Source organism: Meriones unguiculatus, chromosome 7, assembly GCF_030254825.1.
Source record: "Meriones unguiculatus strain TT.TT164.6M chromosome 7, Bangor_MerUng_6.1, whole genome shotgun sequence".
Classification (NCBI taxonomy): domain Eukaryota; kingdom Metazoa; phylum Chordata; class Mammalia; order Rodentia; family Muridae; genus Meriones; species Meriones unguiculatus.
The window spans coordinates 14,154,654-14,440,980 of record NC_083355.1 but is presented as its reverse complement, the minus strand read 5'-3'; the positions used below and the strand labels follow the sequence as shown (position 1 = coordinate 14,440,980).

At 45.8% G+C, this 286,327-nt stretch overlaps 5 protein-coding genes and 1 long non-coding RNA gene across 10 annotated transcripts in view; 2 read left to right on the top strand and 4 right to left on the bottom strand.

The window, feature by feature from the left end:
• The window catches only part of Pitpnc1 (phosphatidylinositol transfer protein cytoplasmic 1), a 247,599-nt gene extending 213,606 nt beyond the window's left edge, over nt 1–33,993 (bottom strand). The window contains exon 1 of the mRNA XM_060386515.1: nt 33,148–33,993. Within this exon, the coding sequence (XP_060242498.1) occupies nt 33,148–33,195 (48 nt within the window). The 5' untranslated portion in view covers nt 33,196–33,993. The remainder of the gene's footprint in view (nt 1–33,147) is intronic.
• Nucleotides 33,994–42,782: 8,789 nt separating this feature from the next.
• Psmd12 (proteasome 26S subunit, non-ATPase 12) lies at nt 42,783–61,384 on the top strand. Its single transcript, XM_021640679.2, has 11 exons — nt 42,783–42,985; nt 49,670–49,729; nt 49,811–49,939; nt 50,564–50,671; nt 52,980–53,084; nt 54,938–55,087; nt 55,176–55,310; nt 56,458–56,570; nt 57,804–57,978; nt 59,674–59,751; nt 61,111–61,384. The coding sequence occupies exons 1-11, from the start codon at nt 42,878–42,880 to the stop codon at nt 61,318–61,320; spliced, it is 1,371 nt and encodes a 456-aa protein (XP_021496354.1). The 5' UTR covers nt 42,783–42,877; the 3' UTR covers nt 61,321–61,384.
• Nucleotides 61,385–71,532: 10,148 nt separating this feature from the next.
• LOC132655108 (uncharacterized) lies at nt 71,533–92,774 on the bottom strand. Its single transcript, XR_009592742.1, has 3 exons — nt 92,624–92,774; nt 74,123–74,455; nt 71,533–72,864 (listed from the first exon to the last, which is right to left on the bottom strand). It is a non-coding gene; the product is annotated as an uncharacterized LOC132655108 (long non-coding RNA).
• A 13,181-nt stretch (nt 92,775–105,955) lies between these two features.
• Helz (helicase with zinc finger) lies at nt 105,956–249,354 on the top strand. Of its 4 annotated transcripts, none has more exons than XM_021640658.2 (33): nt 105,956–106,046; nt 107,387–107,442; nt 112,276–112,332; nt 131,935–132,162; nt 134,778–134,814; nt 149,211–149,335; nt 151,402–151,458; nt 154,328–154,379; nt 155,493–155,568; nt 157,429–157,627; nt 158,046–158,153; nt 159,238–159,535; nt 166,969–167,236; nt 173,182–173,515; nt 174,306–174,436; nt 179,425–179,604; nt 180,244–180,345; nt 184,644–184,822; nt 187,426–187,544; nt 188,636–188,781; nt 190,232–190,379; nt 198,060–198,243; nt 200,127–200,355; nt 209,552–209,756; nt 214,383–214,434; nt 215,104–215,294; nt 216,926–217,133; nt 221,049–221,128; nt 225,456–226,029; nt 226,432–226,666; nt 227,775–228,291; nt 240,897–241,149; nt 241,917–249,354. In XM_021640658.2, exons 4-33 carry the CDS (start codon nt 131,953–131,955, stop codon nt 242,249–242,251), a joined length of 5,832 nt encoding a protein of 1,943 aa, XP_021496333.1. In that variant the 5' UTR covers nt 105,956–106,046; nt 107,387–107,442; nt 112,276–112,332; nt 131,935–131,952; the 3' UTR covers nt 242,252–249,354. The 4 variants fall into 4 exon arrangements, with proteins under 4 accessions (XP_021496333.1, XP_021496331.1, XP_021496332.1 ...); XM_021640656.2 differs by having other exon boundaries at nt 180,241–180,345; XM_021640657.2 differs by lacking the exon at nt 112,276–112,332 and having other exon boundaries at nt 180,241–180,345.
• LOC110550659 (elongin-C-like) lies at nt 138,780–139,350 on the bottom strand. The gene is given in 3 exon segments (XM_060386185.1): nt 138,780–138,885; nt 138,887–139,112; nt 139,302–139,350. Coding segments are annotated over 3 exon segments (381 nt in total).
• Nucleotides 249,355–260,186: 10,832 nt separating the features above from the next.
• On the bottom strand, nt 260,187–274,744 carry Cacng1 (calcium voltage-gated channel auxiliary subunit gamma 1). 2 transcript variants are annotated; one of them, XM_060386512.1, is made up of 5 exons: nt 273,303–274,744; nt 272,432–272,755; nt 262,688–262,762; nt 261,301–261,438; nt 260,187–260,872 (listed from the first exon to the last, which is right to left on the bottom strand). In XM_060386512.1, exons 2-5 carry the CDS (start codon nt 272,664–272,666, stop codon nt 260,646–260,648), a joined length of 675 nt encoding a protein of 224 aa, XP_060242495.1. In that variant the 5' UTR covers nt 272,667–272,755; nt 273,303–274,744; the 3' UTR covers nt 260,187–260,645. The 2 variants fall into 2 exon arrangements, with proteins under 2 accessions (XP_060242495.1, XP_021496369.1); XM_021640694.2 differs by lacking the exon at nt 273,303–274,744 and having other exon boundaries at nt 272,432–273,269.
• Nucleotides 274,745–286,327: the final 11,583 nt, after the last annotated feature.

Genomic DNA, 286,327 nt, shown 5'->3' with positions numbered 1-286,327 from the left:
TAGAGGGAGAGGAAGAAAGAAAGAAAAAGAAAAAATCTTATTTGAAAGCTGAAGTTTTAAAGTCAGTTCCTGGATTAACAAGGTCCTATTCCTAGCCACCCTCACCTTGCTACTTCCCATATTAATCCATAGACAACATTATATTTGCTCTGCTTTTAATGTTGTAATTATTATTCAACATGAGCAATAAAGGGGCTAGGGAGAGGGCTCACTTGGCAAATTCCTTGCTGAGCAAGCATAAGGAACTGAATTCAATCCCCGGCACAAGGAAAAGCCAGACACGGTGACCAGTGTTTGTAGTCCCAGGGTTGGAAGGTAGACACAGGTACAGCTCTGTGGGCCACAAGCCCGTCACCCTGGCAGCCTCTGTGAGCCCTGGGTTCAATAGGAAACCTTGTCTCAAGTAATATACATACATACATACATACATACATACATAAGGTGGAGGGCTGGAGAGATGGCTCAGTCGCTAAGCGCCCTGACTGCTCTTGCAGAGCACCCACATGGCAGCTCACACGATCTGTAGCTCCAGTTCCAAGGTTCTCCATCTTCTGACATGGGTACCAGACAAGCACACATACATACAGGCAAAAAACATATATGAACACACACACACACTCAGAGTTAATAAATCTTTTTAAAAACAGGAAGGGAGACTGAGAAAGTCACTGGATTTCAACCTCTACCCTTCCCCCAATACATGCACTTTCACCTGTCTGCACATGCTGTGTATGCACACGCCTGAAACGCACACTTGAGACACACATACACACACACAGAGAGAGAGAGAGAGAGAATGTGAGCAGGAAAGAATGAATACCTGTAGCTGGGTGTGGTGTCTCACGTCTTTAAACCCAGCTGGAGGGAGGCAGAGGCAGACAGATCTCTTAGTTTGAGGCCAGCCTGGTCTACAGAGTGAGTTCTAGGACAGCCAGGGCTACACAGAGACCGTGTCAAGGAGAAAGGAGGAGGAAGAACTCCGGTAGTGCACTTTCCAGCATGTAACAACCACACTCTTCAAATTCGTTTTTTTCGGGTAAACAGGTTTGCTTTTTTTAAGTCAACACTTTTATTCTGAAGGACATGACTACCGCACATTTATCGTGTCTAACTTTATCCCTCTTGACCAAATCGTTGCAGAAGAAAAAGACAGGACAGCATGAAACTTCAGAAAATACACCAGGGCTTAAGGCACACTGAGCCAGAAGCGGATTCTGGGTTCAAGAAGACAGAACAGTTCAGATCGCACTTATTAAGGATGCCATGGAGCCATTACAGAAGTGGCCGTGTGACTGTGATAGCCGGCGTTTCATTAGCTCTGGTTGCTTTCTGAGGGAAGCAAACACTAAAATAAAGAGATATCAGAAGTTGACTGCACTGCACGTTGGGCAAGCTGTCATTAGTTATTTGGCAGCAGCGCCAACTACAGGGAAAGGCAGAGCCAGCGGGAGCCTGCCCCGGAAGATGGTAAATGCCACACAATACAAATCTGACCCAAGCTGGAGTGGGCTCGGAAAGTCTGATGGCACAGGACTTAGCACAAGGAAATTTACAGGAAGACGGGAATGAATGAAGACAGGTGAAGAGAGCTGGAGAGAGGGGCCCCACCTACCTACCTTCCAGGGGCTTGTCTTCGCCTTCTTTGTTGGCCTTGGCTTGTTGGGCTCTCCCGGTATTACTCCCTCTCATCAACAGCAATCGATATACTCCCAACCAGAGAGAGCTCCATCTCCTCCCAGGTTCTAAGCACTCCATACCCAAGCCATCACCTGCCATGCCTGGATACCCTGCACACAGGGATCATTCACATCCCAAGAAGAAGAGAATGAGACCTTGTCGCTCATAAGAATAATAACAATTTAAAACTCATGAACTGTTTATTTCTAGACTTCTCCATATAGTATTTTCAGAGCATGTTCAGCTACAGGTAACTGAAGCCAGAGAGCGAAACTGTGGATGAGAGAGACTACTGTATCGTTAGCAAAAACCTCCACCACATCAACCAGCCAAAAACAGGTTTACACTACACGCTAATAGCTATAAATTTAAGAAGATATTAATTGCAGAGTAGATTCTCCAGAGATCCGCCTTTTGCTTGTTTACCATAATTCTTACTAACAGCAGCATACCAGAGGCTTAAAATGCAAATCTCACATGCAAATACCACATCCTTTCAGTGATGACTTTTTCCCCCTCCAAAGGGGCAAAAATAAAAACCAAACAGAATCCTTAAGACTAAATTTTCCCAAGTGTAATTTTCATACATTGCCCACAGCAGCGCAGACACTATAATCATTAAAGAAAACAGGTTCTTACGTTCCACTCCTAGGCATAGGCCATAGAGAGCGACTCTCACACAGGAGAACCAAGGCAAAGTGGAGTGTTCTCGTGACAACAAGCTCGTGACAGCAACCTCTGTGACCAGCCCAGTAGATGGAGAACAAAGAAGTATGCATGCCATACAAAAAAATAAAAATAAATCACTCCAAGCAGACCCAGACACAGTTCAGTCAGCTCCGGCTGCTCTTCTGGAGAACCCAGTGTGATTCCCAGCACCCTCGTGGTGGCTCACAACTATGACTCTAGTCCCAAAGGGGATCCAATGTCCTCTTCTAGCCTCACAAGCACCAGGCATGCATGTGTATAGACCTAACATAACATAGCAGCCAAAATACCTATACACATAAAACAAATAAAATTTTAACATCAATTAATTTTTAAAATTTAGTTAATTAAATTTTTTAAAATGATTAATCAAATTTAAAAAACTAAAAGTGACTACAAAGACCTCTGAGTTGCACCTGAAACTATGAAACTTGTAGGAAAACGTAAGTATAAATCTTTATGACTTGGATTACAGAATAATGTGAAATACAAAAGACAAAAGCAAAAATAGATAGGCTCCGCCGATTTACTACTTCTGAGCTTTAAAAACCAATACATAAAAAAACATGAGATAACGAATGGAAGAAAATAATAAAAAATCAAGTGTGTGATCAGAACCTAATACTCAGAGGCTGGGAAATAGCTTAGTGGTTCTGAACCTGCACTGCTCTTCCAGGGGACCTGAGTTCAGTTCCCAGCACCTATACTGGGCAACGCACAACTCCAGTTCAAACGGATCTGATGCCTTCTTCAGTCCTACCCAAGCACTGGCATTCATGTACACACACACACACACACACACACACAAAGACACACAAAGACACACACACACACACACACACAGACATACTAACATGCACATAAATAAAAATTAAGATAATCTAGCATCCAGAACACACAGAAATAAACACACACACACACACACACACTTTCAACTCAAATGTAGCCCAATTAAAAGCCAGACAAAGGATTAGAATAGAAATTTCTTCAAAGATGATATAAGAAATGCCAACAGGCACATGAAAAGATGTTCAACATTTTAAGCCATTAGGGAAATGCAAATCCAAACTACTTCACACCCTCCAGGGCGGTTAGAATAAAAAGAAAATGAGGCGCGTTGGCAAATTGGAGCCCTCACATTCTGCCAGAGGGAATGGTACACTGGAAAACAGTTTGGCAGTTCTTCAGCGGCTTGAGCAGAGGAATTTCACATGACCCCACAACAAGTCCACCCTGGGGAATAACTCTAAAAGAACTAAAAACAAATGTTGTCAGGACAGCAGGGATCACGTAGAGAGATGCTGTCTCAAAACAAACAAACAAACAAACAAACAAACAAACAGAGAAAACCCAACAAAACCAAAAAGAATGATGTATGGATGTTCACAGCACCAGTGTTCATTACCAGAGCTGAAAGAACCCAAGAGTCCATCATTTGGTAAATACAATGTCAATACAATAAAACACCACTCAGTCACAAAGAGGAATGGAGAAGTGTTCCATGCTGCAACACTGACCCTCACAATTGATATGCTGGGCAAAAGCAGCTGCTGTAGTTTGCTCTACTGCTGTGATAAAACACCGGCCAAAACCAAGTCCAGGCAGGCATGGGTTCATTTGGCTTACACCAAGACAGAAACTCAAGGCAGGAGCTTACATCAGGAAGCACAGAGGAACTCTGCGTCCTAGCTTGCTTCCCAGGGCTTGCCCTGCTGCCTTCTTACACAGCCATCTGCCTAAGGATGGTACCACCCACAGTGGGCTGGGCCTTCCCAAAGCCATCATCCATGTAGAGAATGCCCCACAGGCCAGTCTGATGGAGGCAATTCCTCATGTGAAGCACCCTCTTCCCAGGTGTCGGGTTGACAATTAAAGCTAACTATGACAGAAGCCAAACACAAAAGGCCACATGTTTATTGTACAATAAATAGCTACGTTACGCAATGTGCTGAACTGGCAAATCCAAAAAGACTAGAAAGTAGACTTTCGGTTCCTTGAGGCTCAGGGGTGACTACCATCCGGCACTGAGTTTGTTTTGGAAATTGTAAATGTTCCGAGGTCAGCTGCCAGTGGATACCGGTGGAACAGCCTTGGCACGCCTTGTAATTGTTTAAAGAGTGAAAGTTCAAAAGCAAAACAAAACAAGAAAGAAGGGGCTAAGCCTGGTGGCCCACACCTTTAATCCCAACACTGGGGGGGGGGGGGAGCAGCACTCGGACTACTGTGAGCTCCAGGTTGGCCTGGTCTGCTACATATAGAGTACCAGCCCAGCCAGGGCTACACAGCGAGAACTTGTCTCCAAAAACAAAAGTGAACTTTAAGCTGGATGCGATAGCTCATGAATAGCACTAGAAATCCGGTGCTTCGGAGACAGCAGCCATAGAATCATGGTGAATTTGGGGCTACATACTGAGTGTCAGGACAGCCAGGTAAAGGAAGGGAGAAAGAAGGGAGAGAAAGAAGAGTGAAGGAAGGAGAGGTGGATGAATGGCAAGAAGGAGAAAAAGGGGGAAGGAGAGAAGGAAGAGAAAAAAAAGTAAAATTTGTGGTATGGAAATTATAACAGTTTAGAGTAGCAGCCACTGGAGACTGTCCTGGGCGGTAGTGTGCCCAGGAGGCTTGGGGTGGGGATGGGCTCTCGGCTACCAGAGCTTGTGCTCTTCCACTTCTGAAGCCGGGCAGGAGGACTCTGAGTGGCTGCCCCATAGCTACTCCCCATTCAACACATTGCCACCTGCCTTCAGACACAACGCACACGATTAAATTTGAGTTTTTTGAACGATAGCATTCTTAGCAAATTCTTTGGGTTTTGTTTTGCTTTTTCTAGACAAGGGTTCACTACGTAGACCAGGCTGGCCTCAAACTCGGAGACCCACCTGCCTTGGCCCCCTGAGTGCTGGGATTAAAAGAGTGTGCCACTCTACACAGCCGCTGGGTGGACTGCAGATTTTCTCACTATAATGTATTCTTACTATTACTGTTATTATTCATTACTGTTGCAAATGTGTACGATGTGTGAATGAGTGGGAACGGATGCTGTCCTCCCACCATGTGGACTCTGGTGATCCTTAGGCTTGACAGCAAGTGACCTTAGCTGCTGAGCCACCTCCCTGGCTCCAAGTCATGTATTTTTAAAGCCTTGACTTAGAAGATATCCTTAGGTGATTACAGCTTCTCATCTAGGCCCCACCGCATTTTTGAATCTGAATATTCATGCAATTACACACCCAAGTACCCTTTCTGCAAGATGCAACCCAGATAGAGACACTTTCTAAAAACAAAGTTTCCCTCAAGATTTAAAACAGCTGTAAGGTAATCTAAGATCGTATCTATGCTTCCTCTTTTGCCAAAGAATGGCAAAGGAAGATGGCATTGACTTCCAACTTAGGTCAATATCTTTGATTTATATCATTTCTGGGCTACCTGCTCCAGAAATGTGTCATTCCAGTAAACACTTCAGGACCTTTATATGAGGAAGCAAGTGACCGGAGCTGACCCCTCAGCTCCTCTGCCACTGATGATGTGACTGAGTTTGAACAGCAACAGTTACACATGCAAATGAAGATGATAGGAACCTCACTTTGAAGGGTATCTATAAGGAAGAAATGAGACATTTGGAAGGTAAAGTCCCAGTCCATCACTGCAAGGAAGTCAAGGTTAGGATTCAAAGCAGCTAGTCACATCCACAGTCAAGGGCAGAATGAATGAATGAATGAACGAATAAATGCATGCATACTGCTCAGCTAACTTTCTTTCCTTTATAAAAAAAAGATTTCTTGTTGTACAGTGGTAGTGTTTGCTTTTCATCCCAGGGCTTGGGTGGCAAAGGCGGGCAGGATGGTTGCTCTGGGACAGGATCTCTCTACCGGCTGAACTCAAACTCCCAGAGATCCACCTGCTTCTGCCACCACAACTGGTTCTATTTGTATTAGGTACATCGGTGTGTGTTTGTGTGTAGGTATGTGCACATGAGTGCAAGTGCCCGCAGAGGCCAGAAGGGGGCTTCAGATTTCCCTAGCGCTTGAACTACGGCTGTAAGCTGCCCTACACAGGTCCTGTGCAGTACAAACTCAACCCCTGCACCGTATTCCCTGCCCCCCTTTCCTCTTTTACATAGCCCAGGACCCAAACCCAGGAAATGGTGCCACTCACTTTTAGGCTATATCTTCCCACATTAATAGATACAATCAAAACCATCCACCACAGCCGTGCCCATAGCCCAACAGGATCTAACTCCTCGAGGGGACCCCTCCCAGGGGATTTCAGACTGTGCCAAGTTGACAAGTAAAACCAACCAACGCAATACACTTGTGTCAGGTGCTTTTCCATCGCTGTGACAAAACTCCGTGACCACGGCAACTTATAGAAGGAAGGGGTTATTTGGGCTTATGGTTCTAGAGGGATAAGAGTCCATCGCCATCATGGAAAGGAAGCGTGGGAACAGGCAGGCATGGCAGCTGGATGGGCTGAGAGCTCACATCTCAAACCACACCAGGAAGCAGAGAACAAACGGGGAATGGCTTATGGCTTTGAAGCCTCAAAACCCGCCCCAGTGACATGCACCCTTCAGCAAGGCTGCACCTCCTAACTACCCAAACAGTACCACTACTTGGGGGCCAAATATTCAAATGTCTGAGACTATGATCGGACATCTCACTGAAACCACAACCATGGTTAGCACACTGAATCTGTCCTGCTGGAGTGGACCTCACACGTTGGCCGTCTGTGTTTTCCCTTTGCCACCAAAATCGAAGCAATGCTGTGAGTAAATGTCCACACACACAAATGCATCATCTTAATTAAATGTTTATACACTTAGAAATAAGTTGGCTTCATCTCTTTCCCAATTTTCTCCTCTGCATGCTAAATCATAATCTTCTCTAAACTGTTTCACAAAAATATCTAATAAGAAACTCATTTCAAAAATTAAAACTAATGAGGAGGTACGGAATGCTGCAGGCTTAAGCTTATTAATATAATTGATGGTTCCATTTCTGCATCCAGTACCCACTGGTTTCTGTAACAACGGCCAGCAGTAATGACTTATATTTTAGGCCTGAGGTTTCTGTAAAGTCAGTGGACTGGAGAAAGACAGATGTGCTTATCAGCTCCACCAACAAGCTTAGAGGAGTGGCAAATACAGCCAGTAAGGGAAGCAAAACTCAGAGCTGATTGGATGGATCAGAAATCAACAGTGGAAAAAAAAAAAACCTGCTAGCTTTCCCACCCCCATGACAAAATAGCTGTCATAAACAACTTTCAGAGAGAAAGCATTTATTTGGGTTTACGGTTTCAGGGGTTCTTGCCACGGTTTGTTGGCTCCATGACAGTAGGAAGATGAGACAGTCCAGGTTAACCACCTCCTGCTAGACAGACACCAGAGAGAGAAAAGAGACCAGGGTCCAGGCATGACCTTTAAAGACCCAGCCTCGTGGGACCTCCAGCAAGGTCCCACCTAATAAGGCTTCCAGAATCTTCCAAAAGAGAATATGGAGAACATTTTCTCTTAAAACCATAGCAAAGTCCGAGTGTACATGGCTGCCTCTTCAGGAACGTGGCGATGCATCTCTGAGAGTAGAGCTTGAGCTGAGGCAGGGCACAGCACAAGACGCTGATGTCACCGTTCACGGGCTGTGCATCTACCCTACGGGATCGCCTTTTGAACAAGGCTCAGAAAATGATGGCCCACAGGCCAAACCTAACCTTCCACGTGCTATCATAGTCTTCTACTGTATTTCTTTTTTCTTTTTGTTTTGAGACAGGGTTTCTTTGTGTGTAGCCCTGGCTGTCCTGGACAGTCTGTAGACCAGGCTGGCCTCGAACTAACAAAGAGCCCCTGCCTCTGCCTCCCGAGTGCTGAGATCAAAGGTGTGCACCACCACCACCACTGGGCTGTCATACAGTCTTTGAACCACAAATAAACTTTACTTAAAAAAAAAAAATGCTTGGAAAGAAAAAAAACCAAAAGAAGCTGGGGGTATCAATCAGAAGGCAGATGGCTTGCCTGGCATTCATGAAGCCCTGGGTTCCATCCCCAGCACCACACAACCCTGTTATGGTGGCACACTCAACATCCAGGGGGCAGAGGCAGAACGATCAGAAGCCCATCCCGGCTACACACCAAGTTTGAGGGCAGCATGAGCTGAGACCCTATCTCAAGAAAGAAAAAGAAAAATCATGTCTATTGGCATATGAAAACTATCTGAATTCAACTGGCAAACTAATGCCGCCTCTCTCTCGTGTATAGTGTATGTCTATTCTGTCACAAAGTTGACCGTTGGGTCAGTTGAATTGAGATACTTCATAGCCTACAAGTCCAAGACCATGCTAGACTCTACAGAGAAAGTTACCTGAACCCTGCCAGGATGCTGTGTTCAAGATATTTGTTCTTTTTTTTTTTTTAAGTTGTTTTGTTTGTTTTTGAGAAACCAGCTCACTCTGGAGATCAGGATGGCATAGAACTTACTGTGTCACCCAGATGGGCCTTGAACTTGGCACAACCCTCCTCCCTTAGCCTATATACCTGCAAAAACATAACAATCTCTCTTTCATCATCTACCATTGAGCTATGGCCCTAGCCCCACCCCCTTTTTTTTTTTTAAACCATGAAGACAGAGTCTTACTGTGTAGACTGGGCTAGTCTCACACTGATATCATCAGCAGGCCTCTACCTCCAGGTGCTGGGATTTTGGGCATATCCCACCACACCTACCTCACATTCAATATTTTTTGAACAAGGTATTTCAAAAAAATTTTTTGAGACAGGGTCTTACTATATAGCTCTGGCTGGCCTGGAACTTGATATTTAGACTAGACTTGCACCAAACTTACAGTGATCCCCCGCCACCGCCTCTCCAGTACTGAGATTAAAGGTTTGTGCCATCATGAAAATGTGAAGATGCCATGAGGTGTGTGGTGTCTGCCTGTATTGGTGATCTTGAGACAGGGTTGCTCTCTAAACCCAAACCTCACCATACAGGCGAGGCCGGCTGGCCAGCAAGCTCTCAGGCTCTTCTTGTCTCCACTCTCCCCATCCCAGTGCTGGGGGGTGCATGGCTATACCTGTCTGGCTTTTTCCATGGTGGGGGGAACTGCACTCAGGTCCTCACGCTTGCATACCAAGCTCTCTTACCTACTGAGCCACTTCCCTACTAGTGCCTTTTGAAGGGTAATTACACAGATGGACCTCGGGAACTGTGAGGGAGAGGAGACAGTTGAGTAAACCGAGTCAGTAAAGGAGCTGAACTGGGATAACAGTCAAGTTTTTCCTGAGATTTGTATCGCAAAAGAAGGCGACTGGGTGGGGGTGCAGCCCAGGAGGTGGAACACTGGAATGGCACGCACCATTCCCGGTCCAGTGCCATCGTGACATACGCCAGGCATAGTGGTCCATGCCGACAAGCCCAGCGCTCATCAAGGCAGGAAGATCAGAAGCTCAGGGTCATTGTGGCAGTTTGAATGAGAGTGGCCCCCACAGGCCCATATACTGAAATACTTGGTCTCCGGTCAGTAGAACTGTTTGGGAAGGATCAGGAGGCGTGTGCTTGCTAAATGAGGTGTGTCACTGCGATGGGCTCTGAGGTTCTCAAAAGCCCACGCCATTCCCAGTTAGCTCCTGCTTGAGGGTCCGATGCAAACGCTTAGCTACTGCTGAGTGCCAGGCCTGCCCGCCCGCCGCCATGCTCCCCACCACGGCAGCCATGGACTCATCCTCTGGACCTGTAACCCCCTACAGACTCTTTCTTTTATAAGTTCCTTTGGTCACAGCAATAGAAAAGTAACTAAGACAGTCCCTCTCACCTAAATAGTGAGTTCCTGTAGCTAGCCTGAGTTACACGAGACCCTATACTAAGGGGAAAAGAAGGGGAAAGCGGGGCTAGAGAACTGGCTCAATGGGTGAGAGCCCTTGTTCTCGCAGAGGACCTGGCTGGAGTCCTAGAACCCACATGGTGGCTTACAACCATCTGTAGTTCCAGTCCCAGGAGATCCAACGCCCTCTTCCGACCTCCATGGATACCAGGAGTACACACAGTACATGCATGCACGTGCAAACAAAATACTTGCACGCAAAAATAACAAAATAAATAAATCTGAAAAAAATTAAGGGAGAGAGGAAATGAGACTATGGCTCTGTGGTACAGTGCTTGTATTTAGCATGTTCAAAGGCCTGGATTCCATGCCCAGAAATGAGAAAAAAAGAAAAAGGAAGCAAGGAAAAGAAATTATTGTAATTGGCAAGTAAAGCTATTTATTTGTTTGTTTGTTTGTTTGTTTTCAAGATAGGGTTTGTCTGTGTAGCCGTGGCTATCCTAGACTTACTTTGTAGACCAGGCTAGCCTTTAACTCACAGAGATCCGCCTACCTCTGCCTCCCGGAATGCTGGGATTACAGGCGTGTGCCTCTGCACCTGGCTTGGCAAGTAAATTTATAATAAACAATTTTTATTACTATACTCAGTAAGGACTGACCTTAAAAGAAAATATGTTTTACTGCATTTTATAAGTGTATATGCATATATATATAATACTTGTATTTTGCTATATGGTTATATTTTATATATAACATATTATATATAACACATATTATATATAAAATGTTATATATAAATGTAACACATTATATATAAAATGTTATATATAAATGTAACACATTATATATAAAATGTTATATAGAAATATAACACATATATAAAATACACCGTAACCATGATATGATGTATTTATATTATATAACATATAATATATTTGTATATTATATATTTACATATAATATATTATCTATAAAGAGGCACACTAAAAGAGGTCTTCTCTGCAACCAAGGGATACCTCAGCTATAACAAGAACCCTATTAGGAAAAGCAGGATTATTTTTAGGAGTAGGGCTCTAGTTACACAAAATAAGGGAAGGACACCTCCTGCCAAATAAAGCGTGCTGAACTCTTTCCTCACATAACTACCGGAAATAGGCATGGTGTGGCTTAAATAAGGGGAAAAGTCTATAAATAAAAAAGAAAGGAGAAAAAAACAGTACCCCCCAAAACAAAAAAAACAGACAAACATACTAAACTCAGAGCGTGCGCACACACGCACGCACACACACACACACACACACAGGGACAGCTATAGCGTGCCTGCCTGGCGCACACGAGGCCCTGCACTGCACGATGAACTTACCCTGGACTCCCTCACAAAGTAGTTTAACGAGCGGCTTCACAAGGCGCGGCCACCTGTTACGCTGTTATTTTGGCCCATCTATTTTCAAAGGCAACCTTGACACCCAGGCCGGAGACACACCACCATAGCAACAGAAGCGGCGGGGTGCTGGAGAACGAATTTTAAAAGGAGTGACTTATAGCCCCTGCCGGGCTGGAAATAAACAAATCCTTGGCGTTTGTTCCTGTGACACTGTGACACGCATTACCACCTGGCAAACTTGGAGTCGGGTCTTCCCACCAGCCACTTGGGGAGCAGACACTCCCAAGATGTCGACCGCACCGCAGGCTCCCCCTAAAGGGGAAATTCTAACTGCTGAATTTGTGTGTGCACATGTGCATCGTATGTGTGCACGTATGCGCTCGTGTGTCTGTGCAGGCTGGAAAGCCAGCAGTTGACAGCAGCTGTTTTCCTCTGTTGTCCCACCTTAGTTTGGGGGACCGTTTCGACACCGAAAGGGGAGCTCACAGGTTCAGCCAGACTAGCTGCCGTGAATCCCGAGGAGCCTCCTAGCTGCACCTCCCCACTGCTAATGTTATCACACTTGGGGATCACATCCTGTACCCCAAGTCAGGCCTAACCGCCCAGCCAAAGAGCCAACCTAAGAGTGGAAAGCAGCAAAAGGAGACTCGTCAAATGAGGTCACATTGGAAAGAGGCTGGCTCGTTTCATGGGCTAATTGGGGGGCAGGACCTGACTTTGGGCACTAGTGTAACACTGGGATTACTGGTGAGGGCTACCAGGACTGAAGGGAGAGGCTAGAGGCTAAGAGGACTTGTTGCTCACCCAGAGGACCTGGGTTCAGTTCCCGAACCCCACCCGGTGGCTCCAACTCCACAACTCCAGTTCCGGGGAATCTGATGCCCTCTTCTGACCTCTGAGAGCACCAGGCACGGGGTACAAATACATGCAGGCAACACACTCATAGACACAAATCAATCTTAAAGAAAACAGCAAGGGCCCCCACTCCCAGACTTTTCTTCGAGAGCTGGGGATGAATACTCAGGTCTTCTTGTTTCTGCAGCAGGCACCTGAGCTACTGAGCCAGCTACTCCGTCCCCGAAACGCAAGGCAGTTTCAAAGCTGAGTCAGACACACATACACACGCCAAAGAAGAAACAGATCCTAGTACGGAGACTGGCATGTCACACAGGCCCTGCTGTCGCTGGCAGTCCCCACCAGGGGACAATGACTTTCCTCCCTTATGTTTGCTCAGCAGGCTGTGTGTCTCCAGTGACCAGTGCCCTGGGCAGACAAAAAAAAAAAAAGCACTTTGTTGTTGTTTTGTATTGCTTTGGGGCAGTGAGGAGAGGACACTGGGGACTCGTTCTCACACAGGCTAGGCAAGGTCTTGAGAGCTGAATCAGAGAATCTAGGCTTGGGTAAACTGAGCCCTTAGTAAATGAAATCAGAGCTGGCACAAGGTAAGGCCTCGCTCTCTTAACAACCTGTTCTCCCTGCAACCGGAACTGGAAGGCCCAGCTGAGGGGAACTTGGTTGGCTCGGGGGAGACAAAATTCAACGGTGTTGAGAGAAATAAAATCGGGCCAACAAGAGCAGAAGAAACTTCGCCCTTTTTGATGATGTTTCTCCTCCAGGGTGATCCTTTCCCTGGGAGGGGGCAATTATCAGGACTCAGGACGTCCACATTGCAAGGTGTGGCTGAGTAGCCACCCAAAAAAGCTCCAACAAAAGCAGAAAGCAAATCTCGCCGGGCATGAGCCGCACCCACAGGCGTGTACCGGGTGAAGCTTCCAGTCTGTAGCTGCAGTGGACAGCTCCTACCCCTGCCCACATTCCAAGAAACACCCAGGGCAGATCTGAGCCTAGCCGGGAGCAACACAGCTCAGCTCCTGCCTCAGAGCTGCAGTCCTGGGGGTGGGGGGTGGGGGGAGGCACTTCCTAGCTGTATCATTTTTTACTTTGTTCTTAGTGTAAAAGGCAAGCCCTAAGCCCTAGCCTTTGGGTAAGTTCTTCCTCTGAGTCTCCAGCAGAGACTATAGGCCAGGACAACCCAGAGGAGAAAGCCACTCTACAGATGAAAAATAGATGAAAACGGGATACAGTGTCCATGAGGCAGGCGATTTGGCTGCTTTTGATCTCGGAACCAGTAGGGAACTCTTATCTTTAAGAAAATAAAATAGCTGGGCCAGAGACATGATGACTCAGTGGTCAAGAGCACTTGCTGCTCTTGCAGAGACCAGGTTCAGTTCCCAGCCCCTACTCACAGACGCCGCCTCCAGTTCCAGAGCATGCCGAATCCTCTTACCGTCTCCTCAGGCACCAAATGCACACATGGCACACTCAGGGGAACTTACTTGATACATGCGCCATCAAAAACATCCATACCCATAAAATTAACAGATAAAGATTTAATTAATTAATCAACCAAAGTGGCCGTGATGCCTTGTAGTCCCTGTGCTCAGGAGCCTGGGGCATAATGTGATGCCAGCCTGGGCTACAGAGAGTTCAAGGCTCACCTGGGCTACATACAGAGATCCTGTCTCACAAATAAAATAAAAACCAAACTAGAATAAACGAGTAAGAACAAACAATGATTCCGACAGGCAGAATCAACACTGAGAGGGAGAGATGGGAGAAGGGGGAGAGGAGGAAGGGGTGGAGGAGAGAGAAAGATAGGGGTAGGAGGAGAGAAGGAGGCAGGTGGGGGAGATAAAGACAGGCTCAAGCAGGAGTGTGAGCAAGAGGCTAGGCAACTCTCTAAATAATGGCCAATTTTAAACACACACCCCATCTCAGAAGGGTTTTTCTTGAGACGCCAAAAGGGGATTACTCCATTTAGACAACTAATAGCCTAATTATTATTATTATTATTATTATTTTGTAACGGTAAAAGCAACTCCCAAGCTCTTTTTCAGCCAGATCTTGGCAAGAAAACACATCTAAATACAACCATATCTGCTGCCCCCGGAAAGTCACCCTGCCCCAAACCGTAATTACACTTGGCTATGTCCAAATTTCTGTCACAACACAGCCCAATAGAGGTGCCTATTAGAGTTCTCATTCGGACACGCTGCCTTCGTGAGAGAGGGAAAACATCCTAACCAAAAAATAATAATAACAGGGCTTTCAAGCCAGGTGTGGTCGGTCACGCCTGTGATCCCAGCTGAGACCGGAGGGTTGCAGAAAGCATGAGGCCGGCCTGGGCGGCAAAGTTCTAGACCAATGTGTGTTACATGGCAAGATCCTACTGCAAGGTTAAAAAAAAAAAAGCACAGGTGAACTGCAGAGATGGCAGTTTAAGAGCACTTGTTATCCTTACGGAGGACCCCGGTTCAATTCCCAGCACCCGGATGGTAGCTCACAACCACCAGTAACTTCACTGCCAGTGAGTGGGTCCAGTGCCCCCTTTTGACCTCCATGGCTACCAGCCACAAAGGTGGTGCCATGTATGCAGGCAAAAGGTTCATACGCGTAAAATAAAAATAAATTTTAAAAATAATAATATTTTAAGGAAAAATAAAAAAATAAAAGAATTTGTCCTCATCCTCAATAGCCTGAGGTGAGGTCTCTAGGTTGCATGGCCTGACTCACGCCCCAGGAACCAAAAGCGCCCCAAGTTACCAAGCTTTCTGCCGTGGGAGGGTTAGATAACCACTTCCTTATCTGTCAACCCATGTCATTAAGCAAAGGAGCTCTTTTCACAGCTTTCTTGACTGCTGAGAAAACCACGCTCAGCACCCAGGGGTCGTGAAAGAAGGTGAGCTTGCGTGTGCTGTCACTGCAGAACAGGGCAAACTCAGCAAAACCTCCCTAAGAGAGGTCACCAGCACACCGAGCCCAGCCAATTACACATTCCAACAGACATGCCCAGTGGGGCTCAGGCACAGGTTTCCCTTGTGGCAACTCCTGTCTTTAGGAAAGCCACCTGTCCACAAGCCGTAAAGCCATGGCGGCCGAGGGTTGGAGGAAGGAGGACCTCAGTGTGTGTGGTCCATACACACTTCAGTGGCACACGCCTTATAGTCCTAGCTAAGGTGGACAGCTCCCCAGCCCGGGAGCTCAAGACCAGCCTGACCACATGGTGGTGCACACCTTTGATCCCAGGGGGGCAGGAGCAGGCATATTTCTGTGAGCTTGAGGTCTATGTAGCAGATTCCAGACCAGCCGAGGTAAAACAAGACCAACCTGGATAACAGTGAGACCCTAACTCGAAAAAATCAGGGGAAGAGGAGAGACAGGAGAGATGGCTGAGCAGCTTGGTGAGTAAAGGCCCCCTTCCCCCGCCCCCAAACATGACAAACTAAATTCCATCCCAGGGATCCCACAAGGTAGAAGAGGAGAACCAATGCCTGCAAGTTGACCTCTGACCCCCTACCACACATACATACACAATAAAGTAACTGAAGTGAAATGTAATGAAAATTGTAATATCCAACGATGGGCTTAAGATGTAGCTCAGAGATATGCACAACTTTCTGGATCCTCAGCACCACCAAAATAATAGTAATAATCATGAAGAAGAAGAAGATGATCCTGATGATGATGATAGGAAAGGGGGAAAATAAAAAATCAAGATTTCTCCACGAACCCTCACTGGGCTTATCAACCAACTCCAGGGGCAGGCCCCACGCCCAGGAGTAGTTGGCACACACAAAACAGACTTCACATTTTGTTTTGTAGTGGTAGGTTTTTTATTAATTGGTTTTTTGTTTGTTTTTATTCTCTCTTTCTCTTTTTCTTTTTTTTTTTTCTTTTTGTTTTGAGAGAGAAAGGGAGAGAAAACTTGAAGTTGGGTGGGTAAAGAGGTGAGGAGGATCTGGTAGGAAATGGGGGAGGGGAAGGAATGTGATCAATATAGTGTATGAAAATAAAGAATAAAATAAAAACCTAGCGAGGACCCCGATGACTGGCTAGTGAATCAAAAGCCTTATTTGTAGACATCATCCAGAAGGACAAGAGAAAAAATGTTACAATGTTCATGTATTAATGAGCCATCATACTGACTCAAATTATTTTTCTCTCCCGAGTTAAACATTTATAAAATTCTAAGAAAATAAGGTAACATTTTAACCGCACTTCCTTGCTGAGAAAAGGAGTCCAGATAATGTCTGTTTCTACCGTGTACAGGAATAAAGCATTAAGTCTAATCAAATATTCTGCCCTCCACTTTAGAAGAATACTTGTCAGTACCAAGTCTGCTTGTCTGAAATACTTCAAAATTTCATGGTATTTCTTTCTTATTTTAGTTAAGTGTGTTGAAGCCAATGTACTTTTTTTTTTTTCTGTTCAAGGAAAATATAGCAGTTCCTCTGAATTAAAACAGTAGCACTTTTGGCTACTGTTACAAAAGCAAAGGTCACTAACTGGGAGGCTAGAGAGAGATATGGCTCCGCCCTTAAGAATATATACTTCTCTTTCTGAGGAATCAAAATGAACTTTTCCACTCTTTCAGATGGTTCCCTCAAGCATTATGTTATAGTTGTCCACTATAACATGAATGTTCTTGATGCCACTAAACACAAGAAAATAGCCAACCGTGGTGCATGCCTTCAGTGAAAACAGCAAAGCAAGGTGGAACACGACTTTAAGCCCTAACACTGGACGAGAGAGGCAGGTAGCCCTCTGTAGATTTAAGGCTGGCCTGTGGTGCGTTCCAGACTAACCAGGGGCATACAGGGCCTACCTGTCTCAAAGAAACAAAAACAGAAGCAGAAGAAAACACAGAGCTGAAAAGAAAAATGTCCTTAGAAACCTTAGGAGACATTTTTAAGTGTCTGGTTCTCCATCAGCACTACTGAAATAAATGTTATGACCTAAAATGAATTATTTGAGGTAGATGATCCTTAACTAAAAAAGTGTAAATCCTGGTTATTTGGGCATGTTTGCTTGTGTGCACTTGTGGGCACTTTTGTGCTGGCTTGCGTGTGTGTGTGTGTGTGTGTGTGTGTGTGTGTGTGTAGGCATGTATATGGGTGTACTCATGAAACATCTGTGCAGAGGCCTGAGAAAGTCTTGCAGTCACTCTCCACCTCCGTCATTCCCTTGAGACAAGGTCTCTCACTACGGTTAGGCTGGCAGCCAGCAAGCCTGGGAATGACCCTGCCTCCACCACCACCCTCTAATACCTCAATACACACATTGGGGAGCCCAGATTTTAATTTGTTTTGTTTTTAGACAAAGTTTCTCTGTGAAGCCCTGGCTGTCCTAGAACTGGGTATATAGAACCAGGCTGGCCTTGAACTCAGAGACCACCGGCTCTGCCTCCTGAGTGCTGCACCACACCACTCCACTTAGCCCAACTGTTTAAAATTTTGTTTTATTGTCACTTTTTTAAATGTGGATGAACATACTGGGTATGCACTCTATACCACTGGGCCTCGGCCTCCCAAAGTAAAGTCTTCAAAGTTAAAGGATTTTATTCAGGACTGCAGACATAGCTCAGCACTTAAGAGCACCTGCTATTCTTGCAAAGGATTGTAGTTCAATTCCAACATCCACATCAGGAGGCTGGCTCACAACTCCAGTGCCAGGGGCTCCAATGCCCTCTTCTGGCCTCTGCAGGTACCTACATTCATGTGCACATAGCCACACATTCATATACATAAATAACATATTAAATCTCCCCCCCCCCCCCCGCCTTTTTTTGGTTTCTCTGTGTAGCCTTGGCTGTCCTAGAACTCACTCTGTAGACCAAGCTGGCCTTGAGCTCATAGAGATCTGGCTGCCTCTGCCTCCCTGAGTGCTGGGATTAAAGGGCACCACCACACGGCCTAAATCCTTATTTTAAAAAGTATCTTATTCTAGGGGCTGGAGGGGTGGCTCAGTGGTGGAGGGCCACCTCCCTGGGATGTGCAAGGCCCTAGCTTTGATCTCCAGAACCTTCCCTCTGAAAAGAATCTTAGTCCACATGCAGTGTGACTCTGAAAGAATAACATTAATGTGTCCAGTTGGTTTGTAAACTGTCTTAGGAAGCAATGCTAAGAAAGGTGAGTCAGGGTGGAGCTGGGGCTCAGTGATACAAAGTGACTGCCTAGCATGGGTGAGGTCCTAGGCTCAATCCCCAGGATAGGCAAAGGGTTAGCACAAGGCTGAACCTTTGGTGACCATCATCTCCGGGACAGAAAGCATGAAGCCCCGAATGGTCCATTTGGACCTTCCAAGCTGCTTGCTTGCAGGCGAACAGTTTGAAGTTTTCAGAGGCCTGACGTGGCCTGTCCCCAGCGTTATTTTCAGACGCTCATTTTTGAGCCAATCACAGGTGCTCCCGAGCTCACGTCCCAGCAGACGATGCCTCTGAAAAGCCAAAGGTTTCTGCTGCCATTAAAAGGAATAATTCCCAGGAGCGTAGGGGTGGTTATCTTTTTATAGCACGAATGACAAAAGTTCTTTTCAAAGAGGAATATGATTCATTATGAAAGTGTACAGAGAAGCAGCTCACCTTAATGCTTATGTTAACCGGCTCTACCAACCCCTTTTATGGGACCAAATCTTGCTATGTAGTCCAGGCTGGACATGAAAAAAAAATCAATCAAAACCTTATTTTAATTATTTACTTTTACTTTATGTGCATTGGTGTTTTGCCTGCATGTGGGTCTGTGTGAGGTGTAAAGTTACAGACAGTTGTGACCTGCCACGTGATTGCTGGGAATTGAACCCTGGTCCTCTGGAAGAGCAGCCAAAGCTCTCAACCGCTGAGCCATCTCTCCAGCACCAAAATCATTTTTTTTTAATTGTTGTTGGTTTTTATTTTGTTTTGTTTTGTTTTGAGACAGGGTTTCACTGTGCAGCTGTGGCTGTCCTGGAGCTCTTTCTGTAGATCAGGCTGGCCTGGAACTCAGAGATCGGCCTGCCTCTTCCTTCCGAGTGCTGGGATCAAAGACGTGCATCACCACTGCCCCATCCAGTTGTTTGGTTTTTGTGGTGATGGTGGTGGGGCTCTGAACCAGGGCTTGGAGTAAATGTACAACTCAAACTTTTAACAAATTCATAGTTTCAAAGGGAGTCTCCTGGGCTGCCTTCCCTCCAGCCTGCTGCTTAGCTTACAAGCATGCAGTGAGCAACAAGACACATACCGGGTGAGCTGAGAGACACTGAACCCCTAAATGAGAGCTGGGGGAGGGGCTCGTAGCTCCCTGAGGTGTTACAGGTTGTTCTGGGGGAGGGGAGTCACAGCCCTCCAAGGCGTAGCTGTTGGTAAGGTGCCCTTGGCCAGGGAAATAACCCCACATCCCCCCCATGCTCCTGCTTTCCTAATTAAGACAGTGGACCACAGGGAAGACTTGGAAGTCAGGAGGTGGGGATGTGTAGGAAGAAGAAGCCTGATGGGAAGGGAAGGGAGATAAGGAGAGTGGGCGGGGCAAGTGTACCAAACTGTGGACGAAACAAACTAAATAAGTAAACTATAGCCAAGCCACACCCCACCAAGCCCTCCCGCCACAGGGTAACCTGGCTAGATCCTCACAGGGAGTTGACGGAGCCAAGAGATGGCTTACACAATTTATATGTCAGACAGGAAAGCGGAGATGGCTGAGATAAACATGAGGGCGGCAGTCCCAGGCTTTCCAGGGACTGTGCAGTCCTACCAGAGACTTTCCAGGAAGTTTGGGTGCAGGACTCAATAGATAGCGGGTGGCACTACGATCTATAAACTGTCTGTTTACAAAGTCACAAGCCCCTTGCCAAAGACGATAGTGAGAATGCGCCATCCTAAGAATAAACTAAAGGCCAGTGCAGAAAGGCAAAGACAGAAATCCCAGCACCAGGGGGGCTGAGGCAGGGGGACTGCAATCTCAAGGCCTGCAGGGAATACAGGGCACAAAAATCCAGTCTCAAAAATTAACAAAAGAAAGAGAGAGAGAGAAAAGAACTAAAAAAGAATAATTGGGGCTGAGGGTGGAACTCCATGGAAGAGTGCTTGCTCCCAGCACAAGAAGAAAACAGGAAAGCCTTCTGTAATTAAAATTAAGAAATGCAGGAAAGATGCCAGGAAATATAAAGAATCCAGCGAATAAGACCCAGGGCATGGTGGTGCACTCCTGTAATCCCAGCACTGGGAGAGGCAGAGGCAGGCGGATCTCTGTGAGTTCAAGGCCAGCCTGGTCTCTGTGAGTCCAGGACAGCCAAGGCCACACAGAAAAGCCCTGTCTTGAAAAAAAAAACAAAACCAAACAAACAAAACACACCCAGGGAAGGGCCTGGTGTGGTGTGGCACACCTTTAAGTCCAGCACCCAGGAGGCAGAGGCAGGAGGATCTCTCCATGAATTTGAGGCCAGCCTGGTCCACAGGAATTCTAGGACAGCAATGGCTATACCCATCTGGGATGCTCTTGTTTTTCCAATGCAAAAATACAGACTCGGAAACTTCAGAACGAAGCCTTCACACCTAATATGATTAGACATAATGGGGAGAATGTCTAAGTATGTGTTATATGTATGTGTATAGTGTGTGTGAATGTGTGGGTCTCTGCAAGGGGATGACTGTGGGGCTGTGTGTTTCTCTGCGTTGGTTTGTGTCTGTGTATAAACACATGTGTGAATATGTATGTCTGCTGTGTAGATGTGTGTGTGTCTGTGTCTCTGCATATGTATCTTGTGTTTGTGTGAGCGTGCTGCTGTGTCTGCTAGTGTTACATGTCTGTGTAGACATATGTGTGAGTGTGTGCTATGTCCCTGAATATCCATGTGCTTCTGTGTCTTTTTCTGTTTACGTATGTGTTTCTGAGAGAGACAGAGAGAACGAACATGGGGCTGGGGAGCAATCTTTGGAAATGAGCCACTTAGATTAAGTGCTTAAATAACATTATTATAGGGTGTCATCAAATTACATTTGTTTGGCCACTCTTACTTGGGGTGATTCAGTCTGGGAAAGAAACACCACCCTGAAATAGTCAGATAGAATGCTGGGGGAATTAAAGGAGCTGATGATTTTTCTGTGCTTGGGAAGAACTGGAGCCATTTCCTTCGGCTGAACTTAAAAGGAGGAGAGCTGGGCACTGTGGTGTCCACCTTTAATCCCAGCACTCTGGGAGGCAGAGGCAGGCGCTTCTCTGTGAGTTTGAGGCCAGCCTGGTCTACAAAGTGAGTCCAGGACAGCCAAGGCTACACAGAGAAACCCTGCCTCAAAAAACAAAACTAAAGAAAAAAACACACACAGAACTGAGAAGGTGGCTCAGTAGATAAGAGTGCTTGCTGAACAAGCTTTAAGACACAAGTTCAAATCTCCAGCACTCATCCAAAAAGCCAGAATGGCCAGTGCGCCTATGACCTCAGACTAGCTGCAGATGAAATGAGAGACCATCTCAAGGAAATAAGGTAGAGAGTGATAGATAAATGACACCAACGTCCTCCTCTGTACACACACACTCACACACACACATGCACGCATGCACGCCAGACCTAGGCATGATGACACGCCTATGTTCAACACTTGGGAGGCTAAGGCCAAAGGATAGTGAGTTCAAGGCCAGGCCAAGGAAACCCTAACTCTAGATAGATACATAGATAGATATAAGATAGGTAGATAGATAGACTGATAGACTGATAGACAGACAGACAAAAAGCTAAGAGAAGTAAAGTGAATCATGAGCTCATCTCATGATCTGGTGAGAACTGAGTCTGGCTACACATTTAGATACAGGACTTGACTCCCATAAGTCTAAAGAGGCATTTTTAAGGACAGGCTCTCTCTGTCAACGTGCTGGGAAATGAGAAAGTGAGTCACTCTAATACTCGCTGTTAATGTCTTGGTAAGCTCTGACTTCAGTGTTTCTAAGTAAACAGAACACATTGCGTGATGCCGTTCAGGCGGCCAGCCAGGAAGTGGTGGTGACCCCAGACTCCTTCCTTTGTCATCATTATACAGCCAAACGGCCAAGACAGAATGTCCTGGGCTTCCGCCCTCCCTACAACCACGTGCATTCTGAGCGATTGTGGCCTGCCCAGGGAGATTCTGCCATCCTAGAGAAGAGGCTGAGACACCTTTTAAATGGCGAGGGAAACCAGACATTACCACCACCGAGAACTGGCAATCTGTGGGGTCCTAACTCCTCCTGAGCAGCAATGCTGGGTTCACTCTGCCTGGGAATCTTGGCAAAGGAGCTATATATCAAAGGAGATCCTGAGGCTCCAACATGCTATTTCTTCCTCCCCTCCTGGTGGAGGGGAGGGGTTGACAGGGGTGGTCTGTGAACTAGGACCTCAAAGATCTGCAGTATCTTGCAGCCCTGCAGCTGGTCCTGGGTCCACTTCTCCTCAATAATTATGTTTCCCTCCTGATTTCTGACCTAAATCGAAGCCTTTTGGTTCAAATCTGGCACACACATTTTTCCCACAGTGTCTCAGAAGAGCACACCGTTTTCTGGAAAGCTGTCTAGACCCAAGACAGCTACAGCCATTTCCTGGAGGACCGCAACTTTTCAACTCACTCATAATTTCCTATTCAGACCTTTCTGCTGGTGGAGCTCTGTGAAGCTGGTGTGCAAATACCTCTATGCAACTCTGAAACTTTTATTTTTTTACTGTGTGTGTGTGTGTGTGTGGTGTACATTAGTGTGTGAATGCTGGTGCACACCAGCCACAGATTTGCGTTCAGATCGGAAGGTAGCCCCAGGGCAGACCTCAACTTCCACCTTGTTTGAGACAGAGAACTTCTATCGTCTTTTTGCTGCATAGTCCAGAGAAGCGGAGAGCATCCAGAAAACCTCCTGGCTGGCTCCAGACACTATTACTATGCATCCAGCTTTCATTCATTCATTCAAACCAGGGTTTCTGTGTAGCCTTGGCTATCCTGGAATTCACTCCCTAGAGATCCACCTGTCTTTACCTCCTGAGTGCTGGGATTAAAGGTGTGTGTCATCCTTTCTGCACATCCCACTTTTATGTGGGTGCTTGAAATTCAAGCTCGGGTCCACATGCTAGCTCATCAAGTGCTTTTACCCACTGAGCCACCTCGAGACCATCTCTTGAACCATGTCTTAAAAGCTTTACTGATTTGTATTCTACATAGCAATCCGGTTGTTTCTTGACCTGTCCCTGGTGCAGGATCTTATACATGGCAGGCAAGTACTCAGCTATTAACCTACATTCCCAGTTCAACATCCATGGTTTCAAAACATCTCCAGCGTCCTCTGTTCCCCGAGCTCCAAAAGGCAGTGATTGTGTCTGCCTAGCTTGCAGCACTGTCCTCCAAGCGCTGGGCACCTAGCAGGAGGCCGAGAATGTATCTGTGAAATGAATCCTTTCATTATGGCCCAAATACCAACCTGCAACGTCGCATAACTAAATTTAACACACAGCTTCTTCTCTCCTCCAATGGAGCCCATGGCCCCATGCTGGGCAGAAGGCCCCTACTCTGTCTATATATGATCCTGCGCCCTTGAACATGGTGGGCCTGGACCAACCAAGGGGTTCTTTTGCAAAGAGTGCCAGGAGTCAGAGATAACAAACCCAAGAGATAAAAACTTGCAGCAGCCCCTCTCCAGTGGCTTTGAAAGAATCAATAGCCACCCCATAAAAAGGGTGACGCGGCAGGAAATGCAAAGTGGCTTCTAGAAGCCAATCTCTGACAGCCAGGCAGAAAGTTAAGGACCTCAGCTCCCCAACTGCAAGGAATTTTGTCCCAACCACGTGGGCCTTCCAGAAAGAAAGGAGCCAAGATGACACAGAGATTTCAACCTCCTGAGGCCCCAGGCAGGGGCTCCACCAGGTCATACCCTGGCTTACAGAAGCTGGGAAATGATGAACGGCTGTTGTCTTCTAACATTTTTAATTTAGTGGGTGCATGCTCTTAGACACCCCAATGGCATGCCTAAACACATCAGTCTTGGCAGCGAGTGTCTCTATCTGATCCATTATCTCATCAACCCAGGTGTTGTCTTAAGCCATTGAATTTCTGATAATTTTCTTTTACTTTTTTCTTTTTTCTTTTTTTTTTTTTTTTTTTGTTGAGACAGTCTCACTATGTAGCTCTGGCTGTCCTAGAACTCATTATGTAGACCAGGCTGAACTGAAACTAACAGAGATTTGCCTGCCTCTGTGAATGTTGGGATTAAAGACACGTTCCACTATACCGGCTCTTTTTTTTTGAAGATGTGTTTTGTGGGGGAACTTAGGAGGGTAGGAGTGGCACCCACCTCTAATCCCAAACTCGAGAGGCAGAGAGAGGTGGATCTCTGTGACTTAGAAGCCAGCCTAAGTCTGGGACTGCAGAGCTGCAGAGAGCCATCCTATCACAAAAACCGTTTGCTGCTGTTAGTTCTGGGTTTGTCTTGCTTTGTCTGTCTTCGTAGATGTGCATCTGCGCGAGTGGACGGCATGTGTGCACGCAGAGGCCAGAAGTGGGCTCTGATCTCCTGCGGTTGGAGTTGCAGACATCTATGTCTCTCTCCACCCCCCCACGTGGGTGCTGGGAACAGAGCCTCAGTCCTTTTCAAGAACGGCATGTGTTCGGCCCGAGCCGTCTCTCCAGCCTCAGGCTTCTTTTAATATGAACGTATTTTGCACACGAGGCAAGCACCTTCCCCACCACACTGTATCCCCAGCCTCAGAGGGCTCTTAGATGGGGTGATCAGGAACCAGAGGGGCCCACCAGGAGTTGGCTGGGTGCAAGCCTGTCCCAAGGCTCATTTCCACAGAGCTCTGCTTAAATAGTGAGCCCTGAAGATGGACATGCTGAGGCTTGTTTGTGAGCGCAACATTTTCCATAATTTAAAAATTTTCGAAATGGCTTTCTATTTTCCAGATGACCAATTTTGCAGTTTATAATATGTATGATACACATGAGCTTCCTCTGTCTAATAGCCTACAAAAAAAAAAAAATTTCCCCATTGGGAATCCCACAGAATTCCCAATTTCCAGGAGGAGGCCTGGGGGTGAAATCTAGAATTTGCCTTTTCATCTCCCATGGGATGGAATCTGCCATACCCCAAAACCTACTGACTTCTCCATATTTACTAGGTACGGTCCAGAACTCCCCCTTTTTTGTCCCAAGAGGGTTCAACTGTTAACTGCTTTTCAAAAAGGTTTCCAGAGTTGCCTGAACTATCCAGACCTCTAGCCAATAGAAAAGAGGTCAGCATCCAGGCCAATCAGTCAGGGAGCCTGCCCTCCCCACGGATCCCACAATCCGTACTTTTATGTACTTTTCCAATGATTACTGCTACTGAAGAACACCAGAGGTGGCATCATATACACTGATCTCAGCACAGAGAAGGAGGATGGATGTCTGTGGGTTCAAGGCCAGCCTGATCTACATAGTGAGGCCTTGTCTCAAAACTAAACGAACAAAATGTTGATGGCTTGACACTGTTTTCGCGCACACACGCACACGCACACACACTTAAAAACCTGGGCATGGTGATGTGCAGCAAAGGCTAGGGGCAGGTGGATCTCTGTGAGTGTGAGGCTAGCCTGGTCTACATGGTAAGTTCTAGGAAATCCAGAGCTATATAGAGAAACCCAGTCTCAAAAAGAAAAAAGCAAAACATAACAAATAACCCCGAAGTTCTGTCTCACGGCCCTGGGTGTGCATAGGGCCCTGGGTTCCAGCTCCAGTACTCTGCCCCCAACACACACACACCATTTTTCCATCCCCTTGAAATAACAGTCTTTTAGAAATAAGCCTCCCTCGCTTCCCTTTGAATGTCAATTAATAGCCTCACAAACTCCTGCAGAGCTCCTAAGACAACTTTTAAGAACAGTTGGGACTGGGGCTGGAGAGAGACTGAGCCGTGAGGAGCGCTTACTGCTCTTGCAGAGGCCCCAGCTTCGGATCCCAGCACCCACAGGGCAGCTCACAACCACTGTAACCTCAGTCCCAGAGGACCGGATGCCCTCTTCTGGCCTCCATGGTCACTGAATTCATGTGTTATACATACATTACAGGCAAGAAGACATTCATACAAATAAGATGAGAATAAATTAGTCTTTATAAAAAGATGCCAGAGTGAATCTAGAACAGCCAAGGCTACACAAAGAAACCCTGTCTCGAAAAACAAAACAACAACAAAAATCAAACATAAAAAAGAGAGAAAGAGCGAACCTTGGAGCTGAGGACAGAGTACCTGCTTAGCATGCTCAGGTCCTTGGGTTTGTGACCCCAACAACAATCTCCGAATCCTAGCTTTTGTTAAAAATAGTATTTTTTTAAACAATTTCTTTATTTTTATTTTATGTACACTGGTATTTTGACTGCATGAATGTCTGTGTGAGGGTGTCAGATTCCCTGGAACTGGAGTTACAGACAATTGTGAACTGCCATATGGGTGCTGGGAATTGAACCCAGGCCCTCTAGAACGGCAGTCAGTGCTCTTAACCACAGAGCCATCTCTCCAACCCCACCCCACCCCACCCCAAGGCCCAGAATGTGTTCCACATGACAGGTGTCCCCTTAAACGGCTGGGGAAGGGCAGCGTCCCTTCCCGCATAAAGTCAACCTCCCTGCATCTGTTGGTTGTCTGTTTCATTGGTGGTGAAGGCCTGCACTTCACCCTTAACCCAGGAACAGGACTCTGCAGGGCAGCAGGGTGGCTTCAGGAACACTGCTCCCCGCCTGTGAATGACACTGGCAAAGGAAGCTACTCAGATCACTCAGAAATCAAACTCATGGTCCTGGCCCCAGTTCCTCTCAAGTAGGAACAGTCAGAAAATTAAAAGCAAAAGACTTTTTAAAACAGGTGTTTTCTGAGGAGTCTACAGCCTCGGTGAGGGGTACCACTTTGTGCAACACAAAAAGTCAATGCCAGAATCAGTGCTAAAAACTTCTTCCTAAGGTAGGCACAGGCCTATAATGCCAGTACTCTAAGAGGCAGAGGCAAGCAGATCTCTGTGAGTTCAAGGCCAGCCTGGTCTACAAAGAGAGTCCAGGACAGCCAAGACTGCAAAGAGAAACCCTGTCTTGAAAAAACAAAAAACAAACCTCTCTCTAGGTGGGTGGTGGTGGCACATGCCTTTATCCCAGCATTTGGGAGGCAGAAGCAAGAAGATCTCTGTGAGTTACAAGCCAGCCTGATCTAAAGAGCGAGTTCCAGGATAGCCAGGGATACACAGAGAAACCCTGTCTAGAAAAACCAAACCAAACCAAACCAAACCAAACCAAACCAAACCAAACCAAACCCTCTTTCCTTCAAGGTCTGAGGTGCTTACAGAAGCACCCTGTTAGTTTCCACAGGAGGGAGGAGAGAGAGGAATTTACCCTCTTTGGCATCCTTCCAGAGTGGCGTACCAGCTCCCATGATTCTCAGAAACATCAGCAAGGAACTCTCCTGGGGCCAGAGGCTCCTGGGCAGAGTGCTGGCTGCCCACCAGAACGGAGCACAAAATGACATCTTTCCTGCAAGGCTATCACTCATCCTTTTTCTTCTCTCCTCTTTCCTTGGGGAGGAGAGATGTTTCTGTTGTTCTTCATTGTGCAGCAAATCCCTAAAGACTTCAAATAAATCCCTTCTGGAACACATGTTAATATAAGGGCAGTCAGAATATTTTTAAAAAAATAGCTTTTTAAAAATAAAAACTAAAATTCCTACCTTACGGGCTCTTAGGAGGGCTTTCTTAAATGCTTTGTTTGTTTGTTTGTTTGTTTATACAGAGTCTCACCAAGTATCACAGGCTAGCTTTTGAGTTTTTTAAATATTTATTTATTTATTTATTTTATGTATATTAAGGGTTTTTTGGTTTTGGTTTGTCTTTTGTTTTGGGGTTGTTGGTTTTTGGCCTACATGTATGTATATGTATGACCTGTGTGTCTGGTACCCTCAGAGGTTAGAGGAAGGCACTAGATCCCCTGTAACTAAAGTTATGGCAGTTGTAAGAAATAATGTGGGTGCTGGGAACCAAACCCAAGTCCTCTGCAAGAATAACAGATGCAGCTGGGCGTGGTGGTGCACACCTTTAATCCCAGCACTTGGGAGGCAGAGGCAGGTGGATCTCTGTGAGTTTGAGGCCGGCCTGGTCTACAAAGCTGGACAGCCAGGGCTACACAGAGAAACCCTGTCCTGAAAAACAAAACAAAACAAAAACCCCAACAAGTGCTCTTAACTGCTCTCCGCCTGCCTGCTGCTAGGACTATGGGTATGTACCATCACACCCAGATAATAATTCTGTTTGAGGTTTTAGGGACTTATCACAGGGCTTCATAAATACTGAGCAAACGCCCTTCCACCCTAGAGACACTTCCAGTAAGTTCTAACAGGGACTATACTTCTGTGTCCCTTGGGTAGACACCAGGTCTGAGTCTCCAAGCTACCTTTAACTAGGGAAGGGTGTGTATACATACTATACAACTGCCTGAGCCTTAACGATAATGCCTGCTACCAACGGGGATCACAGAGAGAGAAACTGCAGCCCTCATGGCCCCCAGTGAAACAAGGTTCATGCGGGAAATCAGAAGCTCTGTTCCAGCCAGCCCCCACCTTAGCTGAGACAAGCAACTGAATGAGCCCTCTACAGGCCTGCAGTCCTCTGGAAAACGAAGCAGCATGACTATAGACATTGCTGATCAATAGCAACTCCAAGTCTAAGATTCTAGAATCCAGATGTTTTACCCATCCCCAACCTCCAGTTAATAACTTCCTAACAGGCTTAAGTTTGGTTCAGTGTTGACTGTGTTTAAACACCAGTGGAATTTCTGTTTGTTTTGTTTGTATGTTGTTGTTGTTAATTAAAGTTAATCTGCAAAGGGCTATGGAATGCCTCATCCAGTAAAGGTACTTTGCCACCAAGCCTGGTGACCTGAGCTCTATGCCTCAGGTTATCTGGACCTCCACATACATGGCAGGTAACACCACACACACACACACACACACACACACACACAAATAAATGTAACTTTTGTTTGATCATGGAGGGCTAGTTATGTGCTGAAGTGCTAAGTTCAACCTCCAGAACTCTTGTGGGGAGGAAAAAGAGGAGAAGGAAATGCAAGAGAAAAGCATAGTGATCTCCCAGCACTGGGGAGGCAGAAACAGGCAGATCTCTGGGGCTCACTGCCCACCCGCCCTGGCTGACTTGGCAAATGGTTCAAGGCCAGTGAAAGGCCTTATCTCAAAACAAACAAACAAACAAAAAAAAAAAGTTGATCTGAGATCTGAGAAAGGACACCCAAGGTAGTTGTTGTAGTTCTCTGGCTTCAACATGTCCACCAGCACACACAATCACAATGAATCCATGGAATGTAAGATTTTAAATTCCTTATTCAGAAACACCTTGTCTCTGTGTGTGGGGGACAAACCCAGGGCTCAAATCTTTCTCTGCAAGATTTCTTCCACTGAAACACACACACAAACACACCATTAACACTCTGCTCTAGACTAGCGCTCAGGTCTGTTTTCTCAGTCTCTTGGAGCTGTTCTCTTTCCTGGAACTGGGGAACATTTTATGTGTTAAAATAAGACTGGAGAGAGAGCAGAAGTCAATCCTATCTGTGACAATTCAAAGGCCCCTGGTTTTTTATTTCGATGATAGTGCTGACTTTATCTGTTTTCAAGAAATGATTTTCCTTTTCCTGGATTAAACACTGCAAAGAGCAGGGTAAGGAAAAACAAATAATGACACTACCAGCATGCTCTCCTCGCTTTGCTATTAACTAGTTGTGTGTTCTGGAACACAGCAAGGACAGTTTCACCACTAACTTCAAACTTATTATATAGCTGAGGATGACCTTGAACTCTCCCAAAACTCCCCAGCCCGCTGCCTCTACCTCCTAAGTGTTGGGATTACAAGTACTAACCACCACACCAGCACGTGGTAACCCCTAACTCTCTACCAGTAGATGGAGGCTAAGTGGGGTCAGGGCATAGGGAAAAGGGACAAAGACCAGACACTGACTCTCTCCAGAGCCCAGGCATTTGCTTCCTTGGCAAAACCCCAGCACGTGGTACTAATTCACTGCCAGAGTTAATCGGGAGCAAGTACCAGCAGGGCTACACAGGTTGCATCAAGTCCAAAGGGAGGCAGAAGCGGAAGCAAAAGGCTCAGCTACTGCTGACTATTTAATTTGCAGGAACCATTTTATGGAGCCAGACACTTCAGTTGGTCCCCAGCACCAAGCGTTGAGGCCAGCAGGGCACCACCGTGGGGTGTAGAGACTGTGGGATGAGCTACCAGGTCTTTAAGTGTCGGAGCATCTGGCCAACCAAGTCTACTTCCCTTACCCAGCAACCGACCTGGCTCATCTGAAGTCTTCCCGTTTGAGACCTCCTATCTAGACCGCTGCCTTTGCATCTCTGGCAAAATAAAGAACAATGTCACAGCAAGACCCCAGGCTGGGGATGAAGCCTCGGAGGCAGAGAATCGACCTAGCATGTTCAAGGCCATGTTCCTTCCCTGGTACCACCAAGAGGATAAAACAACACAAAAATGAAAGTTAAGAACAAGCGTATGACCTCACAGAAACGGAATCACACTTACTGAGTTACGCGGTAAGCAAATTGTAATTATCCTCTAGGTGGAGTCTGGCTTCCTTGGCCAATTAAGAAAGGTCATTCTAGCCAGGTGTGGCAGTGCACACCTTTAATCCCAGCAGCGGAGAGGCAGAGTCAGGTGGAGCTCTCTGAATCTGGGGCCAGTTTACAGAGACAGAGAAACCTGTCTCAAAAAACAAACAAAAAAGAAAAAAAGACCATCCACCGAAACCACTTTTAGTTAGTTCACTGAATACTTAAACAAACATGGGGGAGGGGGAATACTCTGCCTGGCGGCTTAAGAAAGCACCAGTAGAGAACCAACCAGGATAAAGAGATGCTAGGCGGAAAGGCTGAGCCAGGGTGACACATACCTTTAATCCCAGCAGACAGATCTCTGTGAGTTTGAGGCCAGTCTGGTCTGGAGAGTGAGTTCCAGGACAGCCAGGAACTGAGAGACCCTGACTCAATAAATAAATAGAAGAAGAAGATTCCAGTACTGGCCCTCTTCTTGATTATCTCTGGCCGTCTTTCTAGATTTCACTAAGTCTCATCATTGCCCCAGGACTGCACATTCCCACAGTCGCAGCAGGAGATGGAGAGGAAGCAAGCCTACATCTCCAGCTCGGCCTGGTCCTGCTCATCGGCCCAGGGGTGGGAAGACCACAGGTCCATGCAGCACCAAGCGAGTGTGTGCGTGTGTGTGCGCTCGTGTGTCCAATTCCATTCATTTGCCTTTTTTCATTCTCCACAAAGTCATATGCTGCTTCTCCATTGATAAGGTTAAGAGGCGCCTAATTACCCAAAACCAACTCAAAACGCTGCCACCCTTGAAACGCACGCAAACTCCAGAGCTTGTTGATAAGGCTGTTGGGGGTGGGGCATGGCTAAGCTCTCTCTCCCTCAGTCTTTGGCAGCCAGTGTCTAGTGTCGGTTCGTAAACTTCAGGCTTCTTGGATCTTGCCTTGGATTGTCCTAGGGTCTCACCTGAACACTGGCGCCAGATGCCAAAGGAAGATCGGATACACAGCCCGGGGTGGGGGAGCCATAGTCTGAGTTACACAGAAACACAGGGCCCCTTTCACAAAATAGTGAGTGGATCACATGTCTAATAGATTGAAAGCACCGGTTTTAAACACAAATACGTTGTGGCTCTCTGATTTCATTCGTCGCCACAGTAAACCACAGGAGTGTTTTTCAAACTGCCTTGATTGGCTTCGTGTTCTCGCCATGTGTCCCTGGACAGACGCAAAGCACTAGTGAGATATCCAAAGAGGTGGGGAGGAGAAAAGGGAACGAAAGGGAAGCCCGGGCTGGAGTGACCCTCACTGAGTCACCGTTTCCTCAATGGCGGAGCTCGCTGTTGGGGGGGCGGAGGGGGGACTCGGAAGAATGCAAGCTGACCTGCGCGTGGAGGCCGAGCCCTGGAGCGGGGAGCCCCCCACCCTGCAGCCCCGACACCCAGAGCTCGGCAGGGCCGGGCCCGGCGGGCTGGAGCGCCCTCCCGTGGCCGTGCCGCAGGCCCCACCACCGGGGCTCTCCTTCAGACCTCGCTCCCCGCCGCGGAAGAAACGAGACACGCAGAAAGTTTCCGAGCCAGGCGGTCAGCAAAGGACAAGCCGGGTCCCGGAGGAAGCCTGGATGCGCGGGCTGGGCAGGAGCCAGCGCCCAGACCGGAGGCGACAAGGGGAAGTCGGGGGTCTAAACGGACCCTCACTCCAGGCCTCCGACCTGCCCCCGGGCGGGACGCGGGTCTCGCAGATCCCACCGCACCGGATGGTCTCCGCAAGCCCACCTCGTAAAGGGGGGGGCATGGGGACAGCGGCTACCACCACGGCCGGGGTACCCTCGACACCCCGGCTGCAGAGCGTGCTCGGGCTCTTGCTGGACTCTCTCGGTGCATTTGCTTAATTGGAGGGAGGGGGCGCAGCGGCTCCCCGTGACGCATTGTGCTCTCCCGTAATCTGATTCCAGATGTCCCCCGAAGAGCCCACCTGGGCTCCCCGCCCCACCCCCACGCCGCCTTTTCTCCGCCAGGGTGACGAGTGGGAACGGCGGATCCCCTGCCTCCTCCCCCCTGCAGCCTCCAGGTTTAGGCGCCAGGGTTTCCCCGCCGCACGCAGCGGACCGGCCGCCCGGCCAAGAGGTGGCGGCCGGGGACCCGGGGCGGGCGAGGCCCGGCGCGGCGCCTACCTCCTCCACGGTGAGCGGCATGCAGATTCGGTACTCCTTCAGCAGCATGGTCCTGCCGGCCCCGGACCCCGGGAGAGGAGGGGACGTCCCAGCAGACGAGCGAGGCTGGCGCCCAGCCGAGGGCGAAGGCGCTGCGAGCCGGCGGGCGGGCGAAGCGGTCTCGGCGCTGCGCTCAGCTCCTCCCGGCTGCCTCCGGTCCGCCCCGGAGCATGTCAGGCTTCGGGTCCCGGCGTCTGCGACTCCCCCGCCTCCCTGCTCGCAGAGATCAGCCCTCCCGGTAGTGCAAAGTCAGGGACTGAGGGAGGGGAGACCCGCGGAAGACGGCTCGGCTCAGCAGCCCCGGGCTAGTAGGCGCGGCCACCAGATCAGGACATGCCCGGCGGCGGGCGAGAGAGAGGCAAGGGGGTGGGAAACAGATCTCCGCGAATTCAAACAAATGCACAAAAGTAACCCTCCGGATCCTCCTCCGAAGGCAGAGCCGAACCTGGCGAGCCCCCCTTTTCCTCCGACCCGTCTACCCTGGCTAATGTCACCAGGAACACAGTGCCGCGGGAGCCGGCGATGCTGACTTTCCAAACAAAGGCTCGATGGGCTCCTCTCCCCGGGCGGTAAACAAGATTTCCTGCTCTTTTTTAGGGCCAGTCCCCGAGTCTCTCCGGAGCTCGGCGGTGAGAGAAAGGGGAAGCCGCGGCCGCCAGCGCTCTGCCCTGCCCAGGGCCCCCGGTGTCTTCAACCTCGGCGGGGAGCTGCCAGCTCCTTGCGCACGTCCCCTCCCCCGGGTCCCTCGGCTCGGCGAGCGCCGTGCGTGCCCGTGAGTTTGCAGCCACCTCGCCGCGACTGGAGAGTCCGCGCCGAGCTGCAGTGTGCCTGGGGCAGGGAGGTGGGTGCGGGAGGAGCGAGCGAGAGCGACGAGGCTGACATCAGCAGCGGCCGCGGCGGGGAGGGTAGCCCCATCCGGCCAATGGGGAAATGGCAAAGAATGTGGAGGATTTAAACAAAACAGCATGTCTCTCCCCGTCTGCTGCCAGGAGCCAGGGCAGTCCCAGAACCCAGAGCTTCGAGCGCCGGGGAGGATCGCGAGGAGGGTCTATCCTGGACTCTTACAACGTTGGGATCTGTCCTCAAATGTACCCTGAGAGCCACAGGGCTCTCTACTCAGTCGCTCTGGAAACCCTGTTTCCAAAGTACACCTAGTGTCCCCTGACTTTGGGGGTGGGGGCGCCTTTACAAATGCCCACCGCAGACATTTTTCTCTCTGATAGGGTTAAGCAAGGCCAGAGCAAGAGAAGTGAAGGTTTTAGAGCGTGTTTCTCTAACATATTCTAGAGACGGAATCCTGCAACAGTGTGGGTGAAAACAAAGTACAAATGCACGCGCGCGCGCGCGCGCGCACACACACACACACAGAGAGAGAGAGAGAGAGAGAGAGAAAACACCCTGTCATTGTCTGTTACCTCTTTCTCCCTGGCTCTGCAATCCTACTGTAGGCTTCCCAGAGCAAAAGAATAGGTTTTCGTGTCAGCACTCCTTCCTAAGTTCAAAAAGTCACAGTGAAATGTCAATAAAAATGCCTGGGGTGCTGGTATTTCATCCATATTAAACAGATCTCTCATTTTAACCACAAGAAGCACATTCTTCAGTTACTCAGGAAGCAGCATGTAACTGCTGAAGTCTGGTTTTCATTTGTCTGGTATTCGCTTTTTTTTTTTTTTAAGCTTGTTTTCCTGAAAAGGGGGGGGATGCATCCGTTGCCTATAGGAGAATAATCTGTAAGCATCATTGGTTCTCAAATAGTAGATGGGAGGGGGAGTGTGTGTGTGTGTGTGTGTGTGTGTGCTTGTGAGCTCTGAAGACTCGCACTAAGCAATGCAGACTATGCAGGCCTCAGTAATATAGTACTTTTAAATTATGATCACTAAGTCACTAAGCAACATAATTGGGATGAGCTGTGGTTAAAGTTGTCCGGATGACCCAATTGAGTTTAGAGCTCAGGGACCGACCGTGATCGAGCCTCCTAGGAAAATGACATCCTAAACCTACCTTATATTTTGGCAAGAAGGAGGAGGAAAACTATTTTCTAGATAAATGCTTCCCTATGTTGGCTCATTTACAGCAGCTAATTAACAGTAAACCAAATTCCTTGAGGTAGAGAATTTTGTTTGTTTGTTTGTTTGCAAACAGGGTGTTCCTTAACTGTCCTGGAACTGGCTTTTTAGACCAAGCTGACCTTGAACTCAAAGCCTCACCTGCCTCTGACTCCCAAGTGATGGGATCAAAGGCATCGGCTATCACCGCCCTTCAGAGTAGAGAATTTAAATCTGACACTGTAGTATTGAAATAACACATTGGAGGCCTGTGAAACAAAAAGAATCCAAGCTGTTTTTCTTTTTCTTTTTTCCTCCCCTCCAGGGGAGCGGCCCATATCACTTTTGCAGAGGCATATCCTCCTATGTATTTTAAATTCTCTCTAGACTGCTTGTACAGTCCAATCCCATGTACATGATATGTAAATAGTTGTCATGCTGCATTGTTCTGAGAACAACTGCAGGGGGAAACACCGGGATGTATTTAGTTCAGTGGTGTTTTCTGAATGTTTTCACTCTGTGGGAGGCTGAATCCACAGACGAGGAACCTGCAGACATTGCTGGCTGGCTGTCGGCTTCTCCCACCTCGTGTTTTTTGCAAGGTGACTTCCCCCAATGGATTCTCTTTTCCTTTTCACTCAGCTTCTTTATTGCCTGGTCACACTAAGTGTGCAAGCTCTAACTCTAACAAAAGGCAACTTGAAAGCCTTTTGGTGGCGGCAGGAGCTTCCAGACTCTGAGTCTATCTATCCCACTTCAGCCCATTAGTGTTTCTTAACCCTGATGGCTACAGAAGACCTCCATTTTTCTGCTCTGATCCTTTTGCTCACCCCATTGCCTTCTCAGAGAATCCTTCATGCCATCCCAGGCCTCACGACGCCCTCTTAAAGTCAAGCTCTGAACTGACTATCTGGGAGGTGTGGACTATCTGTGCTTCGGACCAATACCAAAGGTGACTGTGTTAACAGAATACTACATATGGGAACATGTGGGGCGACAGGGAATGAGAGAGAGAGGAGGGATATAAATGATCGAGGCATGAATTAGGGATGGCTCCTATTCATTACTATGGTTCTTGGTCTGGGGTGAGGAAAAGTTCATTCATAATTCATTTAGTCTAGGGGAAGAGAGTGCCATCTACTGGTGAAAAGCGACTGCTTACAAATGTGTCAGGTCCCGCCTTCCTCGGCAAGTGAGAGTCAAGAACTGTACCTTTGTTTCTTTTCTTTTTGGTCTTTGGAGATAGGGTTTCTGTACAGCCCTGCCTGCCCTGTAGACCAGAATGGCCTCCAACTCAGAGATCCGCCTGCTTCTGCCTTCCTAGGGTTGGGGCTAAAGGGGTGCTCCACCACCTCCCCTGTCATACCTTTGTGTCTTTTGAGCCAATGAAGGGTGATACTATCATGGTAATGGTTGGTAAGAAGGTTCCATTAATGATGGGAAATCCCCAGTTATCGGTCATCACATTATAAAAATGAAGGCAGGGCACAGAGAAAGTAAAGATATCACGAGTGTTGTGGGACAGATGGCACTCCATCGTGGGAGACACCGAAAGGTATTTAACAGCATTCTTGGGTTCACTCCCTAAATGTGACGACTCTCCCCCATCCAGCATTTGACTGTGTTGGGGTGGGGGTGAACAGGAATCAGTGTAATATTCGTGAATCACATGCAAACGTCTAGACTGAGACTGACTTCCTGCCTTGGAAATGCTGGCTGAGTGGTTTAGAGACTGACTTTCAGCTTGTCCAAGAGGACTGAGTGGGTGAGGGAGGTTAAAGTGTAATTCAGTAGCAGAACCCTCACTATGCTCAAAGCCCTAGGTTCTTGTAGCTCTTCAGTGGGAAGGAGAAAGGATTGAAGGAAGAAGATGACTTTTTAAAATAGCTGTTAGGGGCCAGAGAGGTGGCTCAGTGGTTAGGAGCTCTTGCTTTTGTAAAGGGTGCTAGCAGCCACATCAATCAGGGTGGCTCCCAACCACCTGTGTCTCTAGGTCGGGGCATCTAACATCCTCTTGTGACCTCTCAGGGCCCACAAATACCTGTGGGAAAGACACACATATGCACATCTATAATAATAATTTTAAATTATCAAATGGTGCACACCTTTAATCCCAGCACTTGGGAGGCCACAGCAGGTAGATCTTTGTGAGTCTATATACACAGGTGAGCAAGAGCTACACAGTGAGGCCCTATCTCAACAGGCAGATAGATGGATAGATAGATTAGATGACAGATGGATAGAGATTAAATGATGATAGATAAATATCTGTTTTCTTTGCTTATTTTGCTATCTACTGCTGAACAATACCGTTCTTCTCTTTCCATGCTTTAATCTATCTATCTATCTATCTATGCATTTATTTATTGTGTATACAATGTTCTGCACACCTGCACACCAGAAGGCACCAGATCTCATTATAGATGGTTGTGAGCCACCGTGTGGTTGCTGGGAACTGAACTCGGGACCTCTGGAAGAACAGCCAGTGCTCTTAACCTCTGAGCCATCTCTCCAGGCCCTGGCTGTAGTTCTTTGGGAGTCATCCACCTTGCTGTTTGAGGCAGGGTCTCTCACTGGGACCTAGTGCTCATTGGCTAGGCTAGGTTGGACTAAGCTGCCCAGACAGCCAGCTCCAGGGATCTGCCTTTCTCTGTCTTCTCAGCATTGAGATTACAAAGCCAAGCCAGCACACCACAATGTGGGTTCTGAGGATCAAACTTGGGCCCTCATGCTGCCTCAGAAAACACTTCCCTAACTTTGCTGTCTCCAAGCACCTCTCTGATCCATTTATTCAATTGTTTTTCCTTCAGGTCTAAGGACTGAACCCCAGGCCTTACAGACACATGCTTTATCACTGACCCATGACCCTACCCCAGATCATTCACATATTTTTAAGACAAGGAACTTTTTTTTTTTAAGATTTATTTATTTTTATTTCACACATATGAGGCTTGACTGCAAGTATGTCTGTTTATACCATGTGTGTGCCTGACGCCCACAGAGGCTGGAAAAGAGCACCGTACCCTCTGAAAGATGAGATTGTAAGCTGGGAACCAAACTTGGTGTACTGGCGGTTTTGTGTGTCAACCTGACACAAGGTAGAGTCATCGGAGAGGAAGGAGCCTCCGTTGAGAGAATGCCTCCGTGAGATCCAACTGTAAGGCATTTTCTCAGTGTGATCAGTGCGGGAGGGCCCAGGCCATGGTGCCATCCCCAGCTGGAGAAGCAGGCCCAGCAACCCAGGGGAAGCAAGCCAGGAAGCAGCACCAGAAGCCAGGAAGAGCTTGATGGCCTCTGCATCAGCTCCTGCCTCCAGGATCCTGCCCTGTTTGAGTTCCCGTCCTGACCTCCTTCAATAAAGAATGGCAACATGGAAGAATAAGCTGCATTTAAACGCTTTCTCCCCAACCTGCTTTTTGGTCATGGTGTTTCGTCACAGCAAACAGGAACCCTACCTAGGACGCTTGGGTTCTCTGCAAGAGCAGTCAGTTGTTTGTTTGTTTTTCAAGATGGAGTTTCTCTGTGTAGTTCTAGCTGTCCTGAAATTTGATTTGTAGACCAGGCTGGCCTCCAATTCAAAGATCCACCTGCCTCTGCCTCCTGAGTGCTGGGTTAAGATGTGCGCCACCATGCCAAGCCGCACTCCGTGTTCTCAATTTCTGAGCCATCATCTCTCCATCCCTGTATTCTACTATTTACTTAATTGGTATGGACTCATGCATATTTATTTTCTAATTCATATTACAAATAATAATTCATTATTAATTTTGTTGCTCACATACTTCCAGCTTTGGTGATCAGTAACTCTTTCAAGGTTGTCAACTGTATTCTTTTGGACTATCTCACAGGTTTTTTTGTTTGTTTGGTTGGTTTGGTTTGTTTTTTTGTTTTTTGTTTTTTCAAGACAGACTTTCTCTGTGTAGCTTTGGCTGTCTTGGAACTCTAGCTGTAGACCAGGATAGCCCCCAACGCACAGCAATCTGCCTGCTACCATGCCCAGCTCTTAAGGGGTAATTCTTGAAAAATAAAAAAATCAAAATTTTTTGGCTTTTGTTGTTGTTTTGGTTTTTTGAGACAGGGTTTCTCTGTGTAGCCCTGGCTGTCCTGGAACTCACTGTATAGACTAGACTGGCCTCGAACTCAGAGATTTGCCTGCCTCTGCCTCCAGAGCGCTGGGTTTAAAGGCATGCACCACCATGCCTGGCCATAAAATTATTTTCATTGCTACTGCTACTTCAAAACTGTAATTTTGCTCCTGTTATGAATCGTGATGTAAATATCAGCTCTCCAGGATAACTGATATGCAACACCCAAAGGTGTCATGACTCAGCTGTTGAGAACCATTGAGCTAGAAGGAGGTTGGATACCCACAGAAAGGAGGAGAGGGTATGGAGAGATAGCCTAATCTCTTTTCTGTGGTACCCAGTTTCCCTCTTGCTTTCTCTATAGCAGATACACACATTCACACACACACACACACACACACACACAAACATTATTTTCAAAAACTCCAGCAATTCCTCAAATTGCCTTAAGAGTAGGCAATTTGCAAAGGCAAGTACAAAGACGGGAACATTTTGTTAAGGATTTAGGTACCGGAATGCCAGGGTGACTCCCAACCTCAAATATCTAGCCACTCTGACTTCCCTTTAGCTGAACTGTGTATGCGCATGCTCACCTTGGCACGCTCACGCATGGCCAGCCAACAGACAGTCGACCCGATGTGCACCCCCAAATGGTGATACTCCTCTTTCCTTCCAGCATCCATCTTCCCAACTCGATGCTTCCTGAGAAACGGTGCCTCCATCCAAACCAAACACTCTGACCAAAAATCTTCTTTAACCCCTCTCCTGTCACCCATCACCAAACTTGGCTCCATCTTCAGACTCTATCCAGAACCCAGCCACTTCTTGGCACCCCCTCTGCCTCTGCCTAATCCCTATCAGAACTGTTTTCCTTTCGGGTCATTGCAAAAACCTCCCAACCAGTCTCCCCAACTCCTGCCCAAATTTAGTGAGCACACAGCATCCAGACTGAGTTTTTTGCTTGTGGACTTTCTCTGTGTGTGTGTGCGAGAGAGAGAGAGAGAGTGATCACAGCACTAAATACAGAATCTATGAATCTATAGCCAACTCCCAGCTGATTCATTCTGTTTTGTTTGTTCTCAAGCGCTGTTCCTGAGTGTGCAGTGTGCGTATGCCGCCCCTGCCGGCGATTCTTTTAATATGTGCATAAGCTTGGACTACTCCTCCGTCTCAGACTCCAATTGCTCTCCATCTCACTACAGCTAATACCAATCTGGGGGCTGCAGAGATTTCTCAGCAGTTAAGGCCACTTACTTGACCTGGAGGTGGAGGCACAGACCTGTCATCCCAGCACCAGGAGGCAGAGCCAGGTGAATCTCTGAGTTCAAGGCCAGCCTGGTCTACAGAGTGAGTTCTGGGACAGCCAGGGCTACACTGAGAAACCCTGTCTTGAAAAACCAAAAAGATAAAAAACAAATAAAAAATACAAAAGGCCACTTGCCCCAGCAGAGGGCCTAAGTTCAATGCGCAGCAGCCACATTACAGGGAATCTGATGCCTTTTCTGGCCTCCTTGGCCCATCAAACATGCATGTGGTATACATACATGCAGACAAAAAACTCCTATATATAAATTAAAAAACAACAACAACTTTCAGCCTACAGTTCCTTTTATTTCTCTGTCAGCAGCAAGCCCTTGTGATGACTGAGGTACCAACAGAACACCCTGTCACAGTCCTGACTTTTACAGTTAGTGTTCTTATGCATGGTGCAGCCATATCATGACATCTTCGTACTTTCCTGTTGTTGCTGGGAACATGTCATGCTGGGGATTGGCCCAGGGCCTTCTGCCCACTGAGCTACGTCCCCAGCCTTCTTCGTTTCCTACTGTAAATGTTTTAGCCCACATACAGTTCCACATATGTGTGTGTGAGTATTTATATCTACATATATATGATACCAAAGCCAGGGATTTATATATGCTAGGTAAGCATCTGTATATTTTCAAATATTTATATTTCTTTATGCATATGTGTGTGTATATATATATATATATATATATGAGATAAGTGCCACCATGCATGGCCAGTGTTTGTTATATTAATGGTTCTCAACTGATTTCAGGCCAAGGTCCCTATGTATATTCCAAACAGACCTCTCTTTACTGTGCTTCAATGAAAAAATCTTGGAAACTATTATCCACTCATAAACATAACATACCAATATAGTTTAAAGCAGAAACGAAAGTTAAAATAGCAAAACACCCTCAACACCTCAAATATAGATTTATGAGATAGAGATACATATACATGTACCTCTCTATAGAGAGAGATGGAAATCATATAGTCATATAATGTTTGTTTTGTATTTTTAGACATGATCTCACTATGTGGCTCTGGCTGACTTGTAACTTGCTACATGGACCAGGAGAGCCTCAAACTCACAAAGATCCACCCACATCTGCCTCCCAATTTTTTTTAAAATATTTTATTTATTTATTATTTATATAGCATTCACCTGCAGGTGTGCCTGCTTGCCAGAAGAGGGCCCCGGATCTCATTATAGATGGTTGTGAGCCACCTTGTGGTTGCTGGGAACTGAACTCAGGACCTCTGGAAGAGCAGCCAGTGCTCCTATCCTCTGAGCCATCTCCCCAGCCCCTGCCTCCCAAATTAACGAGTGCTGGGATTAATTAGGGATAGAACACCAAGCCTGGCTTTCTGAACCTTTTTTTTTTTTTTTTTTTTTTGGTAAGGCTCCTATGCTATTTCATAGGGATTCAGAGGGTCTATATGATAAAACTTGTTCAGGCCTTAAAAATTGCAATTTTCAGGTCAGGGTGATGGCTCAGCTAGTAAAGATGCCTGCTGCCAAGCTTGGGACCTTACTCTCCAGGCCCCATGGTGGAAGGCAAGACTGACTCCCCCAAGCTGTCCTCTGACCTCCACATGCGTGTCCATAGACATATAATTAAATAAATGTAAAAATGATGATAATAAAAGGTTGCAATTTTCTCAGAAATGTGAAGTGAGTTGTCTCAGGGATTCTTGTTATTGGCACGGTGGATTGAGTGAAAAATGCCAAAAACGCTTGTTATATTACCGAGCTGCCTGCCACCTTTTCTCTGAGGAGCGATGAGCAATCCCACAGATCAGTGCAAGAGTCTCAGAGGAAAACCTTAGAATGTTTGCCTTCAGGGTCATTTTAGCCTCCTCTCTTGTAGATGAGAACACCGAGGACCAAGGAAAGTCAAGTGGCTCACCGACGGTTCTGGTAAATCGTATTTCGAGGCAGAAGACGTAAGAATACGTAAGAATCCCGCTGGGTCACGTTCTCTTCTCAGCCAGTGGGTACCTACACGGCAGCTCGGGCCCGGAGACTGGAGCCACTAGCCCCGCCCCCAGAGCAGCCACGCCCATCCTCGGGCCTGCCCCCGCGCAGTGCGTCCCGCCTCCAGGACTGTCTGCAGCACTGCCTGACTGGCGACCAGAGCAGAGGGCCTCACGGGGTCCTTCCCGCGGGCTTCCGACGCATTGCCTGAGTGGATGAGCGGGCTGTTTCCGGTGTGAGTGACGAGTGGTGGCCGAACCTGGGGGACAGCAGGGGACGCTTAGGCAGGGACCATGGCAGACGGCGGCTCGGAGCGGGCCGATGGGCGCATCGTGAAGATGGAGGTGGACTACAGCGCCACGGTGGACCAGCGCCTGCCCGAGTGCGAGAAGCTGGCCAAGGTAAGGGGAGGACGGCCGGCTGTTGGCGGGCGCCAGGGGCTGAGTCACGGCGTGGAGCCTGCCTAGGCCTCAGGGGGCCTGCGGGCTGCAGCGCCCATCCCTGGTGTCTTCCTAGCCCTGGTTGGACCTGCTCGAGTGGGAGACCCCGGGCCTGCTCCCTCGGATTCGCCGCAACCCGAAGCTCCCCAAGCCCTAGATAAGTAGATGGTCACCTCTTCCCTCTCGAACGTGACGCCTGGTTTTAGTGCTTGTCCTTTCTTGGGACGCTAAGTAACGTTTGGATTAGTTGGTTCTCAGGTTCAGACTGCATCAGAGAGTTTGCTTCCAGTATTACTGTGGCCCAATCAGTTCACGTCCTTAGATCGTCTCTAAATCGTGGCATTGTGCCTGGTCTTTGGACAGGAGGACCAGGAAAGTGGTAGTACAGACGTAGTGGACCCAGGACCCAGTGCATGGTGGTGAGCCGTCCAAGTGAAAGTGTTGTTGGAACACGGAAGGAAGCTGTTCATTCTTACGGGAGAGAAGCTGACATTTGTATTGGGTTTGAGTAAGATGAAATAAAACTGAGAGAGAGTCATTTCTGGAGGGGACAGTATAGGAAAGACGTTTTAGGGTATTAAAAGTACATGAGCGGGCAGATAATGAAAAATGGGCCAGCATGTACATGTTCTGTGGTGCTAGGGATCTAACTCATGCACACGCTAGGCAAGTGCTCGAACCATTAAGAACATACTTTGATCCAAACGTTTCCACACTCGGTGCCATGTGTCAGGCAACTTCTTATATCATTTTAGACTTTAAAAAGCTCAGGCTGAAAGTGGTTTGTCCAGGGATAGAGTTAGTAATAGCCAGAACCCGGGATTCAAAACTAAATTTACTCATTAGATATGTTGTTGGTTATTGCTAAGGATTACACCCAGGTCTCCTTAAATTCCTGCAGTTCGGTGTTGAGAGTCACCTGGGATGCTTCCACTTGTTTGGTCCTGAAGAGCTTAATATATAAGTGCAGAATGTAATATATTCACAAAGCTGATTGACACTGCTGATTTGAATGGGCAACCAGGAATATACATTAAAAAAAAAAAACAACTTTTTTTTTTCTTCCTGCATGCATGTTTGTACACTGCTTGTGAGATGCCATATATATTCTGAGAATGGAATGCAGGTCTTCTGGAAGAGAAGCCAGTGCTCTTGACTGCTGAATTGCCTTTCCACCCCAAGAATATGGATTTTTATATGGAATATTTTAATGCTTAGAAACTGGATGCTGATCTGTCTTAAAATGCTATTTAAATGAGTTAATGAATTAAGGAAACATGAATTAAGCAGGCAAAGCTGTCTCCTGAATGTACCCTTCGAAAGTAATAGAATAGTGGTGTTCATAGCATCTTTTGCCTTAGAAAGGACAACTCCATCAGCAGTGGTAGCTCTTGCGCTTAATCCCAGCACTTGGGAGGTTCAGGCAGGAAGAGGAATGTAGATAAGATGTTACCAAGAAAAGTCCAGTCCTGTTGTGTATGCCACAGTTACAAACTCAAGTGCCAGATGCCTTCCTGGGTGGTGGATGAGTAATGGGTATGGTCAAAACAGAGACTGTTTGGGCCTGTTAAACCAGTTAAAATTTAAAACGTGGATTATGTGTGAGCTGCATTGGTTATGGGTCAGGAAAGAAGACTGGGAGGAGGGTGGATTACATGTTCTGAAACACAGATCCATAACTTTTAGATTCTTCTCACAATTCTGGTAAATTGTTTAGATCTCTTTAATCAGTTGTGCTTTTATTCTTTTTTTTTTTTTTTTTTTTTTTTTTTTTAAGACAGGGTTTCTCTGGGTAACCCTGACTGTCCTGGACTCACTTTGTAGACCAGGCTGGCCGAGAACTCACTGAGATCCTGCCTCTGCCCCCCCAAGTTCTGGGATTACAGGCATGCACCCCTGCGCCTGGCTTTCCGCTAGCCCTTTTAATGTTTCTAGCATGGCTTTCTCTCCCTGCTCCTTTCCAGGGCTGGGGAGTAAACCCTGGGACGCATGCAGTAGGCAAGTGTTCTTGCCACTGAATCCTTAACGTTCTAGTTCTACTTTGGTGTACACCATTTTACTTTTATTCATGGATTATTAATAGCTATAAAGAAAGCTGTGTTCTTTTTAATTGTGACAAAACTTAAAGTTCAGTGGTTATCCTAGGCTAATCATGCTCAGGTCACCTAGCATAAAGAAACAGTGATCAGTTTTTGCTCTATCTCATTTCTTGTTTAAAGGGTCATCGGTTCTGTACTTAATTTTCTTCAGACATTGTTTGCTTCAAATGTAAAAAGAAAATTGAAGGTAAAAATTGTAGGTGCAGAGTTGATAAGAATGTATCAGGTGTGGGGCTCGAGAGATGGCTCAGCAGTTAGGAGCATTTGCTGCCCTTCCAGAGGACCTGAAATCAGTCTCTACCACCCTGGCCAGGCGGCTCACTCCAGCTTCAGGGTATCCAACACTCTCTTCCAAAGGCACCCATACACATGTGACAAATACACACACACATCAAAAATTATTAGAAGGGCTAGAGAAATGGCTCAGTGTGTTAAGGGCATTCACTGACTGTTATTCCAGAGACGTGGGTTCGAATCCCAGCACTCATGTGGCAGCTTACAACTGTAATTCCAAGGTCTGACACTCTCATGTAGGCATACATTCAGGCAAAACACCAATGCACATAAAATAAAGATAAATAAATTAAAGTCTTATTAGGAAGAAGAGTATATCTCATGAGAAAAGTACATTTAGCATAAGCCTTAAAAGAGGTGGCTCACAGCCAGGCGTGGTGGCTCACGCCTGTAACCCCAGCACTCGGGGAGGCAGAGGCAGGCCACTGTGAGTTTGAGGCCAGCCTGGTCGACAAAGTGAGTCCAGGACAGCCAAGGCTACACAGAGAAACCCTGACTTGAAAAAACAAATAACAACAACAACAACAAACAAAACAAAGAGCAAAAAAGACAAAGGGGGTCCTGGGTAAAGATGGTTGAAGATCATCTCTTCACTTTGTTTTAACCGAGTCTCCAGGGGCCTCAGTTCAGCGGTTGATAGTGCAGAGGACTTTCTGGTTGACTATGGGGTCCTGGGTACATGGTTATTTAAAGGCTGCTTACAATCTTACATACATTATATTCTGTATTCTTTGTTTCTCCTACTCCTCCAGTCTCTCTCTATTGTTTGTTTGTTTGTTTGTTGTAGTTGTCTGCAATAAAAATCACATGAAGTGAAAACCAGCATGATGGTTGTTAACAGCTTTTTTTAAAAGACCCCTTTAAGAAGTAGATCCTGTGAAGGCTTTTGTGTAACGTTGTATTAGTTCCTTGTTTAGGTTGTTAACAAATTGGACCTCTCAGAGGTTAATGGAGGTATACTTAGAGAATGTATAGATGCCTAGCCCTTAGTGACATTGAACAAACTCTGGAGTCATTACCTCATCTACAAGGTTTTCTAGGTGAGGAAAATGAGTCCCGCAGGTCCTGACACCCTGGCTTTGGATGTTGTCATCTTACTCCCTTTGAGTTGAAAGGCTGACTGGAAGAGGAGGCATTTCCGGAGCTGTGGGAATAGACAGGAAGAAGATGCATAGTCATTATGTTAAACATGGAAAAGCGGGAGGAAAAGTGAGATGGTTTGAGAAGTAGTTGTATTTATGAAGTTGATAGTGGTGTACCTCAGACAGCACTAACTTGGCATCCATATTAACTTGTCACACCCTCCTTATTGTGACAATCAAGAATTGTAAGCCATTAAGATCATCTGAATAGCTTAACATGTGTTGTGTGCAAGTTGGTTATAAGGAAAGCTATAATTAAACAAGGATCCAGGCCTAGCCAGACATGGTGGCACATGCCTGTAATCCCAGCACTTGGAGAGACAAAGGCAGGCAGGTTTCAGAGTTCAAAGCCAGCCTAGTCTACAAAGTGAGTTTCAGGACAGCCAAGGCTACACAGAGAAACTCTGTCTTGGAAAAACAAAGACAAAAAAACAAGGGTCCAGGCATAAGAGAACTCACAGACCACTTGGCAGGTAGGAATTGTATATTAGTCACTATTATAAAAGGTCTGAAAAATTACCTTCAAGCTAAGTATGGTGGTTGAATAAGAATGGCCCCCATAAGCTCATATGTTTGAATGCTTAGTTACTGGGGTGGGGAAACTATTTGGAAGAACTAGAAGGCTTAGAAGGTGTGGCCTTGTTGGAGAAAGTGTGTTCAGGTTTCAGAAAGGCCATTCCAAGCTCAGTCTCTCTCCCTTTGCCTGTGGATCAGGTACATGCTCCCCACCATGGTGATAGCGAACTAAACCTCTGAAGCTGTAAGCCAGACCCCAATGAGAAGCTTTCTCTTCTGAGTTGCCTTGCTCGTGGTGTCTCTTCAGCAGTAGAAGAGCAACTAAAACACTAAGCATGATGGCTCTCACCTGTAAGCTTGTCATAGAGGAGGCCAGGGCAGGAGGATCATTGTAGATCTGAGGGCAGCCTGGGCTACAGAGTGAGACCCTGCCTTAAGCAACAAAGGCATCTGTAGAGCAGTAGTGCATGTTTGAGTAATGATGCTTCACATGAGCTACCTTGATAAGCAGCGATTCCAGAGTTTAAATTTTACTGAGACTACAAAGATGTAAACTTCAGAATATAGTTCAGGGTCATTGCAAAGCAGGGCCAGTAGGGTCAATAGTAAATGAATGGATGGTTCAGAGAGCACTAGCCAAGAATGACTTTCTTTTTTAAGATTTATTTATTTTATGTACATGAGTGATCTGTTTTCATGCACACCATAAGAGGGAATCGGATTCCATTACAGATGGTTGTGAGCCACCGTGTGGTTGCTGGGAATTGAACTTAACCGCTGGAAGAGCAGCCAGTGCTCTTAACCCAAAGTTGAGCCTTCTCTTTAACACACAAGAAATCCTTTCTAAGATGTCCTTTGATGTCGTGTTGATCCTGCAGGGCCTGGTCTACAACAATGTGACTCCCTGCCCTCCCCCTGTAGGGTGTCCTGCTTCCGAGTCAGTGTACCGTGTATTCCTACACTCTACCTGAGCCAGCTTAGTGAGTGCAGGATGTTTGGCATTTTAACCTTTCCTTTTTTTCACTTTATTTTCTTATTCTAACCATTTTGCTATAGAGGTTACTTTAAGCAAAACACAATCATCCTCAGTAAGGGAAGCAGCATGCTGTAATGGAGGGCTTGGAGGCCTAGGATGAGAAGAGCCTGGGCTCTGATTCTGTGGATATTTCTGTGGTTGATCAAGTCTCTTAAACTCTCGCTTGTAATCTGTGAAATGAGGTGACAGTCACATTTGCAGCAGACTTCTGATCACTGATTCTTTGTTGTGACTTCCTAGCCTTCTAGATTTTGTTCTCCCGGTTGGTGAACATCAGCGAGTGCAGTGCTGTCCACGGGTCCGCGGTTGAACTGGAGCCCCCTTTCGACTAGAAAGCATTGTTAAAATGTTATGTTCATGTTCCAGATTTATTAAGTCTGAACAGGCCATACTCTGTGCTGTGTGGTTTGACTGGGATTGTAGTTCAGTAGTAAAATGTGTGTTCAACACATACGAGACCCCATGGTTGTCAATCCCCAGCCCCCAGTGGGGGGAAAATATGTTTTACAGATTATCTTGGAAAATATGGCAAACTCCAAAAATTTTTATAACCTAAATTCAAAAGCTGTTAAAAGGGCATGGGTGAGGGGCAGTGTTTATGAGTTGTCTGTGACTATCATTAGAAAAACAATGGGTGGGGCACTGGAGGTTGAAGCCAGGGCCTTGTTTTGGAGTGTTAGAGAAGCATTCTGCTACTAAGCCACATCCCAGGCTAGCTTCAGGCTTGTAGGCCTCTCTACCCCACTCCCCTCAGCTGTCTTGCTCACTTTCTCTCTCCTCCCATCTCTCCAGGGTATATTTAGTCTGCACCAGCCCCTCCTTAAGAGCACAGGCTAGCTTGTGGGTGTTTTCTTCCAAACATTTCTCCTTCTATTTGGACTCTTCAGAGTCCTACCAGTTAGGAGTTCTGTACAGAACAAGATAAACAGGTATCACTACTCTGAGTTGGTAAATTAGAATCCAAACAAAGGCTCTCATCTGTTTTTCTCAGGTGAGACATCATTGTAGTTACAGGTTCAGTTTTTCTTTACATGTTAAAAAAAAGTTTGTGGGCGTGGGGGTGTGGGTCAGTTGGTAGAGTGCTTGACTCCCATGCAAGGGGTGCTGGGTTCTACCCCTAGAACCTTACAAACCAGATGTGGTTATGTACACCTGTAACTTTGGAAGCAAGGAAGTAGAAATTCAAGGTCATCCTTGGCTACATAATGAGTTTGAGGCCCAGCCTGGACTACATGAGACCCTGCCTATGAATGAATGAATGAATGAATGAATGAATGGGACAAACGATAAACTTGTGGACTGTGCTGGAAATGTGGCTCTGTGGTGGAGCACTAACACACAGAGGAAAGAAGAAATGCAAGCTATGGATCCTGAGTACAGAATCCCTAACCTAAAAACCCTGGAGGCGGAAGCTTTTCACAGATGGAGAGAAACAAACCAAGGAGTTAGGGATAGCATTTTCCTTTGGAATGGACATTGAATTAACTCTCCCAAAGCGTAGGTCAGGTGCTGGCTCTGTGTTGGGGCTTCCTTTGGTCACTGCTTTCTCTTATTTCAGGAAGGACGGCTTCAAGAAGTCATCGAGACCCTTCTCTCCCTGGAAAAGCAGACCCGCACCGTGAGTAGATGGTGGTGCACCCCCCCCCCCAGTGACGCTCCGATGCTGCCCGTTCACTTACGATGTGTTTCGTCTTTGCAGGCCTCTGACATGGTGTCCACGTCCCGCATCCTGGTCGCAGTGGTGAAGATGTGCTATGAGGCTAAAGAATGGGACTTACTTAATGAAAATATCATGCTTTTGTCAAAACGGCGAAGTCAGTTAAAACAAGTGAGTTCCTGATTTGCTTTAGAAACACAAAGACCTGGGCCTAGACAGGAGCTCAGCAAGTAAATCCTTCTGTTGCCAGCCAAGCCTGGCAACCTGCGTTCATGCTCCAGAACCCACGTGGTGGAAGGAGGCGCTGACTCCTGCAAGCTGTCTTCTGACCTGCAGGTGTGGGCCATGGCAGACCGGCTCACACACATAGTAAATAATCACTAAAAATTACATTTCTTCTTTTGGTTTTTTGAGACAGGGTTTCTCTGTAGCCTTGGCTGTCCTTGGACTTATGCTATACTCAGGCTGACCTTGAACTCAAGAGATCTGCCTGCCTCTGCCTCCTGAGTGCTGGGATTAAAAGCCTGTGCCACCACTGCCTGGCCCTAGAGATGGTTTGAAATTCTAATGGACTCTCTCCATGGAATTTCCCCCCAAGCTAGGCATGGTGCAATGTGCCTTTAATCCTAGCACTAGGAATGCAAGGCAGGCGGCTCTCTCTCGGAGCTCTGGGTAGCCCTGTGTACCGTGAGAGTTCCAGGCCACAAATAACTCCACAGAGACTCTTTCTCAAAACTATTCTTTTCTATTTGAAGAATGAACTTCACTTACGAGCGGTTTATCACGTTTTCTTAGGCGGTTGCAAAAATGGTTCAGCAGTGCTGTACTTACGTGGAGGAGATCACAGACCTCCCAGTCAAGCTGCGGCTGATTGACACTCTCCGGATGGTTACGGAAGGAAAGGTGAGTTTTCTGTTGAAATGGCATCTTACCTGCAGTCTATGAGGGTTATGTGCTTCTGTGAGCATGTTTGTGTGGCCAGTTGGTTAGTTTTGTTTTGTCGTATGACAAGGTCTCTCTATGTAGCCCTGGCTGACCTCAGACTCACTCTATAGACCACGCTGGCCTCAAGCTCCTACAGATCTGCTTGCCTCTTCCTCCCAAGTTCTAGGATCAAACGTGTGTGCCACCATGCCAAGGTTGTGCCACCACACCCAGCTGAGAATTAAAGTGGTCTTATCCCAAAATTTATGTAGCTTTTTAAAAAACGAAGAAAGAGGTTGGGACTGAGAAGAGGTTTCACTGTGTAGCCAAGCTGGAACTTACCCTCCTTTTGCCTTGGCATTTTGAGTAACTAACTGGATGATACGACTTTTTAAAATGAATCAAGATCTATATGGCTGAAGACATTGTAGATACGAGGAAAATAATATGTGTAAAGGTATTTAGGTGGACTTACAGCATGGCCCAGTGGCGTGCCAAGCCAGATAGCCGTCCTTTGACCCCTGAGACCCACGTCTTCTGATTTGACTTATGTGTGTGCCTCATTGCATTAGCATTAGCACATATGTGCACACACAAATGTAAATAAGTAATAAATGACTTTTACAAAAGAAGATAACAGGCAGGCTCAGTATCGAATGCCTCTAATTCCAGCACTCGGGAGGCAGAGGCAGGCAGACTTCTGAGTTCCAGGCCAGCCTAGACTACAAAGCCAGTCCAGGACAGCCAAGGCTACATGGGGGAAAATGGGGAGTTACATATCTGAATAGTTAGTATCACTGTGAATTCAGGTTTGGGGTTGGGTGTGGAAGGGGTTGCTGCAGAGCATGAAAGCTCATTTCAGGCTCTTTTTTACTTGAGATTTATTAATTTATTTTATGTGAGTGTTCTGCCTGCATGTACACCTGCATGCTAGAAGAGGGCACCAGATCACATTACAGATGGTTATGAGCTACCGTGTGGTTGCCGGGAGCTGAACACAGGACCTCTGGAGGAGCAGACGGTGCTCTTAACCACTGAGCCATCTTTCCAGTCCCTCATTTCAGGCTCTTTAGGTGTTACATTTTTGATGTTTAATTTGTTGGAAATTTAAAATCTGCTAATTTTATAGCTACAAAAAATGCTAGCAAGCCAGTTATGATGGTACACAGCTTTAATCCCAGCACTTACGAGATAGAGGCAGCTGGATCTCTAGGCATTCCAGGCCAGCCTGGTCTATACAGTAAGGCCTTGTCTCAAAAAATAAAAATAAAAATAAAAAAATTTAAAGCTAGCAGTGTTAATTATTAGCAAGGTCAGATTAGATAGTAGAACTAGATAGCATCTTTCGTGGTCCTGTCTAGCTTCAAACTAGAGGTCCTGCTGCAGCTCCCTAGTACTTCCTGGTATTACAAGTATGTGCCTTATCTGGCCTCATACATCTGGTTGTTTTAAAATTGTATTTAATGATGAATGGGGCTGGTGTATATCTTGGTGGCCATGCTTAGAATAAATAAGGACTTGAGTTGAGTCCACAAAATCCAGGGCAAACGCTAAATCTGGTGTAGAGCCTTGGTACAATTTCTGATGTTGAACTCTGTATATGCTTGTTGCAAAGTGTTATCTTGCAAGTCTTTTAAAGCCACTTTTTGTTTTCTGTGCCGTTAATACAGCTGGGGATCCTGTTATTTGTTAAACACAATAATTTTGTATTTAGTTTCCCAAAGCAAAATTGAAAAATTGTTTTTTAAAAGATTTATTTAGCTATTTATTTATTTATTATGTATATGGCTACTCTGCATTTATACCTGCACTCCAGAAGAGGCCGGAGATCTCATAGGTGGTTGTGAGCCACCATGTGGGTGCTGGGAATTGAACACAGGACCTCTGGAAGAGCAGCCAGTGCTCTTAACCTCTGAGCCGTGTCTCCAGCCAAAAATACAATGTTTTTAGGTCATTCTACTTTATTTATGTATGTTGGGTGGTGCCCACAGGGGCAGGAATGAGCATGCTCCCTTGGAGCTGAGGATACAGGCATGTTGAGCAGCCTGATGCGGGTGCTGGGATGCAGACTGCCGTCCTCTGGCTTAGCAGTTGGCTGGGCCGTCTCTCCAGCCCTGGGGAGTGTTTTACGAAGATGCTTGCTTTTGTATCCTATGTGGAGTGAGATCTCTTGCAGTGTGTGGGGCGAAGTGTGCAGTAGGATGACGCTGTTAGACCTAATCGTTCTGCCTTTTAAATGTTAACATGTTTCTGCAAGAGTTTTGATACTATCAATTTCTGTTTGTAGATTTATGTCGAAATTGAGCGCGCTCGGCTGACTAAAACCTTAGCAACTATAAAAGAGCAAAATGGCGACGTGAAAGAGGCTGCCTCCATTCTTCAAGAGTTACAAGTAAGGTGCTTGAGGGCCTTGTAAACTTTATGCTGAGTTGGCGGTATTTTCTTGTGGAAGTGGCTTATTTTGACACCTCTGCTTCTTTTTGCTAAGTCGCTTAGAGTAAGCATGTACACAGCACAGTGTTCTTTGGACCCTGAAAACTGATTTTGTAAGCTAACCTGCTAAACAGAATTTGAAGAAATGTTAGCATCAACAGATTGGTCTTAGTTTTTGTAGAATTATTTGAACATTTGCGTTCTCCTTAGATTTGGGGGGTGGTTTTTGTTTTTGAGTGGATTAGGGGGTTTTCAAGATAGGGTTCCTCTGTGTAGCCCTGGCTATACTGGAACTTGTTCTGTAGACCAGGCTGGCCTCAAAGTCACAGAGATCTATCTGCCTTTGTTTCTCGAGTATTGGGATTAAAGGTGTGCATCATTACCACCTGGTTCTGTTTAGAATTTTAAAAAGTAAATGCACTTTGCCTTAGTAATATACTTTTAAATTACTGGCTTTATTCTTAGTGAATGATTGGTTACAGGTAAATTTATAGACCATAGTGGTTTTGCAAAGAAAAATTGCCAGAGCTGGGAGTCTAAGAGCTCAGTAGTGTTTCCCTTGCATATAGAACCCTGCGTTTCATTCACCAGAGCGTTCTAAATGCACAAACTGATGGAATGGGTATGTGTATTTTCCTCTTTAGAGCTAAGCATTCTGAGGAAAGACATAAAGTATCACACTAGAAAATGTTACCTGGACTGTGCTCAAAAATTTCCAGTCACTCTGGTGACTTCACACCCTCTGCGATCTGTCAGAGGCTGCTCACTAGGTTAACCAGGGTACTCTGACATTCCAGTCGAGTTCCCTATGCACCTGGACTAAAGAAAGGGAAGAAATAAGTTTACTGGAAGGTCCAGTGCCCTGCGTTGTCTTCATTCTCTGACCTTTTTTTGTACAAGCCCTATATCCGTTATTTCAGTAGTTCTCAAACTGGAGGATCAAATGGCCCTTTCACATGGGTCTCCTCAGAAATCCTGCCTATTGGATATTTACATTACGATTCCTAACAACAAAATCACAGTTATGAAGTAGCAACAAAAAGAACATTATGGTTGGGCTTCACCACAACATAAGAAAATGTGTTAAAGGGTGTCAGGAGGGCTGAGAGCCACTGCTGTACATACTTCATCCCAGGAACCATCACACACAGCACGGTCATGTTTCCCCCAACTTCCCAGCCAAGGGAACTGGACTTCAGAGGCAGTAAATGACTGGTCCAAGGCTGCTTTCGGCCTTCAAACTCATTATTATTATTATTGTCACCATCATTGCTATTGTTGGTTTTTGAAATAGCATGTGTCTGTGTATCCCTGGATGTCCTGGAACTCTCCCTATAGACCAGGCTTGACCAGGTCTACCAAGATCCACCTGTCTGTCTTCTGAGTACTGGGATTACCCAGTTTTCTCATAGTGAGTTTCAGGACAGCCAGAGCTACATAGTGAGACCCTGTTTTGAAAACATTTTTTTTTTGTGTGTGTGTGTGTGTGTGTGTGTGTAAGTGTATATAAGTGTGTATGTGAGAGAGGTGTGTTTATGTGTACACAGATGCCCATGGAGACTGGAAGAGGGTATTAAATCCCTTGGAACTGGAGTTAGAAGCAGTTATGAAACACCTGACATGGGTGCTGGGTACAGAACTTGGGTTCTGTGGAAGAGCACCAAGAGCTTCTATTGCTGAGCTATGTCTCCAGCCCCATAACATTTTATATAATTGCCACCACTGTACAAACATGAAGTTATATTTGACCTGGCTAGCTATTTTAATATCCACTTAAGTAATTTAAACTTACTTGAGGAATTGCCTTTCTAGGTGGAAACCTATGGGTCCATGGAGAAGAAGGAGCGAGTGGAGTTTATTCTGGAGCAGATGAGACTCTGCCTAGCTGTGAAGGATTACATTCGCACACAGATCATCAGCAAAAAAATTAACACAAAATTCTTCCAGGAAGAAAATACAGAGGTGAGCACTGTCTCTGCACAACCTGTTTACGTTCAAACTGTTCGGCTGGAAACCTTGAGCCCAAACTTATTTTGTGAACTTCTTTCAGAAATTAAAGTTGAAGTACTATAATTTAATGATTCAGCTGGATCAGCACGAGGGGTCCTATTTGTCGATTTGTAAGCACTACAGAGCCATCTACGATACTCCCTGCATTCAGGCAGAAAGTGAGAAATGGCAACAGGTAAGGAGACATGCGGTGACCTGATGCTAGAATACCTTCAAGGCTGGGGTGCAGCTCAGTCTAGAGCCCTTTTCTGGCTGGCAGAAGGTCCCCAGTTTGATTCCTAGCATGAGGAAGAAAAAAGGGAAAGGTGACTTGCATTTTTGCATGTTTTTACATAGCTGTAACTGCCATAATGATGTGCTCCATGGTGCTGTGCTTTCTGCTCGTTGTGTCAGACTAAATGGGATGATTTTACAAAAAAAGAAAGAAAGAGAAAAAAGATTCTGCTTAACATGCCCAGTAGGTTACAGATACCAGTAACTTTGGGAAGTTGTTTTATTAAAAAGGAAGAGAAGCCAGGTGTGGTAGCACATGTCTGTAATCCTAGCACTTGGGGAGGCAGAGGCAGGCGGACTTTGAGGCCTTTTGAGGTGAGTTTGAGGCCAGCCAGGTGTGGTAGCACATGTCTGTAATCCTAGCACTTGGGGAGGCAGAGGCAGGTGGACTTTGAGGACTTTTGAGGTGAGTTTGAGGCCAGCCATGTCTACAGAGCAAGTCCAGGACAGTCAAGGCTACACAGAGAAACCCTGTCTAAAAAAAAGTAAAAGAAAGAAAGAAAAGGCTATTTTTCCCACACGTATCCTGGTCTGGCTTGAAATCTGTGTAGTCAGAGCTAGCCTTCAACTCCTTTTGGTTCTGTATCCATCTTCCACTACTGGAAGAGACAGCTGCTATAAAAACTACTTTAAAACATGACAGGATCACAGCAAGTTTGGGCCAGCCTGTCCTGCATAGTAAGTTCCATGCCAGTCACAGCGACTTACTGAAGCCCTGCTTTAAATAGTAAAGAAAAAGAAAGAGTGCTATGGCAATGTGCAATGTTTATGCTAACTTGCCTTTATACTTTTGCCCCCAGATTAATTTTGATCTTTCAAGATAAGGTTTTTTTGTATAGTCTTGGCTGTCTCAAAATTCGCTCTGTAGACTAGCATGGCCTCATTCAGCTCCATCTGATTCTGCCTCCCCAGTGCTAGGATTAAAGGTGCCACTACACTGGGCCCCTTTCTGAGACTTTAGTTGTTGGAGTTAGGATCTGAAAGTTGCTATGTTTTGCTCAATCCCATTATGTTTCCAGTTACATGTGAACTGTTTACAACTTTGTCAGGCCCTGAAAAGTGTTGTTCTCTACGTTATCCTGGCTCCTTTTGACAATGAGCAGTCAGATTTGGTTCACCGGATAAGTAGTGACAAGAAACTGGAAGAAATTCCCAAATACAAGTAAGTGCTTGTGTCACTGTAGAAATCTGATCAAAATCATTCCCTGTACGCATGGTTGATGCTAGATCGAGTAGAGAAAGTATTATTTTGGTTAATAATCTGTTTTTAAAGGTTTCATCACTAATAACCTGGACTTCATATTCTTCGGGAGTATGTTCATTTGAAGTGTGTCATATATAAACTGACACATTTCTTCTCAAGTGACTGGCTTTTCATTTTGTTTTGTTTTCTTTATAATTAACTTATTTCATGTGCATTGGTGTGGGGGTGTCAGATTCCCAGGAACTGGAGTTACATCTGTGAGCTGCCATGTGGGTGCTAGAGATTGAACCCGGATCCTTTAGAAGAGTAGCCAGTGCTCTTAACCACTGAGCCATCATTCCAGCCTTGTTTGGCTTTTGTTTTAAAAGCTTTTTTTCCTTTTCTGTTTGACTAGTGTGCTTACATTTGTTTCAGAGATGGGTAAGCATAGTAAGGAGACCACATTTGACAGAGGGGAATCTCTTCATATTATGGGAAATAGCACAATAATTGACCAAAGTCAAGTTTGTCATGTTTTACTAAGCAAGCGTGGCAAGAGTTTTTGGTTGGTTGGTTTTCATTTGTTGTTGATCAAGCTGAGACTTTCTAACCTGAAGTGCTTGGCCTGAGATGTTTATTAGATTTTGAAATCTTTGCACGTGCACAATGTGATACCTTGGAGTGGGGCCCAAGCCAGAAGTTAATGAATGTTTCATTTTTACCTTACACAAGAAGCCAGAAGCCAGTTTTAACTTTTAGTTGAACCATCATAAGGTAGAGGTGTGACTATCACTGCTCCTAGTTCTGAATCATGATTAATCGAGTGAGAACTCGTTTTCTTATACTTGGTCACAAGTTTAATATTTTAGACTTCCCAGGCTACGTCCATGAGGTCACATGTGGGATTTTCAGCTTGTGGCATCATGTCAGCATTTGAAAGGTCTCAGGGCTTGGGCCTGCAAGATGGCTTCAGAGCCTGGCAGCCTAAGTCACTGTCAGAGCCCACGTGGTCGGAGTGGAACCAACGCCACAAATGGTCTGCAGACATCAGTGCACCATGACACGTGCGCCCTCACTCAAACACGCACACACAATCAGTCATCACCGTGGCAAGAGCGAACTTCCAGTGGGGAGCCCCTGTACTTAGGGTTTGATTAGCAGCACTCACCCCGTTGGGCAGATCTGAAATGCTGAGTTGCACGAACTTTACAGGGATCTGCTGAAGCTTTTTACCACAATGGAGTTGATGCGCTGGTCCACACTTGTTGAGGACTATGGGATGGAGCTACGGAAGGGCTCCCCTAAGACCCCAGCAACTGACGTCTTCAGCTCTACAGAAGAAGGGGAAAAGAGGTGGAAAGACTTGAAGAACAGAGTCGTGGAGCATGTAAGAATGGGCAATGGGCTGCCTGCTGGCCCGAATTTTACATTGTCTTAGAACCAAGAGTGGGTAAATTTGAGCATAAACTACTTCCCCTTTCTGTTGGAGGGAGCATGGAGACAAAGGTCTTATTATGCACCCTGGTGAGCCTAGAACTCTATGCAAGCCAGGCTGGTCTTGAACTTGCACTGATCCTGCTGCTTCTGCCTCCCAAGTACTGAGATTAGAACTGTGGGCCAGTAGGCCCAACTATAAACCATTTGTTGTTTGAAATTTTTTTATATGTGTGCTTGTATATGTACTGCGTGGATGCAGTTCCTGTGGAGGCCAGAGAAGGTATCAGGCCCTGTGTTTCTAATTCTTTACTTCAGGACTGAGTTTCCCCATTTTTGGCTTTTCAGAAGTCAGGTGTAGTGGCTCATTCCCATAATCCCAGCCCTTAGAAAGCTAAGGCAGGAGCATTGCCGAGAGTTTGAGCTGTCTACAGTATATAACTAGATCAGGCTAGCCAGGGAACTAAGAGAAACCCTTTCTCAGAAAGAGGAAGAAATAGAACAGGTAGCTGTAGATGAGCAGTTTTCATTCTGGGAGAATACTACAGGATCCAGAATCTTAAAAGCAACATGATGGCTTAGTTGGGGAGGTAGAGGTACTAAGATTAAGCGCTTGAGCCCATCAGCTGCATAGTGGTTTTGGACCCACTAAGAGACCCTCAAAAGTCAGTGAATGGGATCATTGACTGTGTTCAAGGGGTAAAGGAGAGGTAGAGTTGGGAACACAGAGCATCTCAGGCTTCCTTAGGCTCCCATTGCTTTCAGTCCTGATAGATAGCAGAATACCCTTTTCAAAGTTAGCTTCTTTCCCTGTGAGTCCTGGTGTTTTGCTAAGATCACTAAAGTTAATGAGTAACAAGAGAATTTTTGTCTAATTTCACCATGTGCCATAGGAACTAGGAAATGTAATAATTATCATTTTTTTGTTTTGTGTTTTTTTTTTTGAGCTAGGGTCTCATGTAGCCTAGACTGCTTCCAAGTCACCATGTAGTAGATGTCTGAATCCCACCTCCCATGGGCTAGGGTTTTAGATAGCGTTTCAATTGCTGATGTCGTTAATCCAAGTTTAAGGCAGATCTCTACTGTACAGATCATCCTGGTCTCCATGGAGTTCTAGGCCTGCCACGGCCACATAATGAAATGCTACCTGGATAAATTAATGAATGAAACACTGTCTCAATAAATGAATGAATATGATCAATCAATAAAAATATTTAGTTCAAATAATAAGGTAAAGAAGCCAATCTTTACCTTAGAATTCAGTTTTTCTTTTGAAATTTAGAACCAGCTTCTTTCTGTTTGTATTGGGTTTTTTTGGGGGGGTGTTTTTTCAGACAGCCAGGACCGCTGTCTCAAAAAACAACCCCCCCAAACAAAACAAACAGAAGCTGGCTGTCCTGGAGTTTTCTCTGTAGCCCAGGCTGGTCTCAAACCCACAGAGGTCCCCTGCCTCTGCCTCCTAGATGCTGGGATTAAAGGCATGCAACCACCACTGCTCAGCTACCAGCTTCTTTCTAATCGGGGAGCTGTAGGGAAACAAAAACAAAAAACACAGCTCTGAGTCCCATGTTGCCAGTAAACTTACCAGGGTATGTAAACAGCTGGATTTTCAGTCCTACTGACTACTGTTGTGTGTGTCCCCTGACAGAACATCAGAATTATGGCCAAGTACTATACTCGGATAACAATGAAAAGGATGGCGCAGCTTCTGGATCTCTCTGTGGATGTAAGTTCTGAACATGTTATGTGGTGTTATCTTGAATACAAAAAGAAAAGTATCCAAAGTAGTAAGTTTATAGTTAAATTAATATTATTTGTGCTAGCTAGACCTTTAATTAGATATTGGGGGAAGTCTAGGTTCAGTAACCCCCAGAACCAAATTTACATTTATTAGTTTTAAGTTCACAGTGTGTAGTATAGAAATGTTAGGAGAACCACAGAAACATACTGCACAAATAAGATTTGTGAGGATGCTTGACTGACTGCTAAAAAGGTTCAGGACTGATTGGAGGAGGAGTGTGGTCACATTATGTGTGTTATTGACAGCACTCGAGATGCAGGAGGTGGCATATGCCTGTAACCCCAGCACTTGATGAAGATCTGGAGCTTAGTGCCTCCCTCTGCTACATAGTTTGAGGCCAGCCTGGCATACATGGGACTCTGCTTTCAAAAACAGTAAACAAAACAAAACAGTAAAGAAAACAAAAAGATGTAGGAATTAACAGCCTGAGAACCCACTTCTGTTATAGCAAGAGCATGTTGTAACAGTTTGTCCAAAAAAAGAAGAGTCAGCCAGACACGGTGGCACACGACTGTGATCCCAGCACTCAGGGTGGCAGAGGCAGGCAGATCTCTGTGAGTTCAAGGCCAGTCTGGTCTACAGAGCAAGTGCAGGATAGCCAAGGCTACACAGAGAAAACCTGTCTCTGGAAGGAAAAAAAAAAGTTGCTGCACATCAGAGATGAATGGCTTCCCTTTTGATTAGCTGGTTGGTTCTTGTGGACAAGGGCACCAGAGTAGCATCATTTATGTAGACACCTTGTGGCAGAGCATGTGTTCTTAACTGGCATTTCTGGAAACAAGTATACCGTAGTGCCTTTAAGAGGTAGCTGTAAGTAGGGGATCCAGCTCAGCCTTGGAGCTAGTACTTGGTCTCCGTGACCTCGAGTTTGATCCCCAGCACTGCAGAGAAGAAAGGAGGGGAGGGCTGTAAGAAGTGGGGAGCCAGTTCATTGTTGGTACGCCAGCCCTGGTCCCTGTTCCCACCAGGGCTAAATCTTCAGGGTCACATTAAGCCCTGGCTCTGCTTTGGTGACCGAGTCTACCACATTTCCATTACCTGAATATATAGGCTGCCCTCCAACTCCTGGTCTCGGCTCCACCTCCCCAGTGCTGGGAGCTGTCAGCACACCTGGCAGGAGACACATGTTGTCTTCACTTCTTAGATGGTCAAGTGTTGTAAGCACATTAGGTCAGCAGTCGACAAGGAGCCGTCAATGCTCTTCGCCTTCGTATTCATGGATGAGGAATGTAGAGTGTTTATCCTGTAATTATCCATCATAATCCAATTTGTCTGTCCTCACAGGAGTCGGAGGCTTTCCTCTCGAACCTAGTCGTTAACAAGACCATCTTTGCTAAAGTAGACAGGCTGGCTGGAGTCATCAACTTCCAGAGACCCAAGGATCCAAATAACTTATTAAATGACTGGTCTCAGAAACTGAACTCGCTGATGTCTCTGGTTAACAAGACGACACACCTCATCGCCAAAGAGGAGATGATACATAATCTACAGTGAGGGTGTGGATGCTTTTAGAAGACAAAGTGGGAGGTCATTAAAAAGAAAGACTGTTTTCATGGTGTATATGTTGTTTTTTCTTACTCTTCGCCCTTTTGTCTAAAATTTTAAGGTAGTGAACGTGTTTGAGCCCCGTCTGCCTTTTCCACACCCTGGTTTCATGTTAACTCTGCTTTGAAATTGGTGCAAAAAAGTTTCACATTTCCACTCTGAAGATGGAAAGGTTTGTGTCTCAGCTGCCCTGGGTGTGTTCCTACCACTTGTTTTTATTCACATGACAATAATAAACACAGGATGTGTGTGTTAGCTCTTGAAGTTGCCTGTGCTTCAAGGGGTAGCGATTTAACAAGTGTCTATAAATAATTTTATCATAAAGCATTGATGAATTACTAGAATAAAAATCAACATAGAACACTCGAATGTTCTGTGTGTTCTGAGTTGTTCTATGTGTTTTGATACTGAGGAAGTCCCTGGTAGAATGCATTTGGAATATAAGCATTCTTTTCTCTCAAACTAAACTGTGGTGGAGGAAAGTGACCTTGAACTTTTGATCCTCCTGCCTCTGCTTCCCAGGTACTAGGATTGCAGGTAGTACTGGGATTGAACCTTGGGCTTTTACAGGCCAAGCAAGCACCACACCAACTCCAGTCCCATAATCAAAGTTCAGTTACAGTAGTTTGGTTATACTGTTGTTTCCATGCTATTTCTTTTGGTTTCTGTTTTGAGGTGGTCTTCCGTAGCCCGGGCTGACCTGGAATTTGTCATACGATGGTAAATGACCATAGACTCCTGAGCCTCCTGCCTCCTAGTTCCCAGGAACTAAGCTTCAGGCATGCGCTTGGACGGGGGCTGCTTTCTGTTACATCCTGTTACTGGACTCGTTCTTGTTGGGTGGTGCTGGTGGTTTGTTGAAGGGGGCTGTTCACCACTTTCCCCAAGTCCTTTGTATGAACTGAGGCCTAACTTAAGACTTTGTTGTGCGGGAAAACCGGCCCAGACCCTCAGGTACGGTAGTAAGAGCTTGCCTGTTAAAGAAAAGCCTGGCCTTATGTTTTTACTTCTGTTTGTGGACAGGGTTTCCCTAAGTTGCTCAGGCTAGCCCTGAACTCACTCAGGCCCAGCAGCCCTTGAACTTGGAACCCTGCTACACTGGCCAAGTAGCTAGAATTATAGGCCTGTGCCTCGAGACGCAGCCAGCCCATCAAGTGTCACTCGTACAGCTGCTTCTAGGCTTCGGTCTACTTGTGTTCTTAATGCCAAGTTCATTCCCCCTGTAGGATCTCCAGTTCCAGGACCTGGTTCTAGATAATCTAATAGCTTTTTTTTAAGATTTATTTATTATGTATATAACGTTCTGTCTGTATGCATGCCAGAAGAGGGCACCAGATCTCACTATAGATGGTTGTGAGCCGCCTTGTGGTTGCTGGGAATTGAACTCAGGACCTCTGGAAGAGAGTCAGTGCTCTTAACCGCTGAGCCATCTCTCCAGCCCCTCTAATTGCTTTTTTAAATACTATTAAATGACTGAAAGGCTTAAGGCCACCCTCATAGTAAACTTTAAGGTTTAAATTTCCTTTTTCACAGTTGAAACAAAGGTATTTTACTGTCAACATCTGAGGTCAATTAGTATAAGCAATTTTTGTGTTTTTTTCTTTTAAATTTCAGAGAAAATTGAAACAATGTTAGAAAGTTACTTAGGGTTTTTTTTAAATGGAGGAGGACAGGGCTAGAGAGATGGCGCAGTGGTTAAGAGCACTGAGTACTTTTCCAGAGGATCAATTCCCAGCACCCACATGACAGCTCACAACTGTCTGTAACTCTTGTTCCAGGGGATCTGACACCCTCACATAGATATACATGCAGTCAAACACCAGTGCACATTTAAATGGAGGAGGTATGGCATATGGTTTTTGAAAAAGTCCAAATGAGAAAAACACTTTAGAAATGGCATTTCTCATCATATCCCACTTAATGATCACCAAATTGTGTTATTTCATGATCCCACAATTTGGAACAATTGTGGGATCTCTGTGGTATTATGTCCTGAATCATTGTGTCACATAATATACCAAAGTAATTTAATTGGTTCTTAGGAAATTAATGCTTTGGTAATGTCAGTATCTTCTGTTATTTATCTTTTAAAATGGAAAAACTGGCAGTTTGAGAAACTGTAGGAGACCACAGTCAACTCTAAGGTCCTGGCTTTAATTTTTGTTTGTGTGAAGGCCATCAATCAATTTGCTTTGCTGATTCTCATCAGCAAGTTGGAGCTGGTTCATCTCTAACTTCATCTGTCTAGAGGGACTCAATACCAAAAGGCTTGTAAACCCTCTGCTGGCCAGATTTCTGTAAGAATTTGGCACTGTTTGGTAAGCTGCCATGGCTTACATTTTCCTGTTAAATGTTAAGCAAATAGTTGCCATTTAGAAATCCATTAGCAGAGGGTGCCCAAATTTTGAGAATTTTGGACCAGCAAGGTAGTTCAAGTGGCAAAGGCACTTGCTCCCAAGGATGAGGAGTGGAGTTCAGGCCCCGCATGGTAGAAGCAGAAAACCAATTCCTGCAAATTATCTGACCACCCAAACTGATGTGCGCACACAGTAAATGTGAAATGAATGGCTTTCGGTTTGAGTTTAGAATCTCAGTTCCTTTCTTCCGTACTGGTCCTGAAGTCCGTATGTATAAATGAGTGAGAATGTTTTGGGGTAGCTGGGTGTGGTGGTGTACACTTTTAGTCCCAGCACTTGGGAGGCAGAGACAGGCAGATCTTTTGAGTTTGAGGCTAGTTTGTACACCTACAGCAGAGTTCCAGGACAGCCCTACACAGAAAAATTTAAACCAAAACACTTGAAAACCACTATTTTCACTAGTTAACCAACCAGCAGGTGTCTTTAATGAGACTATGCTTTCATATAACTTAGGTCTTTATTTAGAATCCAATAGCTGTTCTTGTAATCTCTGTCTTCAATTCATATATGATCATAACTGAGTCATTGGGGAAAAAAATCTTAAAAGTCATAGTTTCAGAGCTAGAGAGATGTCTCAAGAGGTTAAGAGCAGTGTCTGCTCTTCCAGAGGTCCTGAGTTCAATTCCCAGGAACCACGTGGTGACTCACATGAGATCTGGTGCCCTCTTCTGGCCTGCAGGTGCACATGCAGGCAGAACACAAATCTATTTTAAAAAATAAAGCAAATCATGACTTTCTTCTGTATCTTCTAAAGATTGTATGACAGACATGACATGAATGTGGGTGCCCAGAGGCCAAATCCCCTGGAAATGGACTTAGAGGAGACTGTGAACTGCCCATATGAGTCGTGGGAATCGTATGGATCTTATGGAAAAGTAATTGCTCTTAATTACTGAGCCAGCGCTCCAGCCCCCATTTGTAGCAAACCTTTATTTTCTTTGAGACAGGATTTCTCTGTAGCCTTGGCCTTAAACTCAAAGAGATCTGCCTGCCTCTGCCTCCTGGAGTGCTGGGATTACAGGCGTATACCACTGTGCCCAGCTGTTTTCTTTTTCATAAAATTAATATTTCAAGCCAGGTGCCATGGTGCACACCTGTAATCCCAGCACTCCGGGAGGCAGAGGTAGGTGGATCTCTTGTGAATTCGAGGCCATCCTGAGTCTACAAAGTGAGTGCAAAATAGCCAAGGCTACACAGAAACACCCTGTCTCGAGAAAAAAAAATTCATTTGTTAATTTATCTTTTTTATATTTTACATGTAGAAGTGTTTTTGCTGCGTGTATGTATGTGCACCACTCGCCTGCCTGGCGCCCATGGAGGCTGGAAGAGGGTGTCACTGCTGGAACTAGTTAGAGGTTGATGTGATCCACAGTGTGTGTGGGTGCTTGGAACCAACCCCAGATCCTCTGCAAGGGCAACAAATGCCCCTAACTGCTAAGCCGTCTCCCCAACACTTTGTCCCTAAGTCAGTCTCAGGTTCCTGTAAAATGGGATCGATAAAGCTCTCCAGCGTGGTGTTTGCCCGGCCTGCTTCACAGCTGCAGCCTGTAACTGGCAGCACGCAGCCTGCTGTTGCTCTGGCTTTCATGCTCGGTGACGGCCTGTGGTTTCAGGCCCTGTAGGACGGCGTGGAGCCACCATTGGAAAGTATTTCCACGGCCTCCTAAGTCTCCGCTGTTCTGCCTCCCGCTAAGCCCTCTCAGCATTTGCCACGTCTGGAATTTTGTCTTTGCTGACTGTGGCCATGACTCAGTGGTAGAGCACTTGCCTAACACGTACAAAGCCTAGGCTCGAACCCCAACAACAGGGAAAACAAACTCAGGCTTGACCTCTCCCAGGAGTCTACACCGTTGAAATCAAAGTGTGTCGCCTCGGTTGCTTTTTTGATTTGGTGCTCTGATGTGTTTCTTCCATGTCTTTTTATTCATTTGTGTTCATAGAGGTTTTGTTGTTGTTGTTTTTTCACTTTGTTGGGACACAGGCTTGGGAATGAAGAGTTAAAGGATGAGCAGGTCAGATAACTTCAGCTCTCACCAGTGACAAAGGATGCATACAAGCATTGACGAAATTCCTGCAGCCGGTGAATGGCTTAGGAGGTGTTCACTGAACAGCCATGAGGCAGCCGGAGGACAGCCTCTATCACTACTAACTTTCCATCTCAACCGGGACTCTGTGGAGACTGTCGGCTTAGGTTACAGATACTTTCTACTGTGCCTGACTTTGGGTGGGTTCTGGGTTTGAACTCAGGTCCTCCAGCTTCTCCAGGCAGTGCTTTACCCACTGAGCCGTCTCCCAAGCAAAAGGTCGAAGTTCTTTTGCTTTTTTTGTGTGTGGGTGTTCTGCTGGCATTGTGCCAAGGAGGCCAGACGAGGGCATCAGATCCCCTGTGGCAGGATTTACAGAAAGTGTGACCCTCCATAGGAGTCTTAGGGATTGAACCCAGGTCCTCTGGAGGAGCAGCCAGTGCTCCTAACGGCTAAGCCAGCACAATAAATAGGGACAAGCTATTGTGTACATAACCAGAGGATAACTTGTGGAAGAGCTCTAATGTTATCCTCTGACCTCCACAAACACTCCATGGTATGAGCCTGTGCACACATACACGTGAGATTAATCTTTTAATGACGCTATTACCGATCTGTGCCAACAGACATTTCAAATTCTCTGGATGAGTCCCCTGTTCTGAAGTAGTGGAAACACCTTGCACAGCTGTCTTCAAAGCCAGCCGCTTGTCTGGGGATGTCGCCCACACTGGAAGCCTGAGTAATCAAACCAGCACACCCCATGAAAGAACAGGACGACTTTTTCCAAAATGGCAAGTTTTTAAACTATTTTGCTTGTTTGTTTAATCAGTTCCCTGTCTTTCACAAAGAGGGCTTCAGATCCCATTACAGACCGTGGTGAGCCACCATGTGGTTGCTGGGAACTGAACTCGGGACCTCTGGAAGAGTAGCCAGTGCTCTAACCACTGAGCCATGTCCCTAGCTCCGAGATTGGAAGTTTTAACTTGTTCATGTTCTCGCTCTCCTCTCTTTCCTAGAAAGGTTAGAGACACAGGGTGTGGTGGAACGCGCTGACAACCCCAGCGGCGGGAAGGCTGAAACAATAGGAGCACAGTTTCAAAATGTCTCAGTCGGTCGTTGGAGGCACATTCCTTTAACCCCAGCAGAGGCAGGTGGATCTTCGTTAAGTTCAAGGCCAGTCTGATCTACAGAGCTAGTTCCAGGACAACCAGAGCTGTTACACAGAGAAACCCTGTCTCAAAAAACCAAACAAGCAAACAAAGACCCTGTCTAAGGCTGGGGATGTGGCTCAGTTCAAATCCCAGCTTTTTAGAGGTTGAGGTGAAAGGATGCATTCAAGGTCTTTGATTACAGTGAATTGGAGACCAGCCTGGGCTACATAAAACCCCCATAAAAACAACAACTTGGTATCTATTTTAATTCATTTTAAAATTTACATTTATTTATTATCCATGTGTGAAGGTCAGAGAGCCACTTCTATACTTCTATGTTCTTTCTTCCAGCATTTGGGTCTCAGAGATCCAACTCAGCACTTTTATGGGCTGAACCATCTTGCCCTGGACCCAGAAACTGGATTCTTTATTACTGGTGGAAACCTCAGTGCTCACTGAGTCAGTTAACCTACTCATCCCTTTTAACCCTGCATTCCCATGCCTCTCTGCAATTTTTTTTTCATCCTCACTTTCAACTTCACAGGATTCTGGAGGCTTTTTCCCTGAGGCACCCAACTACTTTAACATTCCACGTTTCTAAGGCAACCTTGACTTGCTTGTCCCCGGATTACAATAGCTCCAGCTGTGGTCGCCAGCGGGACTGTTTCCACATCGGTCTGCAGGCCCCATGAGTAAACCCCAGCCAGGCAGAGACTCAGCCTCCTTTCCCTCTTCCCCACTCTGCCCCGGGAGCACTCTAACTTCTGGGTCACATTCCTGTCTCCTTGGCTGTCTGCTGCACACTGCGGGGTACCATCCAGACTGTCCCTCAGACGCAGTGTCTTGGATGTTAAGACTGGGTGAACTCGTTCTCGCCGGCCTCCCAGCTCCCCTGGTTATTTCCATCTGAAGAGGTGGCTGTCTTTCGTGGGCATAGGACTATCAAGACCTGGGCAGCTCTGGAGGGCCACCCAGCCCCCTCTCCCCCGGAACATTGATGGAGGCCTTTGCTAGTGCCTGGTAGTTCAGCTTTGCCTTCTGAATCCTGCTGCCTCCGCTCGTCCATAGGTATGGATCGCCCAAGCCCAGCCTCCGGAAGCTCCCTTGGTGCTAGTTATCTCGCTCCGCATCTGCTTCTAGGGGGACCGGATTTATTTCAGTTGGTGTTGCCTTTGAGCCGAGAAAATGGACTCTACAATGGGATTTTGTAACCAGCTCAGCCACTGGCTAGCTGGCAGTGAGAACCCCGGCACTGTAGCCCCCGGTAAACAGCGGGGGTGCTTTGTTAAAACTAGCCCATTGTCTGAGGCTGCCGGGTAGAGGGGGAGCCCGGGCCCTGAAAGAAATGTGGTGGACAAGGTCCAAGGGTATGTGGAACTGGACGGCTGGGTATGTGGAACCCGGGCAGTCGGTATGTGGGAGAAGACAGGGACTCACCATCCACTGAGGCGTAAGTGTGAAAAGCGGAGCACACTCCTTAGCACCTCTTGAAGAGATGGGTCCACAGCATAGGAAGAGGTCTGACAGCCTCGCCACTCGTGGGTTTGACATGGCAGGGTGCACACTGAGACTCTTAACAGCCCAGGAGTAGCTGCTCAGTCCTATGAATGTGAATGTGGATTCCTCAGCCTATCCTGGAGCTGCATGAAGACCTAGAGGATCCTGCAGAGCCAAGGGTCTTTAGACCATGTTGGGAGCCTAGAGAAGCTAGGTACTGATGTCAGCAAAGGAAAGTAGGAGGTGGGGAATCAGGGTCCGTGAACTCTAGCCAGATGCAAAAGTAAAAAGTAAAAGCTGGGGAGGTTAAGAGCTCTGGCTGTTCAGTGATCAAGTCCCAGCAACCACACGATGGCTCCCAACCATCTGTAATGAGATCTGGTGCCCTCTTCTGGCCTTCAGGCACACAAGCAGGCAGAACACTGTATAAATAATAAATAAATAATCTAAAAGAAAAAGCTGGCTACATAGTGAGAGAGACCCTGTCTCAAAAAACTTAAAAAACAAACAAATGAAATCCTTCTCAACAGAAACCTTCTCAATGTCTTTCAGACATGAGGCCACCAATCACGTTTAAAAACAGTTATTCTGCAGTTTCTTGGGTAGGGCATGGTGGCACAAGCTTATCATCACAGCACCGGGGAGGCTGAGGCAGGGGGATCATCAAGAGTTCTGGGTCATCCTGGGCTATGTGAATTTAAGGCCAGCCTGGCTTACATAGTTCTTGTCTTTCTGTTTAATGAGATGGGACTTAATGCCAGAAGAACACAAGTAGGACTCCATGAACTGCTTACTCTGGCCTTCAGGATCAGTCCTTTCCCCCTACACATCCTGTTGGTTTTTCTTTTCCAAACTTTTTTCTTAATTTTCATTTTAGGTGTATGAGTGTTTGCCTTTATGTATGTCTGTGAAGCATGTGTGTGCCTGGTGGCTGCAGAGATCGGAAAAGGGCAACAGAACTGGAGTCCTTGGGAGCTGCTTGGTGTGGGTGCTGGGAACTGAACCCAGGTCCTCTGCCAAAACAAGTGCTCAGTACTACTGAGCCATCTCTCCAGCTCCAGCTTCCTTGGATTCTATACTCATGCCCAAAGAAGAATGCAGAGGGATGGCAGCCACTTCTAAGACACAATTTAACCGAAAATAATTGAAAACAGGACCCCAAATGATGTTTGATGTTTTGAGTAGCACTGTCGCTGTGGATGAAAGAGCCCAGTGGCTGTTATCAGGTGGATGAATGAACAATGTTTGCTACCATCTATGTTTTTGTCAAATCTCTACATGGTATTTTTTTCTGTTTTCCCTTTTTATTGTTTACCAACAGGTTTAGGGTCTGTGGGCCTGGTACATGTTTTTCTGTTTTCTTGTACATACATCATTTAGCTGTCCATCCAACCCTATATATTGCTGTTCTTATTAAACTGTGGCAAAGTAAGGGACTTGAGAGATGGCTCATGTATTGCTCTTGCAGAAAACCTGGGTTCGGTTCCCAGTACTCATATCTGGTGGCTCACAACTGCTGACAACTCCACCTCCAGTAAGATCTAGCACCCTCTGGCTTCCATGGGTTCCTGGGGCACCCCATGAGGCACTTCATGAGAACTCTCTCTCACACACGTGCGCGCGCACACATAAGTTAAGAATAAATAAATCTTAACGGGGGCACACTGTTAGTCCCAGCACTCGAGAAGTAGAGGCAGATCTCTGTGAGATTGAGGCCAGCCTGGTTGACACAGTATGCTCCAGAACAGTCAAGGCTACATAGTGGGACCTTTTATAGACTAGGCTGGCCTCGAACTTACAGCGATCTGCATGCCTCTTTCTCCCCACGTGCTGGGCTCACAGGCGTGTGCCGACGCACCCAGTTCTGGTTCTGTCTTTTTAAGGCGTCAATACTACTTGCACGTGCAGAATCTGCAAAGGGGAAAGTGATGTGGGTAACTGACTAGGACTTCAGCACTGACCTCCCTTAGAATTTGTCAGGATTGGAGGGATTAGATGACTCCAGAGAACGCTACAGAGCAAAACTCATTTCCAAGAAAGAACGGTGATGCAGACAGTAACACAGGTTTCCCTCATTTATTTATGCACGTCTTTGTGTGTGTGCCAGGGCACAGTTCCCGGGAGTTTGTTCTCTCGTTTTATCATGCGGGGGTAGCGGACAGACTCAGGTGCCCGGGCCTGTCAGCAGGCTGAGCTGTTGCACTGGCCCTCGAAAAGCATTTACGCTGGATGGAGTAAGATGCTTCTTAAAACACATATCATGTCTGCTACTGACAAAGGCCCTCTATTCCAGGTCGCTGCCGAATACTAAACAGCTGCTTTCCTGGTTCTTCTCCATTGACTCCCATCGTCTCTACACTGTCATTCCGTGTTCCTGCTAAATGGAAAGAGTGCTTTGCTCGCCACTTTTCATTAGCTTTTATGCTTTTATTTATTATTTGTTTGTTTGTTTGTTTGTTTGTTTGTTTTTGTGTATGGGTGTTTCAACTGCATGAATGTCTGGGCATCATTCGTATCTTGGTGGTGGGGGAGGCCAGAAGAGGGCATCAGATCCCCTGGGGACTGATGGTTGTGAGCTGCCCTGTGGGTTCTGGAAGACCAACCAATGTCGGCTGAGCCAGTCTCTCCATCCTCCACTCCCTCAAACACTCATTTTCTCTTCACTGTTTTTCTTTCGTTCTCTTTTTCAATACAGGGTTTCTCTGTGTAACCCCAAATGTCCTGGAACTCGCCCTGTAGCCCAGGCTGGCCGTCACCTCAAAGATCCACCTGCCTCTGCCTCCCCAGTGCTGGGATTTAAGAAGTGCACCACCATCACCAGGCCCCCAAAAGGCAGGCCCCTAGGGACAGGTATGATGGGTTTTCTTTCTTTCTTTCTTTCTTTCTTTCTTTCTTTCTTTCTTTCTTTCTTTCCTCCTTCCTTCCTTCCTTCCTTCCTTCCTTCCTTCCTTCCTTCCTTCCTTCCTTCCTTCCTTCCTTTCCCCAAGGCTCCTCATTTCATCAAGGACAAGAGCTCGAGGGTCCAGAGTTCCCTGAATAGACAGAAGCAAAGCTAGGAGGAAGTGGGCACGGTGGTGTTGCAGATGAGACCTCGGAGTGTTAAATGAGTCCTTTAAAAGAGGTGTTTGAGGGTCCTGGGTCCCAGGGCCGGTTGGTGCAGCACAGAGGGAGCCTAGATTCTGCACCAGCACCCAGACTTCATCACTATAGCTCCCTGTCCCTGGGGTAAGAGCTCTAGTCTTTCTCAGCATCCTCATTTCTAAAATGAACATGATGCTACCTGTGACCTTGGCTAGAGGTGTTTGACAGTGCAATCAGTGTCACGGGGTGTGACGGTACCCAGTGACAGTGCAAACCTGCAATCCCACCAGAGGAGCCTTTGCCTTCCTAGGATTAGGTAAATTAAACATGCCCTCAGGCTCCTGCCCACACCTGTCTTTCTTTCCCAGACCCTTTTCCATCTTCCCAAGGGTGCTCCCTCAAGCATGTATCGATCGTGTGTGTGTGTGTGTTTGTACAGGCATGTATATGCTCATATGCTTGATCCTGTACCACAAAATGCATGTAGAGGTCAGACAGCAACTTACAGGAGTGAGTTCTCTCCTGCAAGTGTGGGTTTGAGGGATCAAACTCAGGTTCTTGGTATTGGTGACAAGCCTTTACTCCATGACCCATCTCAGTGATTTCCTCCCTTCTCCTTACCCACTCCACCCTCACCCAACTCCCAAACTTGAGCACACGCACACACAGTTTTTTGAGTCAAAGTCCCCTTATAGTACATGCTGGCCTCCAGCTTGTTTCATGCCAGAGGCTGGCCTTGAACTCCCGTTCCTCCTTGCTCCCTGGTACCCCACCCCCATGCTAGGACTATAGCCATGCAACCCCATTGCCTGGTTTGGTCTTTTATGAAATTCATACTAGCTTCTGCACCGGGCCTTGAGGCCACCAAGGGGAGACTGTCATTGGACCTCCTGCTCCTGGAGGAGAAAGGCCTGGACTCTCTGAGCCTCCAGATCACACTCTCCAGGAAAGGGCAGCCAGAAGCAGCTTCTGTTTCTCTTTGCTGAAGTGTGCCTGGTTGCCCAGGTGACTGGTGTGTGGCCACCAGTCCAGAGCTTGGGTCACATCCCAGGAATCTGGGGACAGCAGGAGAGGTGGTGGCTGAGCCGTATGGGGATTTTCCTTCTTGGCCAGGGGTACAGAAGCTCGGAAAGGAGCCCAGCAAGAAAATAGGAGACACAGAAAGATATGGATATTGGCTCCTGCAAAGGGAGGTTCACTAGCTTATTTTTCTGGTTGATGAACAATGATGATGATGATGATGATGACAGGTTCTTATGTAGCTCAACCTGGCCTCATAATGTAGCAGAGGATGACCTTGAACTTCTGATCCACCTGGAAGCTCTTTAGGCAGATAGGTAAACAATTTGAATTAGTTACAGGAAGTTCCTGAAACTGACCAGTTTCACTAGGCCCCTCCCGCTAGAGCAAGTAATAAAAGCTGAGAGTCCCTTTCAGAAAGCAGAGCCAAGCTGCCTAGAAGATGCTCAGACCATACCAGCTGCCTGGAAGAGGTATAGACCAACTGAGGCACCTGAAAAGGACACTCTCCAACCTACTCAGCCACCACAAGCTGTGCAGTGTGTTCTGAGTTCCCGGGTTCGAGAGTTCTCACCCGTGCTCCAGTGACCTTTGGTGATGCAGCTGTCTGAGTCATTTCTGCTTCTGTAGGTAACCCCTCACCCACATTCCTGTAACTACCCCCAATGAAACTCATTGGTTGATGGTGTTTTATCTGTTGTGGGTTCCCCACTTGGGGTGAGTGGACCTGGGAAAGTTCTGTCGCACACACCTCCTTTTTTAGCCCCTGAGAACTGGGATTCCAGGAGTCTGTCACCGTGCCTACCACACCATGCTGAGGATCTAACCCAGCGTTTCAAGCAAGCTAACCAAGTGTTACACCAACAAGGTTCCATCCTTCACCTACATTAGTTTGGGGGTGTTTTGTTTCATTTTGATATTTTGAGGGTTTTTTTTTTTAATTGGGTCTTGCTATGAAGATCATGTCAGCCTTAAGTTTGGAGCAATCCTCCTGCCTCTGCCGTTTGGACGCTAGGATTACAGGGATCATTGCCACAACTCCCAGGCCTTAATTACCTCTTTAAAAGTCTTATCCCTAAATACTGTTCTGTGCCAAGGTCCTGAAGTTAGGGCTGCACAAAGTTTTTCCTAAGGAGATGTAACATATCTACACCAGATAGGAAGCCCATGACAGAGCAAAGTACAGATATCATCAAAGTCCAGCCTGGTGAAGCAATGAGTTGTTTTTGTTTTTCAACTGGGGCTACATTCAGTAGCAACAGTGACTCTGCATGACCAAAGCCCACCCCAACATGGTGACAGCTCAGAAAAGCTGGGAACAGGGAGCATGCTGCACATCCTGTGGGCAGTTGCACAGGCTGAAGAGTCCTTTACAAGTGACTCTCATCTCTAAACCTCTTCCAGGCAGCTGGCCTGCTCTCTTTGCAGCCGTCTTTGCAGCTTGGTTCAGTTACTCTGAAGGGGACTTTTCAGCTTTCACTGCTTACTCTGGCCCTGAGGAGCCTAGTGAATCTGGTCAGTTTCAGGGACTTCCTGAAGCTACTTTGAGTTGTTTACTTACCTGCTTGAAGAGCTTCCAGGCACGATGAAATGTTTCAGTCTCAAAGGAAACTGTTATGTGTCATGGGCTCCATTTGTCTTCACAGTCAAGAGCAACTGAAACCACAGTTTTCAAATAGGCCATCAGATGGCAGGTGAGGAGCAGGGAGGTACACTCCAGGAGAGGCCGGATGTCAGGGTAGGGGAAGGAGCGTCTGGGTAGCACAAGTGGTATGAGGAGTGGGTGTGAATCCCACCATACTTCCTGTGCCAGTGACCTGTGGGTGAGCTGGGCTGGGGTTTCTTTAGGATCAATATGGCAGAGGGAGCTTCATCAGGATGGAGCCACCTGGGTCTGGAGAGATGATAAGAAAGCAAAATTCATTCAGGGTCTAAATATACTTGGAGGGGTTCCTAAGAATAAGGATTTTTTTTTTTTTAATTAAGGGTGGTTTTCTTTTTCTTTCTTCCTTTTTTTTTTTTAAAAGATTTATTTCTTTATTATGTATACAATGTTCTGTCTGCATGTACACCTGCAGGCCAGAAGAGGGCACCAGATCTCATCATAGATGGTTGTGAGCCACCAGGTGGTTGCTGGGAATTGCACTCAGGACCTCTGGAAGAGCAGCCAGTGCTCTTAACCTCTGAGCTGTCTCTCCAGTCCAGATAAGGATGTTTTACCGAGACTCAGCAGGATTACTAAGACCCTGATGCAGGCTGGGTAGGTGGGCTAGGGGGCAGAATGCCCTCCATGAATGAAGTCTTGCCTTCCATCCCCAGTAGTCCCTACGCATTTCATGGCGGTGCACACGCATAATCCCGGCCCTTGGAAGGCTGAAGCTGGAGGCTCAGAAGTTCAAGGTTGGGGTGGACGGGTGGCTCAGTGGTTAAGAGCATATACTGCTCTTGCAGACCGCCCAAGTTAAATTCCCAACACCCACCCTGGGCAGCTCACAACTGCCTGGAAGTCCAGCTGCTAGGAAGCCAATGCCTCTGGCCTACAGGGGTACCAGCACACACCAGCACACAGGCACACACAAACACATAATTAAAACAAAATAAATCTTAAAAAAAAGAAGTCCAAGGTTATCCTTGGCCACATTGGGGGGATTTGGAGCCAGCCTGGGCTACATGCGATGCTGCTTCAATCACTCAGTCAAGGCCCTGACTACAAGACAATGGGGAACCAGGATCCTCCCTATCCTTCTCTGTTCTCCTTTTGGTGTTGTTTCACCTCAAGAGGTCATAGCATTGGGGCAGTGCCCTCCCTGGTAGTTCAAGGTGCCATCCCGCTGTTCCCTTCTGAAGTGGTAGGTGACAGCTGGCACCAGGACAAACCTCCGCTCTCTTCCCCTGCTTTTCCCTTAAGATGGGGCCAGTTCCAATCCTCCCTCCCTCAGCTTCAGACGTCCCTGGGCCTCCTCCCTGTGTTCTCAGAGGCTGCTCATTCCTGAAGCCACCACAGTACATGGCTTGCTCCATCCCCAGGCTCAGGCTGGCCCTCCCAAGTCCCAGGAGGAGCTTCTGAGGAAACCGACCTAGAAAGGGGGTGTAATTTTGCTCTTCTGAGGTGCCTCGGGCACTGGCTTCCTGTGGCATTCATGGGAGAAAGTGCAAAACTTTGAAAAATTAAAGCCTACAGAAATCCTATGACTATTCTCTAAGGCCAGTAAATAGATTCCTGCGGAATCCAGAGACTGCTGTAGCGCCCCTAACTCGTCCCTTTCTCAGGATGAGCTCAGTTTTTCCTCTAGAGGAGAAGCCAAATGCTTCTGAAGGGCTGCTTCTGTCTATGTCATTATCCTCTGCATGGCTGCTGTTAGCCACGTGGTCTCAGCACGGCTGAGGAGACAGAGGGAGGGCTTAAATAACTGGGAGCAGAGCCCCACCCAGGCAGCCAACAGGCCGGGCCCTAGGGGGTTTGAATCCCACTCTCAGAGTGCCAGAGGCCTTTGTGATAAGCCCATATCAAAGGTTTTCTATCAAGGTGAGGGGGATGGAGGGCAGGGAGCAGAGGCCAGAGGCTGGCTCACTCTGCTTTGAACTTCTTTTTCTTGGGGAAAATAACATCTCCTATGGTGGTTCTTGCTAAACAGGCTGGGAATCCGAGAAACCAGAGCAGCTTTGAGAAAACTCTGAGGCAGAGAGACAGAGAGAATGGGTGGGCCTTCCAGGAGCTCCCCAGTCACTACCAGCATGCTGAAACCAACAAATATTTCTGAATCTCATTCCCCACCCTTTTCTTTTTTAAAAAAATTTCCCCCACAGCCCCCATCTTTCCCCATACTGAGAGATTTCAGGATCTGTGCAGTGTAGGATAATGCCTGTTGTTACAGAATGTGTTTATAGGGACCAAAGAAAACTTCGCAGCACTGGGAACATTTAAAAACAGAGAGACACAGAGGAGATTTAAAAATGTACATATATATTACCACTGATAGTATTTCCTTCTATTCAATCCATGCTTTTAAAAAGTGGAAGGAAAGGGCTGGAGAGATGGCTCAGCAGTTAAGAGCACTGGCTGCTCTTCCAGAGGACCCGTGTTCACAACTCTCAGCACCCACATGGCAACTCACAACTGTCTGTAACTTCAGTACCAGAAGATCTGACACCCTCACACAGACATACATGCAGGCAAAACACCAATGCACTTTAAAAAAAAAATTAAATAAATACATCATTGGAAAAAACTTCATATAGGTAAAGTGTATGTGTTGCCTTTTCCATTCATTGTATCATAAGCAGGGGTAGAAATGTAGAGTGACTTCCTAAATGCCCAAGGCCCTGGTTTCAGTTCTCCCCAAACTACAGGAAAAAGACAGGGTGACACATTCAGATCCCAGCACTCAGGAGGTGGGGCCAGGAAGAGCAGAAGTTCAAGGTCATCCTGGGCTACAGATTTAGTTTGAGGCCAGCCTGGGTTACAAGAAAGCCTGTCTCAAAAATGAACAGATCAAGCGCTGGTGAGATGGCTCAGTGTTTAAGAAGAATGCTGCCTAGCCTGATGACCTGAGTTTAATCCCCAGGAGCCACAGGGTAGAAGGAAAGAGTTGACTCCTGCAAATTGTCCTCTCGGCTTCATTTGCCTGACCCTACCCTCAATCAATCAATCAATCAATCAATGTAATAAAAATCAACCAAACAAAATTTATGTCATGAGCATCAATCAATCAATCAATTAACAGAATAAAAACCAACCAAACAAAACTTAAGTCATGAGCAGTTTTCCATGGGTGATATTCCCCCTAAGAGAATTCTGGACCCTGGCACAGTCAGCGGCAGGCCGTGCCTTTCCTGAGATGCTGAGAAGTGCAGGGTATTCACTGCTCAGGCAGAGCACTGCCTGGATCTTACCCCAGCTCACTGCTCCCTCCCAGGCTCAGGCAGAGCTGGCCCTGCCAAGCTTCCTCCCATGGGCCCTTGTGAAGCTTTCCACAGCTTCGACATCAACGGCACTTTTGTCTGCCCCACTTGGGGGAGAGGATTGGATAATCTGTTTTTTGTGTCCTTGATGGACCCAGCCCAAGTTCCACGGACCCATGTACTTGCTCAGTTTCCCTAGATGGCCTTGATCCAAGAACAGCGCAGAAGCCAAAGAAACCCAAATCCCTGCCCTGGCAGCCAAGATGGACAGGCTGCATCCTGTTACTATGTGTGTGTGTGTGTGTGTGTCTGTCTGTGTGTGTGGTGTGTAGGGAATGTCTCACTGCGTAGTTCCACACTGTTTTTCTTCAGCTGTCATGAAATCTGAGGATCTAGCGCTTTCTAGCAGACTGAGAGGTAAGAAGTCATTGTAAGTGACAGCATTTGAGTCTGGACCCAGTCATCATCTGGACCAGAGATTGCCTGATGACGAAAACAGTGGTAAGGAGAGCAGTGGCCTGTAATCTCAGCACTCGGGGAAGCAGAGGCAGAGGCAGGCAGATCTCAGTGAGTGCGAGGCCAGCCTGGTCTACAAATTGAGTCCAGGACAGCCAAGTCTACACAAAGAAACCCTGTCTCAAAAGCAAGCAAGCAAACAAACAAAAGCAGAGATATTTCCACAGCCGACCTCCTTAGTGGCCAGTCCTTGCACAGAGTTTCTTCCGGCTGAAGGCTTCATCCCCGGGCGGGACTATCACAGGCAGTATGACCATTGAGAGGATTTGTGGTGGCTTACACTGAGAATGCAGAGGCAATAAGATCGCTGTGAGTTCAAGGTCAGCCTGGCGTGTATGGGGAGTTCCAGCTAGATTTGACCTTCTGAGGAAAAAAAGAGAGGAGGGAGAGAGGGAGGAAGGGTGGAGAAAATTTTGACAGAGGGGGAGAGAGAGTCAGAGAAAGAGAGGAGACAGAGAGAGAAAGAAGGGAAGGTGGGGGAGGAGAAGAGGAGGAGAAAGCAAGCATGGGATCATGGGATTGTGGGACTCCATTCTTCCTCTGGCTTCCTGTATGAGATTTGACCACTTGCTTTCATGTTGTTTTTGCTATTTTGTGAGAGGGTCTTCCTGTGTGGCCCTGGCTCTCCGGCAACTCACAACATAGCACAGGCTATCCTTGAAATCACAGAGATATGCCTGCCTCTGCCTCCCAGCTACCAGAAGTAACTAGTTGCTAACCAAGCTATTTCCATCTTGTGCCCGTTGGGAGCCCTCGGCTTCCCTCTCGGAATTTGTGGTCTTGGACTAGAACCTCCAGGCCTGTGGGCCAAGTGAGTTTGCTTTCCCAGGGTGCGGGGGTGCAAGCCTGTAACACCAGCACTGGGAAGAAGAAGCTAGAGGGATGGCTCAATGGGTAGGCGCACTGGCTGCTCTTCCAGGGGACCGGGGTTCCGTTTCCAGCACCACATCGCAGCTCACAAACATCTGTTGCTCCAGTTCCTGGGGATCAGATGCCCACTTCTCGCCTCCTTCGGCACCAGGCACGCATGTGATTCACAGATGTACACAAAGGCAAAACGCCCATACACATTTAAAATAATAATAACTAAAGAAAAAAATTAATGCCTGGTTTACCGGTGCTGAGGATTGAGCCCAGGGCCTTGTACATGCTAAGAATTCTACCAAAAGAACAACATCTCCATCCCCTAAGTTTTGTTTTCTTTTTTTTTTTTTTTCCAAGACAGGGTCTCACTATGTAGCTCTGGCTGTCCTGGAACTCACTGTGTAGACCAGGCTGGCCTCGAGCTCACAAAGATGAGCCTGCCTGGGCCTCCTGATTGCTGGGATTAAAAGTGTGTAACTCCATGGCAGGCTCCCGAAGTGATTTTGTTTGTTTGTTTGTTTGTTTGTTTTTCCAAGACAAGGTTTCTCTGTATAGCCTTGGCTGTCCTGGACTCACTATGTAGACCAGGCTGGCCTCAAACTCACAGTGATCCTCCTGCCTCTGTCTTCCTGAGTACTAGAATTAAAGGCCTCCCCAAGTGTTTTATAACATAGGCAGGTGTATCCCCACCTCTCATTGTAATTTCTCTAGAGCAGTTTGAGGCTCACAGCAAACTTGAGAGGGGGTATGAAGACTTCCCGTCTGCCCCCTGTCCTGGGAAACAACCACCTGTCAACAGCATGTTGCCTAAAGTGGAGTGCTGGTTACACCCGAGGTCCCCACACGGACACCTCAGGGTGGTCCAGGCCCTAACGTTCAGGAAGCGAAGTCTAGAAAGAGACAAAGTAAGCCTAAGCTGGTGGCTCATACCCTTGCTTGTCCCCTGTGGGCTTTCTCTTCAATGGTCTTTTCTATTTTTCTTTCTTATCATATATCTGGATGTATTTGTTTCTTTATGGTGTATTTGTGTGTGCATGTGTGCCATGGCATGCATACGGGGGCGACGGGACAACTTTTGGGCATTACTAGGGATTGAACTCAAGAGTCCTTACACTTGCAAAGCAAGAATGCGGTCCCAGACCTGCTAAGCGTGCCTCAGAGATTGAAGTAAACCTTAAGAAAGAAAATAAACAACAGAGCTGTCAGCATTCTGTAACAGATGGGGGAGGGGCTTGGAAAGCCACACCCTCTCTGATAGCTATCTGAAGTTAATGGTTGTTCCCCAGTGGGGTAGCCGCAGGTTAATTGATTGCCTTTGCCCCAGGAAATAACTAATGCTACCCATGCTTGTGCAGGCGACTGTTAGAGTATCAGGCCACAAAAAACAAAAACAGACAAACAAACAACCAAACAAAAACAATGATCATAAAAACTGGGTATGATGGCGCATGATCATAATCTCAGCACTCAGGAGGGAGAGGCTGACAGATGTGGAGTTCAAGGGCAGCCTTGGCTACGTTGCAAGTTAGAGGCCAACCTGAGCCACTCAAGAGCCATCTCAATTAAAAATATGTTTGTGATGGCACACGCTTTTAATCCCAGCACTCAGAGGCAGAGGCAGGTGGCTCTCCGTTACTTCCAGGCCAGCCTGATCTACAGAGCAAGTTCTAGGACAGCCAGAGCTACATAGACAAACCCTGTCTCAAGCAACAAAAAAACAAAGCAAAATATTACTTTTGAAAAATGAAATGAATATAGGAAAGGGCCTGGTCAGGAAGGAAAAGGGGTTTGATGGAAGGGGGAGGAGATGAAAGAGGGGACCAGGACCGGGATGTCTTATATTTATATGTATACATCTACATATATAGTTTTATATATAATTATCTATCTATCTATCTATCCATCCATCCATCCATCCATCCATCCATCCATGAAGGCTCTGTGGCTAAGAGCACTTGAAACTCTTGCAGAGGACCCTAGCTCACTTTTCAGCATCCACATCAGTCAGTTCATAAGAGAAAAAAGAAAGTCAGGCATGGTGGCATGCAACTTTAATCCCAGGATTTGGGAGGCAGAGGGGAGGTGGATCTCAGTGAGTTCAAAGCCAGCTTGGTCTACAAATTGAGTTCCAGGACAGTCAGAGCTCCATAGAAAACCAAGGGACCAGGGAGAAAGAGATCTAGTGACCCCCCCACCCCCCACCCCAAGTCCATCTTTGGGATTCAGAAGTGAAGGAGAGATTAAGTCAAAAGCAAGAAATGTGCATGAGGTGAGGTGAGGTTCCTGCCCATCACTGTTTCAACAACAGGTCTCAGCAAGGTGATCTGACAAGGTGCCAGCTTTTCCTCAGGACAAGAGTGGCCCCCAAGGCTTGAGCCCGTTCTTCTCTCAGCAGGACTTTTCTGGGGGAGATTCTAATTCTTTCAGTAGTCTGATAGCTAATGGAGGAACACACCAGACACCATTTCTTCAGAATGTATCCATTTCTGCTACACAGGCCAGTCCTGGGACCTTGAGTGTGCTCTACGCCCACCCGGAGTCTAAGAGTATTTGTTCTGAAGGCTCTTCCGTTCCCTTGAATGTCGATTAGATAAGCTTTCAATTCTCTCCTGGAGACTGACTCTGGCCACAGGATGGAGGGCTGTGAAACTTTGCAGAAACTCTCCTGCACCTACCCGACCATCAGAAAACACAGACCTTACATTACAATACATACCAGTGGCAAAAATCAAAATTAGACGAAGTAGCAATGGGAAAAATGTTATGGCTGGATGTCACCACAACGTGAGGAACGGTATTAAAGGGCTGCAGCCTTAGGAAGGGTGAGGTACTGGTGTAAATCGTAAGATGCTGGCTCAGTTTCTAGAAGTGAGCAGACTTCACTTCCTGGGGCTCTTTCCTAGCCTCAGGGAGGTGAGGCAGGCTGGGGTAAATAGCAAAGCTGCCAATAGCCTGGGTGAGCTGGACTTCCTTCCTGACTCAAAAGGGGATAGTTCCCAATTGGGAGTGTAGCTCAGTGCTACAGCACTGTTGGAGCTGGGGAAGAAACTCCCTAGCAATCTGGATCGTTCAGAGAACACTGCCAGTCAAGGTAAGACTGTGGGCAAAGAAGATCTTCCTGCATTAGTTTACAGCAAGCTGACTCAATGCCATGTTGATAACAAGAATACATTGTTATCCAGAGAATTTGAAGAGAAAATTAACCAAGGCCAAGTATGTTTGGTTCTAATTATTGGAGGGCAAACAAGCCCCAACACCAAGAACCTCCCTCCACCCTAAGCCATCTCTCCATCTTTGAAACAGGAGCTCCCTCTTGGCATCCCCCTGGGAATGGAGAAGCACTTGTGGTCCGCAGAGCAAAGCCATGGACACTTTTTGACATCGGAGGGAAATCTGCAAGACACAGACAGGATGGAGATGGAGACTGGCTGACTTCTGTGGGGGAAGGGTGGTGACTGCAGGAAAGAGTGAGGAAGGAGCTGGTAAGGGAGTCCATAAAAGATTCACCAGAAGCCTGGGCACAGGTGGCACACACCTGTAATCCTAGCACTCTGGGAGGCAGAATCAGGCAGACCTCTGTGAGTTCCAGGCCAGCCTGGTCTACAAAGTGAGTCAAACACAGCCAAGGCTACACAGAAGAACCCTGTCTCAAACAAACAAACAAAACAATCCAAACAAACAAAAAAAGATTCACCAGGGATTTCTCCCCTCAGGACACCATAGAATCCTCTAGACACTTTCTGAATTACTAAGGAGAAAAAAAATGGAATAATATTTTGAATTCCATTTATTGATTTATTATTAGTGTGAGGGGCACATGTGCCATTGTGAAGGTGGGAGGATAACTTTGGGGGGCCCTTCCTTGTCCCCCCAGCTTTACCTGGGTTCTGCCGATGAACCCAGGTTGTTAGGCCTGTGGAGCACCTCCTCCTGCTGTGCCACCTCCTAGACCTTGTGTTCACAAATGGACCCAGATTTTACGTGGTGCAAGCGGAGCAGTGTTCCCTTTTGGAGTTCAGAGCAAGGAGTGACATCTGCTCTTCTAGCATGCAGCAGAAACACCCCAAGATGAACACCTTGAAGCACCAGAGACAAGCCTAGGAGGCTTTGGAACATCAAGTCCTGGTTGGGAGAAGGAGCTCAGAAAGATGAACTTTGATGGAATGACATGGTTAGACCTCATCATGGGGCTGAAAGATGGCAGAGTTGCTTGCTGCCAATCCCGAGGACTGAGTTCTATTCCTGGGACCCACACGTTGGAAAGAGAGAACCAATTCTCACAATCTTTTTAAATTATTATTATTATTTTATGTGCATTGATGTTCAGTCTGCATGTATGTGTGTGTGCAGGTGTCAGATCTTGGAGTTACAGTCAGTTGTGAACTGCCATGTGGGTGCTGGGAATTGAACCTGGGTCCCCTGGAAGAACAGGCAGTGCTCTTAACTACTGAGCCATTTCTCCAGCCCCCTCACAAGCTGTTCTTTACATGCACGCACACACACACACACACACAAACACACACACACACACACACACACACACACACAAACACAGGCAAAAGAGATGTGGGAAGAGAGGGGAAGAAAGAAAATTAATAAACAAATGTCTTTAAAAATCAATTACTTTTATTCCTGAATTTATATGATTGTTAAGATTTCTGGATCTTCCTTTATGTTTAATGAAAATATGATTGCTTATGTGTCCAGTGGAGTCAGGCTTTGGACTGATGTATCAGAGTCCTCCAGACAAACAGAACCAATAAGAAATATGTACAAAAATGAGTTTTAATATGGAAACCAGGAGGGTGGTGATGCCATTCAATTTGGTTCAGGAAATTAAAAAAAAAAAATCAACACAAAATAGATCATAGCCCTAACTGTGAGATCTAAAAAAAACTTTTTAAATAATATTTATTTATTTATTTTTGGGTTTTGTTGTTGTTTTGTTTTTCGAGACAGGGTTTCTCTGTGTAGCCCTGGCTGCCCCGGAACTCACTCTGTAGACCAGGCTGGCCTCAAACTCAGAGATGCACCTGCCTCTACCTCCTGAGTGCTAGGATTAAAGGCCTGTGCCGCTACCTCCCAACTTTATTTTCACTTGTTTGTATGTCTCCGTGTCTGTGTGTGAATATTCGAACAGGCATGTGGGTGCCCACTAAGGTCAGAAAGGGCATTTGGAGCCAGAGTCACAGGCAGTCACGAGCTACCCAATGTGGGTGCTGGGCATTGCGCTTTAGTCCTCTGGAGGAGCAGCAAGCGCTCTTAACTGCGGAGCCATCTCTGCAAGCCTTAACATTTTTTTTTTTTATATAATAGTTACGTGTGTATAACTATTATGTGTGAATGGCGACACATGCACAGCATCACAAGGTCTGTATGCCTGAGGACAACTCCGTGAAGGCAGAGCACTCACACACATCAAATAAAAATAAAGTGTAAAAAAATTTTTTTAATAAAAAGAACTCAAATAATGAAATAAAAAAAAATGAAGGAAAGGGAGAAAGAAAGAAGACCTGATGAGGTATCATGTCACAAGCAGTAGAAAGGCTATGGAAGAGAAGAAGAGAGTAAAGGATATAGTAAGGCCAGCGTGGGTGGGGTGGGGGGAGGTGGGATGGGGTAGCCCAGCTGTTAAGAGTGCTCACTGCTCTTGCAGAGGAACAAGATTCAATTCTCACTGTTGGCCATAAACTTAGACATTCAAAACAAACAAATAAATAAATAAATAAATAAAATAAAAATAGATAGCCAGAGTGATACATGCTTGCGATCCTGAAACTCAGGAACCAGAGGTAGGCCATGTGAGTTCCCGGCCAGTGTGCCGGTATTTTTGTCGGCTTGACACAAGCTGGAGTCATCTGGGAAGAGCAAACCTCAGCTGAGAAACCGCCTCCATCAGACTGGCCAGCGGGCAAGCCTCTGGGGCATTTTGCTGGTTCCCGTGTGATACAGAAGGGCCTAGTCCTCCGCTCACAGAGCCCTCCGCGGGCAGGTGAGGCTGGGGTGTACAAGAAAACAGACTGAGGAAGAGTGCAGAATGCAGAAGGAAGCCAGAGAATAGTATTTCTCCCAGGTGGTCTCTGCTTCAGGGTCCTGCCCTGCCTTCCTGCAGTGATGCTCTGTAATCAGGACTTGGCGGCAGCCAAATTAACCCTTTCCTATCTGAGTTGTTTCGGAAAGTAAGCTAATACAGCTGGCCCTCATCTACATAATGAGGAACAGGCCAACCGGGGCTACACAGAGAGACGGTGTTTCCAAGCAAATACATAAACAAACAAACGAATCAATGTTTTTTAAAAAGCACAAATTGGTGAGTATGTACAAAAGGTGGAACCCCAAATCACCGTTGGAATGCAAATTCTGTAATCACTGTAGAGAATTGGGCAATTTCTCAAATTGTTAACCATAACACAATCCAGCTCCTTCACGCCCAGAGAACTGACATTGCACGTTCATACAGACCTGTGAAGACTGTTCAGAGCACCATGAGTCGCACAACCGCGGCCCAAGAGGCGCAGGTCCCCATCAACTGTGAGCGGACAGGGACAATGTGCCACCTCCACACAGGGGTACGGTGAGGGGCACTGCACTGCAGGTGGCCCTTCCGGACTTCACCCTCGGAGAGGGATGCTGACCACGAGAGGTTAGCGCCGCATTGTCACAGGGCTGCCAGTCAACAAACAAAACCCTAGGCTCAGAGACGAGAGCTGGGCACAATGGACGCGCGTTCTAGGGTCTGTTCAGGAAGGGGAGCTCTGCAGAGACAGAGAGCAAGCAAGGGTGAAGGGCAGACAGATCCATCATGGAGGTGCCGTGATGGCCCAGCGTTCCCAAGGCCTTGGGTTGAGCCCCAGCACACTGGAAGATTAGTGGTTGTCAGGGGCTGGAGAAAGAATGGGAGTGACTTTAAATAGGCACAAGGTCACAAGGGTTCTCTTGAATACATTATGTATTGGGTACATACGATACTGTGTGTGTGTGTGTGTGTGTGTGTATGTGTGTGAGAGAGAGAGCACATATGCCACAGCACATGGGTACTGCACTGCACGTGTGGAGGTCAGAGGACAACTTGTGGGAGTGAGGGGTCTTCCACGTGGGTCATAGGGAATGAACTCAGGTAGGCAGGCTTGCCAGGAAGCACCTGTACCCACTGAACTATCTCGCCCCTCTACCCCTGTTTTTCTGTTTGCTTGTTTAAACACAAGGTCTTCACAGCTAGGTCAGGCTGAGATTTCTGTGAAGGCCCAGGCTGGTATTAGGCTCACATCCTTAGGTCTGGTTGGTTACGAGGAACGTTACCCAATGAGTCATCTCGCTGGCTCGAATGGAGCACTTTAAAGGGGGTGAGTGTGAATTCAATACAAAGCTCAGTGTGTCTTTGTTTTTGAAAGAGGAAGTCTGATTAGCTAAGAAATGTTTGTCCCTGAGATAACGTTAAATGAAACTGCTTGCAACTTAGAACACTTCACTGGGGCCATTGGATACCGATGAGCATACAAAAAGATTTTAAGTCAGAGTCCAAAAAAAAAAAGGACTTGGAGTTGGTCTGTAACTGTTTCTACAGTATTTTCATGGATGAATGGATGATGCATATAAATATATTTATGTAATACACACACACATACACGTATGTCTAAATGAGGAGTTGTAATTTCATGGAATCAGGAGTTGGGTCTCATCCTCTGGTCTGTCCTGCTGTTCCCTGGGTCCCCTCCCTCAGCAGGTCATGCTGTGGTACAAATGCCTCCAGCTTTCCATAGGCTCCGGGAATCCAAACCAAGCTGTCAGGCTTGGGTGGCAAGCGCTTGATTTACTGTTCCATCTCCTCAGTCCCTGTTCTAGTTTTTTTGTTTGTTTGCTTGCTTGCTTGTTTTGCAGACAGGGACTCACTGTGTAGGCCTGGCCAGCCTAGAAACTCAGAGATCTGCCAGCCTCTGCCCCCGATTGCAGAGTGGTGGGATTAAAGCAAAGCTTTCAACCTTCCTAATGCTGGGACTGTCTATATATCTTTAATTTTTCCCTTTAGATTTATTCATTTTATTTTCTGTGTGTGATTATTCTACCTGCATGTATGTATGTATGTACATCGCATGTGTGTGTCTAGTGTCTGCAGAGGCCAGAAGAGGGCATCAGATCCCCTGGAACTGGAGTTATGGATGGTTGTGAGCTGTCACAGGGGAGCTGGGACTCCATCTTGGGTTCTCTGCAAGAGCAACACGTTTTCCTAACCATTTAGTCATCTCTTCATCTGTCCCAGCTCTGGCTACAAAGCAAGTTCCTGGGCTAACCACTGAGACTCTCAAAGCCAACACGAACCAAAACCAAAACAAAAGCAAGGATTGGGTTCCTGCCTTTATAACTCCCTAAGTTGATCTCAGTCCTCTTTGGAAGAGAAAAGGTGTACATGATTACTAATGTATCATCGTTAGAAAGGACCAGACATAGTGGCACACTCCTTTAATTCCAGCACTCAAGAGGTAGAGGCAGGCAGACACTTGAGTTCGAGGCCAGCTAGCCAGAGTTCCAGGTCAGCCAGGGCTACATAGAGAAACACTCAAAACAAAACAAAACAAAAAACAAAAAACAAAAGGAAGGACTGGTAGGATGGCTCAGGATAAATGTGCTGGCTACCAGTACTGGTGACCTGAGTTCAAATCCTGTGACCTGCATGGTGCAGAGAACTGACTCCTTCAAGCTGACTTCCACACGTGCGATGTGTCACAAGCACTCTCTACTTCCACCCCCAAAAAATAAATGGAAGGGGGAAAAAAATCACTATTAGCCAATCATCACAACAAATAATTCACACAAAGATTATCAACACTTGCCCAAAATTACTGTTCGAAAGACAAAGCATTAGCAAGTTACTCCCAGTTTCAAAGTAGTTCTCACACTTGTTTTGTATTTGTTTTGTACGGCTTTACTTGTTTTTTTCTTGTCACATTGCTGGGAATGGAACCCAGGGCTTCAGGTGTGGCCAGGCAAGCGTCTTAACAATGAGTTGTCACCCCAACCCTTTAGTTTTTGTTTGTTTGGCTGGTCTTTGGAGACAGAGATTCTCTGTGTAGCCTTGGCTGTCCTGGACTTGCTTTGTAGACCAGGCTGGCCTTGAACTCTCAGAGATCCTCCTGCCTCTGCCTCCTTGAGTGCTGAGATTACAGGTGTGCTCCACTGCGCCCAGATCCAACCATTTAATTTTACAAAGAGAAAAATAGCAACTTTGCAATAGGGGGGAAAAAAAGAAAATGATGGCAGACACCGTGTTGACCATGATCAAAGTTCTCACGGGACAAATCGACAGAGGCTAGCTTCTACTAGGATGTCCGAGACTGGCTTTGTAGTCCTTAGGGAGTCACTCCGTCCCCAGAACACAGACCCAGTCTAATCAGTACAGAAGAATCAGATGTTTCTAACGGGAAACACACTCCTCCAAAATCTCAAGGCTGGGAATGCAAGGAAAAGAAAGAAATGCTTCTAGGTAGTGGAGGGGAAAAAAAAACAACAAAAAACAATAGAAGTGCCTGCAGTATAACAGAGGGCTCACTCAAATGCACAAGCCTGGTGTTTGATCCTCGGAAACACAGACACAGGGCAGCAAGACTACAAAGGATATTGGTACCAAGGCAGCAACTGGCCGAATCTAAAAATCACCTATGAGTGAGTGAGCTGTGGTGCGCCAGGATTCATTTCCTGATTTTTAAAACTTCACTGTAATGAGGGGGGTCGGGAGCATGTGGTGGTAGAGGCAGGTGGATTTCTGTGAGTTCTAGACCAACTTGGACTACACAGTGAATTCCAGGCTGAGACCCTGTCTTTAAAAAAAAAAAAAAAAAAAAAAGAAAGAAAGAAGAAAAACAAACAAACAAACAAAAACACAGACACAGAACAGGCTTTGAAGTCCTTACAGTTTCCTCCCTCAGCCAGGCATGGGGGCTCACACACTTATCCCAGCCACTCAAGAGGACTGTACCATGCTTAAGAGCAGCCTGTTCTGCCCAGGGAGTCCCAGACCAGTGAAGGCTACACAGTGAGGCCCCGTCTTGAAAATTAATAAGCAAACAAATGAAAAAAAAAATCCTAGTTTATCTCTGTTCTCTTTGCCAAACCATCCTGGGCCTTATGACTTTTTGCATGGGTTAGGTAAATTTTATTTATATTTAAAATGATTTTTATAAATTCTATCTCTTAGAATGTATATCTGGCTGCAGGGACTCCCCCCAACCCCCTGGCCTGAGACTTGACTGTATAATTAAACTGGTCCTTCTGCCTCCTCCTTTCAGGGTTGGTGTCATAAGTGTGCACCATCTCATCTGGTTGTACCTGGCCTTATGGGGGTGGGGGGAATTGAACTCAGGGCTTGGAGTAAACCAGATGAAAACTTTAGCCATTCATCTGCAGCTCCCGCCCCCACACTAGCTTTTGTAACAAACTCTTTGTTCCAGGGCAATTTATTTATGGTTGCAAGCCTGTGGGCTGAATTCTAGCTGAAAAACAGGGGAGAAGAGAATCAATATTGAGGTGTGCAACTAATTTGTATTGTAATGAAAGTTAAATTAGAGTAATCTGTGTGTGTTGTTTGTCTGTCTGTCTGCAGGGGTGTGTGTGTGTGTGTGTGTGTGTAGGCCAGAGGCCAGATGTCATTGCCAGCCATATTCAACTGATTTCTACCTTTTTTGCTTTTAAACATTTATTCCTTTTTTTAAAATTTATTTTATTATTATTATTATTATTTTTTTTTTATGGGGTAGGGACTTGCCGTTCTGTGCAATGCAGAGGTCAGAGAACACTTTGAGGGAATTAATTGCTTTTCTTCTTCCCCCAGGGATGAAACTTAAATTGTCAGCTTTGGCTCCAAGCACCCTTACCCACTGAGTCATCTTGACGGCTCCGCCTTATTGTCATTTTTAAGTTATGTGTACAGGCGTTTTTGCTTGCATGTATGTCTGTGCACACTGCATGTGTGTGCCTGGTGCCTGTGGAGACCAGAAGAGGGTGTGAGCTGCCACGTAGATGCTGGAGGTTGAACCTGGGTCTTTTTTGGGAGACAAGGTCTCTTACTGAACCTGGAGCTCGCTCTGCTCTCTTGGTTAGGCTCAGTTTGGCTCCTGGGATCCGTTTGGCTCCGCCTCTGAACAAGCTAGGGTTACAGACACCAGCTTTCACTCCAGCTTCTCTCCTGGGTCCTGGGGATCTGAACCCCAGTCTCCGGGCTTGCACAGTAATCCCTTTACCCACCGAGCCATCGCCAGAGCCCTTTCACTAGGACCATCTCAGTTACAATTTAAGTGGTGATATTGGGACCACCTGGAGGCCTGGGAGATCTGGGTTGGGGAGCCTAGAGGAGGAAAAGGAGAAGAAGGAGGAGGAAATGCAGCATCTGAAGGGAACTTCCGGAAGGTAGGAATGAAAGATAAGACTCCTGGTAAACCAGGGGTGGTGATGACTACCTCTAACTCAGGTACCCAGGATCATGGGTGGGAAGCTGCCTGGGGTACCTAGGAGGAACTGGTCTCAAATAACATGAATAACAACATCAACAATAACAAAGCAATGGGTAAGAACAGTTTTGTGTTGTTTTTTTTCAAGTTCTTGAGACTCCTGCTGAACAGGGGTGAGGACAGTCAAAAGAAGTAGTTGAGGGAGAGAGGTTTCATTTCTGTTGCTGTGACGAAATACCCTCAACAAGAGGCAAGTTAGGGCAGAAAGGGTTTATTTAGTTTAGCTTCAAATCCCAGGCTCGCTGAAGGGAAGGCGGGAGGAAGTTCAATAGCTGGCCACTGACGTCCGTGGCCCTGAGCGAGGAGAAAATGTGTGTGTGCATGCTGAGCGCTCAGTAAGCTTTCCCGGCCCCTCTAAACTGGGAGCTCAAACCTGGGACTGGCGCCGCCCACTTTCAAACTGGGTCTTCTGCAATCTATTACTCCACCACCAGACACACCCACGGGCCCACCTGATCTTCCTCATGGAGCCTTCCTTTCCAGGTAATTCTAGGCTGTGTCAATTTGACAATTAAGTCCAAGCATCACAGGGGCCAAGTTGGGGGGGGGGGAGGCAGACTAGAAAGCGCGAGAGAGTCAGGAAGGCTCAGGGTTGCTCTGGTTGGTTTATGCTATGCGCTGGTCCTGGGCCCTGGGCTGGAGCCTCTTCCTCATCTCTAAGAGTTCCAGCAAGAACAGCTTTATTTGATGTTTAAAAAAAAAAAAAAACCTTAAATACCATCCACTTCTCATTGTTATTTGTAGGGTCAGAAACACTCTTATAAATAAAGCCTTCATATAACTCAGTCGGGCGAGTGAACGCACTTCAAGGGCCAGGAAAGAAAAAGCGGGAGGGGGGCTGCACTGAAAAGAATTCAATTGTGGGCACGGAGGAATTTTAACAACTACTGATAAATCAGCCAGTGGTTCTGCTCTGTCTTCTGGGACACTTGGACTCACTATTATGTGAAGGTCTATTGTTAGGGCTCAGGGGAGGTCTGGTGAGGGCTGTAAACAAGGCTTTTGTGTCAGTTAATTTGTCTGTATTTGTTTTCTTTCTTTGTGGGCTGGGAGACGACTCTTTGCAAGCCTGAGGACCTGGGTTCGGATCCCCAGCACTCAGGTAGAGAGCCGAGCATGGCTGTCATCTGGAGTCCCAGTGCTGAGGAAGATTCCCGGAGCTCGCTGGCCAGCTATTTTAGCTGAATTAGTAAGCTCCAGGTTCGGGGAGAGCTCCCGTTGAAAAGAGAGCACTAGAGGAAGGCGCTGAGAATCAGCCTCTGGCCTCCACAAGCATTCATACACATGAACACAGGAACACATGCCCACAAAGAGGAACACACACTACCCACCCACTACCACATAAAATGTGTTTTAGGTGTTTTTTTTTTTGTTTGTTTGTTTTTTTAATCCTACTTTGCAAGATTGGCACGGTGGTACATGCCTGTAATCTCAGCACTCAGGGAGACAGAGGCAGGTGTGTGTGAGTTTGAGGCCAGCCTGGTCTACAGAGTGAGTCCAGGACAGCCAAGGCTACACAGAGAAACCCTGTCTCGAAAAACCAAACCAGCCAACCAAACGAACTAACAACTAACTAACTAAATAAATAAAATAATTAAATAAAAACAGGGGTGAGAGGTGGGGGCTGGAGAGAGGGCTCATTGTTTTCAGGCACCGATTACTCTTACAGAGGACCTGGATTCAGTTCCCAGCAGCCACGTGGTGGCTCACACCCTCTGTAGTTCCAGTACCAGGGGACCTGATGTCTTTTCCCGGCCTTCTCTGGCCTTGAGTCATGTACCTGATACTCAGGCATGCGTGCAGCAAAACACCCATTCACACAAAGAAATGCATGGGTGAGACCGTGAGCCGGCCAAGTGGGTTAGGGCACGTGCGCCAAGTGTGACAACCTGAGTTTGATTCCTGGGACCCATGAGAGAGAATTAATTCCCAAAGGTTGACTTATGAATGCATGTCATGGGACACACATGTGCACACACACACACACACACACACACACACACACATCACTGCTGTTTGTGTCTTTGAGTTCTTTGGAACAGGGTCCCATCATGCAGCCCTGGTTGGCTTGGACTTGTTATGTACACCAGACCAGTCTGGAACTCACAAAGATCTGTTGGGCTCTGCCTCCTGAGTGCTGGGATTAAAGGTTTGCCCCGCCACACCTGGCAATTTTTTTTTTTTTTTTTAAGACTTTGAATCCCACAACAATTGAGGGAAAGGCTCTTTTATTATTTCTGCCTCACAGGGAGGAAACTACAGCTGAAAAGCTGAGGACTGACCTTGCCTAGTGCACAAAGCAGAGTGGATGCTTCTCTTTCCGTCGCCAAGGTTTCGGGTCCAGTTCTGGAAACCTGCTCCAGTCTGGCTCTGGGAGGATGGGTGCCGCCTTGGGTTGTTCTGGGAGGTACGGTCGCCTCCTTGGAGTCAGCTGCAGCCTATCTGATGGTTCTGAGGCCTCTATTTCCTTCCTGCTCTGCGGACTCAAGACCCCAGGAAGGCTGGCTTCCTGTCGGGGACAGCTGGGGGGCAGGCTGCAGAGATGCAGACTCAGCAGTGCAGGGGGGTTGTGTGTGCAGAAGCCTGCAGGGGCCAGAGGCAGCAGTGCGCACACACGCATATATACGGTAAGCAAGCTGAACAGGGGCATGCAAATACTCACCGAACAAAGTACACAAGGACACACACACACACACACACACACACATATCAAGCACACTTGAGTGGGAGAGAGAAGGTCATTGGTGAAAGACACAAATAACCTAGAAGCAAGAACCAGGAATAGGTTTAGGCACATCAGAAATTCTGTAAATTCTTGCTTCTCTCTAGCAAGAGAGACAAGGAGAAAAAAAAAAAATATATATATATATATATATATATATATATAATCTTAAACATCTCTTCTGAGTTTAAATTTTTAAAATTGAGATGAAATTCCAGCTTTTGTTGTGGCTGTTTTGTTTTTCTTTTGGTTTGTTTGGTTTGAGCCCAGACTGCTCTCAAACCCTACAAAGGTAAGGCTGCTCTTGAACTCCCGACCCTCCTGCCTTTATCTGCTGGAATTGCAAGCATGTACTACCATGCCTCCTGACTCAAAATTAGCAATTTCACTTAACTAATTTCTTGAAATGCTGGGCATTGAACCCAGCGTTTTGTGCATGTTAGGCAAATGCTCTACCAAAAACTTGTCTATGTTTTCAGGCTGGGCATTGTGGCACACGCCACTGATCCCAGCTTTAGGGAGGCAGGGGCAGGCCAGCTAGCGAGTTCAAGGCCAGCCTGGTCTACATAACTGAATTCCGGGCCAGCTAGTGTTACAAGCAAGACTCTGTCTCAAAAGTTAGCCACTGTTAACTGCACAGCTCAACAGTATTTGGGGAGCATCCACCATCATCACCGCGCCACCATCATCCCTATCTAATTCTACAACATGTTTATCGCTGATGGGAAGATCCTGTACCCATTCAACAGTACCAGCTCCCCTCCATCCCCGCCCCAGCCCTTGAGACCACAGCGATTTTGTAAGATGACTGCTGCTCCTGCCCTGCTCTGGGGTTGCCAGATGGATGCTGGTCCTATCCCGAAGTTACTCTTCTTTCTTTCCAGCCAAACTGAGATGCTCTCCTGGAGAGAAGCTGGAGACCCAACCTTGCTCGCAGAGTCTTTTATTACAGTCAGCAGGCATTTCATCTCCCACATCATTTTTCCCAATAAGAATCTACTAGGGGAGCAGCAAATCAGTTAGGAGCCTCCCTGCAGTACCTTCTAGCATGAATGGAGCTGACCTGTGTCGAAGCATGAGCTCGGTACTGATTCTGTACGTGCACGGATGGGGAAACCATGTGACTCTGCCCACACTGAGTCCGGCAGTTTCACATTCTTTTTTGTGTTTTCTTTCAACTTTTTTTTTTTCCCTTCCAAGAAGATAGGGTTTCTCCGTGTAGCCCTGACTGTCCCGGACTCGCTTTGTAGACCAGGCTGGCCTCCAACTCACAGAGATCCTCCTGCCTTTGCCTCTCTGGGTGCTGGGATTACAGGAGTGCGCCGCCACTGAGCCTGGCTACCTTTAACCTTTTAAATTGTGAAATATAATTCCCTTAATGAAAAGCGTGACACAGCACACTGTTTTATTACAAAGCAGAGAGCCATGCTACAAAACCTCCATTCAAGAACTATGCCAACCCTGGCTGTGGAGGTGGCATGAGCCAATACTCTCAGACCTTGGGAGGCTAAGACAGGAGGATCTCAAGTGTGAGACCAGCGGGGACTACCTGGAAAGACCTTGTCTCAAAACAAAACAAAACAAAACAAAACAAAACAAAACAAAACAAATCTCCAAACAAAACAAAACAAAAACAGCCCCCCAAACAAGATCTGAGTGTTAGAAAACAAATACTTGCAAGCAATGAAGAGTCCATATCCATCCCCTTGACTTCGGAGTCGACCATGGGCCTCAATTATTATTATTATTATTTTTTCATCATTTGCTAAGCATGTGCCAGTTGATACTGTAGTCTGCTTTTGTCTGCATTCTGAACTTTATCTAAGAGGACTTACTGCTTGGACCCGTGCGACTGCCTCAGCAATTTGGGAAACTCTTTCATGTTTGCTGCCCTGAGGCAGTCCCTCATCCTTTCTTACTGCTGTATGTATGGCATTCCACTGCTTGCGTTTACACCTTTACACAACCTGCTGCTGAGGCACGTGTGTTACTCCTTTAACTTGGCCCCTGTCACCAAGCCTGAGGACCCGCGTTCCATCCCGGGACATACATTATAGGACAGAACCGACGCCTACAAATAATACTGCTGCAGACATTTCTAAACATGTATTCTTTAATAAAAAAAAAAAAAGGTAGGCGTGTACGTGTGCATGCTCTAGTGCGTGAGTATAGAGGTTGGAGAACAACTTTCAGGAGCTGGTTCTCTCATTCCACCATGTAGGTCCCAGGGATAGAACTCAGGTCCTCAGGCTTGGCAGCAGGTGCTTTTTGCCATCTGGCCCCTGTAAATACCTTTTCTTTTCGTTTTTGTTTTCGAGACAGGGTTTTCCTGTGTAGCCTTGGCTGTCCCAGACAGTCTGTAGACCAGGCTGGTCTTGAACTCACAGAGATCTGCCTGCCTCTGCCTCCCCGAGGACTGAGATCACAGCTGTGCACCACTACGACCGGCTCAGTGAGCCATCTTGATAGCTGCTCTTCTCTTTTTCTCTGTTGGTGCTGGGACTCACGCCCAGAACCTCACCCACTGTTGGTGAAGGGTCTATCAGCACCAGCAAGGAGCAGCTCTGGGCTTGAGCATGTCTGTATTTGCCTTTGGAAGGCACTGGCCAACAGTTTGCTAAAGCGCTTTCACTGGTTTCAGCTCCCACCAGTTATATCTGAAAGATTCCTCAGTATCACACTGGATGGGACTGGCAGGAACGAAGACATTCTGGAAAGGCTTGTTCCCCTCCCTTTGGCTATCAGATTATTGAAAACAATGGCCCTCAGGGAACTGGGCTCTCATGCTGGTGAAGAAGGCTCCTCTTGCCAGCCGGAGGGAAACTTGCCTCCCACAAAGATTTCATAAGTTCTGACATCACCGGACCACCCGTAGGAGGTGGGTCCACACCTTGACCAAGACTGCTTGCTCATGTTCACCTCTTGTCCTCTGTTGAAACCTAAACCTTGTGTTGTGTCCCTGAAGATGGACTGGGGGTTGGTGGGCTTTTATGGGTGCCTCTTCCCCCAGGGAGCGCACTTCCTCTCTCGGCCATTCACGGCTGCTGAGGGTGAGTAGTCAAGCCTGGCTGTTAGGACTCTGACCCAAACATCTCCAGTTACATCTAGATTAGAGTCAGTCTTTCACATTCTAGACCTTTTTTTTTGTGGGGGGAGGGGATAGGGGAGGATGGGGGTGTGGAGCTGTGGCGATGACTCACCATGAGTTTAGTTTTTATGTCTCTGATTTCGTGACACTGAGCACTTTCAGTTATTGTTCATTTGGCTATTCTTTCTGATAAATAGCCTGTAAAAGTCTTTCACCTGTTTTTCTTCCCTCCTCTTTTATCTGTAGGACTCCCCTTGTCCCTCCCCCCCCTTGTTTTTTCTTTTGAGACAGGGTTTTTCTGTGTAACAGCCCTGGCTGGCCTGGAACTTGCTCTGTAGGCCAGGCTGTCCTTGAAGTCACAGAGATCCTCCTGCCTCTGTCTCCCCTGTGAGCCACCACTGCAAGGTGTTTAGGATTTCTTCTGGTTTGTTTGTTTTGTTTTTCTCTATAGCTTCAGCTGTCCTGGACTCACCTTGTAGACCAGGCCAGCCTCAAACTCACAGAGATCCTCTTGCCCTTGCTTCCCTGAGTGCTGGGATTACAGGCATGCACCACTGCAGCCGGCTGTGTAGGATTTATTTCTGTTCTAAATCTAACTTTTTCTTCAGTATTTAAAAAAATTATTTATTTTATTTTGTTTGTGCACAGGGGTTGGGGGATGGGTGAGTGTGCCACCATATTCAAGTGGAAGTCAGAGGACACCTTGTGGGAACTGGTTGTCTTCTTCCACATGACTTTGACTTGAACAGTTAGCAAAACAACAGAAGTCAGTTTCCTCCTAGGGCCTCTGACCTCCCGGCCCTGGGCTTCTGACCAGGTTTAAGGCACCAGGCATGAACTGCAATCAGTAGTTCATGCTGCAAATCCAGCCAGGCAGCAGTCATGCCACTCTTTTTACTGGTGAGCGCATGCTGACCGTCAGGTGGGTATTGTAGTTCTCAGCGTTCACTGCTGGGTAAGACCGTTGGTCACTTTTCTCCTCTACTGGCCTCCATAGCACCTTCTAGAACCATAAAAGCTAGTCGCCAGGGAAGAAACTTTTAGCTCTGTTCCAGCTTGAATCTTTGTTGTTCCGAAACGACATAGGGTTTTTTCAGCAACAGGATCTTACCATCTGGTTCCAGTGGACAACCAAGACCAGTAGTAATAGCCTGGATCATGTGTGTGTGTGTGACTGTGTGGCTTCTAAGCCTCCCTGACCATCAATTCATAAGGCACCATCCCATGCCTACCATGAATAACCTAAGCAGCCACAATTTTAATTCGGTGGGACTCTTCTGTTGTTGTTGTTTGTTTTTTGAGAGAGGGTTTCTCTGTGTAGCCACGGCTGTCCTGGAAGTTGCTCTGTAGACCAAGCTGGCCTTGAACTCACAGAGATCCTCTGTGTCCCGGGTACTGGGATTAATGGTGTGTGCTGCCGCTGCTGTTGCCACCACCACCTGGCTCAATGGGAATGTGGCTATGTCCTCTGACAAGCACAGGACATAGTCTTTGGGAACCAGAACCTGGCATTTCCTGGCATCTCCCTGGCATTTCCACCATTGACATTTTCAACAGCTAAGGAACAAAATGTAATACAGTGATTTATCTTTTCCTGGCATGCCCTGATCACTGACTGGGCCCCTAAAATCTTCCTGAGGGGCTGCAGAGATGGCTCTGAGGCTAAGAGGGAGTGCTGATCAGGCATGGTGTCACATATGCCTTTAATCCCAGCACCCAGAAAGCAAAGTAGAGGAATGAATCTCTGGGTGTGAGGCCGGCCTGGTCTACATAGAGAGCTGCAGGCCAGTCAGGGCTACATAGTGAGACCCCCTCCCCTTCTCTTTCTTGCACACACACACATACATACAAAAAGAGAGAGACAGATAGACAGAGCGAGTACTCCTCTTTGAGAGGATCCAAATTTTTTTCCCCCAGGATCCATGCCAGGCAGCAAATAACTGCCTGTAATTTCAGCTCCCTGGGCCTCCATGGGCCTCTAGACACACATATAAACACACGGCATACACTTACACAAACACGATACAGGGTCTCTCATTGAACCTGAAACTCACTGTTTCGGCTAGGTGGGCTCCAAGGATCTGCCTGTCCTTGTCCCTACACAGGTATGCATGGCCATGCCTTGTTTTTATGTGGCTGCTGGACATTCAAACTCAGAGCCTCTTGCTTCCATACCAAGCACTCCCACCCATCTGTGGGCCAGCCAGGGGTCCCCTCTGGCACTAGAATATTTACTAGTGACTATGCTCTAGGAAGCACTAAAGGTCAAAGGTAGAAGAAATTCTTATTTTCTAGTTGATTGCTTTTTACTTTAAAATGTATTTCAGTTGTACTTAACCCTACTCTTTTCCCTCCCCGTCCTTGGGTTTCCCTGATAGGGCTTACTCTGTGTAGCCCTGGCTGTCCTGAAACTTACTACGTAAACCAGGCTGGCCTTAAAAGAAGAAATCCATCTGTTTTTGTCTCCCAAATGCAGGAATTAAAGGTGTGAGCCACCTCTGCCCGGCAAAATTTTTACTCTTTTTTTTTTTGTTGTTGTTTGTTTGTTTCTTTTCTTTACCTTTCTTTCTTTCTTTCTTTCTTTCTTTCTTTCTTTCTTTCTTTCTTTTTTTTTGAGACAGGGTTTCTCTGTGTAGCCTTGGTTGTCCCGGACTCGATTAGTAGACCAGGCTGGCCTTGAACTCACACAGATCTGCCTGCCTCTTCCTCCAGGAGTGCTGGGATTACAGATGTGTGCCACTGCACCCAGCAAAATTTTAACTCTTAAGTCATTACCTATTCAAAAAAATTGAAAACAAGATTTGGTATGGTTGGGTGGTGGACACATTTTTAACAAATTTGTGTTACTTAAAATTATACACAATTTTGAGTGCATAATGTCTTGATTAGCTTTTTTTTGTTGTTTTTTTTTTATCAACTTGACAGGAGCTAGAGTTATCTGAGAAAGGAAACTTCTGTTGAGAAAATGCTTCCATCAAAATGCCTCAGGGCATTTTCTTTTCTGTTTTTTTTTTTCTTTTTTCTTTTTGGTAAGAACAGTCTCATGATGTAGCCCTGGCTGTTCCTGGAACTTGATAGGCAGAGTAGGTTGACCTCAAACTCACAGAGTTCAGCCTGGTTCTGCCCACCCAGTGTTGGATTATAGCTGTGTGTCACCAATCCTGGCTCGTAGGGCATTTTGTACATTAATGGTTAATGTGGAAGGCCCAGGCCCCTGGGGCCTGTCCCACCCTTGTGTAGGTGGTCCTGGACTGGATGAGAAAGCAGAGTGAGCAAGCCAAAACGATCAAGCCAGGAAGCAGCATCCCTCCCTCAGTTCCTCCTCTGCTTGAGTTCCTGCCTTAGCTTCTCTCAGTGAACTGGCTCAGGTTCCGTGTAAGCAAAATTAAACCCTTTCCTCCCCAAGTTGCTTTCGGTCTTAGTGTTTTATCACAGTGCAAACTAAGACACAGATGTTTTCTATTTACCTTTCAAAAATTCTCACTTTCTGCCTGTGTTGCATCATTATTTGAGAATGTACTCTATTTGAATGGTTTGAAATTCGCTGGGACATGTTCTATCTGGAGGATCTCAAAAACATTCCATGAGCACTTGAGAAGAACTCGTGAGTTGCAGTTGCGGGTGCCCTGTTTTGTGTATGTCCAGTTGGTTCAAGTGTGCTTATCCATACGTCCACACTTTTTCCCTATTACTTTTGTCCTGGTAGTTAGGGATGAAGACAACGTCCACTCCAACTGCAGAGTTTTCCGTGCCTTCTGGAATTCCCATCCTCTTTTCGTTGCTGTGTTTTGAAGCTATCCGTGTATGTTACCCCTCGCTGTATGGAGTCTATTATCATCATTATGGTTTGGCTTTGTTGTTGTTATTGTTGTTAGGGACCAAGGTCTCCTGTATTCCAGGCTGGCCTTGAACTCCTGATTCTCCTGCCTTCACCGTCCAAGTGCTGGGATCACAGATGTGCACCACCATTACACCTGTTTGTGGGGTATTGGTGATGGATCTTGGTCCATCCTTTGAAAGCACACAGCTGGGCCCCGAGCCACACCCCAGCCCGGTGGTATTCCTCTTCATTTCTACAGACAACACCCCCTTTCTTTAAAAAAACAAAAAATTAAGATAGGGTTTCTCTACAGAAACTGGCTGTCCTGGATTCACTGTATAGATCAGGCTGGCCTTGAAGACAGAAATCCACTAGCCTCTGTCTCTAGAGCTGGGATTAAAGGTGTGTGCCACCAAGCTGGGTTGTTTTTCCTTATTTGTGTGTGTGTGTGTGTGCACATGCAAACAGTGTGCACACTTATGTGTGTGGAGACAAGAGGTTACTATCTGGTGTCTTTCTCCACCGCTCTTCACCTTACTTTTTGAAGTAAGGTCTCTCCCTGAATTTGGACAGGTTGACCAGTTAATTAGCCAGGCTTATTTTGAGGAATTGTTGATGTAATTATTTTAAATTCCACCTATTTTATAGTCTTGCTTTTTGTTTTGTTTTGTTTTGAAGACAGGGTCTCTCTGTGTAGTTCTGGCTGTCCTAGAACTTCCTCTGCAGACCAGGATGGCCTGGAAGTCGTAGAGCTCTGCCTGCCTCTGCTTCCCAAGTGCTACTTTTGAGATTATTTTCCCCACCATTTAGTGAATACTTTCTTAGTTTCTGCAGTCAAGCACACATAAACGAGACTTTACATACTTAATATAGTGTTATTCCTGTGCAAATGAGAACAGTATGGCTGTCCATTTCTGCATGATGCCAACTCAACGTGGTAAACCGTTTTCCAAAGTTGACAGCAAAGGTTTCCAAAAGTCCAAATCACACAGAGACACATATGTGTGCATTTCTGCATACCACATATGTACTAATAGAATATTATGTAGCAATAGCAACAGTAGGGCTTTAACTTTTTTAAATTGTATTTTCTTTTGTGTGTTTATTGTGTGTGTGTGGTGGGAAGAGCACACCATGGCACTATAGATATTGCAAGATGTTTGTGAAGGTGCTCCTTTCATGGGTCCTGTCAGGCGTGTTCGGCTGGGCAGCAGGCCATCTTGCAGGAACTTGCATGGGACAGTCCCTTCACACGCTTTTACTTTTGCCATCTTTTGGACTGAATGTTTTCATTCATGTCTCCCCATAACCAGCTTGGTTCTCACTGCCCTTCACCATTCTTCTCCTGATTTCCCTACATAGTCCAAAGTGCATCGCTTGCTTTAGCCCTGATTCGCGGTCACTGAGACTTGAACCCTATTTCCAGACAACGTGAGAGCATTGAAACACTTTCACTTCACTAATGGCCAACCTTTCCTCGCCGCCACTCGATGTTATCCAATATGTCAATTATTCTTCAGGTTATTGTTATCTGTTTCTTTTATTTTTTGAGATAGGATTTTGTTATGCTGTAAGACTTACTTCAGACTCCTAGGCTCAAGAGAATTTCTTGTCTTATCTTCCCATCATGCTTTGCCATTGTTTCGTTCCTTCCTTCCTTTTCTTTCTCCTTTCCTTCCTTCCTTCCTTCCTTCCTTCCTTCCTTTCTTTTTTCTTTCTCTAGACCAGGTCTCACTAGGTAGCTTTCCTGACCTGGCAGTCACTATATAGATTGTGGCCTAGAATTAACAGAGATCTGCCTGCCTCTGCCTTTGGAGTGCCGGGATTAAAGGCGTGCTCCACCATGTGGCTCCATTATTTCTTCATAGTCATCCTGGCTCCACCTTCTGAGGACAGAATTAAAGGTGGGCTGCCATGCCCACTGGGCATTTTGTAAATTTCTGGGGGATCTGAACCCCATTCTTCATGCTTGCTTTAGCTGCTGTGCCCTCTCCCTAGTCTCTATTTGCAGAATTTTTCTAGAAACAAGTTTAGGGCTATGATGAGGCTATCTTCCACTTCTGGTGTAAACAAATGCCCTCTTATGTTAGTGAAAATGCCTTGATAAAAAAAAAAAAGCAGAGGAAAAATATGGCTTATGTGTATGAATTCTGCAATTTTAAATAAGACAGAGCACCAACTCCCTGGAGTTGTTAGAGGAAAAAGGGAATGCCATGTTCAGAAGTGAGCGGAGAGTCCAAAATATTGCAAACCAAAGGTGAGCTATATAGATTCTCAAACATAGAGGCTGAAGAGCTGGGTGTGATGGTGCAGGTTGTACAGGCAGGCGAGGCAGGGCGATTGAGAGTTCCAGACCATCCTGACTTACACGGTGAGATCTTGGCTCAAGCAAACAAAAGCAAAGAGAGGGCTGGCAAGACGGCTTGGCTGGTAAAGGTGCCTGCTGCCAAGCCTGATGACCTGAGATGGAGCCTGAGGACCCACATTGTAGAACAGAACTGACTCCAACAAGATGGCTCAGTGGGTAAGAGCATCTGCTGTACACACAGGACCACCTGAGTCCACATCACCAGGGTACACACAGAAAAAGCTGGGAATAGAGGGGTGTGCATTGGAGAGCAGAGACATGCAGATTCTGGAGGCTTCCTGTCCAGCCAGTCTAACTGGAACAAAGAGCTTTAGGGGTCTACGAGAGGGGACGACACGTGATACCCTCCTCCGGCCTCACCCTGTGTATGTACAGATGTGCACACGCACTGATACCATACAGACAGATAAGGCAAAAAAAAAAAAAAAAAAAAAAGCAAATTAACCAGGTTAGTCAGGTGAGCCTGATAGTCTATATGCTTGTAATCTTTCCACTTGGGAGGCAGAGCCAGGAAGATCAGGAGTCAAGGTTATGGTTAGCAAGTCTCTGGCCTGTCTGTGCTAAATGAGACCTATCTCAAAAAGGAGGAAGAGAGGAAGCAGAAGAAGAAGAAAAAGGAGGGGAGGAAGGGGAAGGGGAGGAAGAAAGTACTGAGTTATAAGGACACTTATAACACTTATAAGCGTCTGTGAGGGATACTAGGAAGCTGCTGTATAGACTCTCACGCTCAGGAGAAAGCATGGTAGTGGTACGAGGGGGTTAGGAATCCCTTTTTGGTGTAAACATGGAAGTCCAGGAAAGAGGGTGACTAGACAATATAATTGAACAAGAGAGGCCTGAAGACTGAGTCTCAGCATTCTCCAAAGTAAGAAGGTGTGGCCAAGGGTGATGGAGGAGAGAGAAGATGGTGAAGGAAGAGGGATGTGCTGAAGGAATTGGTGCTACTGGTGTCGGTCAGCTCAGAAGCAGAAAGGAACCAGGTTAACAGCGGCTGAGCCCAACAACGCCATTCCCACTGGGTCCCTAGCTCTGATCAGAGCACTCAGAAGAGAAGGTCAGTCCACCTCAGGCATCAGTGTCCTGCCTCCTTATCACCTTGCGCTGATAACACTTTGTCAATAAATGTCATCTATGGGAGTGGGTCAGATGACAATAATACAAGTTAAGATGATTTCTAGTAACAGCAGTAGACTCGAGTGACCTGTTTCACATACGGGGATCACCAAGGTCCTCTTGGAGGAGTGACGCAAGCAGAGACCAGAAAGATGACAAGATGATGGATGACTGATGGATTGAGGGAAATAGTTTTCTCAGGGGAAGAAAGCTTGGGGTGATGTTGGGAAGAGGGAGGCCACAGCTGGGAACTTAGGCTCATCTCTGTGATGCTGAAGGCTCAAGGGGGAGTCACATGACCTGATTTGTATTTCACAAATGTCACTGAGTTGGTCAGATAGACATCAGAGTGTAAGGGGCAGGCTGGGAGCAGGGAGTTAGGAGGTTCTCTTAGTACAGGTAACAGGTGGCATCTGGGACAAGAACCTGCCAGGACACACACTGGAGGCAGCAACATTAAAAGGAGCCTGTCTTTGGGCCAAAGCTTTTCTAAAGCAAAGAAAGACTACCTACCAAACAGGCAGTTTGGCAGGCACAGCCCTTGCTCTTCGGTTGATTACTTACTTACAAGGAAACTCAGATCGCCCACTTAAAGTTGCCAATCATTGTATTAGTTCATCCTAGTGGCTAAAAAAAATGCAGGAGCTGGAGGAGGAGCAATGAGGGTACCCTGGAAACAGGACTTGGGAGCCTTCCTTTGCAGGGAGAGCAAAGGGGCCCGTAGGGGGCACCTTGACCACCTAGAGGTGTTCAGGGCTCCAGGCTCCGGTTTCCAACCCCACTGGAGATTCTCGGAAGCTCTGAAAAGCAGTGACTCAGGGGAGGTTCCTCCCATGAATACCTCTTCCTAGTTCGCCGGGAATGACTCACCTGCTCCCTCCCTCAAGAGTGACCCGGGGGCCAATCGCTTAATGAGCCCACACCTTCTCTTCTGCCTGGGACAAAAGAATGGTGGAGCTTTTGGCTCCCTAGGGGCAGAGGTTGTCAGCAACTACCCAGGTCGCTCCGGACACCCCTGGTGGGATTCGGAGGTGTCTAAAAATAGGCAGACCTCCTCCCCATGCACCGAAAGGGCGCACGTGCTAATGCCGGTTGCCCACAACGTCTTTAAATTTGCAGAGCCTTTCGGCAGCGTTTTGTTCGCAAGCTTTGGTGTGTTGGAGAAAAACATTTTCCTTATTTATTTATTTATTTATTTATTGCCGGGGATTAAACCCTCGCGAAAATTAAGCGCTGGATCTACCCGGAAAAAGTCTTGGAGGATTTTTCTTTTGGATACGAATCTTGCTCGGGGGAGGCAGAAAAACAGAGATTCCCAAAGTCAGCAATGCTGAGAACGTACAGGGTGGAGGTGGGGAGTTAATAAACAGACCTCCATTTCTGGCAGGACAAGGGCTGCTAGCAGCTGGTACTTCAGGGAGCAAGGGGGTGGTCACCTGAGCTAGGTGTAGCTCGCCCGAAGCAAATGGGAGGGGCGGGGACAGCGCGCGGCTAGTCTGGCAAGGAGAGAGCAGATGCCCGCGGGATGCTCGCCGAGGTCCGCAGCCGGCGCACGGTCGCCTCCTACTTCCTGCGCCCTGGTCGCCTCCGGGCCACTCTGGACATCCCCCTCCTCTCTCTGCCCTGAGCCAGCGTGGCGCCCGCCCTCTACCTTGTCCGGCCGCCTGGGGTCGCCGCCCTGTGGGAACAGGACAGTTGGAACGCGGTAGGCACTGCCCCCACCCTCCGTGGGGGGCCCCTCCCGGCCCGGGCGCGCATCCACGCCCCACCCGGAGTCAGCAGCCTAGCTCCCCGGAGTTACCTGCCCCGGGGAAGTCAGTCTACAGTTTGGACTCTACCCGGGTGAATCCTACGGCGCCCAAAGCCACATTCCTGGGGGAGGGGGTCCTCCGACCTAGAGGGTCGCGGATCACGTTACCCAGCCAGAGGAGGGGGCCGCGCGAGGCTGAGCAAACCGGGGGTAAAAGTTGCTTTTAGCTTAACCTCCCCAGACCCCAACTGGGCTTCGCTGGAGGGTTGACTCGGCATTCGCTGAGTTCCTGGAATCCAAGGGCCCCAGAGCAGCTCCTAAGGATACAGGCACGGTCCCCGCGCGCGCGGGTGCGACATGCGTGGCGTATACCCCGGGGCGGGAAGCACGAGCGTTAGCAAGGACCTGGAGCAGGGGGACCGCTCGCCGGCGTGCGCATGCATGCGCTCTTGCATCTAGGCGTGTATCCACGCACCCGCCCCGGGACACCCGCATTAGATGCAGAAGTAGGGTATCAGCCCGCCAGGGCAGGATCGCGGCGGGGCAGATAGGGGATAGGGGCGATCGGGGCAGGGAGAAGAGCGAGCACCCCAGAGGCGCAGTTGGAAAACCGGGCGGGGTGGGGGATGTTTCTTGAGAAGTCCCTCGGGCGCTGAAGGGGGCCGGGCGGGCCTTTGGGGCCAACTTTCCGGAGGGAGGTGCGGCCGGAGGGGGCGGCGCCGGCGGCGGGAGGCGGGAGTCGGGGGCCGAGGGGGGGGAGTCACTTTAAAGGCTCTTTCTTACCCATAATGCTTTGTGGGGACGTTGACAAGTGGATCCAAGATGGCGTAGAAAGTAATGACAGGTAAGTCCTGACTTCCCCGTTCTCCGCTGCCCGGGTCGCTTCGGGAGCCTCCAGAGCCAAGCGGGGAGAGGCCTGGACTGTCCCCGGCTGCTCCGGGTCCCGGACAGCGCGGCCCCGGGGACAGCGGGGGGTCCCGACGGCCGGCGACAGGGCCTGGGGAGCGGGGCTCTCTTAGAGGCGAGGCCCGGACGCTGGAGCTGTTTACTGCTTCTTCCCCTCCTCAATCTCCTTTTCCCTCCGCTGGGGGCCGGAGGCGCCAGGGGCCCAGGCGGTGGCCCGGGGGTCCTTGCACACGCCCGAGGTTCGGGGGGACCCGGGAGCCCGCGCGAGGCTGCTCGGGCACGGGCCGCCCCGGGGTCCCCGCACGCCCCGCGCCCCCGGGGTCGCGGCTTAGGGTGGGGAGCGGGCGGCCTCCCAGGCCGCGCGCGGTGCAGCCCTCCGGGTTAGCACTTCCACCCGGGGTGGGGCGGTGACCCCAGGGAAGAGGACTCCACGAAAAGTGGGTCAGGGGGGCGCTCCTCCCCAGCAGAGGGCTCTGCCCAAGATTCACTGTGGTCCCCCTCTCCCCGCCCCCCTCCCGGGACATGCGTGGCCTGTGAGCACATCTACAAAAACAAATCCACTCTCTCTTCCTGGAGGTGTCTCAAAAGGCCCCTTTCTTTCCTCCTCTCTCTCTCTTTCCCTCAAGGGCTCGGACGCACAGTCTTAACTAGGTACTGTGATTTCTCTGCCCCAAAGATTTGAGTCTTTTGCCCCCTGGCCTTTGCTGAGGGTCCTTTCAGACAAGGCTGGAAGCCAGAGTCCTCAGATTTCTTTTGGGTTGGGAACCTTGTAAGTTTTTGTTGAACTCCGAAATTGGCATTCTTTCTCCCTTGCAAACTTACACTTTTCAGGCAAGCCATTAATATAATCAAGAGTGTAACTCCAGAGATAGGAGAGTCCCCGAGAGGGCGGGAGAAGAGGGAGAGCAGAGCTTGTCTCGCCTAGTTTGTTCTTGATTTTTGTCCTCTCCACTCATATGAATAGCCTTTTTTTCCCTCCTTGGCTTTTCCTGCCCTCCCATTATTTGTGAAAGCAAGACTAATGAGTGCTGAAGAGATGAGTTTACTGTGTTTAAGACTTAATGTTTTTGTAATCTGTTATTGAAAGAAAATATTTTCAGTTTTAGGTCAAAGAAACGGATTCTCCCCCCTCCCCCCAAGCCTCATACTGCACCATTTTTTAACTTTTCCCATTTAAAGTCTCCATGTCCTTTTGCTTCAGGGTGATAATATGTTTGCTACTGGTAATGGCACCAACTGGTATTCTATAGCTATATTCTACTTTTCTGTTTGCTCCAGGAATTGGATGAAGTAATTGATCACTAATGAACTACAGAGCCGGTGAGATGTGCAAGGTGAGACTGAGTTAAAAGCTGTGTCCTGTTTCTCCTCTTTCTTGTAACCATCGTAAGGGCAAGGCTAAAGCTACTTTCCAAGTAGATCTGTCAGCCAGCTGGGGTTCGGACAGGGCTAGATTTAGGAAAGGTGTACCATCCTTTCTAGGGGCTCCAACTTACTCATACATGGTGGCGCTTATCGAGAGCCAAATGTTATTTGTGGCTATCCTTGATCAGTGTCTCCTCCAGGAGCAATTATAGTTTGCCTCTTCAAATTTCCTTGTGTAGCTTTGATTGGATGGTCTGGATTTTATCGGTTTTCGTGTCCATTGCCTGCTCCGCTCTGAGTGTAAGAAGTCAGGTAGATGAAGTTTGCATACCTGCTCTTTGTGGGACACTTATGCAGCATGCCCTTTTCTGTTGGAGATAATAATTTTCAGCAAGCAATTGCTTCTGTTTTTATTTATTTATGTATTTATGTTTGTTTGTTTTGTCTTTGTATGAGACCTAAAGGCCTCCCGCATGCTAGGCAAGTGAAGAACCAGTGAGCTACCTCCTCAGTCCCTTTCATTTTCTGAAAAACTGAGGAGTGAAATATCTTGATAGTACTTTGAAACAAAAATGATAGTGACAGTGATCGTTCTGCGTTACTTAGGGGTATGACTACGAGGTCATCATTTCTGGTCATAGATGGTGTGTAAATTCAGATTATTGTTTTATTTATCCTATGTAATACTTTGTGTGTGTGTGTGTGTGTGTGTGAGTGACAGGGTTTCACTATTGAAGCTTTGGCTGGCGAAGTAGACAAGGCTGGCCTTGAACTTGCAGTGCTGGGATTAGAGGCAGGTGGTACCATACCTTGGAATTAAAGGACATTATATATATATATCGGTGAGCAGTTTGTTCTGTGTACCAGGGAGAGAGAAGCCTGTTGTTAGAGTTTTCTACCAGTTTCTCAAGATAACCTTACTCTGGTTGCTTAGGAAAAATATTAGTAATTTTGGTCAATTGACGTATTGCAGCCCCCGCCCCCACATTTGGACATCTTGATCTTGAAATCTTTATAAACCTTCTATATCTAGTACGTATTTAAGAATAGGCTGTACTCCCTGACCCCTCAAAATTGCAGCATATAGTTGACACTTGGCCTGTTTGTGGTTTTTTGAGACAGGGTTTCTCTGTATAGCCCTGGCTGTCCTGGACTTTGTAGACCAGGCTGGCCTGGAACTCACAGTGATCCACCTACCTCTGCCTCCCTGAGTACTGGGATTACAGGTGTGTGCCACCAAGACCAGCTGACACTTTGCCTTTAAAGTGCAATGAAGGGAGTGGGAACTTGGGACAGGGAGGTGGATGATCAGGATTCCTGTAGCACATTGCCCCTCCACTTCTGTTGAAACTCAGTAGTGCTTATTTTAATTTCAGTTTTTGGCAGAGCAAACTTAGAGTTTTAGGTTTATTTTCACCGTGTGTCTTAGACCTCCCAGTTTGAACTTTCCTCTTGTTTTGTTTGAAACCTTTAGGTAATCCTGTGGCCAGGAGGCAAATATCTGCCTTTTACCCTCAGAAATGTTCCCTTGTAGTCTAAAAGTTGAGTACTTCTGAGAAGGTAGTCTTGTGGGGCTACTGCTCCTTAGCCTGAATTGTGTTGAGACATTTTTTACAGTTTCCACACATGCAGACAAGTATTATTGTTTTCTTCAAAGTGAAGCTGGTGGTTGGCCACCAAGCAACTTGTTACATGAAGGATTCTAAAATAGGAAATACCATACTGTCAAAGGTTACAGCGGAGTAGAAGTCTGTGTCTTTGAGCTGAGTGAAGACATGGCTTTTTCGGCTGTGTTGTGCCTGCTGAGCTAGGGCACTATTTTTAGGTATCATTATATTTTGGGGGGAGTCAGTTAATACGTCTGGCGTCTCTGTTAGCTGGGAACTTTGCCTTTTGCCATTGTTAGTAAGAAATTTCAACTCCAGGTGGTTTAAGTGAATTCAGTCATCATTGTCTTTAAAATCTGTGTACATGTGTGGACTGTCCAGTTTTCATTGCCTAGGGCAACAATGCTAAAAAAAAAAAAAAGAAAAAAAAAAAAAAAGAAAAAAACCAGGAGAAGCCATCCCTGCTGTGGAAGGGCTTGTGAAACTTGAAAATCTGCAGCATATGCCCTAGAGACCTGCTTCAGTGCTGAAAGGCACTTGTCGCTCTCACGGTGGGACTGGGTTCACTTCCCAGCCCCTACACGGCCACTTGCAACTATTTGTTCCAGGGGATCCAACAGCCTCTTCTGACCTCTGGGCACTGGGCATGTGTGTGCCACACAGACATGCATAGAGGTAAGACACTCATACACATAAAAAAGACTAGGAAAAAATGCAGCGTTTGCATGAAAAGCTGAGCACAGTGCAGAGGGATCCTCGGGGTGGGCGAGTGAATCTTACAGATACACCTGTGCTCTCTGTTTAAGGAGGCTTGACCTTAACACTGAATGCAAATCAGCCGTAATTGTCTGTCACTCACTTTTGACGATCCAAATGCAGGCCCAGTTCAAGAAATAAGTTCTTAGGGTTGTTTGTTTTCATAAACTCAGGCAGACATACTTGCAAAGGTAGTTGGATTGTTAAGTAGTATTTTGAAATGTTTTCTACAAGAAAAGTGTAATGTGGAGAGAAAGGCCACACCAGTGTACTGGTCTCTTCCGTGCGTGGGCGTGTCAGCATTGCTTTTGGAGCAGGAACTAGCAGCAGCACAGAATACTGCTCTTACCACCTCAGGGGTGGCTGAGATAATGCTTTTGAAAATCCTTAGTGTGATAATTAGTGTTCTTTTTAAGACTATCACTGATGCAGCATGAAGACTGCTTGCATGTATAATGTATGTAAGTATTTCTATTTTCTACTCAAGTCAAGTGTTACACTTTGTTATCTGAAAGAAACGGAGAGTTTCAAATTTAAATCAAAAGTCTTAAAAAAAGTCTTATCAACTTGTTCACCTTTGTGCACATAAGTCTGGTAAAACAGGAATTTGTCTTGATTTGAATAAGAAAAACCTGATTTATCGAGTGTGTGTATGTACATATATGCACATATATACACAGACACTTGTGTAGCTAATGAAAGGTTTTGGTGTATGTGGGCATGTGCACATGCCTGTGCGGAGGTCAAAGGACAGCTTTGTGAGTTGGCTTACCGCTTCCACCCTTCAGTTATCTTATCACAGCTGAGTTTGCCTTTTCACTTTTCTTTGTGGATGTTTACGTTATGGTGGAAGCATTCTTGTAAACACAAGCCCGTCAGGTGTATTTATAAATAATGTAGTCTGAAAAATTACACAAAAATCATGCCTGCATATGGTAAGTTAAATTGAGCAACACTTATGTATATATTATATATACACATATGTATGCACATATAAGATACATATACTCAAGTATATATAATATATGCACACATATAAATCACACACATATATATGCATGTATACATATATATATATATATATATCTTAAAATAAAAGGGGCTGGCGAGATAGATGGCTCAGTGGTTAAGAGCATTTGTTTCTCTTCGAGCAGACCTGAGTCCAGTACCCAGCACCCACATAGGGTGGCTCACAACTGCCTGTTACTCCTTGTCTTCTGGTTTCTGTGGGTAACTGCACATGTGTGGGACCTACTCAGATGATCTATGTATTAAAAAGAAGAAGATTAAAACAAACACTGTCATCTGTCACCCCTCTCTCCAGCCCCCATTCTCCCTTCATCTCTCGTCTTGTTCTTCTGAATGGCCTTGGGAAATAGCTGGGCGGTTTGGAAGGCCCTCTCTGATCCTAAGGTGTATGGCAGCAGTAGAAGTGGAGTGAGGGATCCAGGAGGAATGGCTGTTGACATTGGATGCCTGTTCTGCTCTGCTTTGACATGAGACATTAGTGACAATCTACTGTCAGACTGTTAAACGCTTAGCCTTGTGGTCAGGTTGGGGAAAGTTTTGGTTTGCTGACCTTTTAATTTTTTTGTTTTGTTTATTTTTGAGATAAGGTCTATGGAGCCCTGGCTGTCCTGGAATTCACTCTGTAGACCAGGCTGGCCTCTGCCTCCCAAGTGCTGGCATCAAAGGCGTGTACCACCACTGCCAGTTGAACATTTTTTAATAAAACATTCTTTATATTTATTTTATTTTATACATGAATATTTTATCTTCATGTATGTGTACCACAAGCATGTCTGATGCTCTTGGAGACAGAGGGCCCTGGATCCCCTGGAGTTGGAGTTATAAACGGTATGAGTCACTAATGTGTACTGGGAATCCCCGATCTTCTGCATCAGCATTATGTGCTGAACTGTCCCTCCATCTCCAACCTTGAGCCTTTGATCCTCCCGCCTTCACTTTTTGGGTACTAGGGGGACAGACCTGTGTTACCGTGCCGGTTCCAGGTATTGAACTCAGGACTTCATGAATGCTAGGCGAGCACTCTACTCCCTGACTTTCCCATTTTCCAGATGAGGAAGTGTAGGCTGGAGAAACTGACTTGCCCGAGGTCACACGGCTCAGTAGTAGGAGTGTGAAAGCTTTTATCTCTAGACGCTCTTGTTAGGCCATTTGGTGCATGGCTAGTTCTGCTCGCTGTGATTGAGTTGTGGATGGAAAGATCAGATGCTGGGAATAGTGGAAACAGGTGCTTCTGACATGATATGTGGAGTGCTAGCTGTTGTGGTGAACTGTCTGTGCCGTGTTTTTTTGGAGACAGGCTGTGGATATATAGGGAATCTCCTGCCTTAGTCTTTGAACTGGGATTACAGGTGTGCGCCAGCACCACAGCTGGCAGTCTGTGGTATTTAAAGGCTTTTTTCTCTCTTTCAGAAATTATAAAGAGCTCTGATGGGCTATTTGGGTGATACCCAGTGCAGTGAACTGCAGGTGAGTAGAGACGTTATAGGACAGTGTCTGAAGGAGCAAACAACCCTCAGCAATGCCTGAAGAAGAGATGAGAGAGATTTTATCTCATCTTTTTCTTTTTATTATTATTTTCATATACAGAATAATGGGTTCATTGTGACATTTTTTATACCTATGTGTCGTCGTATCTTGGTCGTGTTTGGAGACTTTATCTTGACAAGATTGTCTGGCTAGAAAAGGTGACAGGGACAAGGTGGGATGATGTATAACTGGGCGAGACAGGTATCCTGGGGCTGTAGACCTAAGGAGTTGGCTACTTCAGAACAGACTGGACAAAGCTAGCTCTCGAGGTACTGCTAGACTAGTGTGGTGAGAACGAGGGGGAGTGTGAAGGACTCCCTGGACTGTGTTCTGGGTGGGTAACGGCACAGAGGCTCAGTTTTTGTCTCGCGACTGGAACTGGGGAGCTGCGACAGCTTCCATGTCCACTAGTCACCCTGTGCTTTCAAGGCTGATGGATTGCTCCCTGGATATCTCCTCGTTACGTTGGGTCATGAATGCCGCATGTACACATACATATACACACTTGTCTTAAATTTATAGTGTGTATCATGTGCATGATCAGTTTGGAGGATTTAGATACTGAGAATATGCCAGTGGAAACAGAAGGTGGGACTTTCATCCTAATGTTATACTGACTTTACTTACGTTATCAGTCCTTCAAATTATTTATGTTTTGCTGAAATGCCTTCTTACTAAAGAAACTTAAATCTTTTTGGTCCATTATCTTGGTCTTTGATGTTAAAATAGAAATGCTGCCAGGTGTGGTGGTATATGACTTATTTATTCATTTATGTATATGAGTGCTCTAGCTGCATATTCACCTTCGTGCCAGAAATGAGCATCAGATTCCGTTTCTGATGGTTGTGAGCCACCATGTAGTTGCTGGGAATTGAACTCAGGACCTCTGGAAGAACAGCCAATGCTCTTAACCTCTGAGCCATCTCTTCAGACCCTGGTATATATCTTTTTTTTTTTTTTTTTCCAGAGCTGAGGACCGAACCCAGGGCCTTGCGCTTGCTAGGCAAGCACCCTACCACTGAGCTAAATCCCCAACCCCTATCTTTTTTCTTTTTCTTTTTTTTTTTTTTTTTTTTTTTGTTTTCTTTTCTTTTCTTCAGACAGGGTTTCTCTATATAGTCTTGGCTGTACCTAGACTCTCTTTGTAGACCAGGCTGGCTTCAAACTCAGAGCTATCCTTCTGCCTTTGCCTCCCAAATGCTGGGATCAAAGGTGTGCACCACCATGCCTGGCTTCCTGGTATAAATTTTTTTTTAAAAATATTTATTTATTTATTTATTATGTATACAATGTCTGTCTGCATGTGTGCCTGCAGACTAGAAGAAGGCAGCAGATCTCATTATAGATGGTTGTAAGCCACGATGTGGTTGCTGGGAATTGAACTCAGGACCTCTGGAAGAACACCCATTGCTCTTACCCACTGAGCCATCTCTCTAGCCCACTGGTATAAATCTTAATCTCAGCAATCAGGATGCTGAGGCAGGAGGGTGGCGAGTTCAAGGCTAGCCTCGATTGCATAGCAAGTTCTACGCCAGTGTAGGTTACATGAAGCTCTATTAAAAAAATCTCTATCTATCTATAGCTCCCTATATCAATGTTTCGTTCCTGTTTTCTTCTTTTGTCTTGTGGCTCTGGGATGGCCCTTGGCCTTGCACACCCACTCACACACTCCGTTGCTGCACTGTGAGATTACTCCATGTATTGTCAACATGGTCTTTTGTTAGACAGCCTCCTGTCCAGAAAGCCTGCCATCTTGCTCTTTGAACTCTGGCTTGTCATATTTATAAGAACTTGCTACCAACGTTTGTTGTAAGCCTAAGTTTTTAGTCTTTTGTACTTTGTAGAGATGAACATTCTTCTCTTTATGATTGTTTTGTGTGTGTGTGTTTTTTTTTTTTTTTTGTCCTGCTTTAAGGCAGGATTTTCCAGTGTAGCCCAGGCTGCCTTCACACTTGGGCTCCTCCTTCTCTGCCTCTCCTGAGTATTAGGATTTCCAGATGGGCTGCCACACCCGTTTCTTCTAACCATGCTCATACTTCCTGGCCCCTGGTTCTTTGATGTGTCTGTGAGTCTGTCCCAACTGCAGCAGTTCCCTGCTGAGTCAGCACAGTGTTCTTGCAACCCCTTTGACACGAACACAGCATACTTGCACACTTTTGAAGTTTACAGTAATGTGGTCATGGCTCCTTAGTCATCACATTAGCGTGTAATTGTTGTCCTTTGAACCTTGAGTATGTGTGCATTTTGTGTGATTTGCCTCTTGTGCAGATGGTTGGAATTTCTGTTTGAGGTGAATTGTTGGTTATGGAAAACCAAGATGTCCAGGTGGTGTTGGTTCACACTTTTGATCCCAGTGTTCAGGAGGCAGAGGCAGACAGATCTCTGGGAGCTCAAGGCTATCCTGCAAAGCATGGTGTAGGATAGGCAGAACTACACAGAAAATATATGACTTGAAAATCTAACAAAAAAGAGAAAAAAAAGGAAAGAAGGAAAAACTAAGGGGGAGATTGGCAGAGAGGGTTATGTTGTCTGTAATCTAATCTCAGTACCGGGAGCAATGGAGAACTACTAGCTAAAGGCTAGTACTGTTTCCGGGATCCCAAGCCACCCTGAGACTGTTTCAAGATCTAATAAAAAGCTGGCATGGTGGGTTGTTCCTGACCCAGCACCAGAAGGATTGACCCTGTTTCAAAAAAAAGGAAAACCGAGGTGGAGGTAACCATGGTCATCATGACCAGGAGCACGAGCTCTGGGGGAGTGTGTGGCAGAAGATGGGCAGCTCTGTCCCAGAGGCTGCTGAGCTCCTGTTGCAGGCTGTTGTTTCCTGGGTGGATTAGAGCTTTTCTTCTTTTTTTTACATTTGTAAATTGGGTGTTCAAGCCAGCTCCTGTGCGTGTGTGTGTGTGTGTGTGTGTGTGTGTGTATGTGTGTTTGAGACAGATCCTCTGTAATAGGTTTTCTCTGCTGACGAAATGAACCAATTCAAGCCAGATTAAAGCATAAAGACAGGTTTATTGGATGCAGTTCTTGGGTGGGTTCACTGGCTCCAAGGAACAAGACCATGGGGAGGGGAGACAGAGAGGAGGGAGAAGAAGATGCAGAGAACGAGAGGGAACCACAATGTCTGGGTTATACATGGAAGCCCAGTTCCTGGCCTGGAAAGTTCAGAGTAGAGGTCAGCCTGTGCCAGCCATGCCCTGTAACAGGTAGGGACTGAGGGGTGCTAGGAGAACCTGGAGGCCAGGGCCTCTTTGATATGTTAAATATGCATCTCAGTCGATTGTCCTGGGTCTGAAACCCAACATCCCCGCCTTTTGTTGATAATAAGTGAATAAGGGGTGACTCGATTGTCTATGATTACTTCCTGCTCACATTGGGGCATTGATATTGAGGAGAGGGCCAAAATCCGCAATGTTGGGCAAGTCCAGGAAGGGCAGGCTGTTTTACGCTGTCCAGCATCTGTGGGACCATCTGCGGCTAGGAAAGTGCAGGCTCAGTTGAAGCAGTCTTCCAGGTCACCTGTGTTCTGGATGCAGATCTCAAGAAAACACCTGGAGCGTACATCTTAGGGGCACAAGATAAAGATAAGTAGGGTGTGTTAAATATGAACCTTAGCTGCTGATTGGGGTCTGAAACCCGACACTCTGCAGCTGGAGGCACAGGCCACCTGGTATTGGTGCTGGGAACAGAACTCTGGTCTGTTTCAAGAGCAGAGCATGTTTTAAACTGTCTGTTTCCAGCCCCTGGACTTTTCTTGGTGTTGACATTATTTAGTGTTTGGGTTTATTACCTAGAAATAGTTGATTTTCTTTTTGACGTTCCATTTCAAAATTTTCATACTGCAAATTATGATATAATAATATGATTTAAGAACTTATTAGATGTTGATGAACATTTCATGTTATAAATTTTATGGCTATACAGGTCTTTTTTGTTTTGTTTTGTTTTGTTTTTCGAGACAGGGTTTCTCTGTGTAGCCTTGGCTGTCCTGAACTTGTTTTGTAGACTAGGCTGGCCTCGAACTCACAGAGATAGGTCTGCTTCTGCCTCCCAGAGTGCTGAGATTACAGGCTTGCACCACCAAGCCCGGTTCTCATGTTATAAATTTTATAATTTTTAAGTTGAGCATTGTGTTGCCTTTAGTCCCAGCACTGGGGGCGGGGATAGGGGTTTCACAAAAAAGGCTGGCAGATCTCTGAGCTCAAGGCCAGCTTGGTCTACAGAGCAAGTTCCAGGACAGCCAGAGCTACACAGAGAAACCCTGTCTCAAAAAAACAAACCATAAAATTGAAAGAAAATTTACAATTTTAATTTACATACAGAAAGCTTGCAGAAACAATCCCATCCAGTTTAGACTGGCTTCAGATTCTGTATCCAGCATGACCTTGAATTTCTCTCTGACTTCCGTCTCCTGATTACAGGTGTATTTACCCCTTGGTGCTGGGACTTGACCCTAGGGAGTTGTGCATGATAGACAAGCACTCTGCCAGCTGAACTGCATTGCCAAGTCTGTCTACATCTGTCTTTTTGCATTAGTTATTTATGTTGCTGGCTGGTTTTCAGTTATCCATTAGTAAAAGGTTTATTTTTGTATTTTATGTATGTGAGTCTTTTGTCTGCATGTACACCTGCACACCTGAAGAGGGTATCAGATCCTATTATAGATGGTTGTGAACCACCATGTGGGTTCTGGGAATTGAACTCAGGATCTGTGGAAGAACAGCCAGTGCTCATAACGACTGAGCCATCTCGCCAGCTCTATTAGTTAATCATTTAATTTGCATCATTGTTGGTGGAAATATATATTTATGTATGTACGTATGTGTGTGTATATATGTATACACACACATATCTTCTGACTATCTTTAGGATACATTTTGGAGTATGTTATTATGTTAAGAGATGTATATGTTAACGAATGTTTTTATGGATTCTGATATATTGTTTTACAGTAGCACCAAGGATGTCATTCGGTATTTTCCTCTTGCATTATAAGTTGGATAGAAGCCCATTTTCCTGTAAACATTCTTTTTTTCTGATTTAGTATAAAGTGGCTCTTGTATCTTACTGATTTTTCATGTGTGTAACTATTTGAGTCATCTTTGACCTTTTCTGTTAAGCAGTCAAAGTTGATGTGGTCTATACATGGTAAGGCAAGTCTAACCAGATGATAGATACTTGATAGGAAGATAGCCAGACTGAGCTCAGTGAAGAAGCTTGGAATGAGGATATAGTCCGAGTGGGCAAGTGCTTTTGGGGGTTGTGGTTGAAGGGGCACAGTTGGCGATTCCCAGGTTCACCTTAGCAAGTACTTACTGGACACGTGAACCACAGGGCTGCTTCCTCCAAGAGCGCGAGCTTAATCAGCTAGGGCTTTGGGCTTCTGCGCCTGTGGCTGAGGAGACCACTATGGAAGGACATCCCTCAGTCATTCATGGCATGGCTGTGCCTCAGCGTACTCTTTGAGAAACTGTTCTAAGAAATGGAAGCAGAAGGAAAATGTAGTTCCTGCTGGAAAGGAACTAACTGTCTCATAAAGAGAATACAGGTACCGAGAAATAAAAGAACAAGTAAGAATGAGGTAGGGACTGTAGAATGATGAAGTGTTTAGGGATTTTGGGGTGATGCAGCCTTCTTGGGGATATCGGGGAACATTCCAGCCTGAAGGGGTGTCTTGTAAAGCGCATGAAGATGATGAGCAACAGAAAGAAGGCGTGGAAGGAAGCCTGGGGTAGAGTGGAAATGGGGCCGGTTTGAAATGCACATCCTAATTACATGCATCCTGGGTAGGAGTGGTGCAGATCAGAAGGTGATGCTGCCCATAGTCAGGAGGCATGCGTGAGGGGATGGATTGGCAGGCAGGAGGGGGGGGGGCGGAGACTAGTCTGATTCCTGGTAGTTGAGTGAAGGGTGAGGAGAGCTTGAACGAAGTTGGCGGTTTTGGAAAGTAGCGGTGGATGTGAGAAGTGTTTTGGAGACCGAGGGGGAGAGGCGGTGCCTGGTGGTGGGGTGGAGGCAGGTGCAGTGAATAGGTCCTGGCCTTAAGTCAGGTGCAGTCGTGATTATGGTTGGGAGCCTGAAGAGATAGACCTGGGGTAGGTTCCACAGAGCACTTGCTTCTCTGCCTCACCCTAGAAACGGAGAAGGTCCCCACCCCAGCGTCAGCGTTTGGAGAGCTGGCAGTGACATCGTGTGTAGAGGATGATGGGTTTTTAATTTAGACATTGTGATTATGCAAGCTTGAGGATGGAAAATGTGGGAGGAGTGTGGCTGCCAACTCCAGGGTTGTTTCATCTCCTTCCTTCCCGGTCACCTGCAGTAAACCACATGTTGGGCGTGTTTCCATGACCCCAGATTTCTGCTTGTAAGGAAAGTACCCCATAGTTTGGTTTCTGCTTTTCTTGAAGATGGTTAATTTTTATTTTTCATATTATTTACTTACTGTGTATGTATATGAGTGTTTCGACTGCATGTATATCTGTGCACCATGTGCGTGCCTGGTGCCCATGGAGGTCAGAAGGGGCCTCAGATCCCCTGGAACTGGAGTTAAAGAAGGTTGGGAGCTGCCATGTGAGTGCTAGGCACTGAGCCCAGGTCTTCTGCAAGTTCTCTTAACCACTGAGCCAGCACTCCGGTCCCTGATCTTAGATTTATTAAGGAAAAGTGAGAAAGAATCCAAGTGGTAGGGCCTACAAAGAGGACGAACACCCCGAGTGAAGGGAAGGAGAAGCAAATGCAGAATTTCTTGTTGCCTCAGCTTTGTGTCTCGGGCTGTCTCCTGAGACGCTAAGCCTTTTTATTTTTGCCACAATAAAACTTGTTCGTTGTTGAAAATTATAAAATACAGATGCATTTAGAGAAGTTACAACTGTACCACCCAGAGCTTCCCATTTTTACTTTTAATAAGCATTTGGAGTACTTTCAGACTTACAGAGGAGGTGCATATGTAGACTGCAGTTCTCAGGTACGAGACATCCAGCTCCCTCCACTGTTAGCTTTCAAGCTTTCAGATTCCCACAGCACCTTGTCAGACCTAAGGAGCACCATTGCTAGCTTACTATTAACCATCTAGCTTCCAGCAGATTTCCTTCCTTCCTTCCCTCCTTCCTTTTTTCTTTTCCTTCTTCCCTTCCTCTCACCCTCCCTTTGTTCTTCCTTTTTCTGACAGGATCTTTCTGTGTATCCCTGGCTGACCTGGAACTTGCTATATGTAAACCAGGCTGCCTCCAAATTCACAGATTGACCTGGCTCTGCCTCCCAAATCTTGGAATTAAAGGTGTGTACAACCACCATCCGCTCAGTGCACTATTCTTTTTTAATTGAAGATTTATTTATTTTTATTTTGTGTGAGGTGTTGTGCCTGCTTGTACGTCTGTGCGCCATGTGTATATAGTGCTCACAGAAGCCAAAGGAGGGCATTGGGTCCCCCAGAAATGAGTTAAGGACTGGAGAGAGGGCTCAGGGGTTAAGAGCACTGTCTGCTCTTTCAAAGGACCTGAGTTCAATTCCCAGCACCCACATTGCAGCTCACAATTGTTTGCATGTGCCAACTCCAAGGGATCTAATACCTTCACACTAATGCACATAAAATAAAATTAAATAAATTAAAAAAAAAAAAAAGCTCAGCTAAAGCTGGACATGGTGGTGCATGCCCTTAATCCCACCACTCTGGAGGCTCTGTAGTTTGAGGCCAGCCTGGCCTACAAATTGAGTTCCAGGACAGCCAGGGCAGAGAGAAACCCTATCTGAAAAAAACAATGAACAATCAAAACCCAAAAAACAAAAAGAATCTCAGCTATTTAACTATAATTCAATTGCATATCTATATAGATAATCTGAAAGGGAAAAATGAAATACAAAGGAAGAGTTTTTATAACAGTAAAATCCAGAAATATTAGAAATAATATAGAATGCATTTTTAGTGATAAGTCTTGGGTTGACCTTGAGCTTATGATCTTCTGCTACATTGTTTTCAGCTCTTGTCTGCTGTGAGCTAGGCATGTTTGCACACACCAATAATCCCAGCACTCAGGAGCTTGAGGCAGGAGGATTTGGGATTTGGAGCCAGCCTGGGATACATAGTTATCCTGGGCTACAGACCCCATTAGGAAAAAAAACAAAAACAAAAACAAAACAAAAAAAAAACAACAAAAAACAAAACACTGTGTCTGCTAGAATTCATTCTTTAAAAAACAAAACAAAACAGTGTGCGTGGGTGGGCAGGTGCTTGTGCTGTTGCGCTCCAGTGGAGGTCAAAGGATACCTTTGAAGTTGGTTCCCTCCTCCAGTTTTACGTGGGCTGTTAGGCTTGCAGACCGGTGCTCTACTCACGGAGCCATCTTGCCAGCCCCAGATCTCCCCCTCAGTATGCTTCGCTTGCTTCTCAGTGTGGGCGTGTTTTTGTTGATTAAAACGTGTATTAAATGGTTTAGGAGGGGGCCCAAACTGTTTAGAAAATAATTTGGAATCACTGAAACTAAGGTTATCTCTAGAGGCGCTAGCAATATTGGAAAATGACCTAGGAAAAATTAAGTGATAGATGGAAAAATGGATCTCAATTTTAGCTCTTAAATAAAACCAAATTATTACTAAAACATCACAGAAGGTCCTTGAAGGTGTTTCTTTCATATATTTAAAACATTTTTCCGTGGTCCTGATGGGATGGCTCGTACCTGTACTTAAGAGGCTGAGGCAGGAGGATAGCTGTGAGTTTCTACTACCCTGGGGTACATAATGAGTTCTTGGCTAGCCCAAGCCAAGGCATATGAGAGCCTGCTCCAAATTAAAAAACAAAACAAAACAAAACAAAAAAACCAACTTTCTTTGTTGTACTGTTGGAGTTTAGAAGCATTACCACTTGTGGAAAAGGGAAAGTGAACTAGAAAGTGGTTGATGAACCTGATTTCTTCTCATTTTCTCCCAGAGGTTTACTCTCCCCTAGTGCCTCTTGAATGGTTAGCAATTACAAGATTGTTTTTGTACTTATTATTGTGTATGTGTGCCTGAGTGTGTGTGTGCCTGTGTGTATATTTAAGTCAGTGGACAATTTGTTGAGAACTTACGGGCGTCATTTCTCTTCTTTCCCCCATGTGAATTCAGGGGATAGAACTCAATCATCGGCCTGAGCTATCTCACTGACCCTTAAATTTAATTTTTTTTTCTTCTTTCACTTGTTCCTTCATTCCTTTTGTATGTGTGTGTGTTTGTATATATGTACTCAATGATTTTATGTTTTAGAGAAAAATGCAAGTCTGGATGTGTAGTAAGTACATTACAATAAATAAAATTTCGCTTTGCAGGATACCTGTGCATGCTATAGAACCACTTACAGATTCCTATCTGGGCAAACAGATGACTTAGAAGCAATACCGCATTTCTTCTTATGGCTTGCATTTTTAGTAACAACTGACCTGACAATTCTTGGATTGGTATTTTAGTTATTCTAAGTCATTTCTTTGGACAGTTCAAACAAAGTACTTATTGAATAGTTTTAATGGATGTGGTGGTTGTCCTGGGGATAAAAATGGCAGAAATCATGATGCCTGTTTACATAAGAGATAGTTTGGGACAGATAAGTATCTCTCATGCTGTATACGATCCAAGGTAGTACATATCAGAGGCTCAATAAGTCTGTAGGAAGGCAGGCTGGTTTGAGGAGGTCACTGAAAGCAGGCCAGGATGTAGGTAGGTCCAGAGAGAGGTAGGGAAGAATGCTGTGGGCAGGATAGGCGTGTTGCAAAAGGCCTGACTATACTTATGGTCTGTATGTGCTGTTTTGAGAAAGTTAGGTTGTGGCCAGATTGTGAGTGCCCAGGGGCCAGGTAATGGCCATCTTGGAATCATGTGTCCTCTTCTGCTGGAGGAAGCATGGCAGTTGTTCACATAGTGAGTCCCTGGCCGGGCTGGAACACTGCGTCTTTGGCCAACCTTATGCTTTCTGCTATGTCTGCCAGTCCCTGCTGCTCAGTAGGTGTGGTGGGTGAAAGGTCATGTGGTCAGTCTGAGTTTCTTTCTATGTCGTAGCACACTGACTTTGTAGCATGGTCTTAATTTAGGATAACACTGGAAATTCCATGGGCAAACGGTAGGCACACTGCTACCCTTAAAAAAGTGGATTTCAAGTTTTTCTTCTCTTTAGAATGTTCATATTCTTTGTTTTGTAAATTAATTTAAAAATATTTAATATGACCACATCTATTAATTTAATTTTTTGTTTAATATGGCTAGAGTTCAGTTATTAATAGGTTTTTACATATATTGCTAATGTGTGTCTATACATACACAATGTGACTGTGCATGCATGTAGGCATGTATGTAGGCAGGTGCATGCCATGGCATCCACATGGAGGTCAGCGGACAACATGGCAGGAGTTAGTTCTCTCCTTTTACCTGTGGGTCCCAGAGCTTGAACTCAGCTCCTTAGGTTTGGCAGCAAGTGCCTTTGTCGCTTGATGGAACCTTACCAGCCCTGTCGGAGGATTCTGCTATGTAGCTGAGAATGTCTTTGGACTTCTCATCTTCCTGCCTCCGCCTTCTGAGTGTTGGGATTACAGGCATGTGTAATCCGTCCGTACAGGCATGTACACCGTCATGCCCAGTTTTAAACGATGTTGGAAATCAACCCCATGAATGCTAGGCACTGTACCTACCAGCCTAGCTATACCCCCAGCCCCAAGAAGCTTGCATATTATTTTGTCTTTTAAGTTCTTCTACGGGTGTATAGTCTAAGTAAAGTATGTAAAGTAAAGCCATCCAGGGTCCGGTCAAGGATCAGCTGTGGGTCTAGGGATACAGTTCAGCAGTAGATGCTTTTCTAGCATCTGTGAGGCCTGTGTTCAGCTCCTAGTACTGACCCCACCCCCAAAGGAAAAAGAATCAGTGATGGCTGTTAGCAATTTCAGTGAAAGAAGAGAGGAAATTGAAGGTAACTGTTAGTCTTCTAACCCTTTACAAATGCACATGGCCCTTTTAATTGTGGAGTAGACAATTTTGTGTTGATAGAGGGAAAAGATAGAAGACAGATGTGGAAATTGACTTGACTTTCAAGTGACGACATTTGTTGGCTCCTAGAGTTTGATCACTGTTGCTGTTTGCTCTTGAAATCCTGTCTCTAATCCGAGAAAGGAGGGAGAGATTTTGAGATGAAAGAGTGCTGTGGCCACGTTGACAAGAGAAATCAGTGTAAGGAACGCAACTGGTTGGTTTTGTATCTATGAGTGTGTGTGGAGGTTGGAGGTCTTTCTCAGTTGCTCTCTATCTTATTCATTTATTTATTTACTTAAATTTATTTATTTATTTATTTATTTGAGACGAGGTTTCTCATGGACCTGGAGCTGACTAATACAGCTGGCTGGCAAGCCCAAGGATCCTCATAGCTCTGCCTTCCCAGTGCTGGGGTTATACACGTACTCAACCTTTCCATGGATGCTGGGACTTGAACTTGGGCCATCATCCTTGTGTTTCAGATACCTTACATACTGAGGGCCCTCCTTTGCCTCCCTTTTGTATTTTTGGAGACTGGCTCTAGACGTGGCATCTTCTTGCCTCAGCCTCTTGAATGCTGGGATTACGAACATGCCACCACACCTAGTGGTGTTTTTGTTTTTAAATAAACATAGGTTGGGCATGGCAGCTCGTGGCTTTAATTTCACTAGGGAGATCTCCGTGAGCTGGAGGCCCGGCTGCTCAACAAAGCAGCAAGTTCCAAGGCTTCTCAAAGAAACGAAGAGATGTCATGACTTGATTTTAAGGCGGCCTGCTGACTGTTGTTACTGTCACAGACAGCATGTATGTGAGCCAGGCCTTCCTGTCATCTGACTCTGACCATGCTTGGTCCCAGCCAGTCTGCTTGCCGCACTGTGGTACACCATTGATTTCATTTTTCTTCCAGTGTTTACTTTGGACCCAGACCAGCCACTAGCTATGATGGCATTCTTCAAAAGCATCCTATGTTTTGTGCCAGATGACCTCCGACAGTTGGTTTATTTGCAGATGCTTCTTCTGAGGCTGCATGCTTGCTTCAACCTAAGGAAGAGGGAGGGAAATGCAAGCATTTTTGATTATTAATAACTCACTTGCTTTGTATCTTTTTTCCCCCAGTTTCTAAAGGATTTCAATTGTGACACTAAGATTTATTCTTATTTCATTATTCTAGTATATTGGTATTATTAATACTCTGTTCTTATCTATCTATCTCTCTATCTCTCCATCCACCATCCATCCAGCTATCTATCTATCTATCTGAGGTAAGATTTTTCTGTATAGCCCTGACTGTCCTAGAACTGACTCTGTAGACTAGGATGGCCTCGAACTCAAAGAAATCTGCCTGCCTCTGCCTCCCAAGCTCTGGGATTAAAGGCACATGATATCATGCCTGGCAAAGCTTCCTTTTGGAGAGTAGTCTCATTAGCTCATTGTGCATCTAGTTTATCCAGGCATCAGTGTCCAGGCAGTAGTAAGTGCAGTGCCCTCCCTGAGGCTCCCTCACGCTGGCCTTTTGTAGTTGTGCTTCCTTTGCCTTGTCACTGTGATCACACAGTTTGCAAGCTTTATGATTGCTTCCTACTTTTCATAATTAATGAATCACTCAGTTAATTAATTGATTTTGTGTGTATGTGTGTGTTTGTATCAGAGGATTGGCACTCTTGGGTGCCAGTTCTCTCATTCCACTGTGTGGGTTCCTGGGATCTCACTGAGGGGTCAGGTTTGATGCCAGGCACCTTCCTCCACTGAGCAGTAGTTTCACCTAGGTTGTTGTAGGCTGTCCTTCTTCACTGCTGAGTAGTTTTCCACTGTGGGAGAGCTACAGTTTGTTCATTCACTGCTGAAGGACACTTTGAGTTTTATTGTTAGCAATTCTGAATAGAGCGGCTGTAAATGTTTATTTACAGTAAGTATGGTTCTCATCATCTTGGTAACTAGATAGAACAAGAGGTGGTGTTGTGCCATGTATGTCAGTGTGTGAGTATGTGTATGCCTTTGTACATGTTTGGGGGCCAGAAGGTGGTGACACTCCCTCTCTTTCTTTAAAGGCAGAATCTGTCTAAGACCAGAGCCTCGTGCTTTCCTGTCTAGGCTGAAAGCCAGCATGCCCCAGGGATCCTCCTGTGTTAGCATTCTGTGGAGCCGAGGTTATAGGCATACACTGGACTACCAGATCAACGTCTACACTGTAGGACTCAAACTTGGGTCTTTGGAAGAGCAGCAAGTGCTTTTAACTGCCAGGCTGTCTCTCCAGCCCCCCAGCCCTTTAAACTCATGTATTCTTGTGTGTTTGAAAGCTAATCATGGCTTTAATTTGAATATCTGTGATGGCTAATAATGTTGAGTAGCTTCTCATAATATATATAGTTATTTTGGTCTTTTTGAGACAAGATCTTGTAAAAGAATGCAGCCCTGCCCGTCTTGGAACAGGCTATGTAGGTGAAGCTTGCCTCAAACTCACAGAGATCTGCCTTTCTCTGCCCCCCGAGTACTGGAATTAAAGAGCACCATTATGCCTGTTCTTCAATTATTTGTGTATGCGCATGTTCATATGTGGGCTTGTGCATGGGAGTGCAGTGTCCAGGGAGGCAGTGACCGTGTTGGTGTATTCAGTACCTGCTGATTGAGATGAAAACCATTCCTTTGTCAAGAAGATGAAGTTCTCACAGAGGATGCTATTTTATTTTATTTATTCATAAAACTTATTTAGTATCCTGCCTGCATGGGTGCCGGTAGGCCAGAAGAGGGCACCAGATCTCATTATAGAAGGTTGTGAGCCACCATGTGGTTGCTAGGATTTAACCTCAGGGTCTTTGGAAGAACAACCAGCGCTCTTAACCTCTGAGCCATCTCTCCAGCCCTAGAATTGTATTTTCTTTTCTTTAACAATAGCACTGAATTTATTTTATATTTTTGGGTTTTTGTTAGTTTGAGGCAGGCCTTGAACTCATAGAGATTTACCTGCCTCTCCCTCCCAAGTGCTGGAAATCTAAATTTCTTTTTAAGGATTTATTTATTTTAGTGTAAGAGTGTTTTGCCAGCATGCAGAAGAGGTATGTATGGATGGTTATAAACTTCCATCTGGGTGCTGGGAACGGAACCTGGGTGCTCTTAACCTCTGAGCTAGCTCCTGCTGGAAAGTGCTGAACGTTAAGTGATTTCCATTTTATTTGGAAAATTTGCAGGTGAATATTTGCAGGTTTAGGGGAATTACCACTGCCAGGTATCATTTTAAGCTCCCCACAGAGTCACCCGAGGAGGGAGGTATTCGTGGTTTTATCATCCAATTCCAGGTGACAATTTGAGAGACTCAGGTTAAGTCACTTACTCCAGGCTGGAGAGCTGTCTCCTGATTGTAAGCCAGACCCTGTGTCAGCAACTCAAACAGGACCTGAGAGATGGCTTAGTGGTTAAAGAGCATTTGCTGCTCTTTCAGAGGACCTGAGTTCAATTTCCAGAACCCGCATTGGCACCTCATATAACTCCAGTCTCTGGAACCCAACACTTCTGGCCTCCAAGGGTCGCTGTATTCATATGTACACAGGATCTTTATACACATAATTAAATATAAAAGTAAAAGTACTTTTAATTTTTATTTATTTTTTTAGAGACAGTTTTTTTTGTGCACTCTGGGTAAAAATACTTTTAAATTGTATTTACTTAGGTTAAAGGCAGCTTGTAGGTGACTTGTTCCACTGTGTGGGTTCCAGGGATCAGGCTAATTTGCCCTCAAGCACCTTTACCTGTTCAGCTGACTTGGTGGCTCCTTTTAATTACTTTATTTTGAGACACGGTCTTACTAAATTGTTCAGACTGTTCTTAAGCTTGGTTTTTAGCCCAGGCAGGCCAAGAACTTGGGGTCTTTTTTTCCTCAGTCTTCCTAGAAGCTGGATCTGCCGTCCCTTGCTTTTTCTGGTGTCTGTGTACTTATCTATCAGCTCTTGACTTCAGTTAATTTTGTTCCCTAGGAAGATGTTTGTTAATGTCTAGAGACATTTTTCCTTATGCTAAGTTGGCAGATGTGCTGCCAGTGTCTAGTAGGTGGAGGCTGGGGGATGCTGTTTAACAGACCACTGTCCACAGAACAGCTCTCTGCAGCACAGAAGTATCCAGCCTCAACTGTCATCCAGTTTGGTGACAGCTCTGCTGTGTGCCATAAACTAGTGATAGTTTTGTATTCCATCTTTATTGTTAATATTAATTTTTTTATGTGTATAGGTGTTTTGCCTGCGTGTGTGTGTAGCAAATGTGTGTATCGTGTTCATGGAGATTAGAAGAGGGCATTGGATCCCTGGGAACTAGAGCTTACAGATGGCTGTGAGCCACCCTGCCAGTGCTGGGAACTGACCCTGGGTCCTTTTCAAGAGCAGCAAGTGCTCTGAACTGCTGAGCACTCACCCAGGCCTCTAAGGCTATTCTGAGGTGTGGTGACAGAGTCACTGTAATAGAACAGCAGTGAGAAATTCCGTTTTCTTGTAAGATCAATTTGGTAATTGATTTAACCAAATCATCACATGTTTACATTAGGGACATAAATTCCAAACCATAACGGAAATATTTAAATTCTCTTAAACACATTTGGGTATTATGTAGCATGCAGAGGGGAAGCTGAGGGAGTTCAAAAAGAGAACAGGCAAAGATTGAAGAGGTGTCTGTCATTATTTGTTGGAGTAGCTTGTTAGTTGATACCAGTTTTAACTTTTTTATATTAAAAGATTTAATTTGTAAAGCAGGCAGTGGTCACATGCCTTCAGCTTCAGCCCTTGGGAAGCAGGGGTAGTGGTTTCTACAGCGTGGCCTACAGAATGAGTCCCAGGACAGCTAGGAATACCAGAGAAGCCCCGAAGCCTCGTCTTGAAAAACCAAACCCAAACCAACAAACCAATAGTAGTAATATTTAACATATTAAGTATAACATGTAAAAGCTTTTTTTTTTTTTTTTTTTTTTTTTTGGTTAAAAGTCCCAGGAGGAGTGCAGTTGGAAAGGTGCCTGACACGTAAACATGAGGATCTGAGGGGTAGTGCTGTGTACTTATAATCCAGCACTGGGGAAACAGAGGCAGGTAGATACTTGGAGGTTTTGGCCATCCAGGCTAACCAAATTGATAAGCTCCAGTTTCAGTAAGAGAATTTATTTCAAAAAAAGAAAAAGAAAAAAGGAAACTAGACATAGTAAGGCACATCTTTGTTGTTTGAGACAGGGTCTTATGATGTAGTTTTCATTCTTCTTCGTAGATGCTTTCACAGAACAGGCTGGCTTTGAACTCACAGAGATCCACCTGCTTTTGCCTCTAGGGTGCTGGGATTAAAGGCACCAGCCTGGCTGTGGTGCATGTTCTTAGTCTAGCCACTCAAGAGGCAGAAGCAGAGGTTGGAGTGATGGAGGTAAGGGCAGGGGACCCGGGTTTGATCTCCAGTACCCTCAACAGTGGCTCAAAATGTCAGTAACTCCAGCCTGAGGGGATCGGACACTCTCTTTTGGCCTCGTGGGCACCAGGAGCAGGAAAAGCCGTAACAATATAATAATAACACTAATGTTAATAATAATAATAATAATAATAATAGACAGTGGGTGTTGGTCTTTAGCCTTCAGGTTCATTGCTGCACCCACCCCCCTACCCCCCCACGCAAATTCCAAATTGAGGGAGTTAGAAAATATTTGATTGCATCGCATGCACTAAACACATGTGTTTACTAGACGCTGATAATACTGATGGTGTCCCTTTCAGCTCTTCTTGTCTGGTCCCTCAGGGCCTCTGTCTTCTGCGGTGTCAGCTGTGTGGGAAGTTGAGGGGATAGGCCCACCTCTGCCGCCTCTCATCCTGTACTGCACTTCATGGCCGCGGGACAGCTTACCAAGGGCAGAGCCAGGCTGCCAAGGCTGGAGCTGGTGATGCCACCCAAGAGCACCTCTGTAGCCCAGTGGCTCTCACCTGCCTAATGCTGTGGCCCTTTAATACCGTTCCTCCTGTTGGGGTGACCCACATCCATACTTTTTTTTTGTACTTTATAACTGTAATTTTGCTTCTGAATTGTAATATAACTGTGTCCCCTGAGGGTCTTAGGCAACCCCTGTGGTTGCTTAACCCTAAAGCCACCACGACCCCCAGGTTGAGAACCGCTACTGTAGATGGAGGGCGTGATGGGACAGATCAACTCCATAAGGCCAGAGGGAGTGTGGAAGGCTGCCAGAGCAGAAGAGAGGCTAAGAGGGTTGAAGAGGTGAAGCAGACCACAGGCTTGATAAAGGTGGGGAGGAGGGATGGCAAGAGCTGGCCTTAAGGCTGTATTGTGACCGTCACCTCTTACAGTACGTCATCTCTGCCAGGTTTCTGTTCACCAAGTGACGGAATTGGGAGAAGCGTGAAATTTTTTCTGTCTTACTTATTAATACGAGCCAATGTCACATTACGTGCGTGTGTGCTTATGCAGGCGTGTGTGTGTGTGTGTGTGTGTGTGTGTGTGTGTGTGTGTAGTCAGTTGGTTCTCTCCTTCCACTGAGGGTTACACATGTCAAACAAGTTGTGCTTTCCCAGCAAGCAACTTTCCTGGCTGAACCATCTTGCTGGCTCTCTTACTGTCTCTTTCCCGAAATGTTGTAGTGGTTTTTCTCGCTCCCATTAAAAACAATATTTGTGTTTTAGAGTTCTCTAAAGGAGCAGAACCCATAGAGTGAAGATATGCACGGGGGTGGATTAGAGTGGCTTGCCGGATGTGGTCCAAGTGGTGCAGCAGTTACTGTCTGACATGAACAGGTCAGGACCCCGAGGTTGTTCAGGCCACGAGACTGGATGTGCCACCCCGGTCTGGTGCTGGAGTCCCGGGCCGGGGGAGCTGCCAGTCTGTGTTGGAATCCTGAAGAAGGAGGTTCTAACACCAGCACAGGAATCCCCCAGCCGCAGGGGAGATGAACTTGTCAGTGTGAGTGACGGCAAGCAGGCAAAGAAGCAAAGCTTCCTCTTCCACACCCGTTTCTGCAGGCTGCCGTCAGGAAGTGTGGCTCAGATTTAGGCTGGGTCTCCAACCTCGAAAATCCAGCCCAGAAAAATCCCTCACAGTGTGCCCAGCAGTTTTGAGTTTTGAGTTAATCTCAAAAACCTCTTTGGAGAAAGACTTTCCTTTTGTGTGCATGGAGGTGTGCACCCCCGCCACAGAGCACCGTGAGGCCAGGGGCCACGCCCCTGGGAGCCTGACTCTCCACGGCTGCATGGGTCCCTGCAGTCCAGCTCCGCTGGCTCTAGGCTCTGCTGTGCTCTTAGTGGTCAGTGCTTGCCACTTCTTCCAAGCAGTTCTTCACAGGACTGATACTGGATAGACTACTTCTCATCTCCTCTCCTTTTTCATGGTTCTGGGAACTAAACTTAGAACCTGTCTATTCTAGCCAGGTGCTCTACCATTGAGCCTTTGAAAGGTTCTCACTTTGTTTACAGCCTGTCTTTCGTGTGCCGTCACTGGTGGGTAGGACTTCCATTTCTCATGGTATTTGGTCCATAGTTCCTCTTACGTACCCCTTCATGGGTTTCTTGAGTTTAATGTGTCATGCATTTTCTCCTCTCGCTGAGTTCAGCTGAACACTCCGTGTTAATTTTTTTTAATTGCATTTATTTGCTGTTGTGGGTGCACGTGTGGGTGAGGCCAGAGGAAGACTTGCAGGAGTTGGTCCTTCTGCCTTGGGGTTGTCAGGGATAAACAGGTGACAAGCGCCTTCACCTGCGGAGCCCTCTGGTTCAGCTGAACCCTGGTCTCTGCAAAGCTGGAGTTTGCTCCTCTGTTGGCTGTGTGGTGAACTCGTGGTCACCTCTTGAGGCGGCTCAAGCCTCAGATGGAATGAGTCTTTCTGACCTTTGGTAACTTGTGCCTTGGCTCCACCGCTTACCTCCGAGATCCTGGAAAGCAGTGACCTCATGCGCCATCTCTGTGCTGAGGCTTTTAGCCTAAGACCTGCCCCTCTGGGAATGTGGGCTGGGTTGAAGTAATGCCCAGCTCGAACTTTGTCTAGTTTCTTTAAGGGTGTGAAAAAAAAAAGATCCTACACCATATGGACTTTGATTTTCTGCAGCGACAGAAGCAAGACTAAAGAGAGGCTGAAACTAGAAGGTTTAGATAGGAAACATTTCTGTTCGTTTGGTTAAAAAGTGGAATCTTATTTTTATTTGTGCTTTGTGGCATTGTTTCCCTAATAAAGAATTCGATCCTGGCTGCTGATAGTGGGTGTTTTAGCCTGGATCTTAGTAAAGACACCATAAAATCTATGTGTTAGACTTTACGCTGCCCTCAGCTGCTACTCGTCGCAGTGACAGGAGCCTCTCCCCTGGGCATTCAGCTGGGGGTTCAGGAGTGTGTGTACCTGAGTGTGTGTTCACTGCAGGCATGCAGGTACCCAAAGAAGCCATCGGATCTTCTGAAACGGCTACTAGAGATGGTAGTGAGTTGCCCAGGAGCTGAACCTGGGTCCTGGATCTGGGATCTGCACGAGCAGCAAGTGCTCTTAATTGCTGAGCCATCTCTCCAACCCTTCACTGAGTCTTTCAGTAACACACATTCTTTTCTCATGTTTAGGATTTTTGTCCCTGAGTCATGGAAGACAGAAGAGCTGAAAAGTCATGTGAACAAGCATGTGAGTCGCTGAAGAGGCAGGACTATGACATGGCCCTCCAGCACTGCACCGAGGCCCTGCTCTCTCTTGGCCAGTGCTCCATGGCAGACTTGACAGGGCCGTGTCCACTGGAGGTTGAGCGCATCAGGATCGAGAGTCTTCTTTACAGAATTGCCTCATTCCTGCAGTTGGTGAGTGAACACTGTGGTGCCGCAACGGAGAGCCATTGAGGTACCATAATTACAAGCACCATGTGCTGGACACTTTCCTCACAGGGCAGCAAATTTGGGCCTGAACAGATAAGAGTGAAACACTTGATGATTTCTGAACATCCTTAAAGGAAAACAGCTATATTTTTAAACTTTATGGCACTGATACATTTAATATGTGTTCATTGAGTACATGCTGTCTGCCACGGGCTGTCTAGGAACTTCACACATCCGCTGATAAAAGAGGCATCCTTTCTTGCTGCTGTCTAGTAGGGGATAGGCAGAACCAGTGGCTGTTGCAGGTAACTCCACTCTAGGTTGACAGCATGCTGAAAGGGGTGGGCTCAGGAGTGCCGGAGATGGGGTTTTTACCCAGGCCAGGCGAGGCCAGCCTACGGAAGGTGATGGGAAGGAGAAAAGGAGGTGAACCTTGTGGAAAGCTGGGAGAAAGGGAACAGGAAGACAGTGCAGGGACCCTGAGGCGGAGGCATCCCAGGCAAACCTGAGCAATAGCTGGCCTGGTGTGACTAGGGTAGGATGAGTGAGGGGGAGAGGGAAAAGGGTAGGGCCAGTGGGTCTTGTTGGGCCTTCTGGGTCATTCAAAGAAGGCCCTTATTCCGAGGGAGTTGGGGAGCTGCTACAGCAGCAGGAGCAGTGGTGGGACTTGATTTACCAGGAACATTAGACTGGTGTTCAAAATAGACTATTAAAAAAAAAAAGTGATGGGTGAGGTGGTGCATGCCCTTAGTCCCAGTGCTCAGGAGGAGAGACAGGAGGATCTCTGTGGGTTCAAGGCAAGCCTTGTTTACATGGTAAATTCCAGGACACCTAGGGCTGTGTAGAAAGACCCTGTCTCAAAAAACTAAAGGAAAGAAAAGGAAGGAAAATAGACTAAAGGGAATAAGAATGTATGCAAAGGGACGGTTTGGGACTGGCGGGATGACCCAGGACAGAGATGACAGAGACTCAGGGTTCAGCTTATAGATAGCAGTAACTGTAGAAGTTGAAGGCAGGAGCCTGTCTTCTGACACTCTGAGCGCAGGCAATGGGGGAACCCTGTCATGTGAAGTCACTTTCCCTGGCCTTTTCTTTGACTGAGCCCTTAGAAGAATAGGTTTTCCCTCAGCCATGGATAGAAGGCTATATCTAGGGAGCAGGTTTGTGAGCTTGGTTTTGGACCTTTGGTTTTGAGGTGTTATTGAGCCATCTGTCTGCAGATGAAGAGGGAGTGCAAGTGTGGAGTTTGGGAGAGAGAGATTAAGAGATGGTGGGGTACAGATGTTAGCATCCGGGCCTTGGCTCAGGGCACCAGGGAGAAGCCTGCAGAGCTGGTATGTGGTGTTGACAGGCTGGGAGAGGGAACACACAGAGCAGCTGAGGAGTAAAGGAGAGGTGGAAGAGCCACAGCCCACGCCGCTGTGTGGAGACAGCGAGATAGCATTCAGTGTGTCAGTGGCTGTCTCTAGAGAGGTGACAGTGTACCCAGTAAACGGGACAGGTCTGTACAGTGTGCACAGGTCTGTGGCCCACACTGCTGAGTGGGGGTCACTGGGGGCCAGGACCAGAGATGCTTCCTTACATCTGTCTGACTTACAGAGAATCTGAGAGAGTCAGGGAGGAGCTCCTGTTAGGCTTTTCCTTCCTCAGGCAGCCTTACTGTGTAGCCCTGGCTGGTCTGACCTCCAACGTGAGGTCCTCCCTGACATTCATGAAGCTTTTGCCGAACATGGGTGCTCTGGAAGAGCAGCCACTGCTTGTAACCACTCAGCTATCTCTCCAGGTCTCTCTATCACCAAAGACAAGTTTTTCTCTGTGTAGCCCTTGCTATTTTGGTATTTGTTCTCTAGACCAAGCTGGCTTCAAACTCAGAGAGCTGCCTGTCTCTGCCTCCCAAGTGCCAGGACTAAAGGGGTGTGCTCAGTCGGAAGTTTTTTTTTTTAAAGATCTATTTATTTATTTATTTATTTTGTATACAATGTTCTGTCTGCACGCCAGAAGAGGGCATCAGATCCCAGTATAGATGGTTGGGAGCCACCATATGGTTGCTGGGAATTGAACTCAGGATCTTTGGAGGAACAGCCAATGCTCTTAACCTCTGAGCCAGAATGTTTTTTGTTTTAAGTTGGGAAAACTAATAGTGTGTTTGCTTAGGAATGCTTCAGTAGAAAGGAAGCCATAGGTAGGTGTGGGAGAGCAGAGGAAGTCCTCAGGGATGCAGTTGATCAGTTTTAAAAAGAGATAGTCTCTGGGAATGGGTGTGAGGAGAGGCTGCCGGGAAGGAGTAGACACAGTGGGAATTCTCAGGGAAGCCTTGGCGGCGGAGGAGGAGGTGTGGGAGCGGGTGGTGCCCTGCTGACTGAGGTGCGGGAGGTGAGTATGCTGTGAGAGTGGGTGGGGGCACGCACGCTCTGGGGTGTGGTTCTTGTGTGGAGGAGGGGACCCCCGGAGAGCATGGGAATGGGCATCCCTGGGAGTGTTACACTGACAGCATTAGTACTTCCCCTCAGACGCCACCTCAGCGCCTCTGTGCTAACGGTTCTTAGAGTGGCCTTTGAAGTATGCCACTTTACCATGTGTCTTTTCTTTTCTTTCTGTAGAAAAACTACGGGCAAGCTGATGAAGATTGTAGGCATGGTATGTTAAAACACGGCCCTTTCTGATTTGAAGATTTTAAAACATTACTTAATTGAGCAAAGTTGTTTGTTTGTTTGTTTGTTTTTCGAGACAGTGTTTCTCTGTGTAGCCTTGGCTGTCCTGGACTCACTTTGTAGACCACGTTGGCCTTGAACTCACAGAGATCCGCCTGCCTCTGCCTCTGAGAGAGCTGGGATTACCGCGTGTACTACTGCGTGTGGCTTACTTGAGTGAAGTTTAAGTTTTGATTTTTTTAAAAATTTTTTACTTGCCAATTTCAGAAGCAATTATGTTAAAAGTCCTATCTTACTGTCTAGTGATTGGGTTGCTGTCTTTCCTGCTGTGACAGGCATGTAGCAGGTGAGCATGTGGGCATGAATGTTGACGTTGCTGTACCCATGAGCTCTTTCACCCTCGCCCCCTCAAGGAGCATTTGTAGTGAGTCCTTATAGTCTATGTCGTGTTTAAAAAAATGCAGCACAGGTTGATTAAAATGCTAAACCTAATATGTTAAAAACTATCTGTCTTTTTTTTTTTTTTTTTAACAAGTCAGAGTATTTTTTCTTAGAAGAATGGCTGGAATGCTATGGAGTCTCTTTCCTGTTTTCTTGCAGCCGGAAGTTGAGACCAATAAGATCCACATTCTCTGAGTGCTCATTGTATGGAAATCCTTTTCCTGGCCATTGCTGCATTTCAGTAGAATGAGTCCAGGAGCTTGGGGGTGAAGGGTTCAGTGTGCCTTCACATGCTTTCCTGCCGGCCTGTTTCACACAGCTCAGTGGCTTGGATTATGTAAATCACGTTTCATTAATCCAGAACTGGGGTTCAGGGTGAAGTATTTCACATGTTGAAAGTTTTTGTTGTTGTTGTTTGTTTGTTTCCTTATTTCTTTGTGTCAAAACTTAAAAAAAAAGAATTAAGTATTTATTTTACACATTACCAAGCCATGCTACATACTCCTGTGGTGGGTCCATGGACCATAATTTATACATTAACGGTGAGTGGCCTCTGTGAACCTTGCGATAGAACTGTAGGGGTTTGGGACTTAAATCCAAAATAGAAATATCCCTGTCCTCTTTGGACATTTCTAAAAGCCAGTAAGCAGACACAGTGCTGGAGAGACGCTATGCTTACTGGGCCTGCCTTTTACTGTACTGAGAAACAGACATGCCTCTATAATACATACTTTTTCCCTTTAGGAAGTGATTTTAGAAGGGGGCTGGAGATACGCCTGTGAGGGCGGGAGAGCGCTTGTTGCTTTCACAGAGGATCCAGGTTCCCAGCATTCACACGGTGGCTCACAACTTGTGTAACTCTAGTTCTAGGGGACCCAACACCCCTCTGACCTCTGTGGCTACAGGCACGAATGTGGGGCACATGTATACACGGAGGCAGAACACTCAATGCACATAAAATAAAGTAAAATGCCCTAAGAAACAAAAACACAAAAGAACTTGAACACGCTCATCAGAACGTTGCTTTTGCGCACTGCAGCACGGTTATCTGTGCATTAGTGTGAATGCAGTGGCCCCAGGTCGTGACAGATATTCCGTCAGGTGGACATTCCGGGACACAGTGTGTTGTTTCCCAAACTGATGAGCCTCCAGCAGGTTCCTGTTTGTTCTTTGTTACTATAAACCACCTGATAATAATAAAGATATCCCTGCTTATTGTTGCCCTTATTTTTCCACCTCGTATCAGAGTTGGCTTCCCAGGTTAAGGAGCATGTGAGCTTGATTTGTGTAGACACTGTTGTCTTAGAGTTTGAAGTGTGCTCACCCTTTACAACGTGGCTGGTTTGCCTGCACGCTCCCGAAATCCCCGAAGTTTTGAAGCTTTGCCTAGCTCATGTGTAAGAATTGTCCTGGCTGTTTGATTTTTTGCTTTCCCGGACTTTTGAGAATTGATAGTCTTCTCACCTGGGAAATGTATATGCAGAGGTCCCAGAAGATTGCATGATTTGTGAAAAAGTCAACTTTCAATTTTCTGTTTTACTTAGCTTTTTCACAAATACATATACATACACACATACACATACATATACATATAAGACAACATCTCTCTACATAGCCTTGGTTCTCCTGGCACTCACTGTGTAGACCCGGCTTGCCCAGCTACTTAGCATTTAAAAATTAGACACATTTTAAAACAGATGAATTCGATAGCCAGCACACAGGAGGCAGAGGCAAGAGGATCTCCAAGTTCACTGGCGTCCTGGTCTATAGAGTTTCAGGATAGCCAGGACTACGTAGGAAGACCTTGTCTCAGGACAGACAAACAAACCAAAACCCAGGTGAATTACCAGGATAAAAGTTGAGCTGTCAGGAGGATAAAGATGTTGTGGCGTGGCGACGCTGTGCTGTCGGTAGAGGGCATGTTGGAGATTGGTTCACCTCTGCTTCTACACTCATTTCTGGGATTCTGTCCCAAGTGAATAACACACATGAAGGAAGAAGTTGTATCCGAACTGGAGTTCACTGCGCTGTATCTTCATTCATCGTCTCTTTCCCTACTCCTTAGATGACGTGAAAGAAATTGGAACTGTCCCCCCCCCTTTGTTTTTGAGGCGGCGTTTCTCTGTGTTGCCCTGGCAGTCCTAGAACTTGCTCTGTAGACCAGGCTGCCCTTGAGCTCGGGGATCTGCCTGCCTCTAGCTCCCAGATGCTGGGACTAAAGTGTGTGCCACCACTGCCTGGTGGAAGTGGTCCTTTATGTGTGCATATATGTGAGCCTTATCCACAGAGATCAGAGGCTGACACTGTGTGTCCTTTATTTTTCTTATTTTGGGGACATGGTATTTCACTGAAGCCGGAGCTCATTGGCTGGCAAGGCTGCTGGCCAACAGGCTTGTGAAATCCATCTGTCTGCGCTTCTCTCAGCCCACCAGCTCTGCGGTTACAGACTTCCGCTGCACTCAGCTTTTACATGTGTGTTAGGGATCCGAAGTTTCCTACCCCTACTTATAAAATCTGTATAAAACACCTCTACAAAGTTGACCATTTCAAGTAGACATTAGACAGTATTGGTTAACATCACTCTTGTAGCTATAGAATTTGATTTTACATGTGCTTTTTCATTCTCAGTAATGTAATTTAGTGTAAGATAAATGCTGTGGCTAGACAGCCAGTTGACTAACAAGCAGGAGGAAGCTCTTGCTGGCTCCCTGCTGGTCTGTTACACTGCCTGCTGCACTGAGATGCTCCGAGGATAGGCCTGGAGAGCCGTCGGGAGTGCCCCAGACCAGTGCCTTTCGGCGTGCACTTTATACGGTATGATCCTCACCCTTCTGTTGTTGGGGCAGTTTGCATTTTTGGCAACTCACATGTGGTATGTGTGGGTGTGTGACTTTTAAAAATAAACAGCTAAAAAAAAATAAACAGCCAATTAGCCAAAGTACATTGAATTTGATACACTATGTTGTGTTGAATACTATTGCCAACAAGCATGTGACAGTGACCTTCAAATTTAATTCTTGACTTTTTTGAAATATCATAATATCAGTAAACCAAAAAGAAATTGTTGGGGCTGGAGAGATTGCTCAGAGGTTAAGAGCACTGGCTGCTTTTCCAGAGGTCCTGAGTTCAATTCCCAGCAACCACGTGGTGGCTCACAACCATCTGTAATGAGATCTGGTGCCCTCTTCTGGCATGTAGGCATATATGCAGGCAGAATACTGTATAAGTAACAAATAAATACATCTCAAAACAAACAAAAAAGCAATTGCTGTGTGTCCGTCCGTCCATCCATCCATCCATCCATCCATCCGTCTGTCTTTGGCTGGCCTGGCACTCCCTAGGTAGCCCAGGCTGGCCTAGAACTCAGAGATCCGAGTGCTTGGATTAGATGTGTACCACTATGCCTGTCTCTTACAAACGCACACGCACGCACGCACACACGCGCACACGCGCACACACACACACACACACACACACACACACTTAAAATCAACAGAGTTTATAACTTATTTAACAATCTAGGAAGTTTGCAGCCGTCAGCAGTTCTAGAGCAATTTTAAGAGCAATTCGGAATTTGGTAGTCTCTGTGCAGCTGTTAGCGTAGTGGACCTTGTGGGAAATGCACGCATACTTTTCAGGGCATGCGCAGAAGGATCTCTCTGTGCTCGACCTCACCCGCTTCATTCTCAGCAGTCTGAGCTGGCCCACCTAGCTTGGCCTTGACTGTTCCTGATGTTAGCGTGTGTTCTCTTTTTAGACTAAATTCATGACCCTCAGGAGAAATTGACATACGTGGTGTGAGGCCTTCACAGTCACCGTGGGCTTTCTCCTCTATCCATATGTCTAAAATTCGATTTTGACCCCACAGGAACTTTTAGAGCGGTGTGCTGGTGGGTGGGTACACAGGTAGTAACTGGCATCTGGAAGGAGAGTGTGGTGTTCCTCCTGAAATAATCCTTACGTTTATTTCTTACTCTGTCACGGGTTGTGGAGCCTGACCTCCTCCTCAGGCTCAGCTGTGAGTTCCTTTACCTGCTGAGCCATCTTGCTGGCTCAGTGTTTTGACATATTTTAAAGTCATTATAGCTGGTGAGCTAGCTACTTCTGAATGTTGCAGTATGTATCTCTAGAGACACCGAGGCTACTAGTGCATAGCCCCAGTATTTTGATAATCTAACAGAATTGACAGTGGGTATTTTAAATATTATCTAAGATCTGCTCCATGATCTGAATTACTTGGTTGCTCCTAAGGTACCTTTGTAGCTGCTTTGTTTAACTGGAACTCAACAAAGACTTTTAAAGTCTTCAAGGCAGAATTCAACTTTAGTTGATAGCTTTCGGTACCTCATAAAGATGGGGAAGTACCGGTACAAATCTCTGTTAGTGATGCGGCAGCCAGCAACCCTCCTAGGTGTCTGGTCTGTGCCCTAGGATTGACAGGTGACTGGACGAATCTCGGTGGGTTTCCTGAGAGAGGTGTCGACATCTTTAATGACCTTTCTTCTCAGAAGAGTTTCGGTTAAATATAGAGACACAATCCTGCACTTAAAATGATCCTTTTTATGGTGTTTTGGCTTTATGATGGTGGAAAAGCAGTCAGTATCTGGTAGAAGCTGTGCTTTGAATTTTGACCTTTTTCAGGGCTACTGATGTGTGGTCTGATGCTCTTATCACACTGAGTTATACCTCCCAGTTAGCCCAGAATCATGAGTCCAGACAACCAGCGCTCTGCAGCAAGGGTATTATGTTGGAAAAATTGGTGCTTTATTTCATTTTTTGGTTATGGTGACAGACCGTCTCCCGAGGGCCTTGTATTAGTCAATAATTAGTCTATAATTGAGCTATATTCTCACCCCTTAAAGGCACTTAAAATATTATTATTATTATTTTAAGACAGGGTTTCTCTGTGTAGCCCTGGCTGTCCTAAAACTCGCCCTGTAGACCAGGCTGGCTTCAAACTCACAGAGAGCCACCTGCCTCTGCCTCCCTAGTGCCTATTTTACTTATGTGTCTGTGTGTGGGTGTGTGAGATGAGTGCTGGCACCTGCGGAGCCTGGAGGAGGCTAACAAGCCCCCAGGAACTGGAGCTGCAGGCCATCGTGAGCTTCCATGTGGGGCAGGTAACCCAGCTGAGGTGCTCTGCAGGCGAGGATATGCTCTTACCCACTGAGTCATCTCTCAGCCTTTAAATGTACTTCAAAAAAGTTTTTTATTAGTATGTATTAATTACACATGGTAATGAGTTTTATGATAGCATCTTCACACATGTATCTAATGTATTTTGATCATATCTACCCCCATTACACTTTCTTCTCTTCTTCCCACTTCAGATCCTGTCCATCTTACTGACTGGTCCCTTTCCATGTATGTTCCTGTCCCCCTTACCCCACCCCCTTTTGGTTTACTCAGTGGGTTTAATTAGGGCCTACAGGCTCATGGGTGAGGAATTAACTTGCAGAAGCATGGGTAACTTTACCAGTTTGGAGAAAAGTTAAATGCACTTTCATTCTTTTTAATTTGCACTGAGTTTATCAGGTTGTGACAACATTGTAAGTCAAGGAGAATCTGTAGTATTTTTTAATGGTAATTAAAAGGCTTTGTCAGAAAAATATTTGGTTAATAGGATAATAGTGTTCAGTCACAGTATCTCAGGTCAGGCACTCTGAAATCCATTGTTTTATCTGATCGTGTTGTCTTCTCAGTTTTCTAGCTGTGGAAACAGGCTGTGTGTGATGGATCAGCCTGCTGAAGGCACACGGCCAGTTGTGGGCAGGACTGTGGCTTTGATGTGCGACTTTGTGATGGGAAGCCGTGTTGCTGTCTGGACCCACATCTGTTGTATGTCTGTACAGCAGGGTTTTACAGGCTTAACAACCGGGAACGGAACACAGAGAAAGAAAAGCAGTTCTTTTATCCTGGAAATAAAAAGCTGGAGGCTCTAAGTGATTTTTTATATTTGTTTTGTCATCTTCAGTTATGTATGTCTTGGTCAGTGTTGTAGTGAAGAGACACCAGGACCAAGGCTCCTCTTAGAGAAGAAAGCATTTAACTGAGGGCTGGCCTACAGTCTCAGAGCTTTAGCTCGTCATCAGCTGAGAGACGTGGTGGCACTCATCCTCCCACACCTAATCCTTCCGAATAGTGCTCCCCCCTGGTGCCCGAGTGTTCCGTCTGTGAGCCTGCAGGCGTCCTTTCTCAGGCCACCACAGTGCATACACAGAGGCCAGCAGTGCTGGATCTGTGCGGCTGGAGTAGCAGCCCGTTACCTGCTGCCTGACTGGGTGCTGGGAACCCAATGGTCCTCTGCAAGGTTGGGAAGTTAAGAAAAAGGTTTTGTTTTTGTTTTTGTTTTTGCTTTTGTTTTTCAAGAGAGGGTTTCTCTGTGTAGCCTTGGCTATCCTAGACTCACTCAGTAGACCAGGCTGACCTCGAATTCACAGAGATCTACCTGCCTCTGCCTCCCTGAGTGCTGGGATCACAGGCACGGGCACCACCACCCGTGGGCTAAGAGCAAGTATTTGTAATCCCTGAACCATCTCCTTGCAGCGGCGCTTGCTGTTTGTCTAGTGTGGCCATCTCCTGAACTACTGGGATTAGCCTTTCTTCATCCTCAGCAGCAGGGTTCCTGGCAGGGGTGGCCACACCTGGCTTTTAGGTGGGTGCTGGGGACTCAAACTCAGAGCTTCTTGCTGTCACAGCAGGTGTTCTCGCCTGCTGAGTTACTTTTCCAGCCATCTGTTAAAAAAGACATTTCCTAGACACAAAGCTTTTTTTCTCCAGTAGGAATTTAGAACTTACATCTTTCTATTTTCAAACAATTATAGGTTGATAAGTTTTAAGGAGAGGTTGAATGTATGCCCATGATGGTTTTGATTTACAGTACAATAGCAAAAGCAGTAAATTAGTTAGTGTTTTAGTATGAGTGTCCATAGGATGTGCCGTTTATCATGTGTTGATTCATGAAGCCACCCGCACACCAGCATACTGTTCTGTTACCATGAAGCCCTCACTTGTCTTGTCTCCACCCTCACTCTCCCCACCCCTCCTAGTCCCTGCCAAGCCCAGGTCACTCACTTCTCAGTCATGTGTCATCTTGCAGATGTAGTATTGTTTCCCTCAGTGCTCTTGAGATCAGTCTGAGCTGGGACTAGTTCAGTTTTGTTCTCTGCTAGGAATTGAAGGCTTTAAGGAATTAGGTTTTGGCTCTCAGTCTGACCCCCCCCCCAAGTATCTAATAAGATTATAAAAGTCATTTAAAATTTTCGGTTACATTTATTTGCATTTAATCTGCACTTGCATGTATGCGGAGGTAGAGGATAACGTGCGGGATACGGTTCTCCTCCACTGTGTGGGTCCTGAGGATCAGACTCAGGGATGTCAGATATGGCGGCAGCTCCTCTACCCACTGGGTAGCTTGCCAGCCCAATGTACAGGTCTTATATTTGAATTATAGAAGGCTAAGATAGGGGAAGTTTACTGTTTAAACCGAGGGCTAGTGTGTTGCTGCTTAGTGCAACTAGAAATAAGTTGAACTGAAGTGTTTGTTCAGGGCTTTTCCTAATTAAGCAACTGCAGTTATACATGAGTTTTCAGGTTTATTTTTGGAGACAAAGTCTTAGCAAGTTGCCTAGGTTGACATTGAACTTGCCAAGGGAGATCTTGAATTTAGGGTTCTCCTGCATTAGCCTCCAATGTAGATGCGGTTACAGGTCTGAGCCACTATGCTCAGTTGTGAGTGATATTGTAAAAGAAATCTCATGTCAGTGTTGACTGGACACTTGTTAGTGCCAACCTGATAGTAGTGTGTGTGTGTGTGTGTGTGTGTGTGTGTGTGTGTGTGTTGCTGGGGGTTAGATGCAGGGCTTGGTGAACGTTGAGTTAGTTCCACCATTGGGCTAGATCCTCAGTCCTGAAATTGTGTTTGTACCTAGGAGGAGATTTAAGGCAGCACACACCTTGCCTTGGGAAATCTCGGGAAATCTTGTGCCACAGTGACAAGGGAAACCCCTGGGGCAGACCTTTCTCCCGTCGGGCAGGCATGGTGAGAGGCAGCGAGTCTGCAGTCCTCGCTGAGCCGGCTAGTCAGAGCAGAGAAAAGCAAGTTCACCACGACACAGACGCCTGCCTGAGCCTGCCACTTGGAAAGCCTTCCCTTTTCTAGATTCAAAAGTTCCCATGGGGCCCTGCATCTCCAGATGCTGACTTTGAAACTGAAAAAGAGAGAATGGAGTTTCAGATAGAAAGCACAGTTTAAACTCTTCTTCAGAGAAAGCATCTTAATTTGTCGCAGCTTTCCATTCGGCTGACACCTCTGGAAGTCTGAGGTCTTTATTAAGGAGGGAGTTGAAGACACTAAGCCATGGACTCTTTCCCTGTTCATGCACACACAAGCTTTGTTTTTGTTTTTTGAGACAGGGTTTCTCTGTGTAGCCCTGGCTGTCCTGGAACTCACTCTGTAGTCCAGGCTGGCCTCAAACACAGAGCTCCACCTGCCTCTACCTCCTGAGTGCCAGGACTAAAGGTGTGTGCCACCACTGCCCAGCTCACACAGCTTGTTTTTGCATATCCTTTTAACAGTGCCTACAGAAAAACCTTTATTCAAGCCCATGCATGGCATCAGAGGCTTTTGTAGTGTTTCATAGAGTCCAGATTCAGGTTTGTATTCATGTTAATTGTGTTGTCAGCTTTTTCACACGTAGAATTATTTTCCATGTGCATGTAATGAGGCAGTTGAGGTGCACTGTGAGGTGCCGTTATTCACGTGTCACCTCCATGTGCTTGTGTGAAGGAAGCATCTACAGAGGACTGTGGTGGAAAGGGCATCCAATATCACAAGAGCTGCAGCCAGCCACTGTCCTCGCATGGGGGAACTGTGTTAGCAAAAGTGTCAGCAAGGATACTTGGTGAAGTATTTGCCACTGTGTTTGGGTAGGTCATAACTTTAGATATTATAACCAATGGCCGTTTCAGCTTCTAGCTAATAACTTGGTTTAGGCTGTCCACTCTTTGAGACTGTTTGATTTGTAATTTTTAAAAAATGGGTATGAGTGCTTTTTTCCTGCATGTATGACTGTGTACCATGTGCATGACTAGGGTGCATAGAGGTCAGAAGAGGGCATCTGATCCCCTGGAATTAGAGTTAGACATGGGTGTGAGCCATCATGTAGGTGATGGAAACTGAACTCTAGTCCTTTGGAGGAGCAGACACTGAGTGATTTTACTTGATGATCAGTCTTTCCACAAAGATTTTTCAGTTTTTGTGGGTTTTTTTCCCTTCCTTCCTTCCTTCCTTCCTTCCTTCCTTCCTTCCTTCCTTCCTTCCTCCCTTCCTCCCTTCCTCCCTTCCTCCCTTCCTCCCTTCCTCCCTCCCTTCCTCCCTTCCTCTCTCTCTCTTGCTCGCCTTATCCAGCCTGGTACTCAGTATATAGATCAGCCTTAAACACGCAGAGATCTGCCTGCCTCTGCCTCCAAAATGGTAGGATTAAAGGCGGTCGACACCATGCCAGCCACATTTTGTTTTTCTTTCTTTTTCTTTTCCCTCCTCCAAGACAGGATTTCTCTGTGTAATCCTGGCTGTTCTAGAACTCACTATGTAGACCAGGCTGTTGTTGAACTCAGAAATCTGCCTGCCTCTGCCTTCTGAGTGCTGGGATTAAAGGCGTGCACCACCACTGCCCAGCTCCACATTTGTGTTTTTCTAAATTAATTTTCTTTCATGTGCATGTGTGTATCTGTGTAAGTTTATGTGTGCCACCTGCGTGTAGGTTCCCACTGAGGCCAGGAAAAGGAATTGGATCCCCTGAATGTGAGCTGTCATGTGGGTTCTGGGAACCAAACCTGGGTCCTCTGCAAGAGTAGTAAGTGCTCTAAACTCCGAGTCATCTTCTCTCCAGCACCCTCTGTGTTCCTCTGTGTACAGCTGTCCTTTTCACCAGTCTTTATGAATCCATGTGTGCCAACTGAATTTACTGTAAAAAAAAAAGGCTAATATTTAGAAAGAGACTATGATTACTTATTTAAATTTGAGACAGGGTTTCGATACGTAGCTCTGGCTGGCCTAGAACATGCAGACTAGGCCGACTTTATAAACTTACAGATATCTACTTGCTGTGGCATTGTGTGGAGGTAGAGGTCAGAGGACAACATGTAGCAATTAGTTTTCCCTTTCACAGTATTGTTCCAGGGTGTAAAACAGTGTGTCAGTCTCGGTGGCAGGTACATTTACCTGCTGAGCTGTCTTTCCAGCCCTGGGAAGAGAGCATATATGTGTGTTATGTATGACATGTATGATATATGTATGTATATGTATATGTATATATAGTGTGTGTGTGCACGTGTGTTGTATGTATTTGTTCATGTGTGTTGTGTGTGTGCTTGGATTTGTGCCTGTGTGCATGTACACCTTTGGCATAGCACATGTTTATTATGGCAGTTGTCTGGAGGTTAGAGGACAGTCCCCCCCACCCCCTTTTTGGTTTTTCAAGACACAGTTTTTCTTTGTAATAGCTCTGGCTCAGAGGACAATTTGTAGGAGTTGGTTCTTTCCCTTCGTCATGTGAGTCTCTGGGACCAAACTCATGTCATCAGGCTTGGTGGAAGTCTTACTCCAGGGCCCTTAACTATTTTATATTATTTATTTTTATTTTACAAACATTGGTGTTGCTTGTGTGTGTGTCTGTGTGAGAGAGAGAGAGAGAGAGAGAGAGTGTGTGTGAGGGTGTTGGATCTCTGGAACAGGAGTTACAGACAGGTTTGAGCTGCCATGTGGGTGCTGGGACTTGAACCTGAGTCCTCTGGAAGAGCAGCCAGCGCTCTTGACTGCTGAGCCATCTCTCCAGTCCTGGTTTACTTATTTTTATTTTATATTTTTCCCCTTACTATGCAGCTCTGGCTGGTTGGAACTTGCTGTGTAGACCGGGCTGGCCTTAAACTCAGAGCTCTGCCTGAGTCTGCTTCCAGAGTATTAGAATTAACAGCATGTATCACCACACTCAGCTAGAGTATTACTTTTAAAATTTAAAAATAGAAATCTTTCTGGACCAAAGGCATAGTGAAATGAGTTGATGCACTTACTTCATGTACTGTTACATTTCTAATAATCTGGCAAGTGAAGACACTAACGTGGACAGCGTTGAAATGGCTGCGATGGAAACATACAGTATCAACTCTCATGCTTACAGAGGCTCCACCGTGTAAGATGTGGAAAATTAGCAGTGATTGGATAAAATGAGCAGGAAGTGAACACTGTTTAGATGCTGAGGTCATGGCAAACCTTTGTGTAGGGTTTTATTAGTGTTACAATGTTCATTGTGTGATGAAAATATCATAGTAGAGTGGTGGGGTACAGTCAGCACAGCCAGGCTAACCCATCTTGAAGATGCCTGCCGTCTATACTTCCAGCCATGTCTACTCCTGAGGGGACGCTGGCTTGGAAGTGGCTTACAGCCAGGTTCAATTCCTGGAGTGTTGTCTGTTAGTGAATTATTTTCTTGCAAAGATGCACAGATCTTCATGGCAGTTTAGACTATTACATTTACAAAGTCTTGCAAACAGACTAGACTGTGTAGTTCTGTGACTGTTGATTAGTATCTTACTAGTTTGAAGAAGGCTCTGTGTGTGTGTGTGTATGTGTGTGTGTATGTGTGTGTGTTTTGTTGTTTGTTTTCTTGAGATAGTGTTTCACTATGTAGACCAGGCTGTCCTCAGAGGTCTACTTACCTCTTTGCCTCTGCTGGGTTTAAAGGTGTATGCCATCACACCTGCCTGATAAGGACGTAACTTTTAATGCTTCTTTTTAAAAAGAAGATTTATATAGTTTACTTTTTATGTGTATGAGTGTTTTGCCTTCATATCTGCACCATGTACATGCTTAGTGATCGAGGAAGTCAGAAGAGGCTGTTAGCGCTCCTGGAGCTGGAGTTACAGATGGTTATTAGCCATCTTGTGGGTACTGGGAAGTGAATCCAGGTCCTCTGTAAGAGCAGCTAGTGCTCTTAATCGATGTGCCACCTCTCCAGCCCCCGAAGGCTAACTTTTAATTGCACAGAAATATCCAGCATTGCAATTTCTCCTTTCATTTTTTACCCTTCTTTGTCGTCTTCCGCCCCCTCATCCTCCATTCTTTTAACGTCAAACTCACTATGTAGGTGAAGATAACCTTGAACTCCTGATCCCTCTGCCTTCCATCTCCTTAGTGTCAGGATTAGATGTAGGTGCTACCAGTTCTGTGAAGTGCCAGCATTGAACTTTATGTGTGCTAGTCAAACTTCTGTCAATTGAGCTACATCCAGTCTGGGATTTGCAGTTTTTCTTAAACATTTTAATGGCACAGGGTTTGGTCAGCTAATAGCTTCAGTTTTAAAAGCCCTCATTTAACTTAATATAATATATTAAACAGTATTTTTTAGAAAAAACTTACTATAAAAATATCATTTTATGTGTATTTTGTGGGTGTGTGCATGTGGCATAGCACATGTGGAGGTCATAGGGAAACTTGTGGGAGTTGCATCTCTCCCACTGAGAGGTCCAGGGACTGAACTCAGGTCATGGGAATTCCATAGGAAGCATTTTTATGGCAAATGCTGTCTACATCTTAGCTGTAACCAGTTGGCTTCAGTCATCTCCTGCCTCTTGTTAGCTAGAGGTGCACACTGCCATTCCTCCGGTGCCTTTTAAGACCCCTCAACTACTTGTGTTCTTTCTGTGTAAGTGACAGTGATTCCACCGATGCGTGAGCGTGGTATTTTGAGGCATGTCTATAGTATGTAATATAGTGCACTTTTTAAATTGTATTTGGGGTTCCTTAAAGCCTTTTCCTTCCAACCCCCAACCCTAGGTAGGAGAGAGAAGCTTAGTGGGGAGAGGGGCCACTGACTCCTTTACTTCTCCTGGCTGTTAAGGGTCGAAGGGTTCTTTTTGGGGCAGTCTTCTCTAACACTGAAATGTTTTTTCTTTCTGTCTATCTTCAAGCCACCACACCATCCAACTCTGGTTTCTCCAAATTGCCACTTACCACAGGCTACCGCTGCACACCACACTTTATCTTTCTAGGCTCTCATATCCCTCAGAGTCCTAGACCTCGCTCCTCTCTGTGATGCGTGAGGCAGGCCATTACCAGTTGTCAAAGACCACACCCTGAACGAGACAATTATCAGCTGTGGACTAAAGCCCAAACTGAAATCTCACACTTGGGATTAAAACAAAAATATATTTACATAACGTAACTGAGTTTTTAAAGAAATCAAAACTTCCATTACAATAACTGGCATATCACCTATGCATTTGTCTTTTCCTGGTGTGGGATGGATTCAGGATCCTGCCTCCTTGCTTGTACACACTTCAGGGCTGATGTGGTTCTCCTGCTGGCCCCAGAACCCGACAGGTTTTTACCCAGCTGCCCACTGGAGCACTTTCGAGGACGTCTCCCTAGGTTTTGATGCCCGAAGTTATAGTAGGGTTCACTTGTTATTTGCTGTCTTCCTTCTTGTCCTTGCATGCATGTCTTAGGAAGAACCTGCTGTTCGTTCCTTCCTTCCTTCCTTCCTTCCTTCCTTCCTTCCTTCCTTCCTTCCTTCCTTCCCTCCCTCCCTCCCTCCCTCCCTCCCTCCCTCTCTCCCTCTCTCCCTCCCTCCCTCTCTCCCTTCCTCCCTCCTTCCTCCCTCCCTCCTCTACTTTCTTCTTCTTGTTGACTGGATTTCTCCCTGTAGCCTTGTCTGTCCTAGACTGTCTTTGTAGACTGAGTTGCCTTGAACTCATAGAGATCTGCCTGCCTCCGCCTCCCCGAGTGCTGGGATTACAACATCACACCCTGCTACTTTTGTCTTCTGTTTTGAGTGACTCTGTTAGTGTGTATAAAGCCACACTTAGGATATCTTACTATTGTAAACTGTATAAAATGTGTCTGAGTGCCCTGTGGCTAATGATGTATTTCTTCCTTGGCAGTGCTGGGGGAAGGACTGGCCAGGGGAGAGGGTGCCTTCCGGGCAGTGCTGTGCTGCATGCAGCTGAAAGGGAAGCTCCAGCCTGTGTCCTCCATCCTTGCCAAGTCACTGTCAGGGGAGTCTCTGGTACGTTGCTTGCTGAGCATGGGTTTGAATGCTTGCAAACTGACATGGTTGACTCCTCAGAGGAGGATGAGTTAAATAGGTGTATGTTTAGTGGACAGTGTAGTTCTGTCAGATGTCAAAGTTCATGAAAATCCCAAGGTTTTTTTTTTTGTGTGTGTGTGTGTGTGTGTTTTGTTTTTTTTTTCCTAGACAAGGTTTCTTTATGTATTCCAGGCTGTCCTGGAACTTGCTCTGTAGATCAGGCTGACCTCGAACTCTTAAGAGATCTACCTGCCTCTGCCTCTTGAGTGCTAGGATTAAAGGCATGTACCACCCAGCCCAATTATTTTTCTTAAAAGGTAGTGTTGAGCAAAGTCTGAAACCATTTTTGGGTTAAAATATTGGTGTATGTTTATTTCTTACAGAGTTCTTGTTATGGGTCTTGTGTTTTTGAGACTAGATCCTAACGTGGCCCTGGCTGGCCTCCAGCTCAGAGCCATTCTACTGCCTCAACCATGTTGGGATTGCATATGTGAGTCACCATACCTGGCTTCTTCATTTTTGTTCGTTTGAGACTTGGTCTCATTGTAGCCCAGGCTGGCCTTGAACTCACAGTCCTCTTGCCTCAGCCTTCCCGAGGCTGAGAACACGCGTGCAGCTATGCCTAGTCAGCATTAACGTCAACTATGTATAACATCTTTAGCTATGTTTAAACTAAGTAGTAATTACTTCTGAAATAGAAAATGTATATGTATAAGTTAATATTTATATTTGTGGAATTATCTAGTTATATTTAGACAATAATTTTTTAAATACATAAATTTTCTAATTTTTTTTTTTTTGCTGTAACCAAGTGCTCCATTTTGTAACTTTCATAGAGTTGATAATTTATAGGAATTTGGAAGAAAGAACTTTTTCCAGCAGTTGGTAGATGCTACAGGTCTTCTCCTGGTATTTTTAGGCATCAAAATGAAAATATTAAGAAGAAAATAGAAAGAATTTACCAGGCAGTGTAAATTCTTTGTCAGTTACGCTTTAAATTGATTAGGAGCTTGAAAATCAAGAAAATACAGGAATCAGGAAAGCATTCAGTATGTTACGAAGTGTAACATTATCGACCCCGTGGGTAATTTAGTCAACTTGTGAGGAATTACTGTGCAGTGAGCTGCTTCCTCAACCTGATGATCTGACTCCTAAGTGTGAGCACAGCAGAGATGCAGCTATGTATGTCCAGACAGGTGTCGAGATGCGCTTACTTCTTCTTTTCTCCTTTTGAGGCTGGGTCTCATTTCAGAGAAACTCCTTGCCTCCCTCTTGTGAGTGCTAGGATTACAGTCACCATACCTAGCAGGAGAAAGATGCTTGAAACAGGGTCTCTGTATGGACAGCCCAGGCTGACCTCAGGCTTGGGGTCCTCCCTGACCATGCAATAACAGCAGTCACAGGTGTGCCCAGCCTTAAAAGTGTTTCTCTCTGTAAGTTAATTATTTTACTGTTTACCTGCTGCATTTTTAAATTTAAAGCCAGTCAAAGGTAATTTGCTTTTAATTTCCAAATTTTCTGAAATTTGCATTTCAAAAATAAAAAAAAAAAAACAAAAACAAAAAACAAATCAGCTTCTTTAGACACTGCAGTGATTCTTTGGTTTTTCTAATTGTGGATAACCACCGAGTTCAGCATTTTGCACATACAGACAAACACATTAGCTCCAAGGGAGAGGAATAGTTTTAGATTTGCTTTTCTTATGTTTTGTTCCACAGTGATATCTTGGCAACCATTTTATGTAATTTAAAAAAATGTTTTACTTTTTGAGACATGGTTTCATGTAACCTTGGCTGGCCTGAACCCACTCAAATTCATGGAGACCCGCCTGCCTCTGCCTTCTGAGTGCAGAGTATTTTACATTCAGGTGAGTGTGGAATGTGTACTTAGCAGGAGTGACCTCGGAGTCCTCGTTCCTGTTATGCGTCTGTCCTTTTCCCAGGAGCAGTTAGTGTGGGGGAGGGGAGAGAGCTGTAGTGACACAGTTGAGCTGAGCTGGGAAGTAAAGAGCTGTAGTGACACATTGATGGTTTTCATCTTTGCAGAATGGCATGGTAACGAAAGATTTGACAAGACTCAAGACGCTTCTGACAGAAACAGAGGTGAGTCTGTTTCAGGGATCTCATTGAGCCAGTCAAACCCAGTGAGGTCAGTGAGCGTTCTGTGTTAGCATTTGGAACATTGTGGTAGTGTCAGCCAAGATGTGACGTAACTGGTTACCTCTGGTCAGGGATCATGCATCTGCCCTCCTCACATCTTCCTGGGAAAATCTCCCATACCTGGCTCTTATCCCAGAATCCTTTCTGCCTGCCAGATATCCCACCTCCTATTCTACCCTTTCCTATAGGCCATAGGTTTTTAGTTGACAGGTGAAGCAGCCATACAACACACAAGACATTCTCTCTACACTCAGCTTGTTTTCTCCTTCTGTGAAACTGGTTGGGTCCCACCCTCAAAACACAGCCTGTTCTCAGGTCTCCTCTGCATTCTAGGTCTTTCGTTCTGTCTATAGTTCTTTCTTTTCTTTCTCCTCCTCTTTTTCTTCACCTGCATAGATGCATGTGGTTTGTCTGTATGTGTAGTCACACATGGATGTGTGGGTGTGAGTGTACACATGCACGCACATTGGTGTGGAGGCCTGAGGTTGATGCCAGGTGTCTTCCTCAGTTACACTCTGTTGAGGCTGCGTCTCTCGCTGAACCCGGAGCATAGCAGTTCTGGCTAGTCAGCTCTCCAAGTGTCCCCGAGAACCCTGTCTCTGTCTCTGAGTGCTGTCATTGGAGAGGGCTCCAATGCCTCCTCCAATGACAGCCTCCCAGGCTTTCCTATGGGTTCTGGGGATCTGAACTCAGGTCTTCACATCTGCAGAGCAAGCTCCTCAAACACTGAGTCCCATCCCTCAGCTCCCATCCCTGTTATTCTTTTTAGTTATCTCTGGCCCCAAATAGACGGTACTTGGGAAATTTTAAGTTTTGATTATTTTGATTATCTCTTATACCATCCTTTCTGTGGGATAAGACATTGCCAGTTTCATCTTAATATGAAGTTTCCTCTCTCTGAGTTTGGAAGGCTGATGTCTGGGTAGCAAGAAACCCGGTGGCCCACTTGGAGAAGCAGGTGGCTCAAGTGCACCCAGGGCAGGCCATGGTTAGTTTTTGGAGTGCTGGAAACACAAGCAGGAAAAGGAGGGCCGGATACTGTTTTGGGGAGACCTTGGAGGCAGGAGTGTCCGAGCTGGGCCAGAGAAGTAAAGATCTACAGGGGAGTTGATACAGGTGAGGTTGGTAAATAGTCGGTTGGTTCAGGGAGAAGTAGGACAAGTGGCCGTGCAGTGGCATTTGGGAGGAGAGTGTGTGACAGTCAGGAGAGGAGTTCTAGATCGGCTTGGGCCAACTGGAGAGAGCTCAGGAGGGAAGAGTTCAGCCTGAGGCCGTCCAGTGGCTCGGCAGGAGTTTCTGGGCCCAGGTGGTAGAGGGCAAGAACTGACTCTTGGAAGTTGTGCTCTGATCTCTTACACTCTTGCTGTGCTGTGTGTGTCCATACACTTACACACGTATGAGATAGAGGAAGTGTAATAAAAATTGTGTAAAATTAAAAAGATTTCAGCTTGTGGCTGTCTTCAGGGGAGGAGGACTCCTTGAGGTGAAGACTGGAGAGGTTCAGGGTGGGGTGAAGTTGGTGAATTTTGTTTTGGACATTCTGTGGAGTGCTTAGGTGAGCCTCTGTGTGCTCAGCACGCGAGCGCTGTTCTGGTGATGGGACTGCGGAAGGGCGGCTGTGGGCTGCTAGTGATAGAGCGTCACATCACCAGCGGTGACCCACAGGTATGGCGTTGCAGCCCCACTAAGTGCTGCGAGGCCCTTGGTCGGCCAAGGTGAGCGCAAAGCTAAGTGTGTTTGAATAGTTGTCTTCTGAAGAGAGGAGACCCAGGCTTGCAGCCCACTGTGGAAGGAAGGCCTGTCCTAGGTGGACGAGGACTTGACAGGAAGTGTCAGGAAGGCTCTGGTTGCTAACACACCATAACTGGCAGGAGTGAAAGCCACCCTGTTGCTGGCTGGGTGGTTCTTTAGGTGGTAGGCTGGAGAGTGAAGCCAACACATGGATGGCAGGGCTCACTTCAGGGGGTTCATAATTTAGACATTTCTTCAGCTAACAGATTGCTTTTCCATTGTAGGGAGGGATCTGGCAAGCACTTTATTTTCATGCTTTTATAGAGAAAAAGAAAGATTTAAAAAAGGTGCCAGACTAGGCCAGCAGAGTGCAGCAGAGAGAGAGAGAGAGTGCCTACTCCAGCCTGAGTTCTGAAAAAAAAAAAAAAAAGAGGAAGCAAAAAAATGTTATTTGCTGCACATTGTTATTGAAAACTACCAAATAGATTTTTAATTCTTTAATATGTAAATATGTGCTTTATTATATTTGTGTAAATTATATTTAAGTATATACTACAAATAAAATATTTAAATATATTAAAGTATGTTAAATGTACTTTATTAATATGTAGAATCGGCTATTTACATATTTAAATACTGTGTGGGAGCTTTGCCTGTGTGTGTGTATGTGCATCATGTGCTGGCAGTGACCTCAGAGGCCAGAAGAAGCATCAGCGCTCCTGAGTCGAGGATTGTGAACTGTTGTGTGGGACTTGGGGGCCAGATCCTGGTCCTCTGTAAGAGCAGCCAGTGCTCTTAACAGCTGGGCCGTCTATCCAGCCCTCTTCTCTTTTTCTCGTTCTTTCTTTTCTTTGTTTCTTTCTTGACAGGGTTTCTCTGTGTAGCCTTGGCTATCCTGGACTCACTCCATAGCCCAGGCTGGCCTTGAACCCACAGAGATCCACCTGGCTTTGCCTCCCTGAGTGCTGGGATTACCTCTTCTTTTACTTTTTAACATTGAAAATGAGTAAATTTAGACCAGCATCAGTCAGTATTTTTTTTTTTTTTTAATCTTAAACCTCTTGTATTTGAAAAATTGCAGACAGCAGCGAGTAATGTCGTCCCTGGATGTCATATGGAAGACTTAGATGAGGGTAAGTACTACATGTTGTCTAACTTTCGGCAACTCTTACTATGGCCCTTGCTTTTTTTTTATTGAAGAATTACTGGGAGGAAAGTGACCAAGTACAGTCCCTACAGTTGGAAATATAGGAAAGGTGTAAACATTCAGAAGTAGGTGCAGGCGAAAGCAAATCTCTCTAAGCATGACTGAGCGATGATAACTACTCAGACAACTCTGTGTAGCTGAGGCTAGCCTCGAGCTTGATGCTCCTGCCTCCACAGCTGAGTGCTTGGATTGCAGATGCGCACCAGCATGCCTGTCCGCCCAGCTTGCCCCGAAATGCCTGCTTTGTGCGGCAGTAACTTTCATAAACCATGCGCTGGCTTCTCAGGCTTCTTATCCTTGGAGTCTGGATTACAGTGAATATTTATTAAAGTTTAGTAGTTTTCCTGACACCCTGCTAGTGAAGGGTGAAGCACAACTTTTCAGCTTAGCCTGGCAGAATATCTTTCTTGTCCCCTGAGGAGAGGTTGGGGGACAGACACACTTGTGAGAATAGAAAATGGCTGCCTCGCCTTTCTCTCGTAGGCCTTATTTTCTTGGGCTTATTTGTAGCTTCATCTAAATCAATCAAAATCATTTGTGTTCAGATATGTATGCACTTAGCTCTTATATTTGCTTAACTGTTTGAGCTTCTTTCTGTTACTTGGTGTTCTGAGGGGATGTGCTCCAAACAGATCTTAAGGAGCTTCTCTTTCAGTGTGCATTGGTGGGGTTTGCCACGAGGCCTCCTTCCCAGACAGTCATTTTCCATTCCTGAAGGAGTTCCTCATAGTCATAATGTCTGTCTGGAGAATGATACGTACCAGTCTCTCTCCTGAGTTCTCAGAGAAGAGGCTTCTCTCTCAGGGAGGAAGCCCACCCCTCTCAGATCAGACTCAGGCCACCAACCTGATTTAGCCACTGGGTAACGGTCTCTGCAGCGTGCTATTTTGCAGTTGGCCGGTGGGTAGAGGCACCTATGCTATATCCTTTTCACATCATCTGGGTTGATGTGTGTGACAGGATGTGTTTCTTAGACATTAAAATACTGGAGTGACGAGGTATCCTTACATAATGTGGTTATGTCCTCATTTCTTCCTAGGCTCTTGTAATGGTTGGCATTTCCGCCCACCACCCAGGGGAATCACAAGCAGTGAGGAATATACTTTGTGTAAAAGGTAATGTAAAAAAAATATTTTTAAAACAAATTACATGTCTCTTTTGAAAGGACAGATAATTTCCCTTCACTTTTTGAAGGCAGTAATTTAAATTCAAAGAAGATAATATGTGAAGAAAGAGAAAGAATAATTAGCAAGGGAAACGCTGTGCTTCCCATTTGAAGCAGAAGCCACACAGGTCAGCAGCAAACCCACGAGGCTTCAGTGTTAATCAGCTGCCGTGCCGAGGCAGCCTGTTGACTGTTCAGACGTCTTTCATCCTGGCTGAACTTAATTGCGGCTCTTTTCAGTGTGGAATTTACTTAGATGTGGTAATTGGAGTTGAAATTAGTTCTTGTAAGCTGAAAGAGAGCACAGAATCAGTCATATTCAACTATTGTAATGATGTCTGAAAAAAGTGCTGTCGTGTAGTTATCATATATGGAATTTTTGGTTGCGTTGCATTTGAAGGCCTTTCAGAATTACGTAATTTATTATTAATAATTACTATTTCTAAAACTGTGGGAAGTCAGCTGAAGTCCCGTTTTAAAAGATGAGCTCTTGAGCTCCTTTCCTGAGGGTGAGTGACTTGGCGGCGCTCTGCAGACTGTGAGGTTGCTTGGCATAGCGACAGCAGTCTGCTATGTGCCCTCATGAGACATGGTCAAGACAGCAGTTTGTTTTTGTACTGAAAATAAGGACCAGAGATAGTAAACACTGCAGCTTTGGATGGTGCCAAGTTACTGGAGAGAGGATGCAATCCTTTGGAAAAGAAACCTGAGAATTAGAGTCTAGATGAGAATAGAACCCTTTTTTAAAGAGGGAAAGAATTGTTTGTTTCTTTGTTTTTTGAGACAGTATTTCTCTGTGTAGCCCTGGCTATCCTGGAACTCACTTTGTAGTCTAGGCTGGCTTCGAACTCACAGAGATCTGCCTGCCTCTGCCTCCCGAGTGCTGGGACCACAGACGGGCCGCACCATGTGCCTGCATGTGTATCTGTTTACCATGAGTGTGCCTATTTCCCACAGGGGCTCAAAGAGTGTGTTGGAGTCTCCCCTTGGACAGGAGTTATAGACAGTTATGAGCTACTGTGTGGGGTCTAGGAATTGAAACTGGGTCCTCTGGAAAAGCAGCCAGTTTTCTTAACTAATAAGGAGTGAAATAATTTAGAAATGTAGAAAGACAAATTTTTGTAACATGAAGACATTTGTATATATAACAGGGCAGATACATGACTTCTCACGGGTTGTTTGGAGCAAATGAGGAGTTAATCAGCAATATCATTGTAGGTTCACATCTTTCACGGTCACTTCAGAAGGGGCCACTAGCTCTGTGTCAACATTTTGTATTTACCCCTTGAAAAGAACCAAGTGAATTTGAGCCTCTAACTAGAAAACTTTTATTCCAAATGTCTTTGAAATTTAACATTAGCTAGTAGTTTCAGTGGAGTAATACAGGAAGAGGAAAAGCATCACATGACAGCCGTTGCAACAGTGCAGTTCCTCGAAGGCAGAGCGTGCTCATGCCTTTTGGGGAGCAGGTCATGGCCCACTGGATGCCAGTGTTGCTTCAGGAAGATTGTGTGCCGAAAGGAGCTGTGTAACAGAGCATAAAGGAAGCATGTCTTTCTATCATCTGGGCAGAGGGGTCTCCGTAGGTTATTGTGCTTTAAGGTCACCATGTTTCCAAGCACGAAGTCAGTGTCTATTGGGTTGGGAATTGATGCTTTGACTATCTCTCTTCATTGGACTTGACAGTGATAAATCTGGCCTCTTAAAGGATGCTTGCTGGTTACTGAGGAGGCAGAGCACAAATGGTGGAAGTTATGTTTGAATGGTGGAATGCAGTATATGCTAAACTAGTTTTTCCCATTCTGCTTAGGTTTTTAGAGCAAGGAATCTGTAGGTATGGTGCCCAGTGTACTTCAGCACATTCCCAGGAAGAGCTAGCAGAGTGGCAGAAAAGATATGCCTCACGGTTGATAAAGCTGAAGCAGCAAAATGAGAATAAACAGCTCTCAGGCAGCTACATGGAGACCTTGATAGAAAAGTGGATGAGCTCCCTGTCTCCTGAGAAAGTGGTAAGAGCCTCCTGACTACCTTGTGGTCTTGCTCTAAGCGCACTGGCTTCATCTTTGCTTTCTCATGTGCTAACCTGTAGATTATTTCTTTAATCTACTAAGGAACGTGTCCTTAGTAAGCGAAGTTGGCCCATTTGTTACAATGCAGGGCAGAAATGAACATTCGTCTGGAGGTTTGCAACTTCTACAGTAATGGCCTTCATTCAGGGAAGTTTTGCTTCTCAGCTTGCAGTAGTTAATTTTCTTTTCTATCTTGCTTAACTGCATCACATGTCGCGCTTGTCAGAATGACTGGAAGGGAGTGTGTGAAATCCTGTGGTCGCCAAGTGCTGCGTCTGTGCTCATGGCTGACACTTTGCTGGGGTCTCACTTGTGTTTCCGCCCTCAGACTGTAACAGGGATTGCTCTCTACTTTCAGCTTAGCGAGTGCATAGAGGGGGTTCAGGTGGAGCACAACCCTGACCTGTCAGTCACTGTCAACACCAAAAAATCCCACCAGACGTGGACCTTCGCTCTGACCTGTAAGGTATGAAGCCTGTGCCAATTAAAGAAGACCGGTTTGGTTTGGTTTCTTGAAGCTTATTGAACCTCTAAATGTCTGTTAACAGAGTGTTGAAAATGTTTTACCCAATACACTTTATGTAGGTTCTGCATTGTGTCAAAGTGGGTTTCTATTTTTCAGTCATTAAATATACTTTTTTTCCATTTTGAAGTAAGATCTGTTTAGCTATGCAGGACACTTTCTTAATTACTTGCTAAAGAATTTTGACATACATTACTTTCTAAACTTGGGACATAGGATGGGGTTCATGGCTTACAATTTACTACTTGATAATTTAATTATTTAATCTGGCAGTTCTAAGATTTTTTTTTTTCAGTGAAAACCTATTTTTATATTTTCATTTGATGAAGTCACAAATTCTGTAATTGTGTGTCTTTATTTTCTCTCTTTTTTTATGTGTGTGTTTCATGGGCCTTGCCCATGGTAGCCACATGTTCTACCACTGTGCTATATCCCCAGCCCTAGAGAGGGTTTTTCAACATGGGCCATTTTCCACAGGGCTTCTCATTTTAAATTATGCTGGTCACAGTTTAAGACTGGAGTACAGTTATCCATGTCGGTGAATATGTTTGGTGGAGAAGTTCTGAGTTCTTTTTGGTGGTATTTCTTCATGGGACCATCTGCACCTTGAGATGGAAAGTCTAAGAATGTTCAGCTTCAGCCCTGAACCCAATCCAGTGCTCTCAGGGGCGTCCTCCTGGGAAGGCTCTGTGGGAGGCTCTGTGAACAGTGAGAGGCTGCCTGACGGGGGCAGAATTTGCCACAGGGAAAGATGAGTGTACACAGAAGGTCCAGGGAGGCTGAAGACGTAGCATACGTTTGTCATTTTAGAAACTTTGCTTTAACCATTCTGTTTTGTCTCTGTTTTTTTATTTTTATTTTTTATTTTTTTCCTTAAATAGCTTGTGAGCATAGTTTGTTGCACAACATCATACCTTAGAAACATGGGGTGTAGCAGGCCCTTCCGGAAACATTTTCGTTGAAGAGCCCAGTTACAATTGAATTTTCACCCCCTTGTACTCAATGAATTATTTTAACTTCCTTGTAGCCTGCAAGAATGCTGTATCGGGTAGCACTGCTTTATGATGCTCATCGCCCTCATTTTAGTATCATTGCCATATCTGCCGGAGATAGGACTACCCAGGTATCACAAGAAGTCCCCGAAAACTGTCAAGAATGGATAGGAGGAAAGATGGCCCAAAATGGATTAGATCATTACGTGTATAAAGTCGGGATAGCATTTAACACAGAAATATTTGGAACTTTTCGCCAAACCATTGTTTTCGACTTTGGATTGGAGCCAGTACTCATGCAAAGAGTAATGATTGATGCAGCTTCTACAGAAGGTAATATTTAGACTTTTTTCCCCCAATACAATGTATTAAAAGGCAAGATTAAAAGATATGTATTGACCCCTAAATATCCCACAGATAGAGAGGGAATAAAAAAGGGAACATTCCTGTGACTACTGACATATGCACGGTGTAATGACCACAAGATGGGTCAGGTTGTACCTTGAGCTGTTTATTCAGTCAACAGGGAAATCTTGCCTTGAGGCCCCCTGAACGTAACTTACACGACTTGGTAATTAGGTTTATTTTGGTCTTGCAATTTCATGTTAAGGTAAGACGTTAGCACAGCCAAACCTTTCAGTACTTGTTGGACTAGAATTCCGGTAATGACCTATATACCTACAGTGTCTGTTTCCATTTCCTACTGACTGTTCAGGTGGCTCTGCTGATGTTAATACATTGTCTTTGAAGGAAAAGCCCTTGGCACCAGCCTTACATCAGCATGTGCCTTCGCTCCTGTTAAGGAGGGCAGGGTGTCTGAGCAGGCTCTGTGTGGTCCTTTTCAGGTGTCCCTGGTTACAGCACCTTGCTGGCTGCTGCAGCGGGTTTGATTTGTGTATTGTTGCTGGTGCCTGTCCTGTCGGGAAAGGGCGTGTTAGCTCACACTTCTGTGGCTTGGTTGGATTATAGGTGCTTTAACTTAACGAATGATTAAGGATTTTGTTAACAACACCATGCAGTGAGCGATAGGAAGTTTGCCACTCTGCTGACTGGAATCAACCATAATGTGGAGGAGGCTTGTCTTCAAGTCCCACACTGTCCCATTGCTCAGAACCTGGAGGAGTTTTCTTTTCATGAGCGGAGACCAGGAGGCTGATGGTTTGGTGTGGTGACCAGGTGGTGGCAGTGTTCTACCTTTCTCTTTGTTTTTGTTGTTTTTTGTTTGCCTCTGTAAGTTGAGGCTAACAGATTAATTTATTCATTAATTCTTTATTTTTTCCCCCTAGGACAGAGTCTCACTAAGTAGCCCAGGCTGGCCTTGAATTTACAAATTTCCTGCCTCAGTGTCCTCCCACCCCCACGCCCCTTGCCCATTGGGATGACAAGTGTGTGTGGCCGTGCCTGGCCTTCACTGTAACATTTGTGCCAAGCTTTTGTGGCTAGACGCTGTCTTCTTTGTGTGTGCTGATATAACCCAGACTTCATTTTATCTCATTTCTGCCTTGTTTGATTCCATTTATGTTTTATTTGGTTGTATGTAATTTTGTCATTTCCTCAGTAGGAACAAAATAAATGTTAATTTCCATAGCTAAATAGATATGTCAGTAGGTAAAATACAAATTAAAGCACAGGGCTTAACAAATCTTTTTATGAAAGAATAGATGGTAAATATTTTAGGTGTTGTGAGAAATTGGTCCTGGGCATGACTGCACTTTCAGCACTTCAGAACTGAGCTGGGTCAAAGTGTAGAAAGAGAAGAGAACAAAGTCCTCTCGCTGGCATCCTAATGGAGCGTGTTTCAGAAGTGTGTCTGCAGATCAGTGGTCTATCATCGTGGCTTGTTTCCCATAAGAATACCTTTGCAAGTGTTCAGAATCCATACTAGTGGATGTTAAATGTCTACAATAAAAAGGGAAAGGTTGCGGGTTGAGTGGGCGATGAGCAGAAGTAATGAAGGTGACTTGAGGGTGCTCTGATGGGAAGGATTTCCCATTTTTAAAATCGGTATCATCAAGTATCTTACTCCTTTGTCCCGGTGTTTTTGACAGTATAGAGGTACTTGCTTCCATAGGGTGTGAGTCCCGATAGCCTTCCTGAGTAACAAAAGCAGGGTAGTCATACTGTAAAACTGGTTTATTGTTTCAGTGGCTTTTACATTTTTTAAAATTATTTTTATCTTTTTTTTGTGTATGAATATTTTGCCTGCATGCCTATCTGTGCTGCCTATCTGGGGACAGCATGCCTATCTGGGCACATATCACTGGTGCTCACAGAGGCCAGGAGAAGATAGTGGATTTTCTAGTTACGTGCTGCTGTACAGGTGCTGGGAATTGACCCACGCCCTCTGGAAGAATAGCCAGTGCTCTTAATTGCTTTGATATCTTTCCAGCTTCTTAATTTTTTTAGCAGTCAGCATTTTTTACTATTATCACAGAGTCCTGTTTCCCCCACTCCCACAGGGTTTCTCTGTGTAGCCTTGGCTATCCTGGACTAGCTTTGTAGACCAGGCTGGCCTCAGATTCATAGGCCTGCCTCTGCCTCCCTGAGTGCTGGGATTACAGGTGTGTGCCACTTCTCCTGGCTTAGCACAGAGGTTTTTGTCGGCAAAGAATTTGAGGGCTAAAACTTGTTGAAGTACAGCTACCATTCTGTACACTACTCTTAGCTGCTAGAAATGAAGCATCAGTCTTGTATTTTCTGTCATTTCCTGGAATGCTTGTGTGGACAACATCTAGAAACACAAGAGTAAGACAATTGCCTTGTGGAGTTGGCAGCAGGGTGACAGCCTGGTCCTTTTTACTTCATGCTCAGCCTATTCATCATTGGGGCAATAATGAAAAAAGTGTTGCATGTACAGATCTGAGAATATATCTGAATCAGGTCTGGGTTTTGTCTTGTTTTCGATATATTATAAATTAAAATATAATTTGACTTTACATGCAAGTAGATTTATTTAGTGATGAAGGAAAATGGAATTTGAATGGGAAATGTCTGTCGTTACTGCTTGCCCTAGCCACTTGATTGGCGATTTGTTGGTGTCTTCATCAGGGTTTATATTTTTGTGATTACATACCAAGACTAAAAGCAGCTTGGAGAGGAAGGGGTTTCTCTCATATTGCAGCTTGTAGTCCATCATCCAGAGGAATAAGGGCAGACACTCAAGGCAGGAACTTGATGACAGGAACGGATATGGAGGCCATCGGTGTTTGCTCAGTTTTTTCAGTTCCCACAAAACGGCCGACTGAGCTCTGAGCACTCAGTGGATTTTCCAGCCCAAAGTCCTTCTACAGTCCTCAAAACCTGGTCAAGTCTATCACAGCAATACTCTACTCCTGATACAATTTCTAGCTGAGGTTGCTCTAGCTGTGTAAACACCATGACCAAAAGCGGCTTGGGAGGAAAGGGTTTATGTCTCTTATACTTGTAATCCACAGTTCATCATCGAAGGCAGTCGGTGGGAGGAACTCACACAGGGCAGGAACCTAGAGACAGCTGGTGCACCGGTCATGGGGGAGTGCTGCTTACTGTCCTGGTCTCTGTGGCGTGCTCAGTCTGCTTCTTACAGAAACCAGGTCTGCCAATGTGTGTGTGTTTGTGTGTGTTGTTTAGCACCCACAATGGGCTGGGCCCTCCCACACCAATCCCTAATAAAGACAGCGTGCAGCAGACTTAGCTACAGGCCAAAGCATGGAGGCATTTTCTCACTGAGAATTCCTCTTCCCAAATGACTCTAGTTTGCATCAAGTTGACATAAAACTAGCCAGCACAACCGAAGAGCAAACTTTGTACTTACATAATGCTTCAAGTGTCTGTGTTTCTTCCATAAAGTTATACATTTGGCCCTACTGGGCCATCTTTTAGCTCATGCTTCTTACACGACATTCCATTGATGTTACTAGTGGCTCCTATGGTGAGGAATGCTGCCCACTCTCTCCCTCCGTCCTAGTGTGCCTCAGCCACCAAAGGCTGTCTGTGCCCTTCAGACTGACCGAGAACAGTATTTCATTGCATTAGAGTGACTCAGGGAGACTCATAGTTGAGTTACATGACAGATGCTATTTTCCTATTTCATTTTTCATTGTTGAACTAAACCCTTCCTTAGTTAATTTAGCTATTGATGAATGAAAACACAACTCCACAGATTCACCCCCCACTGTTGTTATTATCTGCAGCGTCCAAAGCCTTTTTATTTACGTACAAGAGGGGATTAGGGATTTTTTTCCTCCTGTAGTTAACCCCCTGTGTATAGTCTACTTTAATTTTTATTAAATGTATTTACAGCTTCTGCATATTTGCTACATCTCAGGGTAGCGAGTTCTGTAGGTTCCTGTGAGCTTTACTTGAAGATTATTGTTACAGGGTTGGTTAATAAGAGTGCTGATAAGCACTGCTAATGTGCAGTGTTAAACTCTGTGGATGTTGGTTCAGACTTGTTTTTGTCTTTCCAGAGTGTGATTGGTTTTAGGCTGGTGTAGGTTGAGGGCTTCATGTCATGGATGTGCTGGCTCAGCAGTCCTGAGCACTACCCAAGTCTGGCGATAGCAGGTTAGGGGAGCTGCAGCTGGAGATGACAGTGAGCACACCTGTGGGAGCAGCTGTGTTCAGTGTCCCAGGGGAGTAGGGGAGGGGGACCTTACCTTCTCCCTAAGTGGCACTCAAAAGCTAATGACTTTTAAGCACTATAAATTAAAGGGGTCATTATACAGTTCAACGGATTCTTTTTTAGATGAAAAGGAATGGAGCTGGGGGTGGTGGTTCACCCCTGTAATCCCAGTAGTCAAGAGGCTGAGGCAGAGGGATGACTGTAAGTTCCTGGCCATACAGCTATAGAGGACAGTTCTCTCTAAAACAACGCCTCCTCCCAAAAAAAGACCACTTTCAAAAACAAGGGAAAGAAAACAAACAAACAAACAAACAAAAAGCCATAAGAGGAATGAAGAACAGAGGTAGAAGCCAGATTCAGTTTCCCGTGAGAATTAGTTCCATGAATCTCCCCATAGATGCCGCCAGCCGTTGACACACGGTCTTTGGAGGTTGGCACAGCCGGGCTGTTTTCAGGCCTTCTCTTTCTGGCCACAGCTTTCCCTGCCCTTCACAGTCATTAACAGAGTGGGGGTGGTGGCCCAGAACCTAATCTCAGTACTTGGGAGGCTGAAAAGAATCATGTGTTCTAGGGTAGCCTGGGCTACATACTGAGATTTCCACCCCCTTCCCCCAACAAAAGAGATGGGATAAAAATTAACATTGTTTGAAAATTTTGTGGTGTGACTTGCGCTAATCATTTCCTAAAACTGAAGCGTGAATTATGGCACTATGTACATAAAATGTCAAAAATGCTGCTGCTTATACCACATCCCCAACATGTGACTACTTCTAGTAAAAAACAGATAATTTGTGTAGATTTTAACATGAGACCAGCAGTGCCCTCAGGAGACTGTTTTAAGTCTGTTATTGTCCAAATAGTTTAAGGGACACAGGAATAGTCTGTGCCTTTTTTTTTTTAAATATTTGTTCATTATGTATACATCCTTCTGCCTGCATGTACACCTGCACCAGATCTCATTATAGATGGCTGTGAGCCACCATGTGGTTGCTGGGAATTGAACTCAGGACCTTTGGAAGAGCAGCCAGTGCTCCTAACCTCTGAGCCATCTCTCCAGCCCCCAGTCCGTGACTTTTAAATGGAATGAGAATGTGTTGCTTTTAGTCTGAATTCACTTAAATAAAACTGTAGAATGTAATTATGAAATGTAAGTTTCCCACCTAATAATAGAAGTTGGACATCCTTCTACATTTTTTTTTTTTTTTAATAAAGGGACTTATTTTATAGCCCTGTCTAGCCTGGATGTTGCTATATCTACCAGGCTGGCCTTGAACTCACAGAAATTTGCTTGGCTTTTAAATGCTAAGATTAAAGATGTTTGCTACCAGGCCTGATCCAGGGCAGATTTTTTTTTTTTACTTAAATTTATTTACTTATTTATTTGCATGTGTGTGTATGTGTATGTGTGTATGCCATATGTCTTGGTACCTATGGATGTCAGTAGGGGGTATCCGCTCCCTTGGAGCTGGAGTCATGGGTGGCTGTGAGCTGTCTGTCATAGGTTCTGGAAGTTATACTCTGGTCCTTGGAAAAGAGCAGTAAGTGCTCTTAATTGCTGAGCTATTTCTTCACTCTCCAGAGTGGTTTGAAGTGTATTTTTAATTTTTTTCTTTATTATCATTACTTATTATAATTTAGTCCCTTTGTATCCCAGCTGTAGCCCCCTCCCTCATGTCTTCCTGGTCCCACTCTCCCTCCCTCTTCTCCCCATGTCCCTCCCCGAGTCCACTGATAGGGGAGGTCCTCCTCCCTATTAAACCTAACCTTTCAGGTTTCGTCAGGACTCTCTGGATCCTCTTTCTCTGGCCCAGCAAGGCCACCTCACCAGGGGGAGGTGATCAAAGAGCAGACAACGGAGTTGATGTCAGTGACTGCCCTTCTTCCCTTACTAGGGAACCCATATGGAGACGATGTAACCCATGGGCTACATCTGAGCAAGGGGTCTGTTTTTAATGGCAGCTAATCTTTACTGTTGTGACAATTGTGCTTACCATCTGAGAAATAACAACTTCCTAGAAAGCTGCTTGCGCAAGGGTCAAATGTTAGAGATGAGGGCTTTTCTGTATTTTTTAATCGAGGTGTTAGAGTACCTGCTGCTGTTGGGAAGTCTGTGTGAGTGACTGTTCGTAAGGCCTGTGTGATATCTAGAAGCTGCAGTGGGGAATAGTTCAGAGCGTGGGGAATAGTTCAGTGGTGGAATATGTCGGGCTTTGGGTTTGACCTCCAGAACTGCAGAGTCACCAATCAATAAACAAACTTGCCAAAGCACTAACTGAACGAGAGGTTGCAGTCACACTTGCTCTAATTCAGAGCTCGCTTAATGTGGCTTTTCCTGGCTCTGTCTGAAGCAGGAAAGTCTTTCCCCTTATGGTAAAGCTGAATCTTGGCCTAGAGGTCCAGTTAAACAGCTTTCTACCTTTTGGCCCAGTCTTGCTCTTCTAGAGCGGGCATGGTCCACCCAGTAAGTCTCATGCTGGCTTTCATTCTTGCTGGTTTATGCTACATTTTTTTCAAAGATGCCAGAGCCTGACAGTTCCTGATTTTGACATTGTACCCTGCTTACAGTATGATTTTGCTGCAGTTACCAGGGACTTTTGAGAAGTGGCATTCAAGTGACTTCCTGTCACATGTTTCAAGGAGTCAGCAGTGTTATACACCTGTGTCGTCTAACAGATTGACGCTGGTAGCAAGGTGACGTTCAGACAGTTTCTCTGCGCTTTGTCACACAAGCAAAGACCAGAACTTTCAAGACTTTTGTTCTTCTCTTTGTTTATGGGGCAGGTACTTGTAGGGTGAGGAAGAAAGTGACTGTCATCCATCACTTGCTGCATTTTATCATACAAGGAATTTTGTCAGGTCTTTCTCCTTCGGATCAGATTTCTCTTGACTGCAGAGTTAAGTTCGGAATGTTTCCCCAAAATAACTATCTGTGGCATGACCTAGCCTAGAAGATGTTCATACAGGTTTCCTTACAATGTTACTTTGTTAAAATGATCGAAAATATGTCTGGCATGGGGAAAGTACTCTCAATGAGTTTTGTGTTGTTTATTTTTAAGAATTTTATCTCTAGTATATAAAGTTCTGTTTCACAAATGTGAGTAGTTACACATGTGAGAGTTTAATGTCTTGTTCCTTTGTAAATGTGCTTCCTGTTTTCATGTAGACCTTGAATACCTGATGCATGCAAAGCAGCAGCTGGTGACCACAGCCAAGCGCTGGGATTCTTCTTCTAAGACTATTGTAGATTTTGAACCCAATGAAACTACTGATTTGGAGAAGAGCCTTCTGAGCAGATACCAAATTCCTCTCTCTGCCGACCAGCTGTTTACACAGTCCGTTCTAGACAAATCATTGACCAAGACAAACTATCAGTCACGGCTGCATGACCTGCTTTATATTGAGGAGATAGCCCAGTATAAAGAAGTCAGCAGGTAAGTTCCAGGAGAGCCTCCCCAGCCTCCCTCCCTTCCCCCACATCCTCCCTTCCCTTTCCTCCTCTCCAGTCCTCCACTCCTCTTTTCCTTTCTCTCCCTTTACAGTAACCTTTTTTTTTCTTTTAACTTTACAGTAGAGATGTGCTTAAGAGAAGATGACCATTAAAATGTCTTTTTTTTTCCTTTACTAGCTGAATTTTTTTATTTAACTAGTTAATTAATTTAGAAACAGGGTTTTGCTGTGAAGTCCTGGCTGGCCTAGGACTTACTGTATAGGCCAGACTGGACTTGAACTCTCTAAGTAGTCCTGGTTCTGCCTCCTAAATGTTAGGGTTACAGGCATGAGCCAGCACCTTTGGCGCTCTGTATTCTATCTTTAATGGAAGTGCAAATAAGAATTGTGTTTAGTATGTGGGGTTCTTTCTCAAAAGACCTTACTACGTGTCTACTCTGGGACCAGTTCTCTCTTTTTATAGAACTGGTCCCTGCTTTTGAGATGCTTTTCAGTGAGTGCAGGCCATAGCAAGTGCTTAACGACTACTTGTTGAATAAATGTACAAAAATGGAAGTAAGCCACATATTTTAAAAGTTCTTTGAAGAATGAAATGTTTTAAAGGAAAATAATTTGATAATGAATTGCTTTATAGCAATTTATAAGTGCTCTGTCTTCTTATATTTTAGCCACACCTATATACCAGGGCTGAAAGCAAAACACTATTGGATCAAAGTAAGAGAAGTAGTCTTATACAAAAGTGTGAGTGAGTGAAAGTATTAATAAGACTGTGGTTATTTTGAGAGTAGTTTTTTACTGTTTAGGTGAAATAGGATGAGTCTTCAAAATTGAACTTCAATGAGATATGATTACATTTTTGTAACAATTTTTTCTTATAAATATAGTCTAGTCTCCTCTGTGGCCTGGCAAGGCTGCTCCCCCTTCAGGGGAAAGTGATCAAAGAGCCAGCCACTGAGTTCATGTCAGAGACAGTCCCTGTTCCCCTTTTTAGGGAACCCACTTGAATCTGAGCTGCCATGGGCTACATTTGAGCAGGGGTTCTAGGTTATATCCCAGAATGGTCCTTGGTTAGATATCAGTCTCAGAAAAGACCCCTGTGCCCAGATTTTTTTGGTTCTGTTGCTCTCCTTATGGAGCTCCTGCCCCCTTCAGGTCTTACTATCTCCTCTTCCTTTCATAAGATTCCTTGCACTCTGCCCAAAGTTTGGTTATGAGTCTTAGCATCTGCTTTGATATCCTGCTGGGTAGAGTCTCTCTCTGTGTTAGGCTCCTGTCCTGTTCCCTCTTTTCTCCTTTTTCCAATGTCCATCCGATTTGTCTTTTGAGTGAGGATTGAGTATCTTACCCAGGGTCCTCCTCCTTGCTTAGCTTCATTAGGTGTACAGATTTTAGTATATTTATCCTATATTATATGTCTAATCTCCACTTATAAGTGAGAATAATCCATGTGTGTCTTTCTGCTTCTGGGATACCTCACTCAGGATGATCTTTTCTAGATCCCAGCATTTGCCTGCAAATTTCATGATTTCCTTATTTTTAATTGCTGAGTAGTATTCATTGTGTAAATGTACCACAATTTCTGTATCCATTCCTCAGTTGAGGGACATCTGGGTTGTTTCCAGCTTCTGACTATTACAAATAAAGCTGCTATGAACATGGTTGAGGAAATACCCTTGTTGTGTACTTGAGCATCTTTTGACTATATACCTAGGCCTGGTATAGCTGGTCTTGAGAAAACGCTATTCCTAATTGTCTGAGAAAGCACGAGAATGATTTCCAAAGTAGTTGTACAAGTTTACATTCCCACCAGCAATGAAGGAGGGTTCCCCTCTCTTCCTGATGAGGCCTGATAGGCTAGGGTCAGATGGAAGGGGAGGAGGACCTCCCCTATCAGTGGACTTGGAGAGGGGCATGGGAGGAGATGAGGGAGGATGGGATTTGGATGGAATGAGAGAGGGAGCTACAGCTGGGATACAAAGTGAATAAACTATAATTAATATTAAAAACTAAAAATAGTCTAGCTAATATATCTTTCCTTCAAACTGCGTTATCACTAATAATAGATTTAGAAATTCTCATCCAAAAAAGAAAGAGTAAATGAACACTTAAAAGTACATTGAGCCACTCTATTTGTAGGTTAAATGGAATATAACCTTTCCAAGTATTTTCATTATTCTGGGACTATGTCTGGGTCCTTTTGGGTTATCCTGTTTTCTCTTGTTTGGGGGGAACTTTCTTTGGAGTCTTGCTGTGTAGCATAGGCTGATATTGAACTTGTCACCCTCCCCCTTTTCCTCTTGAATGCTCATATGTGATGGCCCCTTTGTATAAATCTTTTTTTTTTTTTTTTTTTGGAAGATTTTACTGTGTGTGTATGTGTGTAGAGTGCGGACTCCCGAGTGCACTCCAAGTGTGGTGTTAGAGGACAGTCTTCAGGACTTGGGTCTATCCTTTGAGCTAGATTTTGAGGCGGGGTTGCTCTTGTTTTGCTGCCGCACTATATTGTGAGCTTATGGCCAGTTCTCCTGCCTTCATCCCTACTGAGATCCCAGTTGTGAGTACTGCATTGGGCTCTCTGCAGTGGGTTCTAAGGCTTGAACTCAGGTCCTGCAGCCAGCACATTTACCTGCTGAGCTGTCTCCTCAGTCTCCCATTTATGTAAGTCGTTAAAGGCTTGTATTGACTATGACTGTAGTCTGTTCTGAAGAAATTTATTAACACATGAATGTGCATGTGTGTTGCTCCCATTACTGAAGGAACCCTAAGTGGATATTGCAGTGATTAAAACTTACCTGCCATGGTGGCGCATATTCTTAATCCCAGCATTTGGCACTTGAGATGCAGAGGCAGGTGGAGTTCAGTGAATTCAGGCCAGTCAGGGCTACACAGTAAGAGCCTGTGTCAAAACAAAAACAAAGCACATCTTCCCAGAGAGTTGGGCCTAGTGTCACACATCTGTAATCCTAGCATTCAGGAAGCAAAGGCAAGAGGATCATGAGTTCGAGGACAGCTTGGGGCCGCCCAGCAGTTCTGAACCGGCCTGAGCTACAGAGCGAGGCTCTGTTTATAAAAGCTTGCAATGTGCAGGCTAAGCAAAGCACACCTCATCTCATTGAACTTACGGGAGGCTTTCAGGTGCTTCAGGGCTTGTTTCCTCCTTAGAAACAAAACAAATGTAGGCCAGAGTTGATGTGCATTAAGTGATTTTACTTTGGAAAAAGTATGTTCAATTCTGAGAGAGATATTTTTAGACACTTTAGGGCTGGAGAGGACCCCAGTTCTGTTCCCAGAGCCCACATCAGGTAGCTCTCAGCTGCCTTCAACTACAGCTTCAGAGGATCCAGCACTTTGGCCTCTAGGAGTACTTGACACAGGCATTTTTGTCCTCCACATACACATAATTAAAAACAATAAAAATAAGTCTTAGAAAGACAGACCTTACTGGAAGGTGTGGTTTCCATTCAACTTGGAGTGGCCAAGCTCCTCCATGCACAGCCTGTGGGCCAAGAGTGAGATGTGGGGCATGTGTCACACCCCAGCCTCGCTTCTTCCACTGCATCAGTAGACCAGGCCTTCCCATATTCCGGAGCTGATTCTTGTTCATGTCGTCGGAAAAAAAATCTCATGACAGCAGACTTACTGTATAGCTTTGGTATTTGGAAATTAAAATTCCACCTCAGGGATAGTGACCTAACGAATGGCGTTGGTACAGTCACATTACTTAGGAGCCACACAAGCGCTTTTCCAACAATTGCAAAATCCACTGGCTGTTATTCTGCCTCCCGGGAAGGCTGAGATTACATAGGCTTTAGATTGATTGAAAACGTGGTGTGCTGCCTGACGTGGGCACAGGTCGTCTGGAAGAGCCCTTAACTGTTGAGCTAACTCTCAAGCTCTGGGCTGTCAGATGCTATTACTTTAATACTTCAGAGAGGCTGTGAGCGGGATTTTAGTTTGCAAGCTAGCCTTTTAGGAAGATGCGCTATAAAAGTAATGCTTTCTAGTAGAAAGTCTAAATCTGCATTCTCAGCATGCAGTGAGTCTTCTGCAGGAAAATGACTGCCTCTTGGGGTGTTTGTTTATTTTCTAGTGCGACACGACACGTAGTGTGTCTCACAAGAAAATCCTCTTGCTGTGGTAAGGCTATGGGCTTTAGTTGTGGTCAAGTTATGCATGGTAGGTTGAAATCTAAATGTAGCAGTGAAGTTTGAATATGTTGCCTAAGATGGCTGAGAAGTGTATTACAGAATTTTAAGAATTTGTTAGGGAATAAAGTGGTTGAAATGACAATTTAGTGTCTGATGATGAGAGTAGACTAGAGGTAGGAAGCCACATTCACAGTTTATTGTGGTAATCGAGGTTAGAAATATTGAGTTACCAACGACTGATGCCATGGCAGTAACCCATGGTGTCCTGGGAAAGCAGGACAGTATGGTGGGGAAATGCAGTTAGTGAGAGAGCACCATCAGCACAGCTCAGCTTGGACACATAACTGAGTGCTGGAGCCTTTCTGCCTAATGCATGGAAGCGCTGGTTTGGAGACACATTGGAGAGTTCAAAGGTTATTTGGTGTTACATGTGTGGGCATAGAGAATGCAGGGAAAAAGGCATCCATTAGAGAGTAAGGTGAGGGTGCACTGGGGCTTTGAGGAGGCAGCTGATTCTGGATGCAAATGGAGGATTAGACAGGCGGCCCAAAGTCCATGGGCTTGTAAGGAAGAGGGAGTTTAGAGAGGAGGGTGGCTGCAAAGCAGGAGAGAGACGATTTGAAGCCTGGGTGTTTGAAGCCTGGGTATCACCGTTAGCAACAGAGAGGTCCTGACAGTGTGAGACGCGGTGCAGTCTCCAGCTCTGCGTGACTTAGTGACTCAGGTCTCTCTCCCTGTATGCAACAGGCGGCTTGTGAAGCTTTATTTCAAGACTCACCCATGACACAGGATTCTGTGTGAATCTTTATTTCCTTCCTTCCTTCCTTCCTTCCTTCCTTCCTTCCTTCCTTCCTTCCTTCCTTCCTCCCTCCCTCCCTCCCTCCCTCCCTCCCTCCCTCCCTCCCTCCCCTCCCCTCCCAAGAGCTGGGACTGCAGGCGTGTGCCACCGTGCCCTGCTGTGACTGTGACCGTTTCTAACTGTAGATTAGTCTTGATTCTCCTTCAGGCGCACATTCCCTCAGATTCACATGCCCACATGGGTGCATAGGTGCCCTGACGGTTGTCTACTACGATAGGCCGATTTCTCTTTTTCATAATTCCTGAGAGTCACTGCCTTGTAATAACAGACAAACTTTTATTCTAGTTGTTATTTGTTGAAAGTGAAATGTTCTGCTTAGATTTTTTTTTTGGTAAGAGTCACCTGGCAAGCACTCAGCTGAAAGTTCACTGTAGTTTTAGCGCGGCACCCTTCCTAGGGTGGGTGATTTTAAAGTCTTAATTTTCACAACCATGTTTACAGTTTTTTCCTATTCTCTTAATGTATTCCACTTTATTGTGAATCACCTGTAGTTTACTCGGGCTTCCAAGAATTATTTGTTTGTGCTTGCGCATGAGTGTGTGTCTGAGAGGCAGGGATCACCTATAGTGGTCAGAGGACAGCTTTCAGGGTCATGTCCCTACTTCCACCACGTGGGTTCTGGAATCGAACTCAGATTATCAGGCTTGGCAGCAGTCACCTTTACCCACTGAGCCCTATCACTGGCCACATACAGACCTTTAAAAATGCATATTCTTCAATACAGCTAAGTATGCTTATGTAACTTCAGCCTGGCTTCAAGGCAGAAAAATGATTGTAGGTAGAATTGTACAGTGGAATTGGTACGAAGTTTTACATTTCCACATGTTTATATTTGAACATCTTTGTTGTATTTTCCTCTGGTTTTATGTGTTTCTTATGGTTTTGATGAGAAATACTCAAACTATTTTCTGCTTTGATTTAGGTTCAACCTTAAAGTGCAATTGCAGATTTTAGCAAGCTTCATGCTCACTGGAGTTTCTGGGGGTGCAAAGTATGCTCAGAATGGACAACTTTTTGGTCGTTTTAAGCTTACTGAAACCCTTTCTGAAGACACTTTGGCTGGACGACTGGTGATGACCAAAGTCAATGCTGTTTATTTATTACCAGTCCCTAAAGAGAAGCTAGTACAGACCCAGGGAACCAAAGAGAAGGTTTATGAAGCTACTATTGAAGAAAAAACAAAAGATTATATATTTTTAAGGATATCCAGGGAATGCTGTGAAGAGCTTAATCTGCGGCCTGACTGTGACACACAGGTACGTTTGCAGGCAGTCCCTTCCCGGGGAGTGTCGTCACCCCCATGGCAGCCGTCGCCTGCTGCTTGTTCTCCCTCCATGCAACCGGAAGTGCACATGACTTTGAAGTCTTGCCCTGGCTGGTTAGAACTACAGCGTTGGTCACCTTCTGAACTGAAGGAACATGTGTTATGTTCCAGTCCTGTACAAGCTCTAGACTATGACATCAGCAGCGCAAGAGCAGGTTTTTTTTGAAACCTGCATCCAGGGCGACAAAATCACCATTGTGCCTGCTTCCCTTTTCTTTGCATTATGGTGTTTAGGTGAAGCCTGTGCTCAGCTTGCCACATTTAACCGGAAGCTGGTCTGTCTTTTTAAACTATGAAGCGTAGTGACCGTTATTCCTAACCAGTCTGTGCAGTGTTGTAGGGCTGATCAGCACTCAGCACGTGATATTACATGGTATTGCACACGTTCTGATGTTAACATGCATTCTTGATGGCCGTGGTGGACTCAGGTAGCCATTATCTGATGTCCTTAAGGTTTCAGTTCCGTGTAAAATGAGGTTAATTAATACTAGCATGTATACTGTTAGTGTGACCTCACAAGGTCACCCGTGGCAGCTGTTCATTACAGTCCCTGACATATGCAGCCAGTATTTTCTGTACTAATTACTGTTAGGATATCACCATAGTTTGAAACAAACTCTAAATTTGTCTTGCAAACTGTTGTCTTCTGGAGTATTTTAGTGCCCTGCCAATATTGATGGTGGTGTAAAAGCTTTTTTAAAAATGTTCATTTTGTATTTCAGGTTGAGCTTCAGTTTCAATTGAACCGATTACCCCTCTGTGAAATGCATTATGCACTAGACAGAATTAAGGACAATGGTGTCTTGTTTCCAGACATCAGTATGACTCCTACCATACCTTGGAGTCCCAACAGGTATGAAAAGAGACTGCTTAGAAAAAGAAGGGTGTTAATATTAAACTGAATGCCTGTATCAGTTCAAGCATACTTTATTGATTGTTTGTTCTCCCCCCTCATCACCCTCTACCCCTGCCTCCCCTCTTTAAGACAGGGTCTCACACAGTAAGTAGCCAGGCTGGACTCAGTCTTATTTTGTAGCTCAACATGACCGTGAGCTTGTGGCAGTCCTCCCGCCTTGGGCTCTCCCATGCTGGGTTTGCAGATGGAAGCCAGTCCACTGAGCTCAAGCACACTTTTGTTAGGAAGTTTGCCTGTGTTCGTCAGGAAAGGAATGAAACATTTGGCATTTAGACTGCAAATTAGTTCTGTGGCTCCTCTCAATTTAATAGAACACTGAGCAGTTTGGGGATATTTCTGAGCTGAATTTGAATGTGACAATCATGACCTTTTCATGGTGGTTCACATATAGAAAGTAACTTGGGTATATAGGGATATTGTGAGTTAGCGCAGTGGAGGGAATGGGTAGATGACGCTTCTTTAGAACTTGCTGTGGCTCTGCTTAGCTCTGCCACCTCCACCTGCCGTTAGACAAGCTCCTGCTGGCTTGTCCCAAGAATGTGTAGCTGTGTGGGCATTCTGTTCATCCCTGTCCCTGGCTACTGTCCCATTAACCCCTGCCTTCCTAGCTCACTTGACCTTAAAATAATATCTGAGTGGGTTTACACAATAAAGGCACGGCTGGGTGGCCTCCTGGCAGAGTGATGGCCCTGCTCCCTACTAATGGAGGTCCTGGCATCTTCGGTGATTGATTTCCAAGGTTGCCTGCATGTAAAGAGGGAACACAGAGGTCCAGGTGGGACATCATTATGGATCAGGTCTTGAAGTGGCACAAGTCCGCTCCACAGTTCATTGCTCCGGTCCTAAAAACAGGACAAAATGTGATATGCCTTCCAGCACAAGCCTGCTGCCACTGCCTCACCCCGCTTCTTTTTATTGCCACAGTTCTCAGCAGACGCGAGTCTGCATGTCTCCAGCATGCTTTATTCACTGGGCTGTGGGGCTCGCTGTCCTCAAAGTAGCTGCGATCTGATTATAGAAACCCGGGACATCCCAACTCTCACTTGGTTCATCTTCTTTGCATCCATCTCTTTCTTTCCATTCTTATAACTGCTGCTTAAGTTAAGCCTGGACTATTTCCGTGGCATTCTGTTGATCTTCCATCATGCCTTCTGTATCTGTTGTCTGGTCCAACCCAAATACTTCTTCCAAAGTCAATTTTCTAAAATAACCATGACATTTCATCACGTGCAGATCTCTGGATAAAGTCTGGGCCGATACTGAGCTCTGTCATAGGGTCTCACTGACCGCCTTCCAACATGTGGTCCTCCTTTCTCCATTCCCGTGCTCCAGCTGCACTCAGTTGCCTTGACATTCATTTATGCGCTCCTGATTTACTTGCTTCCTTTTGTTTCTGTTACTCCTTTAAAAAAGTTTAAACGGTGTGGTAAAATCCATGCCACAGAGAATCCACTATCATTAGCCATTTTAAGAGTCTACAGTCATCCGTGTGCCATGGTGCACAACTACACTCCCAGCACTCAGGGAGGCAGAGGCAGGCGGATCTCTGTGAGTTCAAGGCCAGCCTGGTCTACAATGCGAGTCTAGGACAGCCAGGGCCACACAGAGAAACCCTGTCTCAAAAAACAAAACAAAACAAAACAAAAACCCAGAACAAAACAAAACAGAGTTCATGGTTTATTAGCTTTAAATACACTGATGTGTGAGATTGTCAGACCTTTTCAAGTGTGACCTCATATTGTGAGTTCATTGTCTGACTCTCTACCTCCTTAGGTTTGCATGATTTTCTCTGCCAAACAGTCTTTGCAGAGGATCAGCTCTTTGAAGATCCTTTGGTCCAATAGCTTCATATCCAGCTTCAGTGCCCACTCTTCAAGCAGATGAGCGGCTGCTTCTGTTTCATTTTTTAGCACATATTTCCTGCGTCCATGCTGTTGGCAGTTCTGTGCTTTCCAGCATGATTTTTCTCTACATTCATTTTTGTCAGTTGTGTACACTTTTTTTTTTTTCAAGTATGGGACCAGGTCTTCCTTATTTTGAATATCAAGAGGGTATTGTACATTGAAGTTAATATTAATTTTAAATTTAAAGAGGAAGATTAGTTTTGATGGAAGTACCCTAGTAAAGCTTTTGCCAGTGTGACTTGATTTGCTCATTGTATCTAACAGTAGTGACTGTTAACTGCAAAAGTACCAAGAAACTTTTATGCAAAAGAATGCTTTCAAGCAGGACCATTGCAGTGTGAAGAGTGGTGGAAGGCCCAGTGTCTGTGGACACGGAGAAACCTGCAGCCATTTAAACTTTCTTAGTGGAGTCACAGGGAGTGTAGCTCAGCAACGAAGCTGAGAAACTGTTCTTGAGCGTGTAGCCCACAGCTAAGAGCAGGAATATATTGGGCCAGAACGGAGCAGGCTTTGAATGAACTTGGTACTGGGAATAAAATGATTTTTATTCCATTAAAAAAAAATTGCTGGGTTGTGGTATTGCACACCTTTAATCCCAGCACTTGGGAGGCAGAGGCAGCCTGATCTCTTTGAGTTCAAGGCCAGCCTGATCTACAGAGTGAATTCTGGGACAGCTAGGGCTATATGGAGAAACCCTGTTTAGGGAAAACCAAACTAAAACAAAAGAAAAAACCCAGAACAACAACAAAACCAAATTTTTTTTTTTTTTAAAACTGAGATTAAGCTTGGACAGACTTTCTATTTTCAACTGTAGAAAAGATGATTTGTAGCATACATGTTTAAGTCTCTCTTACTAAATGGTGGCACAATAATGATAGTTTGTTTTCATCTTTTGCTTTCTCTACATATTCATTATTCATTGCCAGAAATTACAGAGGTGACTGACACTGATATTCCTGATATGCTGAGAGGCTCTCATGTACACTGAAACAGTTGATAAGCAGAACAGGTTCCATGATTAAATAGAGAGGTATGGACAAATTTACAGAATTGATCCTGTAAGCTTGTCGATCTCTTAGCTTTGTAGTTACTGAGCAGAGTCTTACATCTACAGCATTCTGTACCTCATCCATGGGCCCAGACAGGAATGACTAGTTCGTCTCGTTTCATTTTTAAATGTATATTATTCAGGTACTGTCTTTCTAAAATCATCAGAAAATATAGATATAGAAGCTAACTTGTATTGAACTTTTGTTGCTCACTTATATTTCCAAATAGATCTAGAGTGGTGTTTTAGTTCATTTGGCTTTAAGACAGCCATCTAATGCCAGTGTCTGTAAGTCTGTAGACAGATGAAGGTGTGTGGAAGGCCGGGATCTTGGAACTGCTGGGGTCACGTGTGGGTGTGTGAAACAGTTTTCTGAGCTGACCTGCTGGCACAAGTTGAGTTATTGAAGCCCAGAGGCAGGTAACCCAGGGCTGGGGCAAAGGCTAGGAGTGTTATCACAGTCCATACCTCCTTTCCTTCTGGCTCAACAACCTACTGGCTTTTGTGCTTGTTTACTGTGTTGTTGTGATGCTTGTGTTTGTTGGTTAGGTAATAGCTCCTTGGGATTTATTTACTACATGCTCTTTGCAGCCAGAGGAGCACCAACATCAGAAGGCTTTTTAAAACCAAAAAAAAAAAAAAAAACTAGTGAGGGCACGTGTGCTAGTTTGAGAGACTTGTTTCCACATCATTTTGGCCAGAATTAAGTCTCCAGCAAAAGCACCTGGAAAGCAGAATGTTACAGTTAGTTAGGGTGTGTAGAGTAGGCAAGCAGAGGAAAGGGGCGCGAGGGATGATTTCAGGGTAACCACACCAGTGTCTGCTTCATGACGGGTCTGGGTGTGGTGGTCCCCTAGGTCCCCTTCTTTTATAGTAGAAGATGGAGCATTGCCAGCCACTGGAAGAACTATGAGGAGGTTGGCTGTGGCAGAGGAAGGAGCACATACTCAAGTGTCCTTTTTTCTTTCAGCGTTAAGATGTCAAATTCAGAAAAATAAGTGGTGGCATGTTTTTATCTTCAGAGTTTGTTTTTGAAAGTTTTCTAGATTTAAGGAATATCCTTGGTTTGCGTTTACCACACCTGTAACAGTTGTAATTTTTAAACAACTCAGACTGTCACGGCAGTTTTCAAATATCAGTAGTTTCTGGTCTAAGTGTAGTTCAGCTTCACCAAGAGGGAATTTTGTCTCGACTCTGTTCTCTTGCCTTTGGGTCTTTCTGCAGACACTTGGCAAGTTTTACAGGACTGTCTTCACACGCCCTTCCTGTTTTGGTTCACATTTTCATCATTTTTACCATAGTTGTTGTAGTATTTAGTATTTTGGTTGGAGTTGTGAGGAAGAATACTGTTAATTCTTTACTTAGCTTGACTTGTCTCAGCATTTGGTGTCCATTTAAATCTTCAAATCATAACCACGTCATAGAAGGGGCACTTGTGGGAGGGATCTCATTACACAGCCACATGTGTTACTGCAACAGGTGCTCTTCACCCTGGACAATAGGGACTGTGTGGGTGGGGTGTGTGTGGCAATACTAGAAAACATTCCCTTTTGTCTGGGTTTGAGACCTTTAAAACACTGCTACGTAATCAAGACTTTTAAAAGTTTGGTATCTCTGAACTATTTTTTGAAAAATGTGTTCTAAGCCTGCCTGGAGACCTTCCAGAAAATTAGACAGTTGACTTTTTGCATTTTATTTACTGTGGAGAAAATGAGAGCTTCCTCATTATGGGAAACAGGTTTCTGCATTTTTGAAATATCGCCAGCAAGTAGACTATAAATGTTTGATTTCTTTTGAGGAGAATAACTCAGGTTAGTTTTAATTCTGTGGCAGGAAGCCTCACTGTGGCTCTCTTGAGTGATCTGGAGTATGCGTTGGTCATTGAAGATGTGCTGCTTGGGTAGATTTAGTGTCGGCGACACTGGGCCCACACTGAGGTGTGTACTTAAATAGCATGTTTGTATTTTCGACAGACAATGGGACGAGCAGTTGGATCCTCGACTAAATGCAAAACAGAAAGAAGCTGTTCTGGCCATCACCACTCCGCTCTCCATCCAGCTGCCACCCGTTCTCATCATCGGCCCCTATGGGACAGGGAAGACCTTCACTCTGGCTCAGGCTGTCAAGCACATACTGCAGCAGCAGGACACGAGGTGAGCGGAGGGAGGCATGCCCTGTCTCTTACCAGGCAGAGCCTCCTCTCCTCAGTTAAAGATAGAATGAGGGCCAGCGAGACAGTCTTTATCCAGCTCTTAAGCACTAAAGAAAAAGTAAAACCTCATGTATTCTCTTAGAATATGCTGTTTTTAAGGTTGGCAGAGTAAGCCAGGCATGGTGGCACACGCCTGTAATTCCAGCACTCTGGGAGGCAGAGGCAGGAGGATCTCTGTGAGTTTGAGGCCACCCTGGTCTACAGAGCGAGTTCCAGGACAGCCAGGACTATACAGAGAAACCTTTTCTCAGGGGGGGAAAAAAGCATTTGCACTGTAGACAATATTTTTTAACATAGCTATCAAAACTTCAGGTCTGCTAAGGAATTATGGGATATGTAAGAACTCTTAAGAGCTGGGTTTAAAAATAGTTATTGTGGGTAGATTTAAAGAATTATTTGGGGGAATTCCTCTTAAGCTTAAGAGTAATATAACTCTCCTGAAGGCTTCTTGGGGCCCCTGTTGATATGAGCAGGGTAAGGGAAATGGACATATAAGATGGCCACTGCTCTTTTGGTATGATACTGCTTGACTAGCTTTGTGTTGTGTCATTCTTTTTATTTGCACCATTTATTTCAGCAGGATTCTCATTTGCACCCATTCTAATAGTGCTGCTGACCTCTACATAAAGGATTATTTACATCCATATGTAGAAGCAGGCAATCCCCAGGCAAGACCTCTCAGGTATTTTTAAGGCTTATTATGTATCTGTATCATAATTTGTTATTCTTAAGAAAAGGTGTCTGTAAAGATTTTAGAGGCTTTGGAAACACCTAAAGCATTAACTTTGCATTGGCATTTGGAGGTGATGTCATTGGAAGAAACCTTTTAAATTAAGGCAAAAAAAAAAAAAAAAGTAAAAATTGTTGACCATTTCTGAATCATTACATATACAGAAAGACATCCTTTTTTAAGTTTCTCATGTGAAATTGTTGTTACGGTCAGATTTTTGGTGTGTACATCTAAAAGATAGTCTAAGAAAAGTGAGTAGCTTAAATCAAATTAAGTTTGATTAAAATTCTAGCATGTTTTCCATAACAGAGTAGTCATGTAAAGACAACTCTTAATGAAGTAAAATTTTAACTGCTCATTTATTGGAAGCTTCTCGTTAGAGAAGCATGAAGCACAGAAATGATTTCTGCCTCACCTGTGATCATGGGTCCAGGGCTTCTTGCTATCATGTAAGAGGCAGTGTCATAGGCAATTTTAGGTTGTTTTAGAAAGGTCCAGTGATTATATGTGGACATAAAATGTACTTACATATAGATTGTGGGAAAATAAAAATCCTTTTCTTCAGAAAACAATAAAGAATCATAAGTGGTTATTTATTATGTCACTTGCTTTTGTTGTTATATGAATTAATATTTAGTTTTGCCATTTTGCAAACTAATATATCATGGCCTATTCAAATGATTATTAATTATTGCTTAAAAGTTAATTTCTAACCACACTTCGATCCATAATATACTAACCTCTTATTTCTAGTTGAGTCTAGGCACAAACATGAAGTTATGCTTTTTAGTTCTTTAATTCCTGCAGCCAACCCCTGTGAAGGTGTTAGGACAGTGGTGTGGCCCCTTAACAACACGTGCCCATGCTGTGTGGTCCTGCCACTCCAGGAGACAGCAGAAATCACAGCGGTAGTAGGACCAGCCACATGCAATAATAATAGAATGCCAAGCACTTACTGCTCCGTAACTGAGGGCGAGAGGTTTACTGAAAGATGCCTCGACAGCCAGAGTGCAGATTTTAACCTCTGACCTCACAGAGGAAGTAGAGGAGCTAGCATTTTACCCTGGGTTGTTTGTTTTATTGACTTGTAGTGTTGGTAGAACATACGTGTGCCTGCTTGTGTGGGGGTATGTGTGTGTGTTGCATAGGAAGTGTGGCAGTCTCTGGCGTCATGGCTTAGAAACAGTTGAGTAAAGGCCCTCTGGACGCAGCGTAGGGAGTTTGACGGCTGAGAAGTATCTTATTTTCAAATGCAAGGATCAGGTTATTTCATGTAGTAAAGAGAGTATTCTGAGAAAACGGCTAGCTTCTCAAGTGTTTCCTTCATGTAACCCTACATATTCTGTAGATTTTCTCTCTAGGAAAAGTGCTAGCCTGCAGCTGTAACCTAGGAGAATTTGTGTCTTGAATTCTTAGGCTTTATTATAATATTAAATTAAGTGATAGTTTTCCTCTTGAGTAGTAACCACAGGAGATTTGGGGGACACAGGATTAGAATGACTTAACTGCTCTGGGGAGAACAGCTTCATCTGAGGGTTTTGGTTTTTCTTTGGGGGTGCTGGGGTGGAACCTCACGGGCGTGGCCATGCTAAACAAGGGCCACCTGTTCCCCACACCCCTAGCCAGGCAAGAAGTCAGCTTTACTGGAATTGTTCTGGAATGCAAGAGATGGAACACAAGAGGGCACCAGATGTCCACAGATGACTGAGCTGTTGCTGGGAAGCCAGGCGGACATCAGGCTGGCTCCTTGTCTGCAATCTAGTGTAGACGTGGGCCTGGGAAAGAGAACAGTCACTGAGTAAATATAGTACTAGATATGGGTACCACACATTCTCGGGTGAGAATTCATGAAATTTCTTCAGCCTGCCAATTGAGCTGGACCCAAAATACTTGAAGTTTTTAGACATTCTAGATTACATTGAGCTTCATTTTTAAAACTTGCTTTAGAACTGGGACATTTGTACACACGTGCATATGCCACACACACATGCAATACACACACTCAAACCAACAAACATGTAAATAGAATTTAGAGATTTTTTAAAAGGAGCAGAAAAGGCTGCACTGGGGCGGCACAAGCTATAATCCTGGTACCTGTGAGGTGGGAGCCAATGGATTATTGCAAATTTGAGGCCAGCCTTGTCTATGTCAGGAGTCAGCCCGAGCCATATAGTGAGACTTTGTCTCGAAGTTACAAAACAGGGCGGTGAAAGGAAAAGCAAGGAAAAGAAGTATGAGGAAAGCAGGTTGTTTTTCTTCTTCTCTTCGTGTGGGTCTGAAGATAAGCTCTGACCCTAGCATGGTCAGTGCCGCAGGGACAGCCATCGAGCAACTGTGCTTTCTGCTGCCGGGCGAGGGGAAGGTAGCTGCCCTTTTGGTAGTCTCGAAGAAACAGATTTTTTTTTTTTAAATTTATTTAAAGGGATCATCACTTTTTGACAACTTCTTTTTGGTGTAGTAACTTTTTTAGTTGCTTTTTGAATATGAATTTATTAACATGTACAAGACCCCAGTGAATTAAAATGATACATACCAGACCATCTGAAGTTTTAAGGATTAATTTTAATCATGGAATATGTCGATTGTTTTATTTGTAGGAAATATATAAAATAATTGCTGTTATATTTATATTTACATGTGTCTCTTTTCCCCGATGGTGCTGGGAACCCAGGGCTTTGAGCTTATTATAGGCTTTACCCCCAAGTTATATTTATATTTTCAGTGGTATATTTTGGATTATCAACTTAAAAGCATCATTTTCCACTGTTAATACTCTGATGTGAAAACTGTTACCTTTGTTTTATTTCTTATTCCACCTTTGTAAACACTACTGCCATTCATCTAGTTTCCAAAGCTAGAGGCAGGTGCCTGTAATCCAGCACTCGGGAGGTAGAGATGGGCAGAGCAGATCACACTCACCACTGTGGGGTGAGTTTGAGGCCAGCCAGGCTCAGACTCTGTCTCAAAAACAAACACAAAACGTAGAATCATCTCTTGCCTTAAATTCTGTTGCTGGCTTGGTAATGAATTCTGTTGGCATTATGTTAAAATACCTAGTGAGTTCAATTTCAATATCTCTGCTGTTCCCTAGGCCACCACCATCCCATGTCTAGACCCTGGTTTCACCTCCTGACTTGCCTCCTTGCTGCTTCTGTACCCTGATTTCACCTCCACCTCACTCAGGATTGTGTTAGAAGCAACTTGTATGAGTTTATGAGGGTCCGGCATGAGCACATCTTCCCACGTTCATATCTGTTGACACCATGAAGAAGCCTTGAAGTTGGCCATAGGAGTAGCCTTTTACAGCACAGAAGCCAACATATGCTGGAACCCCTACCCCATCTGCTTGCTAAATACTGAGCAGTCCGCCGCTCTGAAACTGTCTCCCTAACGAGAGTCTGCCCACAGCTCAGTGTCCTCTTTTGACGATATGAGTCATCATGACTACCCTGGCCAGTTGCTGGCTTTCCATTAAACCCAGAGTAAAGCCTTTGTGGTTGCGCTAAAGCCCTGCGTGCTGTGTGCCGAGTCTGTGTGCTGGAGCAGAGTCAGCAGCCAGGACATCTTGGTTGAGGGGGGTGGGGATGGTGGAGGTGGGCGGACAGCTGGGATCTGTACGTCAGAGCAGTCTAGAGCGGAGGCCTGTTCAGACTTTCTCCTGTGCTTGAAAAGATGAGATGTCTTAAGACTTACACTAAGAGTTTTTGATCATTTCAAAAATTTATCTTCAGATTCCAGAAGCCCAGGCCGAGGTCTTTTTAAAAATAGTTTCAAGAACTTCTCTAAAGTAAAATTATTACAAATTGTTCTAAAGTAAAAATGTTCTAAGCATACAGTTTCATAGTTTGCATTAGCATAAATAAAATGAGTTAAGCACATTTTTGTGAGACTATAGTTGAAATAGGTAGTTTGGGAATGGAAGGTTTCAAGCTTAATTAAAAAAAACTATTGCTTATAAAACATTTGTGTGTTAATTCTGTTGCAAGATTACTCTGAATACTTACAGAAATTTGGTATTTATCTTGAGGTGGCACCTACCCTTTGTGTTTAAATCTTTTAAACTGTTTGGTAGGGAAGGTCATCCTGGCTGTAGCGGCAGTTTTACACTGAAATTCTAAGCTCTAATAGGCTGTGAATGATTATGACATTTATCTGTTCACCTTTTGGCACTGGGCCTTAAGTGACAGTGCAGTGTCCTGACATCCCGCGACGGCGAGCGTTCTAACAGGAAGTGCGGTCTTCTCTTGTAGGGTGTATTTCCGAAACCGCTGGGTGAAGACTGTCCACCCAGTTGTGCACCAGTACTGTCTGATCTCAAGCGCACATTCCACCTTTCAGATGCCCCAGAAGGAGGATGTTCTTAAGCATCGCGTGCTGGTGGTCACACTGAACACTTCCCAGTACCTCTGCCAGCTGGACCTTGAGCCCGGTATGCCCGCCGGCCACGGGTGGCTGTCTCCCGGGGTCGGGGTGTGCGTCCCAGTGGCAAGCGCTATCCTGTGGGCCGCACCTGGCCACGTGCCTCTTTTACTGCACCGAATGCAGCTGCGTGTCCCCGTTTATTAACTGGTTTCTTGTCTGCGGCTGCTTCTGTGATGCAGGCTGAGGCAGGATCTTCTGCAGGGACAGAAGCTCCTTGGCCTTTGACTGAAAAGCATTTGCCAACCCCTCCCCCCCACAGGATAATCAGCTTCATGACTGTCATTCTGTTTGTTCTCTGGTTGGCCAGGTAGTATTTGTTAAGTTAGTGATCATGTGAAGAATTCAAATTTGGACAGTGGTGTGTGTGTGTGTCTAATTTGTTGAGGTTTTTGCTAAGTTGCTTTTGCATCATGTTATGTAGAAATAGCAATCATGGCACATGATTGAGGTTTCTTATTATTAAAGATTTATTTGTGCATGTGTGTATGGCTGTGTCTGTGCATGTGTGTCTGCGTGCACACGTATGTGCCCATGTGCATAAGCACCTGTGGAAGCCAGATCCAGGAAGCCAGGGCAGACTGTCTATTCGTCCACGGATCTGAGGCTCATGTTTTCTTGGCTAGGGTGGCAGGCAGCAAGCCTGAGTGATCCCCCTGTCTGTGTCTTTTTGAAGCTGGGCTCACAGGCATAGGTGAGCTGTCCTGTTTGTGATGTGGTACTAGAACCGAACTCTAGTCTCCATCATTATTCGCAGTAAGCCACCGTCACTTCTCGACCATCTCTCCAGCCCCTAAGGTTCTTAATGTTTATTTGCTAGAACTATGCAAATATCAGTCTGACTTTTATTTACTTCTTATTTTTGTGTTTTTGAGGCCTGGTCTTGCTTTGTAATTCATGCTTGCATTGAACTTGATATGTAGCCCAGGCTGGCCTTAAACTCTCTTCTGCCTTCGCCTTCCAAGTGCTAGGCTTACAGGTGTGTACCACCATGGCCAGCTCAGTCTAATTTATATGAGTCCACAGATCTGAGATGGCGATTGTGGTGAGTGTGGCAGAACTTGGCCATGAGGAGACGGTCGTGTCACTTGAGTAGGTGCTCTCTCTTTGCTTCTGCTCTACTTGTTAACATTGTGCATCGCCGTCCCATCTCCTGCTGCGATTGCCTTTAAGCCAGCGACACATTCTCCTGAGCATCTGAGCCCCTGCGTGGCATAGGCGGTTCCCTCCACCTGCATTCCTCGCACCTGGCCCAGGGTATAGACACCTGGAGCCCTCAAGTTTAGGAACTGTAAGATAAAAAGTTCTGTTTATCTTAATTGAAGGTATGGCAGCCAACTCTTTCCCTTATTGAGGTTGGGCTTAGTTTTAGAAAGGCCTCAGAATCATTAAGCGAGGTGACTAGCCTGGGTACAAAGGAAGGACCCCCTCATGGGATGAGACTTCATCTCCATGCATAGAGCTCTCACCTGGCTGTGAGGACAGTCCCAGGATGTGTTTTACAGTTCACGGTACAGTGGCAGCATCATTGTAAACAAGACTCTTTGAAAGGCCAGTTTGGAGCTAGGCATGGTGGCGCACGCCTGTAATCCCAGTTCTGAGAGCCGCAGAGGCAGGAGGATCGAGGCCAGGCGAGTCTACAAAGTGAGTCCAGGACAGCCAAGGCTACACAGAGAAACCGTGTCTGGCAGGGGGTAGGAGGAAGAAAGGTCAGCTTGGGAATGTTTATTCAGCCAGCCTCCTCCTCTCTTGATGCTGGTCCCTTGCATGCTAGCCGTACAGAAAGAGACTTAGATGCTGCAGCTCTGCTTGGTGAAGGAGGAGGCGTGGCATGGAAGGCCTGGGTCTGGGGTTGTGTTTACTAGGGCTCACGGTCTAGGTGCTGTTGTGTTTATTTCATTTTGTTTATTTCATTTCAGTCTCAAATCAACCCTGTGGTGATTATCTTACAGTTAACAGATCTGAGATTCAAACTTAGTTCAATTAATTCCAGTTGCCTTTTCTTTCCTTCCCTTTTCTTTCTTTACTTTTTTCTTCTTTATTTTTTGAGACAGGTTTCTTTATGTAGCCCTGACTGACCTGGAACTTGCTCTGTAGACCAGGCAGATCTTGAACTCAGATCCCCCTGAGGGCTGGGAGTTTCCTTTAGAAGCTAACTTAAGTATAGACAGCAATTTCATAATTTATGCAGCTCCTGGAAAAAAATGTTTACAGATGGAAACAGATAGTTATTCTTTTTAACCTTTTTTTTTTAAATATTAACATTTATTTTATTTTTCATACTCTGTATACGTGTCTGTAGATGTGTAAGTGAAGTTGCCCAGAGTCCAGAAAGGTGTCAGATCCCTGGAATTAAAAGCAGTTGTGAGCTACACAACATAGGAAGCAAACTCAGGACCTCTACAAGAGCAGAACATTCGCTTTTAACCTCTGAGCCATCTATCTCTCCAGTCCTAAGCTTTTTAAAAAGTCCCATTTCCAGCTGACTGTCTGGAGTGAGGATGACCTCAGAGTCCTCAGGACTTGGATTAACAAATGAAATTCTCCCTAGCAGAGTAGGAGGCAAGGACTGCTGGCTGCTGCCATGACGTGTGCTTATGTTCTGTCTTCTAGGGGTTTTCACGCACATTCTGTTGGACGAAGCTGCCCAGGCCATGGAGTGTGAGACCATAATGCCTCTAGCCTTAGCCACGAAAAACACACGCATTGTTTTGGCTGGGGATCATATGCAGGTAGGTGTCATCTTAGTCACTGTCTTGAGAGTTATATTTTGGCATTTAATATTCTATTTTCTAAAATACCAGCTGTATTAGCCATGAGTACTCTGAGCCTCCGACCCATGGCTCCAGCACCTTTAAAGTTAAATTTCAAGTCTGTCGGGTAGAGTAGTAGAGTTCACTGAGGAAAAAGCCTTCTTTATTAATATTAATACTTGTTCATCGTAGTCAAACATATCTTATGAGTTATTTGTATTTGTTTATTCATTCATGTACTTATTTATTAAGACAAAATTTTATTGTGTAGCTCAGGCTGGCCTCAAAACACAACAGTTCAGTTTCAGTCTCTGCTGTTCTGGGATATCAGGTGTGGGCCACAACATCCAGTCTGAATTTATTATTTGATTTTTGTGAGTAAATCTTTAAAAACTTTTTTAAGTGTGTACCCACACACACATGGTATGCATGTAGAGGCCAGAGGTCAGCTTTCAGCAGTCAGTTCTCTTCTTCCACCATGTGGGAGGGTCAAACTCAGGTCATCAAGTTTGATGGCAGGACCCTTTACCTGTTGAGGCAGCCCCGAGTTCATTATAAAAGCATCTTACAATTTGGTGATCCTGGCTATGCGATGCCTGTGGAACCATTTCTAGACCTGTGGAAGCAGTTGCACAGCTTGTGTTCTGTCACCATCTCACACTGTCGTTTCTCTTTGATGGTTGACGTCCATTTGTAGTCGTGATGAGGTCAGTACTAGTGTTAAGCAGTTGGTTGGTTTTGGTGAAGTAACTGAATTATGCCCTTTAAATCTGTAAGCTGTTGTGTGAGAGGGGCTGTGTTCAACAGTAGGAACTGTAGACTCTTGCTGCACTACACTGAGAAGCAGGGGTTTTAGTCTTCTTTCTTGTGATATAGTAAAATGGTTTGTAGACAGTATGTGTGTTTATTATTAAAATAAAATTTAATATATAAAATTTATTATTTTTATTCTTTTATCTTGCTTCAGCATTCAGCATGTTAAATACAGAAGATGTTTTAGTGTGTAAGTAGGTTCAAAAATACTATCCATACATCTCATTAAATTTTCTTTGTATGTTTGTCTGTTACAGCTCAGTCCTTTTGTTTACAGCGAGTTTGCCAGGGAGAGAAACCTTCATGTTTCGTTACTTGATCGACTCTACGAGCATTACCCTGCCGAGTTCCCGTGCAGGATCCTCCTGTGTGAGAACTACCGCTCCCATGAAGCTATCATCAAGTAGGTGTGAGCTGTCCCCTCTGGCTCACACTTCCTGTGGGCTGTGGGGGTGGGGGGGAACCTGGCAAGCGCATGCGCAGGCTCCGGTGGTTTTAGGTGGATTTTATATGGTCTCTTGAGCGTTACAGACGATGCCTAACCTTGTGTTTATAAAAGAACAGTCAGAATCCAGAGCTGTGCTTCTTGATAAGAAATAAGGCAGTTTGAGAACTAAAACTTGAGGCTTTACTGGTCATGATAATGTTTATCTGTGAATTAATCCATAATCTATCTGAAAAATAACACATATCTATTGTGAAAGAAAGAAAGGAAATGGAGGGGAAAAGCTCTGACACTGAGTTTTAGAAGAGTCCTTTAAATACAGCACACATGTGTAAGATTTGCCTGACAGCTGGGTGACAAGGCCTCTGACCAGCATCCAGCTGAAGGAGCAGAGCGTTGCCAGAAGCAAACTCTGGAAAAGCTTCCTAGTATATAGTGATCCTGGCTATGCGGTGCCCTGGAAACCATTTCTAGAGCTCTGTGGAAGCAGATGCATAGATTACGTTGTCACCATCTCACACTGTCGTTCCTCTTCGATGGCTGACATCCATTTGTAGTTGTGATGAGGTCAGTGCCGGCAGCCTGTTGTCAGCACAGTTGGAGACTGCAGTCAGAACCTTGCCCCAGCCTGTGCAGTTTTGCATTTGCACGTTCAGTCCCACATCACTTATCCATGGATGCAGTCTGAGAGCTGTCACTAGAATGTTGTTGTGTGACTGTCAGAATGCATTTCACAGACCTCATCAGTGCTGTCAGTCCCCTGCCTCGACCTCATGGACACAGGAGACGGGTGTGGCTGCCTGTACAACGGCACTTTACAGGAGTGTTTTTATAGGGGAAGGACACAGTCTGAAATAAGATCCAGGAGTACAGAAAGCAGCAGCAGTCATTTGGATAGGACATACTGTGCATCCCGACCCTTGTGGGCGTGTTTGCACCAGCATCCCCACTGACACAGGGCGCTTGGTGCTGTGTGCTGGCCGTGGAAGAGTCTTTCAGCTCTGGTGTAGGCCATGGGGTCCATGGCTGACCAGAAAGATGTACGGTGACACATGCAGTGTATGAGCCACATGGATGGGATTGTGTGTTAGCTAAGACAATTGAGCTGAGGGCATTTTCTTACAGAGCAGTGCTCAGCTGGTAGTGAATGCTCATCATTTCTTTTGTATTCTGGTTTCATTTCTTACAAAATCGATGCATGTAACAATGGTGTTATAGGGATCTTCTCTGTATCACTGTCATTATTTTTAGGAAATTATTGGCATCACAACTATTCAGTGTTTGGACATTGAGTTGATTAATTGAATAGTTAATTGAGGACATAAATTAGTATAAGAATTGAGTGGGTTTTTGTGTAGGTGAAATTAATTTGCCTGATAGAGGCCTTTGTTTTTCTCTTTCTCTGCAGCTATACCTCTGAGCTTTTCTACGAGGGTAAACTGATGGCCAGTGGAAAGCAGCCAGCACACAAGGACTTCTACCCACTAACATTTTTTACAGCACGAGGGGAAGATGTACAAGAAAAAAATAGCACAGCCTTTTATAACAATGCAGAGGTACCTTAGCTCATACTGATTTTAATATTTTCTTGGTCTGTTGAACATTTCAGATTCAGGGTTGGTGTTTGATAGTGTCCTGGTTTCTCTTAACAAAAAAAAAAAACTGAGTAAACTTTATGTTTATTTATTAAGACGAATCTACAATAAGCAAAATCTTGATTTTCTTTTTGTAGTAATGTTAAAACAGAAAACACAACATTAAGAAAAGCTAACATTTTCTGATGTACAGTCTTTAAGAGACTGATTAAATTTCTAGCTCATACTCAGAGGGGACTTCATTGTTAATGAGGAAGAGCTGAACTGTAGAATCCTGTGCTTCAGAGAGACCACATGGTCGCCAGCATTGACCCCACTGTCTGATCAGATGCTTCGGAGTATTCTCTTCCAGTTTCTGGTTTCCAGAGAGAATGTGGGTGTCCTGAAGGGTCAGACCAGGCAGTAGCCAAACTCACAAGAAAGCCTTGAAGGAGTGGCGGGCTAGGAAGCTGTGGCTAAGGTTCCAGCTGTCCTCGGGCTTAGGAAGATGAAGGAAGTGTGTGGCTGTCTTTAGGGACTGCCGTTTCTAATCTCTGCTCGTTATATTTACACAGAAATGGCTTTTGTTACATAACAGGAACTCATATATCCCTTTAAAAATTGATCAGAAGGTTACAGTTAGAATTCAGTGCAAGAAAGCCATCAGTGTCACTTGCTCAAACCCTATCCCCAAACCATGAAGCCTGACATTTTCATTAGTCTGTGCCATTTCATGTTAGGAACAGGTAAACTTTTCTTTAAATATTGTGAGACTGGTGGTGGCTTTGGGGCCCCCCTTTGTTGCTTTACACTCGGGCTGGAAGCCACTGGCCTGGAAATTGGTCATGATAGGAGGGCTGACAGAGAGAAACAGGCAGGACCTAAAATCCAGAGGGTTCTGTGGTCTTCTTGTGGCACCGGGGATGGTAGCCAAGCCCTGGGCACTGTTTCCCTCATGGTGTGTCTTCAGGTACTCTCCACGCTGCAGGGTGTGTACTGTGCAACTTGCCTGGACTGTCAATTTTACTCCCGAGTATTTTGGAAACAAAATCTTTTTATGGTATGAAAACCCAAAGACAACCTTTTTGTGACTTTTAAATATTAAACATGTAACTTTAGAGAACTTTCAGGTGACTTTAAACTTAACCAGGGCATGGTTGTTCAGTTCTATGAGTTACTGCTGTCACAGATTTTGAGGTCCATTGCCGAGGGACTCTTCCATGGACACAAAACCAGGTTTATTACGGCTAAATTACAAGGAAAAAATTTAGAGCATATGTTAATTAGATAATTAATGGCATTTTAAATATACATATATAATATCTTTTGGTCATATTCACACCCCTGCATTACAGGGTAGACTTTGTTTCAAAATAGGGTCTCACTATGTATCCCTGACTGTCCTGGAATTTCTTTTGTTGACCATGCTGGCCTTAAATTCAGAGATCGGCTTGCCTCCCAAGTGCTGGGATTAAAATCATGCACTGCTTGGCTTTTCCTTAATTATTTTATTTATGTGCACATATATATATATTTGGTTTTTAATGTATTTGTTTATTTTACTATTATTTTTAATTATAAATTATATCTTAGATTATTAATTATATAATTTTCTCTTCTCTTTTCTCCCAGCTCCTCCACATATCCTCTTACTTTTTGAAATCCATGGCCTCTTTATATATATGTGTGTGTGTGTGTGTGTGTGTGTGTGTGTGTGTGTGTGAGTGAGAAACAGTATAACCCTACATATGTAAATACAGCCTGCCCAGTCTGTGTAATGTCACTTACACACCTGTTTTCAGTGCTGACCGTTTGGTGTTGGGTAACCAGTTGACATGTTTTTCCCTGGGGAATTGTTTGTTTCTGTTGCTCTTAGCATTCCTCTGTTGCCTATAGTTCTTTGTCTAGGATTGAGGCCCAGTGAACTTCTCCCTCCATGTTAGCATGTTTGTTGGTATTATCCATGTTCAGGTCATGTTTTGGCAGTCATGTTAGTGAGACTTTGTGGGGTAGCTTCTTGGACGTTTTTAGGAGATAACAATTTCACAGCAAACTTTTTATTCCCCTGGCTCTTGCAGTCTTTCTACCCCTTATGCAATGGTCCTGAGCCTGAGGTGCAGAAGTTGTGTTGTGGAACTGGGCTCCATAACTCTGCGTTTTGATCAGTTGTGGTTTTCTGTGATGGTGAGAGGTTTTCTGGATTGAAGAGTGAGAGTTACATGTGGAAATAAGGGTAAATTTAGAATTTAACTAGGGACAATGCTGGATTAGTGAAGTGTGGACTATAGGTTCTCCTCCGAGATCCATGACTTTATGAGTGCTGGGTAGACGCTAGGTTTCCAGTACCAGAGTGATTTCTCTCTTGTTGAATGGATTGTAAGTCCAATTCTAGAGCTGTTGGTTACTACCAAGGCATGTATGCCAGTATTGTACCTGTGAGGTTATCATGCCATTCTGGTTGTTATGATTCCTAATTGGATGGGACTATTGGTTCCTCTCATTAACTTGCATGGTAACTTGCATGGTGCTTTCTTGTACCTTGAAAGTTAGACCTCAGGGAGGAGGTAACAGGTCTGATCCACCACTGTGTCTGAAGTCCGTGGTGTCTGCAGCAATAGAGGTTTATGTTCCACCTCTGGGAGTAAAAACTGTTGCCTGTATAATGTATTTGGGTCTCTGAGATGACCTTGACCAGTAACTCAAAAGAGGACTTCTCATACTTGGGGCTGGTGTTTTATTAGATGGTCTATGGCTCTTGTGGGGACCTTTATCAGCACAGATGGGAAAAAGTAATTTAAAATACATATGTATATGTGCTTGGTTGTGTTATATATTTAGTTATTTAATGATGTTTCTGGGGCCAATAGTATATATCTAATCAGAATCTGTTTCAGATTTGTCTAACTAAATTTCAGTGACATGGAGAAACTCCTACACAGCTCTGTATCTGCCACCACCTTTCAGCTTTTATTTTTGTCCATATTGTGTCAGTGTTTAATAATTTGAAGGATAACCTTGTTAAAGTGTGTGCGTGTATCCTAACAATTCCGAGTGAAGAAAAGGGACAAACATACAGTTTTTTCATCAACATTCCCCTTTTGTGAGGAGATCCATGGTGCTGAGCCTGCCACCCTCCCCAGAGCTACATGCCTACCTGTCCGAATGTCTCCACTGAGAGTGTGTGATCTCCTCTCCCCTCTGCTTGAGTGAGTGTGGTTAGCTGGCATAACTTCTACCCACCTGCCTCTTCCATGCTTACTGTCACACATAGTGTATTTCTGTATGCTGTAGTGGCTCTTTAAAATCAGTTGAGAGGAGGTAGGAAAAAAATAGCTGTGTTCTGCCCTTTGTAACAATCTCTTAGCCGCACTCTCTGGATTTGCATTACTGTATGTGACATTTGGTTTAGACTGAAGAATGTTCTTTTTACTTCTGGCTAGTTCTTCTGTGAATAGAGAATTTTCTCAGGTATGGTTCATCTGGAAACGTTTGTATTTTGCTTCAGTTTTGAAGATTATGGAATATTATTAGTTAGATCACCGCACACCCTATACTGAAGCCCTCTTCTCTTCGGCTTCCATTTTTTTTCTGATGAGAATTACGTGCTTATCTTATTAGAGTCCCTTTGTAAGAATGGTTGTTTTTCTTTTCTTGTTTTTAAGATTTCATTTCTACCATTGACTTTGAGCATTTTGACTGTGATATGTCTGGACTCACATCTGGATTTATTTATCTTACTTGAAGTACATTGTATGTGTTTTTCATCAGATATTAGACAGGGTTTCTCTGTGTAGCCCTGGCTGTCCTGGAACTCACTCTGTAGACCAGGCATTTTAATACATGTATATCAAGTACTTTGGTTATGTTTTTTCTTCTCTTTTCCTTTATTATTCCTTACGATAATCTTTCTTTTACGTCCACCCCTTTTTTTCCTCTGTGATTTCTCTCTTAGATTTCACATGTGAGAGATCACATTTGCTGTTTGTCTTTGTGAGGTTGGCTTATTTCAAACTTACTATGATGATCTCTAGTTCATCCATTTTCCTGCAAAAGAAAAACAGCATATTTTTCTTTTGGAAGGCTGACTAAACTCCATTTTTTTTTGTGTGTGTGTATTTGTATTTATATCACACTTTATTTATTTATCCATTCGTGGACACCTCGTTGATTCCATGCTAGCTGTGAGTACTGCAGTGATGAAGCAGGTGTGATGGCATCTCCAGCAAGCTGACTTTGATTCTCTTGGCTACAACCTAGAAGCAGTAAAGCTGGGGCTAGAGCCCCTATAATACTTTTTTTTTTTTTTCAGAAGCCTTTCTACCATCCGATTTTCTCTAATATTAGAGAATGTTGGGACTTAATGATGCCCCTTCGGTAACTTTTCCTCATTAGTGTTCCTTACTTTGGGTTGTATACTCTGATCTATCTTCTGTTTGCTGAGTCCTTCCATCATGATCTGTTGGATCCTGCTAGGATATTTTTTCATTTCAGCTATCTTACTTTCAATTTTGGGGGCCATGAATTGTTCCACTTATGCAGTGGAAGTTGGGTTTCTTGGCAGAGTGTTCCCAGTTTGTGAGACTTACTTTTTTGTTTTTAATCTTCCTTCCTTCCGTTTTCTGAGACAGGGTTTCTCTGTGTAGTCCTGGCTGTTCTGTGACTCACTCTGTAGACCAGACTGGTCTCAAAATTGGAACTCAGATCTCTACCTTTCAAGTGCTGAGGTTAAAGGTGTGTGCTACCGCTGCCCAGTTTAATTATATGTTTAATAAAAACAAAGTGTAAGTTTATAGATATGTGTAGATATGTGCGTGTGAGTATAAGTTCTGGGGAGGCAGAAGGGGTTTTTAGATCCCCTGCACCTGGAGTTATATACAGGTGTTTGTCAGCTGCCTGGCATGGGCACTGGGGACCAAACTAAACTCTTTTGGAAGACTAGAAAGTATTGTTAACTGCTGAGCCGTCTCTCCAGCCACCAGTAAGAATCTTCTGCGTTTAGACCAAGGAAGTTGGGGCCCACTGATGCTCCCTGGCTGCTGAATGTCCATAGCATAGGGTTTCTGTCCTCAGAAGGACTACACTCTTCTCTTGTGGTCTTCTTTTAATTTAATGTTTTCATTGATTATTTGGAAATTTCATGTAATGCACCCCGATCATACTTGCTTCCCAGCACTCCCAGGTCCACCCTCCACCCTTCCCGAAAACGAAAGAAGAAAAAACCCGGCAAGTCCAATTTGTGTTGCTCATACACTCACTGGAGCATGGTCAAACTCCCAGTGGCCAGCCCCTTGGAGAAAACCATGGTCCCTGCCCCCTTCCTGTAGGACCCGTCAGTTGTGGAGAGTTACACGTCAGCATCCTCATCACAATTTTTAAGCGTTCTTTTCAATGGTTTCTTGACCAGATTGGGTTTTTTGGGGGGCAGGTGTTGTCACAGAATTCTTCTGGGTTTTTCATTCTCAACTGTGAGTCTGCAATCCCCAACTGCTCCCTTGCCCTTGTGGGCAATGGCAGCAAAGGTCGTGGACTTCCACATGGTTTCTGGGCTGCAGCACAGACCGTGGACACCACCATGGCCCTCAGTGTCAGCTTGGGCCATAGACATCAACGTGGCTCCCAGTGGAAGTGTAGACCATGGAAAGCCACACAGCCTCTGGCCACAGCACGGACCACGGACATTAAATACTCTCTGGCAGCAACACGCTGCCCACATCGCCTGGCTCCCCTTGTCTTTGCCACCACATCTGTAGTTGCACCATTCTCTTGTGTGCACGCGGCTCTGTTCTGCCATCTTTTCTTCTAATTTCATGTGTCTACTTTCTAAAAGCATCTTCTCACAGGACCTGCCCCTCTCTAGCTTTCCTGGGGACACGGTGTGTTCTGCAGACTCCTCTGCCGCCTCATCCTCGTCTCCCCCAGGAGCCTCCATGACTCTCTCAGGTTCCTCAGAGCCGCTCCTTGGTTTGATCACAGCTGTGCCACAGCTTTCCATCCTCGATGGTGATGTTCTTCCGAACACGCTCCAGTAGCTCGTAGCTAAGGTGGACCAACTTGAAGCACTGGTTGTGGGCTGGTTGGCAGCTAAGTTGGTCAGCCCGTACTCATGTCTTCTGGGTGGCCGCCTGTTCACGGCGGATCGTTCTCCTGCCATCGTACCATAGGAGTTGGGGACAGGGGTGCAAGCTCTACCCAGCTGCTGCCAGCTGCTCAGTACAGGGCTTTTGCAGTAGGGAACTGTGCAAAACAGAGTGTGCTGATGTTTACTGGTTGTTAAAAGCATATGCAGTCACTCCTTCAGTACAGGGATCTGAGGGAGATGAATATTGGCCACTGGAGCAGTCCAGGAAGTAGTCCCCAGCGTGAATACTCCCCCTCCCACAGTCTGCAGATTTTGTTAAATAGATACCCCTTCCTTGCTTGTAAGACCTTTGATCAGTCTCTAGAGTCTTTGCTGATTTTGACTAATCTACATCAGATCTGCCAGGAGGCAGTTTTCATTTTGATATCATTTTATGCTGCCTAAAATGTAAGAATATGAATGGAGGGGAAGGGTAGGCCAGTGGCTTGGGTTTGGCTTCTCAATGGAAACTCTGTTAGGTTTTCCAGCAGAGGGTCTTCCTTGTTTCGCATGCCCCACATCTGCACACATGGACAAAGACATGCTTTTCATGGTTTTATTGCAGTAGACACCACTTCCAAATAGAAGTTGTTAGTAAATAGTAAATAAATGCTGTAGTAAAAGTCATCCTTAAAGTTCTCACATCAGCTGGGTGCCACTAGATTCTTGCCTGACTCTGGATTGAATTTGCCAGATAGGGAGGGAGGGGGGGAGGGAGGGAGGGGGGGAGGGAGGGAGGGAGATGGATAATAGATAAATCGATAGTAGGTGAGTAGATAGGTGTGTAGTAGATAGATGCATAGACAGACAGACAGGATGGTTTTCTAAGTAAGAATCTCTTAGGAGTTAAGGAACATGTTAACCTGTGCCAAGCATTGACGCTTTTTGACAGTTCATTGAGAGAAAGTAGATCAAACTATTCAAAACAATCCAGACAACCTGCTGTAAAAAAAAAAAAAAAAAAAAAAACAAAACAAAACAAAAAAAAAACTACAGAAAAGATCGTGCAGCGGCTTGGCAGAACTTGTGCCACGAGTGGAGCAGCTGAGATTTGTCTAGTCGCAGCTGAGGTTTGGGCCACCTAGCAGCTGTCGGATGGTCTGCTCAGTTATATTGTGGGGGATGGGAACACCAGGCCTTGGCCTCCTGGGCCTCAGTAGTGCACTGACTGTAAGAACCCTCTGGCTGGTTGGTGCTTCCCCGCTGTCCCACCATTAGTGACTCCACCCGCTTTCTTGTAACACTCAGCCCTTTTTACCTATAAGAGTGAAGGCTGTGAGCGGTGTGGCCGCTCTCCCAGTATGTTGCCATGGTTTCAGTGTTTCCACACTAGTCACGCTATTACAGGATTTTATGTTGTTTGACATGTGAATACATGATATCTTCTTTACCACTGTAACGTCAGAAATGCACCAGGAGAAGCCCGTTTGTAGATGGGTTTTTAAATGGCATTTGCTAAAATGTGATCCTGCATCAGAGTTTCAGTTACCATCTTCCTTCCCCAAACAACAGTGGTCATTTAACTGTGTGTTTTTTGTTTAAAGGTATTTGAAGTGGTGGAGCGTGTAGAAGAGCTAAGGCGGAAGTGGCCAGTGGCGTGGGGGAAGTTAGATGATGGCAGCATCGGTGTGGTGACGCCATATGCTGATCAGGTGTTTAGGATCCGGGCTGAACTTCGGAAGAAGAGGCTCTCTGACGTGAGTGTAGAGAGGGTGCTCAACGTTCAAGGTAAGGGCTAAGTGGGTGAGCCAGGCTATGCCTTAAAGTGTGTGCAGATTGGATTTCTAATTCTCTTAAATAATCTTAGATCTTCAAGAAATCTAATATTAAAGAAAAAAGAAAGAAAAGAAGTTTCATTATTTTTTTGGGCTGCAAATGATATGTTCATTTTCTGTCAAGTTCTTTAATATAAATTTACATGTTTATTAACGTTCCAATACCCAAATAAAGATACTAACAAATTGACTTTATCACCAGAGTTATGTAATGCCATGAATATCTATATGATATAGCCATAAAAATATAGAATACATGCTGCTGTGCTGTATTTGGGGACTATCTTGAAACATTTTATCTGTAGACTTCCTTAAGTGACTAGTTACTTGCGAACCTGTTTTCACTGTTGACGAGATGAGCTGTTATAAACTTTGTGCCTTAAATATATGAAGCAGTATCAAATGTGAACACCAGAAAAACCTGGTGGTATTGGGTACATGCTACAACAGGAAGAATAATCCAGTGTCTGGATCATGGGGAGCAAGGAGCTCCCTTCTACCCGCATCTGCCTCACATTCAGTTGGGTATTTTAGTAACGAACAGGAATGTTCACAGAGTAGATGTAGGTCAGCCCATTGTCTATTTTATATCCACATGGGCAGGGATGAAGATGTAGGGTTAGAGAAGAGAAAACTAGAGACTGATATTAACACTTTTGTCAAAGGTTTGGAGCCTTGCTATAGAATGAGGGGATGTTAGATCAATATAAGAAACAGACGTTATGAAGCCAGACTCCATAAGGCCTCTGTGAAATCAGCTGTGTCTCCTCTGTTTGACAGGAGGCGAAGTGGCCTTGCTTTAAGGAGAAGGCTTCTTGTGTTGGGTAGATGCTGGCCTAGCTTATTCCAGAGATTGGTTCCAGCAATATGATTAGGGAAAAAAAAAAATTAAGCGAGGCGTGGTGGTAAATATCTGTGATCTGAGCATTCAGGAGGTGGAGACAAGAGAATTGCCAGTAGTTTGAGACCAGCCTGGACCACATAGTAGGTTTACGACCAGCCTTGGCAATTTAGCAAGACTTTTTTTCAAGAGCAAAATAAAATCACAAAATAACCTTTTTGGGGGGTGTGGTAAAATGTTCATAACAAAAACTTAAGCATTTGGGGCTTTTGTAGATGTACAGTTCAGCACATTCTTACAGCACAGCCCTCACCACCATCCATCGCTAGACCTGTCCGTCTTTCCAAACTGAGACTGCGTGCCCATCCATAAGACCTCCCATTCTTCTGTCACCCGTGGCTCACACTGTTCTGTCCAACCGTTTCTCTGGGTGGCTTTCACTACTTGAGCCTCTCGTAATTACATTCAGGTAGTGCAGTCTGAGTAGCTCTCACCCTGAGTGCTTGGATCAGGCATCCTCAGACCTCAGAGCTGTCCAGCTTAGGGCTTTTTTCTCAAATTACACTTGTCCTTTTGTGATTAGGTTTTGTTTGCTTAACGCAGTGCCTCTGAAGGTCTTTCACACTGTGGCATGTGTCAGCCGAGTAACTCATTGTGTGTAATCACACTGGTGTGTCTGTGGACACTGGGTCACTTTTGCTGGCATCATGACCCAGGCTTGTGTGAGCACGGGTGCAGCGTCCTCATGGAGACCTTGCTTTCAGTACGGTGGGTTGTATCGAAGTGGACTTGTTGAATCAGATGGGCACTCTGTTTCATTTTCTGAGGCATGGCCATGGCTGTCCAGAGCAGCCGTGCGCCTCTTATAGCTATACCTATGGCTGGGATTTCTCATGTCTTCACCAGCACCCGAGGTTTAGCCATTATGATTTTATAAGCTTTATTGTATCAGTGACTCACAGTGATGATCTGTCTTTCTTTTGATGTTTTTGTAGGAAAGCAATTCAGAGTTCTCTTTCTTAGCACAGTGCGTACACGCCACACTTGCAAGCATAAGCAGACGCCAATTAAAAAGAAAGAGCAGCTTCTGGAAGACTCCACTGAGGACTTAGATTATGGTTTTTTATCTAACTACAAGCTTCTGAATACTGCCATCACCAGGGCACAGTCCCTGGTTGCAGTGGTGGGCGATCCCATTGCTCTGTGCTCTGTTGGAAGATGCAGGTAAGTCTGTGTCACTGAACTGAGAGACTCTGAATGGGAGATGTGGAGTGATTTACATCCTTGTGCATGTGTTTATCTGTATGACCACATGGTGAATTAAAGTCAGGCTTACAGTTACCTGACATCCAGCATTAGTGAGAGACTTGTTGTTTAGGGCCTGTTCATGGTACATGTGTAATTGTGTATTCTGTAGTGAATGTTCCGCAATACCACAACGTGTCTGTGCTCTCAGCACGCTTCTAGCCTGGAGGTAGTCAGTGAGCAACACACACACAAATCTCTGTCCCTGTGGTGGTGGCACTTTTTTGGGTAGAAAAGGAGGACTGAATAAGAACACAAATTAATGCAGAGAAAGAGAGAGAGACATGAGGAGCTTCTTGGGGTGAGAGATGATATGAAGTGGTTTGTGACTAGAAAGGGTGTGGTCACAGGAGCCCCCCAACAAGCTGACTCTGGTAGTGACCGAGGAAGCTGTTCAGTTACCTGCAGCTGAAGTGTTCTAGGGAGAGGGGCCAGCTAGTGCCAGAGCCCTGAGGCGGGCGTGTTTATGTGTATCTTCAATCTAGCTTAAATTTTACACTATCTACCACCCTCCCCTCCGCTTGCTTCATTGTTACTTTACTTTCTTTTTAAAAAAAATTATTTAATTGTCTTTTATGTGCATTGGTGTGAAGGTGCCAGATTGCCTGGAATTATAGACAGGTGTGAGCTGCCATGTGGGTGCAGGGAATTGAACTCAGGTCCTCTGGAAGAGCAGCCAGTGCTCTTGACCGCTGAGCCATCTTTCCAGCCCCTATTTTAATTTCTTAAAAACTTGATCTTATTAAATTTCCTCTTGGTAACTTCATTTGTGTATATAATATATTCTAATAGTACTCGGTTCCAAGTTTTGATAATTTTGTAGTCATTTTCGTTTAAGGCTCAGTCTGTTTAGAGACAGGTTCTCTGTGTAGCCCTGGCTGTTCTGAACATTCTGTGTAGACCAGGCTGACTTTAAACTCACAGAGATCCTCCTGCCTTGCTTCCTAAGCGCTGGGATTAAAGGCAGGTGCCACTGTGTCCTTTGCAGGGCTTCTTAGTGAAAATAATTTTTATGTGTGGTTAAAATTAAAATTCTTTAAGGGGGTAAGAAGAAGTGATCAATAACCTGTTTTTTGAGTCTCATTATTGTTCATTGGAGTATAGTTAAGAGCAACCGTTTTAAAATAGAGCTGAAATGCCAGCTAGGAATTTTACTGTGCAGTTGTGACCTTGATCCGTTAGGAAGAATGTGAACTTCATGAAGCCAGAATCAAAAGACTCATCTTTTGGAGTATTGAAAAACTGCTAGAATATTTTAAAAAGAAATTCATAATATTCAGTTATGAAAAAGAGAAATCGTCTAGGGACTGATTGCAATTTATAAGTATGACAGAACCTGCCATGTAAGTTCAGAATGGTAGAGAGGTTAGGCAGTTCCTAGGCTGCCCTGGCTTCTTTTGATCTGAGGATTACTTTCCACTCTGTTGCATTTTATAATTAATTTTTAAATTTTATGTTATGTGTGTGTGTGTTTGTATATGGGTATGTGCACATGAGGGCAGATGTCTAGACTTAAGGTGCTCATGAGCCACCTGATTGCAGTGCTGGGAACCAGAGCTCAGGTCACCTCGGAGAACAAAGTGTTCCTGACCACTGAGCTCTCGCTGGGCCTGGAGCTCACTGGAGCTCACTGGACCACTCTGGCTGCCTAGGACCTTGCCCCTCAGCTCCTCCTCTGTCCCCTGTTCCCCCTCCTCAGTACTGGGGTCATAGGCCTAGGCCTCCATGGCTCTTTACTCCATTACCCCTGAGCCATCTCTGCAGCCCCAAGTTAGGAGTGTCTTCCACAAGGGAAAGCTGTTCATGAAAGAATCTGCTTCTTACGTTTGGAAAAACAACTTTTTCTTTAAAAACAAAAACAAAAAAAGCAGCTCACCTAGGAACAGTTCTGTAATAACATGACATGAGTTTCATACCTGAAAACTGATTGCCATTTGTTTATAATAACTGGGGAAAGAAATTTATTTCAGGTTACAGAATGGTGTGTGTGTGTGTGTGTGTGTGTGTGTGTGTGTGTGTGTGTTTGTGCGCGCGTGCACGCGCGCGTGCACATGAGGTATGTGTGGGCATTGATACTATAGCCTGTACATGGATGTCCACAGCCAACTTTGTGTAGTTGGGTCTCTGAGCTCCAGGGATCTCACTGGGAGCACCCTGCTTAGCAGCACTCTTACCTGCTAAGCTATTTCATGGGTCAGGACTAAATATATTAGTGAGTCTCCCATCCTGTGAATTTTGCTTTGGTTGCTCAAGTGTGTATCCAAAGTGTGCTGGTTAGGATGTTGCAGTGTTTCGCCATTTATGTTTATGATTAACAAATACAAAACGGGAAGGCGTGGATGTAAGCAGCTCTGTACTGTCAGGGAAGTGAACAAGCACGGACAGTTCAGAGCCGCTTTCCTGTGAGTAAGTACTTGCTCCTTGTAAGTACCTCTAAGTATTTAACAGCCAGGTGTTGTCCAGGAAGCTGTTACCTTTTCTGTAGATGGACTGCACTGGGTAGCCTAGACTCAGCCTTGTTAGTCTTTCTTTGCTGTGAATGGTCATCTCCCTGAGCAGACAGGTGAAGAATTCTTCCTGTAGCCTGTTGTCAAGTAGTGCAGGGCTAATTTTTAGCTTGAGGCCGGGTCCGCCAATGGCTTATTTCTGACTGAATCTCAGGTCTGCCACGGACTGCAAATAATTCATGTGCTAAGCAAAGTGTTTGCGGGGGAGTAAGAGGCTGTTGAGGGGGAGAGATTACACAAAGGGAATGCTGGCTGATTGCCTCTTTCATTTGGATCATTTAAATCATGGTTCCAGCCCAAGAGTTGATAATGATAAAGTCAGTGATAATAACTTTGCCAACCAAGCAATACACGTAGCAGCCCTGGTTCCGTCCAGGGCATGTGACGTGACTCCTGGGGCCCGCAGAGCGGAGGAGCACACTCCCAGTAGTTTGCCTTCTTCAGCCCCCTCCCACTTTGCCTTCCTCAGCCCCCTCTCACTTTGTGTAGTGTGGCATACTCGGGTGTGTTTCGAGAAACGAAGCCTGTGTGTTACACCAGCTTAATCCGTTGTTGTTTTGAGCAGAATCTGTCTGTTAGTCTGAAATAGATAAAAAGAACTTCTTCCTCCTCCACTAGCAAATATTAATCCAGTGGCTGCTCCCTCCCGCCATCTCTGCCGGACGTTGCTCGTGTACTCTCCCACAATTGCCCCATTTAGTCCAACCGGCAGCCATACAGTGTGTCTGTTCTCATTGTGAATGGGCAGCCTGATGCACTGAGTTTACATACAACAGCTGAAGGCCACAGAGCCGTCATGTGGTTCACAAAAACAGCTGTCGGAGTGACATCAAAACTCAGGCCTTTCTCCCAAAGCCTACCTTGCTCACGAGTATGACAGCGCATGACAGGTCTGTGCAGGAACAGGGCGGTGGCACAGCGACAGTGTTGTTCCTCATCACAGCCTCAAAGGAAGTCATTCTTAGAACTGAATTTCGTTACTAGTCCTTTTCATTACGTTGGTGAATATAGACGTGTTTAATGCATGTGTAGAATATGATCCAAGTGTGAAACTCGGATTTCCCAAAGACAGCCAGGGAATACTTATTTGGGCGTGTGTGTATGTGTGCGCGTGCATGTATATTCACATGACCTTTCATTGTTTTATTAGTGATTCTAGAAACAAAGGCAACAGAAAAGCAAAGGCAGACTTACTCTGGCTCATGCTTCCTTTAGTTAGTACCAGCAGCGTTCAGCTGGAAAGATGGTCAGGAAAGTGCTTGCCACAGAAGCATGAGAACCCGAGTTCAGTTGATAGGTCATCTCTCTTGCCTCCTCCCACCCTTCCCCAAACTGCCAAATTCAGGTGCTGGCCAGCCTAGCCTAACTTTAGGCCAGTGAGAAACCCAGTCTTAAAAACCAAACCAAAACTAAAAAAAACCCCAAACAAAGCAAGGTTGCCTACTCCTCAAGTTGACCTCTGGCCTCTAGCCATATGCACATTCACATCCACATACGTGCACTCACTCACACAAAAGGAAAAGTAGCGTAACGTTTTCTCAGATACATGAAATTACCCTAACAGTGGGTAGAATTAGTGGCTTTCCAGCCAACATTACTTAAAAAAATGGTTGGCATAGTAAGAGACTGCTGTTTAGGGAGCATACAAGGATGGTGAAGCCTTTAAGCACAGTGGTGAATTCTCATCCGCATGAACACAGCTGAAACTCTCCCCATCACCTTCCACGTCATGTCAGAAATTTCTCACGATGCTAATGTGAGTGGTCCTTGGAAGAGACTTCATGGGACTGTTGAGATGGTTCAGTGGGTAAAGGCACCTGGTGGCAGTTTGATGACCTGAGCTCCATCCTTATGGAGGGTAGAGAGAACTAACCCCACAAATTATCCTCTGCCCGCCATTCACATGCCAAGGCACACATGCACATGTGTGCATCCACAGAGAAATGTGCACACACTCAGAAACCCACAGCCAAGTGTGAAACAGTTTTTAAAGAGCACTTATGGAAAGAAAAACCTAAAATATTTTTAGCTTTAAAACTAAGAATTTTGGGATAGGTAAGATGGCTCAGCAGGTAGAGAGGCCTTTGCCACATAAACCTAGAGAACCCATGTATAGGGAGGGGACAAGCAGTGTCACAAAGTTGTCTCTAGCTTCTACATAACACGTCATAGAATGTACTTCCCTACAAAAACCCCAAGACTGTTTTTTTTTAGGAAACAGTACATGCTTACCGAGGCTGCAGGAGGCCCTGGATGACTCTCCAGCACCCTTCTCCCTGTGTTTTTTCTGAAAGTTTAGAACTGAGAAATTTAATGAGAAACACAGTAAGGAGTGATAGTAATACTTTGTCCCCCATGCTGTCCACGAGGAAGGCAGTACAAAGAGAAACGTGCCGGAGACTGCTGCATGTTGCAGCTTCTGGGACAGAACCAGGCCTTTTCTCTATCAGTGGGACAGCAAGAAGATAAGTCTGGCATAAAATGTGAATTCCATCTTTTGGAATGTGAATAATTTATGGTAAATGTTTAGAGTGCCTCTGAAAGGGTGTCTTTTAAGCCAGGCATGGAGGCTGCCACTGTAATGCTGGCAATTGGAAAGCTGAGGCAATAGATTGTTGTGAGTTCCAGGCCAGCGTGAGCTAGAGATTGGGACCCTGTCTCAAGCAGTAGCAATAGCAAAAACACACCCCCGTTACCCCCCTTTGCCCTCCAAAAAAAGACCAAAAGCATCCTGTAGTTGAAAAGTTATTTGATTACAATCTCTGGGGTTAATGAGCCATTTCTCATGAAATGTGAGGTTCTTTGACATTTCTGCTAAATTCACTGTTACAGATCCTGTTTAATAGACTGAGGTTGATATTGGGATGGGGCGTGAAGGTTAAGAAGGTAGCTTACAGGGCTGGTGAGGTGGTTCAGCACTCAAAAGCACAGTGCTTTACCTGAGGACCTGAGTTTGACTTCCAGCACCCGTGTGGCAGCTTGCAGTTGACTGTAACTCCAGGCCCAGGGGATCCAATGCCCTCTTCTAGCTTCCATGGCAACAGGCACAAAGGTGGTGGGTAGATAACTAATAAAAGAAACAGAGTGTCTTTTGGTTTGTTGAGACAGGGGTTCTTTGTGTCCTGGAACTCTGTAGAACAGGCATGCCTCTGCCTCCTTAGTGCTGGGATTAAAGGCGTACACCACTACCACCCATCATTAGCAAGTTATCTTAAAAACATCCTAATATCTAAACTGGAACTGAAACTATGTAAAGTGGAGTCCTTTTTAAAAAAATCTTATTTATTTTTTATGATAATTTATTTACTTTGTATCTCCCTCTCTTGTCCCCTCCCAATCTGGAAGTCCCTTCCTCTTCTCCTCTCATGCCCCTCCCCCAGTCCACTGATAGGGGGAGGTCCTCCTCCCCTTCCCTCTTATCCTAGCATATCAGGTCTCATCAGGACTGGCTGCATTGTCTTCCTCTGTGGCCTGGTAAGACTGCCCCCCCTCCAGGGGGAGATGATCAAAGAGCCAGCCATTGAGTTCATGTCAGAGACAGCCCCTGTTCCCCTTACTAGGGTACCCACTTGTGAGATTGAGCTGCCATGGGCTACATCTGAGCAGGGGTTCTAGGTTATCTCCATGCTTGGTCCTTGGTTGGAGTATCAGTCTCAGAAAAGACCCCTGTGCCAGTATTTTTAGTTCTGTTGCTCTTCTTGTGGAACTTCTGTGCCCTCCAGATCTTTCATCTCCCCCTTCTTTTATAAGATTCCTTGCACTCTGCCCAAAATTTGGCTATGAGCCTCAGAATCTGCTTTGATACCCTGCTGGGGGAGTCTTTCAGAGGCCCACTGTGGTAGGCTCCTGTCCTATTCCCTGTTTTCTCCCTCTTCCGATGTCTATACTGTTTGCCTTTCTGAATAAGGATTAAGCATCTTACCCAGGGTCCTCCTTGCTTAGTTTCTTTAGATGTATAGATTTTAGTATGTTTATCCTATATTGTATGTCTAATATCCACTTATAAGTGAGTATATACCATGTGTGTCTTTCATCAAGCATGGGACTAAAGTGGAGTTCTTAAAACAAAAATGAAGGATCCCAAAAGTCTTAGTAGCACACAATTCCTAAAACCAAAGGATCATCTTCCTAGACTTTATGTTGTATTCAGAAGTACCCAAGTGTGGATGTCTTACCGACCCTTTTCTTTTTATTTAGGATAATTTTTTTTCTAGAGACGTATCTCTTAAACTTGCCTTTAAAGAAATAAGACAAAAGGCCCAGCGAGGTTCTTAGAGTAAAAGTGCGTGTTGTACAAGCCTGATCATGATAGCCATTGCTAGAAAGAGAGGACTAGCCCCTGGGGATTGTCCTCGGACCTCCTCCCGTACATATGGCTGCATGCTCCTGCGCACACACGCACACGCGCCCACAATAAAAGGAGAAGATGGTGAAAGGTAGATGTAAAGTAACAGTTTAGAATTAACTCTGCATATTAAGACTGTCAGTCCCCACAGCCTCTTACACACTAACTTTATATGGTAGACTTTTCTGAGATGCTTTTGAAGCCTTCTTCATCACCTACTGTCCATTTGGACACAGGGATGCCAACTTGGGAAGAAACCACATCACCTGTCTTTTAACAGCATCATCTGTTATTTTAACCTCATGTTAAGCATAGGTATTCATTTTTATAACAAGTGAACATATTTAAACTTTATGTTTAAATATAAACTTTGTAATATTTATTTCACATTTGGAGATTTGTTCTCAAACCTTTAGTAGAATACAACTGCAGCCAATTGTTTTTGTTTTGTGTGTCACAGATACGATTATTTGATGTTTAGCACTCAGGAGTATTTTCCAGTTTTGTGTATTTGTCTTTCCTTTTTGAAGTTAGTGTACGAAGTTGTAATTCTCATGGCATTTGCATGTTCCTGCACATGTGCTTTGTCCTTTCTCATCCCGCTTTTTGTCCTCACCGTCCTGCAAACCCCTCCTGCTGCCATCCACCAGACAGCCCATGTCCCGTGAATTCTCTTCACCTCTCCTCCTCCAAGAGCTCTCCTCTTAGCTCATGGTCCCCTTTCTACTTCCATGACCACACACACACACACACACACACACACACACACAAAGTAACGCATATTCTTTCTCTCTGACTCACTCTTAATTCTAGGTTGTTGTTTTTTTTTTAATATATGAGTGAAAACATGATATTTGTCTTTTTTGAGTTTGGTTTGTTTTGCCTAATACTATGATTTTCCCAATTCCCTATATTTTTCATAATTTATTTAGTTCTTACCACTTAGTCTATATTATAAATTGTATTTATGACAGGCATCTCTAAGAGTAAAAAATATGAGTAGCTGGTTATTTTTGAGAATCCTCATGTAGATTATTTCCTTTATGGCTCCAGTTTATGTTCTGAATTGATTTTATGTATATAACATATCTAGGTTCTTTTGTTTTGTGTATGTGCGTGTGTAAATGTGGGTTTTCACATGTACCTGTGGAAGTCTACATTAAAATGTCTTCCTCACTTTCCACCTTATTATTTATGTGTATGTGACAGTATGTAAATTCCGTTTGTATGTCGGTATCTGTAGAGGCCAGAAGTCAGGCCCTCAGGAGCTGGAGTGGAACCCATTGTGCCACCTGATGTGGGTGTTAGGAACTAAAATTGGCTGTCAAGTGCTCTTTTCCCCATTCCACCTTATTTTCTTGAGATTTTTCTGGGGCTCAGCAGCCCCTGGATCCTCCTGGGTCACAGGTACTACATCCTCGCCTTTTTCTGTATGGGTTCTGTAGTTCAGAACTCAAGTCTTCATGCTATGCAACTGAGTCGTCTCCCTAGCCCCACACAGGGCTCTTTCTAATCTATATAATATGCACATAAATTTGAATTCTCTATATATGTAGTGTATAGATAGTCATTTGTTACTTACTGATGAGTTCTAAGAAAGGAAATTTTGGGTGTTGTCATTATCAAATGATATCCTAGCAGTTATTTACACAGATCCAAAAGGGCAGCCATGACATCATTCGGTAGGAACTACTGCTTTATGCATGTAGTGTGGTGTTGACTAATTGTTACGTTTGCAGATGTGTGTATTTGCCTGTATCATTAGAAGTATGTAATACGTGTATGGGTATGTACAGGTTTTCAGCCAGGTGTGGTGGCCCTCACCTTTAATCCCAGCACTCGGGGAGGCAGAGGCAGGCCAATCACTCTGAATTTGAGGCCAGCCTGAGCTACAAAGCATATCTAGGACAGCCAAGGCTGTCTTGGAAAAAAAAAAAAAACACACAAACAAAACACAGAAAAAAGTACAGATTTTCTATAAATTGAGCTCATTTCAGTTTTGAAAATCTTATATGGCTCACAAACACATGATTTTGTAATAGCATGGATGAGCCAAAGTTTCTTGTGTTTTTGCATGCTCCTAGGCTGACTTTGAGCCTCAAACTTCAAAGGTTTTGTCATTTAGTAGAAGAATTCTGTCTACAGTGTACTTAGATGAATATTAGCCTTAACTGTTTGAAGTGGGCAGAATTTGAAATTATCTTTTGTTACTTCCATTCATCCACTGCCGTTTGTAACCCGAGTTTCTGAATCTTTTCCGCAGGAAGTTTTGGGAGCGGTTTATTGCCCTGTGTCACGAAAACCACAGCCTGCACGGGATCACGTTTGACCAGATCAAGGCTCAGTTAGAGGCTTTAGAACTCAAGAAGACTTACGTGTTGAACCCACTGGCTCCTGAGTTTATCCCCCGGGCTTTACGGCTGCAGCATTCCGGAAACAGCAGCAGACAGCAGCAGTCGCCACCCAAGGTAAAGGCCCTGCTTCACACGGCTTGTTGTTAAAGCATCGGTCGTAGAGGTCACAGTTGTTGGCCAGCTGTATTTGCAAGGAACTGTCCCAGGATTTGGGTGGATAAAGGACAACACAGCATGGTGGGGAGCCATGCTTAATGTCGTGGTCATCCTCGAAAAGTCTGAGGTAGCTGAAGCCCCTGGCACCCTTTGTCTAACCTCCGCACCCCTTGCTGGTAGACTTGAGGCTGGCAGCTAATGTGCGTGAAAGCACGGCTTAAAGGATTACTATTATATTAAAAAAATCTAAAAACATTTTTAAACTCAATTTATGTGTGTGTGCACCTGTGCCATGCATGCATAGATGAGGAAGTCAGAGGACAGCTTGGGGGAGTCAGTTCAGTCTTAAAGATGCTGCTGATTTACCGCCACACCCAGGTAAAAAGCACCTTAGGAGTCTATTACAACCCAGATCTTCTTCCAGCCCCAGTGACACATTTAAAAGCATGTTCATACAAGCTATTATGTATAGGAATTGTTTTAAAATAATGTTTGAATAAAGAAAAGCATTCTAATTTTTTAATGACCATTTCATTTCAAGTGCTGTTTGACACAGCTGAGGCAACTTGCTGGACTCTTGAAGATGAAGTGGTTGTGCAGTCTGGCGGCAGCCTGTTTGGAGTGGAGCGGAGCTGGGGGTAGGGGGAGGTCAAGGCCATTTTCAGTTTTGAGCCACAGTTATTTTGAGCACAGACAGCTGGCTTGTTTGCTCCAGTGCCTGGGAAAAAAATTCATGCAGTTAGCGTCCTGACAAGCAGATTCTGAGAAAGGCACATGTGGGGTTCACGGCAGTCTGCTGGTGCCTTAATAGTAGGCATGGCTTTAAACTTACTGGTCTGAATCTAAGGAGTGTGCTAGCGTTGCTCTTGTTACACCTAACATGAGCAATAATGAATGGCTTAATAGTTTGAAGGTCTTTTAACTAAATAGGTACTAAGCTTGAAACGACTGTTGCTGCACAGTCATGCGCTCTTAGCTTAATTAAAACACACTATGTTTTCCTTCTGTGATGTGGTGTTATTAGAGGGCAACGTATTCTGCACAGACAAGTTTCTTGTATGTGCCGATGTGTTGGGTGCTAGAAGCATAGATGAGCGAACTAGCCCCAAGTCCTTTTGTGCCAGATACTGGGTGGATGAGGGCAGGATGGCAGAAGCAGGAAGTGGAGTCAGAGAGGCACTGTGGGGTCCTTGTTTATAGAGGGGGTGGAGGTGGGGAGAGCGGAGAGAATGTAAACAAAACAGATAGCAACAATGAAACCCAAACTAGCTCCACTCTGGTTTTTTTTCTTGTGTTAGTTACTGTCCTGGCTTCTGTGCCTACAAGAAGATCTGGGTTGTAATAGACTTGAAGTACTTTCTACCTGGGTGCGGTGATAAATTCACCTGATATCCTAGTATATGTGAGATAGAAGCAAGAGGTTCAGGGGTTTGTGGTCATTCTTGACTATGTTACAAGTTCAGGCCAGCCTGGGCCACATAGCACACCATCTGAGAAAAATAGGCATTTTTAAAGTGAATAAGGAAGCTCTGCAGTATGGTGCTGTAGCAAACACCTGATGCCATTGACTTACAAGGTGCTAAGCTTTATTTTGTCTCAAAATTGAAGAGGTTTTTGTTTTGTTTTGTTTTGTTTTTTTCTCTCAACCAGTTGGCCCTTTTGCTGCGGGTCAAACACCATTTGTCACGGTAGGAAGACCACCCACTTCATGGTTGGGAAGCAAAAACTGAGAAGGAAGAGGAAGGACCAAGTCTCACAAATTTCCCTAAAGACATATATGCGTGGACTTGAAGACCTCTCTCTCAGCTCCACCTCTGAGGGTCCGGTCCATCCCCTGCTGAGGGTCAAGTCTTTGGGGACATTCAGATTCAGACTGCAGCAAGCTTTTACAAAGGGTACAGGACACAAGAGAACAGGGGACATTTTTGCAAGGGACCACAGGAGATTAGGGTATGTGAAAGTTGGGAATTCAGGGCTGGCAAATGACTCGGCATCTAGAAGCATTGCTATGCCAGCATGATGACCTGAGGTGGCTTTTCTGGTTTCATATGGAGGGAAGAGGGTAACCGCCAACACCACCCATGTCACTCTCATAATATACACGCACACATGCACATACATACACAAACAAACAAATAATTGAAGAGATTTTATTTTTGAGATAGGACCTCACTGTGTGTCCCTGGAACTTGCTGTGTAGCCCAGGCTGCCACCAACTCTCCTTGGTCCGCCTGCCTCTGTCTCCTGAGTGCTGGGATTAAACTCGTGCATTACCATGGCTGACTCCAGCCTTTATTTTTATTTTTAGTTGTGTTTTAATTATATGTACATGGGTTTATACACATGATACAGTATCTGATTCCTTGGAGCTAGAGTTGCAGGCAGTTTTGAGCCCCTGGACTTGAGTGCTGGGAACTGAACTCAGGTCCTCTGCAAGACAGTGTGTGTGCCTCCTCACTGTTGAGCCATCTCTCCTGGCCTCCAAATTAGTAAACATTTATTGAATGAATATGTGGGGAAAACAGAATGAGTGATGAGAAAGCAAACATTTAAACAAATGAGTGGCAGATGATACAAGTTACATTTGTTTATCGATATAAAATATAGGAGCTATATTTGCTTATAAAAGATCCTGCACTAACATCAGAACAAAGGTGAACACACATGCTGAGGTTCATTATCAGATGAAACTAAGAATTTTTATAGAATAACTTCTGCATATAGTCAGCCCTATTTGGCTTCTACATTCAAGTTTTTACTATAAACTACCAAGCCGCATTTCATCCAAACCAAGTAAATCTGCCTACAGTTAGCCACTAAATCAAAGGATGGTGGGTAGCCATGCTCCTTGAGCTGCGTGGATTAGACATGAAGACATGACGCCTTTTTGTATGACAGGCTCCATTGTGCTTTTGTCTTTAGTATACCCTAAGTAGTACTGTCTGTCAGCTGGTTAACTGCCCACTTTAAAGTAAGATGAGTCTCAGGTATGGTTACCTTTGTATCAGCTTCCCATTGCTACTCAACCTTACCATTAGCATAGGAACCTAAAAAGAACACAGATTTATCAACTCTGTTGGAATTGGCTTGCTTCATTTGTCTGTTCTAGGTTTTCAAGGCTGGGACTAGGATAGTGGCTGACCCGGCTCTTAGATGCCCTGGAAGGAGTCTGTGTCCATCCGGATGTAGGTGGTTGGCAGGATCCAGTGCCTTATGATTTTAGGACTGAGATCCTGTCCCCTTGGTGACTGTGATGGTTTAAGGCAGACTAACATATCCCTATATGACTCCGGGTGTTGCTGCTTATTTAATAAAGCCCCCAGGGACGGGTGTTTGAATCTCTTAAGCATTTATCACACGTATAGATCACACTGTGATGAACATCTGTGCCCACATCCTGATTATTTCATTTGGATAAATTCCTGGAAGTGCAATTACAGGATTAAAGTCTCTGTACATTTTTGGTGCTTCTGATCCATATTGCCAAATTGCCTCCTAGCAATTAACTAACGTCTCTCTCAAAATCATCAGTCTCTCTTGCTTTTTTTTTTTTCAGAGAAAATTGAATTCTTTCAGATACTATGAATCATACAAAAATTATCAAACCATGTCAGTGTTAGCGTGGTTCTTGAGTAGAACACTGAGATTTTCTTTTTGAAAAACAACTTTTATGTTTTATGGCTTCATTTTTAGAAAAATTTTAAGAATGTTACCATGGGATAGAAATAGGCTTTAGTACTGATTGCACATTTTGTTGTAGTTCTAGCACTTAGAATGCAGGAGGCACTGAGTTTGTGGCTAGCCCACCCTATAGCAAGTTCCAGGCCAGCCAGACTATATAACAAAATCCAAACCAAACAAAAATCTATCAAGCAGAGAGTTTGCAGAGCTGGAAGGGCAGCTGTGATAGGGGTGCCCTTTGCACCCACACCTTGGAGGTCCACCTCTCGCACCGCATAAAAGAGCCACGCTCTCAGCGCTTAGGAATCAGAAGGTCAAACTACCCATAGAGCCAGTTTGAGGCAAGCCTGGGTTACGTGAAATGCTGTCTTAAAAAAACAGAGGTTAGAGAGATGGCCCAGAGGTTGAGAAATTGCATAGTCATGAGGACTCGAGTTTGCATTCTAGCACCTTTGTAAGAAGCATCTTCCAAACTTCTCTCTTTGAGAGATTGAATATCTTTTGACCTTTATGCTTAAGCATCCTCCCACAAACTGTGCTCAGATGGCAAAGGCTCAAGCGCACACACACACAGACAGACAGATAGACACACACACACACACACACACACACACACATACACACAGTAAGATAAAGCAAAGCTTCAAAACATAAAAGAAAACAAAAAAGGATTTTAGATGTCATTAGTTTTGAAGCAGAAAACTGAAGATACAGCATTGTTGCCTGAGAGGGCATAGACTTAAAGAAATTTGGCTTGACGTAGTCTAAATAGTTTCTTATATATCCTCGTAGTTTCAAAACCTTAATTGTGGTATTCCTATCTAATCTGTGTGTGCTCAGGAAAAATTTTGTTCTCTAATGTCACACGCTTACGTTGTCACATATTTGTGTTTGTCTTTAAAGGGGAAAAGCCTCCACCATCCCCAGAGCGACCATTTTCAGAGTGATGGAATCGGTGAGTGGCGAGGTTAGCCCAGGAAAGCTGGCCTCTGAAACTTAAAACTGCCATGAGAAGGAGCTTTCTTTCCATCTGTCTCTCCTCTCCTTTTCTCTTTCCACCCTTTCCACCCTACCATGCCCCCATCTCTCAGGCATGCACAAATATGAACTTTGTGGTCTTGGTGAAGTCTTACTCTTTACGACAATGTATTGATTTCTGAAAGGTGGCCAGATTCTAGCTCCCAGCATGCAGAGCCTTTTACACAGCGTAAGTGTTCATGGGTAATTTTTGTTGTGCCATACAAATTTCAAGATAAAGCTTATTAGAATGATCTCAAATACCATCCGTCACACTTTCGAAACCTGCACTCCATATGTGGCTGTGTGACAGCTGCAAGTCAGAACCTGATTCTGAGGAACTGTCCGCTCCATGTCTTGAGGCTGTGGCTCAAATTAGTGCACCCACAGTTCTCTGTCTTGAAGGTGCATCACACTGCAGGCTGGGGAGAGTATCCCTCGCACAGCTGCAGCTGGTGTTTGAGAGCGCTGTGGAGTGGCTGTTTCCTAACGGGCTTTATTCTGCACACTTGTTCTTTGGGACATATTTCATGGGTCACCTGGGGAGCTAGAGCATTTCTGTCAAGGTCATTGTGTTGAGCCTCCTTTTTGTTTGTTTGTTTTCCAGTTCAGCCCAATCCTTCCGTACTTATTGGCAATCCTATTAGAGCATATACTCCTCCGCCCCCTCTTGGACCTCACCCAACTTTGGGAAAATCTCCAAGCCCCGTTCAAAGAATAGACCCTCACACTGGGACAAGTATTCTTTATGTACCTGCTGTCTACGGAGGAAATGTAGTTATGTCGGTGCCTTTACCTGTAAGTGGACATTTGAGATACTTTCTCCTGAATAAAGTAGAGCCAATCCCAATGCGTGTTTTGCCAGCCTTTGCTTTCAGTGCTGGCCATTGAACCAAGGGTCTCCGGCATGCTCAGCAATCACTGCTAAGCCCCACCCACACATTCTTTTATTTTATTTATGTTTCAGCACCCATAAAGTGACTGTGTCCAACTACAAGTTTGAAATGACCAAAGAAATGTGTATAGTTCTATGTAACTTGTTGCTTTATCAGAGGCTATGAAGAAGTCCGTGGGGCTTCAGAAACCTTTGAAGTCTTCTAAAATGTTTGTTCTCTGAGGAGAATTGTATAAGTGATGCTTTTATTTTGTCTTTCACATTTTATTCTCAGCCATGGACTGTTCCTAAGCAGTGGAGTTATTGGAGCCAGAGACCTTTAGTTCTCTTGGGTCTGGATTTGTCTGGGGAACTCCATGCTTTGTGAAAAATTAGTGCCACACAAGAACACTACTGAATTTTGAGAAGAGGTTTTAGCAGGGCTTCCATCTGATACATAAATCCATTTTTATTTCCTTTTGAAATGCTTAGCTTTTTTTTTTTTTTCAACTTGTAGAGACAAATATTTCTAAATTTAGAACCTTATCCTAGGAAACAGTTTACTTGAGGTAGTTCAGTGAGAGGTGGTCTTGTCAGAGTTTTGCCATTCCTGCCCATACCCACAGAGAGAAAACTGTACTGCAAGGCGTGTTGCCCATGGTAGGTCACAAGCGCGGCAGCCGAGCAGAGTGCTTGTCTGTCAGAGGCAAGCGCTTCATGCCTGTGTCCCGGAGGCTTCCAATTTGAGCTGAGTTATTTCATCCCAAACAGCCTGGCAACAAGATACCTGGCCTGCTTTAAGTGCTTGTCTGTTAGGATTTCGATTTCCTTTACTGGTCAGAGAAGCTTTTAGTGTGTATGATTTCTGAGAGTCTATGTCCAGTAGTTACAACAGTGACGACAGCAGTTGTCAGTGTCATCCATCTGTGTTATCCTGAAGGGATTATGCATATCTAGATAAGCTTTTCTCCCTCTGTGATTTAAGGCACAGGTGAATAGATCAAAAGCACTAATTAAAATAATGAGCTGTTTGAATTTTGCCTGTTGGGAGTGAGAATTCAATGATTGTCATTGACGTGGAGGTAGAAGCCCACTCTTGGAGTGGAGACTACCTACACTTCCCCTCTAGTCTTTGATCTTAGCTGTTAAATATATAACTCTGCAGTTTTGACTTGAAAGCTCCATTTCATGGTAATCTGTGGTAGGTACATCCATGTGTGTGCGGGGGGGGGGGGGGGAATGATACAGGAGTAAAACTGCTTTGATACCCTGGGGAGTAAGTACCAGTTTCAAGTCCTCATTTTCTTCTAACCCTCATTTGTCCAAACAGGCTAATTTAATGGTCCAATTTTTTTCTTACATGCTAAGGAATTTGAGAGTCAGGTTTTGGCCAGTAAGGACCTCAAAGCAATTAGCCATTGTTACTGTTGAGTGATATCAACATGGTACTTGGGTAAAATTGTCATCTCTGTCTGTGTTTTTACTAATCAACTATCATCAGTTTGTGTTTAGAAATATACTTAGTTTAATTACTTTGTTTCTTGTAATAATTTAGGTGCCATGGACAGGGTACCAGGGTAGGTTTGCAGTTGATCCTCGGATTATTACCCATCAGGCAGCGATGGCCTATAATATGAACCTATTACATACACATGGACGTGGATCACCAATCCCTTATGGCCTTGGACATCACCCACCTGTCAGCCTAGGGCAGCCGCAGAATCAGCACCCAGAGAAGGAGCAACAGGAGCAAAATCGAAATGGTAGGTCACAATCCCGTTAGAAACCTTTCGCTTCCACCCTGCCCCCAGGTCCTTGAGGGAGCTTTGTGCGTGGTGGGAGGTGGAGACTGGCGCGTTGACAGTGTTGGTTTTTTGCGTTGGCGTGTCTATGGTCATTGGCGCCAGGACCCTCTATAGAAAGCTGTGTTCTCTCGGCCCTGAGCTGCCTTGAGGCACCTGCTTTTCCAGCTCCCGGTACTTGGACTCTGCTCTTTTTCATCAGCACGATCTTTGTGTTTGAGCTAGGCATGCCGGCCCGAGTACCACAGCGTTGGACTGCGTGGTGCTTAGGAGAACGGGGAGTTTAAGTGCGCCCACTTCATTCTTTTCCAGAATTGTCTAGTGCAGGGTTTTTTTTTTCCTTTCCATAAACAGTTCAGAATCAGCTTGTCTTTAAGAAAACCAAAACAAAACCAGAAGCCAGCTGGGCTTTTGATTTGGAAGGCATCTGGGCTCACCGCTATCCCCCAGCACATGTTTGATTTGGCTTACAGTAAGTCATTAGGCCGCTTTTGGAAGAATTGGGGCTTTATTGAGCCTCTGGTCTATGGACAGGCTGTATGTGTCCCTATCTCGTTAGGTCTTCATTTTCATCACCATTTAAAAGCAGTTTAAGTGTGAAGCCTTAGACATATTTTTCTTAGGGTAGGAGCTTGATTAAAATGGTTTGTTTAGAGTAAATGTCTTCCTCATTAGTACATTCGACAGATTCTGATATGTTTTTGCATTTTTATTTAGTGGAATATACTGTATAATTTCTCTTAGAATTAAAATAGATCCAAGGACTGGGTGGGTGGTGCTTGCCGGTAATCTCAGCACTGGGAATACTGAGGCAAGAGGATTATGAAATCCACGCCAACTTGGGCTACAATGTAGTGAGACCCTGTTTCAAAACCAAAAAGATTATGTCCATGAATTATTTAGAATGGTGAGTTTCCATTCCTGATTATTACTGGATTTCTAAAGTGTTTTCTGTTACTCGTTCCTATTTTTAATTCCATCATTGTCAGAGAGCATACTTTGTTTTGGCATCAATCATGTTGAATTATTGAGGTTTGTCATTATCAGTGCTCCACAAGAACTTAGAAGCACAGGGCTGCTCGGGGTGAGCTGTCAGGACTGCTGCTCCAGTCTTCTGAGTCCTTGCTGGCTTTTGCCTGTTTCTCTGTCACTCACTGAAGGCAGAAATTTGTCTCTGAAAACAATTTATTTGTCTTTTGTATTGTGTTTATTTTTTGAGACAAAGTCTCAGCTAGGCTAGCTTTGAACGGCTTAGCTAGCCTGGGCTGACCTTGAACTCCTAATGTTCCTGCCTTACATCCCCCAAGAGCTGGGAGAACAGATTTGTGCTCTTGTGCCAGGCTTGTCTGGATTTTCTTTGTTCTGTTGTGAATTTTGAGGGTCTGTTAGGAGGTGGGCACCCAACAGTGTGTTCTCTGTTGACGATAGTGTTACGCATTGACCGTCCTTGGTGGGGGGTCTTGGCTCTGAGGTCTGCCGTGGCCAGCGTCTGTGTAGTTCCTGGGCTCTCTCGTGACTGGTGACAACAGTACACACCTGTCTCTGGCCTTTTTGCTTTTAATCTGCTCGTGTCTTTAAGGTACATTTCTGAGGTTGTGGCTACAGTGCAGTGGTAAATGCACATTTCACTAATGTTTTCCCCTGAGCACCAAAAAAAAAGAAGCCGCAGCTATGAAGCATGTAGCTGTAGATAGTTTCTAATTAGCCCTCCTCCTCTCTGCCCTGCCTGGCTCGGAACCCCCTACATAGACCAAGCTAGCCTCAAACTCAGAGATCTGCCTGCCTTTTCCTTCTGAACCCTCAGCTTAAACGTGTACCCTTCCACACTGAAACCGATTTTTGTTTTAAAATCAATCTTAGGTTCAGTGAACTTGCTGTTTGTTCTTTTAAGTCCACTTAATAGTCATTGTTGGTTTATTAGTTATGACATAGTTAATAGTATCTTAGTTGTATTGGGCTAGTATTTATCTTTTGGAGCGTATGTTCCAACTCACATTTCACACCCCATGTACAGTGAAAGAACTTGCAGTAGTCCAGAGCTACCTCTCTGGGCTTTTACTTTTATGTATGTTTACTTAAAAAAAAAAAAAAAAAGGTCTTTATAGTTCTTTTGTTCGAATAGGCAAGTATCTTTTTAAGGATTTTTTTTTTTTTTTTTTCTGAGACAGGCTTTCTCTGTGTAGCCTTGGCTGTCCTGGACTCACTTTGTAGACCAGGCTGGCCTCAAACTCACAGAAGTCGCCTGCCTCTGTGCTGGGATTAAAGGCATGCACCACCATGCCCGGCTCTTTTTAAAGAATTTTAAGAAGAGAGTTAAGGTAGGTTAGGGTGCAGCTCAGTGGCTGAGTGCTTGCCTGGCAGTCTGAACCCCTGCGTTTGCTTTCTAGCACAGAAGGGGAGTATGTGTGGGGTCATTATGAGTGTTATTTTTCATATGTGTGTATTTTATGATTTCTCTGTCTGCTTTAAAGATTTTCATTTTGTACTGGCCTTACCAGTTTGGTTATAATATGCCTTAGGGAATGTTTTTGTTTGGTTGGTTTTTGCTCTGTGTATGTATGTTGGATCTTTTTATAGTCCTTACGATGTTTGGAGATTTCAAGCTTGATATCAGCAGATATTTTTTCTGACTTACTCCTTGCCCTCTTCTTTTGTGGTTCCATTTGCCTGTGCCTTCATTTGTATAAAGTTTCCCCAAAGTTCATGGCTGACCCTTTGTTGGTTCTTTTTCGTGTTTTTCTCTATGGTTTGGTTCTGGTAATTTCTGTTGCTTTACTCTTTAGCTTGCCTAGTTTTTCTTACCCACTGTCTGGCCATCATTGGTTTTCAGCCTTGCATATTTTGGTTCTCATTTCTTGGCGTCTAGTGGGAAGTCAGTTTTGCCATGATAGTTGGTTTACTGAGTTGGTTCTAGGGCCACTGCTAGGACATTTCTCACCCAAGTTAGGCCCTTTGCTTAATTCTTACAGACTAAAAGTCCCATACACCTGTGAAGTTAGTCTAGTCTGCTATAATTGTGTTTTGAAAACCTTAAATTTGCTTTCTCTGTAAGCTGTGACCTCTCTGTGTTTAAAATGTTTGCATACTGTAACTTAGATTTCTTTTGGAGTCTTCATTCAGCATGTCAGTGTGTATGACAAAATACCTCGTGTTAACGGTCCATCAGAAGGAAAGATGTCTTTTGGCTCCTAGTTCTGGTAGATTCAGACCATCCTTGCTCTGTCCCATTGCTGTGGGCCTGTGGCCGCACAGTAAGTTATGATGTCACATTTGCTAGAGGGGCTGTGCAGTTCATGGGAGTAAAGCAAAAAGCAGAGAGAAGGGGGTTGGAATCCCAGTGTCCACTTCTACATCCCCACGTCCTAAGTTCCTCTTCCTGTAGCACAAGGCTGGAGAACACAACACTTCACATATGGGCCTTCAGGGGCGTTTAGATCCAAACCCTAACTGTCAGCTTAGATTCTTTCAGTAAATTGGACTGATACATTATTTAGATTTTTGCTTAGTTGCATTTGCAAATGAACAAACTGTTAAGCCTCTGTAAACAGGCAGGAATGCCAAGGCCTTTTATGTCTAGTATTAAAGAAATGAGACTGTACGTTTCTGGAGAGTTGACCATTTTCCTTTTTATTTGCTGTTTTCAGGTTGCTTCCCTTTGGTGAAGCTTTTGCTCTGTCATTTTTCATTTATAACTTCTTCATTTTTGCAGGGAAACTGCAGCTCTGAAAATTGAGGACTAGAACATGCATAGGCGTGTAAAGCGACAACCACGAGTGAATGATGTGTAAACTGTTCTATGTTATTTAGTGTTGAATAGTCACTAGAAATGTCACATTCACTGGAGAAAATTCATAAGGATTAAAAATCTTTTCTTAGGTAAAACTGATACAAATAACCCCGGACCTGAAATTAATAAGATCCGAACACCAGAGAAAAAGCCTGCAGAGCCCAAACAGGTACGCTGCTCGTGTGGTTCTGGTGGGGAGGGTCTCACTGGCCCAGCGCACCTCCCGCTTCCCCTGTGTCTGTTACTGTTGCAGAGAAATTCAGGGGATCACGTCCCCCTTCTCCTGTCCCATTGCCCTTTGTTACCTTATTTCCTTTGTGTGCGTGTTTCCTCATCTTTTTTCTTTCTTTTTAAGTTTTAAAGGTTTATTTCATTTCATGTCTATGCGTGTTTTGCATGCATGCAAGCATGTATGTGCGCACATGTGTGCCTGTGGAGTTGGATGAGCCTATCAGAGCTCCGGGAACTGAGCATGGGCCATCCTCAAGAGTAGCCAGTGCCCGGAACTGCTGAACCATCATCTCTCCAGCCCCCTTTCTTCTCCTAACTCAGCAATAGACTTGACTTCATAGACTCCTCATGATAGAGAATTGAAGATGTCTCGTTGACAGTGACCTCAGACAGGGCAGACTGTGGCAGTGACTTCCTCAGTGCCTAGCCTTGTCCTCCATGCCCACTGTGCAGATTCTAACCTTTTCTTCTGCCTGTTTGTGTGCCTTTCCTCCTGTGTTGGAACACGATAGGGGGACCACCTGAGTGGTCTAGCTAGTGTGCTTACAAGCTTGTATGGTCTAGCTAGTATGCCTACAAGCTCGTATGGTCTAGTGTCAGCGGGACTAAGCTCCCCACCTTCTTGCGCAGGACTTAGCTCCTCTGACCAGGTTCCTCAGTGGCACTCCCAAACCTGTCGCCTCATCAAGTGGAAATGACTGCTGTCTCCACCATCGGGATTGCTGTCGATGGCAATGAGTGTCGCACTTTCTACATACTCTTGAACCTCTTTACTTCCCTATCTCCAGCCTTGGATGAGGTTCTCTTGACTTTACTGTCCTCTCCTCGTCCAGTCACCTCACTGACTCTGTGTTACCTGCTTCTCTGCTGTGTAGACTCTTCCGCCCACTGCTTCTTCTCGCTCAGCATTCCATGTAGTCACTCATTCTTCCAGCCTAAGGTGTCAGCCCTGGTTGGCAGACCTTGAAAAGACACTCTCTCCTGGGGCTCTAGCTCAGGGGTGCTGTTGCCTAGCACGTGCAAGACCCTGGGTTCAAAACCCAGCACCACAGGAGATTAAATGAATAAAGATGCATTCTTTGACCTTCACCTCCTGGTGCCTCGTCTTTGGTTTGTCCTTAACCCACATAGTCTAGGACTAGTTGTCAGCATCTCACGTGGCTGTGAGCTCCATGCACTGTCTCACATAGCCCATAGTTCTCTGCTCCTTGGCATTTGGCTGTCTTCTATTATTTCCTTCCTTCCTTCCTTCCTTCCTTCCTTCCTTCCTTCCTTCCTTCCTTCCTTCCTTCCTCCCTTCCTCCCTCCCTCCCTCCCTCCCTCCCTCCCTCCCTCACTTCTTCCCTCTCTCCCTTTCTCCCTCTCTCCCTTTTTGAGACAGGGTTTCTCTGTGTAGCCTTAGCTGTCCTAGGCTTGCTTTGTGGACCAGGCTGGCCTCAAACTCAGAGATCTACCTGCCTCTGCCTCTCAAGTGCTGGGATTAAACGCATGTGCCTGTCTTCTGTTATTTTCTTTAACAACATTTCTTCTCCCTACAACTCTCTGTTACATGACCTTTTGTCTTTTAAAAATATATTCCCATCTCATTTCTCCTCATGACCCTAGTCTTCATGTTGTGATTTCCCAGAGTTCTGTTCGGTCCCACTTCTCTTAGGAGTCTCTGGTTGATGGCTGTAAACCGGTCTGAGTTGTGTCTTTAAGTGCCCGCTTCTTGATAAGCACTTCCAATTTGGATCTTCAGCCTCTGCCTGAGCACCTCCTCTCTCCTCCGGTCACAGGTATCCCACAGGTATCCCAGGAGCATCCCTGAACAAGAGGTGGTAGAAGGGTCTGTGGTGTAAGTGAGACAGTCAGGGAGCTTCCTGATGAAGGGAGGGCCGCGTTGCAGGGAAAGTAAACCTAGCAATAGGGGTCTGCAGCAGCCACTGCCACCCAATTCCCCCCCTGTCCTGTGCCTCTTAATACCCAGGCACTGAATTAATAGAGCTCGTGGTTCTTTTTTCTTGTTTCTTGAGCAAAGCATCAGGATATAAAGACAGTGAAGCATAGCTACCAGGTAACCTTATCTTCTAACAGAAGATTAATGACAGAAATTTAAAGACAGTGCCCTGACTGACACTTGGCTATCTTGAATCTTTAATTTTGATGGTGCTAGAACTAGCACCTAGAACCAAGCTGCCTCCAACTACATCTGCTACTGCTGCTTCCGCTGCACGTTCCTAAAGTGCCATTTTTCTCCCTCCACAGCATTCTCGAGCACACACCACATTCGCTCTCTGCAATCCCCTCTCATTTCAAGATCATAGAGTATTGTGGTCACGAGCTTCCTGTTCGTATCAAAGTCACAAGTGATGGATTCAATTAAAACAGCAACTTAGCCATAGACAACCACAACACGTAACCAGAGCCTCATGTTTGTAGTCAGAGTGTGCGTCCCAGTAGTGTCTTGTGGAGAGACTTATGTCCCTGGCTGATGTAGCTTAGTGGTCCATAAGATTATGAGTCACAGGAGGAAAGTTTGCTCATGAAGAGCCTCCGTTGGGCTCTGAGGTGTGAACAGCAGGTATAGCTACTTCTTGGGAAGGCCAGGCCCGATAACTAACCTAGCGTACACACAGCCAGCGATCTCAAGGGCCCGAGTGAGGGTCTGAGTGGTGAGGTGTGACTGTTCTTGATTGGTATCGTAACTGATTGCAAGGGCTTGGACAGCATTTCTAGTGCAAATCAGGATCCACGCTTCTCCCTCATTCAGCTCTGTTTTCTCGGGTCCCCTGTCTAGCTTCACAGGCTTTGGCTGAGCAAGCACCCTGCAATTCTCACCAGCCATTTTAGCACTGCAACTTACAAGGTGACACATAACATTTTATGGAGTGCTTTAACAGCTGGAACAGAAGAAGTATCACTTTACATATTGTTTTTGTTTTTGACTTTATCAACACTTACAGTCAGACTTGCATTTTAAGACAGCCATGCTCTTCAACTTCAAACCCTTTCTCTGGTGCTTCTCCAAAGATCAGTGGTGTCGTGTAGTTGATGTCAAGAACGGGAAACCACCATGTAAAGAAGCGAAGTTCTAGCTCTGTGAACCCCACCTTTTCTATGCAGCCGTTCTCCCAACCTTACAATAAGCCGCTGTGTTTGTTAGAACGTCGTTCTTTCCTGGGAGCGCCCCAGCCTTTTTTGGAATGTTCAGCTCATACGGCATTGCTTTTCTAAAGCCTTCTTTACATTTCTTAGTATCTCCCTATAGCTCCCTCGTTTCAGTGTCTCATGTGTTTGCATATAACCTCCGCTGGACTCTTGTTTTTGGTTTTTTGAGACAGGGTTTCTCTGTGTAACAAGCCTTAGCTGTCCTGGACTTTGTAGACCAGGTTGTCCTTGAACTCTTGCGATTTGCCTGCCTCTGTCTCCCAAGTACTGGGAATAAAGGTGTGTCACCGCCACTCCTGCCCTTAGATAATAACTCTTAGACTTCACATCCATACAGTGTAGGTTGCTGCTGTTCAGCGCTGCCACTATAGTGCAGAAGGAGCCATATGTGGACAACTGAATGTCAGTGTTCCGAGGAGGCCTTATTTACAGACGTTCAGGGTGCTGGAGGTAGAGTCAATGGGCCGAGTGAGTAGCTCTTGCTCTAAGCTCTTGAGGGTGTAGACTGAATCTTACTGTTGCCATATAATCTTCAGAATCAGTCACAGTACACTTAATAAGTTCTCCACAAATGCTAAAGAGAAAGACTATCAAACTACATAATGACAAAAGTCAGTTGCCGTTACAGTTCTACAAAGGTGTCATGGTACCTGTTTGTTTTTTCATTTGAAAGTTGTCAGAGACACAGTTTTTATTAATGTTGATTTGTTTGGAGAAATAGATTAGATGTATCAAAACAATATAATCAGTGGGAAAGAGCACGTTTTATTGATTTATATCTGAAGGAAATTAATGGTTCTATTTCTAAGGGAGAAACTGAAATTGAAAATAGTGTGACAGGAATTAGAGTGGTCATTCTAGGAAAACGGTAGCAGCTTTTATTCAGATTCTGATTTATTGTGCCATGTTTGCTCTGTCATCTTTTTTAATTTGTAAGAATATGCTCGTACTTGACTGTCAGAAGGTGGCTGAGTCTGTACCGGGCACATCCCCTGCTCCTGAAGAGAACAGTACAGCCTCTGAGTGGGGCATGGTTGGGAAAGGGTGACAAGCCACCAAACTTGGCTTTTCTGCAGTTAAAAATGCTCTCCCCCCGCCTTTCTTTTCTCCTCCAGGTTGATTTGGAATCAAATCCACAGAACAGAAGTCCCGAAACCCGTCCCGGCGTTGTCTATTCCAATACCAAATTTCCTCGAAAAGATAATCTCAACCCAAGACACATTAATCTTCCTCTTCCTGCTCCTCACGCCCAGTATGCAATCCCTAGCCGCCATTTTCATCCCCTTCCTCAGCTACCCAGGCCACCATTTCCCATCCCCCAGCAGCATACCTTGTTAAATCAGCAGCAGAATAATTTACCTGACCAACCAAATCAGGTGGCACCCCAGCCAAATCAGGTGGTCCAGCAGCAAAGCCAGGCCCCTCCGCAGGCCCTGCAGCCACCGCCTCAGCTCTCTCCTGCACTTCAGGCGGGGCCCTCCAGTGCGTTTTTCAGTAATGCAGTTGCTCACCGACCACAGACTCCTCCTGCCGCAGAGGCTGTGGTTCCCGAGCAGCAGCCGCCTACCGTGCTGCCTGATGGCCACAGTCCACTGAGAGCCATCACTCAGCCTGGCCCCATCCTGGCGTCCCCTTTGAACAACTTTGTTGACGAGAGCTCCCCGGGATTGCCTGTAGGAGAAGCTGTGGGTAAGCTTGCCTGTCAGGATGTCAGATGTGAAGAGTTCCCGGGTTACATGTGGAAGATAGCACGTCCTGTGTAGTGTTACTTTAGGCCAAGATTGACTCATGTCTGCAGATAATGCCAGAAAACCCTACCAGTGGGTATAAAAATAAAATTTGGCTTCAAGTGCTATATGTACGTATGTGTATAATAAGTATCCAGTTGACATCCTTGACACCGTCACAAAGGAGGGAGAGTCAGCACCATAGCTCTGGGCTATGGGAGGTTCACTCTTACCCAACCAAATTGTAGCTATTTCTTTGTCTTTGTGGAGGAAATCTGGGTGTGAAGTCTTTGCAGAAATTAACTTGAAGCAGCCCTGCCCTAGATGGTCAAAAACCATTTTTCACACCTGCTTCTTTCTGCAGATCGAGTCCATGGAAGTGTAGCCCTGGAGACCCTGAGGCAGCAGCAGGCGCGGCTACAGCAGTGGAGTGACCACCATGCCTATCTCAGCCAGGGCAGCATCCCCTATTCACACCCTCACCATCCTCACCTCCCGCAGCTGCCCCAGCCACCCCTTGGCCTCCACCAGCCGCCAGTGAGGGCGGAGTGGAAACTCACCAGCAGGGCTGACGATGAAGCTGAGACAACATTCTCAAGGTACTCCAGCCAACCAGAGCCATCCCTGAACACGACCTGTGTGTTTTCTACCTCACTGGAGCCCTTTAGCTTTCAGCTGGAGCACAGTCTCAAATAACTGGTGCTGACCTTGTTGACAGATACTAAAAGTTCTCTCACTTGACCATAAAATATGGAGAACTTAGAAGTCACTCATGCTAATCTGGGCCTACATAATCTACAACTTTAGCCCTTGCTTTACAGTCTGTTATGAAAAAGACACAAGCCATTAGTGGGACTGGATATTTTATTGTTTGTTTTCCTAGTAAATAAAAGAACGATGAGGACAGAAGTAAATTTGTGATTAAAGCTTATTATTAATTTTTTATCAAGGAGGGTAGATGTCTGCCTTTCTGGAGCTAAAGTTGTTTAACATTTATATCTATTTTTAAGGCATACAACTTTTTGTTTTTTAAAATTTCATGTGCATGAGTATTTTGTTTGCATGTATGGTCTGTGGACTCTGCATGCCTAGAGCCTGAGGAAGCCAGAAGAGGGCATTGGCTCCACTAGATTTGAAGTTCAGGTGGTTGTGAGCTAGCTACCCCATGGGTGTTGAGACCTGAGCCTGGGTCCTCTGTAAAAGCCTCAGTGTTCTGAACTAGTGAGCTATCTCTTCCACCTTTTATCTATCTATCTATCTATCTATCTATCTATCTATCTATCTATCTATCTGTGTGGCTGTATACGTGTGCTATGAATGTGGGGTCAGAGGACAGCATGTGGGGAGTTGGTTCTTCTACTGTGTGTCTTCCAGGAATTAACTGGCACTGGTGGCCAGCATCTATACCTGCTGAACTATCTCCCTGGCACATGGTGGTCTTCTGTCCCTTCCAGTTTCATGTTGAGGCAGGGATGGATATTTTCATGCAAAGATATAAACAAGAGACAATTAGGTAATTGATGTTTTTCTCAAGCATCTCCAGTTCTGAAACTTGAGTGCCAGTACTTAGTTTTGGATTAATTAATGGCAAACCCTAATTAGGTATTGTGATTTGGTTGCCCAAAATTAGTGTGGTTGACTTTGCTCTCCTTAATGCACTGGGGACCCTCCTTTGTTTTTCCCTCATATTTTCTTATCTTCATGTAGGTTTCAAGACTTGCTCAGAGAGCTGTCTCATCGTGATCAAGGCGACACTCGAGAGCTTGCTGAAATGCCACCACCGCAATCAAGACTTTTGCAATACAGACAAGTTCAGGCCAGAAGCCCACCAGCGGTCCCGTCTCCCCCTTCCGCCACAGACCACAGTGGCCAGTTTTCTAACGTTAATGACAACAGCAGAGACCTTGGAGTGGCCCACAGCCCAGCATTCCCACAGCGCATCCCTCCTCAGCTCTTTGGCTCCCCCTTTTCGTTGCCATCTGAACACCTTGCTCCACCTCCCCTGAAATACCTGGCTCCTGAAGGAGCATGGAATTTTGCTAACTTGCAGCAGAATCATTTAATAGGGCCAAGCTTCCCCTATGGCCTACCTCCATTGCCTCCCAGGCCACCGCAGAACCCTTTTGTACACATCCAGAACCATCACCATGCTGTTGGTCAAGAGCCATTTCACCCTCTGTCATCTCGAACAGTGTCGTCTTCTTCGCTCCCCAGCCTAGAAGAGGTAAAATGTTGTTCGCTGTTCTTCTGGGATTAGCTGGCTGGAAACAGTTGCTGCTGGTGTTTATCCATTTGACAAAAGGAGAATCTATTAGATAATAGGATCTTTAAGAAGTAATCTTTTCTGAAAAACAGTTTAACACCTACCTGTGTGCTCTTTCAGATTTTGTATGTGGTATTGTCAAAACATGAAACCTCTTGAAAATATTTCATTGTTGTTTGGGCGTGTTTGACCTCAGAGGACTCTCATATCCGAAGAGTGTTGGCCTTTCTAACCTGAGGAGCTTAGGGGCTTGTCTTTTATTAGGTTGAGCTTGTTAACCTTCTAAAGGGGCTGCTTTCTCTAGTGAGTGGCCAGTTCAGCACCAGTTCTCTATCCTGTCATCCTGGGGTTTTAGTAGGATGTTGTTTATGAAGCAGTGGCCATCCAGTCAGACCAGTTTCCACATGTCACAACATCCTGTCAGTTAACATGAGCCCAGCCACTGAGGAAACATCAGGAGACAGATGGAGCTTTTACCATAAGACTCTCAGGTACTGGCGCACAGCAGCTCCAACATGGAGCGTGTAGTGATTTCAGGGGATAAGACTTCCAAAATGGGGCTGGAGAGATGGCTTAGCATTGAAGACCTCTGGCTGCTCTTCCAGAAGACCTGGGGTCAGCTTCCAGCACACACGGTGACTCACAATCTTCTGTAGCTGCAGTTCCGTGGGATCTAACGCTTCTTTTGAACTCTTTGGGTACATGCAGGCAAAATATCCAAAACTATATAATGTGTAGACTGTCACCGTCTAGCTGTGCCCGGTGAGCTTACAGTGACTAAGGATAAGACTGTAAAGGGAATGGTTGTTAGTTTTGTTTGTGTGAGACGAGATCTCAGTGGGTAGCCTAGACTGGTCTTGGACTCACTTCCTCCGGTCTTGGCCTCTAATGTACTTGGATTACAGGCAAGTATCTCTGTACCTGACTTGCAGTTGTGAAATATGAATTAGAACATCTTTCTTTGAGACAGGTTCTTAGTGTGAGCTCAAGGTGGCCTTGAACCAGTAGTCATCCTACTCAAGTTCTGGGATTATAGGCACAAGCCACCACACCTGGCTAAGAGATCTTTTGATCTAATCTTCCAGTGAGTCGTGGACAAGTCAAGGCAAATCACACTTGTGTGAGGGTGAGGCCCGTCCTCAACCTTTCCGTTTTGTAGCTGGAATGGCCTTTGTGATACATTTGACAGCGTTCGTTGTTGTCTTTAAGGAGAAGTAAGCTTTGGTGTTGAAAACTGTGTCACTTTCCTGATACTGGGTGTGATGCTCACCTCTCTTGCTGAGTGCGCTCCTGATACTGTGTGGTGGGGACTGTGTCCCAGTTCTCACAAGCTTTCACAGTTTATACTTTGCTAACTGTCACTGCACACTGAATAATAATCAGCTTTAATCACTGGTCTTTTTAAGTGGTCCATGATTTTGGAAGTTAAGCTCTTTGTACCCTGTTGCTTTCAATGTTTGGCAGTTTCTTGTCACTCTGAGATATAAATACGTCCCTTCAGTTGTCAGTGAATTCTTTTGCTTGCAAAAACACTTGGTCATCTTGCTTCTGACACTAGGTTCGTGAGTGATGACTAACTTGCAGCAACTGAAGAAATTCGTTGACAAGGAAAATATTATTTTTACCACATTGTAGATTTTGACATTTTCAATGTATTAGGGTAAGTTCTGTGTGTTCAAAATGGCTTTGTATGAATCATCTCACAGTGAATGGCGTATGTTCTCACTGTTTACTTCCAACCTTTTCAAGCAGTTTCTTTAACTTCAGCAATACAAAGAAGGTTACTGTCTTCCCTACTGTGAATTCTTTTATTGCCAGAAACCTTGGCAGATTAATCTGATGGGATAAAAACGCTTAGATGTTACTCTAACAATTACCTTAAGGGGAGATTTTTTTTTCCCTGTATGTTTCGTTTGACTAGGTTTTTGGTTTTTGTCCTCATATTTTGAGGCTAGACTTTACTGTGTAGTTGAAGCTGGCCTAAAACTGTGGTCTCCCTACTCCTCTGCCTCCCCTGTGCTGGGATTACAGGCATGTACTAGCAACTCTCAACTGTAACTTTTATTTTCTTTAGAAAAATGAAATATATGACCAATAGTAGCCAGAAAAATCACCTAATTTTACCACATAAAAATGGCTGCCATAGCATTTTATTTAGTCTTTTCTAGCGGCCATAGATAAGAATGTGTGATGGGTTAACAAGGAGGGATTGAAAGCCAGGCACAGTGACACACGCCTGTAATCCCAGCAGTCAGGGGGCAGAGACAGACACATCCCTATGAGTTTGAGGCCAGCCTGGTCTAAAAGTGAGTCCAGTCCAGGACAGCCAAGGCTACACAGAGAAACCCTGTCTTGGAAAAAACCCAAACCGTAGAGGGACTGATTAACTGTTATGGACACTGAAAACAACCGTGCCCCTCATCACTGTGCCCTCACAACCCCATCCAGTCTGCCTTTCCCTGAGGTCAGGGCTCTCTGAATGAGACCTTGGTCTTAAGGCTCTTTTCAGTTCTGAGAGCAATTCTCATTTGGATAACTAAGACTGACCTTCATTGGTTTTCCTTCTTTACCTCAAAATGAGTGGAAGCTGTGGCTGGCCCTTGGCTGTTTGGATGAGGCAAGAACAAGATGCTGCCTTTTCCTGGGGCTTCTGACCATTCTTAGCTGACTTCAAGTACTGCTGAACGTTTGGGATCCTGGTTTCATTTCCCTCCGGATAGTTCCTCAGTTGTCTTCATGCCTCCACTAGTTGTAGCATCACCACTAACTCGAAGTAGCGTCCTTGTCAATGAAAGGTTCTTCATATAGCATTGTGTTGTGCTCCAGCTTCAGCTGGAGAGAAAATGCAATCAACAGAAATCCATTCTTAGCTTTTGGGCCTCCGAGTGCTCTATTTCCGGTGATTTTGGCTTGATTAAAAGTTCTTCAGGGCTGGAGAGATGGCACTTACTGTTCTCGCAGAGGACCAGGGATCTGTGCCCAGCACCCACACTATGGCTCACGACTGCCTATAAGTCAGCTCCAGAGTTGCAGACACTGTCCTCTGGCCCCCACGGTTCCGGCATGTGCTTGGTGCACATCTTCTCATGAAGGCTTACACACATACATATAACTTTAAAATGTTTGTTTTTGAGACAGGGTTTCTCTGTGTAAAGAGCCCTGGCTCTCCTGGACCCTGTAGACCAGGCTCCCCAGGATCCGCCTGCCTCCGCATCGGAGTTCTGGGATTAAAGGTGTGCACCACCACACCCAGCTCTAAGAAGTTCTCTTGAAGGCTGGTTTTTATTTGTGTGAAAATGCCCATTTTGCATGTGACTGTATGCCCTCACCTCCTCGGAAGAAGCCTTTCTTCAGCATATCCGGTCCTGAAGTCACTTTCTGGACTTCGTGTTTGTTTCTGCCCTTTAGTCTTCCTGTTCTGTACCAGAGTGACGTTCTTCACCCAGATGAGGCTCTGCGCTGTGACGGACAGTGCACACTCAGGGCCAGCGGGAAGCCCCCCTGTTTCTAGAGTGTGGATACAAGAGGAGGACATTTTGAGGCTTCACTTCTAGAAGAAGTTAGAATGTTTTTGTCAACTCTTTCTCTTGTATACCTCTAAAACTCCCTTTAGATTGTTATTTGAATGATATTAGACTTACAGCTTAAACTGGAAGGAAATTTATCTTGGGAAATACTTTCAGTTTTTCCCTTAGGAAATGGTACAATCTTTCATGTGTTAATTTCTCTCTCCTTCTTCTTCTCTTTGGTCCTTCCCCGTTGGTTTTATGTTTCTTTTTAAAAATTCTGTTGTGTCTTTATTTCTGGTTCCCATAGGATGTTGTTTTGTTTTATGTTCTGTTCATTTTTTTGAATGCAAGCTTTGTACCTTTCAGGCATTTCATCTGGAAAAACAAATCCTCATTCTCCTTACGTGGCTGTCGGTTTGTCGAGTTAAAAACTTGCATTTCCCATAGAGTGGTAGCGCTGAGATGGCACAAAGCGCAGCTCTCCACCTCAGACGTGTTCACTCTGAAGTGTTCTGATTAAAGCAAGAAACAGAGAGAATGGAGAATGTTCTTCAGATTCTCACTGTACCAATCAGAACCCGTTTCTGAAATTGCACATCTTTGTTTGCAGTACTGATGTTATCATAAAAACCTCATTAGAGAATTGGATCCTGGCTGGGGGTGTGGCTGGTTGGTCCAGCACTTGCTTAGCACGCTAAAGACTGTTCAGTTCTAGTTTCTGGGGGGGAGTGGGTGGGGCAGTGCCGCTCCTTGGCCTCTCTTTCTGATCTGCGTTGGAGGTGACCTATGCCTCTGTGAGGGCTCTGTCTTGAAATATTTCCTGCTTGAGGTCCTGGCTTTTGAGCAGTTTGCTTATTTTCATTTTCTCTCCAGCACCTGTGTGTTTGGCATGATTTAGTTTGGGTTTCACCGTGCCCTCTAGCCAGCCCTGCTCCTGGACTTGAGTCTTACACTGGAGGCTATCTATTGAGCAAGGCTTGCTCGGCTTCACCTCTTCTCACATGGATGTGGGCACCGAGAGCTTGAGATTTGTGGTGTGTGACCAGCAGAAACCACTGCTGTCCTCTTGGCTCAGTAAGGGGTGGTGTCTAGCAGACCTCCCAGAACAAGGACAGTGATCACAGTACAATAGACCTCTCTTCCAGCCTAATTGTCAAAGCTAATCGCCGAGATGAGGTCTTAGGCTTTAACTGAAGCTCCTGGAACTGTAGCTAACAGGACTTGGAATTCCCACTAGAATTAGTTTTTCCTTGGTGATTGACTTTGGTAGAATAATTATAAATATAGAGCTTATCAATATGCTAACCTTCTCCAGTTATTTATTTATACACATCCATATGAAAGGATTTGCAAACCTTAACATTAACAAATTTGTCTTAGAATAGCAAGCAAATTAGGAATTTTATTTAAGTTGACAATTGTATCAACAGAAAATTTTACACAAATTTAGTAATTCTTATAGTTCATACATTAAATTTTTCCTGAACTGTTAGCATTATAGTTTGCTTTTTAGAAAGACATACTAACAGTAAAATTTTAAAGTAATGATCATATGTTTAGTGACATAATGATATCATAGTTCAGGGAGAAAATTTTCAAATATTTTTTTTCATTTGTGTTTGTGAGTGATTGTCTGTGTCCATGTATGTGCACCATGTGTGTGCCTGGTACCTAAGGAAGCCAGAAGAGGGTGTTGGTTTCCTGAAACTGAAGTTTGATGGTTGTGAGCCACAGTGTGGGTGCTGGGAACTGAACCCTGTTCTCTTGAGCAGGTGCTCTTAGCCACTGAGCCATCTCTCTGTCCCCAGAGACCATTTATTTTAACTCATTATTACTGAGTTACTGGGAATTGAACCTTGATCCTCATGCATACTAGACCGAGCACTGTCCCCTGAGCTATATCCCCAGCCCTGTCTGTTTTCATTTTAAGACAGGTCTTCCTAAGTCACACAGCCAGCCTTGGACTTGCTGTCTATAGTAGGTAGGACTTGAACTTTCCATGCTCCTGCCTCAGGCGCTTGAATAACTGGGATAACAGACTGTGCCAGCAGACCTGGCAACTCAGTATTTTCCTTAATTTTTAAATATTATACGTATTTTATTTGTATGTTGGGGTAGATGGGAAGGAGAGAATTTAGGTCAGAGGACAAACCTGCTGGACTTGTTCTCGCTGGATTGAAAGGCTTGGCTGCAAGCAGCCTTAACCACTGAGTCATCTCACCAGCTCCTGGCAACTTATTTTAAAGGAGACCGAGGCACAAAGATGTTGATCCTATGTAGCATAGTTATTAATGAAGTGAAGACTCGTGCCTGGCGGGAGAGCATAGGCAACAAGGAATGACATAGTTCTCAGAACCGGATGCTGGAGGAAAGTAAATGTTCTTGGGGCAAAGAATTACCTTTTTAGCTGTCTAGAAATTTCCTTTTTTGTGGGGCTGAAAGGGGTAGTTTGTCCATTCTGAGAATCCATCTCATTCTAGGTGCTAAATATTTGGATATTCAGATGACTAATTTTGAGACCTCAAATCTCAGAAATTAACAATAAGCAGTTACTTTCTCAGTAGTGTCTAAGAACTGACTGAAAGTTCTTTGATCCCCTCTTTTGGAGAAGCTGACCATCTGAGAGAAAGCATATTGTCCCAAGTTGAAGGGTAAGTGCCTCTGAACTGCTCAAATTGGCTTTGTCCCCTTGTAAGAGGCGTCTTGATAGCCCAATTGTCCACAGTGGAGATGAGTAAATAGAAGTCAGGTTCTTTTCTTTGTGTGACCCCAACTTCTCACTGCTCTGTGGCAGCGAGTCATGGCCATTTCACTGTACATTTCCTACAGGAAAAAAACAGAATATGAATGTAGTATGGCTTTAGAAACTGAGGCAAAATTTTGCCTTTATTACTACTGAAATTTTATGAGAGTAATATGACACTAGAATTGCTTAAGAGTCTCTTAGCATAACTTACTATAAAATGTAGATCTTTTTGAATGATAAGAGTGAAGAAGTCCATAACAGTCTCAGTGGCTGATACTGGTGACATCAGTGGGACAAATAAGTGCAGTATCTACTTGTAGGTAGAACCTGAGGAGTGCCTGGCAGGCCAGCTGTGGGTCGGACTGAACCAAGATTCAAGATAGGATCCCAGAGTCCTGCCAGCCCTATCTCTGTTGCCCCACAGCCACTGTGGGCAGGCAGTGCTTTCCTGTAGGCCATGGAAGTGCAGCATTCCTTCCCGGTCACAGAAAGGCCCCAACCACCCAACATTTTCTCGTGTTTGATAATCTTCACTCACTTGTTTCCTTGTCTTTCCTTCTAAGACGTCTGTTATTAAGAAGCTGGGTATCCAGGTTTCTCCAGTTCTCTTTTTTCCCTTGTTATAGTTTAATACTCTTACAAGGTTTCCTGCTTGGAGGAATTATTCCTTTTTTAAGTGTGTTTGTCGCTTTATTACATTTTTACATTGGAATTTTTAGGCAGGAAAGGCTCAGTGGCAGAAAGCTTTTCCACCACTAAGGAAAAAAAGTGAAGCAGTTATTCTGGATTGCTTCCTTACCTCCCACCCCTGCCGTGCTGACTGTTGCACCCAGGGCCTTGGTCATGGTAGAAAGCACTTTGCGTCCTGTCCAGCACCATCACCCACAGACCTTTGTCTTTAGTCTACAATTGCAATAGTTTTCCCATGGATACCACTAGAGTTTTATTTTATTTTGCTTTGTATTTGTAATAAAAGTAACATAATATTTTGAAAAGAACTTTTCACTTGCCACAGCATTTGTCTGTCATATTGTTAATTCTTCCATCTTGATTTTTCTTTTCTTTCTCTTTTTTTTTTTTTTTTTTAATATATCTTTGTACCAAACTGTAGGTGTGTTACTTCAAACATAAGATGATAATCTTATGGGGAATTAAATTAAAATGTTAGTGGAACATGAGAGTGCTCCATAGTTTCTTCCAAATAGTGAGAAAGTGAAAAGATCCATTAAAATTAATAAATCAGTTAAATAAGTAATCGGTTATTAAATATGATGTTATCATAAGTTTTCATGATACAGAACGATATCTATTACTTTTAAAAAGATTTATCTATTTTTATTTTATGTATATTCGTGTTTTACTTGCTTGGGTAAGTGTGCATGTCTGGTGCCCACAGAGGCCAGAAGAGACTGCCAGATCCCTTGTCACTGAGCTGCGGCTGATTGATAGCTAGCATGTGGGCGTTGGGAACTAAACCCAGGTCCTTTGCAAGAGCAGTAAGTGTTTTTAACCACTGAGTCATTTCTTCAGCCTCTACCTATAACATGTTAATGAGAAGTTGTCAAAACAGGGATAATATGACTTTGTTTTCAGTGAGTGTGTGTATTTGTATGCAAGTAGAAGAAAATGCAGGCAATGTTTAGTTCTCTGCTCTGGTAACTTGACTGCTGAGGTGAGGCACTGGGTACCAGTCTGACTGATCGTGATAGTTCCCAGCAACGTTCCTGGTTAGCAGCTGTCGATGGCTGATGATTTAGTCTTTTGTTTCATTAGAGATGGCAAACAGTGTTTTAAAAGTTCTTAAAAATTTCTTCTGTGATTATTTTTCTTATATGAAGGAGAATTTTCACCATTGAATATGATAAAATACTAAATACTAAAAGAGTCTATATGAAAAAGACAGATATATAATTTATGTCCTTTATTCATTTTTAGGCTAATAATTCAATGTGTTAGCAGGATTCAAGAATGGCTGTTGAGGCCTTTTTCTTCCTGTTTTCTCTTTGAATATCATTCTGAATCAAGCATCATTATGTATTTGAATTTCCAGCATATTGTAGTTACACTTTTTGATATCTCATTCTGTATCTGGACGCTAATCTTTTAAGAATCCCATTCTGGTTCCTGTTTTCCAGATGTCTGTGTATAATACAGATCATTGGCTTATTGTGTGTTAGAAAGTAAGAATGCAGAGTGTCAGAATTCATGTGTTGCTGCCACAGCAACATCAGAGGGATGTGCAATGTTTAAAGTAGAAAAGAAGCAAGATTTCAGATGAGAAATCCTAAGCCCCTATCTGAAGAAATCTAAAGGGAAGAGCAAGATAAACACCAGGAAATGAGAATGATGAAAACAATTCAATGCAATTCAATTCTGTGCTACAGAATACAGTAGAGAAGAGTCCCTGAAACCCACAGTTGGTTCTTTGCAAAGGGAAAGTAGATAGCATTTAGCGAGACTAGCAAAGGTCTGTCTTCTGCATGACCCTCTTTCTCTCTCCACACACTATATCTGTATCAAGATGTCATTACTAAACCTCATGTGTGCTGCTGGTTTTCTGCTTTGAATTCCGTGACTCCATGAGTTGAAGGCCCTAAAGGTCTGGGGAACTCCCGAGGTTGCTGAGGGTTACAGTGGGAAGCTGTGCCTCATCTCCATCTCCTCACATACTGATACCTTGGGGTCTTGTCTGGAATCTCTCTGAAGCATTGTTGGTTCACTTGAAATGACATTCTGCTGTCTGTGCTCTAGCTGTCTCAAACCTTGTGTAGACAGGTTAGAATTTTGTCCTTTGAGTAGGTAGGGTCAGTGACTTTGTTTAATATGAGAAATTATAGAAAATGGAGTTTTAGTCTTCTGCAGCCTTTAAGGTCGAGGATCAGAGGCTCAGGAAGAATTGAGGTAGGCTAGAAAGATGGAAAGTTATGGGGACACGAAGGGAAAGGACTCGTAGGTTAAAGGCCGCAGATGCCCCACTCTAGGAGGGCAGGCAAAAAGCCTTTGTGCTATAACATGTTCTGAATCAGTCAGTCTCACTCTCTGCCTTGCCGTCTCTCTCTTGCTCACTCTCCTCATTCATGCTTCAGTCTTTGTTAAAATATTAACAGCCCCTCCCCCCAAAAAATAGTGACAAGAAAAAAAGAGAAGATACTGGCTACTGATAGCAGGAACAAAGGAATGATGTCATGACAGATGAGGTGGCTTTGAAGGGATAATAACAGGAAGGTTGCAGTTTTAAACAGCTTAGGTGATGTGGGCCACTCGCTTCCCTGAAAGCCACAAACTTTCAAGAACTCACCAACAATGACATAAATGTCATAGGAACGATCATATAGCTGTTAAAGAATTGAGTTTATGGTTAAAACACTTCAAGAGATAACTGTCTGGGTTAGAGCTGTTTGACTATTGAATATCCCTAAATCTGTAAAGAAGAAAGTCTACCAATTACAGTCCTTGCCAGAGAATGGAAGGGAAAGCTTGTCAATTTATGCATAGAGCCACCATTTCTATTTCCAAAGCAAGACAGAGACAGAACAAAAAAGAAAACTATAGGCTGATTTCTGTGACAAGAATGTAACTATCCTCAACAGAACAGCAAATTGAATTCAGCCAGGCATGAAGCGCACAATCCACCATGATCCTGTGCAGCTTATCTGGCTGGTGCAGTATTTGAAAGTAAATCGGTGGATAGCCTACCACGTTAACAGTCTGGGGGAAAAGTCACATCATCATATCAATTGATATCCCCCCTTCTGAAAACTGAGAACCCACCACCCTCCTTACCACCATCCACACACATTCACACAAAGTAGAAAGAGACTTGCAGCTGCTGAAAGGCATCTGAAACACCCAGCCTTAGAGAGAGGTTAGGGCGATTGCGTCACAGTTGTCCACACCTCCCGTCCCTGTGGCCTGTGCGCGGAGACCACTTAAGCTCAGATGGTCACGACAAGCATGGGCTGTATGGTGAGACTTGTCTCCAGTAGAAAGATGGGAAACAAAAGGGTGGGGATGGAGACTGAAGATCGACGGAAAGAACAGAAGAGGAAGGGAGGGAAAGAAGTAGGGAAGGGAAGAAGGCAGCAGGGTGGAGTGCTTGTTGGAGGCTTCAGTCAGTGCAGCAATGCAAGGACATAAACTTAAGAACTGAGACAGAAAGAATAAAACGGCCTCAGCTTTGGTGTATAAACCATTTTCATTTGCTGTCTGTTCTTTTGCCTGTACCCACCTTACCTTTGAAGAAAAAGATTCCAATGAAGATGGCTTTTTCACAAGTTCACCTTTGTGTATTCCATAGCTGTACCTTGTATTTTTTTTTAATTATATTTATGTGACTTTCTGATTTTTCTATTCTCTCATTGAAGCCCCAAGGTTCCTATGTCTACCCATTGTCTATACTACTGTTGTAGGTGTCCATTAAAGACAGGGCTTATGAAGTAACTGGCTGAGGTCGTGTGCCCAAATGCAGGGTTCTGTGTCACAGGGCTCTTACAGCTTGCTTTTTTTTTTTTTTTTTTTTTTTGAGGCCCTGGCGAACATGAGTGCATTAGCATTCACACATAAAGGCTCAGGAGTGTGATCCCCTGCAGACAAACGACAGGGCAGAATTCCCAGTGTGACAATTAAAAAACACTTCATCTTCATTTCAAGAGCTAATTGTCTTTGTTACAAAAAAGACTGAACCAACCATTTGATCTCTAGGGTTGTCTGGCCTGGAGAATACAGACTTCTGGAGGGTTAGCTCTCCTGCTAAGCACCTTTTAAGGACTGAAAGGAGCTCCAAGTGTGCAGCTTGAATTTGACACAGAGCAGCATAATCTCAATCCCCAGTCAAATTCAGAATGATTTTGATCACTGGGAAAGAATTTTCTCCAAAGAATAAAATTAAAGGTGAATGTAAATGATCTAATGAGAAACAGAGGACGTAAATAAGATACAGATGGGAAGGGAATCGTTCAGGGGGCTGTGACTTCTCCTTTTTTTAAGTACAAGTGTGGCCTGGCCTCACAGCTCTCTGGTGAGAGAGAGCTTTCCTGCCCTTGTCATGTCCCCGCCTTGATCTCTAGCCTAGTGGGTTTTGCTTGGGGCCTTGCATTGATGCAGACATGCCACTGCCTTCATATCCTAGCCTGATGACGCCCACCATCTTCATCTTGCAGCTCTTCCCTTTGTGCTTTCACACACACTTATAATGGTGGTGGAAGAGACTCGTCTGAATCATAATTGATCTGAAAAGCAGATTTTACCATTATCAGGGAGAAAAGTTGGGACAATTAAAAGCCATGTGCCATTTTGTAATCAGATGTAGGTCTTTTTTTTTTTTTCCTTCTTTTTTTTTAACAGTAAAACAAAGATCTAACAATTGCCCTTAAACATGCAGTAGGGACCAATCTAAACACCCTAGTTCCTAGCATATTCAGTTCTCTCTACAGTCCCAAGAGGAAGGATGCTGGGGTTGGGTCATGTAGATGAAGTTCCCAGGAGGCCAGGCTGGTCTGCACCGGGCTTTGGCACTGCCTGCCATTGGAGCTGATACCCAGCGCTTACCACAATAGGCAAGAAGAAACTGCAGAGTCCTTGGCTCAGGCTACACCTTGAAATGGTTGCCAGACAGCCCTGTCAGGAGGACAGGATTTGGCCTGCATACTTTTAGGAACATACTTTTAGGAATTTTAGAGAGGGGCAGATGCATAAGTTAATCAGGTTCTGAACATGTGGACGGAATGGTTTCCATGACAACCTCATGTGGGCTTTGTTTGTTTGTTTGATGAGTGCTCTCTCTCATCAGGAGGGTTCTAAACATGTGAAAAGAATATTGTGGAGAAAGTACTGAGTATTGTGTACCAGCTGATTGGCTGGGAGAAATACGGTGAAGCCCAGTCAGGAGTGCTTAGGACAGATGGGAGGAAGTGGTTCTTGTCAGTGGCCCTGAGCACAGCTGGCTGGGAAGGGCCAGGAGCTGCTTGGGTGGCTCTCTTCTGGAGCTCTGTGGTTCTGCCAGCTTGACTCCAGCTCACATAGGCACACTGCCGTTCTCTAGAATAACAGTATGACTTTATAGCTGAGGATGACCGATTTATTCAGGAGCCACGGGTTGGCATGTGTCCCCACAGGACTACACGGGGAGGGACAGTCTCCTGACACCATGTTGGAGTAGCTGCTACATTTTAAAGGGGAGATGGTGAAGGGAGGGAGTCTTCTGGCACAGGAGAGAATCTCTCTGCTGTGTGAGGTTGCATCACTATGGATCTAAGGGTGGTATGGGTGTGCTGGAGGCTGCCTGACTTTCCACACATCCTTTTCTTGTGTAGTATGAGCCCAGAGGACCCGGTCGGCCCTTGTACCAAAGAAGAATCTCATCTAGCTCAGCCCAGCCTTGTGTGGAAGAAGGCAACACCCCGCAAGACAGCCTGGCTCAGGGCAAAGACACGCAGGACCACGGCCACACGCCTGCGTTCAGCTTCCCAGCCCCCGAGTCCTGGGCCAGCAGCACCTCACCTGCCCCCTACCAGAACATTCCGTGCAATGGATCCAGCAGGACACCTCAGCCCAGAGAGCTGATAGGTAAGATGAATGGGCGAGTTTCCAGAAGCCGTGATTTCGACTCCTCAGCACCTGAATGTGTACGGGCGGTTTCCTGTCAGTCCCTCCCACATTTGCATTGCTCAAAAGCCACTGTGTGTTCTTGCAAGGGTGCGTGGGTGCTCTCCCTCTTCTGTTGCTCTCTCATACAATACGCTGTCTTTTAAGGCTTAAAAGACTGGAAACAAAAGCTATATGTTGATGGATAACACTGCTCAGGAAGAGTGGGACCAGGTTTTAAAGACCTTGAAAGCCAGGAAGTAGAAGATGTGACGTTTACCTCTGTTTCTCCCCTCTCTTCTTCCGTGTTCACTTAGAATGTAGCAGTTGGGCATGTTGGTGCACATCTGCTCCCCCAGCACCGGGCAGGCTGAGGAGGAGGATAAGGAGTTCAAAGCCAGCCTGAGCTACATAGCAAGATCTTCTCTGAGAAAACTAAAATGATTCAATTTAAATGAGTGTTACAAGAAAGGGGAGTGGCTGTAACAAGTGGACCCTGGTGCCGCTGGACCGGGTTTGAGAGTAGAACAAATGAACAGCACATCACTGCGGGCACATGCATTTTCCACTTCACAGTAACCCAACTGCCCAGGCAGATAGTCGAGCCTTTACTTGGCAGCACAGCTTCCCGTCCCTGTTGACAGTGCCCCGGTGGCCATGGGTGTTCCTTCATGGTGTTTCTTCAAGAGTGGGGTTGTGGGTTCCCATCCTGTGGCCTCGTTAAACCCTGTCACTTTCTCTGCTTGTAGCTCCGCCCAAGACTGTCAAACCCCCTGAGGATCAGCTGAAGCCCAACAGCGGGGAGGCGTCCAGTTCCTTCAACTACTCGGTGCTGCAGCACCTCGGCCAGTTCCCACCCCTCATGCCCAACAAGCAGATCGCAGAGTCGGCCCACAGCAGCCACCAGCAAAGTCCGGCAGGGAGCAAGCCCGCCATGTCCTATGCCAGTGCGCTGCGGGCCCCGCCCAAGCCCAGGCCCCCGCCCGAGCAGGCGAAGAAGGGCAGCGACCCGCTGTCCCTGTTCCAGGAGCTCAGCCTGGGCAGCAGCCCGGGCAGCAATGGCTTCTACTCCTACTTCAAGTGACCGCTCTCGCTCGCCTCTGAATGTTGGGTTCCTGGTTGTCCGTAGGATTGAGGTGGCGGCTGCGCCTGCGCACAGCCCTCCGTAATGTTGACCGTGCTCGCACTCAGTCCCCTTGCTGCTAGACCTGCGCCTAAGTTTGAAAGTATATTCCATTATTTTGCATTTTTGATGTGAGTCAGAATTTCGACAGCTTTTATGTAGAATAAAAATATTTTTAAATTTGTGTATTGTTACATATGTTTGCATCAAGCTAGCAGCTAAGAGGTTAATTGTGCAACTATAAAAAAAAAGAAAAAAGTTTGTCTAAAATATATTTAAAAAGAAAAAAATGTTAAGTAGCATTTACATTTATTCAATAATATTACCACATGCTGGGTTTCTGTACCAGAAATGGCCAGTTGATGTACAAATGTATGTTATTTTTGCTTAAATTCACTTAATTTTTTTTTTTTAAATAAAGGGGCAGCATCTTCTAAAAACTTTATCTTTTTTTTTTTTTTTGGTGACAGGATGCTGCGTTCTAAAACTTTCAGAGTTTTAGACTCTGTGACATGCTGTTCTCTCCATCAGCGTAGGGTGGAGGTCAAGGCCTTCTTTGCCCATGCGTATTCTGTATGCCACTGGGTTTTGAAATGTGAAAAAGAAAAAAAAAAAAAACTAGCCAAAGCCCACTGGCATACTTAGTTTTGTTTTGGTTTTTGACAAGCAACACTTCCCGCTTGTTTTTAATGTTAATTTGAGAGTGTGTTGTTGTTGTTGTTGTTGTTTTTTTTAAAAAAAAAAAAAACAAATCATGAAGCTGAAAATTTTTAGGATTGTTGGTGCTTAGTAGACTTGATAACTATTTTAAAACTGCGTGAATTTAGTGAAAAATCCTTTTCTCACTCTGCATGTGTAAGTGTCTGTGGCCTGCCCCCATCCCCCAGGGCAGAAAGAACTGTGCCCACTAAAGGTTTGGCTTTCTTTTCCTCCAGGAAAAATTTTGGTACCTTATTTGATGTTTACATTAAGATATGACATTACACATGGCAATTCTGAGATTTTTCTAGTTGTTTGTTTGAGGAATATCATTAAAGAAAAAAAATGTTCGTCAAAAATTGATCAAAATTTAGGGCATGTTTCAGATCCTTTGAGTCTTCTGAAGTTCACCCTTGAACCCATCACAAATCTGAAGTTGAAGCCACCGCCTGCAGAGGTCCACAGCCTGACAGTTGTTTTGAATGGACGTTAAAAGGAGAGGCTGCCCTTTTCGTGTGTGCTTTAACACAGTTGAATGAGGAATGTCCTTACCATTTCCTGATCCAGTAGCTCGAATTTTATGTTTCTGAGATGTCTTGAGACTATGATATATCTTTTATTTTTTATTTTTTTTTAAACTAAGATGAGACCAGGGGATAGATATTTCAAAAGAGTCCAATCTTCCTGATGATCATTCAAGCATAGTTCTGGAACTGTGCTGACAGGGCATCTTCAACTGGGTGGAGAGTGGCACGGGAAGGCAGAGTTAGTCTGTCTGACTAGCCGGCCGCAGCCCCCAGAGAGTGTGGGATTAAAGGCTGTGCTGGTTAAGGACCAGCCACCTCCAGGACCCATGCCGCAGCCTCTAATTCAGTGCCACTTTTGTGCTCAGGGCCGAGCCACTTGTACCTGGCTTCCTGCCTCGGGGTGCACACCTCTTGTGAGGCGGCTGATGTGGACCCCCAGACTGAAGATGTGTTGATAGCTAGTGCAGATCCCAGCAGGGATGTGGGTCCAGTGAGCCAGGCCACCATGCTCTGCGTGATGTGACGTCACCGCATCGCCGACACGCTGTCGGCAGAACAGGATAACTGTTGCGACAGCACTCCGTGGTTTCTAGTTCTGTGCCCAGACGAGCAGTAGGACTCTCCCAGGGCGAAGCTGCCTGTGTCCCATCAGTGAGAGCCCCACCCCACACATGCAGACACACAGCACAGGCCGGCCCAGTGTTCAGAGCCAGTTTGCTAACTCAGAACTGTATTGGCCACTTCTAGTTTACCGCTCATCAGGAGATAATTACCTAGTTTTCTGTTTTTCATACTTGAACCTTTAAAAAAATATATCAGTTTTTAAAAATTATTTATATTTTAGTTAAAGTCATGCATGCACCCTATCATCTTATATAAAAACGCTGATGGCGGGCCCCTTTAGATGACGTGCAGTAACATTCTCAGAGTGCGTGTTTCTAGGAAATGACACTAGCTACTTGTTAGTTGACCGCGCTGTTGTGAATGTCGAGTGCTCCCATCTCTCTCTTGTTTCTGCAGCTAGTTGAGGATTTGTTTCCGTGTTCTCACGGTCTGGATAAAGTGCTTGTTTTAACCCGGCCCCCTCCTTCCCAGCATGACTCCTGTCTTCCCCTGAGGCCCTGAGGAGCCTGTCGGCCCTGAGGGGCCTGTTACTTGTGCCGGCATCTTGTAACAGTCAACAGCAGATCTTACCTGAAGAGCCATTGTGAGTTCCCACTGCTGCTCTGTGCTGTTACTCAGTCTTAGTATTAGCAGGGTTAGTCAGCTTCCTAGAAACAGCTTATTTCATTCATTAGATTCAACTTTAGAGTTCAGATGGAACATATGTACATCTGTGTGTGTATATATGTGTTTGTTTACATACATAAGCACACATTTATTTTTTAAAGAAAACTTGATAGCTCTGTGATGCCCTTTTCTTCTGAGGGCAGATTTCTCCTGACATCTTCTTATGATTTCTTTCATGTCTTTGTTCTTTTTCTAGGTGGCATTTCCTTGTTCTTGCCAGTACTGTTTTTGGTCATTTCACTACAGCTCGAGGTCTTTCTTTTCCCTCCCTCCTTCCCTCTCTCCCTTCCTTTTTCCATCTTTTTCTTTCAGTTCTTTTAGGTGATAATTCATAGAGCATTCAACGCTGTTTGTTCCTCTTCTTCCCTTTTTGATCTAAAAATGAATTCCTGTTGAGATTTGAAAAACTTCATTCATATTATGGATATTTTTTGGTATATTTTTCAAAGAAGTCCACTCTGGCCCTGCCATTGCTAGTCACAATATTTTCTCCTTGATCGAGCAGTAGTTACTTAATTGATCATTCAGAGTAATGGCCTCAGTCTTCCTATCTTCACACAGACATGCTTTCTGTCTGGGTCGTCCTGTGTGAGGAAAACATAAAATTGTCCAGTGTGGGTTATTTTTCTTTTGTTTTCTTCTAATCAAGAGTCTAGGATGAGTTCAGATTTGATAGAAGCATCAACTAGTCTTTTCTGTTCAGAGAGCTGCAGGGTAAGTAAAATAAACAGAAATCTCATGGAATAAGCATCGCCCTATTAAACAGGGCAGTCTCCAGAACCGATTCACTGAAGAGGTTTTCTTCTTTCTGCAGGCATGGAGGCTCCAAGGAAGCTCACTATGTCTTTTAACCTTGAGCTCATATGTTGTATTGCATTGCTGTAGTGTAGTTGAAGGTTCTGTGTTTTGATATGTTTCATTTTGAGAGCAAAGCTGAAAACATAAAAGAATGTATTTCTAGCCACCATGACTTAAGAGTCAGGGTCTGAAAACAGATTTAGGTTAAATCTGAGTGTTTCAAATACTGTCATGGAGAATGTTAGATTTCCTGAAGTAGTTGATTTTTAGGAGATGCCCATGAGTGAAGGAATCATTGCGTAGTGGAGAGTTTTGCTAATAGAATAATTCTATAAAAATACAAGATTAAAACTTCCCGTATAGTAAAACATATAATTACTGCTTTAAAATATTATTTATGCTGTTCATCCCTTCCCATCCACTTCTCAACTTCCTCACAGTTAAGGTTCTCATTAAGTAGATACTGTTTTTTGCTTATCTTCCTCTTAGCATAATGAACCCCCTGCTTCCACCGTCGCCCCGTCTGTCTTCTCACACCTGGGTACACATGTTTTGGTAGATCTGACTTGTCATCTGGTCCGTATTCAGGCTGCCCAGAAATTAGGAAAAAGGTGACTGAAGCTTTGGCTTGTGCTTCTTGTTCAGAATATTGTTTAGTGTGTCCCTCACATCATGGTACCCAGACTCATCACCTTGGTCTTTAAACAAAAGCCTTCCTCACATTGCCCTCTCCCATTGTTATCTCCATTTAATTAGCAATTCCAAGACCATTGAAACAGAGGATTTTTCTCAAGTTTAACATCCTAATAAAACATCAGAAAGTGGCATTATGTCATCATCTCTAAGCTAGAATATCAGGTCACACTTTTTTTTTTTTTTTTAAGTTTTAGTGTAACAGTCAGACATTTTGAACCTACTGAAAAATACCTACCTTACAGTGATCTTTAAAGAAACCCTCATTGTTTAAAAATGTTTTTGTAAGGGAGGTACATGATAGAAGAGTCTACACTTGGACTTGTGAGCTGCGGGTAAATTCCAGCCCATTAAGCCAGTGGTAGCCTGAAGCTTCTGAAAAGAGTTTCAAGAGAAAGCCCATGTGTCCTGTAGTATTCAGTCATCAGTGGTAGACCAGACGTGACTTGCAGTTTGTTCAACAGAGAGATTTTATTTTGATACAAATACTAAACATAAAGCATAGTAAGTTTTATATAATTCTATGAGTTCATTCAACAATATTGTGAGATTTTCAGTTTGGTTTTCGGGGGTCTTCTTGGCTCTTTCTACCTCACCTGAGGTCTCTTCTGTACTTTAGTTAGCATACTAGCATGTGGTTGCCTGCCTTGGAATGACGTACTAAGGGGAGGGGAAATCGATATCACCTTTTAAGAAAAACTTTGATTTTTATGGAATAATTGTTTTAATATTTTAATGTTTGAAAGTGAAGGGGGAAAGGGTGACAGATTACATACAGTGATAACTATTTACAAACTTAACGTATTTTAAGATTTTAGAATTGTGAGAGAACAAGCAAAAAAAAAAAAAAAGAAAAAAAAAGAAAAAGAAAAGAAAAAAAAAAGTGGATTGTGAAGCTGAAGCCAGCCTTGGCTTTCCCTGGATGGGTTGTTGAAGTACAGGTGGCTGGACCCACCCCAGGGTGACTGCCACAGCCGTCCAGGGAGCGCACTTTGAAGACCGCTGGTCTAGAGAAAGCCAGAGGGTTTTTCATCTCGTTACTCTTGGGTCATTTTAATCATCCTGACACCACATGTGGCCCATTTGTTGAAAAAGCTCTCTGTACCTTTGGGGTCTCTGCTGCTCCTCCTCATTGGGGTGCAGGGGCACTTTTCATTTCTAGGGTGAGTTTGTTGTTAGGGATGCAGCTGCCCGGCTGCCGTCTGGAAGCTGTGCATTTTCGGGATGTGCTTAAGAGTTTACCTCATCCCTACATGGAGAGAGAACTGAGGAAAGAAGCCATCGGACGCCCCGAGAGTGTCCCTGCACTCATCGAGGCTCTCAGTGTGGGAGTCCCTGTCCCAGGGTGGCAGTGACACGGAGCATCAGAAACGTTAGATAGTCCCCAAATAACGGAGTCTATAGCTTCTAATCTTGTTTTCTTCCTTCTCCTCCTCTTCTTCTTCTCCTTCTCCTTCTTTTCTTCTTTTGTATGTGTATTGGGGTGAGGGCAAAGGATTTACTTTCGTATTATATGTTTCTCAGGTTAACAAAGTTATTTTGGGTTCTCTGCCGTGCCAGCAGGCCTTAGGGAGAGCCTGGGTGTTGTATGTGGCAGAAAAGAAGCAATTGTTTCTGATTCCCTTGTTACCTTGAAGAACTCTGTCTGTTTGCAGAAGAGTTGAGGGGAACACACCCGCCTCCACAGCGTGAGTGACTTCCTAAGTCATAGCAGGCCTGGATGAGCGAGTTATTTTGAGAAAGAAACTGCCTACAACGTAATAAGCCTGACAGGTCTTGGGATATTTTTACATTTGTGTGTTGAGTTTAATGTTCAGCCTGGGCTGCAGCTTGGCGGGTATTGGCCTCTGCTTCCGGTTTTTAGTCTGGCTTTGAGTATTCTGAGTTACTAGCAAGAAAACAAATCTATTTTTGAAGGTAATAGACTGTAGAATGGCATAGGCGTAGACGTATAAGACACAGTGACCATCATAGGATGCACAGCTTTAGAATCCTTAGCCCCCAGTACTTCCTACATCACAGGCCCGAGAAGCTTTAGCTGTGGATGGCTGGTGTGCTCAGCACAGCTTCCTCTATGCACTCCCAGCTTAGAAGGGATTTTGGTTTATTTGCCATTTGCCTTGCATGGTACCACTTTGTATCTTTCAGGGGGGGCGGAGGGCTCTTGTCCAGGTTGAAGTCCCAAAGTGTCAGACCTGAGATTGTTTCTCAACAACACCCCTCCCCCCTCCCCTCCCCCTACACAGAGGAAGGGTTCTTGATTTTCATGTATCAGGACCATGCCTGCTCCTATATCTCCATGTGTATGACATGTACATCAAGTACTGTATCTGATTTCTGTGCCAGCCACCTGACCTGATTCTTTGAAACCCACAAAGGTAGTGGTTATATGTCATAGTTGCATCCCAGGTGAATGGAGTGGCTCAAGTACTTTCTCTGAATTATGAAGCTAATGGGGTTTGCATTTTAGTAAAGAGTGATACAGGATCTTTCTTTTTAGTGTTTTAAAAAATACAGTTCCCTAAATGTGGTCAGCGATATATAGGACCAGTCCTGTAGTAGAATCATGCTGGGTCTTCTACCGGAAAAGCCTCCGTAAGAGAGGCCATGCATGAAACCACCCTGGTTCGTTTATCTGACAAGCACCACTTATGCAGCATCTAATTAAACATAATCTATGCCAAGAGTAATAACAACGACTGTGTTCCTTTGCGGTGTATCATACCTCATCTGAGAGGCCCTAATACCTGGAGAATTGATTCTTGAAAGTAAAGATGATTTTGTATCATTAGATAACCCCACAGCTATCCACCAAGGCTTTTCACTTCTCCTTTCTTTGTCTTCCCTAACTCGGTTTTTGGAGTCCCCTTAGCTTATGCTACTTCCTTAGGACGCATTTTTGAGCCCGGGAGTCTACGGCGTGTTCATTGTCGGTGAAGTTCTTTTTTTTTTGTTTGTTTGTTTGTTTTGTTTTGTTTTAAAAGATTCATGGTAACACAAAATGTATTTTACTGCTACAACTAAAATGTATTTATAATAAAAATGCCTTTTTAATAATTTGGAGAGTGTTTTGTGTGTACTTCCGTTCTCGGCTCCCCCTTCCCTCTAAGCTTAAAGGTGCTGAAGAGGCTAGTTCATCACGGATTCGGTGAAGCTCGTGGGAAGGAGAGCCGAGTGTGAGGAAGTGAAGTAGTGACTTCCTTGACATCTGTGACACAGAGCACCAACAGGAGCAAAAGCCTCGAGGCACAAATGCCACCTTTTACCTAAAAGGCAAGAAAATGAGCCCCCTTCAGGGTGTCATTCTCTGCATCGGAATTATTTGTTTATTTGAAGCAAATGTCGTGAATTACTCTCCACAAGTCTTGTAGTCATTGATACCGGCCCGGGCTTGGGTGGTTTGGAATTTGAGAGCTCATTAATCTAGTACACACCGATATATTAAAATAGGGCTGGTGCTACACCTCACAGTTACACAGAGGATTGCTCCAGTCCATCTTGTTTCTGTTGGGGAAACATTAATGTCTATGACGATACAGCTCGGAGAAGCACTAGTAAGCCGCAGGCAGCTTTCTGTGCCGTATTTTGTATTTAGTACCCATTAATGTGGCACCGTCAGCACAGCTAAAGACACCATGCTTTGGGGGCGCTGTTGAGCATGAGATGGTTGGCCCTCCTAGGGACGACAGCCTAAAATCCATTGCCCTGGATCTGTTCTTGCTCATTTATTTATTTTAGATTGCTTTTTGTGTGTGAGTGTTCTGACTGCATGTATGTCCGTGCACTGTGTGTGTGTGTGTGCCTGTGGAAGAGACTAGCCTAGAACTGGTGTTACAGACGGTTGTGAGCTACCATGTGGATGCTGGGATCTGAACCCAGGTCCTCTGCACGTGCTCTAACCACTGAGCAGCTTCCTCCGTTTGCAGATGGACATTTTGCTTTGTGTTGCCTGGACAGGATAGACACCGCCTCTGGATTTTAAGAAGAAAACCCGTCTCTTCCACGTAAGCGTGGTGGATGCAGGGTGCTCTCTGCTTGGCAGAAGTAACCTGTGATCTGTGGGGAACTGAAAGGGGGATTCTTAGGGCTTTGCTTTCAGCAGAGATTGTAACTGATTAATTGTGCAAGGTGGGAAGTCCCACAGAGTGCGAATGGAAGGCTGGGCTGGCATGAAGTGGGCAGGGAGCGCCTGCTGCTCTTGCTAAGTCTAGAGCCCTCACGAGGTCCCAACCCCAAGGCTGCTGCTTAGATGACGTGGCTTTGGTGGTTTCTGTCTCAACCAGTCAACCCTTATCAGATGGAAATCTCAAGGGTCTGAAGAACTGGCCATTGGATGGCCAGGCTTCATGCTTATCTCACCGACCGTACACAGCTGTCCACCTTTCTGCAACTGGCCTGCGCCATTCTCTGGAGACCCACAGTGGCTCTCCCATCGTGGCCTTTCTCGCCCCCGCCCCTCCCCCTCTCCCAACAAAGTTTCATTATGTAATGCTGGCTGGTTTGGGACTCATTCCAGGCTGGCCTCCAACACAGAGCTCTGCCTCCCAGGTGCAGAGATTAAAGTCGTGTGCCACCACATCCGACACCGCACGGTCCTGCATTTTTAAAATGGACGGTTGCAGAATCTAAATTCTTTTGTTTTAAACCTCTCTTTCTGCATGAGGCAGCACCTAGGTGAGAGAGTACAGGTGTGTGTGTGTGTGCGCGCGCGTGTGCACTCGCACCACCTCACACGCGTGGAGATCAGAGGGCAACCTCGGGTGTCTGGCCTCACCTTCCACCTTGTTAGGGGCAGTCTCTCATTTACCACTTCCTGTGCCGAGCTGACTTCCGGGGCTCCTTTTGTCTCCACATCTCATCCTAGCCGCACTGGGATTACAGGTGTGTGCTGTGGCATCCAGCTTTAAATGGGCTCTGGGATCTGAACCCAGGTCCTCTCTCTTAATAACAAGTATTTCACCCATTGATCTATCTCCTTAGTTATCTTAAGATAACTTTTTATTTTTTTCCTGGTACTCAGGGGTCTCACCAAGAGACTGAATGCTATGAAAGAATGCACTCTGCCCACTGGCAGCTCCCACGTCTTGTTCTGGAGAAGGAAATGCCCCCAGGCCACACAGACTTACTGATAACGGTCCAGCAAGCTCCAGACTTGCTTACTTCTCTACTTGGTCTTGGGCCGTGCCCTTTCAGCCCTGTAACCTCAGCCCCCACGACTATTCTGGGATGCTCTACCTACTAATAAAGACTAGGCCAGTAGATGGTGGAGGGCTCCCACCTGCTGCTCCCTGATCCGTGCTGGCCTCAGGGCCACTGATCGGGGTGGGTCCCGGGAAATGGTGGGAGTCCAGGAGCTGAGGTGTGGGTTGCATTGGGGAAGTGGAGCGCAGAGGGCCCTGGGTGACCTCACCACTGCTGCTCGAGGGCTGTGCCTCCAACACAGGGTAGGCTCCTGGGAGGATATGGGTGTGACTCTAGCTAAGACTCTTGTGGAGGGACCCTAGACATGGAGACTGAAGTGACCACCTTCTAACCAAGAAGGTCTCCTGGGGGGGAGGGGAGCAACAACCCACCCACCAAGCCTTGGATCCAAAAGTTACCCTGCCTACAAGAAGTACAGGGATAAAGAGGGAACTGAGATTGAGCCAATGAGTGCCCCAGCCTGACACACAACCCACGGTAGAGAGCCAGCCCCGGACACTATTACTGATGCCCTGCTGTGCTTGCAGACAGGAGCCTAACTTGACTGCCTTCTGGGAGGCTCCACCCAGCAGCGGACTGAGACAGATGCTGAGACTTGTAGCCAAGCATGGGGCAGAGCTCTGGGGGTCTTGTGGAAGTGTTGGGGAAAGATGGAAGGACCTGGAGGGGACAGGAACCCCATAAGGAGACCAACAGAGACAACTAACTCAGACCCACGGGGGCTTACAGAGACTGAGACCTCAACTAAGGAGCATGCATGCTCTGGACCTACGCCCCGCACATATGTGGCCGGTGGGTGGCTTGGACTTCATGTGGGTCGCCTGGTGAGTGGAGGAGGTGGGGGTGGGAGCTGTTTCTAACATGGACTCCATTGCCTGCTTCTGGATCACTTCCCTCTGGCAGGGCTGCCTTGCCTGGCCTCAGTGGATGAGGATATGCTGTGTCCAGTTGTGACTTGATGTGCTGGGGAGGGTTGATGTGGGGGAGGAGAGCTCCCCATTTTTTTTGGGGGGAGGGAGAGAAGAGGAGGTAGGAGCTACCCTTGGGATGTAAAGTAAATAAACTTAAATTGAAAAACAAAAATAGGAAAAAAAAAAAAAGACCAGGTAAATTCCACCTCCTCAGCTTGGATGACGTCCCCTTTCTCAGTGCTTGCAATTGAATCTTGACATTCTTTGTATTAAAGTTAAGAGCGTGTAAGTCCTGGATGGCAGAGGTCTCATCCTTCGGGAGTGTTTGCTGAGCTGGGTGTCAAGGTTTGGTAGGAAGAATAATTTAAAGGCAACCCCACTTCACTGGCCACGGTGTGACCAGATGACAGCCCCTCAGCAAGAGGGATGACCAGGGATGGAGGCACGGAAAGCTGTGATGTCCTCCTCACGCCGTGAAGCTTAGAGTGGTGACAGCAGTAGCCCCTCATTTATTTTCTATCATACTAGGTGTCACAGAACGTGATCCTTCAGCCTCGCCATGGCTATGTCAGTTTTGATGGGTGCCCCCTCCCCGTTTAGCATAGCCTGGTCTATGGGTACATGGCACATACCTATCATGATCATGAACTATTCTGGAAACGTGATGAAATTCCCCCTTTCCGAAGCCCTGGCTGATACGGTGTCCACAGAGGGAGGCAATTAACTTGGCTGGCAGCTGCAGCTTGTAAAAACCTCTGCTCTAAGCCCACCCTGGGCTCATTAAACCTGACGCACTGCCAAACGGTTTAAACCTTTTCAGGAGACTGCTGCTAATCCCGCAGCACAGAGCAGCACTGGCTGGTTGTGGGGAGCTGGTCCAGAGGAGCTGGTGATGGACTCTGAGGGTGGATGTGGCTGGCTGGGTGCTCACAGGGAACCGGGGGAGGAGGTGGCCCCTGTGGTGTCTGCTCCCTAATTAAACTGAAGCGCTGATAACAGGCTGTCCGGGTGTGGGTGGGTGCCTGAGGGTGTGGCTCATAGACCTTGCAGAGGAAACGCTAGGAATGTTCCGATCACTACGGAAAGCTCTCTCTTTTTCTCTCTCTCTCAACACTGGTCTTGCTATGTAGCCCAGGCTACTTCTCCAACTCATGTATTCCTCCTGACTCAGCCTTCCACATGCTGGCATTATAGGCATGCATGTTGATGCCTAGCAAGAGTCAGGGGAACTCAAAGGGAAATGAAAGCTCGGGAATTCGGGGGGGGGGGGGGATGAGGCTAACCAGAAGTGGTTGTTCTAGCCCAAGGGTTTATCCGAGAGGCAGTCTCATAGATTCAGTCTCCTAAATTCTGTGACCAAGTTTAAAGCAAGTTCTATAGCCTGAGACTAAGTAACAGATAAGGGGGAAAGTGGTCAGCAAGTAGACTTTAGCTCATGGGAACACACGCATTTCTCAAGATCTGGACAGGTATGTCCCATAAACCCATGGGCTGAAGGCACAGCCCCAAGCTGGTGGTACAATTGGAAGTGGTGGGGACCTAGTTTTGAGGTCCTTGGGTTGTTGGGAGCACAACGTTAAAGGGGATTATGAGACTGTTAAGAAGGTGAATCTGACGTCATGTGTTGTACCACTACAAAATCAAAGTGAAGAGGATCGTCAGTCATGTGACGCCTCTAAAACTGCTGGCCAAAATACTAACTGTGGGCCAAAGTGCTTTTCTCTTTATAAGTTGATTTGTCTGTGGTGTTTGTTCCAATCATGGAAAGCTGATCAATGCAAGGTGAGCTCGTGTGCCATCTGGTACCACAATGACTCCCGTTGGGTTGGCTCACTGACAGGGTAGAGGGTCGGCTGTTCTGGAGAAAAAGAAGAAGATTATGATTTCGTATAGTTAAAGGTGGCTTTGTAACCCTGTCTAAAGCTCTTGCGAAAATCTGTCTGTTCCCAAAGGCTTCAGCTAGTGTGCTCTGGCTTGGAAAATAATTTCGTCTTGTATCGCCGGAGCCTTGAGCTCCACTGTGGAGAATGCAGCTGGCTGTCTTACTAATCTGACTGAAGCTGTGTGTGTAGAGAATCCACTTGGGTGACAGAGACAGCTGAGGCTGGGGAATTGGAGCAGGAAGGAGCCCTTTATAGCCTTTTCCTGCCTCAAAGGTCTTTCTGGGCTCTGTTATTTTTCCTCATGGCATTCTTGCATGGCTTGTGCCCTGCCCCTTCTCTCTCATGGAGCATGCATTCTAGTTCATGGGCTTGCCTCACAGCCTGTCCTGGGACTCGGGGAGCTGGGCACTGGGCAAGACTTGGGGAAAGGATGGATGCAGAGAAGGTTTTAACGACTACAATGGCTCTGAAGGAAAGATGTGCCTTGCCTTCACAGACCCTAAAATCAAGAAGGGCAGTGAACTGGGCCAAAATGGGCCAAGTACAAGGAATATGAAAAGCAAGAGCACATGAGAGGGTCATGGATGTCACGTGAGGGAATGGAGACCATGTCACCTTCATGACCGCCATCCTCGTGACCCTCTGAATGTCCCCAGAATACCCTCAAACCTCACAGAATATAGACCTTCACTTAAAGCTACTCAGCACTGAAAGGCAAGGAAATAACTGCTCCCTAATTGTGCCTTTGCTCACACAGTGCCTAACACAGCACACAACATCGGCCATCACGGCGGGCGGTAGACCTAGTAATGACCCCTTTGAGACAGTTCTATCCTGACTGTGGTGGATCTGTGTGTGGCTGTGTCTTAAGCTCCAAGATCTGCTTGTTCTGTTCTGTGGAAAGAAGGACTTTGGGGGCAGATTATGTGAAGGACAGACGGATGGGGTGTGTCGCAGGGACCCTCCAAGGAGGAGTCTGTGGGATGAAGTCACGGGTCTTCCTTCTTTTAGCTGTGGCTCCAGATGGCCAGGGCTTTTTTGTTTGTTTGTTTATTCTGGTTTTTTAAAAAAGACTTATTTATTTATTTATTTATTTATTTTTTATTATGTATACAGTATTCTGCCTGCATGTATGCCTGTGCACCAGAAGAGGGCACCAGATCTCATTATAGATGGTTGTGAGCCAGAGTGTGTTTTCTGGGACTTGAACTCAGGATCTCTGGAAGAGCAGCCAGTTCTCTTAATCTCTGAGCCATCTCTCCAGCCTTATTTTGTTTTTGTTTTTTTTTTCAATTTTTGAAAATGTATTTTAATTACAACACTTCTCCCTTTTTTTCCAAACTCACCCATATACTCCTCCCTGCTTTCCTTCAAATTTATGGCCTGTTTTTTCATTAATTGTTACTGCCTGCATATGTAAACTTTTGTATGCATATATACTCCCAAATATAACCTTCTGAGTCCATAGGATGCTACTTGAATGTATGCTTCCAAGGCTGACAGTTTGGCATTGGACGAGCAATTGTGTATTCTTCCCTGGGGCTGGCTATGGCTTTCGCTCCAGGCTTTTCTCAGTTGCCTGTAGTTCTTTGCGTAGGGTTGAGGCCTCGTGGGCTTTCCCTCATGAAGTCTGGCATGTTCACTGCTGTCCTCCATGTTCAGCTCACATTTGGAGGGTCACGTTGGTGAGACTTTACAGATGTAGCTTCTGATGTTACTTGGAGACTCAATCTCGAAGCAAAATTCCTTGATCTTCTGGCTGTCAGGATCTTTCCTCCCCCTCTTCTGCAATGTTCCTTGAGTCTTAGGGATGGCAGAATTTTGTAGACATAGCCTCTGGGACTGGACTCCTCTGCCACTCTGAACATTGGGCAGTTGCAGTGGTTTTCTGTAGTGCTCTACATCTGTTTCGGGATATTTGATCACACTGTGAACCCTGAGATTGTATACTGCAAAAACCTGTTTCTAGTTGTGATGTGGCTCAGCCCTATCACACACCTCTAATCCAAGAGCTTTCTGTAAACAGGATTAAATAAATTCAACCACAGGTCAAGAGGCAGAGCAAGCAACCATTTGACAGGGAATGAACATAGGGAAAAAAAACCATAGAGAGTGAGAGGAAGTCTGGAGAACCAACAGAGAGACACACAGGAAGTAGAAAGGAGGGACATTTAGTTTGAAGGGTTTTTAAAGTAGTGTGGAGAAAGAGAAGGGGCATTTCCTTTCTGGGATATTGGCTGAGAAGGAAGGTCAGCTGGGTGCTCTCTCTGCCTCTCTGAGCTAGCAGGTTTTTACCCCTGCATCCAGCCCCTGAGTCTTTATTGGTAAAATCGAATGTTTGGGATTTTGTTTAAAAACAACATCCATCTGTTGCAAACAGACGTTTCCTTGATGAAGGGTGAGAATTACACTCACCAGGACAGACTTGGAGGAAGATGTGAGAAGTCTGGGCCTCGATTAGGATGGAGTAGGTGGTGCAAGAGGTCCTATTCACGGATGCAGGTAGGTCTGGTCCTGGTGGGAGCCTTCAGGTTTTCACTTACTTATTCTCTCTCACTTGGAGCAGATTTTCTCTCAGACTCAATGATAGCATCCTTGGGATGGTCTCCTGCTGTTGGCTGAGTGGACCAGACAGCGGGAGCTGCACCATCTCTCCCACATTTCTACATGGGCATCGTGTGGCTGCGATTCATGCATCATAGTCACCATTCCCTTTGATCTGTCCCCTCCCCCACCATGCCACACCTTCATGAGTGGAAGCCAGAGGTGGCTGTCAGGAGTCTTTCTCTCATGTTCCATCTTATTTCTTGGAGACAGGGTCTTTCACTTTGTATCTGGAGCTGGATTTGGCCAGACTGACTGGCCAGCAAGTCCCTATGATGGACCCGTCTCTGCCTACCAAGAGCTTGTAGACATGCTCTTTTTTAAGTGGGGCTCAAACTCAGGTCCTCATGCTCACTCAGCAATTACTTTATCCGCTGAGCTACCTCCCCAGAACCCCTCTTTGGTCTCTTTAGATGTCGTAACTAAGGGACAGACTTTCTACTCAGTTCTTAACCCCAAAGCAGGATGGATTGTGTTGTCAATCCTGGACCCCTCAGCTAAGCCAAGGGGTCCAGCCAAGCCACTGACCAGCTCCTGAGCCATCAGAGAAGAATCTCTATAAACCCTAAATGGCCACTATAGGGTGGCCAAATGCCTTCCTTCTAGAGTGCTCTAAACTTAGGGGTAGTGAATGAATGAGCACATGTCCCTTACCTCTTCTGCATCATTTACAGACGAAAAAAATGTGTGGGGGGGTTAATGACCCCTCTGAGGAATGACTGTCACCCTGGAGCAGGAAACCTTCAGAGATGGACTAAATGTACTTTGTGTGATAAGGATATATAAACCTTTGGGGGCCAGGGAGGAATGCTATGATTTGAATATGACGTGTGTTCCCGAGAGCTCAGACGGCTACAGCCTGGTCCACAGAGTAGCAATGTTCAGCAGTGAGGCTTCGGGAGGTGACCGGGTCCTAAGGGCTCTGACCTTCCACAACAGATCAGTCCATCTATATCCAGATGCAGAGCTGTTGGGAAGGGGACACACTTCATGAGGTAGGGCCAAGGCAGGCTGTTGGGGGACGCCATCAAAGGATGTGTCTTGTCCCTACTCCCTTCCTCTCTTTGTTTTCTGTCTGCTGTGAGGCGAGCAGCTTTGCTTCAACATAAGTCCTCTACCACAGTGTTACTGCAAGCCAAGAAACAGTGAGCGAGAGAGAGGCAGAGTGAGACTGACTGATTCAGAACATGTTATAGCACAAAGGCTTTTTGCCTGCCCTTCTAGAGCGGGGCATCTGCGGCCTTTAACCTATGAGTCCTTTCCCTTCGTGTCCCCATAACTTTCCATCTTTCTAGCCTACCTCAATTCTTCCTGAGCCTCTGATCCTCGACCTTAAAGGCTGCAGAAGGCTAAAACTCCATTTTCTATAATTTCTCATGTTAAACAAGGTCCCTGACCCTACCTACTCAAAGGACAGGATTCTAACCTGTCTACAAGTGGACCGAGGCCTTCGAGATGGAGCTCAAAATCGGTCCTTCCTCTTTTTAGGTTATCTCAGGCTTTTTTTGTCACGGTGACAGAAAGGGAACTCAGGGGTCAGCGAATGTTTTCCCAAGAAGAACGGGAGATGGAAAACCTCAGGTGTCTGGGGGGTGGGGATGGCTCAGCGGGTAGAAGCACTTGCTGAGCAAGCATCCAGATCCCATCATCAAAGCTCAGCTGGCATCGCCACAGGCACCTCTAACCCCAGTGCTGTTGAGTGTGGGCACAGAAGGCCCTCTGAGGTTTGCTGGCCGTCGGCTCAGTGCTGGGGTCATTGAACGACCCCATGTTCAAAGGAGAACTGTTACCCACAGGCTCACGTGTTTGCACACTCGGTCTCCGGTTGGGGACACCATATGGGGAGGTTGTCGAGCCTTTAAGCGGTGTTGCCTTGCAGAGAGAGTATGCCCCCAGGGTGGGCACTGAGGGGGTAGAGCCTTGCCCTGCTTCCCATTTGCTCTCTCTGATTTGCGGTTGTGGTCTAAAATGTGGCCACTCAGCTTCCTGCCCCCGATACCACGCCTGACTGCTGCCATGACCCCCCTCCCCTCATAGACTTTTTCTCCGGAACCATAAGCCCAAGTCAACTCTTCTATAAGCTCTGTGGTCATGGCGTCTTGTTACAGCAACAAAAAGTAACTAATTCAGCCTGTGTCAAGGGAATAGGTACAGAATGATCCTCCTGCCTCAGCCTCCTGAGTACTGGGATTACTGGTATGTGCTACCATGTCCAATATGAAAGTAAATATTTTGCTTTGCAGAGGAAAACATTTCTCATGAGGCTGCTCAATGCTGTTGTGGGGAAGCAGCCACACCGACCACCCATTGGAACAGGTGTGGCTATGTGCCAATAAAACTTTATTTATAGACGCCAAAGCTTGACTTGCATATAATTTTCACATTATGAGACAGTCTTCATATTCATGGTGAGTTATTTTGATGTCTTTCAAGCTGTAAAACAATAACAACAACAAAAGACAAAACCACCACCACCAACAACAACAAAAACCCACTCCTATCTTGAAGGCTACCCAAAAATTGGTGGGCCAGGTCTTTTCCACAGGCGGAAGTGTTTCCCTCCCCAGCCATGCTAGAATAAGCTCCATGTGCAAGTCCAGTGTTTACTGCAAGGATCACAAAGTGTCCTCCCTGTCTGCCAGTCAAGTCTGACTTCTGTTTCTGGAGGCTACATTTTATACAGATTTGAGGAGGCAGCAGTGTTTAAAATGTGTGCTATCTGTGAAGCCCTTCCTCTTCCTCCTCCTCCTCCTCCTCCTCTTCGTTTTCTTTTCCTCCTTCTTCTACTGTGGTGCTTCAGTGCTGAGAGGGGCTGGATGATTCTAGAAATAACCCCTCCTATTTTTAACACCCTCGCCCAAGTCACAAGGTTTCTAGTTTCATTCCAAACGATTCCAGGGCTCAGACATTCAAGTTGGAATTCAGAACCTCTGAGTGAACGCCACCTCAGTGCCCAGGCAGTGGATCTCAACCTCCCTAATGCTGTGACCCTTTAATACAGTTCCTCATGTTGTGGTGGCCCCTTCCATAGCATGGTTTTCATTGGAACTTCATACCTGCAGTTCTGCTGCTGTTACGATAGTGATGTAAGTATCTGATATGTCGGATATATGATATGCGATCCCTGTGAAAGAGTTGCTCGACCCCCCAAAGGGGTCTCCACAACACAGGTTGAGAACTGCTACCCTAGAGGGACATACCTTCCTTTTCTTCTCCAGGGTCTAGGGTACTGGGCCTACCGCCAGGAATATCAGCAATCGCTATGCAAGGCACAAGGGAAAAGGGGAAGTTTCTGAGACCTTTTATTTCAACCGCAGATCCTATCCAGTTAAAAATGTCTCTTGGGGATCCTGGAAGCCAACGAGGGATGTTCAGGTTACAGAAGAGGGTTTCCTATCATGGTGGAGGAGAGTGGGGTTGGAGCTGGCTGAGCAATGTTCAGAACTGGTGAATGAGTAAGTACAGGCTATCCCTCGGAGCTTCCTAAAGACCAGACTAGATCTTCATGGACGACAGGCCTGGTAGGCAAGACTGAGCTGGGGGAGGTGTGTGGGAGCTGGCCCCTTCAAATGCCGCCTGCTGGCCTGCTTCTTCTGACCCTGGGCAGGTCTGGGTTCGTGTCCACGTGCACTGTTTGTAGAGGAACTCAGAGGGAGAGACCACGAGTGATGGACAAGGGATCAGGGCAGATGGGAAACTCCATCCTCACCTCCAAAAGACTCTGGTCTGGGCTTAACCTTCCCAAAAACTAGTGCTCCGGCTCAGCATCCATGCAGGACTCCCAGGGGTTCTGGGGCATCCGGGGCAGGGAGAAGAGCAGGAGGAAGAGCCCTCCGAGGAAGAGCAGGGTGAACGCGGCGCAGGCACAGGCGAAAGACCACGAATAGTAGTACTCGATCCAGACGGTGTCCTCGCTGTCAATCATGCGCTTCACCGACTGCCTCATGACCTCCACAGAGACAATAAGGCAGAGCCCTGGGGACCAAGCCAGGAGTCCCAGTGAGTGGTGGTTCTCTTGCTGCCACCCCAGCCCTCCCCCAATCTCTGTCTCTTGCCTGGCCCTGAGAGGAAACTGCTTTTAAGCGGTTCTAACTGGGAATCTGCAAAAGTGGTCCATGGCCACCTTGCAGTCCCCACCTCCCGCAGGAGGTTAGCTAGAGACTCATTTGCTTCCTTTTTTTTTTGTTTTTAATTGGCCTCTGGGGTGGTTCGTCATTGTCCCTTCCAAGGGTGGTGTCAGGGGGGGTGCGGGGGGGGGGGAGACAAAGCAAACTTTCTCCCTCCTAGCCCTCTTGAGGTCATTGGGGTTGGGGAGGGTTTGACTGAGTTTGTTCGTGTGCAGAGCCTGAGCATGGAGTGGGGAGCCCCAGGGAGTCTCCCTTCCACCCAGGACCCCACTCTACCTGCAAAGGCATAGAACATGGATGCTGGCCTCAGCAGGTAATCACGCTTATTCCCGAAGGAGAGAAACGCACAGATGGAACCCACGATGAGGAAGCCAAGGCTGAAGATGGCGATGGCCGCCGCCGAGATGCTGTACTCTGCAAAACAGGGGGAGCCTCAGAACCAGAGCCTCGGAACCAGAGCCTCTCCAGGCACTTCCTGCTTCTGGGTCTCCCCTGAGGCTCCGCAGCCTGGATTCCCATTTCACACCTGACTGAGGCTCACTCACTTGCTTATTCACTCCAAGTCTGGTGCTGGGGAAGAGCGAGGCCAGAGGCTGACGGGTTGGACTCATGCGTGTCTTTCCAGGGCACTAAGCTTTGAGGTTCCCTGAGGCGAAGGCCTCGGAAGGAGGCCACCCTGTGGCTAGAGAAGTCCCTGGAGCCAAAGCCTTCTTGAGTGACAGGCAGAAGGAGGCACAGAGCTGTGGGTGGTCTGTCTTGGATTGACAAGGGGACTCTGGGAGACTGACAGAGTGTGGGTGTTCCCTAGCATGTGAGTGTGAGGATGTGTGTGGGCTTCGTTAGAACCCATCAGAGTATGTGACTCCTGTGTCTGCATGTGAGACTCTGTGTGAATGGGGGTGGGGGGGGGAGACACAGAATCTGTCACTATACATGTGTGCTTTTTTGTATGCGAGCACTTATAGGTACCTCATATATGAGGTATCTGTCTGTGTGTGCGTGCGTGCGTGCGTGTATACGTGTTCCCTGCATTTAGGCTCTCAGTATTCATGCATTCTCCGTGCAGGAGGCTCTGTTGGTATGTGCATGCATGCATGCATGCATGCATGCATGCATGAGTGTTCCCTGCATTCAGGCTCTCAGTGTGTATGTGTGCCCCAGGCATGAGGCTCGGCTGGTGTGTGCATGCGCCTACATGTGAGGGTCTGCCAGCATGAGCAGGAGTTTTTATATGCACTGTGTGGCTGCCCACTCCCGCACAGGCCAGGCTCTAGCTGCTCACGAGGTCTCTGGGTTCTACTGATGAAGGGCAACAAGCCCATGTTTCCTCAGCACAGGGAGCTATTAGTTAAGTGTGGGCAGGACTCCCGGTGTCCCCGCTGAGACTGTCACCCGCCCATCCCTTCATCCGGCACTGTGAGCACCCGCGCCTCTTCCAAAGCTCTCTGGGCAATGCCGGGCTCTGTTCCTGCTGCGGCATACAGCCTGTCTGCTTTACCCACCGCCCTGACACCATCTAATGTGCTCCGAGTCCTGGGTGGGGGACCGGCTCTGTGTGTGTGTGTAGAGGTGTGACCGGGCACCAGCCCACAGCTGCTTTTCATCCTGAGCAGGAGTCAGCACGTCCCCACAGCCTGTGACAGACTTGTCGCTTCCCACTCACCCTTCTGAGTGGTGAATTCAAAGATCTCCGAGCTCTCTCCTGGGTTGAAATGCCTGAAGTAGGAGCAGTTCTTTTCTGAGGAGGAGGAGGAGGAGGAGACAGTCTGTGAGCTGGTGGAAAGGGTGGGGGTCTTGCTGCAGGACATGGAGGGACCCTCTGGCTGCCTGTCTATCTTCCCCCGCATTCTGAATCTGGGCCAAACATTTCCCTGACCATGTGTATGCCATTTCAGCAGATAAAGGATGGCAAAGGGACAGCATCAGGGAATAAAGGATGATGGATTCTCAGGGCAGGCAGCATGCAAAACCTGAGCCTATTAGGCAGTTGTGGTAACTGAGACCCGAGCTCATATTGTTCCCAAAGGAGGGTGCTTAGTGAATAACCAGTGAGGTCAGCACATTGATCCCTCCCCCGGGGGCCCTGGGCAATGCCTAGAGGTCAAGGGTTGTTCTTAAAACCCCCTCAGCTCACAAGACAGCCTGCCACAGCGTGGAGTTACCCGGGGCAAAATATTAATAGCAACGAGTCTGAGAGAACTTGTTCAAACCCAAACCAGATCCCTATCCTCCATTCACACTGCGACCTGGGGAGCAGCATTTTAAAAACGATTTCCAGGGGCTCCGTAGATGGCTCAGCTGTTAAAGTGCTTGTCACACAGCATCCTCTTGTATGTCTATAGTGCCAGCACTGGGGGGTGGATCCCTATAACTCACTGACCAGCAGTGAATAGCTGCTAGCCAATTGGTGAGCTCCAGTTCAGTAAGAGACCCTGCCTCAAAGAACAAGGTGGAGAGCAATTGAGGAAGATACCATAGGTCCACTTCTGGCCTCCATATACACATACATACAGGTGCATGTGAAACACACACAGAGAGAGAGAGAGAGAAAGAGAGAGAACATTTTTCTGATGCTCATCCAGGTTGGCAACCCAGCTTTGCCCTAAAATGGGCTCTTTTGCATGCCACTACTTTATACCCTGAATCATGTGGACTCTAGACAAAACCTTCTCTGGCAAGCCTCTTGGCCACTGAGCATTGTCATGACAACTGTGGATGGTCTGTAGACAGGATGGGGTGGGGCAAGAGGAGATGGGCTGAGAGTAAATTCAGCCATGACAATCTTATACATAATTCTACTTCCAGTTCTGTCTTTCTCTATTCCAGTCTTTTTTTTTTTTTTTTTTTTTTTTTTTTTGAGATAGGGTTTTATTGGTGCAGCTCTGGCTGCCTCTGCCTCCTGAATGCTGGGATTAAAGGTATGTGCCACCATCCTCCCCCCAGCCTTTAGTTGCTTTCACAACTAGATATGACACCAAAGTATAATTGCAATCCATGAATTACTAAGTTAATTAAGGTGTGGTGGTGGATGCCTGTAATCCCAGCATTCAGAGAGGCAGAGGCAGACAGATCTCTGTGAGTTTGAGGCCAGTCTGGTCTACAGAGAGAGTCCAGGACAGCCAAGGCTACCCAGAGAGAAACCCTGTCTTGAAAAACAAAAAGCAGAAACAAAAGTACTCAAATGGGTCATTTTATATTACCCCCCCAACACACTTTTTTTTTTGAGACAGGACGCCACATAGCCCAGGCTGGCCTTGAATTCACTGTATATCTAAATATAGCCAATGATAATCCTAAAACTCTTATCTACTTACCTCTACCACCTAAGTGCTGGGAATAAAAGTACTTACCGCCACTTCTGGTTTAGATGGCACTGGGGATGGAGCCTAGGGCTTTGTGCAAGCTCTCCCCGCTGTGTCACACCCTCTGCCCTATTTTCTGCTTTTTAAGAAAAATAAATTACGTTGCTTTTTAATTATGTAAGGCCCTGTCTTGGTGTCATTCCTGTGTTTCTGTCTCCCTTAGTACAAAAGACATCTCTGATTCAGTTTCGGTGGCACTGAGTGTGGATTCATGGCTTCACTCTCAGGCTACAGTTGACTGCTCACTCCAAAAAGTGCCCAGTTTCTCTTAGATATGTGCCCCAAGGCTGCCACCATCATGGCTTGAAACAGGGCAAAGGTTTCCTTCTATCTGGCCACAGCATCTTACTGAGGATTAATTCTGTCCCTTCCCACACCTCCCAAGTTCAATTGCTGCTTCTCCGGAGGTTGAGGACCAGGATGCCTGGAGATGGGGTTTGGCCTAGCAGCAGTGACTGTTCTCAGAAGCCAGCTGCCTTTCCCCAAGCTTCTATATTTAAATCGCTTTTCTTTTGAGCCAAGTTACCTGGGGTGTCTGGCGGCCGGTTGTGATGTCAGCCTCAACACTGCTCTTTTCTCTCAGCATCCACGGCTATTTTAAAGCATAATGAAACCCTCTTATATTTATGAGAACGGTTGCTGCAGATTCTCTTGAATCACTGCCTCAAAACGGCTCACGCTCTGTGACACGCCTCCCCGGGTCTCCCCCCAGACAAAAGAACATTTCTGTTTCGTTCTTTAAGGGCCGATTTCAGTTGCCATTGAAAACCCTCCAAGAAGAATGGACCGGATTCAAGTGTATTTCCTGGTCAGCTGCTTTCCCAGCTACTCACTGCCTGTGAGTTAAGAGCCTTCAGAGTGAGGGCTGCGAGGTACAGGCGGCCTCGGGGGCCTCGAGACCACAGACGGTTGAGTGACCCTTGTGGGTTGCAGAGGATGCTCTTGTACACCATGGAGTCACCCGCCACCAGATAAATGCCAGGCTCCACCGGGGGCGGACAACAGTGTGCGAGCAGACATTCTGGATATCAGGGCAGACACAAGTGCACCGGAGTGGGCTGCATGCCTATGGGGGTCCAGGCTGATGGCACTGGGGCTCTTTTCCTTGGGTAGTGCATGCACTGTCTCCTCCTCAAATGTGTTAGCACTGCTGGAAACCTCAGTTTTTCTCCAATATGCTCAATTTTGGACTGGAGGACAGAGAACTTGGCACATGAAGAAGGCCCGTGTTCCTGACTTTTAACCCATGAGAAATCTATCTGCTCCTGGCCCTTGTGGCTGCCTGAGGGACCTTTCACAGTTCCCCATGGCCCTGAAGAAGGAGTAGTCACTTCAGAGCAATCAAGCCAGCACCTTTAGAAGAGGACACGGGGTCCTACCCGATGGTCACGCCTCACGTGACTTAGTTCCTATTTCCTCTGATGGATGGTAGTATTTGGGAAACTGAGCATTAAAGAGAGCCCGGAAGAGATGGCCTCGTCAGCAACTCGCTTTGCTGTGCAACTGTGAGCACCTGAGTTTGATCCTCAGAACCTATGGGGATGGGGCAGCGGTAGGTGTGGCGGCAGGAACTTCCGATCCCAGGCCGGGGGGGCCAAAGACAAGTGGATCCTGGCCAGCCCGTCTAACTCCATCGGGGACATTAGGACTAACAGCCTTAACCAATGAAACATTAGCCCAAGTCTCCAGGCTCAACAGGAGACGGCCTCAAACCATAAGGTGGAGAATAACGGTGACAACTCGTGTAGACCTTTGTCTTTCACATGAATCTGCACATACATGTGTAAGTGAGTACACACACACACACACACACACACCCTCTGAAGCAGGTCCTAAGGGGGCCATTTAGTCACAGGTAAGGTTGGAGAGGTGAGGGTTAGTGTGGTCTTATGCATGCTACAGAGTTTGAACCCTCTTGCTTCTGCCTCTCCAACGTCGTGTCTTGTCTCCAACACGTGGTCTCTCAGGCTTGCATAGATTTGGGGGCTCAAACTCCGCCTTGGTGGCCTCTGTCCCCTCACCGTACTAACAGACAGTGCTGTAGACCAGTAAGCCGAGATCCTAGAGCCCTGTATCCCAGAGGGTCCAGAACCACAATTAGGGTCTCAGAGGTCACTGCCATCCCTTTTGTCTCCGAAACTGGCTTGTGATTCTAAGATTTCTATTTCTACAAGATTCCGTGCTCTAAAAATGTGAACTAGGCTATTCCTTAAAAACACACAAGCCCGACACAGTGACACACGCCTTTAATCCCAGCACTCAGGGAGGCAGAGGCAGGCCGATTGCTGTGAGTTCAAGGCCAGCCTGGTCTACAAATCTCTGTCTCAAAAAACAAAACAACAACCACAAAAAATGCACACAGCCAGGTGTGGTGGTGTGTGCCCAGCACTTGGGAGGCAGAGGCAGGAGGATTTCTGTGAGTTCGAGGCCAGCCTGGTCTACAAAGTGAGCTTCAGGCCAGCCAAGACTACTTAGTGAAAGCCTATCTTTGAAATGAAACCAAACAAAAACAGCAAGCTCATCTCAGGCTCGCCTGGGAACAGGGGCAGGGCGTGGCTGGCTAAAGCCACAGTGGGGTTCAGGGTAGAATCCAGGGTGGCAATTTCTAAGCAGCCAGAATAGCAGGCGCATGAAACTCCAAAGTGAAGCTGAGGTGCCAGGGGATAGCTCTGAGTTATCACTGACAAGATTCCCCAGGGTAGCAAGTACTGGTAGCTCAGAGGTAATATGTTGAAAATGGCTTGATGTGTGTAAGCCCCCAGGAACTATAAAGACTCACATACAACACTCACATTGCCTTCAACAAGCCTCTAAGAGGCGTGCTCTCCCAACCATCACAGAAGAAGGCCTGAGATGAACTGGGGGAGTCTAGTTAAAGCTCCCATCTCCAGCAGGAGCTCACAAAGGTAGGGGTGGGGGCCTCAGCATAGGTTCACATGGGCAGAGGTGGGAGCCCTGGAGATTCCTGGGCTCAGCGAAGTCATGCTCTTCTAACACCCGCAATCCCTTCACTGAGCAGAGAATGCATATGCAGAGAATGGGATGCTGGGGTTGCTCTAGAGAGGCAGAACCTGAAAGAGACCAGGGCGGGGGATGGTTCTTCTGGGGCTTGCTGGATGATGCACCGTCTCCCTCCTTGTATCAGCTCTTGGTCTGACCACGTTGTGTCACATGTGGGGTCTCCTCATGGTCTCTTGAGTCATCAGTTTTAGGGGCATTGTGCACTGGGAAGTATGGGAAGTTCTGGAGAGCAAGGGCGTCGGGGTTTAAGACCTGAGAGTTGAACCTCTCCTTGTTTAGGTGGTTAATCCGGGGAAGGCCATGCTGGCCTTCGGTGTTCTTCCTTGTCAAGTGAAAACCATCTGTGGAGTGAAAACCTATGTGATGTAGTAACTGAGAGAGCGGATGCAGCAGGCAAAGGATTAGGGACAAATTCCTGATAACTAATCACATAACCTCACTCGAGCTATTCATACTCTCTGAGCTTCATTTTCCTCATCTGTGGCGTGAAATGATGATGAACGTTTGGGCCACCTGGAGGCTGATGTGGGATCAGAGGAGTCGGTGCAGTTGTGTGGCTTGCAATGCATCATTAGGCAATTTTGTCACTGTTGTAAACACCATGGAGCATACATACACAAACTAGGATAACTACGACATCACTAGGTGACACAATCCCATGAGGCCATTCTTTCGCATATGGGCCATCACTGATCCAAATATTGGTTTGTGGGATACAGTTGCAATGTAGGGCTGCCCATCGCCCATCGTCTCCCAGATTAGATCCTCTGGAACTGTAGTTACAGACAGCAGCAAGCCTCCACGGGAACGATGGGAACCAACCTTGGGTCTTTTGCGAGAGCAGTATGTGCTCTTAGGCACTGGACCCTGGAAGACTTTCTTGATTAATGGTGGACATTGCAGCCTACTGTGGGTGGCACCACCCCTGGGCATGTGGTCCTGGGTTGTATGAGAAAGCAAGCTGAGCTGGCCAGGGAAGGCGAGTCAGGAAGCAGCGTTCTGCTCCTCTATGGCCACCGCTCCGTTCTGGCTTTGGTTGCTGCCCTGAGTTCTTGCTTCCCTCCATGATGGGTTGTAAGCTGAAAACAACCCTTGCCTCCCTGGGTTGTTTCTGCTCAGAGTTTTATCGAAGTACCAGAGAAGCAACCTAGAACAGGTGCAGATGTTAATTTTCTATCCTGTTGCTGTGAGAATGCTGTGTTCGTTCATAGGAAGAGTGGGAAGCGGCTGGTCACACCCACAGGCAAGAGCAGAGAGGACTAGAGTGATGTGTCTTTCACAGGCATGCCCCAGACCACCCTAATGTACCCAACTCCTCACTGAGCTGCTCTTCTCAGCTAGCTCTAAATTGTGTCAGGTTGACCAATAAGCCGTCACAATTGCGTCTGGATTTCTGTTTTTGGCATTCTCTGCATCTTTTACCGATTGGGATGTGATGTAGGGAGATAGGGAGTTCTGCAAATTTATGCTATCTAGAATTCTTTGAACTTCATGGATTTGTAGAGTCATGTTTTTCATCCTGTTTGGGAAGCTTTTAGACATTCTTTCTCTCCCCTCTCTCTTCTTCTTCTCCTCTTTCTTCTTTCTTCTCTTTCTCTCCTTCCCCTTCTCTTCCTCCTCCTTCTTCCAGAGACTCCCAGAATCTATATGATGGTGTCTCACATGTGTCTGAGACACTGCCCTTTTCTCCTGCTTGTTACTTTGCCTGGACATTTTTTTTTTAAGTTCATAGAATTTTTCACTTACCTACTCACCCCTACCTTTGAGTCCCTCTAGTGAACTTTCCACTTTAATTATCATTGCCCTTTTCAAATGGATTTCTATTTGATGCCTTAAAATTAATTTCTGTCTCTTGATTGGGATCTGTTTCATGAGGCATCCTTCTCCTCTTTATTTCTTTAGATATTGTTTCTGGCTGATCTAAACTCTCTGTTTAGCTAGGACTTAGTAAGTAATGGCACTGGCCAGCAACCTGATGACCTGAGTGTGGTCTCCAGAGCATATGTGATTGGAAGGAGAGAACTGACTCCCACAGGAGTCAGTTTATTTATTTCTGGCACTCCTTCAGAAATAAATAAATAATAAATGTAAAAAAGTCTTTGTCTACATCTAGACATCCCAAAGCCTCATTCAAGCTTCTCTTTATACATTACCCCTGTCATCTTAACTCTTCACATGCCTTTTTTGCCTCTTTATTTTTGTTTGTTTGCTTTTGAGGTAGGGTCTCATTATGTAATCCTGACTGGCCTGAAACTCACTATGTAGCTCAGGCTGGCCTCAAAGACACACTTGTCCACCTGTCTCTGCTTCTCCAGTGCTGGGATCATAGGCGCATGACACCATGTCCTCCCTAATGGCTTGTAGTTATATATACAACTCAGGAAGTCTGGTTCTCCTTGACGCTTGTTCCTGTTGCTGTGTTTGAGCTAATGTTGTGACGTCTATACTCTTGAGCACGAAACCTCTGTTCTGGTAGCTTGGCCATCAGTTAACACAGATATTCTAACATGCATGGAACCAATTCATCCGCCTGTCACAGCTTTGCAATAGAGGACTTTCGCAAACTGACAAAAAAAAAAATTCAGATAATGACAGTGCTTTGGGAGAGGGACTCTGCAAGAGGGCCAACCTGTTCTGCCTCCAACTCTAGCATCAGCCAGACACTGTTTTTGTTGTTGTTGTTTTGAAGATAGTAGTTTTCATGGAGGAAATCAAAGCACCCTAAAATTCACGGTTTCTCCAGCTCTCCTGCTTTTCTTGCTGGAAGATTTTGGTTAATGTCTAGAGTTCTGAAAATAAAGAATCCTTTTGTTCCCAATCCTGTCTTCTCATTGTGTCGGTGAGGGAGAAGAATCTGTGCGCGAGGGGTTATTTCTTCCCGCCTCCAGTCATTTTTTCCCCCTGGTATCGCCCAAAGTTAATGTATGCAAAGCCCTGATAGCACAGAGCCCTACATGGGTGTGCTGTTCTTACGGTTGTTAGCATATGAGAGAACACTGTATGAGCTGTCTTTCGAAAAGACAGGTCCTAGGGAGCACACAAGAGGTCAGGGTGGGTGGGGAAGAAAAACCATGCCCGTTTGAGTGCAGGGACGGGCTTTGGAGGACGACTGGGGGAGCTTGGGCCCAGTGTCGCAAGTGTGGGCAGTGTGATTCACAGCTGATGAGGGCACGACGGCAAACAGACTCTACTTAGGCTCAAGGCCAAGCCTTGCCTGTTGGTCCCCTGAGGCTGGTGTTCTCACCAGCCCCCCCCCCCTCTGGGTAGACATGGCTCATGTGCTCTGACTTCAAAAGGCACACGGCTCTAAGGACAGGTGGACGGAGCCATAATATCCCCCCTCAGGCAAGCTCCCCGGAGAAGCTGCCGCGCCCTACTCGGCTCTGCCCTGCCCAGGGAGCGGGCCAGATGATGCCTCTGTTTACGAGCACGTAGAGTGGCCGAGGGTGTGGCCATCAGGCTACGTGATACCCTCCAAGCACATGCTCATGCCCATCAATGCCCTCCACCCACCCTGAGACTCTTGTGTTTCCAAGACAGCTGAGTGGTTACCAATCGCTGGATTCCCAGCAGTGGTGAGTGTCACCTGGGTTTCCTGAAGCAAGAGCTAAGGAAGAGGAGGGAGGGTGGACCCCACACTCCACATGCAGACTGCTGGGTCCTTGAGACTCAGGACTTGGCGCAGGGAATGAAGTCATTCCACGTCAGGATGGAGGCCACACGTGCTGTGGTCCATGGAGGCTTTAGGGACACTTAAATTCTAGAAGTGACCCTATTGTTTATACAAGTGAGGCAGAGGCTGAGATGGACCTTGTCCTCTCTCACTAGTCCTTCTTAGGGCAAGGGATGTGACTCAGTTGGTAGACTGCTTGCCTACCATTCACAAAGTCCTGGGTTCCATCCCCAGCATTGCACAAGACAGCCAGCTAGTTGAAGACTCTGTCTGACAGCAAGAAAAAGTCCTTCAAGAGGGCAGTGGGGAGTGGCGGCTACAGCCTGGACTGCTTACTCCCTGACGTGTTCTTTTTCACCATGCCTGCTCCGCTTGCTCTGAATCCCAGGGGCTCTACACTGGCAGGAGGGAGACGCATCACACTGATGCCCGAGCTCCTAGGCAAGGAACTTGCTTGCAAGGTGTGGGCAGAGAATGGGAGACTCCCGTTCAATCACTGCAGAAGGAAAGGCCGGGAACCTGAGCGAAGCAAATTAAGGAAGAATACGCGGGAGGACCTCAGGCCCTAACAAGGCGCCCATACCACGTTCTGCTTCGTAGCCACGTGGCTGCCTTGCCCCGCCCCAACCTCCAAGGACCTCACGCTTGGTTTCATGCTCTGCCTCCACGAACTCGAAGTTCTTAGTGCCTATGAACCAGAAACCCGGTTACACAGCCTGACAAAATAGCCAGGAGGCAGTCTCGCCTGTCCTTTTGCTCAGAGCAGTGGTTCTCCACCGTCCTGATGCTGTGACTCTCTACGATAGCTCTTCATGTGGTGACCCGCCAACCATAAAATTATTTCATTGCTACTTCCCAGCTGTAATTTTGCTGAATGTCTGATATGGAGGTTATCTGATATCTGATCCCCAAAGGGGTTGCAACCCACAGACTGGGAACCGCTGAGCTAGAGGCTACAAGGAGCTGGCTTGCCCCACAGTTTCCTCCCGAGGGTCACCAGCCTGCCTGTTCAGGGAGGGAATGGAGCTGAGATTCCACTGCATCATCCCCGAGTGTGTGCTGCTGGGGCCACAAATTCCTGGTCTGATGGGCCAGCAGTTGCTGAAATCTCTTAACTCATACTGGTCCAGCAACCTGCACAGGATGAAGAACCCAGACCTTACAAGATGGAGCTGGAAACAAATGCCCTCATTTTCCACATTGGCTCTGGCCATAAACGCTACCTCAGGCTGTTCCCATCTTGTTCCCTTGCAGGAAAGGCTGGCGACAACTCTGTTCCCACGGGCAACTTATCTTGGTGGTCGTGGAAGGACAAGAAATGGAAAGAGGTAGAGAGAATGGCGAACCTTACCCCCTGACGTTGTGATGTGTTCACAACTCTTGTCTTCTTTGTCACGCACGGCGACGCGAGTGGTACAGATCCTCCAGAGGCCGAAGTGGGCTGCCTCGCACGTCTCGTTGTGGTGTTCCAGGTGTGGGCTCAACACAGCCCAGTGGTCAGTCACCACGGCCACCATAGCGAGCACTCCACCCACCAGGATGAAGAAGAGGGTCAGACGAACCTTCACTGTTTTGGTCTGTGACATGATGGTGGCTGAGGGGCGGTTGTGCCGGGCAGGAGGCGGCAGCAGAGTCTCCCAGGGGTAGGTAGGCTAGCTGTGGCAGTTCTATGGAGCTGGGAGTGGAAGCTAAGTTTAGTGTGCCTGGCTGAGCCAGAGGGGGCCGGCCTTGGGACTGAAAGACGCTGGGCAGTTGGAGCAGCTGCTCAGACGTGTCATGGGCCTGAGGAAGGCTTCTATTAATGCTTGTCTCTAGGCGTGTCACTGAAGATGCCTTCTGCTCAGGTTTCAGGGCTTTTTCTCTTGGGGGATAGAAATGTCCTCCAGGGTGAGGGAGAGAGAGAAGGCTCTAGGCACTGGCTTCGGGGGTCTACAGAGTAGATGTCATGCGTACGTGCGTGGGTGCGTGCATGTGTGTGTGTGTGTGTGTGGTATGAGCCATGGGTAACAGGCTTACTAGATGCATGGGTGCTCAGGACCAGAAGGCATTACCAGGGAAGGGGAGGGGATCCCAAGGGTCCCTGGCCACACAACTTTCCCGCCTCACACTGCCAAGGCAGCCCCGACACCAGTGCACGCGAGGAACCTGGGAGCCTGCAGGACCCCAGAAGGAACTCCCACAGGGCCCACGCCCCAACCAAGCACTTTAGTGGTGCATCCTACCTCGTTCCCCAAGTCACAGGAGAGGTCCCTCTCCTTCCCAGGCCTGAGCCCAACTTGAGAGGTTACTTCTTTCTTCTAGTGTCATCTCTCCCCGAGATTGGGCTCAGAGAGCCGCTCCGCATGCGTGGAGTTGGTGAGTCCTCGTGCCTTTCAGACATCTGGGGAACAGCGCTGTGCAGCACACGGAGTGGCCTTGAGAGTGACGAGGCCACGGACTGGACCGAAGCTGTTCCTCTGCGCTGTTTGCAGAGACAGCAGGCAAAGATTTTCTATTATGTTCCCCCTCTCACTTCTTTCTTTCTTGACGGTGTCTCACGTAGCTCAGGCTGGCCTCAAACTCGCTTTGTAGCCATGGGAGTCCTTGAAATTCTGACCCTCTGTCTCCACCTTCCAAGGGCTGGGGTTACTGGCATGCATCACTGTGCCCTGTTTATGTGGCTCAAGCCAGGGCCTTGTGGCATGCCAGGCAAGCCCTCTACCAAAGCATTACATCTCCAGGCCACTTCATTTTCAAACAGGGGTGGGAGGAGCTTGATTCATAGGCGAGCCATAGCAAGGAAGTGGGATGCAGACGGAGCAGGGACCTTGGGAAGGCCCTGCTGATGGCCTCATGTTTCCGAGCCCAGCTCCCGACGGACTGCCATCTCCCTCCGCCTCAGCTCAGCAGGTGGCCCTTCTGGGGTGAATCCACGAGGCTGGTACATGACAGGAACTAGAACCCTTGAACTGGGCAGGGCGTTGCGCCTCAAAATCGCAGCCTCGGGTTTATGACCATTTTAGACAGGCTCTCTCTCACCGGGTGTGGAGGGGAGTTCGGCTGTCCAAACCACAGAGTGCTGACCCCACTGACAAAAAAGTGACTACAGTTTCTCCTGAGGGAGCCTTGCTACCTGCTTGGCCCTCTTCCTGGAGGCCTGCCTTCAGGTTGGTGTGGTATTTGTGTGGGAGGCGTGGCTGGTGGAGGTCACTGGAGAAGGGCTCTTGAGAGCTTATGGCTCAGTCCCGCTTCCAGCGACTTCTTTGGTTTCGGAGCTGGGATGCTCTGAAGAATGGGCCACAGGGGTTAAGTGGAGACCTGCCGCCTGCAGGCTTGTGTTAGTGTCATTCTGTTGGAACTGCCCCTTTTAACGGAAGAGCCCCGCCCAACCCCAAAGTACAAATCTCCCAAGACTTTCTGTCTCTGCTTCTCCTCCTCCCCCTTCCTGACCTCATCTCTGCGTTCTCAACCAGGCTGATCAAGCGCAGATGATCCACCGCCCAGTGTTTTGCCGACACTCAGCTCAGAGAGCGGCTATCATCTCCATGGAGTGGGTCCTTTCCACGCGGAACTCTGAGGGGCTGAAACTTTGCATGGCCCTTTGAGCCCCTTGAGGCGTCCCGTGCTTAGGGGGCGATGGGTGCCCTCAGGCACAGACAGCGTGAGTCAGATGTGCAGCCAAGCAGCGGTCGGGGAACTAGACAAGCCTGGTGTTTGAAGACAGAATATCTAGTGAAAAAAAATGCTTAATTTTAGTAATCGTGGGCTGGTGTGGAGATGTACAAATACATTTTTAATGTCCCGACATACCCTTTTGCCTTTGGGGTGGGGTCTTAGAATGGAGTGCAGCCCAGGGCTACTTTCAGTATCCTCCAGGATGGCACTATAGAGCCCTCAAGGAAGCCAGGCCTTGGCTAGGCCAGACATGTAGCAACTCTTTTCTGCATTTCCCTCTGCGGGGGGCAGGTGGGTACTGAGTTGTCCACGCTGGAGAGTGAGAGCATTAAACATTGATGGCTTTTCTTTTTGAAGCCATTTTTGAAACTTGGCTGGCAGTTCCAGCGATTGTGGATGAATTGTGGTTGTTATTGTTTTGTTTGTTTGTTTTCCTTCTGTGCTAAATCTCTCCAGATATAACCTTTTTCTGCTCAAAGGTCATTTGATGGATGGCTCATCCAGGGCCTTGCTAGGCCAGGAGGGGTCTCAGAAGCCAGGCCTTTGCTGGGAGCCAGGGCCTGGTGACCTCCACATTGCCTGCCCACTTTGGGGTGCCTCCCAGAGTGTCAGGGAGAGGAGTGTCTTTCGGGCAGCAGGAGAGTGGGCAGAAGTTTCCTGGGGACAGAGCCAGTGGCCCCAGGATCACACCCCACTGGGCCAGACTCCAGCTGTGTGGCTTCCAGCGGTTCCTGAGCCTCTGTAAGCTGCTCTTTCCTCCTCTGTGAACGTGGGGCAATGGGCCTGGAGGGAGCCGCTGTAGACATTAAGATGAAGGGTTTACCAGCTTAGCCCATGACAGATGTTATGAGCTGAATTATGGCTCCTATAATTCACATCTAGAAGTCCTAAGCGTGACAGTGATGATATTTGAATGGCTCAAGTCTGAGGAGAGAATTAGGTTTGGGTGAGGTCACGCCAGCAGAGTCCTCCTGAGGGATTATAAGATGAGGTCAGGGCTGTCTCAGCCTCTCTCTTGGTCACGTGAGGACACAATGAGAAGACAGCCGTCAGCAAGGCAAGGAATCTGAGCTCTCCGAAGAATCTAGCCACACTGGCACCAGAAAAGCAATGCATTTCTGCTTGCTTAAGCCACCCAGTCTGTGGCATTTTGTTATATTAACAGCATTCTAAGCAGACCAAGAAACCAAGTGGCTGATTCTGGATAGTTTTACTTGTAGACCACAGATGGATCACCCTGAATGGCAAGCACTGAGACAATGCTAGGTATTCAATCTAGATCTCCTCCAATGGCTCAGCCCAGACCTGAGCCCATCGTCAAATCTTCATAAGTGATAATTGAGTGGCTATTAGATGGATGGGCTAAAAGAAAGGGACAGTAGCTCATATGCTCAAATCTGCTGGATGACACAAAGGAAAAATCCATGTGTCTAAGGTCACGAGGATCTAAGAAATGGCAATAGGGTAGATCTTGGTTGCACCTGGCAATCCAGGACCCTTACCTGCATTGAGCCATGTGTATACCTGACTTCAAACAGCATCCTAAGTGTCTCCTCCCTGAGTAACTTCTTGCTAACTCCCCCATTTGTGGTTAGTTTCTATTCAAAGTACTCCAGGACATATCAGGGAATGAGGGACAGGGCGCCCATCCTGACAGGACTGGTTTTGGGTGCAGTGCAATAAAGCAGACTGTATTTTGAAGTGGAAGTTTCTGGATTCAGTTTTCTCACGTGATGTTTTGCTGCAAGCTGGGCCAGGGATGTTTTGCTGGAGGCTGGCTTGTGAGAGGGCACGTGCTGTTTTGCTGTGAGCTCTCTCGTGCGAGGGGCATGACTTTTGCCCGCTGAGAACACCCATGGGTGGACTTTGAGGAGAGGAAATATATAGAGGCCCATGCACAGTGAGGCTTCACTTTTTGAATCAACATTGCTGCACGGATCTTTGTGCTCCGACAGTTGACTTCGTAAAGAAAAAAACGTTCCAGAGAACTTCTTGGGGCAATCCAACTGAGTCTTGCGGCTTTCCCTGGCTTGTGCCGATTCCTGCTTGAACACCAAAGGCCAACACAGCCTTTGGACTGGACTGCTGGCATCCTGAAGACTGAGTTTGATAATCCCCTAATTGACCTTAATCAGCAGGAAATAGATAAAAAAACATCTGCAGACCTTTTCCCTCCTAATCTCTTATCTAAGGTAAGGGTGGTGGTGGAAGGGAGGCAAATGTATTTAAGAACCCTAAATAAAGTCAGTATGGTGAAAAATCTAAGCCTACGGTGTTTTATTATGAGTGAACCTTTACTGAAACACCAAAATTTAGCATCTTATACCTATGCCTGAGTGTGAATCTGATTAAAGTCAGATGCACCATGGGAAGGGCTATATGCCAGGCCCCTGCCTATGCCAGTTTAACTTAAGCTAGATGGTAAAATCTAAGGTCATTCACACAAGCTCTGCATTCTCATCTGACCTCAAGAGGAGATTCTGAACATGAAGTCCCAGGAGCTGTCCCAGTTGGCAGGCGTTTGCAGATGCGGCGACACTTGACATCACCCCTGAAACTTTGCTGGGCAAGGTCAGCTGAAAGCCCGCACCTGGTCTCCCCTAGACCTGCTGTGGACCTTCTTCCTATGCTGATTTGAGTCTTTATCCTTAAAGATGAAATGGTGGATTAAATTAAAGAGTAAACAGAGCAAATGCTCTCCTCAGGGTATCAGCTTTTTCATTCTGCGAGTCCTTCTAGTAAGCCACTGAAGTCATTCGAGGGACATCGCACCCTGAACATACCAAGGCAGAGATACTGCTCAGGGTGGGTCGGGAGGGAGTTGAGGAGTGGATTGGAAGACGGACTCGGGCAGAGGGGATGTGGCTGTTAGAGGAAGAAGGAAGTGCAGAGGCCACTGAGAAGATAAGGACTTAGACTTTAAAACATCTCATGTAGTTTGTAAAAAGAAGATGAAAGGAATGAGGTCATAGGGGTCACACCTTGCGGAGACCCAGAAATCATGGAATAAGACAGAAGGTGCCAGAGCCATAAGTCATAAGAATGTTGAGAGCTGTTGAAATGTCTTGCCCTCTTGTTATTTAAGATTTTTAATTGGGCTGGCACAGTGGCACACACCTTTAATCCCAGCACTCAGGAATCAGAGGCAGGAGACTTTCTGTGAGTTTGAGGCCAGCCTGGTCTACGTAGTGAGTTCCAGGATGGCCAATGTTAAATAGAGAGACCCTGTCTTGAAAAACACAAAATAATTTTTTCAATTTTACTGCATGCATGAAGGAGCAGAGGAAGTCCCGTGCCATGGCATGCATGTGGAGGTCAGGAGATAACGTGGTGGAGTTTGTCCTCTCCTTCTACCCTTCTGGAGGATCTCAGGCATCCAAGCTTTCTTAGGAAGCACCTTTTCCTGATGAACCATCTTTCCAGCTTGTCCCTTGTTATTTCAGGGTCCCATTCAGGGTCCCTGAACTCACTCTGTAAACCAGGCAGTCTTTGAACCTGCAATCCTCCTGTCATAGTTTCCTGAGGAGTTGGGGTCACAGGCCTGAGCCACAAGGCTTTCTTTTACCCAAGGGCTTTGAGCAAGGTAGACATATACCTTTCTGATTTAGTTACTTGTCTGTTGCCGTGATAAGGAATCGTGGCCAAGGCAACATACAGAATAATGCTTCTCAACCTGTGAGTAGTGACTGACTCCTTTCAGGGTTGAACAACCTTTTCACAGGAGTCACATAAGACCATCAGAAAACATAGATATTTACATTATGACTCATAACAGTAGCAAAATAATAGTCACAGAGTATTAAGGAAATAATTTTATGGTTGGGGGTCACTGCAGCATGAAGAACTGTATTAAAGGAACACAGTATTAGGAAGGTTAAAAAGCACTGTTTTAGAAGAAAGAATTTATTGGTGCTTACAGTTTCAGAGGGTTAGAGTCCATGACCATCATGGCGGGGAGCATGGCAAGAAGCAGGCATGGCACTGGAGCAATAGCTGAGAGCTTACATCAAATCAACAACTACAAGGCAGAGAGAGAGACAGAGACAGAGAGAGATAGACAAGAGAGAGAGAAAGAGAGAGAGAGAGAAAGAGAGAGAGAAGAGAGAGAGAGAGAGAACTAACTGATAACTGCAAAAGCTTTTTAAACCTCAAGGCCCACCCCCCATAACATATTTCCTCCAACAGGCCCCCATCTCCTAATCCTTCCCAAATAGTTCCACCAGCTGGGGACCAAGTATTCCAGCATATGAACTACTTATGGGGGCCATTTGTATTCAAACCACCACACTTACATTAACGCGACAGCAAGTGCTGCTGCAAGTGATGGAAGAGAGTGAGGCTGAAATGGTGAGAGCAGCAGTCACCAAGGTCCTAAGAAGGAGAGGGTCTGCTTGGAAAACTCACAGGTGTAGACACAAAAGGATCTGAGGAGAGAGGGACTGGAAAAGAGTGAAGACTGGAGTCATGGAGGCCTTGGTGGACAGTGATGCTATTGACTAGAACATGATACCCTAGAGAGAAACTGCTTGTTAGGTTCAGATACCGTGTTCCTTGGTCTAGTCTGCATTGATATAATCAAGAGCCTCTAAGACATTGGCTTCATTTGGTAGTATACCTCCTTTTCAAGTTACAGTCTAGGCAATCAGGCTAGTAGGGTGACCCTTTTCATCCAAGAAGCCATGTACCCAGGAATTTTCCCTCTTGCTGTCCTGCCATGCGCATTGTTCTCTCTTGGGAGGCCAAAGCTCACTGTTACCTTAGAAGGCTCAAGAAGGAGGAAACTGTGCAAGTTCAAGTCAAATGTTCCAAACGTGTGGTGAAAACTCAAGTTGGGCAACGCTCTCGAATTGGCAAAACTTAAGCCCACTGTTGCCAATGGACTGGCAGGTCTGTCGCTCCATTTGGAGGAAATCATGACCAGGCAGATTGCAGTTCCCTGAGCGTCAGCAATTCCGAGCTTCAGGTGTAGAAGCCTAGGGTTGCCAGAAGGCAGCAGCCACTAAGATGAGGTGTGACAAAGGCCTGGATCGAAAAGTGTCTATTGATTTTTAACAACTGACAGGTAATAAAGCAATGCCACAAGCAACAATTCACGATTAGGAAGGATAAGCTGTTAGCATGTCATTCCTGTGACATGCTTAGCTTAGAAGGGAGGGTCACAGAGGAGCAGAGGCCAGAAGGGGGTGTAGGGCAGACAAAGATTAATTTGCTATTTTAAGAGCTAAATCGAATGTGTTTGCACATTTGAGCAAGATTCGAGAGGAGGGTCAGCAAGATGGCTCAGCAGGGGGCGGATAGTGTCGGTGGCCTAACTGTACAGCCTGGAGTCAAGTCCTAGAACCCACAGGAAGACGGAAGACAAGAACAGACTCTGCAGAGCTGTCCTCTGGCCTCCACGTAAGTGCCATGGAACATGGCTCCCATCATACATGTACACACACAACGATACTAATAATAAATAAGAAGTTAAAAAAAACAGACTTAAAGGAAAAGATTCAAGAGGAGACGGTAGGAGCAATTGGATCATATGGGAAGGCTGGCTTCAGACAGGAGGAAGAAGGCTAGCTTCCTCTTCTGCCATGGCGGGGAAGAGGAGCATCATGGGACAGATTAGCATATAGGTGGTAGAGAGACAGGAGTTGTTAGCTTCCGAAGCCTTCCATTTTCTCGGTGACCTAGAGATCAGGTCAAACACGGAGCCTTGGAGTAGAGGCAGGGTCTAAGGAGCCGGGAAAGTCAACATAGCTGTTGTGAGGATGAGATGACAGCTTAGATGGAGCATCAAGAATGATGGCTGGGAGGCAGGGAAGTGCTGAGGCGTGTCCAGTAGCCCTGTGTTCACTCCCTATTCCTTTGGGAACAAATTGTCACACACTCAGCGGTTCAGACACTCCACACTATCGTTTCACAGTTCGGGCTGCTTCATCGAGCTACAAGGGAAATGCGCACGGGGCTGCACTTCTCCCGAGGCTCTGTGGGAAGAAAACAAACCCTTCCCACATCGCCACCTCACGGCCCCTTCCATCTTCAAAGCCCTGCAACTCTGTCACTCTGACCTCTGCCTCCGGCACATTCCTGAATCTCCTGCCTCTCTGTTTCTGAGGCCCTTTGTGATAACAGTGGGGTCACATGAGCAATCCAGGACAACCACCTGGCACAAAATCCTTAACATTAAAAAAAAAAAAAAAAAAAAAAAAAGGATTTACCGGATACCGGATTACTTATTTATGTGAGAGGGTCAGAGAGCTGGGAGGCCAGGGAGTCAGGCAGGGTGACTTATTTTATGGACGCTGATCCTCCTTCATGGGGATTGGGGTATAAAGGAAGCTGTCACCAGAGCACCATCTCTGGCACACATGCAGGAAGAGTGGAGAGGTAGTCAGGGCATGACAGGGACAGGAATGGATTGGGATTCCTTCAGAGCAGGCCTTAGCCTGGAGGCTGGAGGAGGAAGGGGTTGGAGCTGTCAGCACATGGCACTGGATGTCTCCTCCTGTACCTCCAATTCGTCACTCTCAAGACATCCGTCCCTGAGATCAGTTTCCAGTTTTGTTGGAAGCTGCACGTCTCAGGCAGAGCTCTTCTAGCATCTTTTGGGACCCTGCTCATCCCGAGGTCTCCCCTTTTTCCTTACCACATACCTCCTGGGGCTGCGCAGCCAAGGGTGCTATACTGGGAAAGTGGGCAGAAGCCTTTCCAGGGTGGGTGGCTTTCTTCAGAGAGGCCTGGGGGAGGTAGGGCCATCACGGGAGGGCGTGGAATCATTTCTCCAGGCAGGTGGAGGGAAACGCAGTGAAGAGGTTTGAAGATGCATGGAGTTCTGGAGAGCACAGTGGCCATGGAGGATGGGTGGAGAACTAGCGCTAGGGCAGCGTCCTAGAGACTGTGTAAATCACCGTAGCAGTGTCTCTGCAGCCACATCTCCTGGAGCTGCCATTCCCAGGCAGGAGCAGGGATGCTCTTCCTTCCTCCCTTCCTCCCTTCCTCCCTTCCTCCCTTCCTCCCTTCCTCCCTTCCTCCCTTCCTCCCTTCCTCCCTTCCTCCCTTCCTCCCTCCCTCCCTCCCTCCCTCTCTCCCTCCCTCCCTCCCTCTCTCTTTCCTTTCTCTCTCTCTTCTCTTGAGCCCAGAAAAGGTTTTCCATCTTCTGAGACTTGCACTTTTTCTGAGACTGCTTGCTTTCAGGATGCGTGTCTTGGATCCAGATGCTATGCTGAAGGCCTTTCTAGCCATGTAGCGTTGGCCATGCTGCGTTTCCCTGTCAGATCTCTGAGTAAGCGAGGCTCCAGCTGAGGCCAGATTCAGCCATGCAGCCCTCCAGTAGAGGTTCTAGGGTGTGAAGCAGAGAGAAACCACCAGGCTCTGGCCCTGTTGAATTGAACTGAGAACCCTTGAGTATATTTAGTGTGTGTGTGTGTGTGTGTGTGTGTGTAGGCCAGAGGATGGCTTCTGGGAGTTGGTTCCCTACTTGTTGTAAAATCTCAAGGATCGGAGTCAGGCCCCCAGTCAGGCTTGGTGGCAAATGCCTTTTCCTCACTGAGCGGTCTTGCCAGCCCTCCCACCCATATTTAGTGGCTGTTTAATGTCCCTGTTCGGAGTGGCTTCCCCTCAGCTCCCATCAGCCAATGGACTGCATGAATGGGGGAGGGGTGCACTTGGGATGGCTGAGGATGGCAAGCAGCTTAGGGTCTGGAATTACCTAGGAGTCGCCTCTAGGCAAGTCTGTGAGAGCTCATCCAGATGAGGTTAGACACCGGGTGTGTCTGAGAGACGTTTTCTAGAGTAGGTCGGCCTCTGAGTATATCCGTGAGGGAATCATACAGCTCAGCGGCTCTCAGCCTTCCTACTGCTGCAGCCCTTTAACACACTTCCTCATGCTGTGGCGACCCCCAACCATAGAATCATTTTCTTTGCTCCTTCATAACTGCATTTTCGCCACTGTTACGAACCGTAATGCAAATAGCTGTGTTTCTGATGTCTAAGGCAGCATCTATGAAAAAGTCTTTCAACCTCCAAAGGGGGCTGGAGCCATAGGTTGAGAGCCACTGATCTAGATTATTTTAATGGAGATGAGGAGACCCATCCTGAATGTGGGTGGGCTGGGATCCTGGACGGAACAGAAAGGAGAAAGTGACCCAAGCTCCAGCATTCTTCTCACGCCGCTTCCTGATTGTGGGTGTGATGCAACCTGCTGTTTCCAGCTCCAGCCGGCAGGCTGTGGTTAGACCATAGCCTCAAAGTGAGCATCTCAGAAACCCTTTCCTCTTCATGTTGCCTTTGTCTGGTAGTTTTGTCACAACCTTTCCCGGTGTGGAAGCTTGAGGTTTTCATCAGTCTTGGGGTTCAAGGTGGAAGTCCTGAGTGAGAGAACACCAGATCACCACCAGACATGAGAAGCCTGGGTCTTGGCTCCATTCAGGTGCCATCTGCTGGTCAGCAAATAGCAGCATCCAGCAATAGGACACCACTTGAATAGTGATCTCTCTATTGTTTGTAGCCACTAAATATTGTTTTTTTTTTAAAGATTTATTTGCTATCTATACATTATTCTGCCTGCATGTCAGAAGAAGGCACAGGATTACATTATAGATGGTTGTGAGCCACCATGTGGTTGCTGGGAATTGAAGTTAGGACCTTTAGAAGAATAGCCAGGGCTCTTAACCTCTGAACCATCCCTCCAGCCCTAAATATTGGTTTTTGAGTTGAGCCCATAGCTCAGTGGTGACGGTCATGTTTAACATGCTTGAGGCCCTGGGCTTTACTCCCAGCACAGCAAACCCAAAGTACATTTTCGAAGAATGCTCAAAGATGTGGGTGTGGGGCTGAGATGCAGCTCCGTTGCGAGAATACTTGCATAGCATGCGTGGAGCCCTGAATTCAACCGCTCCCCACACACGTTACATAAACCAGATGTGATGGTATATACCTGAAATGCCAACACTTGAGCAGCGGAGGCAGGAGAATCAGAAGTTTGAAGTTATCCTTGGCTACATAGGGGGTTTCCGGGCCAGCCAGGGACACGGGAGGCCTTGCGAAAAAATGCTGCGGGAAGGGTCACGTGCTCAAACCCAACAAATGGAGACAGGGACAATGCTGTGAGCCACAGCCCCTCCTGGTCCCTTTTCTAGGCGATGAAATGTGAATTGCTTTTTTTTTTTTCCTGTAGGACTTTTGACTGATGACTTTTCTTCTTTAACTTTTATGTATACATGTGTGTGCTTTAATCTCTGCGTGTGGTGTATGCATGTACGTGTTTGTATGCACACGAATGTGTGGGAGCGTACACATCTATATGTATGCGGAAGTCATCAGTCAGCCCTGAGAGCCTCTATCGCTCCCCATCTCCATTTGCTACGAGGTCTCTCTCTGAACTTGGTGCTCACTGTTTTAGCCAGACAGGCTGGCTGTCAAGCCACAGGATCTTCCTGTCTCTGCTCATCTCAGCACTGGGATGTATGCTGCCATGCCGGGCTTTTTATATGGGTTTTGGGGCTCCAAAAACTCAGCTCTACCAACTGGACAATCTCTTGTAATTAAAAAAAAAAATTTTTTTTTTTAAAAAAGGTAAATGTACTAACCACAGAAAATTTAAAACAAAAGTATATTGGGTTTTTTTTTTTTTTTCCCTAGGCATACTTGGTTATTACAATTTTATTTGTAGGTTCTGGGTGTCCCACAGGAACTGGTGTCACCCTCCCTAGAATGTTTATCAGGGGACGAAGGCCAGGAAGGATAAGCCCCTTGTCTGCAGGCAGAAGCATGAGATGGGCAAAATGGGAACCTTTCTTGACATCGGTCTTTGGTTTTTCAGGTCCCTCTAGCAGTTTTGATGAGTGTTGCAAGTTTAAAAATATCTCTGTGGAGAGTACCCACTCCACCTCCCCTCTGGATTCTGAGGTCCCAGAGCGGCCCACCCTGCTTCCCTCACACCCTCTCATCTGCCTGCTGGGCAGCCAGGTGCTGTCATCTGGGACCTCCACAGGGACCTGAAGTCAGGTTGCCCGTTCTGGGCTCTCCTTCCTCCCTTCAAGCCAGCTCCAGTGGCTCTACTTGGGTGACACAGGGCAGGTCCTTGACTGGCACAGCCGGGCCTCTGGGGCCTCTGGGCTTTTTCAGCCCTGTGTATGAGCTTTATGAAATTCCCTAGGGTTGGACAGGGCCTGCAGGTGCCCGAGCCATTACTGTCCAAAAGTCTGGGGAACCTGAAAGGTGGACTAAGTGGTTGTCAGTGGAAGAAACTGGCCACAGGGGGATATGCTGTCCCAGAGCAGTGAGCAGGAGCAGGTCTGGTTCTCAAGAGCTGTTCTAGAACCATCCAACACTGGAAACTCCTGGAGAGTTTTCAGTAAACACTCTTGAGCGTTCAAACGAGACCTTTAAAAAGGGTTTGCCTGTACTATTTAGATTCTGTGTAGATGTTTGTCTGTGTGGGGGTACATGGGTGTGAATTCGAGTGTCTGCACAGGCATCTGGTCCCTGAAGCTTACAGAAGGTTGTAAACCGCCTGCTAAGGCTGCTGGGAACTGAACTCAGGTCCTCAACAACAGCAGTACATACTCTTAACTATCGAGCCACCTCTCCAGCCCCTCTGATGAAGTGTCTAAACTGGCGTCTTTGTTTCTTTTTTATTTGTAGTTTCATTTTATTTTATCTTTTTAAGCACTGCCCTGTTTAAAGTCTAACTCATTCTCTCAAAGCTCCCCGTGGCTCACGTCCTCCTCTGACGGCGGCAGCGGTGCTGTGACAGGCTGATAGCTGTCCATCGCTGTTGCCCTAGAGGGGAAAGGAGGAGTGGCTGGGTTTTATCACCATCTTTGCTGGCTCCTGGCCACATCACTGCAGCTGCAGGATGTGGGCAGAGGAGGGAGACACCACCGAGCAGTGTGCCCCTTGTGTCACACTGGCCCATGCTTCTGGGCTTGTTCACTCCTACTAACATTCTGGACCCAAATTCCAGACTTCAAGGAGCCTTTACCATCCTTCACCCCCAACAGGGGCCGTTTTCTCATTTCCTTCCTCAATGCCCAGTTTTTATTTTGGAAAGGTGTGGCTCAACAAAAGTTCAAGAGGAAATAAGGCAGGAATCCTAACAATGTGGCAGGAAAAAAATGAGTGTGGAGAACTAAAGAAATAACGTCTTCAGTTCATAGTTCAGTACCCTACACGTGACCTTGCATTAGTGACCACCCCTTTCTGGGTCTTGATTTTCCTCCTTGCAGTCAGGCTAACATGGGATTCTTCGCCTTGGCTTTGCTGATGCTTGGAACAGGCCATTCTGAGGGCTGAGAGGCTATTTTGGGAACTGCGCACCATTCAGAAGCATCCTTGCTGCCCCACCCCCGCCCCCAGAAGAGCCGTATGCACCCTCTCGTCTCCAGACATTGGCAAGTGATTCCTGTGGTGCAAAGCCACTGGGCAGGAGTTATGTCTCCATTTTGCTGGTTCTGAAATTAGAAAAGGTTGCCTCTTTTCCTCTTCTTCCACACACTCTCTCTCCCATCTTTGAACTTGATTCTTCTATGGTGAGCAGGTGGGATGAGGCCGGGCCTGCTGGTCATGTGTTCAATGGCAGTGTGTTCTTGTGTGATAAAGGGAT

Excerpts from the sequence above, each read along its gene's own strand:
- Psmd12 (XM_021640679.2), top strand. The coding sequence starts at position 42,878 with ATGGCAGACGGCGGCTCGGAGCGGGCCGATGGGCGCATCGTGAAGATG. Across the intron at positions 55,311-56,457 it reads AAAGTGAGAAATGGCAACAG|GCCCTGAAAAGTGTTGTTCT; the intron begins GTAAGGAGACAT and ends CAACTTTGTCAG. Across the intron at positions 57,979-59,673 it reads AGAACAGAGTCGTGGAGCAT|AACATCAGAATTATGGCCAA; the intron begins GTAAGAATGGGC and ends GTCCCCTGACAG.
- Helz (XM_021640657.2), top strand. The coding sequence starts at position 131,953 with ATGGAAGACAGAAGAGCTGAAAAGTCATGTGAACAAGCATGTGAGTCG. Across the intron at positions 179,605-180,240 it reads CTGCAGCAGCAGGACACGAG|CAGGATTCTCATTTGCACCC; the intron begins GTGAGCGGAGGG and ends CATTTATTTCAG. Across the intron at positions 209,757-214,382 it reads AGCAGCAGTCGCCACCCAAG|GGGAAAAGCCTCCACCATCC; the intron begins GTAAAGGCCCTG and ends TTGTCTTTAAAG.
- Cacng1 (XM_060386512.1), bottom strand. The coding sequence starts at position 272,666 with ATGTCACAGACCAAAACAGTGAAGGTTCGTCTGACCCTCTTCTTCATC. Across the intron at positions 261,439-262,687 it reads TGAATTCACCACTCAGAAGG|AGTACAGCATCTCGGCGGCG; the intron begins GTGAGTGGGAAG and ends CCTGTTTTGCAG. Across the intron at positions 260,873-261,300 it reads CATGTTCTATGCCTTTGCAG|GGCTCTGCCTTATTGTCTCT; the intron begins GTAGAGTGGGGT and ends CTTGGTCCCCAG.